The sequence below is a fragment of the Phascolarctos cinereus genome, unplaced genomic scaffold, assembly GCF_003287225.1.
Source record: "Phascolarctos cinereus isolate Bilbo 61053 unplaced genomic scaffold, phaCin_HiC Scaffold_3;HRSCAF=262, whole genome shotgun sequence".
Taxonomy (NCBI): Eukaryota; Metazoa; Chordata; class Mammalia; order Diprotodontia; family Phascolarctidae; genus Phascolarctos; species Phascolarctos cinereus.
The window spans coordinates 181,921,243-182,200,167 of NW_027555736.1; the positions used below are offsets into that span (position 1 = coordinate 181,921,243).

At 38.3% G+C, this 278,925-nt stretch overlaps 1 protein-coding gene, 1 long non-coding RNA gene and 2 pseudogenes across 2 annotated transcripts in view; 3 read left to right on the top strand and 1 right to left on the bottom strand.

The window, feature by feature from the left end:
* Nucleotides 1–10,618: 10,618 nt before the first annotated feature.
* On the bottom strand, nucleotides 10,619–11,150 carry LOC110209512 (NADPH-dependent 3-demethoxyubiquinone 3-hydroxylase, mitochondrial pseudogene; annotated as a pseudogene).
* A 93,436-nt stretch (nucleotides 11,151–104,586) lies between these two features.
* Nucleotides 104,587–242,460, top strand: SPRED1 (sprouty related EVH1 domain containing 1). Its single transcript, XM_020990953.2, has 7 exons — nucleotides 104,587–104,782; nucleotides 163,280–163,457; nucleotides 209,130–209,298; nucleotides 210,496–210,545; nucleotides 230,705–230,863; nucleotides 235,281–235,388; nucleotides 237,177–242,460. Exons 1-7 carry the CDS (start codon nucleotides 104,751–104,753, stop codon nucleotides 237,825–237,827), a joined length of 1,347 nt encoding a protein of 448 aa, XP_020846612.1. The 5' UTR covers nucleotides 104,587–104,750; the 3' UTR covers nucleotides 237,828–242,460.
* On the top strand, nucleotides 193,510–194,874 carry LOC110211606 (histone-binding protein RBBP4 pseudogene; annotated as a pseudogene).
* A 24,765-nt stretch (nucleotides 242,461–267,225) lies between the features above and the next one.
* The window catches only part of LOC144456329 (uncharacterized), a 37,257-nt gene continuing 25,557 nt past the window's right edge, over nucleotides 267,226–278,925 (top strand). Inside the window, exons 1-2 of the long non-coding RNA XR_013485402.1 lie at nucleotides 267,226–267,383; nucleotides 268,072–268,139. This is a non-coding gene — a long non-coding RNA (uncharacterized LOC144456329). The remainder of the gene's footprint in view (nucleotides 267,384–268,071; nucleotides 268,140–278,925) is intronic.

Sequence of the window (278,925 nt, forward strand, 5' to 3'; positions counted from 1 at the left end):
AAAGCATTTATCACGTTAATAGCATGTATTATAGTTACCCATTTGTATTTTATCCTCCTACTGGATTATAAGCTCCATAGTGGCAGAGATGGTGGGTTATACAGAATATGCTTCACTGCTATGAATGCAATACATCATACTGAACTTTGAAGAGCCAGTCTCCTACCAGGAGTGATTAAGTGGCCATCATGTGATAATGAAATGTCTTCTGGTTGTCTGAGAAGGCAGAAATATTAGAGCTGGAACTGAGTGCACAGATGATGCCTCCCTTTTTTCCCTGGTAGCTTTTGAATAAGGAGAATTGGTGAGAACCACCAGGTAATAGAGGGGCAGCGAGCCACATCTCCCAACTGGGGGCCACATAACCATAAACACTTGCCTCTGTTTATTTTGTCTCTTTGTGTTTTTTTTCTTCCCTGATCTTAGGTAAATTTGCTTCCTGAGATGGGAACACTCAGGTAACAGGGAGAGACCAGGAGATCCAATCCATCTGAAGTTCTATTTACAACCAGTCCCAGAGGAAGAGGCAGCAGTAACCATGTCTTTTTATTTTATTTTATGTTTAATTTATGGAGTGAAACAAACATTTCTATAACATGGTATAATAAAAAAGACAATTGCACATGAAATTGTAAATCTGCTATGTACAACTTACTATTCCTTTTAAATATATGGTAAAGTTACCAGAGTCCTAAAGGAAGTGGCAGCAGTAGCTATATCTTCTGAGGAGTCAGCATAGCTGCTGGATGACCTGTTTGGCCCAGCTTGGACAGGAGATTGACCTAATATCTGAGGCACCAAATCCTCCAGGAAGCTAGCCCAGATGAGCAAGGAAATGACTCTAGTGAGAGCTATGCCTCTGCAAAAAAAAAAAATATTCTCATAGTCTTGAAAGAGAACTTGTATCTCTAACCTTCTGATTTTAGACATGAAGAAACCAAGGCCTAAGGAAATTGGGGGATTTGTTCAATGTCACAAAAGTAGGTGTGTATGTGACTGATGGCTTCAAGTCTGAGGGTTCAGATAAACAATTTCTTTAACAAAAATATCCAACCACCCCCAGGTAAAAGGTAATCCACAAAGCGGTAAAAAAGAAAAAAAAAGAGGAGGAGGAGAAGGAGGAAGAGGAGGAGAAGGAGGAGGAGGAGAAGGAGAAGGAGAAGAAGGAGGAGGAGGAAGAGGAGAAGAAGAAGAGGAAGGAGAAGAAGGAGGAGGAGGAGGAGAAGGAGAGGAAGGAGAAGAAGGAGAAGGAGAAGAAGGAGGAGGAGAAGAAGGAGGAAGAGGAGAAGAAGAAGAAGAAGAAGAAGAAGAAGAAGAAGAAGAAGAAGAAGAAGAAGAAGAAAAAGAAGAAGGAGAAGAAGACAAAAAACAAGTAAAAACTTCAGCAAGGAAATTAAAACTAGTAGGCAAGGAAGTGTCTCAGGAGATCCCTGCCAAAATTCTAAAATTGTTTTCATATTCTCTTCCCACCCACTCCCTCTCCTCAAGGGCCCACAACTAAATCTTACATCAATCCACTTGGGTGCTAAGTTAACTCAGATTGTCTCAGCTCTGCTGCACAACAGCAATTGTTATTGTGGGAATATGAGAATTAAGCCTCCCCAGTTCCACTAGTGTCCTAGCTCATGTTAATGATTATGCAAATAACATACATGCTTCCAAAATCATGGAATGAGCGCTGACCTTGGAATAAGACAATCAGATTATTTTCCTGCTCTGCCACTTACTCTCTGTGTGGCTTTGGGGAAATCACTTAACCTCTCTATGGTTCTGTGTCCTCATCTGTAAAATGAAAGAGACTGGATGAGATGACTTTTAAGGTTTCTTACCACAGATCCTTTGATCTAGACCAGTAGCTAATATGGCTACTGAAAAGAAGAAACCACCATTTGACATAATAACAAAAGAAAATGCTCACAAGATAAATATTTGGTCCAATTATCTCCCTCTGGCATAGCAGGCAATAATAATGTCTCCTCCAATGGTGTAGAGAAGGGACAACTTTTCCTACTGTTTCTGAGGAAGGAGAAGGCCAATTCTCCACACCCAGGCATAAAAACTCTGTAGGGTTTCCCTTCCTCTCTCTTTGCCTTTACAAAAATACAACAATTGATCCCAGGATTTGAAAATTGAGCTGATAAAATGCTAGGTGAGTACTTAAGAATTTAAAAGATGCATAAATTATGTAATCTATTGTAATAGCACCATATTATTAAAAACTGTGAAATAGAAGAACTCCAGCACATGAAAGAACCCAGAGCATTTTTAGTGGAAGAGAGATTTTAGTATTAGTGTTTTGGCCCAGATCCAGTTTGGGTAATTACCATCTGTCTGCAAAAAAAATCCCTTTCTCATTTTAGTTGGCAAGGGTAGTCTCCTTTACTTCCTCTCCTGGGCCATTGTGTATCACAGTAAATATGGTTTTCAGAACCATCTAAATAATAAATAGCAGACCTCGCAGCATTGCACTCAAGAAATGGCTATGATTCAAGGTCATCAAAATAAGATTTATAAATATACAAGCAATAGTGCTTCATTTACCTGCCACCATCAGATAATAAAATATTTTCCATAGGTGAATTTTCCAGATAATTGAAGCAAGGCCCTTTAACTGCCCTTTACAGTTTTTAAAACACCTTTTGATGGAAATCTTTCCAAAATGTATTGTGTATTTCCCAGTACATCAAGACTATGCTAACCTTTTCTTGATAACTCTGGGCTACTCAGGTATATCAATGATAGGAAATAATCAAATCTGTGTACAAGAAAGATAACTCTGGCAGTGTGGCATATCTGGTATGAATACTGTGGGGTAATATGATATGCTTTCAGGAAGTACTGTACTATATGAGGCCATTTGTCCCTACACTAAATGGCCCCATTTACTGTGAGTTTTTGTTTTGTTTTGTTTGCATTTTTTATATAGTTTCTACCACCTTGGTAAACACAGTTACTTAAGATCCAGGGGAAAAAAAATACTTGCCACCGAAGTCTTTGGCACTATAAGATGGTTCAACATTAGAAATGCATATGGATTTGTCAATGGAAATTATATTGAAGAAGTTACATTACCATCTGCCTTGCTGCTGGATCACTGGACCTTTCCTTATGACTTGTTGCTGAAGCCTCTTATATGTGGCATATCCGCTATTAGAATACAAATTCCTTAAATTTACATACATATTTGTGTGTATGTGTATATATATTATATATATATATATAAAATACATGTATGTATGTATGTTTATATATATATATATATATATATATATATATATATATATATATATATATATATACATAAGTACCTATTTGTGTCTAATAGTCGCCATATCTTGGGAGGAGGAGGGAAGAAAAAAAAAATTTACATGATAATTTTGTTGTATATTTGAAAGGAATAGCAAATTGTGTATAATATGTTTGCAGTTTCATATACAGCCATCTTTTTTATTGTACTGTGGTATGGAAATACTTGTTTTATTCCTTAAATTAAAAATAAATTTTTTTTAAAAAGAGCACAAATTCCTGGAGAATAAGAGATTTCTTGTATTTTTATTTACATCATCAGCACTTAGCACTGTGCTTTGAATGGAATAACTGCTTAATAAATGTTTTTTCATTAATTCACCTTGTATATAGTTTTCAAACATTTTCTGCATATTCCCTCACTGTCTTTCCTTCATTTATTACACACCTTACGGGCACAGGGCATTGTGTTAGGTACTGGGGAAGGAAAATTTCAGATGAGTCATGATCCTTGCCCTTTTGGCCTAGTAGGGAATAAGAAGTAACCACAGACAACTAAAATGCACATTACTACACATATAACAAAAATCATGTGACAAAGACTGAGTGATCTGCATGTAACAGGGATCTATACATAGATCTAGAGATGCCCCATCTCATGTATCTGAAGAGACTGGAGTTCCTCCTTGTAGGGAGTAGAAGGACGGTCCTGGATGGGCAATCACTCTCTTGCTTGCCTATCGGCAGGGAGAGTCTTAAGCTAGAATTGTATCTACCTACTATACATCAAAGGTCAGCTAGGTGGCTCAGTGGTTGAGCACTGGGCCTGGAACCAGAAAGACTCATCTTCCTGAGCTTGAGCTCAGATCTGCCCTCAGACGCTTATTAGCTGGGGGACCCTGGGCAAATCATTTAACCCTGTTTGCCTCAGTTTCCTCATCTGTAAAATGAGCTGCTGAAGGAAATGGCAAACCACTCTAGTATCTCTGCCAAGAAAACCCCAAATGGGGTCAGAAAGAGTCTGAAATGACACAACAACAACGTTACATATCACATATTTGAAGTCTAGAGGTATGATTCTTTGGGAGTTCAGGATAAAATCCTCTTTTCCTGCTTTCTACTTTTATATAAAATAATTATTATTTTCTCCTTTACTACATCCTATGCTTCTTGAAAGCAGGGACCATGTGTTAGTTGTCCTTGTATCTGCCTCAGTGCCCATATGGCACTTTGCACATAGTATCCAGGGGTGGGGAACCTGAGGCCTCAAGACCACAAGTGGCCCCCTAGGTCCTCAAGTGCGGCCCTTTGACTAAATCCAAACTTCATAGAACAAATCCCCTTAATAAATAAAAGGATTTGTTCTGTAAAACTTAGACTCAGTCAAAAGGCCACACCCAAGGACCTAGATGGCCATATGTGGCCTAGAGGCCTCTGGTTCCCCACCCCTGGAGAGGCTCTTAAATGAATCATCAATTTGACTAGCATTTATTAAGCATAGGGACAGTATTGCATAGTGGAAAAAAATCTGGCCTCCGAGCCCAAATGACATGGGTTCAAGTCCTGCCTCTGACATATACTGCTTGTGTGACCTTGGGCAAGTCACTTCTAAAAACAATTTCCTAGGCTCTAGGCAACTCTAACTCTATAAGGTGCAGAGAAAGTGCCAATCCATATGGGTGATAGAGGAAGTTTTCATACCTGGGAGATCCCTACCTCCATTAAATCAAGGACATAGTCACTATTCCTATGTGCAAGGCATTGTTTGTTGAATTTCATTGAAAACGAATTAGCAGGGGCAGCTAGGTGGCACAGTGGATAGAGCACTGGCACTGCAGTCAGGAGGTCCTGAGTTCAAATCCAGCCTCAGACACATAGCACTCACTAACTGTGTGACCCTGGGCAAGTCACTTAACCCCAATTGCCTCACCAAAAAAAAAAAAAAAGCATGGTGAAAATGAGTTGGCTTGCCTTAATAGCTCTCATTTCTTCCTAAGGTTGAACAAAGAGAAATTTTGGCCTTATGGTTGCAAGCTCCAAACTTGCAGCATATTCTTTAAATGTAAAAGTAGAATTGGGCTTGTATCTTAGGTACCAGGATTCATAGGAAGGGGTCCAAGAGGTCATCTAGTCCTCATCTGTAGAAACTGAGGTCCAGAGAAGTTAAATGATTTTCTCAAAGGCACACAGGTAAGTAGGTAGCAGAGTCTGGATTGGAACCCAAGACCTCTGATTCCAAATCCACACTTTTTCTGTTGCACTGCTAGTGCTTGAGGACGTATGGAGCTTTTGAGAGCCTTTTGAAAGAATGTAGCGACTCTCTAGAAAGACACTCCACTGCCAGGACTATTTTTGCTTAAGAGAGGAAAGAAACAAACATTTATGAAGCCTGTAAAATGTGCCAGGCAGTGCCATTATTTAATAATAATAGCTGACACTTATATGGTGCTTATTTTGTTGCTTTTTTTATTTTGTTTTTAATTTATGGGATAAAACAAGTATTTCCATAGCATAGTATAAAAAAATGATTGCACAAGAAACTGCAAATCTATTATGTACAACTCACTAGTACCTTTCAATACATAATAAAGTCAGCACGTAAATTTATTTTTTTTCTTCCATCCTCCCAACCCTAGAGATGGCTACCATGAGACACAAATATATATATATTTATATGTAAAATCATTCGACACATATTTCTATTTATCACTACTTTCTCTGGGTGCAGGAAAAATTTAGGGAAAAAAAATAAAAGCAATCCAGGAAAATTAGCACTTACTTTATGCCAAATGCTTGATAATAATTATCTCATTGGATCTTCATAACAACCCTGTTATTATTATCCCCATTTTACACTGAGGTTAATAGAGGCTAAAGGACTTGTCCAGGATCACACAGGTAGTAAGCGTCTAAGGCTGGATTTGAAGTCAGGTCTTCCTAACTCCAGGCCAAGCGCTCGATCTGTTGTGCCACCCAGCTGCCTTGGGCTTCAAGCTATGGGATGTAGCCATAAACCCAACAGCTGTGAATCGTTCACAGGAACAATAAGAGAAGGTTGGGATGTTGAAGATAAACTGTAGCTGTTAATATAAACATGTGAGAGAATAATAAGAATGAAGCAAAGTAGTGCCCCTGATTCATTTACATTGTCCAGAATGAACTTAAGGTTCCATAAACCCAGTTTGTAATAGTTTTCAACCTCAGTAGAGAAAAAGAAGTTTACACTTGAATTTACCTTTGAGGAAAATTAGTAGAACACCAATACTTACTGTTGATTTTGTTGAAACATTGGGAAACATTTTACTTCAAACAGCCATAGTTAGGTAATCAGTTAAGTCTAGAAGGACTGTATATCATTTGATTAAGTAACATGGAGTTGAACTCAGGAATATACTGGTAAAATGTTTAACAACCAGCTCTGTGGGAGAAAAAAATCACCCATAACACACTTCTAAGTTAAATCTGCATTATTAACATTTCCTGCATCATTTTCTTAAATCTAGACAATCAAAAAAACAATAAATCACGCCCTGACTTATAGCATTTGCCAATTTTCTAAGGTATAAATGCTTCACAGTCAGCTCTTGTGAGCTCCATCACACTCCTGGTCAACGTAGAGCATCTCTAAGATAACGTTCGCTCCGGTGTTCCCTGACTATAACTAACTCTTTGAAGGAAATTCTTCTCTGCAGTTAATTAAGCAACCAACATTTATTGGCGACCTGCACGGCAACATTTTAAGGAATATCACTTCAAGACCACAGGGAGCCAGGGAAGATGTCCCAGTGGAAGGTAGGCAATTATAACAAAATAAGTCCTTGAGAGGAAGGACGGTTCTTTGTTTGTCTTTGTACCCCATGTGCCTCGCCTGGTGCATCAGACAGTTAGCACTCAATAAATGTTGGCAGAACTGCATTGAAGTGAATCCAATTCATAGCTAGGTAAAGGGAGGGGGAATCATCCTGGGAAGATGGCAGAGTAGGTCGGAAGTTTCCAGGCTCTCCAGATTTCCTCCACAAACAGACAGAAAATTGCCAGGAAATTAATGTAGAGCAGCAAAAATAAATGGGTTGTGTTCCTAAGACAACTCGAGAGGACCTCAGAAAAGACAGGACTTCCAGTGGCTGAGGTTTGGTCTGAATAAAGTGTAGACACCTCCAGGAAGGTAGCACTGAACCAACAAACAGAAAGCCCCAGAGAAGCCCCAGGGGTCAGACTAGGCCTCAAGAAATGTCACCTCAACTTCCACCTCACTCATGGCCCAGATTAACTATACAGTACATATGAAGAAAGATGCTATTTTAATCCATAAAAAGAACTGATAAATATGTGTAAGATGTATACATATAAGTATGTATAGAATAATTTTACATATAAATACCTATTTGCATCTAATGGTAGCCATGGAGGGGGTTGGGAGGAGGGAAGGAAAACAAAGAAATTTACATAACTTTATTATATATTTAAAAGGAATAGCAATCATAATAGATTTGCAGTTTCAAGTGCAATTATCTTTTTTATTATACTATGTTATGGAAATTCTTGTTTTATTCTATAAATTAAAAACAAAAGAAATGAAGGGAAAAGAAAAAGAAATTGAAATTCTCTGACCTTACGTAGTTCATGAACTATTATTTGGAAAGACAAAACTAACAGACATTCCATTCAACAAACATTTACTAAACCTCTTCTAAGTACAAGGCACTGTGTTTGACTTAGGCGTACAAAGATGAAAAACAACATAGCCTGGCCCTTAAGGGGCTTCTATTCTAATGGGAGGAAATGGCATCAATATATAAGACTAATGAAGCGTTTGGGCTCTAAAATATGCTCTCATCTTGAATCCTTTTTTTGTTTTTAATTTATTTATTTATTTTTAGTTTTCACTTCCATAAGCTTTTGAGTTTTAAATTTTTCTCCTCTTCCCTCTCCGCCTCCCTCCCCAAGATGGCACGCAATCTGATATAGGCTCTACATACACATTCCTATTGAACATATTTTGACATTAGTCATGTTGTAAAGAAGAATTAGAGCCAATAGGAGGAACCACAAGAAGAAATAAAACAAAACAAGAAAAAAAAAGAGCAAATTGTATGCTTCCATCTGCATTCAAGCTCCATAGCTCTTTCTGATGGCGTTTTCCATCATGAGAGTATTGGAGCTGTCTTAGAGCCTTGCATTGCTGAGAAGAGCTAAGTCTATCAACGTCAGTCATCACACAACGTGGCTGTTACTGGGTGCAGTGTTCTCCTGGTTCTGCTCACTTCACTCAGCACCAGTCCATAACGTCTTTCCAGGTTTTTCTGAAGTCAGCCTGCTCATCATTTCTTATAGCACAATAGTTTACATCCATTACATTCATAGACCACAGCTTGTTCAGCCATTCCCCAACTGATAAGCATCTTCTCAATTTCCAATTCTTTGCCACCACAGAAAGAACTGCTATACATATTTTTGTACATGTGGTTCTTTTTCCCATTTGTATGATCTCTTTGGGATATAGCCTTAGAAATGTTATTGCTGGGTCAAAGGGTATGCGCATTTTTATAGCCCTTCGGGCATAGTTCCAAATGGCTCTCCAAAATGGTTAGATCATTTCACAACTCCACCAACAATGCATGAGTGTTCCGATTTTCCCACATCTTCTCCAACATTTATCATTTTCCTGTTTCGCCATGTTAGCCAGTCTGATAGGTGTGATGTGGTACTTCAGAGTTATTTTGATTTACATTTCTCTAATCAATAGTTAATCTTGAATCCTTTGTTCCCTTGTCCTATCACAGATCATGCTTTACCAAAACATAGTCCTGATTTACTCTGAACATCCACCTCCTTCACACCTGCTCAGAGCCTGCTGAATGGAGCTAGAAAAAGTCATGAAGTCTTTCTGAATGGGTTCACTAAAAATGTATGCTGTCTAATCTCAACTGAGCCCTCAGTGCAGCAAGGCAATCCTACAACTCCCTATAAATTTTCTATTCGACTATACACAATGGTTGTTAGAAACTTTCTCTCCTCAAGCTTCCCACAGCAACCCCTCCCCTCACTCTCTCAGCTGAGGACCTCACCTCATACTTCATTGGAAAATTGAGGTCGGGGCAGCTAGATAGCTCAGTGGATAGAGCACCGGCCCTGGATTCAGGAGGACCTGAGTTCAAATCCAACCTCAGACACATAACGCATACTAGCTGTGTGACCTTGGGCAAGTCACTTAACCCCATTGCCTAGCCAAAAATAAAGAAAAAAGAAAAAAAAAAAATTGAGGTCATCACAAGATCCCTCTTTTCCCCTTCTGTTCTCCCAATCCCCCTGAAATCATCCCCTACTCTCTCCTTCACTCCAGTCTTTGATGAAGAGGTAGCCACTCTTGCCATTGCCAATCTCTCTTCATCCCCTTGATCCCATCTCCTCCATTTTCTCCAGCAGATTCTCTCCACCATGATTCTCCCCCAATCTTCCATCTCTATCTACTGGTTTCTTATCCTTAAGAAACTCACTAGATTTTGCCATACTCTTTAGCTATCATGTTATATCTCTCCACTCATTCTCAGCTAACACACCTTGAAATGCAATCTATAATCAGGGCCTTCTCTTCTTCTCCCCCTACTCGCTTCTAAAGCCTCTGCAATCTGACTTTCAACCTCAATATTAAACCGAAATTATACTTTATAAGGGCAGCTAAGTGGCACAATGGATAAAGCACTAGGCTTGGAATCAAGAAGACTCATCTTCATGAGTTCAAATCTGATCTCAGATACTTACTTGTTGTATGACCCTGGGCAAGTCACTTAACCGTGGTTTATCTCAGTTCCTCAACTGTAAACATGAGCTAGAGAAGCAAACAGCCAGCCATTCTAGTATCTTTAGCAAGCAAATCCCAAATGGGGTCAGGAAGAGTCTGAAACAACTGAATGACTTCTCCAGATCACATAGCTAGTATGTGTCTGAGGCCAGATTTAAACCCATGAAGATGAGTCTTCTCAATTCCAAGCTCAGTGCTCTAGCTACTGTACCACCCAACTGCCCCTCTATAAAGTTACCCTGTCTTGATCTTCATTCTTCTTGACCTCCTTGCAGCATTTAATAATGTAGACACCTTCTCTTCCTATCTTGGTTCTCCTACCTGACCACTCTTCCTCAGTCTCATTAGCCAGATATCCATCCATATCATATCCACTAAATGTACCCTAAGTCTCTGACCTGGGTCCTCTTTTCCCTCTTTACTCTCTCACTTGGTGATCTTTTTTTTTTCAGAGTAGAATTAGTCAATTTATTAACAAAATTCACAATAATTATAAAGTTCACATGTGCAAATTAAACTCCTTCAGTTACTATCATCTTTTACATAATATCACAAAGAATTATTTTAAATTCATTCTGATAAACATATTGCAGCTCTGCATCCAACCTGAATAACACCTTTCAAGGTGGCATACACTGGTGCCAGTTCTGCATGATGGTCAAGCCCTGTGTCATGGTGTTCTAGCTCCTCATCCCAAAATTTTTTAATTATCTGAAGGAGTTCTTCATTCTTTTCTGGATTCTCTTCCATTAATGTCCTAACCTGGTTGTTATAATGGTGTGCTATTGACTCTTCTATAGCCACAGTGCTAGCCATTGCCCCTTCCTTCCCAAGTAAGGCTGTTCCAGCACCTGAATAACTGGTCCGACATTTGTTCTGCCTAGTATAGCCATTTGTCCAGCATATATGCAGTTTGCTCCATATTCCCCTGCACGATCCACCCGGATGATATGACCTACAGTAGCATGGTTGATCTATTCATAGGTCTTTCCTGTACTGCAAAATCTGATACTGGCACTTCTTGCATAACCTGCTGGGAAGCTCTGGGCTCTCGAGCACTGCAGAGCAGAGAAGTCGCAGCCGCCCCTGAGCAGCCCACCATTGTCCCAACCCCAGCCAACTCTCCACAGAGAAACAGCTCACTTGGTGATCTTATCAGCTTTCATGGGACCAATTGTCATCTCTGTGCAGACCATTCTCAGATCTATGTATCCAGCCCTGGTCTCTCTCCCGAGCTCCAGTCCTACATCAACAATGACCTATTTGGACATTTCAAATTGAATGTCCCATAGATATCTCAAACTCACCAAGTCCAAGCATAACTCATTATTTCTCCTCGAAAATCCACTCTTATTGAGAACGTCCCTATTACTATCAAGGATGCCGTTATCCTTCCAATCACCCAGGTTTGCAACCTCCGCGTCACCCTCAACTCCTCACTCTCATTCACTACGTAGATTCATTCAATGGCCACTGCTCCTTTCTATCTCCATGATGTCTCTTGTACACACCCCTTTCTCTCCGCTCATATAACATACCATCCTAGTCAGGCCCTCATCATCCCTTTCTTATACCACTTCAATAGCATCCAGATTTGTCTCCCTACCTCATCTCTCTCTTCTACAATCCATTTTCCACAGAACTGCCAAAATTATTTTTTTTAAAAATATCATTCTCCCCTCTCCAATTCAATAAACTGCAGTGGGTCCCTATTATCTCTAAGATCAAATACCTCTTCTGTTCGACATTTAACTTTTTTTGGGGGGGTGACAATAACCTGACCCCTCCCAATATTCCCAATCTTCTTATACATTACTCTGTTCCATATACCTTCTAATCCAGCCATACTGGCTTACTTTCCTATTTCTCACACACAACCCTCCATTTCCTTTCTCTGTACCTTTGTATTAGCTGTCCCCTTCACCTAGAATGCTCTCCCTCATCATCTCTACCTCTCAAAATCCTTGACTTTTCTCTTCTTCTTTTTTGGCTAGGCAATTGGGGTTAAGTGACTTACCCAAGGTCACACAGCTAGTAAGTGTCAAGTGTCTGGTCTGAGACTGAATTTGAACTCAGGTCCTCCTGACTCCAGGGCTGGTGCTCCATCCACTGCGCCACCTAGCTGCCTCCTTATGCTTGACTTTTCTCAAGACAGCTCAAATGTGACTTTCTGTAGGAGATTCTCCCAGATGCTAGTTCCTTCCCCTCCAGTGTTACATGGTATCTGCTCTGTTTATATCTGTTGTATACTTATTTACATATATGTCATCTTCCCCATTAGAATGTAAGCTTCTTGAGGGCACAGACTGTGTTTCCTTTTCCTAGCATACCTGACATTTAGCACAGTGCCTAGCACATATTACAAGCTTAATAAACATTTGTTGATTTGTTGGTTGAATATCATAGAAGCAAAGGAGAGATTCAAAGCATGTCAGGAACATTTGAAGAGGGAGTGATTGCTTTCAGCTGGAAAATTAAGGGAAGTGTCATGATAAAAGGTAGTGCCTGAGATGAGGATTTCAACAGATAAAGATGAAGAGGGAATATGTTCCAAGCATGGAAAATAACCAGTATGAATGCAGCTATCATAGATTTAGAAGACATAGAAGCCAATGTAAAGTCATCTCACTCAACCTCTTGATCTCAATGGACGAAACTGAAGCCAGGAGAATCTAAGTAGTTTGCATGGGAAACAAGTAATGGAGCAGAAATTTGAATTCAGCTTCTCCACCTCCAAGTCCAAAACTCTTTCAACTACTCTACACTTGACAGAAGAGTGTAGGACAGGATTGGGGAATACAGTGTGACTAGATTTCAGGCTGTAGAAAAGGGAGTAATGTAAAATAAAGCTAAAAAGATAGGTTGGAGCCAGATTGTAGAAAGGCCTTAAAAGCTGGGCTAAGGAGTTGATATTTTATCTTATAAGCAATAGAGAGTCACAGAAAATTTAAGAGCAAAGAAGGATATGGTTATGCCTATGCATTGTGAAGATTATTTTAGATGCTTTGTGAAAAACAGGAACTGAGAGAGTGGAGTCAAGGAAGCTGAAGAAGGGGCAATTATAATAGTCTAGGCAAGAAATGAGAAAGGGGGCACCGGCCCTGGATTCAGTAGAACCTGAGTTCAAATGCAGCCTTAGACAAATAACGCTCACTAACTGTGTGACCCTGGGCAAGTCACTTTACCCCCATTGCCTACCAAAACAAAGAAAAAAAAACCAAAGAAATGAGAAAGGTCTGAAATAGGATGGTGGTGGTGTTAGTGGAGAAGAAAGTATAGGTCAAACAAAAAAGCTGTCATAAAAACTGAATCGGCAAGACTTAGCAAACAAATAGAAGAAGCAGGAGGAGGAGGAGGAGGAGGAGGAGGAGGAGGAGGAGGAGGAGGAGAATATCAGAAAAAAGCAATAGTCAAAGATGAATCTGAAGTTTTGAACTAGGGTGACTGGAAGGATGGTAATTCCATTAAAAGAAATTGCAAAGATGGGAGGAGGAGTGGTTTTTGTAGTGGGAAGGGAAATGAATTCAGTTTTAGATATTTTGAGTTTGAGGTGCCAGTGAGACATCCAGATATCTCTAGGAGAAAGATGGCAATGCAGGAGCTGAGGTCAAGGAAGAAATATATGTGTGTAAGCATATATGTATATATTTGTATATACATACATACATGTGTATAATTCAACATGTGTATGCACATATATACATATGAATTTCTATGATATGCATAGAGATGATAATTGAGCCTATTGGAGTGGACGCAATTGCCGAGAATGAAGGGTGAAATGGGAAGGGGAACATAGTCTCAGAGGATACCAGCACATGAGAGGAGGCCAATGAACAACCAAAGAAGATCTGGAGGGGCAGTGAGACAGTCATGAGGAGGAAGGAGAAACAAGTGTCTTAGAAGTCAAAGAAGAGAGTAGCCAGAAAGAAAGGGTGGTCCTCAGTGGCAAAGGTTATGGAAAAGTACAAGACACTGAGGGCTAAGCAAACAGCACTGAATTTTTTGCAGTTGAAAGTTGTATACTTATTATGGCCAAACTTGGTCTTATAGAAGAAATAAGAAAATACATCTCTTTCCCTTCTTTGCAAAGAAGGGGAATATCACATAGATTCAGTTGATGTGTTGATTTTACTGAACTACTTTTTTTCCTCTTCTTCTTTAAAAATCTTTGTTATAAGGGATGGCTTTCTGAGTGGGAAAGAGAGGAGAGATAATTATAGAACTTAAGGGGATATGAAAAGATATCAATAAGTCATTGTTGATTTTGAAATGTGATGTCAGCAAACTACTGGAGTCTAAAGCCAAATCTCATGGGACTGAGGAAGAAGGGGCTAGTGAAGAAGTAGTGGAAATGACAAATGTAGACATTTTCTTTTTGTTAAGTTATTTTATTTTTAATTTATGGACTAAAACAAGCATTTCTGTAACAGCATAATAAAAAAGATTATTGCACATGAAATTGCAAATCTATTTTGTACAGCTTGCTATTACTTATAAATATATAAGAAAGTTATCATTTAAATTTCTTCTTTTTTTCCCCTTTTTTCTGCCCTCCTCCATCTACCCTAAAGATGGCTACCATTAGATACAAACAGGTATGTGTATGTGTGTGTTGGGGGTATTTATTTACTAAATAAATTACTAAATATTTATTTACTAAAAGATTCTTAAAACAATATTGCTGTTATATTGTATACAATGTTCTCTTGGTTCTGCTCATTTTGCTCTTCATTATTTCATGCAAGTCATTCCACATTTTTCTAAGATCATTGAACTCATTGTTTCTTATAGCATAGTAGTTTTCTATCACAATCATATACCACAACTTGTTCAGCCATTCTCCAATCAATGGGCATTCCTGCAGTTTCCAGTTCTTTGCCACCACAAAGAGAACTGCTATAAACATTTTAGAACACAGAGCTTCTTTTCTTTTTTCCCTAATCATCTTTGGAAACAAACCTAGTAATGGTATTGCTGGGTCAAAGCAATAAGTCTTTGGGCATAATTCCACACTGATCTCCAAAATAGTTGGGTCAGTTCACAATTCCACCAGCAATGAAAATGCAGACATTTTCTTCAAGTTTATCAGTTAAGGGAAGGCGAGAAAGCTTTAGGGGTTAAGGGAAGACTTTGTTACATTAAGGATAAGGAAAGCCTGAGCATGTTTGTAGGCAGATGGGAAGGAGACAATATCAGTGGAGAGATTGAACATGAGGGACTAAGGGAGAATGATGAACAAAACAAGGCCCCAAAGGAGAAAATGTACAAGTACAGAAGTTTGCCTTGGCAAGGAGGAGGACCACCTCATCTTCTAATACTGTAAAGGAGGAGAAAATAGGTGAGGCCATTGAGAGGTTGTGAGATATGGAGGAGGGAAGATGAGGGAGCTCATGACACATAAAGCAATTAGAGAGAAATTAGGTGCTGAACTGTATGATATGACTATAAATGAGTATTTTAAAAGTTCATAGAAGGAAAAGATGACTTCAGGCAAAAAAGATCATTGTGGGAAGTCTTTATGGGGGACAAGAAACTTAAGCTGGGATTTGGAAGATGCGTGGGCGAGCAAAGCCAGAGAAGCCAAAGCAAGCACATTGTGTGAGAATAAAGTGAATAAAGCCAATTCACTGAAACAGAGACTTAATATTAAGGAAAAGTGACAAACTATGTAGATAAGGTTAGACCAGCACTCTATTTACTTAAAGTTGATTATCAACTGGTATTTGTAAAAATAGTTTATATTAACTACTCAGAGCATCAGTTTCCTCAGCTGTAAAATTGGGGTTAAAATAACATCTACTGTGCAGGGCTGTAATGAGGACAAATATATATGTATCTTATTTATGTGTCTATATTTAAGGTTTGCTAAGATATTTATATACAGCATCTCATTTGATCCTTGCAATAAGGATATGAAGAAGATATAATCATTATCCCCATTCTACAGATGAAGAAACCTAGACTTAGAGTAGTTTAATGATTTGCCCAGGGTCAAATAACTCGTTAACTGTCTAAGGTGGGATTTTGAACACAAGGCTTCTTACTGTCAAGTTCAGCACTCTACCCAGGACAGGGCATTAACTCTATATATTCTGCCTTGGCTTTCAAAGAACTATAGAATTGGGGTCAGCTAGGTGGCACAGTGGATAGAGCACCAGCCCTGAAGTCAGGAAGACCTGAGTTTAAATCTGGCCTCAGACCAACCACTTGACACTTACTAGCTGTGTGACCCTGGGCAAGTCACTTAACCCCAATGGCCTAAAAAAAAAACACTATAGAATTGCTTTTATCATGACAATTTACAGAAGATGTGCTTAGCATCCATTTCATTTGCTGAAAGAGTAATTTGTTCAGGATTTTGGGAGGACTAGGAGGTCAATAGCCAGAATTGTAATTTATAAACCCTCAGTTTCCAAACTGTTTTTAAGTCACCAAATCACTCTGCCCTCACTTCATGAAGTGACAAATCCTCAAATGACTTTGTCTATTTTGGGCAATGGATTTTTATCATGAGTCTGAGGGCTATCTGTACTTTAATTTGTTTCATGACTTGCATGTTCCACTGATATGCCTGAAATACAAAGAGAACCAGAGAAACGACCCCAGCAAATTGGCAAGCTTGTAGGAAGATCAGAACATCCTAGATGTATAGCTGGAAAGGACCTTAGAAAGTGGCTCATTCAACCATTCCATTTTATAGATGACAAAAGTGAAGCCTAGAGAGGTTAAGTCATTTGCTCAGAGTCACATAGGTGCTAAATAGATAAGCTGGTCTTTGAATTCAGATTCAGTGTCTCCAAATTTAGCACACTAATTTCATCATGCTTTTCATTGCACCCCTATGACTGACTCCTGCAAAAATGAGAGTTGTGCAGGATGGGCAGACATTGATGAGTTGTGAGCTGAAGGAAATATCTTCACCAGTGAGCACACAGATCTTTTAGAGTAGGGGAGAATTTTAATCTCTCAAGATTCAACAATTCAAACTTATGAATAGTTACATGACCAGCAAACAGCAAAATAAGAATTTACACAAGGGAAATAATTAAGATGAGAGGCTAGGTGCTATAGTGGATATTAAGTCAGCCTCAAAGCCAAAAGGACATTGTAATAGATAAAGAAATAGCTTCAAAGCCAGGAAGACCTGAGTTCAAAATCTCTGACACATATTGTATATGAGACCCCAGGCAAATCACTTAATCTCTCAATACTCTAGTCAATAAAACTGTAAGTTGCAAAGAAATTGCCAAACTGAATTGGTAGAGGAAGTTTTTTCACCAATGATTTCTCTATGCCAGTGGTTCCCATCTAGTGGTTTACAAACTTGGGTTCATGCTAAAATTCTTTAATGGTGCCCTGTACAATTGCAGAGTATTATTAAATTACCTCAGGGGTTCACAACACATTTTTGTTGTTGTTGAAAGGGATTCATGAACAAAAGAGTTGGGAACCACTGCCTTACACCAATGAAGACTAGATCATGGGTCTGGTCCATATCCCTTGAGAAATTAAAACATATTGACTACCTTTTATGACCAGAAGCCGTGACTGGTAAAACATTTGTGTGACTAGGTGTTTATGTGTGTAACTAAGACTCTGAATCCAGCATTAATTTGCACTTGAGCATGTGGAATTAAACATGGGGATGGTGGTAACGAATACGACCTTGATCAATACAGTACCTGTTCTCTGAAGACCTCAGTAAATTCCAAATTCAAAGAAGTTGTGAAAGGTCACCATTTCTGATCAGTAATGGGCTCTGGTATATGCAGACTCCTTGAATTTGTTGCCAACATGGAAGTTTAAGAAAATATTATCACACTTTCCTTCTTATTCATGTTAGACAAATATGCTGCTATAAGAGGCTTTCTGTTTAAAATTAACCTAGGTACCAGCTCCAGGCATTTGGGCATAAATTTACTATGCCTTAAAAATAGAGTTCATAATATAAATACTAGTAGAAGCCAGAAGCAATTCACCAGGCCAGCAAACAGGCTTTGGGCCAATTTGGGAATATCAATAATATTGTTATCAATATTAGTAATGGCAATAGGTAGCAGTTTATAGATGTCTAAGACTGCCCCTTTTCAAAGCACATGATGAATAAATACAATAACATCTTATAGCCACACTTCAAGAAGTCAGGGACGAAAAAGACCTTTGGAACTCAAGTTGATAATGATAACTTGTTAAATGATTGATTGATAATTCCCATTTAGATGGTACTTCGTTTGCAAAGTGCTTTCCATTAATTATCTTAGTTGAACCTGTAAATGATCCTGTGAGGTAGACACTACCGACATTATTATATCCATTGTATAGAAGAGGAAACTGAGGCTCAGAGAAGTTAATTGATTTGCCCACGGTCAAAAAGCTAGTTAAGAGTCAGAGGTCAGGGGCAGCTCAGTGGTACAGTGGGTTCAGCACAAGCCCTGGAGTCAGGAGTACCTGAGTTCAAACGCGACCTCAGACACATAACACTCACTAGCTGTGTGACTCTGGGTGAGTCATTTAACCCCAATTGCTTCAAAAAAAAAAAGAGTCAGAGGTGAGATTTTAATCCCATAGATCCTTTGCTCCAGGTCCAGAATTCTATCCACTCTGCAACACGGCTTCTCAGTAAGAACAAGTGAGACACAGGCTTGATTCCCAGGTCCTATACTTCCATACTTACTAACTGTGTGTCCTAAGGCAAATTGTTTAACTTCTCAATTTCTTCTTCTGTGTAATAGTACGTGCAATAAATATCTATATCACAAGATTGTTGTGAAGGAGGCATCTTATAAGCCTCACAGAGCTACAAAAATGTCAGTTATAGTTTATGATGATTATTTCCTTCACTATCTAGCACCGTTCTCTGTAAATGTTGAGTGAATTAGCAAAGGGACTGTTCATTGAAGTTTATATGTAGGAAATTCAAAGTAGTTCAAGGAGACTCACTCAGCACTCTGCTTTGATTTGGGGACTGAAACTATAAATAAGAAAACAACAGTGCTGTTAGGGTCACAGCTGAAAGAAACACATGCAGAGGAACCATTCTTTAACAAGCCTATGGCTGATATGAAACGTGAGGTCAGCCTCTTCATTCTTCAAAGATTTATGAAGTCATTTTCTGGTCACCTATTTTTCATCCTCTCTCAAACCCTGTCAATCAGTTGTAACATCTTATCTCTCCAAAATCTCTCCTACCTGTCTCCTTCTCTCTATTCACACTGCTACCATCTTGGTTCAGACCTTCAGCAAGTCTCACCTGAAGTCTTATATTAGCTGCCTAATTGTTCTCCTTGCCTCTAGACCAGGGGCCTTTTGTGTGTGTGTGGCCCTTTGACTGAATCCAAACTTCACAGAATAAATTCCCTTAATGAAAGGATTTGTTCTGTAAAACTTAGACTCAGTCAAAAGGCCGCACCCGAGGACCTAGAAGGCCACATGTGGCCTTGAGACTACAAGTTCCCCAACCCTGTGTCTAGTCTCTCCCCTCTCCAACTCATCCTCAACGCAACTAAGTTTCCCAGTTTTGACCACATTACTCCCCTGCTCAAGAAGCTTCAATGTTTTCCTGTTGTCTCTAAAATAAAATGTAAACATCTCTAGCATTTTTAAGCCCTTCACTTCACAATTTGGCTTCAACCTAGCTTTATTTTTTAATTAACTAACTGATTAAAATAATATTTTATTTTTCCCCAGTTCCTTGTAAAGACAATTTTCAACATTTAATTTTTTTAGATTTTGAGTTTCAAATTTTCTCTCTCTCTCCTTCACTTTCCCGCCTCCCTGAGATGGTAAGCAATTTGGTTATATATGTCCAATTAAACAAAACATATTAGTCATGTCGTGAAAGAAGATACAGACCCAAAGGGGAAAAAAACGCAAAAAAAATACAAAAAGTGAAAAATAGTTTGCTTCAATTTGCATACAGAATTCATCAATACTTTCTCTGGCAGTGGATAGCGTTTGTTTGGGTTTTTTTATCATGAGTCCCTTGGAATAGTCTTGGATCATTGTATTGCTGAGAATAGCCAAGTCATTCACAGTTGATCATCATAGCAAATGCAAGTAAATATAAACAGTAAAAGGTCATTCTATGGTGATGAAAGCATTTATTCAAATTATTGAGGAACTAGTGTGAGGGGAAATCTGTAACTCTAGGATTACTGCAGTTGGCAAGGACTGCCACTGCACAGCAAGAGAAAAGCTAAAAGGGGGCAGTTAGGGGGTGCAGTGTGGATAGAGCACTAGCCCTAGAATCAGGATGATCTGAGTGCAAATCCAGCCTCAGACACTTGACATTTACTAGCTGTGTGACCCTGGGCAAGTCACTTAACCCTGATTGCCTCACCAAAAAAAAAAAAAAACTAAAGAAAGCAACCTCAATTCAAGCAATAAGATGAAGGTAATAAATGTATTTACCTACTAGTTCCAACACATTCCTGTAGGATTAGAAAATGTCTCAGGATGGAACCAGAAGGCAATCACTCCTAACATCAGTGTTAGTGACAAAATATCATTTAAACTAAACAATAATGTTGTTCAGTTCAAAGATAATTACCTCTGGAATTAAATGGCCTGGGTTCAAATCCTATTTCTTGATGCTCACTGTGTGGCCTTGGGCAAGTCACTTAATCTCCTTCTGCCTCAGTTTTCTAATCTATAAAATATGGAGGTTGACCTACACAACCTCTGAGGTCCCTTCCAGCTCTAGAACTATGGGGTATCTTCATAATCACTGCTATACAAAGAAGGTAAAAGTATATTAATATGATGTGTACTTTTATAATAATGTTGATTTCTCCTATTTTACAAAGCCAAGGAACATAAAGGATCATAGATTTGCAACTGGAAGGGACCGTGGACTCTATCTAATTTTACAAATAAGGAAACTTAGGATCCCCAAAAAGGTGAAGTGACTTACCCAGTGAATATATAGTTATAAGAGTAACATAGGTAAAAAAAAAATGGCAGTTAAGAGCCTAGAAGTACTTTCTCTGAGTTAAAGCACTTTCTAGTAAATCTAAGAGAAATTTCGATGTTCAGAGTATAAATATTCTTTATTAAGAGAGAAAAACAAAGACACAGAGAGACATAAAGGGAAGGAAAGAGAGATAGGGAGAGAGAGAGACAGAGAGAGATGGAGGGAGAAAGAAATGGAGAGAGAGAGAGAGAAATGGAAAAAAGAAAGAAAAATGAAGTGGGGGAGAGAGAGTACTCATGACTACAATTTCGGCAGAATTTCTACTGAACTACACTGCATCCCAGTTATAATGCATCTTCTGTTAAAGCTTCTATTAACTTTTGGTAATTCAGCCTAAGGCTACATCAATGTTTTCTTGTAGCACTGTTGACACATACTAAGCTTGTAGTTAATTTAAACCATTAAATCTGTATCACACAATTGCTATTAAGTCAGGATTCCCTGGATCTTGCACTTTGAAGAGGAAGGTTAGAATTGCGTTCACGATAATAATCACGCCTTCAGTGCTCAGCTGTAGCACACACTGCTTACTACACAGTGTTAGCACAAGTTTACTTGGGGTATACGAGTTACTTCATTGATTCAGAGTCTTATTGTTTTCGTTCAATCACGTTCAACTCTTTGTAACACTATTTGGGGTTTTCTGGAGTGGTCTGTCATTTCCTTTTCCAGCTCATTGCACAGATGAGAAAACCGAGGTAGACAGGGTTATATGACTTGCCCAGGGTCACACAGCTACTAAGTATTTGAGGCAGCTTTGAACATGAGTTTTCCTGATTACAGGCCCAAGCTCTGTCCACTGTGCCAACTAGTTACTCTCAGAGTCCTGTAGACAGCCTTTATTAGAAAGAGGCAATTGTGATTATTACAAAGACAGAAAAGACCAATTGTTTCAACATGCAGTTTGTGAGACAATCCAGAGAGTTGGAGCATTTTAGAACTACAAGGGACCTGGCCCAACCCTCCATTTTTCACACGAGAAAACAGAGATTCAACAAGGTCTATTGAATTGGATATTTAAGGGACCTGAACGCACGTCTCCTGACATCCAGGCTAATGTCTCCCCAGTCTAAAGCAAACCTAACTACACTGATCGATCACCTAATTCATTGTGAATACATAATACCTCAATGGGGTAGAGATGAGGGACAGTGGGGAATTTCAGGGTTAATTGGTTTGTGAAAATAAAGACAGATCAACCACTTTACGTTGCAACTGAATTATTCATTTAAAAAGTAAATGTGGTGACCAGCAATATGAGAAGTGGGGATGTGTGTGTTATTTTCCATATAATTCCCTAACTTAAAAATCAATAAATGAAAGTGTGAAAAAGCATTTATTAAGCACTATGTCAGAAGAACTATGCCATATGCTAGAGATACAAAACAACTAGACAGGCCGTGTTCTCAAGAAGCTCATGCTGTAACTGGGGAAGCCGACACATGAAAGAAGTTCAACTTCAGGGAACATGGAAAGGGCCTGGAGTCTTGAGGGTGTAGGGTGTGGTGGATGACAAAGCCCAGAAGTGCTAAGGTTATTTAAGTAGTTCAAATGACAGTACTGGGCTGCTGAGGGACTTAAGGCCATAGAGAGAGGGCAGATTGTAAGGTCTGGTGGTTGTCTATCTCCTCTGAAGGAACGGAGTCGTTGATTTCCATCTCATTCAAAACCTGTAAGCAGTCAAGCACCCGAGGCAAAGGACAAAGGGAATAATGTGTCCCTGATGGTGGCAGATCGTCCCCCAGCCCAGATGCTTCTAATGGGTTCTGGGATGTCCAGGGCCAGGGGAAGAGACAAGATGGGGAAGAACAAGGCAGGGAAAGGGCTCAATGATGGCAGCACTTCCTGCTGCTCAGCTGTCAGAAAGAAATATGCATCAAATCTGTAGTAATTAAGTTTGAAGCCATAAGATAGGAAGCTAGAAATATTCCTAGCACAAGCAACCTTATAGGCAGTGGTGTGCTGGTAAAGGTTAAACAACCAGTTTAGGGCATTGGGGCAAGAGAGAAAAAGAGAGAGACAGAGAGAGAGAGGAGAGAGAATGCATACACACAATCAGTTCTGCTAGCTGGCTCCAGTTGACTTCAGAACATCCCTGCTTATAGGCCTGTGTTTCAGGGTCTAACTGTGGGGGCACCTTCTAGATTTCTCCAAGGCAGTGACGTCATTAGAAAATAATATTAAAATAATATTAATTAATAATATTAAAATTGTATTAATATTAAAATAATATTAAAAACTACTCAGAACTTTTGAATATAGGTGAAAAAAAGTACTGATTAGATAACTCCACAGATTACCACCAGAAGAAAAACTCCACCCCAAACTCCAAATCATGTAGAAATCAAATTTCAGAATTTCAATGCCAAACAAATTTTACAAGCAGCTACTAGAAATGAAGGAACATTAATTAAAAAAAAAACAGGATTGATTCATAACCAACAGAAGAAATTCACAGGAATGGGTGAAAGATGCAAAAAGGTAGATTTAAGCTTCACATTAAGGAAAGACTTCTTAACAGTTTTTACTGTCCAAGAGTTGAATGGGGTGCTTTGGGAGGTCATGGACTCCCCCTCTCCACAGGTCTTCAAGCAAACCACTTGCCTGCTATGTTATAGTGGGTATTGTTTGGTAGTGTGAGTTGTTCTAGATGGCGCCTGAGGTTCTTTCCAACTCTGAAATTGTGTAATTCTGTGAATTTTCATTTCAAGCCTGAACAAATCCTTTAAGATCAGATATTTCTTTTCTGCCCTTCCATCTAAAACAAAAAGAAAAAAAATTGTTTTCAATCCAAATGAGACCATTTGTCCTAAATTTACCATCCTCTTGGAAATAATTCAATTCCACAAATATTTATATCATGTTTATTATATTCAGGGCTAAGGATTCCGTGAGTCCAAGTTGAAGAGGGATTCCTTATGAATGGGAGGTCTTTCAGGTGCCACTTTCTGCAGATGGCTCTTCTACATATGGCATTAAGGCCCAACATTGCAGAGTCTCCTGGGTGAGATCCATAATCATTCAATAGAGTTTGGTTTAACAATCTACACAGAAAAAATCAAGCACTTGTGTTAAAGACTGTTCACTCCCTCATTCATCTCTAGAATAGGAAAGACCTATTCTGTAACTTTCTGGCATAAAATTATTGATTTGAGGGGTTCGGTACAATAGTGTTTTTGACAGACTTGATTCATGAAATGATTTGTGCAATGTTCCTTCTAGTTATAACTTTTGTGTCTTTTTTTTGTAGACTACAAGCTACTTGAAGGCAGGAACTATTCTTTTTTTGTCATTGTATCCCCAATACCTGGCACAGTGCTTTGCTCATGTGTGTCTAGTGCGCATTCATTGGAATACACACACACACACACACACACATATACAGTTATTTCTTCCACATTTTGACTTTTCCCGTTGTAGTTTTGGTTTTGATATGTCATAGGTATTATATGGGAATTTGGGGGGGAGTTTCATAGAAGCTATGGATGACATGCAAAGGCCAGCAGATGACACAGAAAAAGTTTAGAAAGTAAGAAATGCATAAAATATATGTATGATGTTATGTAATATCAACCCAAATTTTACAATAAGATACTGTAAACATCCCATAAAAGAAAAAGAAAAATTCAGACTTCTCTGGTATGAAGAGAGGGCCAAAAAATTTTACACAAATTTTCCAGATCAAGAGGCGAGGGGGGTGGGGGTGGCATCATGCCCATAACCCCTGCAAAGTGGAAGAGATAACTGTGTGTGTAAATGTGTGAGTATCCATATATAGTATGCATGCATACACACATGTATTTTTAAAAATTTTACAAATGAGGTGGGCACTGAAATTGAAGAGAAGAATAGGTTGGATTACCTCTGGAAAACTTCAAAGTTCATTCAATGACTCTAAGCTTCTGCTGATATAAAGACACCCCCCCCCGGGAAAAAAATTTAATAGCTGTTTTGTCATATGGTTACAATTTATAGGACTCTGCAGTCTCCAAAAATTGGAATTAAAAATCAGTCAAAGAGCAATGGACAGACAAATGATGGGTGTGAACAGGTGTAACACATTATAAAGGGATTTATGAAGAAGTGGAGTAAAGGATGTCATCAAAGAAACACATGAGAGAAAAAGAAGATGACCTGGTCACATGGTCAGGGGGAGAGATGACAGATAGACTATCTGTACATTTCATTGGTTTCCTCCTAATGTCAAGACAAAGCAAGGAGGGTTTCTGGAGCATCATCTGGACCTCTGTGGTAAACAAGGGAGGATCAGAAGCAGTCTTACAAAATGAGACAGGCATGTATAGGTTCCATTTTTCATTGTGGAAAGTAAATACGTTGATGAGATCACAGATCCATTTCAATATTTGACTATGTGTCAAGTAAGTGGCATCTCTCCCCTGCCCCACCCCCATGTAGGACATGGGGCACAAAAATAACTGATGTGTTGGATAAAATACTGGACTTGTGGTCAGGAAGACCTGAATTCTAATCTTACCTCTGACATTTGCTAACTGTGTGATCCTGGCCAAGTCCCTTAACCTCTTGCATTCCCAGAGCTTACATTCTCTGCCCCCCCCCAAAAAAAAAGAAGAAAAAAGGAAATTCAGAAGCTATAACTGGAAGGGATATTACCTAAATCATTCTTTGGATAAGTTCTCTCAAAAATGCACTGAACCCCCCAAATCAGTAATTCTATGTCAGAAAGTCATACGTCAAAAAGGAACAGGTCCCTCCTATTCTAGAGGTTTTCCTATTCTCCCATCAGTTTCCTTCAATTCAGTTCAATGATATTTATTAAGCTCCTACTATATGCAAGGCACTCTGCTGGACACTGGGCACACCAGAACAAAAACAACAGGCCGCTCAAGAAATAGACGTTGTTCCACTGGGGGATGTGACACACACACAAGTCAGTACATAAATATAAAGGGCATTTATTTACAAAGTAATTTCAGTAAGGAAAGAACTCAAATAATGGAGGTGGGGGGAGCCAGAAAGTGTTCTTGAAGGAGGCAGCATCAGAGAGGTGCTTCAAAAGCAGCCAAGTATTCCACCAGGCAGATGTGAGAAAGAAGTTCATTCCAGACATGGGGGATGACTGGTATGAAGGCACACCTGAAGTCAGTTCACATTGGCTCATGAGAATCCATCTACATGTTGAGTGTGAGCATTCAGAGCTTGCCACGTTGTTTTGTAGCTTGTCGAGACTTCAGAAAGTAATGGAGAAAATGTTAATGACACAAATTAAATTTTCTAAGTGTTGTCATGTATACTGGAGGGACAGTTGTCAAATCATTCACTGGCACATCTCTTGAGGTGGCATGTTGTGTACGAGGAGCAGCTGGCAGGCCAGTTTGACTGAAACAGAGTGCAGAAAAAAGAGTAGTAAGAAATAAGATTGTAAAGGTAGGGAGGAATTTGATTGTGTATACCAAGCTGAGGCTTTTGTATTTTATCCAAGTGTAACAGGGGAGGGAGGGGAGAAAGGGTAACATGGTTAGTTCTATATTTAACTACCATCTCTTTGGTAAGTAAGGAAATAAGCAGTATCTAGTACCTATTACGTGCCAGGTACTATGCTAAACATTTTTGTTTTTATTTTCAAAATATTATCTCATTTGATTCTCAAAATGATCCTGAGAGCTCAGTGTTACTCTTATCCCAATTTTATAGTTGGGGAAACTGAGGCGAACAAAAATTAAGTTTCTCTTTTTCCATAACATAGTATAATTAAGGAAAAAAAAGATAATTACACATGAAACTGCAGATCTATTGTTTACAACTTGCTATTCCTTTTAAACACATAATAAAGTTATCATGTAAGATTCCTGTCCACCTGGAGAATGGCTGAACAAGTTGCGGCATATAATTGTGAGGTTAAGTTTCTTACCCAGAATGTCACAGCGAGTAAATATCTGAATCCGGATTTGAACTGAGGTCTTCCTGACTCCAGGCTCAGCACTTGGAGATGCCAGATAAGCCTAAGACCTCTAGAGATCTGCAGCAGCATCAAGCAGGTGGTAATTTGAAACTAGAGTTCAGGAGAGAGATTAGGGTTGGATATATAGATTTGGGCATGATCTGCATACAGCTGATAATATCATTATATATACGTGTGTGTGTGTGTGTGTGTTGTGTGTGTGTGTGTGTGTGTGTGTGTGTAATATAAATGATAATCTCCAAGGGAGAGAGAAACCCTGGACAGAGCTTTTAGGTAATATGATGGCTATTCTTTGTAGTTATAAGGATGATGATTCAGCAAAGACACTGAGAAGGGATGGTCGGCTAATCACAAGGAGAACTTGGAGAATAACGTCTCAGAAGCCACGAAGAGACAGACAGTAACTCAAGGTGGAGCAGGTGGGCAACAGTGCCAAAAGCTGCAGAGATTTCAAGTCAAGTAAGGACTGATAAAAGGCCATGAAATGAAGCTCCCTCTCATCTGACACTGCAAACATGGCACTAAGCTAAAATGGGAGAGCCAAAAGCCAGAAGTGGTTAGACTAGAACAGCCCAGGGAAAGGGTTCTGTGGATGACACAATCAGGTAAAAGTTCAATACCCATGCTTCCTCCATTAGAACCTTGGGGCCCTGCCATGGCAGCTTTGGAAGTGCTGGCCAGTAGCACCCAGGGGAAAAACAACAACCAGGAAGTAGAGAAATTGTTACTCCAATCGGGAAGTGGATATAGGGACTGCCAGTTTATTTACTCTGGGGGTGGAGGCTTGCTCCTGGCCCATATGACAGAATAAAGATGGCCTTTTCTTTGCCAACTTTATCTTGTTTGCCAGCCTCTTCTGGCATTAGAAATCCTCCAGAGAGAATAACAATGAGCTCGGACACCCAATCATATCCCTCTTCAGTCTTTATCACAGACATGTGTGATTCCTCTACTTAGAGGACCTTTTGCACACAGAGTGTCCTGTACATACTTGCAATACCAGCCCCCAAATTCACAACCTGCCCACCTCTGCTAGAATCACCCTGGCTTATCCCTTGTCCCTCAACACTCCATCCTCACTGTTTGCTTGCCCAATCCTAGTTTTTATACTGTTCTCTTCAGTCTGAATTCTACAACAACTTCAAAGGCTAGGCTTAAGTCTTTCTTCCTTATAAAAAACTTGTCCTGTGTCATCCCTTGACTCAGAATTCCTTTATTCATTTGACATTTGCAATGATTTCTTCCACATTGGGGGAGAGGGAGAGGGTGTGTTATAGGAGTGGCGCCCCGTCATCTAGAAAATCTGTGTAAAATTTTGGCCCTTTCTTTGTAGTAGAGAAGTCTTCTGGCTTCACAGACTTCCCTCTCTTTTTTCTTGATATTATACAATGCTATACATATATTTTATACATTTTTGAGTTTCTAAGCTTTTTCTGTATCATCTTGATGAGGTAATCAGGGCTCCTGCAGGAAAGGAAATACAGACTGACCAGTGACTACACTGCCCTAAGAAGATGTTGGCCATAAAACCGCAGAACAGACTTTCCCCAAAATGGCACCTGTATCGTAGCAAACCCTCACTCACCTTTTAGTGACCCTAGGGTCATTAACATATAATTAGCATTGTGGTTCCCCCCCTCCCTTAGAAGGGGACCGTGATGCCCACTGGGACATCACATGCTCACTTTTTGGTTTGCTGCCTTTTGCCTTTCTCATCAGCAAAACCTAGGCACTCTTTCTCTATAAAGGAACCACTTTTGCCTTGGCTAGTCTGCTGTCTCCCTTAAGGAGCGGAGCCTACTGGGTACATTACCCCAAAGAAATATCTTTGCTCGGTTTGGAGACAGTCTGAGTCTGAATTCTTTCCAGACGATACCACAACACATGCCTATTACCTCAACTGGTTCCACACCTGGCACTAGCCAGAACCTTGGTTGCTACTGTTTTCTAAAGCTGTCTCATCTTTGCCTCACCAAACAGAACTGGCTTCCTAGTTGAATCTCAGACTGCATTGGCCCCTTTCTAAATTCCTAGCACAATTGATTCAGGATGCTGTCATGTTTAATAACCCAGGTAACCCAAAAGCTTCCTGTTGACTCCATAGCCTAAGGGAGGACATGGGATGCTGTTGGGTCTTTCAGATTGGATTCCCATTATCCTCCACCCTGAAAAAAGGAAGGGAACTAGAAAGAAGTTTACAAAGCCTGAGGGTGTAAACAAGGAAAGTGCAGAATTTGAATTCCTTTTTTAAAAAATCATTAATAGGGGCAGCTAAGTTGGGCAGTGGTTAAAGCACCAACCCTGAAGTCAGGAGGACCTGAGTTCAAATCTGGCCTCAGACACTTGACACTTACTAGCTGTGTGACCCTGGGCAAGTCACTTAACCCCAACTGCTTAAAAAAAATAAAAATAAATTTTAAAAATCATTATTATCTTGTTTTTATGCCACCTTTATTTCCCAGATGTAGTTCTTAGCCCTTCCCCCAGAAAGCTATTCCTTATACAAAGCATAAAAGAGTTAGTAGGATGACCTCCCCCCCATTTGTAGGTCACCCTCAGTGTGCCTCATTTCTTAGTTAATGTTGTCATCCTGAACTCTAAGGTAATCCAGGGATACTTTGCATATTTTTTTCATAAATTAAGAAAATTTCAACATATCTAAATCAACTAGATTTGGAGTCCTCATCAATTCCTAAAATATTATTTAATAAACTGGAGAAAACTTTCCCAATAGTAGTGACTTAAATCTCTATAGTAAATCCTTTCAAAACTTGGCATTACAGAATACATAGTTTATTAACAATGAAATAAATAATAAAAGCACAGGTAATTATATGCTACATTTCATGTCTAAGAATGGCAGCTTGGTGGCCCAGCAGAGAGAGTGCAGGCTCAGAGTCAGGAAGACCTGAGTTGAAATGTGATCTCAGACCCTTACCAGCTGTGTGACCTTGGGCAAGTGATTTCATCCTGTTTGCCTCAGTTTCCTCATCTGTAAAATGAGCTGGAGAAGGAAATGGCAAACCGTTCCAGTATCTTTGCCAAGAAAACACCAAAATGGGGTCACAAAGAGTCAGACGTGTGAAATGACTGAACAACAACACATTTCTAAAAATAATAACAACCAGCAACAATTTTTACAGCCTCTTCAAGAGAAGTTTTTGAGGGGCAGCTAGGTGGCATAGTGGCTAGGGCACCAGCCCTGGATTCAAGAGGACCTGAGTTCAAATCTAGTCTCAGACACTTGACACTTACTAGCTGTGTGATTCTGGGCAAGTCACTCAACCCCAATTGCCTCGCCAAAAAAAAAAAAGAGAGAGAGAAGCTTTTGAAAGAGGGCATTCAAAAGAATGAGAGACAGACAGAGACAGAGAGAGACAATAACAGAGACAGAGAGACAGACACAGAGGCAGAAGCAGAAACAGAGGAAGAGCATTTTAGCAAAGCGAACACTAGCTGAGTCTAACAATATAAATAGACTTCCACCCCGGAGCCCTCCAGTTCTGCAGAGAAGGTAAGGATATTTCTTTTCTCTTCTCTTCTCTGGGACCACGCTTGATCACTATAATTACACAACATTCAGTTTCAATTTGATGATGTTGCCGTTGTTCAGTTTACTTTATTGTAAGACTTTAAATTGCACCAAGACTTTTGGGACACCCTACGTATTGTTTTCCTCATTCAGATTACTTCACTTTGCTTTAGTTTTTATACATCTTGTCCTGCTTCACAGGAGTCTTTTCTTAAGGGTCAATAATATTCCATTACATTTATGAACCACAATTCATTTAACCAGTCCCCCAACAGTCTACTTTGCTTCCACCTCTTTGCTACCATAAAAAATGCTGCTATAAATATTTAGATGCTTTTCTTCACCTATTGTTGCTGTAGCAGTGAGATCTTTGAGTTAGAAGATATATACATTTTAATCACTTTGTTAGCATAAACACAAATTGAAAAGCTATCATTCCAACAGTGAACAGGCTTTCTCATGGAAAAAGTCAGTGGAAGCTGCAGGAAATCAGTTTGAGTAAAGCCTGAATCACACCTTGGGCAGAAAGACAAGAAGGGACTAGGAAAACTGGGAAGTAGATTTGTCTCGTGGTCATGGCCCCAGGTTCCCAAGCATTCTCCAGTTTACTCCCTCAAACACATCTATTACTCATGTTGTTCAATCGTGTTTGACTCTTCATGACCCCATGGACCATCGCGTCCATGGGGGTTTCCTTGGCAAAGATATTACAGTGGCTAGCTTTTTCTTTCTCCAGCAGATTAAGGCAAATAGAAGTTAAGTGACTTGCCCACAGTCACATAACTAGTCAGTGTCTGAGGCTGGATTTAATCTCAGGTCTTCCTGACCCCAGACTCCGCCCTTTATTCACTGTACCACCTTGCTGCCTCCTACGTACCCCTCTATGTACTTTCATTAGGAAGCATAGTGGTACAAAGGAAAGAATGTTATATTTTGAGTCAGAGGACTTAGATTCAATACCTACCTATGTCACTTATTAACCAGGCCTCAGTTTCCTCATCAATACAGTGATTTTAATTGGATAGATTTAGAATGGGTGTATTAGATGGCCTCTTAAAGTTTCCTTCTACCTCTAAATCTATGTTAATCCTAAGAATTAATCAGGGTTAGGACATCCAGCTATAGAATAGACCCCTTCTCCTTTCTCTAGACATTTCCCAATCCCTACTCAGAACCAAATAATAATTGAAATCTATAAAGCACCAGAAAGTTTGACAAGCACTTTATATATCATGTCATTTGAGCCATATAACAACTCAGCGCGGTAGGTAATACAGATAATTATCCCCATTATAAAGATGGGTAAACTGACACCACTTAGTTAAGCGACTTGTACATGGTCATATCATTAGTTACAAGCAGAATTCAAACCCAGATCCTCCTGACTAAAAGTCTAGCACTCTGTCCCTGATACCTGGCTGCCCCTTATAAACTTATATGATTATGCCTGTCGTCTTTTCCAGTCACTGGAGCTAATCTGATCATCTAACCTTTGTTGAAGGGCAGCTAGGTGGCAGTAGATAGAGCACTGGGCCTGAAGTCAGGAAGATTCTTCTTCCTAAGTTCAAATCTGGCCTCAGACACTTACTAGCAGTATGACCCTGGGCACGTCACTTAACCCTGTTTGCCTCAGTTTCTTCATCTGTAAAATGAGCTGGAGAAGAAAATGGCAAACCACTCCAGTATCTTTGCCAAGAAAACCCCAAATAAGGTCAGGAAGAATTGGAAATGATTGAGCAAGAATCCTTGTTGATGGTTATGAGTTGATGAGACCACTAGGTGGTGCAATGAATAGATTACTAGGCCTAGAGTCAGGAAGATGAGTTCAAATCCGACTTCAGATATTTGCTGGCTATATGACCCTAGGCAAGTCATTTAACCTGTTAGCCTTAGTTTCCTACTTGTAAAATGGGGATAATAATAGCACCTAACTCCTAAGGTTGTTGTAAGGATAAAATGAGATCATATTTGTAAAGTGCTTAGCACAGTGCCTGGCATATAACAGGCACTATATAAAAGATATTATTAAAAAATAATAATAATAATGAATACATTGTCACTTTCAAATGAGATATTTAAATTTTAACAGTGGTTTAATGGCAACCCAAAAAGAGTTCCTGTAGTGGTATAAATTGTAGCCACTAGGTCAAGTAAATGGAGAAAATTTTCAACCAGGTGCCATTCCCACTTTCCAAATCACAGCTTCTAGGCCCTTCCCATGAGGAAGGCCAGTTTTGAAAGACAGCAAGATTACTGTTAAAAAGTGAAATCGAAGGTAGACATTTTTGCAGAGAGAAACAGGATTTTAAGAAGACTAGGAATCTGGAGATCTAGTGTCACTTAATCAGGAAAAAACAAAACAAAACAAACTCAGAACTAGCTACCACATTTAAATAAGCAGAAATTGGGGGAGAATTAGGATGAGCCAGGGTTGCAGATGGGGTGGGGTGGAGGAACCTTAGAGAGTACCCTTATTTTCAGATATTCACTACACAGAGAAATCTCTCTCCACCAAAGAGTAGTCTTATGCAAATGTTTGGGACCTCTCCCTTCTTACATAGATAAGGAAACTTGGGCCCAGGGGCAGAAAGTGTTGCAAGTGGGCATTTTCTTTGTAAGGATGAAACGTTCTCAGGGCCTGTTTTGGCACTCATGTTACTCCAATCTGGAAAGTCCTCACTCTGCACTGCCATACCCTGGACTCTGGACTTACCCTCTCCAGAAATTCTTCATGCTGCAAATTTTTCCCGACTTTCTCCTTCCCATTAAAATTGTTCCATGTGGCTCAAGTCCTTTAAAATCTTACTATTTCTAAGGCAGGAATTCGCAGCCTGGAGTTCATGGCCAACATGGACGGGGGGAAAATGGCACCTTTATTTTCACTAACCTGTAATTGAAATTGAGCATTCCCTTGTGTTTCGAATGTAGGCGACAAAATACGAGTTTATATCAATACAGGAGATATAGTTCTATTAATTCAAAGGATGTAATCATTTCATTCTCTAATGTTAGTATAAGTTGATGAGGCCTTCAGAAACAGGCCTACTGGGTTAGGATTTTACTATAAGTGTTAAGGTTCAGAGAATATCATTTTAATTCTATTATAGCTTAAAATATACAGTAATAATCTTTTATAATGGGTTCTACTGTGCTTTTCAACATTAGTGAGCTACTTGTTTAACTTCATTGTTAACAAAGCTTTTCTTTTCCTAAAAATCTAAAATAAAAAAAATAAAATAAAATCCTACTTTCTGCTAAGTGATAGATTGCCAATTCTTTGAGGACATGGACTGTCTTTTGCCTTTCTTTGTAGCCCCAGTGTTTATTAGCACAGTACCTGGCACATAGTAAGCACTTAATAAATGTTTATTGCTGATTGACCAAAAAGTGAATCTCCCCTTGTGTTAATGGTTACAATTGCTGGGTAATATATACGCACTTTAATTAGACCCCCAGACTATGCCTTTACCCAGAAGAGTGGCTCTGTGTGGATATTGTCATTAATAGATCTTATGCTCAGATCTGGCCATGTCACTCCTCTGCCTAAAAATCTGTGGAAAGGAAACTTTAAACTATTTTTCCTGACAATCAAGGCCTTCAGCAATCTGAGGCTACCTACCTTTCTAGTCTTATCTCACTTTATTCCCTTCTCTGTAGGTTGTGTTCTAGTCTAGTAGAACTTGACTACTCCTATCTACTGGTGCAGCTAGGCCTCAGACACTTAACTAGCTATGTGATCCTGGGCAAGTATTTTAACCCCATTTGCCTCAGTTTCCTCACCTGTAAAATGAACTGGAGAAGGAAATGGCAAACCACTGCAGTATCTTTGTCAAGAAAACCCCAGATGGGGTCATGAAGAGTTGGTCATGACTGAATAACACTCCCATCCACAATACATACCCTACCACTGGTGACTTGGCTTACAAGACAGGAATGCCTTCTTCCTCCTCCCACCTTCCCCTACTCAGTTTATGCTGCTGAAATTCTTCTACCCATCCTTTAAGGTTCAGTTCAAAGGTTATCTCCTTTATGAAGATTTCTCTGGTGCTTCAGTAAGGACTCTATTGAGACATATAGAGGCCTTGGTTTACATCTCTCACTCAATCTGTCTCTCTCTCAATCTGTCTTGCCCGTGTGCATTTGTGGGTGCAATTATCCTATAGCATTTTCATCTACTTATTTGTACATTTGCTTTATTTAATAGTAGACTATAAGCTCTCTGAGAGGGAGGACTGTGTCATTTAGCTCAAAGTACAGTAGTCTATACATAGTAGTCACTTAATAATAGGTGCTTTTTGAAGTTGATAATATGGATTTCAGAAATGATGGTAGGTATAAGGTGGATTTTAGTGTGTATAAGCAGGATTTTGTTATCCTTTTTTAGATTATAGATCCCAAGATCCATGGCCAAAATAGATAATATTTCCCACGAATTATGGTTAAAAACAACTTCTACTGCACAGTTGCAGTAGAGATATAGAGGTGATATAATACATGTCTGTGCTATGCTAGGTCAAAACGATATTGCTAAAGTTAACATGTGAGCTTAACGTTGGAAAGATGCCTTTTTTGTCTGTTGCCCTATAAAACAAGTGGGCACTGATCAGTAAGTGGAGAACCCATTTTGGAATTTGGGTAATGCATAGGGAAAGGCATTGGGGCCTTGATCGGCCCCCATCAAGGATGGGGGGAATGTGTTTGCCTCAACTAACCCCCACTGAGGTTTAGGGGATGAGTAAGGAATTGTAGCTCCTACCGTTCTTGCCAGCTCCTGCGAGAAGTATGATTACAGAATGCCATGGGGCAGCTAGGTGGCGCAGTGGATAGAGCACCAGCCCTGAAGTCAGGAGGACCTGAGTTCATATATGGCCTCAGACCAAACACTTGACATTTATTAGCTGTGTGACCCTGGGCAAGTCACTTCACCCCAATTGCCTAAAAATTAAAAAAAAAAAAAGAATGCTATAGGAGTTGGCACTGCCATTATCAGCAACCCTTTTGAGAAGACTAGACTAGAATACAGTAAGTTTATTTAACCCCTCCGAAGTTGCCTTCCTATCTTTCTGGATCAAGACTGGATCAAGAGGGAACCTGTGCTAGAACATCTGTTAGAGGCTGGAGCCCAAAGACTCCAGTGCCTCCTGTGTTGCTACCGGTCCTTACAGCAGGCCTGTAGAAAAGATAATTTGTCTAAAGTGGACAATCAAATTATGCTGAATGGGCAGTTTGTGTCTCTTTTACCTTCTTTATCTGTCCTAATATGAACAGTTAAGTCTTCTATAATTACGTCTTTAATAATTTTATAAGTTACATGATAATTTTGTTGCATATTTGAAAGGAATAGAAAGCTGCGCATAGTAGGTTTGCAGTTTGGTGTGCGCTCATCTTTTTTATTGTATTGTGTTATGTAAATGCTTGTTTTATTCCATAAATTAAAAATAAAATACATTTTAAAAAACAATTGTCTTATTAACAAATGAAATTGGGGCAGCTAGGTGGCATGGTTGGGGGAACCGTGTGGCCTCGAGTCAGGAAGACCCATCTTCCTGAGTTCAAATCTGGCCGTTTACAATTTATGAGCTGTGTAAGCCAGAACAAGTCACTAAAGCCTATTTGCCTCAGTTTCTTCATCTGTAAAATGAGTCAGAGAAGGAAATGGCAAACCACTCCAGTATCTTTGCCAAGAAAACCCCAAATGGGGTCACAAGGAGTCAGACATGACTGAAAAATGACTGACCAAAAAAAATAAATAAATAAATAAAACAAATTAAATAAAAGGGCTCAAACTGGGAATGGAAACTTACTGGATGTCACATATTACAATTTTCATTGGCTACTGACTGCTAGGGCAGACTGACATTCAAAGCCCTTCACAGTATGTTTTGTCCATCAGACATTTCATATCCATCTGTCACCACCCTTTCATACTCTCTGACCTACTTGCTATTTTCCCATTCCTCTCAGCCCCCAACTCAACATTCTGTCTCCCATCTCTGCCTTTCCAAGAGCTGTGTCCCACACCTAGAAAGACCTTCGCCCTCACCTCCACCTCTTAGAATCGTTACCTTCCTTCAAAGTTCAACTATGGTGCCACAGAACAAGGAAGCCCTACCTTATCTTTCAGGTTGTTAGTGTTCTTTTACTCCTTTGTTTGTCTTGTATTTACCTATTTCTGGAGAAGGAAATGGCAAATTACTCCAGTATCTTTGCAAAGAACAAAAATAACAACAACAAGCCACCCAAATAGGTTTACTAAAACTAGTAAGCAACAAAAAATGTACTCATCTCTGTATATGGGGTATGCCACTCCACCCCACCACTCCTGGCTCCGGAACTCCTTAAAAGCAAGGAGAATTTTGTTTTTGTGTTTTCACCCCCTAGAGCTATCCCAACCCCTTGCTAATGAATGTTTGTTTAACTGATTAAATTTTATCATAAAACAGATTTTTAATACCAAAAACCCTCTTTGTTCTTTTTGTCCTTTGTCAAGGTAAAAAAAAATCATTAGAACGTGAGCTCCAGGAGAGTAGAGACACTGCTTTTGACTTCCTTTGTATCTGCAGCATTAAACACAAGGCCTGGAACATTGTAAGCTCTTAATAAATAGTTGTTGACTAAGTGATTAACAGAGAATGGGAAGTAGAAGGAATAAAGCTTAAATGTAACAGAGTTAGAGATTCCTGCCTTCCTTTCCCTCCTCTCAGCTACTGCTGAGAACTGAAAACATTTTTAAAATTACTGACAACAAATATTTACAATCCTTCCACAGAGACTCTCCCACAATTCTTCTATCACTAGAGAGGACTTTGAACTCCTACGCCCTTTTAAAAGATGCCATAGTCTAGTTCTAGAAATATTAGGCCACAGACAGTAGGGCTGCACTTTACTCTCCTGCTTAAACCACAGACAGCTTTTAAGAATCAATCTGTGGTTCCAAAGAGATGTCCTAGCATGGAACAGGAAATCAGAACAAGGAACAGAGACCTAGCCTCACATGCAGGTAGTACACAGTGCCTGTGTATTCGTCTTAGAAAGTCAAATAAAATATTCCTTAGCATTTGTGTTCATCTGAGGTATTTAGAACACTTTGTGCAATTAATGTATCGCCTTAATCCAGATTTTCAAATAACCACTCACTCACTGAAGGGAACTAAAGATTTGTGCTGAGGAAACAATATAGAATACCTGCTCAAGTTACTCACTTTACTCTCCCCTGCCACCCTCTCTGCCTATGGATAGATATAGATGTATGTGTAGATATAAACAAATATGTATGTATAATATATGTATAGAGAAAGAAAGAAGAAAAAAGAAAGAAGAAAGAAAAGCTGTCTGAAAAGTAGGCTAGTAAAATCTTCCACTTAATTTGCAAGACTACATTAATTCTTGCAGAGATTTGAAAGCATGGAAGTTGAGTCCTTACAACTCTTAGCAAGCAAATTCAGTTCCATTCAAAGCAATGAATGCTTCTGGAATTGAATCGAACTTAAGCCAAGGACGAGAACAGAAATAGACCGGAGCACTTCCTTCATTCTGCTGCATTGCTTATTTGCTTAAAAGACAGGATAAGTCAATTCATAAAACTGATACATTTTGCTTTCATATTGCCTCGTTTGCTTTGTATTCTTTCCTAATGAAATCATCATTAGTCTCATAAAGAAAAGTAAGTTTATTTTTAGTTTGCTTATTGACACTTTCAATATTATAGATATTCAAATACACAAAGAGTCTGTGATTTTGTCAGCATGGAGAACTCTGTCCATCAGTCTACAGCTTAGCAGATAAGTTATAAGAAATTGCCTTGGACATGTAGAAGTTAAGAGACTTGACCCAAAGTCGAATAGAGTCAGGTCTCCCTGACTCCAAGTCTAGAACTCTATTCACTATAGACTACTGCTTTTATTTATAATGAACTGGAAAGCTGAGACCCTTAATGCTGAATGAATGAATGAATTAGATAGATAGATAGATAGATAGATAGATAGATAGATAGATAGATAGATAGATAAGCAAATAAATGAATAAATAAGCAAATAAATAAATAAATAAATAAATAAATGAGTAAATAAATAGATGAATGAATGAATAAATAAATAAACAAATAAACAAATTAAATAAATAAATGGATGAATAAATAAATAGATGAATGAATGAATAAATAAAAGAGCCACATTGAATTTGAAAACAAGAGACTGGTGCATCTCTCCCTCTTTTACCATATGCCCTTAGATAAGTTATGTAATCTTTGTATAGCTTAACTTCAGTCATCTGTAAAACAAGGACCTACTTATTGTCTTTAGGACAATGTCTCCTTCTAGCCCTATGTGAGCTTCTAACTTTATGGAATTCCTTCTATGATTCTGTGAAATATTTATTATAACAGCATGTCCCAAAAATCACTTTTAAGCTATGAGAGCTGTTTGAAGCTTACAGCTATTAGAGTTTAGAACTGCACTAAGACTTTTGGGACACCCTGTGTAACTATGTTCCACACCCTTTTGCTTTGAAGTGTAACTGTAGCATATTGCAGTATAGTGGATCGAGTACTGGATTCAAATTCTACCTCAGACATTTACTAGTTTTCTGACTATGGGCAAGCTACTTAACCTCTCCCTAGGACTCAGTTTCCACATCTGTAAAGTGATAGAGTGGGACTCAGTGACTTCTTCCTAGGAGCTTAGCATAGGATCAGGGTTCCTGTCACAGGGATTAGTTTTCCCTTAAAGGCAACAAGCTGTCCGGGAAATCTGATTGGCCTCTGGCTCCCTGATATCTCCCTGTTCATCTAAAGTCTTACAGAGCCCCACTCTCTGAGACTACCCTCAATTTATTTCGTACATATTTTGTTTGCATATAGTTGTTTGCCCCATTAGACTAGGGTTTTTGTTTGGATTTTTTTTTTGGCCTTTCTTTATATCTCCAGTTATTAGCACAGTGCCTGGCACATGGTAGGTGCTTAATAAATGCTGGTTGATTCACTAACCGACTCACATGGATTCAGGGCCCCTCTAACTTGGCAGATGTCTAAAGACCATGAGAGGGGGCAGCTAGGTGGTCTAGTAGATAGAGCACCAGCCCTGGATTCAGAAGGACCTGAGTTCAAATCCAGCCTCAGACATATAACACTTACTAGATGTGTGAACGTAGGTAAGTCCCTTAACTCCATTGCCTAGACAAAAAAAAAAATAAAAGACCATAAGAGTCACAGTGCCCTGCTGACCGGATGTGTTTCCTTAGAAAGAGACAAAAGATGGGCTACATCTAGAGAAGCTAAGAACCATTATATCCTTGATCTGTTACAGCAAAGTAAACCTCATTTTGTTAACTGTTCAATTACTTGTGAGCACCTCATTGCATCCCAACATGAAGCCTGAGCTAACAGAGTCCAGCTATAGGGACCCTCTAACATGCCACTTCCAGTTCTAGATCTAAGACCCTACACTAAAGGGGCACACATCCAAAGCAGAATGTAAAGGTACAATAAGAAATGTACAAAGAAATCACTGTGAAAGGACTAATCCCCAAAGGGGAAACTCAAGTAAAACTTCATGGAAGGGGTGGCATTTGAATCCAACTTTACCTGGAGTTACACACCCAGTAAGGGGCAGTCTAATACCTAGATCTGAACTATCCCATATCGGTGCAATGAAGTATTTACTGAGCGCCTCTTATGTGCCTGGTACTATGTTAAGTGTTGACGTTACTTGTTCAGTGGTTTTTTTAGTCCTATCTAACACTTCATGACCCCTTTCGAGCTTTTCTTTGCAAAGATACTAAAGTGTTTTGCCATTTCCTTCTTTGGCCCATTTTGCAGATGAGGAAACTGAAGCAAACATGATTAAGTGACTTGCACACACAGCTAGTAAATAGCTGAGGTTGGATTTGAACTCACAAAGATGAGTCTTCCTGACTCCAATCCTGACACTTTATTCCCTGCATCACCTAGCTGCCCTAAGTGTTGATGTTATAGGATCTAAATCCCTTGTCATTGAACAATATTCATCTGTCAATGCAAAGATGGAATAGGGAGAAGGACAGGACCTAAGATTTCATTGGTTAAGGGAATTCCTTCTACCAAAGCAGGTAAGCACTCTCTGAAATTTATAGTCTTAGAGAATTTCCTGGTGCACTGTGAAGTTACCTGCCTTGCCCAGGCTTACAGAGCCAATACATGTCAGAAGCAGGACTTGAACCCAGGTATTCTTTGAGGCCAGCTCTCTATCCACTACCCAGTACTTCTTTCCGCCATTAGCTTACCATACAGAATTTAATCAACTGTGTCAGAAAAAAGGAAATTGGACCATTCTTCCTAAAAGAATAGAAGGTCTTTGGGTAAACTTTAGCAATGAGTTCCCCTAATAACAACCAACTATTTCAATTACTCTACCTTAACATAAGCTTTAAAAAAAAAAAAGTCTTAACTTGCTTTTTTTTTTTAGAGGCAGTTGGGATTAAGTGACTTACCCAGGGTCACATAGCTAGTGTCTGAGGCTAGATTTGAACTCTGGTCCCCCTGACACAACGGCTGGTGCTCTTTCCAATGTGCCATCTAGCTGCCTCAACATGCTGTTCTTTTTTTAGCCCCTCCTCCTCCTATTTCTGTAGCACAGAAGCAAAAATCTTCCATCATTTTCTCCCCCTAAGCATTCTTAACGTGTTGGGACTTAGTTCACCTCTTTTCAAGAGCAGCATAATTTGTGGGAATGCGATCAAGGGCCCTATTCACTGAGCACATGCACACTCCTTAATGGGGCCAGGTTGTGCTGGTTCCGATGGTAGATTCCCATCTCAAGTCACGCAGAAGCAACTCAAAGATTAATGCACAAAAAAAATTTTTAAAAAAGATGTATTCATTTCTCAAATAGATTGTTTCAGCAATATAGTGAGGCCATTCACTCCTCATAGCTTGTGTCAGCACTTCCATTCTAACCCTGTTTTTTCAAGCCTTTCAAACTTGGCTGTGAAACTGCCCTGTAGGCTTGAAACTACTGAGGTGGTGCCCCTGCCAACCCCCTCCCTGGGCCATTCTGATCAGCCTTTTGCTCAGTTACCCGTTGAATAAAAGGGTCTGCTCAGGACAACGTGCCCGTTGAAGTTTTTGCAGACCTTAAGCAAACTGTGTTTATAAAATGAAATTACATGATCTGCCTTTCAAGCTGGTGTGGGGATTGCTCTTCTGCAAATCAAATAAAGATGGTTGATTTAAAAACTGCCAGCTGGAGCTTAATTTTTTTTTTCAGAAGAAACACAGTTTTGGCAAATCATTTAGAAACCTTGATGGAACCCAAAGTAGTTTTAAAGTTAGCTATGGATACATTAAGAGACAAGTCCTGTGTCTCGTACGTGCTGGTGGTGGGACCATTGACAAGTCAATTAAGTTTCCTGAGCCTCAGTTTCTTCATCTGCAAAATGAAGGTGTTAATGATCTCTAAGATCCCTTCAAGTTCTAAAGTTGTGATTGTATGAAACTCACATTCATGTAGAGCTGTAACAGTGACCAGAAGCACAGGAGGGAGGATAGCAAACCTACTCTCAGTCAGAAAGACCTGGGTTCAAGACCACCTCTGACACACACTGGCTATGTGATATTTTTTTTTTAGTCGTTTTGTGCAGAGAGGAGAGTATGGATTTTTTTTTCTTTTTGGTGAGGCAATTGAGATTGAGGTTAAGTGACTTGCCCAGGGTTACACAGCTAGTAAGTATCAAGTGTCACATTTGAACTCAGGTCCTGCTGACTCCAAAGCTAGAGCTCTATCCACTGTCCCAGGCTATGTGATTTTTGACAAGTCACCTAACTTCTTAGTGTCCCAGGCAGCTCTCTAAAATTATAAGTAATGGAGCAGATGCCAGTATGTATTTATAGAAAGGATCTCATCCCAGGGAATTTCCTATACCAATTAAAGCATGGCTCTAATTCATTCCTCATTTCCCACTCTGCCCACCTAGGCCACCAATAAGTGAATGAATGAATGAATGAATAAAAAGAAAGGAAAGAGGGGAGGGAGCCTCCAAAGCATTTTTGTCCTAACAATCCTATGAAGTAGGTAGTTCTGGAATTATTTTGGGGGTTTTACAAATGAGGAAACTGAGACTCAGGTTAAGTGACTTGCCATCATCACCTAAGTTGTAATTGCAAGACCATGGAAAAAGTGCTGGGTTCTTAAAACAAGAAAATGGGTTTGAATATAAGCTCTGCAATTTACACCGTGTGACCTTGGGCAAGTCACTTACCCTTCAGGTGTCCCAGGCTCCTAATCTGTAAAATGGGGGGGGGGACCAGAGGGGGAGGTTGGTTTCTGAGGTCCCTTCCAGCTCTCGATCTCAGAGCCTAAATCTCAGAGTTTTGATCTGAACCCAGATTTCTCCGTGTCCAGTGTGTTTGAAACCCTACAATGCTGTATGTCAAGATGGTGGCAGGCTCAGTTCCTCGCACATAGTAGGAAGTTAATACATCTTGGTCAAATAATAACAATAATTGACACTTGTGTGGTGTTTTAAAGTCTGTAAAGTGCTTTACATACTTACCTAGCTCAATTCTAACAACCCAGAGGAAAGTGGTACGGAACTCCTGAGTCCACTATCCCCCTGAGGAAACTGAGGCTAGGAGGAATTAAAGGAATTGCCCAGGGCCACACAATACAATAAATCTCCAAGGCAGGATTAGAACCCAGGTTTTAGGGACTGCAAGCACTGGATAGAGATCCATTAAGTAAGTAATCTTCATTATCATGAATATGAATGAATTTTACATTTTAATGGATTATCTCCTCTGCCCTGGGGATACATTGGGGATGGGTCTAACCCATCCACCAAAACCTTGGTAAGAAAGAAAATTCCCATACCATTCACAGACCTTTCTCTCAAATTATAAGAGCTTTTTTTTTTTTGATGTGCATAACACCTTGATGTCACAGTTGTTGGAGAACAAACCTAGATTCCCATATTGTTATTCCAAGACTGGTTTAAGCCCAGGGTTCAGAGAGTTTTTCTTTTTTCTTCAATAGTCTTCGACTATTTGTATCCTCACTGCTTAGCACAGTGCTGGGCATATAGTTAGTGCTTAATAAATGCTTTTTCTCTCATTCATTCATTTTATAATTTAAATTTTCTTTTTTTGTTATGAATCTAACATGAACATTTCAGACAAAGAAGAACAAAAAAAAAAAGATGATGGTATCTGAAACCACTAGCTTCTTTTACATATAGTTTGCTTCTTTTTTTATTAAACAATGTATTTATTAATTTTTAGTTTTCAACATTCACTTCCAAAAGATTTTGAGTTTCAGATTTTCTCCCCCTCCGTCTCCTCTCCCCCCCAATCTGATATAGGCTCTACTTATACATTCATATTAAGCATATTTTCACAATAGTCATGATATAAAGAAGAATTAGAACCAATGGGAGGAATCACGAGAAAGAAGAATCAAAACAAAACAACAAAAGAAAAGGAGAGCAAATAGTATGCTTCCATCTGCATTCAGACTCCATAGTTCTCCCTCTGGATATGGATAGCTTTTTCCACTGTGGGTCTTTTGAAGTTGTCTTAGATCTTTGCATTGCTGAGAAGAGTCAAGTCTATCAAAGTCAGTCATCGCATGTGTCTATTACTGTGCACGATGTTCTCCTGGTTCTTCTCAATCCACTCAGCATCAATTCATATAAGCCTTTCCAGGATTTTCTGAAGTCTGCCTGCTCATCATTTCTTATAGCACAATAGCATTCCACTACATTTATATGCCACAGTTTGTTCAACCATTCCCCAATTGATGGGCATCCCCTCAATTTCCAAGTTTTTGTTTGCTTCTTTAAAGTGTAGATTAATTTTTTTTCCTAGGCAATCAGGGTTAAGTGACTTACTCAAGATCATACAGCCACTAAGTATCTAAATCCAGATTTAAACTGAGATCCTCCTAACTGCAGGGACAGTGCTCTATCTACTGCACCACCTAGCTGCCCCATATAGATTAAATTTAACACACTGGTAACAAAATTGTCTTGTGTCCCCTTCTGAAATTATTTCTTAAATTTCTTTCTGTGTACTTTAAAAGTACTTTATTGATCTTTCTTCCTTTCTTTTTCTTTCTTTCTTTCCTTCTTTCTTTCTTTCTTTCTTTCTTCTTTCTTTTTCTTTCTTTCTTTCTTTCTTTCTTTCTTTCTTTCTTTCTTTCTTTCTTTCTTTCTTTCTTTCTTTCTTAGTAGGGTAGAATCTCTATTACTACCCTCTAACTCACTCCTGCACCCTCCACTACCCTTGTAGCAAATAAGGGAAACAATTCCACACATTGGCCATGACTGAAAATGTGTGTCTTATGATGCATAGTAAGTGCTTCATAACTCTTATTGATTGTACCTCCAGTCTATCACATCTCTTTTAGGAGACAGGAAAAGTGTTTCATAGTCAGTGTTCTAAAGTCATGATTTGCTGTTGCATGGATCAGAATATTGTGGCCTTTAGATAGACAGGAAATACATTGATTAAACACTAACTATGCACTGTGGTTAGCATTCAGAATATAAACACAAGCAAAAAGAAAGTCAGCTCCTGCTCTCAAGGAGCTTATATTCTAACGAGAGAGAGGGAGAGGGACCAAACACATAAAATGGTGCTAAAAAGGTTAGTGTTTGGGATGGAGGGGAGGATGGTACCACAGGTTGTCCTAGGCTGAGCCAAGCCACAAGTGAGGATGGCTGACATGGTACTTCCTTAAATGGAGATTCCTGGGATAGACTCACCAATCAGCAGAGAAGACTTGTCACCTCTTACAGGGCAATATTCTCTAACACACTAATAACAGAATTTGTAGTTAATGGGTACATGTTGTTTCTAATTCTGTGCTATAACAAAAAGTAATGCTATAAATATTTTGATACATTATGGTTGCTTTCTCTTTTTTTACTTCTTTGAAGCATGTGTGTGTATGTGTGCGTGTGTATACATACATATATATACATACTATTTATATAAATGATATTTTGCTGGATCAAAGAGAATGCACACCTCATTGACTATGGAGTTATAGTTGTATAGCTTAGGTTCTAAACTCATTCTCCCAGCCCATAACTAGACTAGCAGGCCAGACTCCCAGAGCATGACTATGTCTCCCCTCATTTCCAGTGGTAACTATGAGGGGCTAGAGGTGAGGTTCCTAGTTCTATCACTAAAAAGCCCCAATATGATATGTTGCCCCCAATATCATCACCAATTAATATCTTCTCAATACCATTGAACATTAATTAGCTTTTACAATGGGATATCTATTGATAAGGTATAGTGAGGATGAAGTAGCAATACACTGCAAACAGGAAGCATACTTTTTCCTCTGTGCATCTTCCTCCACGCATTCGGAAAAGGGGCCCAAAGAGGTTGCTACAACACACTCCCCCCAAACAAGTTCATTTCTGGGTGTGATATAGCCAATGGACAAGTCACTCCCTAGCTTATAGGGAAGAAGGAAACAAGCATTTATTGAGTGCCTACTATGTACCAGGTGTTTTACAAATATTACCTCATTTGATCCTCACAGCTGGGAGGGGGTGGGTTAGGTGGTATTATTATCTCCATTTTGCAGTTGAGGAAATTGAAGTAAACATATGTTAAGTGACTTGCCCAAGGTCAAGCAGCTAGTATTTGAAGTAGGATTTGAACTTGTCTCCTTGACTCCAGGCCCAATGTTCTGAAATCTACTGCACTCCCTAGCTGCCTCTGTCTAGGCTGCTAGGTCAATACACTGCTAGGCTGGGCAAAGCAGGTCACTATTTGGGGCTGGCTCCTTACCAGATTCAGCTACTACGGCTGCTACTGACTCTGGTTGCTGAGGGGACATTGGATGCTCTTCCAACCCTTGTAGGGTTAAATTCTGGTCTGTTCTTTCTCTGATACTCATTCACTTAAGATCAGGAAAGAGAGAAGAAACAGAGGTGCCATGTGTCCATGGATATATGGAAACCAGGTAGCTGGCAGCAGACGGCAGACTATTGCAAATACAATTGCTACCTCTCCCACAATATGGAGGTCTAGAACATTTCTTCCCTTTCACTCTAAAGCTGCTAAGGAAGGGAAGAAAATTTTGTCCATTTGAGCCTTTTATATATACATTTGGTCCTGGTTCAATAGTCAAATAAAAGTCTTTTCATCACCATGCAGTAAATCAATTTTTTTTCCCAAGAAATACATTTACCAACACATTTACCATTTACCAACACACTCCTGCTTATATGCTACATTAGATGATAGGGTGTAAAAACGGGTATTCTTTAACAGGAAAGCCAAATGAAACCTGGCCTGCTCTGAAGAGGGGAGGGAAAAGACCCCTTGATCAGGCATTTCTACAAGCCTCCACGTGAGTTGGTACCAGGCAGAGCAGATGAGGCATGCTCTAAAGCAGATGTTATTAAATCTTTCTTATATCACATGTACAGTCTTTGGCAGTCTCATGAAGCCCATGGACCTTCTTCTGAGAATAATATACATACACTTTAAAACTCATAATTGAAGGAAATGCTAAATTTCAGTTAGAGGTGATTAAAAATTAAGATACAATTTTTAACTCTTCAGGATCACAGAACCCCTCAATTCTATCCACAGACCCCCTTAGGGGCTTGTGTTCCCCAGGTGAAGAACCCCTGTTTTAAAGGATTGGGACCTCATCTGCTACCCCTCATATACATATATATGTGTTTATACCATACACGCATACATGTGTGTGTATATATATATGTGTGTGTGTGTGTGTGTGTGTGTGTGTGTGTGTGTATAGATATATACACAAGCAATTATATGTGTGAGAGACAGAGAGACAGATTACAGGTTTCCATTTTCTATAATTCCAAGTCACTTTAGAAGCAGGTTAAGAATGTTTTAGCTGAAGTTTAGGGGCTGCTGAATGATTCTCAGCCCAAACCAGTAACGTACCAGTAGCACACCTGGACCAAATAGAAAAATTTAGCTTGTAAAGATTTTCTCAATTTATAAAGGGCATATTGCTGCATCCTCTCAGTGACAGAGGAATGGAATGAGACAAAGCACATCTCACATAATCACGAATCTAGAGTGGAAAGGGGCCTTAGAGAGTACCTTGTTCAACCATCTCATTTGATAGATAAGGAAACTGAGACCTACAGAGGTCAGGTGACCTGCCCCAAAATTTATAAATTCCTATTTTACAGCAAAGAAGATTAGCTTCTCTTTTTGGCAAACTTTATTTAAAGTGCTATATAAACATGAACTAATATTAGTTGTTCATCTCAATATTTTTCTATGACTGTTATTAATTATTTCATTCTTCTCTTTTTGTTTGATGGAGCTCAGTAATGGTCCTGGGATAAGTCATGAACCTGCTGTTATTTCTCTGTGGACTAATGCACAGGTGGAGAAAATGACTGCTTTTTTTTTTAGCTGAATAAAAGTATTAGGATGCAAGGTCATCTTCTATAGACTCACTGAAAGCATCTTTTGTACAATTCCAGTAGCAATAAGGTTGGAGAGGATGTTATATACCACATCCCGTTCCCACATGATTTTGATTATTTCTTCTAGGTCATTCTACTTTGAAAGATGATGGATGACAATGAGGAGGAGGAAAAGGAGGGCTTTATGACCAACTTTATGAAGTCTTTGTGCTAATATCTGTGCTTTGACTGGTTCCTATCCTTTGCAAATCAAGGCTTTAAAAGAAACACATGGAAGTTTTGTCTTTCCAAGCCCAGGATTCCCACCTGTCATATCTCCTATAAGTTACAGCATTTCAGAGAAGAATGGGAAGACATACATACCAGGCACTCCCAGGCAGAGGTTCGGGTGAGACCTTTCCCCTTGAATCTTTCTTCGCTTATAAGATGAAGGAAAGAACTGTTTGATTTCAAGGAAATTCCCTGGGGGAAAATTCCACTTCAATTAAAGTCACACTAGAGGTAAGGAAATTGCAAAGCTGCCATAGCTAAGAAGCACATCCATTTCCACCCTACCCTTCTATCCCTACACAGGGTCATTCATATGGAGAAAGAGTAAGAGAGAGAGAGAAAGAGAGAGAGAGAGAGAGAGAGAGAGAGAGAGAGAGAGAGAGAGAGAGAGAGAGAGAGAGAGAGAGAGAGAGAGAGCACGGTTTCCATTTGCTATTTTTTGTGAACAAAAAAGTACTGTACATCACTAATTAGACCATATGGGCTGAATTTCTCATACCAAGTCATACTTTTCCCTGTGGCATCATGTGGCTTTAGCATTTGATCTGTCTTCCAGCCCCCCACTCCAACCCATTTCCTTTGTGTTTGAGATAATAAAGTACACATGTTATGCTTGTGGGTAGATCTATGTTCTTGCTCAAGATAGTAGGTGGGAAGGGATGTATTCAGAATCACAAAACATAGAATCCTAGGCCTGGAAGAAACCCAAAGAGATCATCCTTTAAATCCATCCTAGAAAGATATTTTCATTCATTTACTGAAAGATGGTAGGACCTATGCAGGAAGGTAGAAATGGCTGGAATTCCTGAGTCAATAGGAGTGAAGACCAAGAGATGTAACGTCTTCAAGATCTGAATCATTATCTAGAGGAAGAACAGCTCTTTCAGTCTTAGATGAGACTAAAACAAGGTATAGTAATGTTAAAATGTAATATGAGGAATTGTAGTTGATTTTAAATAACTACCTGATGTGGGGTGTTAAGACAATGGAGTGGGTAGTTGAGGGAAGATGTGGAATTTCATTTCTGAAAGGGTATAATTTAATTAAAAAAAATTACATAGTCAAGTATTTCTCAGAAAATAATGTCAAGACAGCTATTTCCAGATGTGGGCCCATACTCTCCCACCTCCATACGTTTTCCCAGGCCATCACCAGTGCCTGGAAAGCACTCTCTCTTCAGCATCTATAGTCCCCATGATCTACCCAATTACGAGCTCTTCCTTCTCAAATATTCTTATAGCATGTGGATCTCTCCTTAGCCATTGTGCTTACATAAAAGCTTTGCTAAAACCAGCAATTGTTAAATTTTCAGCATGAGGATTTATACCTTGGAAGTTGGCAAATGCTACAAATCAGGGCTTGATTAATTGTTGTATTGATTGCCTAGACTTAAAATGATGGAGAAAATGTTAATAATGAAGACAAAAATTAAAATTAAGTTGTGCATACATTTTGGAGAGCCAGTTGTTAAACACCTACCAGCACACCCCTGCATACATGGTATATTAGATTATGGATCCATAAATGGGCATTCTTCAATCCTTTCAGTTTTTCCTGCATGGATAGTTGGGTTTAATTCTTCTGAAGTGGGGGAGAAGAAGAGGATCATAGGATCATAAATCTAGAGCTGAAAGGGGCCTCAAAGGCCATTTAGTCCCACCCTCACATTTTACAAATAAGGAAATGGAGGCCTAGAGAGGTTAAGTGACTTGCCCAAGATCACCCTGATAGTAACAGAGGTGGGGTCTGAAACCAGGTCCCCTGACTCTAGAATCCATGCTTTTCCTACTGTGCTATGCTACATCCCATTATGTAAAATTCATTTAGGAGCTGGTAAGATCAGCACAAAAGCAAGTGAAAACAGGAGCATCTGGAAGACCTCACCATCTATAGGAAATCCATCTTTCATTTGAACTATGAACTGGACATCTTGTGTCCGACACCCTTAATGGGAATGTGCTCTCTTCATCACCATACTCAAATTCATACTTACACATAAAAAATGTATGCATTTCCCACCACCACCACCGCTATTATTCCCTACCTCTTTTCATCTTTCTTTCTTTCTTTCTCTTTCTTTCTTTCTCTTTCCTTCCTTCTTTCTTTCTTTCTTTTTCTCTTTCTTTCTTTCTTTTTCGCTTTCTTCCTTCCTTCCTTTCTTTCTTTCTTTCTTTCTTTCTTTCTTTCTTTCTTTCTTTCTTTCTTTCTTTCTTTCTTTCTTTCTTTCTTTCTTTCTTTCTAACACCACCTCAACTCATTTTAAGTTAAGTGTAGACTCTTGCTAACAATATGTTCCATCCGGCTGGTATCCCAATGACTGTGAGCCATGGAATGAAAAAAGCATGAAAGTTTAGAATCCCATCTATCTTGGATGGCCCCTCCTGCATGTGGGGTGATTAAGTAGATGACCTTTTAAGACTCTTTCCAGGATTAAGACTTGGAAAAAGTCCTGTTACTAGACTGTTTAAGTGAAGTTTAAAGCCAAAGAATCATACAACTTGTGGATTTAACTTGATTGGGATTTTCTACCTACTCAGATATAGTACCTTTAGTTGTGGGGGTGGTTCTAATACCTTGTTTGAGTGTACTTATGGAGAGTTATGATTCCATCGTTCGGAGGGATGGAAATACTGAGAGATATTTAAAGAGAATCTTAGTTGTTATAGAAAGAAATTTCTTTCCATCCTATACTGGAAATCCTGATTTTAAGCGAAATATTTGGTATAACATGAATCATTTTATCAAGATACAGATATAGACACAGGACAGAGACCAGGATTGTCTAGGATCATGAGTTAGGCCAGGACAGCACTTGATCCACATGTGATTTAGAGTTGTACACAATTTAGAAATCACAATTGGGAAGCCAGTTTGTACAGAAAGGGGTCATATTACTGGGAATCCTCAGGGAAAAGAAATCAAATTAGAGAACATGGACAAAGCTTAGAGTCCAAGTAGCTTGCCCAAGGTAGCCATTTGAGAGATCCAAGTTGAGCAGGAAAGCATGAGTAGAAGTAGAGTCTTTGTGACCGAGAAATGTCTGGGAAATATAAGGAAATCGGTAGAGAACAATGTGTTGACTGAGTGCAGTAACTAAGAATCCAAGAGTCAGGAGGGTGGATCCAGCAACACCCTAAGCAATGTATATGTGATTCTTAATCCCAGAGTTTTCAGTCCTCTGTCCCAGCTTTAACCAACCTTTCTGGCATAGGTTGATAATAACTAATAGGTCCCTGTGATTTTCAGAGAAAAGCAAGATTCTACAGGTGCTAGTCATTGCAGTAGAAGACAAGGCCCCCGCAGGAATCCTTCTTAGTTCTAATAGTGGGATAAAGGGCAGGAATTCCTCAAAAAGCCAAGTCATTTTTTCAGTAAAGATTGTCCATCTTAAATTCCCTTGAAAGGTTCCATGCCTCAGGCAAATGAGGTTTGACTACCACGACCTCTGTGTTCCCTTCCAGCTCTAAAGTTATAATCTATGATTTTCTAGCACTCTTACAAAGCGGGGCTTATGGGGTCAAATATCACTTAGACCCATTGTGGTAGAATTTTAGGGAAGTAGCATGATATATATATATATATATATTTTTTAATTTAGAGGCTGTGGACCTGAGCTATGAGCCTGGAACCTTGGATAAGTCACTAGTTCTCTGAGACTCAGTTTCCTCCTCCATAAAGGGAGTTAGACTACATCAGGGATGGGGAACCTGCAGCCTCAAGGTCACATGAGGAAGGGTGGCACTTGAGGACCTAGAGGGCCCTAGAGGGAGACCTGTGGCCTCCAGGCTGCAGATTCACCACCCCTGGACCAGAAGATCTCTAAAATGCCTTCAAGCTCTAAGTCTCTCCTAGCTCTTTGAATTATTTCTTCTCCATTTCATTTCAGAGCCTTCAGCACTTGCTCTTGCCTATGTTACCATTCTTACTTTCTTCCATTCCCTAATATGGGTCAGACAGGATGAACTGCCCATTTTTCAACACATTGAACCGCCCTTAAGAGAGATACTATATTTATAAGTGATCTCAGATTTGTACAGCCTTCCTGGAGTTAACCGTGACTGGAGTTATGGTGCAGTTATGAGTAAATGGGGGGAAAAGGGGAGGATCCTAATTTTATTTTTTCTTTGTTCTGCTAAGTCATTACCCTGTCTCTTGAATACCTCACTTAAGCTTCTGTTCGAGTGGCTGAAGGGTAATGGGGCTTTGATCATTTTCTTCTTGGAATGGATTGCAAAGATGTTGACTTTGAGATTTGGCCCCCTTGCCTACACCCCACCAGACAGAAACTCAAAAGTCTTGTTGACATTAAGAAATAATTGTGTGTTCACACTGAGAAGACAAGGGAGATAACTGAGGGGCACAGCAGCAATCTTGCAAGAATCAAGAGCAATGAACTTTGACTGGGCAGAGGATCAGTGGAGTTTCAACCTAGACAACCTCTATTTTCACCTTTATTCTATAAGGGAATATTACAAAGGTCTCCTAATTAATAAACCCTTTGGTGCATCAGATCTAGAATGGCCTTTTCTCTCCAGAAGAAACCTCACAGCCCAGAAAACATATGTATTCCTGGCAGCTTTTCAAGTCATGTTTATTACCAAGTACTAGGGCGGAGGGGGGATTTTCTTGCCAACAGCATTCACAGGACACAACACTTGAAAGCACATCAAGGAAGCAACCATTTCCATGCCACATGCACAGTCACTAACTGTAACTTCAACTTAGCTGATGTTGTCAGCACTGACCTCATCAGCCACAAGACTAACCAAATAAAGTTGCGTACCTAGGAATTGACACCATTTCCCAGTATTACAAGATGCCAGGCTGAAGCCAATCTCCACTGCCACTCTCAGGCCTAGAGAAACCGTCTGCTGGCCATTGGAAGGAAGACATCATCTCCAACTTCTTCCTGCTGTTTTGATCTTACTAATCCTCTGAGTGTGGACTACTTCAGGTCTTATTTCTGGGAAACCAGGACATCAAGGAAACTCTTTTATTCAGTTAAACCCCATACAGCATAATGTTTCTGGAAGAAATCCAGTGGCATTAAAAAAATGGGGGTATAAAAGCAAATCCGTTACATAAGGAAGATGCATGCAAGTTTCCCCCTTTCTCCTACTCACATTCTTTTCTTTCCCTCCTCTCTCTGTTTCCAAAGCTAGAAATTCTAACCTGGAGCCAGTTATTTCCACCTCTTAGCCTCAGTTTTCCCATCTGTAAAGTGAGAGAAATGATCTAGGTGCTCTTTAGGGTTCTTTCCAGCTCTAAATCCTATGAATCCTCTCTCCCTAATGCTAGTGTCCTGTTCTTGTGGACGGTAAAGACAAGACCGGAATAGGAGGGAGTGTCCCAGGTTCACGGAAGGTGACAAAGCTGGCTCAGACTAAGCACTTAGCATTATACATCCACCCCTTAAGAGTGCTCCAAATCCATCAGTCATCATGGAAAAATCAGAGGCTTTGCTGGATTCTGGCCTCTCCAAACAGATCGTCTGCACTCCTTCATGGACTCCACAATTCAGCATTTGGGCGAGGAGAGCTTCAAACCGGCAAACCTGTCTCTACAACAGATTGTTGGATAACTTGGAATAAGCTGAGAGGAACAAGTCAAAACAATAAGTTGTTTCATGAAGGGGATAAGATTAATCTTGAACGATGCCCAAGTGTGACTCACCCTGTCAAACATTATATATATGATCTCCTTAAGCATGAAGCCCCAATCCACTGAAACTCAGCTTTTCAGTGGGCTTTGCTGTTACATCTTATCCCTCGCTCCTGGCTGGTTTTTGCTGTTGTTGTTGTTATTGTTGTTGTCATAGGTTATATAACTTGCTGAATGATGCAGTTTGACCAAGAATGCTCTCTACCTGTGCTTTGTGTGCAGTGCTGTTAGTACAACCAGAGGGATGGCGGTCCTCTCATTGGCTATGTGACCTCATGCCAGTCAGTCACTTCATAGGATCATAGATTTAAAGCTGGAAGGGACCTTTGAGTCCATCAAATCCAACCCTCATATTTTACATATGAAAAAAAAAATAAGCCCTGAGGAGATTTACTGAGGGGTGGGAACAATCATTTATTAAGTACCTACTATGTGAAGGGCACTAGGCTAAGTGCTTTACAAATATTGTCTCCTTTGATGCTAGGATCACATAGCTATTAAGTGTCTGAGTCAACATTCAAACTTGGTCCAGCCAGTTGATAAGCATATTAAGTACCTACTATGTCCCAAGAAGTGTGCTGAGCACTAGAGCTACCAAAAAAGCAAAAGACAGTCAGCCTTTGTTCTCAAGGAGTTCACAGTCTAATGGGGGAGGCAACTTGAAAACAACTATGTACAAACAAGCTACATAAAAGATAAATGGGAATCAATAAAAGGAAGGATAGAATTAAGAGAATTGGGAAAGGCTTCCTGTTGGAGGTGGGATTTTGGCTGGGACTCTAAGCAAGCCAGGAAAACTGAGGAGGCAGAGCATTTAAGGCATGGGGGACAACCATTGAAAATGCCTAGAGTCCAGAGATGGAGATTTTTTGGTAGAAGAAGAGCAAAGAGGTCGATGTCAGTGGATCATAAAATACATGGGGAATGTAAGATGTAAGAAGAATGGAATGGGGTGAGGATATTGTGAAGGGCTGTGAACCCAAAATAGAGGAGTTTTCATTTGATCCTAAAGTTGATAGGGAGCTACTGGAGGAGTTTATTAAGTAGGGGGAGTGACACGGTCAGACCTATACTTTAGGAAAACCACTTTGACAGCTGAATGGAGGATGGAATAGAGCAGGGAGAGACTTGTGTCCAGGATGTTAATCAGAAATTGTGAGGTGGTGAGGGCCCGTAAGAGGATGGTGGCTCTGTTAAGGAAAGAAAGGGACATTTGCAAGAAATGTTATGAAGATTAAATCGTCAGGCATTGCTAGCAGATTAATTATGGGAGGGTGAGGGATGAGAGAAAGTGAGTCTGGGATGGAACCTGGGTTAAGAGCCTAAGTGACTGACTGGCCAACTACTATACCTCCTAGAGAAGAACTGAGAGGTCAAAGGATTGGAGATTATAGTGTGGATGAAGACCAGGGTTTTGCAGAGGAAGGCAGAGGGAGAGGTGAAAAGCCAATAGATTGTTATCAGATAAAGGGATTTCAGAATTCTTGAATGTAGGGGCTATATATTTGTAGGTGATAGCAAGATCAAGGGTATGACTATCTCTGTGTGTAGCTGAAGTAGGGTGGAGGAGTAGCTTATGGGTGGTAAAGGAGGTTAAGGTATTGAATTTTAGTGTTTTTGAAGGAGAATCAATATGTATGCTGAAGCTTCTAATATGAGGACAAGAGTTGTAAAGAAGAGAAAAATTGTGAGCCAAGGTGTCAAACTCACTGAGGATAGAAGAGAAGTAACATGGAGGTCTACAGATAACAGCTACCAGGATTTTGATTGGATGGTAGATATGAATAGCTTGAACCTCACAGGAAGAGAGGTTTCTGCATAAATGCAGGAAACCCAAGGTGACTTGGAAGTGACAATGAGGAGCAAGGAATATTCCAACTTCCCTACTTCAACCAGTGAGCTGAGGAGAATAGGTAAAGGGGCAGCCAATACTGAAAACCATGGCCAGGGAGGCTGTGTCATCGGGGGGAAGCAGGTTTTAGTAAGAGCTAGGAGTGGGAGAGGAAAAGATTTAAAATGAAGGGAAATTTGTTGCCAATGGAACAGGCCGAATTCATTCCAGAGGGCATAGTAGATGCCCTGGGTGGAGTTGGGTTGAAATATTGGGGTCAGAGAATTGACAAGGATGGAATGAGGAATCAGGTGGTAGAAGGTGTGGGATGGGGTTTCAGTGATGATCTATAGGATTTCAGAATCACTGGGATGTGAAGGGTATTACCGGATATGAGAATGTTCATCACTGAGTGGAAGTCACACTCCCTTACCCTCAAAGGACAGACACAGCAGAGATATGCAAGCTGAAGTCAAAGAGAGGATTTCTTTTCTTTGCATGGAGGTTCACCATCCATTTGGAAGATTAGGTTGGCAGCAGGAGGTAGAAGTTACTTTATGCTGACACAGATGGAAGTGGTTGCTTTGGGGGCAGGTGGAAGATGCTCAGCCCAGACCCTAGTAGCCTTTCCTCAGGGGACCCACCATGCCCAGCAGGAGATGGAAGGCTCAAAGCACTAGAACATGCATTCTTAGGTCTTTTCACCTGAGGAGGATGTCTATAAGGGGACAGTAAGAAGTGGGCAGAATTTCTTGTCTAACAATCTTTCCTTACCAAGGGCCAAATAAGAATGTGATTCACAATTCCCTTCTCATCCCCCATTCTACATCTCCAATCCTAAACTTCATTTGTGGCGCTGCGGTCTTAAGGAATAGTAAGTCCCTTATTCCCCTCCTTCCTTACAGTACTTTTTTTTTTAACACTAGCACCTAAAGCTAAGGCAGCTAGGTAGCATAGTGGATAGAGCACCAGGTCTGGAGTTAGAAAGACCTGAGTTCAAATTTGACCTTAGACACTTACTAGCTATATGACCCTGGGCAAGTCACTTAACCTTGTTTGCCTCAGTTTCTACATCTAGAAAAGGAAATGGCAAACTACTCCAATATCTTTGCTAAGAAAACCCCAAATGGGCTCACAAAGAGTCAGACTAAAACAACTGAACAACAAAAAAGCTAGCCCAGAGTGCAAGTATTCTTTGAAAGATAACAAGGACTCCTTTTTTTTTTTAACCCCCCACCTAGGCATGTATTCATCACATAACTGGTGGTTAGCATTTCAAGAGACTTCTGGGGAGAAAGAAGGCAGCCATGAGGCAAGAGCAATGAAGGTGTTTAGGAGCGCAGGAGTCTGTAGCTGCCCATAGAGCAAGGAAAATAGGCATCTTAAAATTTAGAAAGGTTCTGAGATCATCTGAGATCTGAATACATATGCAGGGACTCCCTTCCTGAAGTTTTCCAACTGTCTTCTCTGACTAAAGGGAGACTTTGTCCAAGTCTTCTTCATAGGAATGTCCAATGAAAAAAATGAATACTAACAATGTAATCTGTGATTTTGACTGGTCTACCAGAAATAATGTTATTTAATATCACATTAATTTATATTCAACTCATGTCTAGCTTGGAGAAAGAAATATCCAAACTGTCATAATCTCACCCCACCACCCCACCACCCTCCTTGGGACATGGCTTTCTTCCCCAAGACAATTTGAAGTAACATTTATATGAATCTTGAACAAGGAAAAGATCATGATAAGTTTAAAAAAAGTTTTGAATGAACATTCCAGAACTACTCTGTTCCTTTCTGGACAGATCACCTTAAAGATTGAAAAGACTTACTTCCTGTGATCGGTATCTTAACCTTGAATTTTAGAAGAGGATAATGTCCTTGGGGAATGAGTAAAGGCCCCAGTCCATTCCTGGTGGGTGGAAAGACAATGATTCCATTTTGACCAGTAGTATCAAACTCCACATATTGACTTAGAAAATCACAAATTAACATTATCTATTTTGTGTTATATATTTTTTTAAAGATTTCCCAATTCATTTTAATCTGTTTCTGTCTACACTCTGAAATTTTGCTGGCTGTTGAGGCCTGGGTGGAGAGTTTGACATCTGATCTAGACGAGTTAAGTTTGCTTATCACTCATTCCATTTCAAAGGTAGGCCTCAGTCTTTGTTCTTCCCATTTTCCTAAAGGCAAAAAAAGCCTGGAAAGAGTATTAGACTGAAGAAATAGTATTTCAAGAGAAGGGGGGAGCAGAGAGATTTTAAAAATATGTTTCCAAAGGATTCATACGATTTGAGAGATTTGAAACATAAACTACTCTAGGGAGGAGAATAAAACATCAGGAATATATGCCATGATTGCTTTCTGTCCCTTTACTATGCATTTCTATCCTGAAAAAATGTTACCTTATTTCAATGCTGTTTCCAGGCTGGGTCAAATGGAATGGTGAGCAAGTGAATATCTGGACCTCAGTTACATTTAGAAATTCCAAAAATTACCTGGATAGACTAGCCACTTACCCTCTGAATGCCCCTAAGCAACTCTCTAAAACTATAAAATTACAAAGATGTCAATTTCTACTGGTAAAAGAAGCATTTCCTGAAAAAGGAATCACAGATCTTTCCACAAGACCCACACCCCCATGCCAAAAAAAGTTTACAAAACAAGTTAATGATAAAATCAGGAAAACAAATTCCCCCATGGGACTTGTTCCTTAAGAATTCCTTTGCCTCCACTATCCTCTTAACCAAAGTCAACCTAAAGGATTTAGAAGCATTGAGAAAAGAGGTAGTTGAGATTGTAAGCTACCCAAAACTGCTCATCAGCAGTGTGAGAGGTCTCTGTCTCCCCACAGACCAGATGAGGGCTCAAAGAGACTATCATGTAGATCTCCTCTAGCTCTGATATTCTAGGCTTCTTTAACATTTAGATACAAGTAAGCAATGATTACAAAACCTTCAGTTGTCCCCAAAGAGGAAAAGTCTTTCACTGCATGTGCATCTTGGGTCATAGGATTACATGATTTCAAGTTGGAAGGGACCTTAGAGATCTTGCAATCCAAATGTATGACATCTGCACATTGAGCCTCTTCTTGCCTTTGGGGAAGCTATGGCAAATGACTAGTTAATTTTACATATCGTAATAATTAAATCTGTGTATTAAAGGAAGAGAGAAGTGCATTAAGTAAAGGGATCAGTAGGAGCTGGGATAGCCCCTCTATTGAAAGAATATTTGATCCGGGCCAAGTATATAGCTTGATTGAGAGGGGTGAGGTCACACCAGGAAGAAGAACCAGGAGACTAGATAAAAACAACTGTTTCTCCAATGACCACAGGAGCTCAAAGAAAGCTTAGATTGTACCAAAGATAGGAATAGAGGGCAATTAAAGAGAATAGACTTCCCAAGGAGCCAGGGAAAGGATTAAACTGGAAAAAGACTAGCTGTGAGTTGTAATTGTATAGAGATATCGACAGAATCACAGAATATCAGAATTGGAAGAGACTTCATCTAGTCCATCTAATTCTGGAATAATACCCAACTGGTAATATGATCTTTGGTTGCATATTTCTATCAGTCAATTAGTAAACATTTGTTGTTGTGTGGTTTTCAGTCATGTCCAATTCTTTGTGACCCTTTTTGGGGTTTTCTTAGCAAGGATACTGGAGTGGCTTGCCATTTCCTTCTCCAACTTATTTTACAGATGAGGAAACTGAGGCAAACAGGGTTAATGATTTTCCCAGGGTCACACAGCTAGTAAGCGTCTGAGGCCAGATCTGAATGCAGATGGGGTACTCTATCCATTGTGCCACCTAGCTGGGCCAATAAACATTTACTGAATGCTTATTTTGTCCCAGACCATATATTAGGCACTAGGGATACCAAAAAATTAAAAATGAAACAATTGCTAGTCATAAGGAGATTATGTTCTAACAAAGGAGAAATTGAGTGCATTAATCAATATATGTAAAATGCTTTTGAAAACAATTATTCCAAATCAATAAAATGTAGTTGGATATAAACTGGTTTGGGAAGGAGGGCATCAATAGGTGCGGGGATCCGGAAAGGCTTCATTTAGAAAGTGATGCTTAAGTGGCATCTTGAAGGAAGAGAAGGATTCTTTGAAGCAGAGGGGAGGGAGGAGTGCAAAGGCACAGAGAAGAGGGACAGAGTGTGGTGTGTAAGGAATAGAGAGAAAGTTGGTTTCATTGAACTGGAAAATGCAGGAGAGTGAGTCATGCACAATGAGTCTGAACCACAAGCTTTCTGAATTTTGGAAAGCGCTTTGTTTTGTACCTTCCTAGTGTATTTATCATGAAACACAAGTTATCCCACTATAGTTATCTGTATTGGTATCTTACCCATCTACTAGACTGTAAGATACCAATATAGATAACTAACAGGGAACATGTCTTATTCGAATTTTTTATCTAGCACAGTTCTCCAGAGGGTGCCTAATAAATATTTGTTAATTGCTTGATTAAAAGCTACCTTGACAATTTCTCTCTTAGGCTGGGAAGTGAGCACCAACTATTCTCTATGCCTATTATTGCTCCCTTTTAGGTATTTCATACTCTCATTTTTCAGCTCCCATTTAGTGAAGAAGACAATTTTTGTCTGTTATTGTCATTTTTCAAGTCAACAACTGGCTTTAGAATACTGCTATTAGTGACTTAATATGAGGAGATAAGGTAAAGTCCATGTTTTGGAAGCCATTGCTACATGTAGGAACCTCAAGCCCTTGGATGGTGGTAACAAAAACAGATAGAGCTATAGCCTCATTTTAGTTTGGGAATCTTTATCTTCTCTTTCTAAGGAGGGCTTAATATACATATTTGGTAGATAAAACTCACAGATCCTGAGATTTTTGTTACTTGATTAGTCAGGCTCAGGGATATATTTCAGATACAGAAAGAAACAGCAAAGGATAACTCTTCCATCATATCTCCTTGGCTAACAGGAGGAAAATAGACATGGTGGGGAATGTCCAAGTCATCTTCCAATGACTAGGAGGACTAGAAGGAAAACACAGAAACACAGTCTAGCCTTACCCCTAGTTCAGCCCCACATCTGCCCTCAGACCTCCTTAACAGCTGCTTGGGCCTCTTGAGACACAGAATTCAGAGGCAGTTCTATTTGGTCTATTTCTCATCAGAATTTGTCACGTCAGGAGTATTGAGAGGAGAACAGGGTGAAAAGCTTTGAGAACCAAGATGAATCTGAAAAGGAAAAGAGGAGGCCAGGCACTGTAGCATGTTAGAGTAAACTGGGCTATGAAAGTAGCCAGCAAGATGGAGCCGGGTGTCAAAGGGACCAGAGAAGATGCAGAAATTGAAGATCTAGACCATGCAGTGGAACAGAAACTGAGCAGAGAATTCAGAACCAGGAAATCAGGGGTCAAAGGTTAATCATGAAGCTATCAAAGGTTAAAATAAATAGGACATTAGGGAATGGTACAGGAGAGAGGTAATGAAAGTGAGAGAAGAGAATCAAGAACCAAAGATGACTCTTTGTTGGAAAAGAAATACTGAAATGGAGGTAGCTGTTACCTCAGTCAGGAAGCCTTGTACACTTTCTACAAAGGCTGGAGCCAATTCCAGGATATAGGCTGCTCAAGGCCTGCAGTTAGGAGCACATGAACTGACCTTAAGGAGAAGATAAACAGGCTAACCTGGCAGGCTGATGGATTTCTGGGAGAGACATAAAGGTAGCTCATAAGAGCGGCTCTGCTTAGATAGGTAAGAATCACCACAAATCCCCTGGAAATGAAAAGGCTCACAGGATTGGTGTGTACTAATTGTTTAACAGGGCAAAGGAACATGCTTTGATAGGTCAAGATGGGAAGTGCTCCAGAATCCTATAAATTATTCCTGATTATTGAGTGCTGAATGCACAAGTTCCAGACATATATAAATAATGTATTTGTATAAATAATTAAAAGCACAAGGAAAATTACCTAAGCAGGAAGCCGTTTTAAATTTAGCAGGGGTATTAGTATGAAGAATCTGGATCTCACCATTCTTCTCACCTAGTCCCACCCCCTTCTTTGTATTGTCAGAACTGAAGATGAGAGAAGGTTAATATTCAGCAGAAAATTATAATTAGCATATTTGTAAATTAGCATCCTGTTTATGATCAAAGTAATTGTGTATTTGCTTTAAATAAAAGGTTCTGCTTTCCTGGAAGCTACTAGCCTATCCTTGTCAAAAAAAAAAAGTATTTTAATATTCCTTCAACAAAAAAATATTAAAAGCCCACATGGGCAGCACTGTGATGGATCCAAAGATAAGACAAGGTCCTTACCCTCAAGAAGTCTAAAATCTTGTAAAGGAGAAAAGAAATGGATAAGAGTACATGTAGCTGAAATGCATGTCATACTTCATGATTACAAAGTACTTTCCCATATGTTATCTCATTTGATCAACACCAGGGAGTAGATAGCACAAATATTGTCATCCCCATATTACAGACCAGGAAATTAAGGCTTAGGGTGGTTGTGACCTGACCTAGATCATGTAGGCTGTAAGCAGTAAAGCTAATACTCGAATCATGGTCTTTCTGTCTCCAACTCTATTGTTGTTTCCACTGCTTTCCCCTGCCTTCCAATAACAATACAAAGTAGAATGTATCATGTCCTAAGAGAGGTATGCAGAAAGCAGAGTGTAATTCCCCTTGGGGTGATCATTTCTTTTATCATTATTATTATTATTATTATTATTATTATTATTATTATTATTATATTTTAATTTATGGAATAAAACAAGCATTTTCATAACATAGTATAATTTTAAAAAGATGATTACACATCAAACTACAAGCCTATTATGTATAACTTGCTATTCCTTTTAAATATATAATAAAGTTATTGTGTAAATTTCTTCTTTTCCTTTTTTTTTTTTAATCCAGGAGCAAGAGGAGAGGGTAGCATGTGTACTAGACAGAAGCACGGATAGGATTTTGACAAACAAAACTACATTGGTCAGGCAGGACATTACAGATAAAAGGGGACGATATGGGCAAGGAAATTAATCATGAACTGTGTTCAGGAAGTTAGAGAATAATCTAGTTTGGCTAAAGTATAGAGCACGCAAAGGGAAGTAGTGAGAAATAAGGCTGAAAAGAAGCTGGAGCCAAATCCTGGAGAGCCTTGAATGTCATACTTAGTAGGCAACAAGATACTACTAAGTTGTTTTTCTTTTTCTTTTTGTTTTCTGTTTTTATTTTAGCAGAAGGGCAACATGATCAGAACTGTGCTTTAGTAAAATTAATGTTATGGTTTTGAATAGATTGTATTATTATGAGACAGGGCAGGAGAGCTTACAAGCAAGAAATTCAGTTAAGAAATTATTGCAAAGTCCAGGTGGAAGATAATGAGAGCTTAAGCTTGGGTAGGAACAGAAGGAATAGCAAGGAGAAAAATTCAACAAATATTATGGAGGTAGAATAGAGAAAACTTGGCTACTGATAAGATGGGGTTCAAGGGGAGACAGAGAATAGTCATCATTCTTTCATTCATTCAACAAACATTTATTAAATATATATTGTATATCATAATTCACTGTCCCAGATGCCTGAGGAGATAAAACATTTATATGACGTGGTTTCTACTAGCATCATGGAATTTATAGCCTAGTAGACTATAACGTATTTGGGGTCAAAGACAGCTCTTGGGTTTCAGACCTGAATGACTGGGAGGATATTTGTGCCATTAACAGAAAAAGGAGAAGTCAATAAATTCAATATGTTCTAAGCTAAACTCATCATCTTCTCCTCAATGCCCTGACCCACCTCTCCCCACTTGGCAATCATCCTCTGACTTCCAGGAGGAAATAGATGTCCAGTAAACAGTTGAAAACATTCATCTGATCAGGTCATCCCCTTGCCTGGGAAGTTCCAGTGCTCTGTCTTGCTCCCAGAATAAAATGCAAAATCCTATTCAGCTCTTAAAGTCCCTCATTATCCCTTTCCAGGATGTCCTCTCATGTGTCACACTAGGCTCCGATAAGTGAGCTTTTGTCTCATCTTGCTTGAAACCTGGCCTCTATACCACTTCCCACTTCCATGTCATCCTGCTTAAACTGCAGACATCATTCTCCTCTCCTTCCAACCAGAACTTCATACTTTACCCCAGGGGCTTCAAGCTCTGAGAAATGAGCTTTCACAGTCTTGTCCAGATCCAGGCCTCTACACCATTTCCTGGCCATAGCCTCACTATGATGTTGCAACTCCTCAGCAAGTCCCTTTTATGTGTTATCTTTCCTGCATTTGAATATAATTCCTTGTGACCCTGGGCAAGTCATTTAACTCTGTTTGCCTCAGTTTTTTTTTTAAATCTGTAAAATGAACTAGAAAAGGAAATGGCAAACCACTGAAGTATCTTTGCCAAAAAAAACCAACAACAGCAAAAAACCCCAAAAAACCCAAAAGGGGATTTTCCTTGTGAATAGAGATGGTCTTGCCTGCTTGTATTAGCTAGCTCTTAGCTCAGTGCCTGGTGTGTAGTAAATGCTTAATTATCATCTATGTCTATCTATCCATCACTATGTATCTATCATCTATGGCTATCTTTTCTGTCTGTCTAGCTATCATCTATGTCCATCTCTGTTTGTCTGTTTATCTGTCTTCTATGTCTGTCTGTCTGTCTGTCTATCTATATATCCTTTGTCTGTCTGTCTGTCTATCTATCTATCTAATGTCTCTCTACTCATTGCTTCAGCCAAACTGGCCTACCTGTTCTTCCTTGTAGACAACAATGCATTTCTTGTCTTTCCGCCACTGTACAAAGCTATCTCCCAGGTCTAGAATGGTCTCTTTTCTCCCCTCTCCCTCAGAGAATCATGAATTTCATTCAAAGCTCAGTTGCAGTGCAACCTTCTGCAAGAAGCCTGTCCTGATGTCCCTCCTTTCCAGTGTCCTCCCTATCCTACTTCCCTGGAAATTTTTTTAATGTTTTTTTCAGATAGATAGATAGATGGATGGATAGAGATCTCTATATAAATTTATCTCCTTGTATTTATGTTATTTTCCGACAAAGAATTTAATCTCCTTGACAATAGTGATTAATTCATTATTATCTTTGTATCTGTAGTACCTAGCATATTACTGTTATTTGGTCATTGAGTTGGGTCCGATTCCTCATGACCCCATGAGCCATAGTGCACCAATACTGTCCATGGGGTTTTCTTGGCAAAGACACTGGAGTGGTTTGCTATTTTCTTCTCCAGTGGATTAAGGCAAACAGAAGTTGTGACTTGCCCAGAGTCACACAACTAGTAAGTGTCTAAGGCTGGATTTAATCTCAGGTCTTCCTGACTTCAGACCGAGAGCTCTATCCACTGAGCCATCCAGCTGCCTCCACCTAGCCCATAGTAAGCATTTTATAAGTGTTTGCTGGTTCTAGAATTTGACAGAGAATAAATGGTTCTAGATTTTGACAGAGAAATTAGGGTTGGAGACGTAGATTTGGGGAATTATTTACATATGAGTGATAATTGAATTTATGGGAGTAGAAAAGCTTGCCAAGAGAGAGTAAAGAAGCAAGATAACGATAGAATCTTGGGTATGTTTTCATTTAGCAGGCAGGAGTACTACCGCTCAGTGTAACATAGCATCATTAACAACATTGACTTTCTAGCACAGTACTTGATTTTCACTAGATTGTCAGCTCAGTGAGGGCAGGGCCTGGCTTTTGCCTTCTTTGTTTGTTTGTTCTTGTTTTGTTTTATTTACCAGCACTCAGCACACTGCCTGGCACATCTGTTGTTGTTCAATCCTTCAGTCATGTTCGACTCCTCATGACTCCTTTTGGGGGTTTTCTTGGCAAAGACACTGGAGTGGTTTGTTTTGTTGTTACCCTCTCCTCCATACAAATACGTGCATCTTTAATTAACTTTTCACTTAAAATGAATAGACATTTTGCAATTGTACTAGATGCTTGATTTCCGGGATTATTGATTATATTGCACTAAGGGAAATGCTCTCAACAGCATTTTCCAAACTAAAAAAAAAAGAGGCAAAGTGAAATGACTTGCCCAGAGTCACAGCTAGTAAAGTGTCTGAGGTCAGATTTGAACTTAGGTCCTCTTAACTCCAAGCCTAATGTTCTACCCACTGAACCGTCTAGCTGCCTCCTCCTGGCACGTAGTGGGTGCTTAATAAATAATTCATTGGTAACAAATGAACCACAACTTCCTTTATTGTCTTTACTACCCCAATATCTCATTTTTCAAACCTACCTCTCTGCTTAAACATAGTCAATCAGCTAAAAATGAGTACCAATTTTGCTTTGCCAATGATTTGCTTTACCATTTGATTAAGTTTCCATGTTTTGTAGTTATTTTTTAACCTTTAGTCCAACAAAGGCCTGGGTAAGCATTTCCATAACGTAGTATAATAAAACACTGTGTAAGGGAGTGTTCCTTTTTTTTTTTTAAACAGAAAACAAAATGTCTTTAAGAAATTTGCAGGGGCAGCTAGGTGGTGCAGTGGATAGAGCACCGGCCCTGAAGTCAGGAGGACCTGAGTTCCAGCCTCAGACCAAACATTAACACTTACTAGCTGTGTGACCCTGGGCAAGTCACTTAACCCCAATTGCCTAAAACCAAAACCAAACAACAACAAAAAAAATTTTGCAAGCCCTTGCCTTAGATAACCCTCTTGCAAATCAGAAAACTGGTCCTAAACTAAAGTGGATATTAACAGCACAAGGGTCACACAAGTGGTTGCAAGAAGATAGGGAGGCAATATGGTACAATGGAAACATTGCTAACTCTGGAATCACAAGAGTCGAGTTCAAAGTATGTCAAGTACTTAATACTTGTCTGACTTTGGACAAGTCATTTAACCTCTCTGAGATTCAGTTTCATCATTATAAAAGAGGGGGCTGGATTAGATGGTCTCTGAGAGGTCCTTGGCTAATTAGATGAAATATGCACTAAATCTGGCAAGGCTAGATCTGAAGCCAGAGATGATGGAGAGTAATGCTGTTGAGAGCATTTCCCTTAGTGCAATATAATCAATAATCCTGGAAATCAAGCATCTAGCACAATTGCAAAATATCTATTCATTTTAAGTGAAAAGTTAATTAAGGATGCACATATGTGTATGGAGAAGAGTGTAATATTTAAAGAAGAAATTCTGTTTTAAGATCAACTAATCCAAAGCCATTGAATAACCATATATGCCCTGGTCTCTGTAACTTCCCAATGTATCAGTCCTTTGTCTCCTGCTTGGTCCCCTGATGGCAACTGTCACTGAGTCACACAGCTCGCTGCAGGCTCTGGGCCAATTTGATTACAACAACTGCCTGTGTAATACAGAAAGGTGGTTTTCAGAGCCCTTGCAAATGGCTTACCCGAGATCCTGACTCTAGGACAGAAATCCTGACATTCATTCACAAGATGGAAACAAATTATTCCATCTCAAAAAGCAAACCCACATTGTGCAATTCAAAAACAAAACAAAACAAAAAAGCAAAAAGAACAACCACAAAAACCTATAAGACTAGATTTGGTGACTGGTCCTATCACTTCCTGACAAATGAAGGAGAAGAAATGAAAGCAGGGTCAGATTTTATATTGTTGGGCTCAAAGATCACAGCAGACGGTAACTTCAGCCATCAAATGAGAAGATTCATGCTCCTTCGAAGGAAAGCTATGGCAAATTTGGACAACATACTAAAAAGCAGAGATATCACTTTGCCAACAAAGGTCCATACAGATAAAGCTATGATTTTTCCAGTAGCAATGTATGGCTGTGAGAGTTGACTATAAGGAAAACTGAGCACTGCAGAATAAATATTTTCAAATCGTGGTGCTGGAGAAGGCTTTTGAGAGTCCCTTGGACAACAAGGAAGCCAAACCAGTGAGGATTTAATTCACTGGAAGGCCAAATACCCAAGCTGAAAGCTTAAATACTTTGGCCACACAATGAGGAGACAGGACTCATAGGAAAAGACCCTGATGATGGGAAAGATTGAAGGCAAAAGGAGAAGGGGACGGTAAAGGATGAGATGGATTGATAGTGTCATGGAAGCAATGAACGTGAACTTGGACAGTCTTTGAGAGATAGTGGAGGATAGAAGGGCCTGATGTGCTATCTATGGTCCATAGGGTCATGAAGAGCCAGGCACAACTGAACAAGAAGAATCTGTAGAACCAGATTCATGGAACTGGAGGGAGCCTTAAAGAGCAGAAAGTCCTATCCCAGAGCTCTGGCCTTGGAGTCAGGAGGACCTGAGTTCAAATCCAACCTCAGACACTTGACACTTACTAGTTGTGTGACCCTGGGCAAGTCACTTAACCCCGATTGCCTCACCAAAAAAAAAAAAGTCCTATCCCTTCACATTTTATAGATGAAGAAACAGGCTCAGAACGGAGAGGCTAGAGTTTGTACAGGCAGTTAAGTGGCAAAGCCAGGCCTAGAATATAGGTTTCCTGATTCCTAATCTCAGTGTCCTTTCTATGTCATCATCTTAGCAGAGCCAGAACTAGAAAATTTCCCTCTAGGGCAAATGGTAAAATCTGAGATAAGCAACATGAAAGGCACTCTCAAATAAACTTTTTAACACAAATTTAGGCAAGAAGACTTCAGGATACGCTGAGGCAACTGCTGGGGAAGCCTCCAGGTTAGGGGTTGGAGAACTAGAAAACAGAAAAATTGAGCATATTTGGGCAAGCTTGTTTGTGGTAAAGAGAGAAAATGAGTCATCTGGTAACTGTTTGGACTCATTATTCTTGCTAACTAGATAGTAAGTTCAGCACTGCTGAAAAGCTGTAGGTGCTATCAGTACCCCCCTTGCATTTTGACATCCTGGACAAAACCCTAGTTACCCCACCATAGTTATAGTTCTGTACACTTGTAGCTATCAGATCATAAGTTGAAAGCAGTTTAGAGATTATCTGGTCTCACCCCTCATTTTACAGATGAGGAAACCAAAGGCCAGAGAGGGAAAGTAACTTTTCCAAGTGGCTGAAGTAGGATTTGAACCCAGGTCCTCTGACTCCAAATCCATTGAGTTTTCTGCTCTACCAGTCAGTCAATAAACTAAGTCACATAGATTAAACACTTACTATGTGCCAGTCACTCTACTAGGTGCTAATCTCTACAATACAAGTGGTTTCTCCACAGGAAACACAAAATGTTTTGAATGAACCAAAATTCCTAATGCATCCCTATAGCAAATAGTCATGAACACACACCAGAAGCATCACATTCAATTGCTGAATGATCTGTTGACAGTAATCTTTGCTGACTACCATCTTATCTTATTAGGTAGAGTACTGCCATATAGGAGAAAAACGCTGGACTTGGATTCTAGGAGATCTAGGTTCAAATCCTTCTCTGGTACTTACCAATTGTGTGACCATGGACAAGTTACTTAATACCTTTGAACTTTAGTTTCCCCATTTGTAAAATGTAAATAATCATCGCTATAGTACCTGCCACATAGGACTTTTGGGAGCCTCAAAAAAGACAATGTATTTAAAATCCTTTGCAAACCTCAAGTATCAGCTATTATTTTTTTTCTCTTTGATTCAACAAGAATTTATTAACAAAGTTAGAGCTTTAACTAGAGCAAGGAGTGGGTGCCAAAATTTAGAGGGTGCTGACACTACTTTTATACTACTTCAACAATTGGAAAACAACTGAACTTTGGCACTTAGGAAGCAAGAAGAATTAGTTAAAATAGGAATTTATCAGATTAGTAGTTTCTCAATCCTTAGTCACACCTCAGGTGAACTCCTTCCCAGCCTGCTTCTTCCCCTACCAGTGACAACCTTCACAGTAGCAGCCTTTCAGTATCCCAGGTTCTCCCTTTCCCCCATCGGGGAAATGGAGTGAATCTAAGTCTCACAACTGGTCTTTGAGTCCTAAAGATGGGGAAGAAAGGGAGAGAGAAGTAGAAAGGAGTGTGTGTGTGTGTGTGTGTGTGTGTGTGTGTGTAAAAGAAGTAGATGATAAAGTTGTTACCATAAAATAAGTTACAGTCTAATTAGGAAAATAAATTATATGTGCATGACAACTTGTGAACCATTCTAAGGCAATCCTAACAGTTAAATAAATTTAAATTAAAGTGTTAGAAATGATATACCTAAGTGACGAAGGATTTTAGAACAAGAGAAATACTGTTGATTGTCAGTGTGCTGTTGATTCTGAAGAAGGCATTTCCTTTAAGGGACTTGTGATCATCCAGAAAGGGACAATATTCTCCAAAGGTGGCTACTTTTTGAGTGCATCTTTTCTTTGTCCCAAACGTGAAATGTAGACAGATCGATACAGACCATGTGGCTAGGATACTATTCAGTTCAGAGGCTTCTGCCAGCATTCTTAATGACTGCCTGCCTTGTAGGAATCACTGATGTCCATGCTGTATAAGACAGATTGAAGGATCCCTAAAATGTGAAGTGTTTTTACAAATTGGCTCCGGTAAGATACCTCTTCCAGAAAAATATTATTCATTACCAAAGTGATACTTGCAGCAGATGGTGTGATTTGGAGAAGGAAAGAGCACATTTTTTAGGGAGTCCTGATTAAACTAAACTCCATTGAATGAGATACATCTTTAAATAGGTTCTATTTACACTGGTCCAGGTAGATTAACAAAATATCTTATGGAACAGATTGAATATTGGTGAGATTTCGATGATGGCTACTACATCTGAAAGTGATCTTGTAATCCAGAGTTTCCCCCGTAACAAGTATTGGTTAAATACAGTTATCCCTTCCACATTGAGACTTTCCCCATCATTGGTGTGGATATATCACAGGTTGGCATAAGAAATTAAATGGGAATTTGGGGTGAGTTTTGAGGAAGCCACAGATGATAGGTGAAGGCCAGCAGACATCACAGAAAAAGTTTAGAAACTCAGAAATATATAAAATATATGTATAGTATTGTATAATAGCAACATATTTTATCTTTTAATACCATAATAATTCAGATTTCTTCTCTGGTACAAAGGAAGGACCAAAAATATCATGTGGATTTTCCAGATTGTAGGGATTCCATGCCCCTAACCCCCGCAATGTGGAAGGGATAATTGTACCTACTCAGGAACCATGCTAGGTACTTGAAGATACATGGACAAAAATTAAATAGTCCCCGCCCTCAAGGATCCTACATTCTACTGGACAGAAACAACATGCAAACCAGTAAAGTAAATAAAATATATACAAAGTAAATACAATGTAACTGGGGCAGGAGGTATGTAAACATGTAGAGAGATCAGAAATAACCTCATATAGGAAGGGAAACTTGAGGAGAATTTTTGAAGGGAGCTAGTAATTCCAAGAGAAAAAGTTAAAGAGAGAGAGTGTCAAAATTTGTCCAAAGGCAAAGAGGTGGGACACCTCCATTCCCTCAGACACCGCTCCCCTCTGATTTGAGGGCTAAAAGGAGGATGCACTAAACTCCTCTCAAAGCCTTCCCTTACACAGGGCTGGTATCTGAAATTTCTAGGTAACTCTCCATTTTCCATCAGCATGTTTGCTTGGTTTCCACTCTACGTCATACTCCCTGCCCCACCCCACTCCCTTTTTCAGCTTCCTTTTGTGTGATATCTTGTCTCATTATATTGTATCCTTTTTAAGGGTAAGGATTGTTTTTCTTTTTTCTTACTTATATCTCCAGCACTTAGTAAATAATAAAGTTTCCCAAGCCCAGTTTGGCTGGAATGTGAGGGGGACTAATATGAAATCAGTCCAAATAGGTTGGAGCCAAATTGTGAAGGTCTCAAATGCCAAAATGTGATGGGGTTGGGATCTGGACCCCAGGTCTAGGTCCCTGGCATTCTGTTACCTCACAGTCCCGTCAGACTACTAGGCCACTCCTAGATCCCTCCCATAGTCTTTCTGTATATAAAGTCCATCTTGTCTCCATCACGGGGCTCAGATTCTTACAATCTAGCCAATAGCACACTAATGTTCAGACTGTTAAATAGTCTGGCCAATATGATGAATGTTCTAATAAATCTTATCTTTGGCTAAAACAAGGCTTGGGGTTGAATTCTTTTAGACAGGACCCATGTGTTGTGATTTTGGGGTCCCAGCACCCCAAAGCCCCTAAACTTCAACAAATGGGGGAGTTTGGAGTTTTATCCTAGAGACAATAAGAGGACATACAATCAGAATGGGCTTTCAAAAGAGTATGGGAACTCCAGTCAGTGGACTCATAAGGGGCAAGGGAACCAATCTGCTATCTTTTAACACATTTCTTGAAATGTTTGTTATAATGTTACATAGACTTGGTTCTTACTCTCAGGGGGCTTATTATCTAGTTGGAAAGATAGAGAAATAGTGCATATTAGGCAGTATGTGAATATGTTAAGTGCCAAGGGAGTGGTATATTCTGAGAAGTTTTGGGAAGAAATCACTCTAGGTGGGCCCCCCCTCCTCCCCCCACAGGAAATAAGCTAATAGGGCTTGGGCTGGTCCTTGAAAGATATGAAGGATTTAGATAAGTATATTAGAAAAGGAAGGGCCTTTCTAGGTAAGAGGAATAATCTGGCCTACTGCTAGGATCAGCCCTCACCTCTATGTCTCCTCCTAGGCACTAATGCTATAGTCTTTATAACTCTGGTTTCCCAAATTTAGGACCACTGTCACCATCTAAGTGTTGAGCTGCATATTTAACATTTTTATTCTCTTATGAGAGGGAATGTAGTGTGATGATGATTATAATGATGATGATAATGATGATAATGGTGGTGGTGGTGATGATGATGTTAATCATAGGAAGCATTTATATAGAACTTTAAGGTTTACAAAGTGATTTACAAATATTATCTCATTTGATCCTTACAACAACCCTGTTGGGTAGGTGCTGTTATCATCCCCATTTTCATAAATGAGGAAACTGAAACAGATAGAGATTAGGTGACTTGCCCAAGGTCTCACACTTAGTAAGTATTGGAGGCAATATCTGAACACAGTGATGAGGATGAGATCTTGACCCCAAAAAGGAAAAACCCTGGACTTTCCTACATGGCCAGATCTCTGGCATTGGCCTGAGGCTATAATCCTATCAACTGGCCTTTCATTGTGGCTATGCCCAATCTCCCAATTAGGTTACCTTTAATCTAGCCTAGCTCTCCATTGTTTTACCTCCCTATGGCCCCTGGCCATTTCCCACCCTTATCCTAGCTAGCCTCCATTCTCCCTTGGCCACATGGTTCATGTCCCAGGAGTTCTATTCACCCCAGTTTACTAGCCACTCCCAACCAGATCTTCCTTAGACCCCTCCTCCAGTCACCCCAAACTACTTGGCCACTCCTATATCTCTCCCACAGTCTTTCTTTGTATAAGGTCCATCTTGTCCCTATTAAAGTGCTCAGATTCTTATAGTCTAGCCAATAGCTCACAGGTGCTCAGATTCCTTAAGAGTCTGGCTAATATGGTGGATATTTAATAAACCTTGCCTTTGTCTGAAAGAAGGCTTGGGTTGAATTCTTTCAGGCAGTGCCTCTAAACCTCTAGACTTCATCACCAGGTCTTCCTGACTCCAGGCCCAGCACTCTATCCACTGTGCCACCTAAATCATGATAGACTTGGAGTCAGGGAACCTAGGTTCAAATCCCAACTCATCTCTTTACTACCTTATTACATGTGTATGATAGAGTATAAGTTCCTTGAGAGCAGGGATTATGTCATTTGTGTCATTTTTGTGTTTGTAACCTCAGCACTCATCATAGTTCCTAGCACACAGTGTTTAATAAATGCTCGTTGATTGTTTGATTGATTGACCTTGGTCAAGTGACTTAACCTTTCTGGACCTCAGCTTCTTTATTTGTAAAATAAGGGAACTGAATTGGATCAACTCCTAAGATCTCTTCTGGCTCTAAATCTATGGCTCTGGGATCTCTTCTAGGAATAAGAACAGGAACTTCTCTTGGAAAAATATTATTACTTGTTCTTTGGCGCTGAGGGTTCTAGAGCAGATGGATCCCAAATACTTTTTTCCCCTTATATCCTATTATTTTTCCAATGGAGAATCACTTTTAATTTTTAATACACAAAGAAGCCCATGTGCTGGATCACATGGTTACCTTCCAACATTGAATAAATGCTATGTTCAGAAGGCCAACATTTAATTTTACTTGCTGACAAATTATAGCTCTAGCAGGTAGCAAGGTTCTGGTGCATGGAATTTTAGTAAATGAAGGCATATGTCTTTCATCCCTCCTTCCCTTCCCTTCCTTTCCCTTCTCTTCCCTTCCCTTCATCTCTTCCTTCCTTCTTCCTTGTTTCTCCTCACCTCTGCTCTCCTTTCCTTTCTTCTCCTCTCCCTTCCTTTCTGTAAAATAACAAATTTGTATTACACTTTACTCAGATCATCATCAAGAAAAAGTCTATAAAACAAAAATACCAGCACTATTATAATGCAGAATGATGGCAAAGCCATAACCTCTCTGAGCACTTGTGCAGCCTCACCATTATCTGAGAGCTAGACACCATTAGCCAGAGGGGAAATAGGTATAGACAAACAATTTGACTATTTATTTGGCTATTGTTAGCAGTGAAAAAATAATTATTCTATCAGCATAATTTCCCAGGATTTGAGTTCTAAGAAATCATCTACCAGGTCACCTAGATTCTCTCCCAGGACTTCCTTTATTTATTTCAACCATTCATTCATTCATATATACACATATACATGCATGCATGCATACATACATACATACATACATACATACATACATACATACATACAGCAAACATTTGTTAAGTGCCTCCTGAATGCAGAACATTGCACTAGATGTTGAACAAAGTACAAATTTTAGGGAAGAACTGGATACTGCCTTCATATAGCTTAGAGTCAAGTAGAGGAGATCAGACAAAAACACAGATAAGTATACTATCCAATATTACATGATATACTTAGAGAACCACAAAACAAAGTGTTCTGGGAGGTCTGAGGAGGAAGGGCACTACTAACCAGGCTACCTGGCTATCTCAACCTACTAACTTCTTGTCTAGCAGCCATGCATTCTTCCAGCAAGAGCTTTTCTCTTAATTACATCCTCACTTAGGAATCAGAAAACAGCTTTGTGTTCCCTTCCATGAGTTTTTTTGGGTCCTAAGCATTCGGTTTCTTTAGCATCTCACCCCTCCCCTCACCCCACAGCAATTATAGCTAGCCAAAGAAGCAAGTGAACAACCAGCAAGAACCTAAAAGGAGAAAACACAGAAATGCCAAGCTTTCCAAATATCACAAAAAGGATTTGACTAACTTTACTGTTACAAAATTCAAATTCAATTTCAGCTTTTTTTCTACCCCTATCTACCTTCTCTTCTATCAGTGAAGGCATTCTTCTAACATCCTTGAAGCTCTTCATTTGGACTCCAGTTTTAAATTTACTTCTTTGAGTTTTTAGCAGGATATTGAGCTGGAACCATCAACAACAAGCATTTAAAAAAATTCACAAGCATGTATTAAGCAAGCTACTGGTGGTTCAAATGAAAACCAGTACCTGCCCTCCAGGAGACTGCATTCTACTATAGAAGTTTTGTTTGTTTGTTTTGCTTAGGCAATTGGGGTTAAGTGACTTGCCCAGGGTCACACAGCTATTAAGTGTCAAGTGTTTGAGGCCATATTTGATCTAAGGTCCTCCTGACTCCAAGGCTGGAGCTCTATCCACTGGGCCACCTAGCTGTCCCTATAGAAGTTCTGACACGTGGTTTTTTCCCCCCTAAATATTCTTTGAATTCTTGACTCAAAATAAATTTCAATGAATTCTGCCAAGATTCTTTCTTTGACCATGCCAGTATCCTCCTAGGCACTGAGGTTGAAATGTTAGTTATCTTTGACTCTTCATGGTATATTTACAGAAAGTATCAGAGCCAGGTTTTAAACCCAGGCCTTCTCATTGCAAATCCTTTTTTTTTTTCACTATCAGGCACTGAATCTTCCTGCTTAGCTTCAAAGACTATGTTTTCATTTGTGTGTCTTCTAGCACAACGTGTGCACTTCAAAAATATTTGTAAACTGGATTGAATCAAATGCCTCTGGGGAACCTGCAGCCTCCAGGCCACATGTGGTCCTCTAGGTCCTCAAGTGCAGCCCTTTGACTGAATCTAAACCATTTGTTCCGTGAGGTTTAGATCCAGTCAAAGGGCTGCACTTGAGGACATAGAGGGCCACAAGTGGCCTCGAGGCTGCAGGTTCCCCAGCCCTGGCCTCGCCCAACATCATCCTGCGCACTTGATTTCTCCCTGGCTCCAAGCTGTGGTATTTTTGCTCTGCGTTCCACTACTGTCTACCTGATTTTCTAGGCCTATGAGAAAAGAAAACAATCTTTGCTGTCCAGGCAAGGTTCCTTTTCTTTGGTTCAGGTTGCCCTACGCAGACTTGATGAATCATTATGTTGTTCTTTCTCGGAAAGTTTTAATGGAATCCAGCCTTAGGAAATCCTTTCTCCCCATTCTTTGGATTCCTTTTGGATATATTCTAGACTCTCTCCCTTAACCTAGTTAGTGAATATAGATTTTTCTGTCCTAATTAGTCTAATGTAACATCTCCACTAGACAGTAGCTAGTTAAGGCTAGAGCTACTCTTAGTTCTTGGTTAGAAGACATTTTGCTTACCTATTTTTCTCTCTGGCTTTCAAGCTCTGACTGCTTGGTAGATCAGGATGGTTGGTACCATCACAATTGGTTTCTCCTGTCATGTTGTCTACATGTGGTTTCCCTAGCTGTTCAATGCTTTGTTCTGTCAGATACTGAGTCCCTCATTTTCTAAATCTAAAGTCACCAATTCACTATTTCTCTCTCCTCATTTTCTTCTTTAATCCCACTAACTCTTGTTAGAAGAAACTCTCTAACACCTAACTCATTTGTAGAACAGACCCCATTGAAATACTTGAAGAGTAAGACAGTGATTAATAAATACCTCTTTCCTATCCATGCCCACTGGTTCACATTATCAACTCCCTCAACTCTTTTTAGGTACTTCCCCATGACACACATAGCTGATTGCAAGGAAAGAGAACTTGCCCTGTCTAAGTCACCTTATTAAGTATTTACAATGCAAAAGTTTTAAGCTACAGAGAGACTTACCTACAACTAATATTCACATCAGGCTAAAGAGTCTGAGCATGGCAATGGAAAGTCAATCAATCAACAAATAATAATTAAATGTCTTTTATGTGCCCCAAACTGTACCATGCACAGGTTATTAAAGAAAATTGTCAATGGCTTCATAAGATGACATACATATATGAATATATGTAGTGCATATATAAAATGAATATAAGCATTCTGGGGATAGAGGGCACTAGAAACCACAGAGATCAGGAAACTTTGGTATGACTCTGTCCTTGTACAAATCAACTGGGACAAAGTAAATGAACTAGATCCATTGACATAAAATATACTCTAAAATTTCTCATACCTAAAAAAACCCCTTTTAATATGAAGTATATCCTTTTGCTAAAGTGACATTTTACATATGTTTTGGCATAGAGTTCTCAAGAGTTTGACATATATTTTTAAATTCTTCATCATGAAATCACACTTTTATCACACTGGATAATAAGCATATGTTTAACAAAAAGTCTATTTTTTCAAGTTTAACCTTAGTTCTAGCTCATACGTTTTCACTGGAATTTAAATCAAGTGAATTTCTCAGGCTATTGAGGTATGTTTATCTCCATCTCCTGTATACATTTCTAAACTTTTCACGATTGGTGGCACAACATAATGGCATATTGCATTATTCCATCTCCATTTAGGAATTTCTGGAATAATTCTGTTTCTTAGCATATTAGTATGTTTATCAGTTTTGTCATTTTTTCAATGGGTATAAGACTTCTAGGCCTACCAGAAGTAAAGAAATCTCTAAAACATATTTTTGGGTGGATATTTTACAGATGAAGGAATATTACCAAATCTTAGAAGCTCTCTTGGATTAATTCCAATACAGGTTTTGGTAAAGCCTTCAATGAAAAAGTGATCTTCATCAGTAAAAATTACCTTTTTTCCAATCTTCAGTACTTCAGTCTTTGTATCATCTCACCCATGACAAAGATTTTTTTTCTTCATGACAACGATAGCAGTCAGCTTTATTTCCCCTGTTCTTCTCACTGTTCTTCCAACTTCAAGAAACCAGTACTGTACAGTAGGAAGATCACTAACAACCTGTCCAGCTGCCAGGCCCTTCTGAAGGTCTTAGCTTGATTTTCTGATGATTAGTTGGACTGTTTTGCCACAGTGGCTTTTCAGTTATGGGCAGAGGTATACTGGTAAATGTTTAACAACCAATCAAAAATGTATGATACACTTTTATGTTTAATCTGCACTATTAACATTTTCTCCATCATTTTCTGAAGTCTAATTACATAACAAAAAATAAATGAAGCCCTAATTTGAAGCATTTGCCAATTTCTGAGGCATAAATGCTCACACTGAAAATTTAACAATCAGCTGTCATGATATCCCTAGTGAGGTCCTGCACACTCCTGGTTCTGGGCCTAGGTTTTCATTTTTGACTTTCCTTTGTTCTTTGTTGCAACTGACTCTGTTTCATTGTGAGTTTGGACATTCCTTGAAATGCTTGAGGCACTACACCAATAGCCTCTGTAATATCTATAACAGTTATTGAAGGGTACTTTATAAGAGCTAAAACTTTTGTACATTTCCTTGGCATAATATCCGTTCTTAAAAACCACAGAATTAAAAACACCCCAGTGGAGAATAATGAAACACTTGTGTTTGATTTGATAAATCTAACACTCAATTGACAGAAAACTTATTAAAGGTGTGGAAACCAGCTCAATTCAATTTCATGTGGTCAAGGTGAGATGTTCTCAGCCTAATATCAGTAGAAGCATATACATGTGACCATTGCTGTCACAAAATGAAATCCAATCAAAATTATTATTTGTCCTAAGTAATTTGCACACCACTTTAATACAGAACAGAAACCACAAAGAGACTGGCTAAAGTTTTTGTGATTCCCTGACCCAAATACCTCTATGAACTATAAACATTATTTTAATGGTTAGACTTGAAGTGAGACTCACTAGCAAAGTCTCCCTTTTTAACTGTCATCCTGAGGTAGCTATGTGATTAGTGTGCTGGACCTGGAGTCAGAAAGACTTGAGTTCAAATTTGACCTCAGACACTTACTAGTGGGGCAAATCTGTATTTGCCCAGTATTTGCCTCCATTTCCTTAACTGTAAAATAAGGATAATAATAGCACCTACCTTAAAGGATTGTTGTAAGGACCAGATGAGATAATATTTGTAAAGTGCTTAGCACGGTGCCTAACACATAGTACACGCTATATAAACGCTTCCCCTTTCCTTCCCCCTCCTTGACTTCCAAGGACTAGGCTGACTTTTCCCTTCCCCAAGACTATACTTATCCAGAGGTATCTCAGTAGTTAAATCAGACCAATTCTGAGAGCAGGAAAGAAAAAAAAAGATACCCAAGGTGGGTTTTGTACCAAAATGGGGTAGGCTTCTTGCCTATTAATGCTCAGGTAATGAAACCCTACCGTAGCGGTAAGACAAAAGTCATTGTAAATGTATATGGAGACCTCACTACTATACCTAGATTGGGGATTCAAGTTAAAAAAATGTTTTTTAAAACTTTGTTCAGGTCTGAAGCCAAAAATTACTTCAGCCCTTAGGCCTAATTGGTGTTCACTACTGAGGCCCCTGGATCTTGGTGTCAGTAAATGCTATTTTTCCTGAAGACTTACATCAATATAGGAACTCATTAAATACCTCCAAATAGTGGCATGTCAAAGAGCATTTGAAAATGTATGCTACTACTTCCTGATTCTTCTGCAGTATATCTTAGCTGCTACTACTGCTAAAAATAGCACTCCTGAGTGGTTGCTTCCAGGAATGTCAATCTGGTGTCAAACAATGATGACTACATCCTGTAGGAGTAAAACCATTTCTGGGAACTGTCATGTTTTAAAGGCTGTCCTTATAAGGGGCCCATCACAATATGACCATCCTTCTAGTCCTGAAAATACCCGAAGATAATAACATCAAAGTTCCTGTAGAATTCAAAATGAAAATTAATCGTTCAATCATGAAAATAAACGTTGGCCTACAGTCTTCAGCCTTGAAGTTGAGGCAGACCTAAAGATTAATCAGGCAAAATTCTTAATGAAAGTTACCCAGTGAGATTAAAGGAAAGAAAATAACTTTGGCTTCTCTATTTCTCTATGTATTGGATTTTCATGGAACTGTTTTCAGGAAAACCTGGGTACCTACCACAGACAAACATATATAATACATTTTCTCAAAATAATAACATGTAGATCAGCAGATGAGGAAAATGTTACAAAGAATGGAGGTGACATCGATCCACATGAATTAGGCTAATATAAATGTTGAGGGATGGAATTTTGACTTTATGAATGATTGTTTTGTTTTGCAAACAGGGAAGCAGGGGAATAACTCTATAGAAGAAATTACACTGTATAGAAAGAGATTTGGTCTATTTCACTTTGTATTGAAAGACCAAAGAATCCTAGAAGTTAACTTAAGGACATTTTAATTCACATAATAAGTGATTCTATGCTATAACAAACTCTAGTATTTCATAAAGGACCTCTTTTTTTTTTTTTGTCCAGACTTGTTATCTAATTAATCAGAGGAAATCGCTCTACAGATAAAGTTCATCAACTAGTCTTTAGACTCTTAGAGAGTTTTCTAAGGCTCTGAGAGATGGTAGCTTAACAGTTGTCACATAGTAACTATGTGTCAGAGTCAGGACTTGAACGTACTTCTTGACTCTAAGGCTAGACTACTATTTACTACAGCAGTGGGACATAATAATGGAATAAATAGGTGTTGCTGTATTTTCAAGACAACTCACATGAACTCCCCATAAAACTTGGTCAGTTAAATTGGATTGTTATTAAAGCCTTCTAAGATGATTCTATAACACCTCTTCGGAGCACCTAAGATTTATATGAATCAGCACAAAATTATCAAAACTTGGTTTTCGGCTAACAAAAAATAAATAAAATAAAATTTTCAGCTACAGTATCAGAGAATTTTGGAGAAATAAAGTATCTTACAGGTGATTATCTAGCTCTTAATTTTGTATGTGTCTATCAGACTACCCCTTGGATAGTCTGGTGAAACCTACGAAGCCCTTCTCAGAATGTTTTTAAATGCATAAAATAAAATGCATAAGAACTATATTATACAGCACTGGGACCAAGTTATAGAGAAGGAGATTTTGGTTTCATTTAAGCAAGAATCTCCCAGTTGGAGAGATACTGTGTCGTAGAGAGAGACCTTCTGACTTGAAGTCAGAAAACCTGGATCTGAGGCCTGACTTCACCACTTACTAGATGCATGACCTTGGGCAAGTGATTATCCAAGTCTCAATTACCTTCTCTGTAAAAGAGGGAACATAATTTTTCTTATTTCCTTATGGGGTTATTCCTAAGAAAGTGCTTAGGAAACTTTAAAAGTGTTGTATAAATGTAAGGTATCAAGATTAGTGATTGTTATATTAAATGGATTGATCCTTGATACATTGAATTGATATGAATTGAATTGATATGATTGAAGATGTTCAAAAAGAGGCTACTTTTCAACTGTCCAGAATAGAGTTTGGGAACCTGCGGCCTCGAGGCTGCACGTGGCCTTCTAAGTCCTCAAGTGTGGCCCTTTGACTGAATCCAAACTTCACAGAACATATCCCCTTAATAAAAAGATTTGTTCGGTAAAACTTGGACTTAGTCAAAAGGCTGCATCCAAGGACCTAGAAGGCCACATGTGGCCTCGAGGCCACAGGTTCCCCACCCCGGTCTAGGATATTGTAGAGGGGATTTGTGCAGAGGTAGGGGTTAGACTAGATGATCCTTAAGATCTCACTATGGTTCTATGCTTTCCTCACATTGTCCTAAAGTTGACTGGTACTTTGGTGCTATTATACAGGAAGGCAGGAAGGAAGGAAGGAAGGAAGGAAGGAAGGAAGGAAGGAAGGAAGGAAGGAAGGAAGGAAGGAAGGAAGGAAGAAAGGAAGGAAGGAAGGAAGGAAGGAAGGAAGGAAGGAAGAAAGGAAGGAAGGAAGGAAGGAAGGAAGGAAGGAAGGAAGGAAGGAAGGAAGGAAGGAAGGAAGGAAGGCAGAAAGGAAGGAAGGAAGGCAAGAAGGAAGGAAGGAAGGAAGGAAGGAAGGAAGGAAGGAAGGAAGGAAGGAAGGAAGGAAGGAATTAGGAAGGATGAACCCTTGTGTCACATAAAATTGTCAAGCAAAACGGATTCCCACATTGATCACATCAAAAAATGTATTTCTTATTTTGTCACATACTTGAAATTTTTTAGATATGATTTGTGGCCCATGCTTCCAGTGTTATTACTGTTTCATCTAATCATGTTAAGTGTAGTCATGTGAAATGTGTGCCTAATCTTTATCTGACAAGAAGTAACCATTACGCCAACTCTAGTTTCCAGATGAGAAAACTGAGGCTCAGATAAACCAAATGACTTACCCAGGGTCACACAGCAAGTGAGACAGAATTAATATTCCACCATCCCTAGTGCCATTCCTATACTTAGTTGACTGAGTGACCATGGGCATAATAAATGATGAAACAATGCTCGGTGAGTGCTTTGATCTCCCACTTACCTGTCTACTCTCGTTTCATATTACTGTCCTTCACATGCTTTCTATTCCAATCAAACTGTCCTTCGGTTTCCTATATACAGGATTCCATCACTCATTCTTGTGCCTTTTCACATGCAGTCCCCACCTCTGGAATGCCCTTCTTCTTGACAGAATCACCATCTTCGTTCAAGGCATAACTCAGACCCTATTTCCTCCATGATGCCTTTTCTAATTCTTCCCCGTGATTAGCACTCTTTCTCTCTTCAAATTATTTTGCGTGGGTACTTTTATCTTTGTACCCTTAGTGTCCAACACATGGTAGACAATTAATAAGTGTTCATTGAATAGAGTGGAATTAAGGACCCTATTAAAAATTATAAGTATTATTGGGCTGGTGGAAAAAGGTCCTTGAGTTGTTCAAGTTCCTTTCATTCATTTTCTCAGAATAAGTAGTATTAGCTCATTTATCCTGGTCAAATCCCAGTTTGAGTAATAATAGTATTTAAAAATTCCCCGGGTATTTTCAGATGAATAAGAGTAGCTTCCTTTCTTTTCCTCTATTAACACGTCAGCAGCAGCAGCTGGCTAATTTTTACTTTCCACCATTTGAAAATGGGATATTTGTATAATAGATTCCATTTGTAAATTCTTTGTGTAAAGCATTCCATGGCTGAAGGTGCCTGCCTTGGTGAAAAGGCCTTAAACAGAGAGAGCTGCTTCCTTGGTCAAATGACAGAAAGTTGCTTCCAGATTTTTTGGGTTGGGGTTTTCACACACTTTGTGTTTGGCATTATATTTCTATGAATGGTCTGGACTCTGGCCAAACAGGGAGGAGCTGGAAAAGACCAAGAGCAGCACTGGGCTGGAAAGAACAAGTTCCACCAGTTTTCTCTGTGTGAGGAAGCAAAGGGAGCAAATGGCCAGGCCACTTGAGAAGGAGCTTTAAGTTCTGCCTGGATAGTTCTGATTGATGTCATGTCCCGCCTGTCCCTCCGCAGGTTCTCAGAATGGGTAGCTAGTGTGAACTTGAAATGTCTCATTTTTACTTTCACACAAGGGCTTTGACCATCAGGAACATGAATCAAAGTCAACCCTGAAACCCAAGCCAGAATGAGCTTAGGACCTACATTCATGGACCTACAGACCAAACTCAAACACTGTTTTACTGAACTGAAGTTGTTAAACATGATTAGACAAATTTTAAAACACTTTAAAGTCTTATAAGCAATTGAGGTATTCTCTGGCATAGTTGTGTATACTTATGTAACTTCTGGCCAATGGCTGCCCTCCTGCCTCCCACTCCAAGCTTTTGGATTCACACAAATTGGGTTCAATCCTGGGGTGGGGAGGTGGGCAGGTCTGAACTTCAGAAGGGACAGCTGCTTTCTTTGGCTCATCCCTACCTCTGTTCAACTTGCTAAAATAAAGCTTAGGCATGGATCATGTCTTTGTTTTCCTAAAGGTAGATAACAGGGTCTCCATTCCTACATGGTTACTCAATGTACAATGAATATCATCTAGGGGGGCGGACTTTATTTCCTCCATATCACACTTACACACACACACACACACACACACACACACACATACACACACACACACACAGACAAATGCACAAATGCAAAATGCACAAAAAAGACTAAGAGTAAACTATGGACAAATCAGATACCCCAAAACACATTAGATTTATTAGACTTCCCATAGAAGATAAATATATTGGTGGGAGTGGGGACAGGGCTGCTTAACAAATAATTTCCCTTTACAGTACACCACTAAGAAACTCATAGTAATAGAGGGATTGGCAAGCTGTATAGCTCTTTCCTCCCTTCCTTTACCCTCCCCCAAACCCACACTATGGCATGACCAGTACTTGAGCTGAAGGGAGATCCTTTATTGGTGGATCTTTCAAGAACGCTGTTGAAGGACCCTTTTCCCTCTAAGAGGCTAGTGCCTGACTCCTGACCTCAAGAACTCTTCATCTCTTGAGAACTCTAGGACTTGCTTGTCCATTCTCAGGAACTCCAGTGTCTGATCTGTGCTCAGGAAAGGAAAAAGAAAGACAGAAAGCATCCATGAACTCACCTGTCAGGCCCCCTGAGCAAGTAAAGACATCTTACCATGTACTTTTCCTACCCATTGTCATTTTCTGTGCCTTGTAGGGAGGGGGAAAGAGAAATTCCACCTCACCCCCTATTTGTCTGAACTTGCTGAACTTCAGCCCAAAAGTCCAAGAGGGAGAAAGTTCATGAAAAGGAAAGGGGGATAAACTGTTTCATATCTCACTTTGATATGACAAAAGAAAACAGTGGCTCTTCCAACAAGAGCCTATCCTCTGATTTTCAATCAAGTCATCTTGGATGCAGTCAGCCATTGAAAACTAATTAGGGTAGTCCTCTGTGTTCTCTCAAAAAGTTCCCACTTTCATAGGAGGGAAAATCCTGACAAAGACCCACATGTTGTAATATCACCAATTTGACTGAGTGACTCAAAAAATTGATCATTCGAAAGAAGCAATCTGGGCAATGAGTATGATGTTGGTCCCAACATACCACAAAGGACCATCTCTACTCTCTCAGGTTCAATATGTGACAGATGAATTGGGCAAGGAAAGATACCTGAGGTAAGCTCCCAGGTAGGCTGAATAGGTAAGGAGTTTTACATATACATATATACACACACACACATATATATATATATATATATATACACACACACATATATATATATACATGTCTTTATATATATATATATGTATACACACACACACACACACACACACACACACACACATATGGTTAGGGGTGGGAGGGAAAGGAGAAATGGCAAAAAATCAGGGTTAAGTTTCAATTCATTAAGCCTAGGCTTAGGATGACTAGGAGCCTAATAGATATTACTAGTCTAAAAAGATGAAAGTAGAAGGGACTCTTAAACTTTTTGTATGTCATGGACTTCTTTGGGAATTTGGTGAAGCCTATGGACTCCTTCTCATGATAATGTAATTAAATGGATGAAATACATAAGATTACAAGGGAAATCAATTATTGAATTGAAATATAGTTACTAAAATATTAAAATAAGAAATTCATGGACTCTTTGAAATCTATCTACATATGCCCAAGGAGTCCATAGATCCCAGGTTAAGAAACCCTGGTTTAAAGGCTCATTTTTCCCTCTCACATCTCTTTCTTGCCTACTTTCCTTTTTCTTCTCCTTAATAAGACTATAATCATCATCATCATCATCATAGCAGTTCATATTTATAAAGTACTTCCTGGCTTTCATATCTGTTTTCTCACAAGAAACTGTGAGGTAAGTGTTATAAGCATTATTATCTGTATTTTGCAGATAAGGAAACTGAAGTTCAAAGCAGTCAAGTGATTCAGCCAAGACCACACCACCATACTAATAAATAGAATACAAAAGAATTGTACCTGTCTTCTGGATACAAGCCCAATGCATTGTCTATTGTTCTTTTTATTTCAAAATTTGCCTTTTAAATCTTATGTGAACTGGAAAAAGTTCTGACACTAAATTTCTCCATCTCAGGATAACAATAACGATCCCTACCAATTTCTTGTAGATTCTGTGATAAATACTACCTACGAAGAAAGTTATGACCATGTTTTTCCTTGTCAGTAACATCAGAATAGTTATTTTTAGTACTGTGTAAGGGTTATATAGCTCTGATTTGCCTTCACAAAGTTTTCCTTTGATGCCTATATCTAAGGTTTTATAGAAGGTCATGCTAGTGGAGCCCAAGTTTTGGCAAGTTCTACAACATTGGAAAGGCTCTGAGTATGGGTCCCAACCTTCAATTTGGTCTGCTCTTTGAGGACTAGACTACTTTAGAACAGAGAGATTTCTCACCAGCAGGTCAGCTAATGTGATAAATTCTTTGACCATGGCAACTCATGAAACAAAGAAGAATGAAATGTAGCTCTCAGTCCCCCTTCTGCTTCTGTGGTGATGGTACCAAAATACAGGAAAATAAGAAGGTTCTAAGAATAAGTTTTAGACCACTATTCTCAAAGGCATGAAATTAAGTATTAGCATGCTAAAAGTGAGATCCTTGTCCAATGACCAATGAGTTGATATTCTACTGGAACTTAATCAGACCAATATAGAAATTATTTCTATAAATCAGATCAATATAGATATTATTGCTATAAGTAGAGCCAGAAGACAAAAGGAAGTGGCTGCTAAATAGAAGGATGATGCAACAGTCCTCCCCAGAGAGACAAATATTGGAGTTGGCAGAATTGGTTTTATTACACTTCCAAAGGCAACAAGAAACATTATTTCATGAGATGTTTGGTCATCCTGTATTGTGGTGTTCATAATAATCAGTCAGTCAGACAATAAGCATTTATTAAGTGTTCACACATGGGCAAGGCACTGTGCTAAGCACTGGAGATACAAAGAAAAACAAAAACATAATGATCATAGAGAGCATTAAGAGCATAAAAATCACAGAGCATTATGAACACAACTGCAGCTTGTATGCCAAAATTTCTTGCAATAGATAAGGAGAAATGATATGAGTTTTCCAAAATGCCCCAAATTAAGTCAAGTATTAAGTGCTTTAATATTAGTGATTTTAATGAAAAGTAAGCATAGGGAAAAGACAAAGTATATTGGAAGATAAGGCTCAGGATTAAGGAAACAGGGAGAACAAAGGTTTAAATACCACACAGAAACCTCACCTATATATTATACACATTTTCTTCAATAAGAAAGTTCAGAAAGGATGAACATGATGAACACTACATAACATCATCAGTATGAAATCAACTATATCTTATCAGACAGGAAATTATTGGTTACAGACAGAATTATTTCTGAATCAGCTGATCTTATAATCAGATTGTCAACTTGTTAGAGAAGAGATTGAAATAACTTATAAGAAGATATGTTGGTGAACTAAAATAGCTCCAACCTAAAGATCTAGGGGGGCAGGCTTTATTTCCTCCATATCACACTTACACACACACACACACATATACACACATACACATACACACACACACACAGACAAATGCACAAAAGACTAAGAGTAAACTATGGACAAATCAGACACCCCAAAACACAGCAGATTTATTAGACTTCCCATAGAAGATAAATATATTGGTGGGAGTGGGGACAGGTTGCTCAACAAATAATTTTCCTTTCACAGTACACCACTAAGAAACTCATAGTAATAGAGGGATTGGCAAGCTGTATAGCTCTTTCCTCCCTTCCTTTACCCTTCCCCAAACCCACACTATGGCATGACCAGTACTTGAGCTTTAAACAAATCTAAAACCAAGAAACGGATAAAAGAACAGACATTGATGTGGAATATCACTATTTCTTAGAGTGGCTGCCTCAATCACCCACTCCATCTGGGCCCAGACTCTTACTGTACTTTGCTTTACTCCCAAGACCTCCCCACACTGCCCCTGTCATTCTTCCCCACTTTTTCAGTCTCAAACCATAATCAAATCAATTCTGCTACAAAGAAGAGACCTCGGTCTATGCTCCAAAGGTCGCACCCATGATCCCTATAACTTTCCATGCTAATATAAACTTTCCTGGCTCCCATTCTTCTATGTATGTTGTCTTCTCCTATGGAAATGAATAACAGGGGACTAGCCAATGACAGCCGAATCCTGGTAGTGAAAACAATAGGTTCTGCTTACTGCAACCCATGTGGAATGCTTGGTAAGCTTGCTTTTGGAAGTAGCTGATGACATGGAATGAAGAGGTCCTACCTTCCGCTTTAGAGCATGAGTAAGTATTCTGTCACTATTTCCTATCCACTTCCTGTGTAGTGAAGAAAGATGTTTTGGTTGGCTGATGAACCTGAACTTAGAGTATGTAAAAAGTTACCAACATCTATGCCCCAATTGATAAAGGGTCAAAGGATATGATAGTCAGTTTTTAGAGGAAGAAATCCAAGCTATCCATGGCTGTATGGTACAATGAATACAGCCTGGGCCTGGAGTCAGGAAGATCTGAGTTCAAATCTGGTCTCTGTGACCCTAGGCAAGCCACTTTACAGCTGGTAACCAGTCTCTTCAACTGTAAAATGGTGATAATAATAGTACCCACCTCGCAGGGTTGTTATGAGGATCAAATGAGATAATTTTTTAAAGTACTTAACACAGTGCCTGGCACATAATAGGCACTATATAAATGTTTATTCCCTTTCCTTCCCCCTAAAGAGATGCAAATTACAACAGTTCTCACATCCTCATATTGGCAAATTTGACCAAAAAATTGAAAATGACAAATACTGGAGGGCCTGTGAGACACATTAGTGTACAGCTGGTGGAGTTGTGAACTGGTCTAGCTATTCTGAAAAGCAATTTGGAATTATGCTCAAAGAGCTATTAAACTGTGTATCCTTTAATCCAGTGATACTGCTACCAGCTCTATACTCTATAGAGACTGAAGAATAGGAAAAGGGCCATAGTACAGATATTGTGGTGGCAAAAAATTGGAAAATGAGATAGTACCCAGCAACTGGAAAATGGCTGAATAAATTATGGTATATAAATGTGAATACTATTGTAGTATATGATACATGAATATGGATATTATTATACTGTAAAAAGTGATGAAGGAAATAGTTTCAGAGAAATTTGGCAAGACTTGTAGGAACTGATACAAAAAGAAGTGAGCAGAACTGGAAGAACAATGACAGCAATATTGTAAAAACAAACAGCTTTGACTTAGGAACTCTGATCAACAAAATGACCATACAGTTTATGGAGGACTACAAATAAGAAAAACATAAAAGATTTGCAGAACCATTTCAATAAACTTTTTTTTTCCATCAAGGACAATGGAACCATAACACTTGGAACCTAATATCATAATCCCTAAAGGGCTTACAGAAGAGGTAGAAATGTTACTAAAGAGAACAAAGACAGAAAAAGCAGCTAGATTGGATCAACTATCTATAGAAGAGCTCCATGCTGGAGGTAATACCATTGGGAGGACACAATTTATACAGTTACATACACACACATACTGTATATATGTATGTATATATATATATATATATATATATATATAAAAATGTGTGTATATACATGTATGTATAATATATGTCTATATATATACACCGACATATACACATGTATCTATATAAAGTATGTATTCTGTGTGTATATACATATGTATATGTATATACTATACATATATACATATCTCCATATCTCCATATATATGCATGCACACACACACACACACACACACGCCAGAGAATACAAATGGACAATGAGCTAGGCCTGAGTTGAAAAGAAGGAAAAGTGGCCAGACTGTTTTGGGGGAAATTGCAAAGTACTTTTCTTCACCCTCAAGCTTCTTGTAACAGCAAAGGGCACTCTTTTCCAACAAAACCATTTTACTAGTATTGCTGTAAGGAAAAGGGACCTAGAATGCCCCTGCCTCTAAAGAACACTAAAGATCAGCGTCACGTAGAAGACAAGGAAAGGCACATTTATGGTGAGTGTGAACAGGCTACTACATATAAACCAACAAGGAACTTTGAATCACAAAAGTAAAAGATGGTACCAAAGAATTCCATGAAAGAAAGAGATGGGCTGGTAAGGTAATATTACAGGACTAAGGGACAAAAAGTGGATGGCCAGAATGCTCCACTGGTACCCACATGGTATCAGGAGAAAGAGAGGAATACCTTCAGCATTCTGAGTTAACCCCACTGTGGTGAATTTTTGGGAAGACATAGATGAGAGCTGCACAGGATGGACAGGCATAGATGGTTTGTAACCTGCAATGTGGTAGCTAACTCTCAAATTGATGGGTGCATAAGTCCATTGGAGTATTTGACTTATACAAACCTGTGCCATTCAACATTTTATCAGTGATGTGGTATACTTGTCAAATTTGCAAATGACAGGAAACTAGGAGGGATAGATAATAGGGGACAAAGAGGAATAAGCCTTTATATAGTGTCTACCATGTGCCGAGCACTGTAGTAAGTGCTTTTTACAAATATTTCATTTGATCCTCAAAACGACAGTGGGAGGTAAATGCTAATTTTTATTCCAATTTTACAGTTGAGGAAACTGATGAAACTCAAGAGACTTGCCTAGGGTCACATAGTTAGTAAGTATCTGAGGCCAGATTTGAAATCAAGTATTCCTGATTCTAAGGCCACCTACTGAGCTACCAACTGCCTTTTTAACTTAAAAAATGTGGCAGATCCCCACGTGATAGTTTTTTTTAAATTCATGATACATTTTTGTTAGTACTATGTAACAGAGTAAAATGACAATACAGAATCAACAAAGCCTTGCAAATTCCATGGCCCTCATGGTTCTGTGGTCTACAGATTGGAAGCTATTGGACTACAGGATGGAATTTAAAGTCTTTAACCTAGCATTCAAAACTTTCCATAGTCTGAAGTCAAATTGCTTTGCTAGCCCCATTTTTCACTACACTCTTATGAGTCTTTTTCTACATCCAGAGACATTGAATCTCAGAGTGAGAAGGTACCTCAGAGGGTAATGAGTCCAAACCACCCCTGAACAAACACGCCTGTTTATTTCTACAACCTACTCTTGTTATTGTGGTTAAGTTGTTTCAGTCATGTCTGACTTTTTGTGACCTCATTTGGAGTTTTTTTGGCAAAGACACTGTAGTGGCTTGCCATTTTCTTTCTCCAGCTCATTTCACAGATGAGAAAACTGAGGCAAAGGGGGGGGTGTAAGTGATGTGCTAGGGTCACACAGCAAGTAAATATCCAAGGTCAGATTTGACCTGAGGAAGATGAGTCTTTCTGATTCTAGGTCACTGCACCACGTGTTAATTAAGCTTTTACCTGAAGATTTCCGGCAAGGGAGAACTCTCTGCCTCCTGAAGCAACTCATTTCACTACTGATTAACTTCAATTATTTGGGAAGTTTTTCCTTACATCAAACCCCAAATTGCATCTTTGAAATTTCTATCCATTGCTCCTAGATTTGCCATTTGTGGCTAAGCAGAGTGAGTCCACCCCCTCTTCCATGTGAAAGCTCTTCAAATACTTGAAGAGAGCCACTGCATTATGTTGTTTAACCCCTGAATCTTTCCATCTCTTGGCTAAACATCCCTAGTTCTTTCAATTCATCACCAAATGGCATGAACTTGAGGCCCTTCATTACCCTGGTCTCTTTCTTCTAGATGCCCTTGAGTTTATCAAGCTCCTTCCTAAAATGTAGCACCCAGAACTGAACACTATACTCCACATGTTGTCTTACTAGGGCAAAGTGTAGCTAGACTATCCCCACCCTAGCCCTGGATACCATGTTGTTGTTGTTCTTTCAACAATATTTGATTAGCTTTCTTGGCAGTCATATCACAGTGCTAATGTTGCTTATCCTTTATTCTTGAAGAGGACCAATGACATCATGGGGTGATGTCTTAACTTGTGTGTGAAATGGATTTAAGTGAGGCAGAGTTGTATATTGCGCTTAAAATCCACACGAAAGTCCAAGTTGTTGTTTGCTTTTTTTTCTGCTCAGATAAAAACAGCTGTCTAGCCATGCTTCCCCTTTTTCGTACTTGTGAAACTAATTTTTGGATTCTAAGGGAAAGATTTAAACTTATCCTTGTTATTATTATTAAATTCCGTCTTATTCTATTTGGTCCTGTGTTCTAGACTGTCAAGATCTTTCTGAATCCTGATTCAATCATCCATCATGTTAACTAACACTCCAGCTTTGTTTTCTTATTTTTTTGTTTGTCTTTTGTTTTTGTTTTAGGCAACAGGGCCAACCTCATATCCCTGGGGTATACCATTGGAGACCAACTTCCAAACCAACACAGAATTATTAATGACTATTTTGGGTCAAGCCACTCAAGCCAATTCCCGATCATCTAACTGTATTATCACCCAGTCCACATCTTTTCATCTTTTCCATAAGAATAAAATGAGACTTTGTCGAATGCTTGCCTGAAAGCTAGATAAACATCTACAGCATTCCCTTGATCTAACAATCTAGTAATTCTCTCAAAAAAAAAAAGAAAAGAAGAAAGAAAAGAAGAATAGGCTGAAGTTCTACCTGTTCTTGAAAAAGTCACACTGGCTATGTATGATCACCATCTTCTTTTAGTAGATGTTCATTAGTTATCACTTTAATAATAGGGATAGAGAGGAACTAGACCTCTGATTTTGTTGGTACAGGGAACTACTAGGTACATTGCCAATACGATCCTAAGTACATTCTCAGAAATCATCTTCATAACTTGCTATTCACTTCCCAAATCTATCTTTTTTTCCCCTTTCCCTGAATCCTTTGCCTCTGGTGAGCAAGCATGATGAAGATACTACTTCCTAACATCTACAATTTCTTTCCTATGACTTCATAATCTTTACCAATGATTTTTAAGTCCCTCTGGAAGTATCATGTATGCTCACGTAAATTGCTAAGAACCAAATTGATCTATTCCTCATGTTATATTGAGACACATGAAGCAATGAAATTGTCAGTGACAAACACGACTTTATTTAAAGAGAAGTTTGGCAACTGCCACAGGCCTAAGCAGATTAGACAATTAAAGTCTTTAAGACTAAATAAATCCATTAAAATTAGGAGAAGCAAGTGAGGATTGTAGATCTAGACGTGAAAGCCAAGTTTTGGCATCCCCAAAGTCTTTAAAGATAGGGTAGAGCAGGCAGGTCAACCAGTCAGGAACCTGAATCTAGATAAGCAAGCAAACACCAAGGTTCGGGAAGTCAGCAAAGATAGGGAGAGAAAAAAAATGTCAGTCAGAACAACAATCAAATCTGTGGAACTCACTTGCAATCTCTGAACCAAAAGCAGAGGTTCTTTGTTTCCTTGCTTGATTTTGTACTCAGTGCTCTGTGAGTAGGCAAAGGCTGGCAAGTGTGTGCTTGCTGGTAGGGAGATGGAGAGACCCTCAGGTGCTGGTAGATGCCGATTATGACAGGAACCGAGAGCTAAGCCTTCTGGGGTATTCTTATGCATCAGTCCCTAGACATACTAGTGCTTCCCTACCTCTCTGCCTGACACTCTTCACCCACCTGGAAAGTTCTACCCCTTTCTTGGTTGTATGAACCTTCTCTCTCCTTCAAGGACCTCAGCTCCCTCTTCTAGAACACTCCAACCTGCAGCTATTTCTCTCTCTACTTTGAACTCCTAATACTCATTGTTTATCAATTTTCATCTTATGTGCATTTTATCTTCTTATTTCTCTCATTTTAGCATGTATAAAAGCCTGCTCTTGTGACATTTCCTGCATTCTTATATTTCTTATTTAGCTCTTACAATTTAATTTAACTTTCCACATGTTTATGATTTATCTTCCCAACTAGACTATAAGCTTCTTGAAATCAAGGGTTGTGTGTTTATATATGTGTGTATATGTGTATATAGGTATATGTGTGTATACGTGTGTGTGTGTGTATGTGTGTGAGTGTGTGTGTGTGTCTTTGTTTTCCCCACAGGGCCTAGCCAGCACACAGGAGGCACTCAATAAATACTTATTGATTTGAGAAGCAGACAGGACATTCTAGCACTTGAGATTCTAACTATATGTGCTACTTACTACCTCCAAAACTATTTTTAGCCTTTCTTTTTTACTAGACATTATTAAAAATCTTGCATTTAAAAACTGTAGTTAATATGTACCTCGATCAAAGGGAACTCTTTTATTTTCATGCTGTACTTTGTTTAATGAATAATAATTTTTTTTTTTTAGTGTAACCAGTCTCTTGGCTAATGAGTTCTGCCTCTCAGTGGAATTACTAAATGGTAACCATGTTTCTAAATAGTTTCCTTGCCTCTGGCATAAGTCTATTTCTCCATCGTTAGTGTTTCCCATGATCTCCCAAACCAATACAGAATATGAGGGGCATGTATGCTATTTTTTTCCTCCCAAAGGACTGCAATTGTTGCTCTGGCAGTTTCCGGTGAGTGTGAAATCAGTTTACTTTTAATGGTATAACTGCCTTTTACAGGAAGTCTCAACAAGATTACAAGGAGTACAAGGGAAATAAGCAGTCTGAGATTTCCTTTATTTTCAGTATAATCTTAGCAGGGAGGATGCTTATTCCAGCAGCTTCATGTTGCTAAATAAAGATGTCTTTTCCCTCCTTCTTTCTCACTCTTCTCGGCCAGACTTTGGTATTTGGTACAAAGGTTAAAGCTCATTTTGAGTTACCACGACATGGACATATCCATATTACAATAAGATTTCTAAGCCCACTTAAATATATGTAATACAACAAAAATTTCAGTTTAACCAAAGAATTTGTGCAGTTCTTTTTATTTATTGTATTTGACTTCTTTTAAGATAAAATTCAAAGTCAAACAATCACAAATTTAGGATGCCACATACTTTATGTGTGTGTGTATACGCATACACATATACATACACATACATGTACACATGTATACATACATAGCATGCACACATATATATTAGTATATTTAATTGAAACATACATACACATATGTAGGTATATATGTATGAGGTAACTATATGTAGGTATATGTATATGCATACACACACACATATATATATATGTGTGTATGTTTGCATATTACAATTCAATTCACCAAGCATTTATTAAGGATCTGCTTTGTGCCAGGCATTATGTTAGGTTCTAGGAATGTAAAAACAAAAATTAAAAAGCCTCTGACTTCAAAGAGCTTATATTCCACTAAGAAAAAAATGTACACAAATAAGTTAATACAAAATATATCCATTGAAGGGGGAGGGAGTTGGGAGGAAGAAGAGATAGTCACAGGATTGCAAGAAGGGGAGAAAAATCATTGGAATAAATAATTAAGTGCACAGAAGAGAACAGAAAGAAGTACAGAGGGAAACAAGACAGTTTTTAAAGATACATGTTGAATTTACTATATACTTAAAGAGAAAATCAAGCTCTGTATAATAGATATGGAGTTTTATGTACAATCCTACTTTTCTGTTCTATTTTGAATATAGAAATGCTCATTTTATGTATTTGTTAACTTCAGAGTAAAAGTAACAAAAACTGAAAAGTATATACAAAATAATTTCAGTGGGAGATGAAGGGGAACCACTAAGAACTGGGATTTCAGGAAAGTCATTGTGTAGGAATTGACCCTAGAGCTAAGCCTAAGATTCCTCAAATATGGTGCCTTCTAATGTTTTATTCCACTAGTGATGGATATTTTATGTAACACCAGTAGTGTGCTATCACTTACACTACCTAATACAGGTGTGGTGTGTCTGGAGTGTTCCCTTTAGACCAGTGGTGTTAAATTCAAATACAAAGAGACCACCAATGATACATAAGAATCCCTGTGTGCCACACATAGACTTAGTTTTAAGATGTAATTTTATCTATGTTTTATTATAGACTTAGTTTTAAGATGTAATTTTATCTATGTTTTATTGCATTTTTATTTATTTTCTTAAATATTTTCAAATTACATTTTAATCTGTTTTAGAGTGTTGCAGGTTGCAGAGTGTTTAACACTTCTGATGTTAGACTCTCACACTGTTACTTCCTCCACAGTGTGTGTCAACACCTTCTTACTCTCTGGGTTGGATTGATCACTCTAATCTGTTAGCACACTGCACAGTCCAGGTTCCCAAAGAAGGACCACCACTATACCCACTATATGGTTGCAATAATTTCTCTCTGGATCCTAGGGGCAATCTTATTAAGGTAATCTTATTTCTCCTACCCCAGCTCTTGAGCTCCCATTGATGTGTATCTATTTACATAAGCCAGCCATTCACAATAATGACACTTCTAGATCTTAAAGGTAACCATTTCCTTAGCAATAAAACAAAAAGAATAATAACATATTTTAAAGTAAATGCATAAATAATATAATACAATACAAACAAACCTAAGTCACACTCACTCACTAATGCATTCAGTGTGTGTAGGGGAGAATGGACACACATTCACAGGAACCTGGCAGGAGACTACCTGAAGGAGGAAAACCCATGCCAGGGATAACTCATAAATCTGGACTGAGATGTTGATGTAAGTGGTCTATTCAGGAATGTCTGTCCCACACAAAACAACTTTTCTGCTAACTGTGTCTCCATTGGTCCTCACCGCTTTCTAGCTGGACAAATCCTCTTCTCTTCTCTATACATTAACCAGCTTTTTCAAATTAAAATCATCCTTAAAGGGACATTTAGAGTTACTTCTTCAATTAAATAGCGGTTACCTTTAAACCAGAGAACTGCAAAGCCCATCCGGCTGGCTATCTCTGGGCTATGGAGACTAACCTAGTTAATTATTCACTCATTCAGATGCCGCATTGTTCAATCAGAAAAGAGTTTACCAAAAACAACTCAGACTGACTCTCTAGGCAAGGCCAAACAGCCTAGCCAGCTCTTCCTAGATTTGCTTTTGACCTCTTGCTATTTCTTCAACTTCACATGCCTTGACTTTATATTTCCCATGTCCTTTGTCTCCTATACCTTTCGGTAGCTTAAATCAGAACTTTTTGGCACTCAGTGACTCACTTTTCACTTAAAAGCTAACAACTTTCCAAATTTCCCTCATGAAATTGACAGTACAGTTATCCTTCCACAGCAAGACTTTCCCCATAGCAGTTTCAATATATCTCAGGTCAGTATAAGAAATTAAATGGGAATTTTCTGGGAGTTTTGCAGAAGTCACAGATGACACTCCAAGGCCAGCAAATGACACAGAGCTACGACCAAAAACTTAACCCAAATTTTACAGTAAAGTACTGCAAACACCCCATAAAAGGAAAAGGAAGAAATTGGACTTCTCTGGTATAAAAGGAGGGCCAAAAAATTTTATTTTTCAGATCATGGGGATACCAGGCCCCTAATCCCCATGATATGGAAGGGATAACTGTATTTTTAAAATCATACCCCAGTCTCCAAATACTTATGATTTCTTTTTTCAGTTTTACTCTCTTTAGATAGAAAAGTTATATCAAAATGAGTTGAGGGACTGTAATGCTTTGTACTCTATGCCTCCAACATGGCCCCCGTGTTGTTTTGTGTATTTGAAATGTTGTATTCATATTCTTATTTTTTTAAATCAGTTTTTAATAAAAACTTCTCTGCTCCCACGTAATCCATGAAACTATTTATATACAAAGATTATTCAACATCTTTCACAAAGTGATTATAATCTTCATATTTGCAGCATAGTTCATTTTCTGCCCCAAGCTGATTAAATCCCATCCAAAAGTTGTTTCTTCATACACATATTTTAGCAGTCTTAATTAAACCAAAGATCTTTTTCTATTCTTTGCAGGCATCAAAACATTCAACTATAACAACGGTAATATCTTACATCTCTTAACAATTTATTTAAATATTGTTCTTTGAACAAAAGATCTTTTTCTGCCCTTTTCTTAACTAAATTGCTCTGTATGAAAAGGGGCCTTGAAGGAACACTATATAACATCTATATAATCATAACTATAATTACTGTGGATGACAAGTTAGCTAGGAGGCCATTTAAATAAGCTGAAAAGTATTAAACTTTAGCAAGTATCCGAAAAGTCTATTCTATGGTAATCAGTTATACAAGTACTTCTATCCATATAAAAGCTGTACTCCTTTTCTTAAGGAAGCAAGGTTTCCCAAAATCAGCACAGAATGCTGAAGTCCTCATTGTAGCTGCTTTAATCCCACAGGACTGAGTACTATACTTATAAGTTTCAACTCATGGACCAACTTTCCAATTCAAACTACCCCCTCTATTTCTCCCTTTGTATCATGGCCACCATTTTCAGTCCAACATAACACAGGCACAAATGCTTTTATAGTTTTAAACTTAATCCCTTTTTTCAGAGCATCATAGAATATTATTTGGGGAAAGTAAAAACTTGGGCAACATCTTTGCTATATAGCAAAAGATTTTGCACATTCTTGTATGAAGTGAGGCTTGTCTCCAAGAGTCTATGAACTTTTAAAAATGTCTGTATAACTTTGTCTTGGCTAGGCCATTGATCAGAAAAGTAGGTTGTGGTGGGGAGAAATGCAGTTGAAAGAACATGAGAAAGGAGAGGGCATGGGGAGGAAATCTATCAAACTTAATATTTAAATTGAATTTTTATACATTTGTGACTTTCCCACAGGAACATAGATTTAGGACTAGAAGTAATTTTCAGAGGCCATCTGTCCAACCACCTCATTTCACAGATAAGGCTATTGAGGCTGATATTAAGTGACTTGCCCAAGGTCATACAGGTAGTGAGTGGCAGAGTAGAATTTGAACACAAAACTGGACTTTCTAAACCTTTCTCTTCTGATAGAAAAATCAGGTTTAACCTGAAGGTTTTTTCTTCTTTTCTGAAAATAACCCGTGCCATTTGTGTTCACTACTACTCATCTGAATTTGACTTATTTTTAACTTTCCCCTAAGGAGTCTGTACAGGGTACAAAGAATGCTGGACTTGGGGTCAGAAGACCTGGTCTCAGGTCCTACTTCTGTCACTTACTAGCCATGTGGCGTGGGCAAATTCTTTAACTTCTCTGGGCCTCCTCTTAGGTAAATGAGGTGGATGCACAAAGTGGCCTCGTGGGTCCCTTTCAGCTCTAAAATCTATGATCCCTTGCTACTAAATAAAGACCACCGAGACAAGACAAAGAACAAATGTAAAACATGACAAGGAATAGTGAAAAGACTCATTTCTGGCCCAACAGAAAATTGAGAATACTTTCTCATCTGGAGGGTTCCACCTTCCCCAGGAACCTGTATATCACTTTAGACTATGAGTACCACTCCACCTCTGAGGCTTCCCAAACCAGTTGGTCAGTCAACAAACATTTATTAAGTGCTTTCTAAGTAAGTGCCAGGCACTGTGCCAAGATCTGGTAACACAAATAAAAAAAGACAGTTCCTGCCCTCAAGGAGCTTACTAACTAAAGGGGAAGACAAAAGAAAGCTGAAAATGGGGTTGGGAGGACCGTGAGGGAAAGTATTTGGCCCTGGGGCATGATGGAGTCAGGAGGAGTGAAGCAGGTAAAAAATGATGGTTGGCCTGGGCCCTATTCTTACATGGAGGCTATAGGAGTTTTCCACCCTCCAATAAAAGGGAGGAGGACCAAGGGGCAGAGGGTACTAAGTTGCAGGGCTGAAGTGATCTTTCAGGACCACCCTCCTCTATATGACTCATGAGGTAGGGTGTGTGTGTGTGTGTGTGTGTGTGTGTGTGTGTGTGTGTGTGTGTGTAGGGGAAGAGTGGTCAGAACACTGGGCCTGGAGTCAGAAGATCTAAGTTTAAATACAACCTCAGACACTACTAGTTGTGTGACCCTGGGCAAGTCATTTAACCTCTATCTATAGTAACAGACAAAATTTACAGAATGCTGTAAGGTTTACAAAGTACTTTCAAAACATTATCCCAGAAAATACTCCCAAAAACATTGTGAGGTAAATGATGTAAGCATTATTATCCCCATTTTACAGATGAAGAAGTTGTGAATTGGCCAGGGTTATTTAGATAGTAAGTGGATTCAGTTCTAGGTAATCTCACTCCAAATATAGTGTTCTTTTCACTCCACCATATTGCCTTTCTGTGTGTGTCAGACCCTGCTTGAGGGAAGGTGGTAGAGGGTTTGTATGCAAAGCACGGAGGATTGGGGAGGAGTGACAGGTCAGAAAAGGAATGAAAGGGGGGATTTGATGGGTGTAAGTAAAAATCATATTGGGTGGTAGAAGGGGAAAAAAAGTGGGATATGAGTTTTGGGGATAACTGGAGAAAGGAGATGGGGGAATTGTGAAGAGATCACATGGGTTGATAGGAATAGGGTGTGAAGGAAGATGGTGGTGAATATGTGTGAAAGGGAAAGCGCCTAGGACTGGAGATGGGGGAAGGGAGAAGGGACTGAAGGGTTGTTGAAGCAGGTCTAGGTCAGGGTTAGGATAAGCGAGAGAGAAGATTAAGAAAAGCCCAATTTCCTTTGTTTTCCCACCTATCTCACTTCTCCCCTAATACCTTCATAGGGGCAATCTCATAGTTAATACGAACTTATTTTGAATTCTAAGTGGGACCTTCCCGTCTCCCATCTTTAGAGTCTCTATTTAGATTGTTTGGAACATCAGGATTTTTCAGGGAAAAAATGGGAAACGATTTAGTAATTTAACGTAGGATAAATTTTGGGAGTTCATCCCTGGCGTGAGATGTGCATGAATCCCAAATAGCATTATGGAGGTAGAAAGAAATTGAAAAGATTGTCTAACTCCAAGTGAGATAGTAGACTAGGCTAATGGAACAGCAAGCAAGACAGAAACAGAGAGAATTCAAAAGTCAGCTTTAAAATATTTAAGAGATTTTCCAGGTAACAGATTTAGGCTGGGCGTTACCAAAAGGTGCCTGCCATTAGGCTATGAGCTAAAACAGCTAACAGGCTCTTCCAACGATCAGTAGAAGACAGCAATTTAACAAAGACCTAACCAGCAATTGGTAGTAAAAGGGAAAACTAGGAGGTACAACAGCTACGGTGCCAGGCCTGGAGTCAGAAAGACTCCTCTTCCTGAGTTCAAATCTAGCCTCAGACACTTATAGCTGTGTGACTCTGGGCAAGTCACTCAATCCTTAGTTCCTCATCTGTAAAATGAGCTGGAGAAGGAAACGGCAAACCACTCCAGTATGTTTGCCAACAAACCCTAAATGGGGTCACAACTGAAGAACGCCCCAGTAGTGGGCAGCAGAGAGCAGTTCAACAGAGATAAGCAGAGGACTTTAGATCAGCAGAGAGAATGGAGCTTGCCTGGTGATATCACAAGAGGACACTGGAAGTTCTGAAGGGGAACAGTCATGTTGGTTGCCCCAATTTTTTCCATTTCTTATACAAGAGGGGAGGGGAACCAGCATTTAGTAAGCACCTACTACATGCTAGAAATAGTTCTAAGGGCTTTACAAATAATATCTTATTTGATGCTCACAGCAACCCTGAGGTAAGTGCTGTTATGATCTACTTTCCCTCAGTGGAAATCAAGGGAGAGCACAGGTTGGTGGAATATTTTTCATAATCTATTTTATGCTGTTGTTTGCTTTGAACTAATATCTTCCAGTCGGTCAGCAAAAGAAGCACATTTGTGGGAATTTGTGAGCTATGGTTCTAAACCCACAATATTCATTGGACTTAAAGTAACTCTCAGGGAACTATGCAAGAGGGTGCCTATCAATCAACAAACATTTATTAAGCACCTACTATATGCCATGCACTGTACTAAGCCCTGGGGATACAAAAGACAGTTCCTGCCCTCAAGGAGCTCACAATCCACTTAAGGTGCTGAACTATAAAGAGTCAAGAATTGACCCCAAACATCATGTAAATGTTAATGAGGAACAGATGAAAAGCAGCAAATTGCTTGGTGACTACGTCTCCTTGGAAGGGAGTAAAGGAACAAATGGAACTCTTGATCAAATTCTACACCCTTTTCACAGCCTCTCTCTTATATTTACTGTAGGAAATCTTTAAAAAAAAAGATTTCTTTTTCTTGTGCTTCATAGAGAACTGTAATGGGTGGAAGCCTAACTTTTGCCCTAATTGAGTACAAGTATCTACCTGCTGCCAGAGGACTTTGTGTACTAGTCTACTTTAAGAGAGGAGTGTCTTTTGAAGGCCACCATGATTCCCTAGGGGTCCTTCCTACCTGTAAAAGGGTTTATACCTTGGGCAAGGGCCAGCTAGTGAATATTAGTAGTGGATTTAGCCTGGAGGTGAGAACCAGGTGCAATGTTCACAGCTGGAGGTTTTCCAGGGCAACACTTTAGAAGGACAACAGCATGATTATAAGCCAATTCCTCCCTCTGCTAATTAAATCTTGTCTGCTGCTTACCCCTAGAATCCCCTCTGCAGGACTGAACAAAGACAGCCCTGCAGAAATGAACAGTAACATTCTCTTCTGAGCAAGGATTTTACTTGATGCTGTGGCAAAAAGTTACAGGGTTTTGGTTTCAAACCCCAGCTCTATCACTGTGACACTGGGCAAGTCATGGCCTTTATGGGTATCACTTTCCTCATCTGTTAATTGAGGGTATTGGCCTAGAGGACCCTTACACACACTTCCAGGTCTAAATGTAAATTATATAAATTACATGCAGAAAAATATCGAGAATGCTCTCATATACAACAGTCGGGATCAGAGAAGGAAAGGAAATAAAACTTACTAGCTTTGGGATTGTAGCAGCCTTTCGTCCCTTTCACTCTTTCATTTACATATTGAACCTTCCTAGCTAATAGGAGCAGCAACCACCTGACTTGCACAACCTCAGGCACATTTAGAAAGCACTACCCATACTCGGAGACCACGATCTCCAGGAAGCTAGTCAGAAAGTTATAAACTGTGGAGATTAATTTCCCAAGTCTAGATAATGTATAAATTTCCTAGGTACTGAAGGTGATAATGGAATTAATGGAGTGAAGAGCAGGATGGAGGGCCTTTAGCACGACATCAGGTTCTCTGCATAAACTTTTTGGGATGAATGCAAGCATTGTGCTGTAACAATATCAACTCCACGTCTCCCTATCCAGTAATCAGTCTTCCAACATTTGAATCCGTTTATGCGATAGGGGTATCTCCTGTATTGCAGTTATGCAACCTCATTCTTGCAGCGCCAGTTACTTCCTGTACTTCTAACTGTGCCAGATTCATGCAACCCGCCCACTGTAGGCTTCAATGAACTGCCTTCCCAGTTTTCCATTAAGAACCACTTTAACCTTCTGGGATGAATGCTCGGTACCGATATTCCTTGCGTTGCAACAACCACCAGAGTTCCTATGTCCTGGGGGATTGAAACACGAAGGGGGGTGCTTACAAGCAATGCTACCCCAACAACAGTAGGCGGTGCTGTTTGCATGGTCCCTCCCTCTCGCCCCCACCAATTGAAGATAAACTCAAGCCAGTTCCGTTCCTAGCGCCAGAAGAAAAAGCGGGGGGGGGGTGTTAATCTACTGAATAGTTTAGCTCTCCCCTTTATGCCGCAAGACAACGTATGTTTTGCTCCTCAAACAGCCTGCAACTTCCACATGGAGTAGCAACGTGCTGCAACAATGCACACCCTCCAGCAGCTCCCAGTGCATGGACCTACCCCCCCTTCCCTCCCTCCCTCCTCCAAGTGCCAAGAGTTTGGAGCGCGCGCATGCACGCGCACACACTTGCACACATACACATACACAGACACACACACACAGACACACACACGAGGAGTGGGCTATCCAATATATCCCTCCGCCCCCATTTCCCCAACCCAAGTGACTTGACAACGATTTGAGAAATGAAGGGAGGAGGGAACTACTTTGCTGAAACTTGCTCGGCAGCGCACGGCTGCGGGCTGCAGTGATTCTCCCGGAGGCTCAGGTTCTCCGTTCTCCTTTCTCCTCCCCACCCTCCCCCGTACCCCCTTTCTCTCTTTTCTCGCCCGCCCTACACCACTTCGGGGCTCCAGCCCTTCGCTTGCCTCCCCCCCCCCAAACTCCTCTCTCCCGGGACGAGCACGCAGCCACGAGAGAAGTCGCGAGGGACTACTTCTTGTCCGTCGTCCCCCGGCGGGGGGCCTTTGGGAGTCAATCCTCGGCGGCCGCGGCCGCAGCTGCGGAAGGAGCGGGCGGCGTGCGTGCTTCCGCCGCCTCCCCTCCCCTCCCCTCCGGTGATTCCCCCTTGCCCTCCCACCGCTCCCCCCCCCTGCTAGCCTCTCGTCCCCGCCCCCCTTTCCCGAGTGAGAGAGAGGGAGCTAGTCCATGGAACCTCTGCTGAGCACTGGCTCGGACCGCCCCCGATTCCCATTCCTCTCAGACTCCTAACTCGGACCGGGTGCCCTGTTGGGGGGGCCCTCGTCGGCGCCTCCCTCCTTTCGCCCCTCGCTCTTCCCCCGCCCCGCGCTGGGTGGGGGCGCTTCGCCCTCGTTCCCTCCCTCCCCCCACTCTCTCTCACACTCCCGGACGCACTCACCTCCCCCCCTGCTCCCGCCCACCCCCCCGGCACTGGAGGAGTCCCCGCCGCTGGATCGTGTCTAGAGGAATCCGCCGCGACCGCGGGGACCCCAGCTCGCTCTACCCTGCCCTGCCCAGCAGCCCCCGGAGGAGCGAAGCCGCCGCCCGGAGAGGCGGGTGATGGTGGGGTGGGCTCGCCGCCGCCGCGCGGAGCCCGAGCTCGGCAGCCCGCGTGCCTGAGCTAGACTCGCGCCGCGGAACCGCCGCCACTTGTGACCCCCGGAACGAGTGGCGGGCAGCGGGCAGCGAGGTCGGCAGCCGACACCGACTCCGCCACCGCCACCGCCGAGATTGTGGCCGCGGCCGCCGCCCCCCCGCGGGGCGGCCGGGGTTCCCGGGAGGGGAGGAGGGGGGGGCCGCTCCGGGGGAGGTGTCCACCATGGTGAGGTCCCTGACCCGCTCCTCCCGTGCCCCCCCGGCCGCTGCCTCCGGCCCCTCGGTGCTGCCGCCGCCGCTATTGCCGCTCCTGCTCCGCCTCCTGCCGCCGCCGCCGCCGCTGCTGCTGCTGCTCCTCCATCTCCAGATCGGATCACGGTGAGGGAAAAATGAGCGAGGAGACGGCGACTTCTGACCAAGAGTAAGCGAGCCCCTTATGTCCCCGGCCCCTGGCGCCCGAATGAAGGCTGCCTGCCCACCTGCACCCCACGAGAGTTTGGGGCTGGGGGGGGAGCGTGGGGAGATTGGATGGGGATTGGGGGGAGGGGGAGAGGACATTCCCCCCAACCCTCCCATCCCTTCTCTTTAAACTGGTTTCCTTTTGGGGGACGGGGGAGGTTGTCTTGACTTTTGAGGTAAGGGTCCCCCCCAACCCCACCACGAGAATGCATGAGTTGGGATGCTTTGAGAGGTGAGGTTGAAGTGCATGGAAGAACTGGTCTGTTTGTTTCCTCACTCCCCCCTCCAAGCACACCGACACGCACACATCTAGAACATTCATCCTTTTCCCTTTATAGCTATTTCACATGGAAACTCATGTGTGGGAGCACCATCCTGCAGCAAACTGCTCCTGAATCTTAATTGGATGAGTCAGTGACTAAATAGAGATTAAGTCGTCCCCCCCCTTTTTTCTTTCTTAAGATCTACCTATAAGGTACTTTTAAAAAAGTGGGGGTGGGGAGAGATGCTGAACAATTTTAGGATGAAGTAAGAGAAAACAGGAAGGGCTCTATTAGGGCTGTTTCGTCTGTCTTTTAGACTTAGATTTTATAACTCTATCAATGAGATAGACTCCAGGATTCTTTTTCTTTGAATGGTATCCCTTTAGGACATTCTTGTCAGCAGACCTAAAAGGAAGCACGAATGGTTTAACAATATTTACACTGCTGAACATGTCGATGATCTCATTCATTAACTTTTCTTTACAAGCTGTCGTGGGTTAAGGCTGTACTTATTTGGTCACTTCTTCTGTTTGCCAAAGTAGTATTTTTGACATTTAAATCTTTCAACAACTGATGCATGGCGATTTGGTGATGAAGTGAAGAGATAGATTTTCTTTGTTAGAGACTGAAAATTCTCTGCTAAATTTTATCATCTTGTCATTAATTTTAGAAGTTCACTTTTTGCCTATTTTTTTAGTTCAATTTTTGTTTTGTTTTCAGGCAGAAGTAGTAATAGGGTGGGAGAATTGTCATTAAGACAGATTCCTTTAAATAAAAAATGCATTCCTCAGCACAAACCTCTTGGAGAGAGGATTTTCAAGCTCTTAAAAACCTTGAGGCCTGTAAAGCACGAAATAGCTTGAGAAATAGCAAGCAGCAGTCTAGAGGGAAAAAAAAGCTCCCGCTTCTGCTTAGCGGGTGTAGAAGGTGGACTGCTGCAGTGTCAGTGCAGCCAAGAAGCAGAAGTCGCCGCCATGTTCTCTTCGTCTCTTTTTGTGAATCGCTGTTATTTGCATAGCACAATCTTCATTCATAAAAAGTAATTAAACCACCACCACCTTGGACATTCTGAAAGCATTTGTCAAGGAAATAAGTACGAGTCTCTGGGTGTGTGTCTCCCAAGAAAATATCTGAATTGAAGAAGTAAAGAGAATTTGAAATTTTAGGTGAAATAAAAAAAAACCAAAACCCACACACAGACACACACACAAAACAACCACCCCTGTTCACTGCATGTTGACACAGTTATGTGGGAAATATCAGTTCGGGGAGGTGCTGGCATCACGTGATCTACTCCATTCATAAAATACCTGGCTGTCCATTCACAGTGCAGTGCACTGTCTCTCAGCCTTTAGTAGATTAGACCTGTTTTGTGAGAGACTCAAAAAATCTTTTTCAGGGAATGCTTCTGGAGGAAAACCATCGAGCTACCCAAAGAGGGTTTTTTTTTTTATGTTGGAGGGTCTCCGCACAAGCAATTTAAACTAAAACATCGAATTGAATTTTAGGAAAGGGGAAAGACTTTTTGCTTAACCAAGGCCATGTTTTTAGATGTAAAAATAGTTTCCTTTTTGGCAATAACTAATAGAAAAGCAAGTCATAGAATTGGATTGACATAAATGTATCTTTAGTAATGAAAATAGGAATTCTTTTTTGGTGTCCTGAGGACAAGTGGAAAGCATAAATACAGTATTAATCGGGTTAGTCATATTAATACTGACAGTTTACATAAGCTAAAGAATATTCTCAATTGTTTAATCTTATTTCAGTATTTGAAGTATTTTGAATTAAAAATAATTTGACCCTTAAACTTGAAATATTTAGGTACTAAGTATTTAACATTAAATATTTAAAAATATTTAAGCCATGTAATAGAAGAATATTTAGAAGTTACATCATCTATATTAAGTCTTGTTAGAATAATGCTTTTGCAAACTTGTCTAGATCTATAACTATTCTTTAGTCCATTTTATAATACTGATGTTAATAGGACAAATGACACTGTATCCTTTCATATTAAAATGAGAAAGATGTGCTATATTTTGATAATAAACCTGGAGGTTTTGTATTCTGTTTTAGAAAAGGATGTATGCTTCAAGTAAATATTTTTCTCCTGGACAGTAACATTGACTGGGAATGAATAATGTTAACTGTGATATTCAGTTTTTCTAGAATGTATTTTATATTTATACTCAAGTAAGCTAATTGAAAAGTTGTAGGTTATCTTTAACTTAAAAGAGCATATTTAAATGACTGAATGATACAGTATTGTGCTCTACTTGTAAATAAGGAAAAAAAACGATTAGGTAGAAGGCAAAAGGAAAAAGCCTTGGTGTTTTGTTGTTGTTTCCAAAACACTGCTTTGAAACATAGATTTCATTATTTGTGGGAACTTAAATAGGTGTTAAGCCAACAAGGCCAAGGATTTAATTATAATAGGAAACCATGCACTTAGAGTTTTTTCCTTTTTGCCTAGATCTCAGCTTAACAAGGTGAGGATAAACCCCCTATCACTGGTAAACCATTAAGCTTCTCTAGTAAGAATAGTGCTAGGTTGTAGTTGAAGCCTCTAAAGGCCTCATTCTGCAATTTTTTCATCAGATATACCACGCTTCTTCAATTTGGAGTTGTATCTCTAGGAATGGATTGGTTATTTTAAAAATGATTAATTATTGAGTATGTACTGTATACATAAAGCATTGTGTTAATAGCAAACCAGATTTAAAAGAAAAAGATTACATTGAGGAAATAAGAATGAAAACTACATTTGTTATCTTAGATTATGCATTTTTATTATAATCACACCTAAAATTTAGCTTTCTAATTTTTCTTAATGAATGATAACTGCAAGCCTATAATGGTGTGTGTAAATGAATGCTATGGAATAAAACACGGCAGTTTTTCTCAAAAGGTTGAGGTACTTGAAGCACTAGAAAAATCTACCCACATATAAAATTACAAGTTGATAAACATTAATTTTAAAGAAATTATTTCAAGTAACAATATTCAGAAGTAAAATGTTTTGCTAATTAACTTAGTAAATTCTATTTTGATTTCCTGCTTAAAGTATGTTAGGTAATATTTAAGCTTTGCCACTGGATAGGATACATTTACCCTGTTTTTGTCATTTTAGTGTTCATAGGATAGATTTTTTTCAAAAGTTAGCTGGAATGTTAAGCATTAGATTATCTGATATATTATAGCCAAGAGCGATGTAGTCTTGCTAGTCCTGCATTTTCTTTGATAAAATCTATGGAAGTTTTGTAATATGAGCATTATTTGCAATTGATTAGAATTAAGTTTCTCAATATAATGTACTTGATAGTATAATCTAAGTAGCTTGAACCATGTTTTCTAAAGCAAACATTTTACTTGAGGCATTATTGTGCTTTGGAAGGAAAATGCTGGATTTGGATTCAGGATACCTTAGCTCTGTAACTGTGTGACCTTAGGGAAGTCCTGTGACTTCTCCGAGTCTCAGTTTCCTCATCTCTTTGATGAGGGGGTTGGCCTTAATGACCTCTAAACTTCCTACCGACTCTAGATATATACTCCTATGTTCTTTTAATGATTGTGCATTTTATGGCAGAAAAAAATGCTTTCCCTTTAGAGGGTGTGAAGAGTAACTGAAATCTCTGGGAAATATTTAGTGATAAATTGTCGTTAAATTTTTGCCAATTTCAATTCATATTTTTCTGGTTTATTATGAGGTATATTTTAAAACTTGCTACAATTCACTTTTCTGTGTGTTCAGATCAGTTTGCATTTTCACATGCATAAAATGGTCACTTTCAAGCTTTCAGACTTAGTTGATTGATCCTGTTGTTACATTAGGTAGCCCTGTGCCCAGTTCTGGGAACAAATGCTTGATCCCCAACACTTGAATAGGGATATAGGATCTTAAAAAAGCTTTTACTTAATTTAAACATAATTTTTTAAAAAAGATCACCTTGGATTTAGACCCAAAATGGTTTTTGTTTTGGGTTTTTTTTTTTTATATTTTGCCTGTGTAGACCTGCCTTTTATCAATAACAGAGAGCCTGTGTAATGGTCTGCCCATTCTCTGATAAAAAATAACTTGCCCCCCACCCAAAAAAGTCCAACAAAACCATTTGTCAGGTAAAATTGTAATAATTAGGCATGTACTTGATATCCTTGGACTAGGACAAAAAATGATAAACTTCCTACAAAGAGCAAAAGATAGAGCTGTCTTCCTACTCCTCTCTTGTATGTCAAACTTTATATAATGAATTGACAACTATGTCTAAAAATTGAGTGTATCACTTTCAAGACTTTTTTTTTTAGAGCCGCCAAATTACAGGAGATTGCCGGTGGTTAGGAAAATTAGAATTGCTTAATTCTTTGGACTACTCAGAGAAGAAGGAGAGGTTAGTAGGTTTGACAATTTAAAGGCTACCAATTGTTAGTAACAAAAAAATCAAAGCCAGAGAAAAAGGACTAATATCTTAATTCCAATCATCTATAGCCTCGGTAGACTTGAAATCTGTTAATCATTTTCCAGTTTGGGATCATGTAGGGGAATTCTTCTCTAGTTCCTATAATAAAAAAATGTTATATATGAAAAGTAAGTGGTATTGTATTGCTCACCAAGCCCAACCCTTTGAGCTCACAGCTGACTATTGGCATAAAATGTACCCATTTGTCCCTTGATACTTTAGCCATTTGATAGGTAGTTTGGAAAGGTCAGTGCACTTAACATTCAAGAGATATGGGTTCACATCCTGGCCCTGGTGCTTCTTAATTCTATTACTGTGGATGGGCAAGTCGTTTTTCCTCTCTAAGCCTCAGTTTCCTCATCTGTAAATTGAGGTTAATAGTACTCACTCTACATACTTCAGAAAAGCTGTTTTAAAGAAAGCACTTGGTAAACCTTAAAATACTAGGTTGCCTTCAAACACCAGATATGGTATGATTAGCTTTTTGAGAAAACTGTTGATATGTTTTGTGTAACAAGTTAGTACCTAATTTAGTGCGGGGCACTAATAATTAATTTTGTTTTTTTGGCTAGGCAATGGGATGAAATGACTTGCCTGGGGTCACACAGCTAGTAAATGTCAAGTGTCTGAGGCCACATTTGAACTCAGGTCCACCTGACTCCAGGGCTGGTGCTCTATCCACTGTGTCACCTACCTGCCCCTTATTAATAAATTTTTATTTGCAATAGATTTTGATTGGTCTCCCTCTGCGTCCTATCTCCCTTCTTCAATCCATCGTCTGTACTTGCCCAAAGCATTAGGTCTGATAGAGTCCTCAAGAGACATCAGCTAGGTGAGGCAATGGATAGAGCTCAGATCTGAATTCAAGTGCAGCTTCTGATACTTAGTAGTGTGTGACCCTGGGCAAATCACTTAACCTGTTTGACTCCATTTCTTCAGCTGTAAAATGGGGATAATAATAACACCTACCTTGCTGGGCTGTTGGGAGAAGCAAATGAAATAATATGTGTAAAATTGCTTAGCACAGTGCCTGGTACATAGTGGGTTCTATATAAATATTTATTCCCTCACCCTTCAGCTTCTCCCAAATGTGTCTGGGCAAGAGTTCTTAACTTGAAGTCTGTGGAACCCCAAGGGGCGGGGCCATTTCAGGGGCCCATGAACTTGGGTAGGAAAACAGTGACATCTTAATTTTTACTCCCTCTGACTGAAATTTAGCTTTCCCTTTACTTAAAACATTATTCTGAGGAATCCATAGGTTTCACCAGATTGCCAGAGGGATTCACGACACAAAAAAGGTGAAGAACCCTTGCTCTATGGATAAACTAATTATCTTTAAACAATCTTTGGTTGTTTAAAGTAGAGACTGGCTCTACTCTGCCTTTCCAAGCTTATTTCCCATCACTCTCTCATATACCAAACAAAACGGCCTGTTTGCTAATTTTAGTGCACAATGTTCTACTCTCTGCTTCCTCTTCTCCTAGCCCTTTACCTTTTGTTTTCCTTATACGTGTGTTCCTTACGGATAGGGACTTTCACTTTTCTTTGTATCCCCAGCATCCCCTCAGACACAGAGCTGGTTCTAATGAATGTCTGATTGATGGATGTGTTTGCTCCTTTAATTGTTTAGGAATTTAGGCAAATTGAAGACAAGCAGAAATGTAGTAATTTGATTGAATAACTAATTTGAAGTTAAGACTGAGCTAAAGATGGGGAAAATTAAGGTTTATAATTAGAATTTGGGGCTTTGAGACCTGTTTTTTGGACTTAGCAGCATATGAATATATATTGCATTGGTTATATGTTACAAATGGAGAGCTATCCAGCATCATGAATGTAGGTACTGGCTTGAAAGAAGATGAGTAAGAGTTGAATAAGTGCGCAGGAGGAGCTGTTAGTTGTAAATACCAACTTGAGCAGTTCTGAGAAGAATATGTTAACATTAAACCAGTTCCCATACTTCACTTATTGTCACCAAGTAAAACAATCAGAAAAAATGTTTTTACTTTTTCTGCAGTTCACTTTTTCTGAATTGCTTAGTTTATCTGTGCAATTCATAATAATTGATCCAGTAAGAGTTGTGCATTTAATTCTTAAAAAATCAAGCATGATAGCTAGAGACATGAACTTTTTCTACTGTATTTCACTTTAGTACTACATTGAAAAATATTTTACTTTTACGTGTATGTCATTTAAGATATTAGAATTTTAAAAAACAATAATTTATGTTAATATAGGGCCTTAAAATTTTATGAAATGTTTTCCACAACAATCCTGTAAAGTTTGGTAGTGCAAGCATTAACCTTATTTTAAAGATGAGGAAACTGAAGCTCAGAATGAATGCTCCTTCTATGGAGACATCAAAGAAGCGTTAGAAATAAGATTTTAATCCAAGCCCCCTAAATTGGTATTCTTTCCCCTATCATGCCTTCAATTAAAGGTTAACAAGATCCTTTTTTGGGTACCCCTCTAACTGTTTTACTCACCCTCAAATTATGGGAGCACAAACTATTCATTTCAACAAATATTCGTTAAGTAAGCATATACAATGTAGAAGGTAACTTATTGGGTGCTAGAAATCCAAATAGAGATATAACAAAGCCTGTGATCCAAAGATCATGGACTAATGAAGGACCTACAGTCTGACTAGAGTTATGTTTATTTTTAATATTTTTTCTTACATTTTGAGTTCAGTTTTCCTCCTTCCAGTCTCCCTCCTACTCATTGAAAAGGCACTTGCCTTTAATAAATATAATAAATATGCTGTCAATTATACATGTGAAGTCATGTAAAACAGTTATATTTTTTAAAAAAAGAATTAATGTAATTTAACATTGAATCATTGACCTGGGAACTAAATTGAAATAAATTGAATCTAAAAGAAAAGTGATTTTTCTGTATTCCTATCTTATGGGCCATATTTTTCTTTGGGTTTCTGAAACTTATGTTCCATAGATCATCTCTGTTCTTGATTTAGTAGGAATAACTGATGAAAATTTTCTTATGAAGATTTTTTTTAAACATCCTGCAAGGCTTTCTGCATTAAAATATTAAAAGTCCTTCCTTCCCCAATTCTTTTCATAAAACTTAGAGCAGGGCATCCAGTTCAATGCATGCTTGGACAAGAATCCATCCCATCTGCAATATACCTTACAAATGGTTATCGGGTCTTTTTTTAAAGACCTCAATTGAGGGGAAACACTCACTCATGGTCCTTGATTTGAGTAACCCAGTATCTCCAGAAGCAGTGTGTTATATTTTTTGGACACTTGTAATTTTTAAGTTTTTCCTCAAATTAAACTTAAATTTGCTTCTTTGCAACTTACATCCATTGTTCTTACTTCTGCTGAGCAGAGTAAGTCTGATCCCTGTTGCATATGACAGCCCTTTAAATGCTTGAAGACAGCTATCATTTCTCCCCCCAAAAGTTTAATTAATCTACTCTAGGCTAAATATCCCCAGTTCATTCTCCCAAATCTCACGTGGGTATGATCTTGTGACCTTTCACTGTTTGGCCCTTCACCTTAGCATAAGTCTTCCTAAATGTGCCCAGAACTGAACAGAACATTCCAAATGTGGTCTAATGAGAACAGTACAATAGAACTATCTCTGTCCTCCTGGACACTATGCTTCTTTTAATGCAACTTATAAATTCCATGAGCTTTTTTGTCTACATTATCACTCAGTTGACTTTTATTGAGCTTGCAGAGTACTAAAACTTGTTATTTTTTGCACAAACTGCTATCTAGCGCCATCCCTTCCCAAATTTCTTCTTGTGAGACCGATATTTTTAACCCCAAGTGTAATACTTCACCCAGAAGAAAATTTCAGAGAGCAAGCCTGGAAAGACTTGTATGAACTGAAACAATGAAGTGAGAAGAATCAGAATAATTTTTACAGTAGCTACAACTATAAAGACGAATAACTTCAGAAGACTTAACTCTTTAGCAACACAGGGACTGACAGTGATCCCAGAAGAGCCATTTTGAAATATGTTGCCTACCTGCTGACAAGTGATGGACTCAGGATGCAGATAGAGATGTGTGTTTTGGATATGGCCAATTTGAGACATTCCTAGTTTAGGGAATTGTTTTGTTTGACTGTGCATACTTATTACAAGGATATTTTCTTTTTTCAATAGGGGGCTAAGTGGGAGGGAGAAATTTTTTTTATTAATTTTCTTAAAAATTAAATAAAATTTTTAAAAAATTGTCCAGAGGACACAATTAGGAGCAATAAGTGGAAGTTGTCAACAAGCAGTTACAGGTTTGATTTAAGGAAAAGCTAGATTATGGAGAAAGCAAGGAAGTTCCAGAAAAATATCAACTTTTACTTTATTGACTATGGTAAAGCCTTTGAGTGTGTGGATCGCAACAAATTGTAGCAAAGTCCTCAAAAAGATGGGAGTACCAGATCATCTTACTTGTTTCCTGAGGAACTTTGTATGTGGGCCAAGAAGCAACACTTAGACGCAAACATGGAACAACTGATCCTTTTAAGATTGAAAAAGGAGAGTGACAGGGCTGTATATTGTCACCTTATTTATTTAACTCGTATGCAGAGTACATCACGGAAAATGCCAAGCTGGATGAATCCAAAGCTGGAATCAGGGTTGCCAGGAGAAATATCAACAATCTCAGATAAGCAGTTGATGCCTGTGAGAGTTGGACGGTAAGGAAGGCTGAGCCCTACAGAATCAACACTTCCAGATTATGGTGCTGGAGAAGACTTTTGAGAGTCCCTTGGACGGTGAGGAGATCAACTCAGTGAATACTTAAAGAAATTAATTCAGGCTATTCACTGAAAGGTCAAATACTGAAGCTGAAGCATAAATACTTTGGCTACATAATGAGAAGACAAAACTCATTGGAAAAGACCCTGGTGTTGGTAAAGATTGAAGGCAGAAGGAGAAGGGGATGGCAGAGGGTATGGTGGATAGATAGTGTCATAGACACAACAAACAAGAACTTGGACAGTCTGTGAGAGATAGTGGGGGATAGAAGGGCCTGGCATGCTGTGGTCCAGGGAATCATGCAGAGTCAGACACGATTGAACAAGAAGAACAAGGAAAAGCTTACTTTTCTAACAGATACCAAAAGTGGAATGGACTGCCTTGAGAAATGGGTTTCCCTAATACTAGTCCTTAAGGAAAGACTGGATGATCACTTGTCTGGCATGATATAGGAAGATATTCCTCTACAGGTATGGGTTGAACTAGATTAGCCTTTTAGGTCCCTTCCAACTATGAAATACTGCAGTTCTGTGATTTATACCTATATACCTATTCAATTTCAACTTATTTGACTTAGCCTAATGTTCTGCAACATAATTATCTCTTTGGATCCTGCCTTTTTGATCTAGTTTGTTAGCTGTCTATCTAGTTTGTCTTACAAATTTGAAAAACACTTTTTTTCTGTCCCTTTTTCTGTGTGATTGATAGAAACATTAAATAGTAGTACCAGGACCAAGTGCAGGACTCTCCACTAGAGCCTGCCTTCAAAGGTTGATTCATTTCTACATGTATTAAGTGCCTATTGTGTACTAACCTGGAATAACAAAGACAAAAATAAGTCTGCTTCCTAGTTTGGAAAAGTGGGTAGTTTCAGATCTCATTTACAGAAAGAGATGAGTCTGTTTTCATGGGAGTAACACTACCAATTAAAATTGCTTTGAGTATAGTCACTAAAGACTTGTCAGGATTATAGCATTTTTGCAAATGTAGGTGTAAATGAGATCACTTCTTTGTTCTTTCCCAGTAGGCTAGATGAAATTAGGCTGTAGATAAGATTTAGCTCATAGGCTTGAGGTACCCCATCCTAAATTTAGGCTGAACTCATTGAATGGTAGTTAAGAACCTTATAATACTGTTAATTTTTAGAGAACTGCTTTAATAAAATTTATGACTTCTTCACTATAGATGATACATTAGTAATTGTAGTGATTGATAACATAGTCCTTTCATTCAGAAACTATATATTTTGATGAATAAGAATTATCTGTAAGAAAATTCTGAGAGTGATATTTAATTGTTAAACCTATTATGAAGTGCCCTTAAAGTTCTTTATAAATCAAAGGCCTCTTTAGGGTAGATTTTTTAAAATTGTGTTTTATATGTGAATGTATAGTATATGAAACTATTATTCTCTAGTTTAAATATTAAACTTGAATGTTTTCCTATTTGAAGAATTAGATACATTCAAAAATATCATGGCATCTTGAGCTAGAGATTATTACTTAAGTGCAAATTGTGCTGGATTTCTGGTTTGTCATTTATTTGGTCTGTGACTAAGATAAGGTATCAAACTGATCATTAGACACGGACCCAATTCCTCTAACTATTGCTAGCTGAGTGATTGGTTTGGGGTATTAGATTAGGTGAGGGATTGGAAATCAGTTTGACTTGACAGTTCTTTCATAATACTAGTTTCTTCCTGTTAGTACATATTGATATAGAACACACATAAAAGGAACCCCTAGCCTTGGAGGGAAATGCATTTTAGGCTTAGAAACCATTTCTTTCTGTACTCATTCCCTGCTGCCCAAAGCACTGAGCCGCCATTAGGTTGTCCCACTTGGGCTACATAACCTTAGTCATTGACCTGATTCCTTGCTGCTGGCATACTTCCTGTCTGCCTTATCTCCTCAAGGCTGGACTCCTTCCTTCCTGTGCTTTCTTTTCCTTATGACTTGCCAACCCCCACCCCCATTCAGCTTCTGCTTAAGTGCTGTTGAAAGATATAATAGTACTGTCTGAGTCCCCTATACATTTGTATCTAATCTTAACTGGGTTCTCACTACTTTTTAGTAATCTTTTTTCTCTTCTCTGATTGACTTTTTTTTTCTCTGATTGACTTTTTACCATGCTTGCCACAGTGGATATTTCAGATGCTGTTTCAAGCTCCCTTTCAACTACCATCTCTCCGTTTTCTTTCCTCAAAGACCCTCTGTTCGTTTTAAAGTGGCCTCTCTTGCCACTACCAATCTCTTTATTTGTGGTCTTGATTTAATTCCCTCTGGGAGCTTGCCCCTTCAATTATCAAACTAGCTCTAATCTTTAGTCCCTCTTTAACCCCTGACTCTTTCCTGACGCCTAAAAATATCTTCAGATCTATCCCATCTGTGAGATTACCTTCATTTGCCTCTATCTCCTCAAGCTCTCATCCAATACTTCCTTTTCCCTTTCACGGCCAAACTCCTAGAAAAATCTCACTTTTTGACCCCTTGAAATCTTGCTTCAGTTTCTGCTTCTTGACAGAAACTGCTCTTAGTAACAGCTCCCTTTTAATCGTTAAATTCAGGGGCCTATGCTTAGTCATCTTTTTTGTCTTTGCAGCTTTTGACACTGTTGATTGTTTTTTTCCTCCTGGACATTTTTCCCAGGGTCTTATGTTACTGGCCTTTCTGGTTCTACTTCTGTTTGACCACTCCTCAGTGCCCTTTGCTGGATCACCATCCATGTGCCGCAGTTCGGATATATTCTAAGGCTGTGTCTTATGCCATTTTTCCCCCTCCCTCTTATTTCTTTTCATGGTGATCTGATTAGCTCCCATGGGTTCAATTCTATGTATATATCTCCGAGTCTTACCTAAGCCTTCTCTCTCTCCTGAACTCCAGCCTTACATTACCTTGATCATCTCCACCTGGATATCCCACAGGCATCTCAAGCTCAACATGTTCAAAACTGTAAGTTACCTTTTCCTCTTAAGCCTATCCCACCATATTTCCCTATTTCTGTGGAGGATATCAGTCCAGTTAGCCAGGTTTGCAACCTCAGAGTTTCTTTCATTCTCCATATCTAGTCAGTTGGCATGTCTTGTCTTTTTCTACCTCCACCACACCTCACATCTATCCCATTTTCTCTGTTCACTTAGCTATCACCCTAGTTGAGGCCCTCATCATGTCTTCTTACAGAAGCTTTCTAATAGGTTTTCTTGCTTTCAGACTCTTCCCCTCTTCATCCCCTCTTTCAAATAGCTGCCAGGTAGATACTGCCAAAGAATAGATCTGATCATCACTTCATTGGGCACACCATTGCCTCTTGGGTAAAATATAATTACTCTTTGAGATCTAAAATTCTCTGTAATCTGGTCCCAGCCATTTTTTTTCATATTTCTTTTCACATTCCTCTCCTTCCACATTCAGTCATGCCCAACATAGGGCTACTAGGTGGTGCAGCTGATAGTGCCGGGCCTGGAGTCAGAAAGACTTATTTTCCTGAGTTCAAATCTGGCCTCAGACACTTACTATTTCAGTCACATGTGTGACCCTGATCAAGTCACTTGACCCTGTTTGCCTCAGTTTCCTCAGCTGTGAAGTGAGCTGGAGAAGGAAATGGCAAACCACTCAGGTATCTATACCAAGACAGCCCCAAAGAAGCATATGAAGAAGTCAAACATGACTGAAACAACTGAACAACATGCCTGGCATTCGTCTTCCTCAGAGTCTGAAATGTTCTCCTTTCTCACTTCTACCTAGTTCCTTTCACAATTCAACTCATGAATTGTGAAATATTTAGAATGTTAAATTTTTAGTTATGTTGATTAGTTTTGCTGGATTCCTCCCCCCTCTTTATTATTCTTTATTATGAGGGATGCCTTGGTGGGAGTGAGGCAAGAGGAACATTGGGGGATTTTAAAAACAAAAAGTCATCAAAATCCACTAAACAAAAGCTCAGCTCAAGTGCTCACTCCTATATTGTCTTTTCCTGAGCTTCTCCCACCCCACTCCAAGTTGTTAGTGCCATTACTTTATTTACTTGGTATACTTTATATTTTCTTAGCTGTGTATATGTGGCATGCACCCAATAGAATGTACTTTGCTCCTTTTTTTTTAGTCTTTGTAATAGGCACTTAATAAATAGTTGTTGTTACCTTTCCAAGGTAACAATTAACTTATCTTATAAACTGGTAATAATGTGCTAATGAGGGAAGGCTATAAGCTTATCAGGCTTTTGCCTTCTGTTCCTAGGGCACCTGTGCATTTTAACAAGTGCCTTTTTGGAAATAATAATTAGTATTTGGTCATTTCATTGTATTAACTTGAGTAAATAAAGTAATAAAATTGTGCCTTCAATTAAATAGGAGCTTAATAAATATAAGTTGAATTAAAACATAATACTTGCGGGGTTATTAAAATCTTTTCAAACAAAAGTTGAAAAAGTGATTATTGACACATTGTGATTTGTGTGACTGCCTTCTCCACTGATACAGATTATTATACTATGCTTTTATGGGCAATTCTTTCTGAGTTGCTATAAGCAAAAAAAAAAAAAGTCTTTTTGTGGCCAGTCTTCTGATAGTGAGCCTCTGAATTTGGTTCAAGTCAACAAGGATTTATTAGTAAGAACTTACAGTGTGTTAACTATGTTGCTAAGTTCTAGGAATACAAAGAAAGGCAGAAGCCTAGTCCCCAGTGTCAAGAAGTTTACATTCTAATTGAGGAGGTAACAGGTAAATAAACCAGCTACAATAAGATACGCACACTGTACATGGAAGGCAGTCTCAGAGGAGGAAGCATTAGCAGCTGGAAAGATTTCCTAGAGTGGGTGGGATTTGAGGAGAGCATTAAAGGAAGTCAGGAAACAAAGAGTGTGGGCTGATAGGCAATGCCAGCTCAATACAAAAGTGCAGAGGTAGGAGAAGTTTCGTGTTTGAGGAATAGCAAATAGGCCAGGGTTGTTGGAACATAAAGTGGGTAGAGGGGCGTAAAGTTTGAGAATACTGGAAAGGTAGGAAGAGGCCTAAAGAGCTTTTAATGCTAAACAAAGAATTTATCGTTTCCTTCTGGTAGTAGGGTGCCAAAGGAATTCCTTGAGAGGGTTGGGAGCTAGGGGAGGGGTTGATATATCCAGAAATAAACTTCAGTAAAATTATATTGGTGGTGGATTGGAGTAGGGAAAGACTTGAGGTAGGGAGACCAGTTAGGCTATTTCAGAAGTCCATGAGAGGAGAACAGCCGCGAAATAGGGTGGTAGTTAAGTGGAGAAAGGAGAATGAACTTGTTAAGGTAGAATCAACAGGATTTGACTACAGGTGACTGGGAGGAGGGTGGTACGGTTGTTATGGAAATTTTGAAGAGGGGAGTTTGAGAGTAATTAGATGTCTGTGGGACATAACATTTGAGGTGTTTAAAAAGCATTTAGTGATGTGAAGAGAAACTAGATTTAGAAATACAGATCTAGGAATCGTCTTCATAGAGATGATAATTGAACTCATGGATGTTAATGAGATTACCAAGAGAGATTCCTATAGAGTGATGAGAGTAGTAGTTCCAGGACTGTCTTAGGTAACACCTACAGTTAAGCTTGTCCTGAAGTCAGACATCTTCTGTTCCAAGAATAACATTCAAAGTTTTTCCAGTTTAATAGCACCTAGAAAAGATTGTACTCTCCTTGTCAGATTTTAGTGTAGGAATGAGTACATGGTACATAAATCTCCTCAAAAACTATTTTTATAATATTACCAAATAATATTTATCCCTTAAAAGTTTGACAGTCAAAAAAAATTTTAAAAAATAAAAGATTGACAGTCCCTGAATTTAGATGATCACCAAGATCTCTTCCAGTTTTGACATTTGTAATTTAATTTTTAAAGAAAATTTTTATAAATTGATTATCACAGCCCATGATCTGTGACAGGGGTCTCATCTGAATGAGGTATTTTATAGGCTAATTTTAATAAGGGTTAAGGAGAATCATCTTATTTCAGGACTGGGTTTTGGAACCTTTAAAAAAAGAGTAAAGACACTTTTAAATTTAAGAACAAAGAAGAGAGTAAATATAAAAAATAAAACAATGTAATTCTTTATTGTGACAAGTTGAAAGTGTGAGAGGAAAAAAAAGGACATAGAGGGAAGAGTTAGTAGAAGATGCTTTCCCTCTAACTACTAATTAGTACCACCTACAGCAGATTTCTTTAGGCCCGATAGTGTTCCTAGATTACCATTCCAAAACAACCCTATCCCCAGACAAGGCAATAACCCTTTCCCTGGGGGTAGCTTCCCATTGCCATGGCCCCTTCCACCTTCACCATTGCCTGTATTATGCCTAGCTCCATCATCTAGCCCAGGTGTCTCCTTGAATCTTTTCCAGGAATAGTCAGGACCACGTTGTTGCTGTTGCCAGATCCTTCCCTTAAACTTGTCAAAAACTTTTTTTCCCCCTGCTATTTAAGGCCTGCTTTTTGACTTCTGGGGGTATACTTGTAGTAAAGCAGAGTCATTTTTGGGATAGGAATTGGGAGTAAGAAGGAACTTTGTTTCTTGGATGGGAATAACTGTTTTTGGTTACCTTAATGTGGAAGGGCTGGGTTAGAAGGTAAGGGTGAGACTTTGGTAGAAACATGCCACCATTTGAATGAAATTAAGCTAAGTGCTACATAATCTCAATCCAAATGAATTTTATGGATAGCTAAAATATATAAATACTTTGCCACAGGCTTTTTTGCTGATGGTTAGCTGGTAGAGAGGAAAACATAGAGGAATGCAGTAAACTGAGGAGAAAGGAAACAGAGGCTAGAGATTATAGGAGTAAGATATATAGAAAAGGAGTCAGGACTTTTAAGTTTAGGTTTTAAGGATTAAAATTTGCCATCTGTTGATAGTGGTCTGCCTAGCAATTGGCAGATACTAGTCTAGAAGAGGTAGAAAAGATAGTAAGAGTTTTAAAAGTAGGAAGGAACTAGAGACCGTCTTTTTGAAGATGCCATTAAACACCAGATAGTTCATTTTAGTTCTCATTTGTATTTTCACATTTTAAAAAAAAAATTGTTTAAGCATAATGGCTTAGTTAAAGCACAAGACTTGTAACCTGGAAGACAAGTTTGAATTCTAGCTCTACCACTTAATGGCTGTGTGACTGTAGGCAAGTCACCTAACCTATAAATAGGAATGATCAGCATCTGCCCTACCTACCAGACTGTGTGAAGATCAAATGAAATTTGAGAAATTGCAGTTTTCATTAACTGAAGCATTATACAAGGGAAGGGGTAATATTGTTGCCCAAAGCTGCCAAAGCTAGTCCACAAGTTTGTGAAGTGGCATATCAATTTCATTCAAGTAAATAGATGAACACTCTTGGGGGTTCTACCAGAAAGAAAGGGTCGTAATGACTGTAAGGTAGGACAGACCAAAAGAGGTCTCAGAATATTCTAGAAACTTTAGAGGATTTATTTCTTAATGTGAATTTCATTGACTTGTGATATTGTGAGAAAATAATTTAATAAAAGGGAAAATCTTATGTGGGAACAATTCTAAGAGAAGCTGTTAGGGAATATTGTAATGAAATTCTTCTTCCTATGTAGTAAGTATATAAAATGCGCACATACGTGTAACAAAGAAATGGCCTGATTGACCAAGTGAAACATTGTCAGGGTTTTTAAGATACTGTTTTCTAGTGGAAGCGGATTTGAAAATAATGAAATGGGCATGTTTAAATGTACAAAAATATTTGTTTTTCATTATTCAGTTTTCTGATATACAGTATTTGTAAAACCAGGGATGGAGGGGAGAAGGGAATCAATAAATCAGTGGTTTAAAACTTCTAGGGGGAAATTCATTTTCATCTTATTTGTGAAAAAATATGTAGGATTGTAAAATTGTACCCACATATATTACATGTTTGATGAATTACATAGTAGTTTGTGTTTGATTTAAATCATATTTGCCCTTATTTGCATAACTTTGAAGTAAGAAATTCAAAGATGTGTGTGTATGGAAGAATTGGGGCAGTTAGGTGGCACAGTGAATAGAGTGCTGGGCCCAGAGTCAGGAAGACTCATTTTCCTGCAGTTCAAATCTGACCTCAGACACTTGCTAGTTGTGTGACCCTGGGCAAGTCACTTCACCCTGTTTGCCTCAGTTTCTTCATCTGTAAAATGAGCTGGAGAAGGAAATGGCAAACCACTCAACTATCTTTGTCAAGAAAACCCCTGATTGGATCACGGAGAGTTGGACATGACTGAATGAAAAAATGGAAAAATTGCCTAGGAAAAAGGGATTGAGGGAAGTATGAATGTGAAAAATTCAAATAATTAAATCTTGGTGACACATCAAAAGCAAACATTTGGGCCTTTAGATCAAGTGTGAAGTTGAAGTCATAAGCTTTTATCTTATGATTATAAGATTTGACATGGAGGGGGCGATATGGGAGAGACTATAGTCTAACTCTGAATTCCATAGTTAGGGAAAGTGAAGCCAGAGTGGTTAGTTATGCCACACATATAGCAACAGCTGAGATTTGAGTTCAGGTTCTCTTGACTACAGAGTCAGTGATCTCTCACACTGTAACCTACAGCCTGTCTCAAGTCAGCCCTTTTTAAGGGTATATTGATTCTTTCGTAAGCTGATATCAATCTAAAATAAAATAAAGCCTAAGAAATTCTGATGATTTACTTCTACAGGGCAAAGCAAGGGAGGAACTTATGTGCCTTATAGCTGCATATCTAGAATTTGGTGCAGCTTCAGGTTATCTCTGCAGTTTAAGAGATTGGGTAAATAATAGTAGAGGGAGAAGAGGCAATTTGGTGTGTGAAAAGAGTCCTGTCAGTAAGGGTCTTTGATTTTGTCCTGGCTTATCTTTTTATTAACTCTATAAGCCGAACAAGTGACTTAATAATACTTATTAAATATAAAATGCATCATTTTCTTCATCTATAAAAATCATGGTGTTAAATTAACTCAGTTGTACCTTCCAGTTTTAATGTTTTGTGATTATTTTGTGAGGGATAATGGAAAACACGTACTAGTTGGAGTTTGAAGAACCCTGGGTTTGAATGCTGCCCCTACTGCTTAGTAGCTGTGTGACCGTAGATGACTAGCTCACTTAAATTCTCTGACCTCTAGTTTACTTATCTGAAATAATTATACCTGTGGTACTTTGCCTGTCTCACAAGATTGAGGATCATAAGTAATATAATATACATACAGTCCTTGTAACAAAAAACCCTACAAATATGAACCAGTCATCGTTGTGATCATCTGTGATTTCATCCATGTGAGCACTTGCTCCAAATAAGAAACTTTTCCACGCCCTTTTATCCTGGAGAGTTCTTGTCTGTTTACCTAATGCGCTGAAGTCTTTATTCTTTTAATATTTTCATATGTGGCATATAAAAAAAAAGTGATCATCCTGGACCTATAAGGACTCAGTTCCTCCTTTACCTACCAGAGGAGTGAAAAAGGAATAGCTAACTGGAAATCTATTTTTGTTGTTCAATTTATATAACCAGCCTAGACTTGGATAGATGATAAATCAAACACTTCAACTCAAGTTTAAGATATTGCCAATTATTTTTGCTAGTAGAAAAGTACTATAGCAGAGATAGTTTGTCATTTACTTTTGGATATGAGGTGCTATGAATTTTGTAGCAGATTTATTTTTTAAATTATATTTTATGTAGACTAATTAAAATCCATTTCCTGAGCATATAGTGACTGTCTGATAGGAAGCAGCAGTTTGGGGAGCATAATGGATGATAATAGCAAAGCTCACTTGCAATTTAAAACGTGTAATGGATAATTTGTGCAGATAATCAAGTTTAACTTTTAAGTGTAGGATGGAATTTTTTTGATAGGTTGTATATTTAGTTTTTAGTTTTAAAAAAATTCATTTAAAATTGGGTTTGGTACTTTTTTTTTTTACTAGATTTCTGATTAATATAGAGTTTAGCCTGTATTAACGCTTTTCTCCAACAAACCAGATTAAATTTGACTTTCATCACCTGTTGATGTACTTAGTTTTCAAGAAAACTCCATGAGGGAAATTCAAATAGGTTATCTTCTCACTCTTTGCTTTTCACTTACATCTTTCCTTCTCCTTTACTTCTCTCCACCCAAAACACTTCTTGTTGTGTGGTAAACTTGAACAAACTTGTGGGTGATGGCTTTCTATTGGTAAATTTCACTTAAAACAACATCTTTATAGTGCTTATATTGGTCGATCATAAATCTGTAGAAGCTATTTCTGCCAAGACCAGTTGGTGTAGATTAGACTGAATATATGATTGGTTGGTTGGTTGTTGTCCAAAATGATATCACTATTTTGGAGTTAAGATACAGTGTGTCTGACTGTGGCTGATCAGACCAACAGGAGCTAGGAATGCTCTACTACAGGTAGGGCACAAATAGTCCTTATGAACATTTGGAGGGGAGATGTTTCTAAATTTGCACATCTTATGTCTCTTTTCAACTACAGCAGTCTGCTTTGCCCTTAGAGCACAGCATACTGGGAGGTCCTTTGCCAGTGTCTCCCCTGTCATGCAGTTGATTCCAGAGTTCTTCAGAAAGACCTTGAGATTGTCCTTGTATTGCTGCTTCTGATCACCATTTGAGTGCCTACTTTGCAAGAGCCTTCTCTGTGAAATAGTTTTTTAGGTGAATGTATGTTTGGCATTCAATGTAGCTAGCTCTCTGCAGAAATTTTTAGGTATTGTGGATAAGTTCACTTACCATGGTTGTATATTTTCCAGGGATGTACTCACAGATGATGAGGTTAACACATGTTGCGAGAGCCAGCTCAGTAGGCTCCAAAGGAAAGCGTGGGAGAGAAGAGGTATTAGGCTTCTTTAAAGCTGTTGTGTGGACCTCATTGTTTGTGTGAAAGCTGGACGGTATACCAGCATCATGCCAGGAAACTTAATTGCTTCCATTTGAATTGTCTTAGGAAGATTCAGAAAATTACCTGGTAAGATGAGATAGCGGACACTGAAGTCCTTTCTCGAGCTGAACTGCCAAGCATTCAAACTCTATTGCAGACTGAATATGTAGTGACCCTCGGACCAGGGAAAATCTTATACATATGTAAGTGGAGTGTTATTTTGATTTGAAGGAGACTAGGAGGGGAGCATACCTAAATATATTTTCCTCACCTGTATTAGAAGTTGATTCTTTTGCAACCTGACTCCTTTTTAGTATGAAACTCTTTGTATGTGGTTGGGTAACACTTTGAGGGTGAATTAATTTGCTGAATATGTTTTTGTTAGAAGAGATCATAAGGTGGAGGGAGAGCTCAAAAATAGGGGAAGGGAGAATGAAGACAGTAAGAAGGGGAGGTTGGTTCTCTGAAAATTAAGTTCAGTTCTTTGAGCACTGCCTTCGATTCAGTTTTACAAAGTAAAATGAAAACAGTCCCTGCCCTCAAGGATGTTGCATTCTATTGGAGGAGGACAACGTGTAGTTAGAAAATCAAATATAAAGTATGTACAAAATGATTTACAGTGCCAAGGACGCTACACCCAACCACGTGGTGGAAGACACAGCAGGCTCCATGTTAGACAAACCGGGCATGTTGAAAAGCTAGGTTATACATATAACTTGTTTTTCTTATGAAATTGTAATGTTTGGCATTTTCTGCCCTCTTGCCTGCTATTGCTCTACCGTCCCTGCTCTAGAACTCCAGAGACCGTGCCCGGGAGAGCGAAGTCACTTGCTTCGACATTCCTTGTAATCAGATAACCTCCTCTTCATCCTGGCTGTTTTCCTCCCTGTTGCTGCTTCTGTAAGCCTGACTCCCCACCTCCCCAAAACCTCTGGCTCTGAGAATTATAATCATATCAATGTTACCGTTTCCTCTGGAAAGGGTGTGTCACCTGAGCTTCCTGTTTGTGATTTCTCAGGTCATAACTTATTTCCTTGGCCATCACTCCCCTATGTATGTTATCTTTTGTTAGACTATAAGCTCCTTGAGGGCTGGTACTGTCTCCCATAGTTCCATCACTTAGTACAATGCTTGGCATATAGTAAGAACTTAATAATTGCTTTTCATTCATCCATTCAGATTTTAAAATGTTTTAAATTTCTGTTACAAATGGAAAAATAAGCTACCAGTGTTTAGAATTTTAAGTCTTAGTTTTTGCTAGTTTGAAGAGGTAGCCAAAACATTTTAATAAAATAAAAACATTATGTTTGGCTCAGCTCTGTTTAGTACCATCCATAGTGTCAAGTGGATACTTATTTTCAGTAAAGGAACAGAGGGGGGAAAATTACCTAAATACATGTGGTACAATTTTTGCCACATAGAATTTTGTCTAATCAGTCTCTCTTCAGGTATGATTGCTATCAGGAGTTTTTGTTTCTATCAGGAGAAAATACTCCATTTTTTTTCCATCTTTATTAACTTCTGCAAACAAATCTTGTGTAGATTAAGATAAGCTTCTCATAGCATATAAAACATAGTAGTTTATTCTTCATTTAGTATACTTCTAAATACATTAAATTTATAAATTTATTTTGTATGCTGCAGAATTTGAAGCAGGAAAAAACCAAGATGTCAGGCCATGTCATGTTATGCTGCAAGGGGAATAGATATGCTTAGAAAAGCCTAGACTCAATTCCTTGATTAAACACCTAAATAGCTCAGAACCTATATTTCAAAGTACCTTTGCATATTAAGTTCCTAAGTTTTCTATTTTGAAATGCATTAGCATCATAATTTAGAATTTTGATTTCTGTCTTATGTCTGAAAGGACTATTATAGCATAAGTCATCCAAAATTATAATTCTTCTAATCTTAGTAAATTTTTTTGCTTTTTAAAAATTATTTTTGTTGTTAATTGTGATGATGGTCGTGGTGGTGGTCCTCTTTTAGATACATGTGAAATAATAACATTTTAACCTTAAATCAAATTTAAAAAGTTGGTTTTTATCTTGAGCATTTGGTGATTTCATACAAAAAAGGTGAAAGTTAGTTTAGATGCACTGAGAGCTGAAAAAATTGATTTCAAAATGTCAGAATTTTGTATTTGAACATAGGCATGCTCATGAATAGTCTGTGTACTTGAGGATCTTCAACTATTAATGTTTTTCTGAAGAGCTTTGGGGTTTGTTTATTGCTCTGTGCCATTTAATTTTGCTTTAGAGTTTGTTACTTTTATAATTTGCATTCTTTAACTTTTGAAGACAATAGATAAAAATCTTTTAGAACTTTTTTTCACGTTTTCTATGACTCTGTTGCAAAATATTCGGATTGATGTGTGATTAAGGAAACTAGACAGTAGAATATGCATCAAATTATAGTAATATATATCCATTATGATTTCCCCTGAAGTGCTTTAGATTGAAAATAGCACACTTGGCCAACGAGATGTCCTAAGGTCTGTTGTTGTTTTTCCTTCATTCTTGAAGAGGACATTGACAGCACGGAGGTGATGCCATGACATGCAAGTGAATTGGATTTAAGTGAGGGAGGGTTGTGCAAAGTCACCAGCCTCACTTTCTCCTCCGGAGCCATCTGGTTCCAGTTGCAAGATATAGATCAGGACAGCTGGAGATGGCCCTCCCTAAGATTTATATATATTTCCATGTATATCTGTTCATCTGACTAAAAGTAGTGTTGGACATAGGTTGTCAACGATTATGAAAATAGAATATAAAAGTATGCTCTTACTAAAATTTACAACTGTTTTGGTAGTGAATGAAAATGAAAATTGAATGAATGAAGGACTGAATGAAATGAATGATTCAAGGAAAAATTGAAAAGAGGGCTTTGGGCTGATTTCCAAATGATTTAATCTCTATGGACTTCATTTTCTTCATCTATAAAACTGAAAAGACTAGGCTAGATTTTTAGAGCTTTTTCCAGTTCTTACCAGTCTATGATTCTGTAATTAAATTGTGAAAATTCATTTTTGGTAGTAATAGTTGTAATAGTTTTAATTACAAGTTTTTTATAATAGCAAGGTTTTTTTCAAATTAATTAATTAATATTTAGTTTTCAACAATTCACTTTCATAAGCTTTTGAGTTTTAAATTTTCTCCCCCTTCCCTCCTTCCTGCCTCCCTCCCGTTTGATATAGACTCTACATATACATTCCTATTAAACATATTTTCACATTAGTCATGTTGTAAAGAATTAGAACCAATAAGAAGAACCACAAGAAAGAGGAAACAGCAGAAGAAACAAAAAACAAAAGAGCAAATAGTATGCTTCAATCTGCATTCAGACTCCATAGTTCTTTCTGTGGATGTGGATAGCATTTTCCATCATGAGACTTTTGGAGATGTTGCTGAGAAGAGTTAAGTCTATCAAAGTTAGTCATCACACAATGTGGCTGTTACTGTGTACAACATTCTCCTGGTTCTGCTTCTTTCCCTCAGTGTCAGTCCATACAAGTCTTTCCAGGTTTTTCTGATGTCTGCTTGCTCATCATTTCTTATAGCATAATAGTATTCTGTTACATTCATATTCCACAACTTGTTCAGCCATTCCCCAATTGGTGGGCATCTTCTCAATTTCCAATTCTTTGCCACCACAGAAAGAGCTGCTATAAATATTTTTGTACATCTGGGTCCATTTCCCATTTTTATTGATCTCTTTGGGATACAGTTGTAGAAGGAGTAAGTGATTTCTTGTGCACTAGTGATTCTCCAACTTTTTGGTCTGAGAACCCCTTTATACTCTTAAAAATTATTGAGGACCCCCAAAGAGCTTTGGTTTATGTGGATTGTATCTATCCATATTTACCATAATAGAAATTAAAACTAGTAAACTTGCAAATATTTATTAATTCATTAAAAATAATAAACCTACTATGTGATACTAAATAATATCTTTATGAAAAATAACTACATTTAAAAAAATTTTGTGAGAAGAGTGGCATTGTTTTACGTAATTTTACAAATCTCTTTCTTGTCTGGCTTTATAGAAGACAAACTAAATTTATTCATCTAGTCTGTTATGATGTGTTGTTTTGGTTTAAGTATATAAAGACAATCTATGTCATGCAGATATGTAGTTGGAAAGGAGAGTATTTTAATTAATGAAAATAATGTCTTAGTTTTATTATGAATGTGGTTTTGACCTTGTGGACATACTGAAAGGGTCTTAATGACAGTGACCCTACCCTGTGCCCCCAATTTGTGGACCACACATGGAGAAATATTGGTATCATGAATTCCCAGATGGGAATACTTTCTCTGTCAATAAAAGTCAGCATCTTCTCTGCAACATGGTCAAGAAAATTGCCTGAAGTAGTGAGAGGTTAAGTTACTTGCCCAAGGTTGCACTGTCATTATAGGTCAGAGGGAAGACTTGAACCAGCAGTGAGGAACCTGCAGCCTCAAGGAAGCGTGGGGCCCTCTAAGTCCTCAAGTGCAGCCCTTTGACTGAATTCAAACTTCGCAGAACAAATCTCCTTAATAAAAGGATTTGATCTGTAAAGCTTGGAGTCAGTCAGAAGGCCATACCCAAGGACCTAGAAGGCCTCGAGGCTGTAGGTTCCCCATCCTTGCTTAAACCCAAGTCTTCCTGGGCTAGTTCTATGGCACTATTTCTTCTTCATCAGCATCTGTTAATAGGTAACATTTATATAATGCTGTAAGGTTTGCAGTGCTTTACATAAATTCTCATTTGATCCTCATAGCAACCTGTGAAGCAGGTGCTATTATTATCCCATTTTACATTTGGGAAAACTAAGGCTAGGGTGACTTTCCCAGGGTCATATAGCTAATAAGTATCTGAAGTAAAATTCAAGTTCAGGTCTTCCTGCCTCCAAGTACAGGGCTCTATTCTGTTGTGCCACCTAGCTGCCCTCCTATAGCAGACCTTTGAAAATATCAAATTTACACTTAGGGAAATAATTTCTAAAGAGACATGATTAACATACCATGTTTAGGGGATTTGGGTTCAAGTTCAGGTTATAAAAAGGACTAAATGACCTGAGATTCTGTGAATCCTTGTATGCATTTTATTAATATTTCATACTCAGACTTTAGAAGAGACTTGTTCAGTAACTGCTAGGCAAATACTATGTAGTAATTTAAGAATTTTCTGGTAGTATGTATTTTCAGTTATTGACAGTAGTGTGCCTAAAGAATATATAATTAATTGTTTTTGGAAAAGTGGTAATTTTTTTTTTAATGCTTACCTCGCAGGACTGTTTTAAGAGATAACATGTGAAAAGTAGAGTACTCTAGACACAAAAAGGGTAAATCATTGTAGTGTATTTAGAGATGTTATAAGAAGTACTCTAATTAAAACATCATAATCATTTCTGTAGAGAGAGATCAGACAGCCAACTTGGAAAGGAATGAAAGCAACAAGCATTTATTAAGTGCCTACTATGTATATCAGTCACTGTGCTTAGCATTTTGCAAATATTAATGTGGTCCTTACAACAATCTTCACGGGTGCTATGATTATTCGTATTTTACAGGTGAGGAAACTGGGGCAGAGAGGTTAACTGACTTGCCCACTATCACTTAGCTAATAAATGTCTGAGGCTGATTTTGGACTCAGGTCATTCTGACTTCCAGGCCCAGCTCTTTATCTAAACACTGGGCCACCTTGCTGCAGGAAAGAAAATGAAAGAAACAATTTGAGGAGGTGGGGCATAATGAATAGCAATATTATTATTTTGTCTTTAACATTTTACATTATGAAAATCATAATCCAAGATTGCTGATTTCCCAAATCAGTTTTCCTATAAGAAGTGAGTCCTTCATGTTTCTAATCCCTTTTGGACTTTATACATTTTGTACTTTGTACTTTTTTTGTATTATAGTTATTTGACACCTAAAATTTCTTTAGGTATTAATGGAAATGCTTTTCTTCCCAATGTTTCTCTGAATTCATATTCCTTATTTCTTGTGGTAGTGTAATAATCTCTTACATTAATGTACCATAGTTTGTATAGCTATTCTGTGATTTATGGGCCTTTTTTTGTGGTAGCCAAGTCAACAAGGATTTATTAAGTGCTTATCTTAATACAGTCTTTCCAGTATTGACCCCTTCCATCTCTTGTCAAATTCCCTAAAGGCTGAGTTTGAGGTGAGGCCTCAGAATTATTTTGATTGGATTAATCTTTCACCTAGTTGCTAATAGTTTACACTTCTTCTTTTGATAACTTTGTCCATAGCTTTTGGCCATTAACCTGTTGGACCTTGGACATGTCACTTAACCTCTCTTTCCATTTCTTATTTGTAAAATGAGGATAATAGCACCTTTAGAGGCTTGTTGTAAGGATCAAATGAGGTAATGTATGTGTACAGTGCTTTGCAAGCCTTAAAGCACTAGGTAGATGTGAGCTATTACTACTAGGATGAATGGACAGTCTGTTTCAACAACCACTTATTGAGTGGCTAATCTGCGCAAGGTGTTGTACTGGCTGTACAAAGATGATACAAACCCTTCACTTTAGGAGGTTAAGCCCTGGTAGGAGAGATAAGCTGTGTACCTAAACATTTGTAATATAAGTGAGAAAATTATTAAATGCAGAAGTCATACAGAGACTTGAGCAGTTCAAGGAGAATTAACTATTGTTGAATATACATTTGAAGAATATCTTTCCCTTCCTCATCCCCAATGGACATTACAGGGTTTTTGTCACCATTCCTCTAGAAGAATTGGATTTCACTGAATAAAATATGCATAATTTATTTGTTTGCTCCTTTTTTGTTAGTTTCTTTATGCATAAGATGGAATTTTCACTATCCAAATATGCAAGGAAGAACAGTTAGAAAATTAATGAAATTCAGTAGATATCTGTTTAGATAAATAATCATTTTAAATTAAGACTTATTTATACTTAATTATACCTTGTTATATAGGTAAGCAAAGAAAATGTACTCAAATTGTTAAATTGCCCTTCTGTTTAAGAGCAAGGACACAAATTTTGTGAAACTTCTCATATGTTAACTCTTGTAAAAAGTCAGTAAGACTTTCAAGTAACCATATTTTACAATACTATTGTAAAGAGTAGTACGGTCTACAAATTTGCTCTTTCTTTCTGTTTATATACTTTAGATATTTTTAATATCAAAACACTGCAGTGCAATACAAGAAAAACCTCACCATACTAGAAGCATAGCTTAATTGGTAAAAGTGCTGAACTTTGTTTTAGGCATTCCCTTTACCGTTTTTATCAAAACAAAAAAGATATTTATATTTATTAAATGTGGAGGAATTGTAGTCAGATTACTTCAGCTTTTGCACTTTGAGCCTTTTATCTCTTAATTGTGGTAGGAGAGATACTACTCTATTAAGGTAATTTCTGGCATTTGGAGCAAGCTGGAAAAAAAGAAGGCTAGCCTTGAAGGTAAATCTGATTACTCCTTTTTGGATGAATGGGGGGTGGGAAGGAGCTCCAGTGTCATTCCAAACAGTCTTCTTACCTGCTGTCCTGTGTAGAGGTCTTGTGTGTTCAGGCTTAGTTTAGGATTTAAAGCATACCTTATTCTTGTCTATCAGGTCTGCCTTCTTATGTGCAAATTCCTATTCTTTCTCTTCTTTCTTTGCCCTGAACCAGACTTAAACCTTCTACCATGGGCTCCACATTTTGGGATTTATCATTCGTATCTTACAAAATTTTAGTTAGTATTTAGCAATGCTGTTAGGCCATAATTATCTGAGACCTTGAGACCTTGTAACCTTATTGATTATTATTACATTTGATACAGACTTTCTGACAGAATATGTCATTGTAGTGTACATTTACTAGAAATATTATAGTGCAGTACTGATTTATAGTTTAAAAATTCATTAAGAGGTCTGCAAATTAAATCCAAATCCAGTAGAATCTTGTTTCAGCCATTGCCATTGTAACATCCAGTTAATGTTAGTTACATACCCACATGCATTTCAGTCATCGAGTGAATTAATATAAACGGTAGGCTTGGGAAAGGTTCAAGTTTAGAAAGTCTTTGGTTGGAGGTGGGGGGAATAGGGAGGTTTACAGTGTTGCATATCTTATTTGAAAAGTATGCACATTTTAAATGTTAGTTTTAAAGTTGAAAAGAAACACACTGCTTTTGTTGTGTGTTTTTATTAAAGATCTATCAAGTCTAGGTTTAGGTTAGTTCATCTAGAGTCTTTCATTCCTTAAAATTTATAAATATTACCAGTTGTACTCATTAAGCGTGCACTAGTTGGGTACAGCATACCGGATAGTTTTATATTAACGGCTAACTTCTTTGATTCTAAAACTAAAGAAAGGTATTTGTTTAGAAGTAGAAAATGTGGACTAATTTTATTACAACATTCTTCTATAGTTACGTTTAGAAAGAATTAGCCTCTGTTCTGAGGAAACTTAATCTTTTTCTGGGTTGGAGGGTAGATGGGTGAGTGGGAGCATAGGTTTGTTGGTTCATAACAATAGACAAGGAGAGGAGATGTATAGACTTGTTCCTAAACAAGTTTAGGGGGTTGTAATAATGTTTAATATTTTTAAAAAATATTTTTAGAAGTTTTTAATAACATTTTAATTAATTTTTCAAAAAAGAAACTGTTTTTCTGCCTTTAATTATAATGTAATAGTTTAACCTTTAATAATAAAGTGGAACTTTGCAGAATAAGAATTAATGGCTTGTAGTATGTTCAGTCATTAAAAGATTGAATTAAGAGTTTTACTTAATAAGTAATAAAAAATATTAAATATACATATTTTTAAAAAGTTAAAGTAATTAAGAAAAATTCAGATTAAGATGCATTTGATGTTTAAGGGTTACAAACAGGGACGAATCCTTTTGGATTACTTTTGGATGTTAATTTTATAGAACTACAAAGGGGGTTCATTTAGTGAGTAAGCATTTATTAAGGGTCTGCTATGTGCTCACAAACTGTGCTAAGCCCTGGGGATACAAAAATAGGCAAAGGACAAACCGTTTCTGCCCTAGAGGAGCTCAAAGTCTAATAAGGAGACTACATGCAAATAGCTTATGTGCAAACAAGATATTATACAGGATAAGAAAGAAATAATCAGTGGAGGGAAGGCACCAGAATTTAAATGGATTAGGAAAGGCTTCCTATAGAAGATGGAATTTTAGCAGAGACAGAGGAAGCCAGGAGGCATTCCAGGTGTGGGAGACAGCCAGAGAAAATGCCCAGAGACCAGAGATGAAAAGTCTTGTTCAGAGAACATCCAAGAGCTCAGTATCACTGAATCAAAGAATGTGTGATGGGGTGTGTAAGGTGTAAGAAGACTGGAAAGGGGATGGGATTACACAGGACCTTGAATGCCAAACTGAATAGTCCATATTTGATTCTGCAGGTGGTAGGAAGTCATTGGAGTTTGTTGAGTAAGGTTGAGGGAGATGACATAATCAGACCTACTCTTTAGGAAAATCACTTTGGTAGCTGTTTGTAAGATGAACTTGAGTGGGAAAAGATTTGTGACAAACAGAGCCATCAGGAGACCTATGGTAATAGTTCAAGTGTGAGGAGAGGAAGGCCTCCATCAGGGCAGTGGCAGTGTCAAAAGAGAAAAAGGGGGCAAAGGTAGGATGAGAGATAGTGAGGAGTCTGGGATGGCACCTAGGCTGGTAGTCTGAGAGAAATGATTATTAAGTAACTAATTGTTAATATGGGGGAGATGCAGGATTTATCCTCTTCTGAAACCTTATTAGCTCAAGCCTGCACTTGAAGGATGTTGCTCCTCAATCTTGTTCAGACCTTACCCAACTGGGAAAGCTCACTGTGCTCTACTCAGGTTTGGGTGGTGATAAATTCTTTGGTTAGATTGCCAAAGTTGGGGTGATTTGGAATTAAATGGTATTATCAAAGTCATGTCCTGTTCCTGCATCACCCCTTGTTAGAGTAGGCCCACCCCTCATTAGAATATTCATTCTCTCTTTAATTGTTAACCAGTCAGTTGATTTTAATCCTTAGGAACACCTACTGTTCCAAGGGCATATAAGCATTGAGTGGGTTCCATGATTTGTCTTTTGGTTTAAGAGAGACAGTCAAATGACCATCCTTTTGTTAATAATATGCTAACATTATTAATAAAATGATTAATTGCCCAAAAACTATGTCTCTTGAACTTTTTTACTTTATACTTGACAATAATAAGGAAGTTTAGAAGTGGGGAGGTTTTGAGTGGAAAGATAAATGAGTATGGTTTTGGACATGTTGAGCTTAAAATTTCTTTCAGGCGTTCAGTTCAAGATGTCTCATAGGTAGTTTGGGATGGAAGATTAGAAATCAGCAGAGAGGTTAGGGATGGATAAGTAGATCTGAGAATCATCATTCCAGAGGTGATAATTGAATCTATGAGAGCAGATGAGATCACCAAATGAAGTAGGTTATATGAAGAGAGAATAGAAGGAGGCTCAGGATAGAGCCCTGAGCAAGGAAAACATACTAGCAGAGAGACCATTGGTCCATTTTGATATATAATCTATTTGGAAATAAACTTTCTTACTCTCTGGTTCCTTTTTCTTCTTCTTTTAAAGCAATTGGGGTTTAGTGAGTTACCCAGGGTCACACAGGTAGTAAGTGTCAAGTGTCTGGTTTGAGGTCAAATTTGAACTCAAGTCCTCCTGACTTTTCAGGGCTGGTGCTCTATCCACGGCACAATCTGACTGCCTCTTTGGTTTCTTTTTCAAAATAACTTAATTTCAGAACCAGAAGGGACCTTTGCAATAATTTAGTCTTATAACATCATTTTATAGATAGAGTTGGTGTTTTGTAAATATCGACACCCCCCCCATCACATATTTTGAGAGTGACCACAGTTACTTTGGGAAGTAAATAAGGCTAACATAAATGCAAATATAGATATAACATTTTACTTTGTCTTCCTTTGAAATATTTTTAACCTAAAATTTTAAAAAACTAACAGGAATTGACTTTTTCTTTGTCTTACCCAAATTGAGGAAGAAAAGAAAAACAGAACCCTTGTAACATACATAGTCAAGCTAACCAAATTCCCACATTGACAACATCCAAAAATGTGTGTCTCATTCTGCATCTTGTGTCCATCAACTTTCTATCAGGAGGTGGGTAGCATGTAGGTAGCATGCTTCAACTTTGGTCCTCTGGAATTGTGTTTTGTCACTGTATTGATTAGAGTCCTTTGGTTCTGCACGCCTAACTCTATCAGTTCAAACAAGTCTTTGCAAATTTTCTCTTTTATTATAATTTTTTTTTAATTTTTGTAAGGGAATTGGGGTTAAGTGACTTGCCCAGAGTCACACTCCTAGTGAGTGTTATGTGTCTGGGGCTGAATATGAACTCAGGTCCTCCTAACTCCAGGGCTGGTTCTCTATCTACTGTGCCACCTAACTGCCCCGTCTTTGCATTTATCTACCGTAATTTGTTTAACCATTCTCCAGTAGAACTAGAGATGAAATAGTTTCCAGGTTTTTGCTACTATAAAACAAGCTGGCATGTATGTGTAAGTCCTTTTCTTCTTTCTTTGATTTCTTTGGGGTATGAGCCTGGGTCAAAGAGTATGCATAGTTTAATAACTTTGGTAGTATAGTACCAACTTGTGTTCTGGAATGGCTGGACCACTTCAAAACTCCACCAACAGTACGTAGGTATGCTTCTTTTCTCCCTGAAGTGCTTCCAATAATTATAATTTGTTTTGGCTTGGTTGTTTGTTGTTGTTTGTTTGGTTTTTTTTTGTCTTTCTCAGTCTGATTGTTCAGTCTGATCGTTATGAGGTAGAACTTAGTTGTTTTGATTTGGTGTTTTTCTAATTATTAGTGATTTAGTACATTTCTTCTTGTCATCGTTGATAGCTTAGATTTTTTTTTAAACTTCTAATTCATTTCCTTTGATTATTTATTGGGAATTGATTCTTGTTTTTATAAATTTGAATCAGGATATTATGTCATGGATATGAAACTTTAGTAAGAGACATTTGCTACAACAATTCCTCCCTCCCTCCCCCATATGTTTACCGTCTAATTTTAAGTGCTTTGGGATTTGTGTCTATATGCAAATACTCTTAATTTTACATGTCAAGATTATCCATTTTATCTTTTGTGATCCTGTTTATCCGTTTTTTTGGTTATAAATTCTTCTGTTCATTGATCTGAAAGGTAATTTCTTTCTTACCTCTAATTTGTTTATGTCTAAGTCCTATGTTAATTTGGAGCTTATCTTAGTGTGAGGTATTTGTTCATTTCTAATATCTGCCAGATTACTTTCCAGTTTTACTGGCAGTTTTTATTGAATAGGAAACAGTAGCAGGAGTCTTTAGGTTTATAAGACACTAAGTAACCAATCTATTTTTCAACAAATATCAATTCTTTGTGGTGTATTTTGTAATTTTTGGCAATTTTCCCCACTCTCCTCTCTCCCCCATTATTTCCTTTGTTCCTCCAGATAAATTCCACTTTTTCTATCTGAAATAATCTTTAGGGAGAATGGGTATGGTATTGAATAAGTAAGTTAATTTAGGCAGTATTGTAATTTTTATTATTGACATGACCTAACCATGAGCAATTCATGTTTCTCCAATTATTTAAGTCTGTCCATTTCTAAAGAGTGTTTTGTAGATGTATTCATGTATGTCTTGGTGAGGTAGGTGCACAGATACTTTATACATTGTTTGAGTTTCACTTTCTGTCTTTTCCTGTTGAATTTTTTTTAGTAATATAGAGGAATGCTGATGATCTATATGAATATTTTATGTTGTGCAACTTTGCTGAGTTTATTAATTGTTTCAATTACTTTTTAACTTGACTCTTTAAGGATCCTGTAGCTAGATCATCATGTCATCTGCAAAAAGTGATAGTTTTGTTTCTTTGTCTATATGTACTCTTAGTTTATTTTCACCTTGCTATAGCTAGCATTTTGAGCATTATGTTAAATAATAATGATAACAGACAATTGTTTTACCCTTGATCTTTCTTACTGGAAAGGCCTTTTAACTTTTTTTCAATATGTAATGTTTGCTGCTACTTGCCACCTAGCATATATTATAGAAAAATCACTTATTCCTATGCTTTGAATGTTTCTATGTGTTTTGTTGTTGCTGCTGTTGTTTTAGCAGAAATAGGTGTTGAATTTTGTTAAAAGCATTTTCTGTTATTGATAAAATTCTTTACTAATATTTTATTATTTTGTTACTAGTTTGGTATGTTATATTTATAGTTTTCTTTTTATTGAACCAGCCCTGAATTCCTGGTTTAAATTCCAATTGGTCACAGTGTATCATCTTTTAAATATGTTATGGTAGCCCATTTACTTACATTTTAGTTAAAATTTTTACATCTGTCTTCAATAAGGACATTGTTCTGTATATTCTTTTTGTGCCTTGTCCATCAGGTTTTGGCATAAAAATCATATTTGTACCTCATAGTTTGGAAGGGTTTCTTTTCCTGTTTTTTTTTTTTAAAGTTTATGTAAAATTGTATTTGATTAGAATTTTGAAATCATTAACTTGTAAATCCATCTGGTGCTATAGGACTTTCTCTTTGAGGGTAAATTTATGTTTGGGTTATCTCTTGTTGTTATACAAATAACCTATTTCTTCTCTTAATCTGTATTTCATACTTTTGTAAGTATTCATCCATTACATCTAAGTTATCTGGTTGGTCAAAATAATTTTTTAGAGTTTCCTTTAATCAGTTGTTGTGAATTCTTCTAAATTTTTGGCCTTAATATTTTTGTTTCCCTCTCTCTTTTACAAATTAGATTACCCTACCCCCACAAAACAGCTCTTGGTTTTATTTATCAATTCAGTGGTTCTTTTTGTTTGTTTTCCATTTTGTTAACCTCTTTGTTGAATTTCAGGGTTCATACATTGTTATTTAATTGGAAGGAGGATATGTGTTATTTTTCTAGGTTTTTTCATTGCACACTCGTTTGTTGATTTGCTCTCTCTTTTTGATGAAAGTGTTTAGAGATAGTATATTTCCTCCTAAGAACTGGCATCTCATTAGTTTTGGTTTGTTATCTTGTCATTTTCTTTGAAATTTTCTTGTTTCCATTATTTGCTCTTTGATCCACCAATTCTTCAAAATTGAAGTATGTTAGACTTTTTATTTTTAATTCTTTATTCAACAGCCCTCTATTATATATTATTTTATTGCATTATGGTAAGTTAAGGATATGTTTAGTATTTCAGTTGTTTTGACTTTTTTGGGGGGGACGGGTAAGGTTTTTATACCCAGTACCTGTTAAGTTTTTGTAAAGGTTCCATGTGTGACTGGAAGTATACAAACTCCTTTTTGTTCCTTTTCACTGATTGAAAGAAACTAGTAGCTGGGATAGAGTTGACCTCTCCTTTCTGGAATTTGTGATAGTGAAGAATAGAAAATCTGAGTATGTTCTGACATGCACCCTAGATTTGGTGAAAGCTTATTCCAGAGTGTTCAGAAGGAGTATAGGTAGTATCTCATGTAATAAAATCCTGTGGAGGAAGTTTAGCCCAAGAGCAATTGGAAACACTCAACAATGAAATTCTGAATACACAAAGGCAAATTTCTGATGAGGAGGAAAAATATGACTTAAATGAAGAAACCCAAGTGAATGCACAGGGAACTGAAATGAATCAATTTCAAATTTTAAAAAGATGTGTATAGAAGATGGAAGGAAGGTAAGAAAAGATGAATATAAAAGTATTGCAGGACCTTGTAGTGTTAGGACTGCTAGCACTCAGAATGAACTGAGCCAGGTCAAGGAAACTAAGGAAAACAAAAAGGAGTTAAGTATTTGGTTTTGTTATTTTTAGCTAAAGTGTGAAAAATGAGAATCAAATAAGAAATCAGATTCTTTCTTGGATTGGATGAGACAATAACTGAAAGCAGAGGGAAAAGCAAGCTATATAACTCTTGTTTTGGTTGTTTACTAAGGAGAGTAATAACCTTTGCCATGGAAATGACAGAACAAAAATGACTAATGGAAAGTTGATGCCTAAGATAAGTTAGGAAGGTAGCAAGAATATGAAGGTGCCATTAATGAATTCAAGTCACCTGGTCCAGAGGAACTACATCTTCAGGTACCTAAATAATTGCAACGTGTTATTCCTGGCCATTGTCAGTGATATTTGAAAGTTCACAGAAAGAGGAAGAGATACCACAACACTGAAGGATAAATGTCTTGATTGTAAAAGAAAAGGGGTGGGGGTGGGGGAGGAGGGTGGAGAGAATCTTCGAACTGTATCCAGTGAATTTGACTTGGAGTTTTGCAAAAATTCTGTAATGGATCATTAAGAAGATGGTTGATGAAAATCTAAAAAGGAAGGTGATTATGAAAAGGCAGCAGGACTTCATTAAGAACAGAATTTCCCTGATGAATCCCTTTTTCTTTTGTGATAGGATTATTCAACTAGTAAGTGAGGGGAATGCTGCGGCTATGGTTTACCTAGATTTTTAACAAAGCTTTTGATAAAGTACCTCATACTTTTCTTGTGTAGAAGATATAGACTCCATAATACTCTTAGAGATGGACTGATAACTGATTGAATACCTACATTTATAGTACTTAATGGTTAAATATCATTGTGTCAGGAGATCTTCAGTGTTTATCTCATATCTCATGGTTCTAAGACCTGTGCTTTTGTTGTTACTTTATATTTATAGCCATTATTTCACTCTTAACTCTCTCACTGCTCCTCTTTCCCTCTACTGCAACCTTTCTTATAACAAAGAAACTATTTTAAGCAAAGTCATGGATGTGATGTCTGTACAGCAGATGCCATATCTTACTTTTGTAGTTGCTAACCTCAATACTGAATGAAATGTGTTGCATCAGTTTCCTAGGACTGAGATTCATTATTGCATTTAATCATAGTTTATCTGCCTTTAATGTTTTTATTTGTGACATAATTGTTACATATATAAAATGGGATTATATAAGCCTTGCCAGCCTTAAAACTGCATAAATTTTAGTTATGTTGTTCTCCTTATTTTCCTCCAAATCAGTTAATACAAGTCTTCCTATGCTTCTCTGGATTTCTCTCACTTACTGTTTCTTATGACACAGTGATATTTCATTGTATTTATGTGGTGTACAGTAGTTGCAGCCCCCACATTTTGGTATATTGTCTCATTGTTATCATTCTCTTTATGTGATGATTTGTTCTTTGAATCATTCATTGTCCATTTAAATCTGTATCTTTTGCTTGTTTCCAGTATTAATACCTATTTTTATTATATCATGGTCAGTAAAGAATGTATTTGCTATTTCTTCTTTTTTATATTTGCTTATGACATTTTGAGCCCTAGCACCTCACCTCCAGTGTGATAGTGAGGAAACAATATGTTTTTGTATTCCTATTCATAAAATGTTGTCTTTTCAATTTGTCTTTTGATTAAGTTGTCTAGCTCTGAAAGAGGTACATTGAAGTGCCTACAAATACCTAGGCTGTTGTTTATGAATTTAGATGTTATACCATTCAGCTCTGAGCTATTTAAGAATGATATGATTTACATTATCTTGTGTCTTTAAGCATAATGTAGTTCCTCTAATTTATTCCTTGCACCATTGTGAATTTTCATTATTGCTTTTTACTATTTTCATAGTAAATTTTGTTTAGCGTTCTCATTTTCATTCAGTATATGTTTTTATTTTTAAGTATTTTTATTATCAGTAACAAATTGTTGGGTTTTTCTTTCATTTTATGGGGAAGTTAATCAATTCAGATTTGAGTATGGAATTACAGGTTTCTGTTTTCCTGTATTTTGTATTTTTTCCTTTTTCCTCTTTTAAATCAGCCTTTGATTCCTTTGATTAGCTTTTCCTAACTTGATCCTAGTGTTTTCCCAAGTCAGCAAGCATTTAGCTATGTATAGGTGCCATACTAAATGCAAGAAAGTCCCTGCCCTCAACAATCTAATAGAAGTGAAAATGTGCAAACACTTATGTACGAGAAAGATTTGTACAGGATATGTGGGAAATATAATCTCAGGGGGAAGGCACTAAGACTGAGGACTGGGAAGAGCTTCTTAGAGAAGATAAGAAACTAATGTCTTGTGTTATTTATTGTTCTCTCTTCCTTTTAAATTTATTCTGTTTTTATTCCCTTTTGTCTCTCAATACAGTTAGGTGTAATATCAGTCTCTTTCACCTCTCCTTACCCTTATTTTCTCCCTCCATCTTCTTCAACAACATTCAGGTTAAGTCACCATTTTCTAAGAAATGTTAATATATCTCTTCTTACTACTTATATCTTTCTCCTTTTAGTTTTTTCTAAAGTCTAGTTTCCTGCTAATGGGCTTTATGCTTACTTATTCTTTGATTCACTTTGTGTAACTCTTATACAATAGGGCCTTCAGGGAGAAAAAGCCCTGTTTTGTCCTATTGATCTGTTTAGTGATATCAGGAATCTTACCCATTGCTTCATTTCCCATCTTTGTTTATGGAGATTGTTTTGTTTTTTGAGGTACCTTTGTTAGATGAATCTCTTTACTTTAGATTTTAATTTGTGGAGGGGTGGTATGAGTTACTCTGATTCCCAGGCATGGAGCCCAGTATTATTTCATGCCCTTAAATTCACCAGTTGCCTGCTTTAAGGCTAGATTGTATCCTACCTCTGGACTTACAACACCTTGCCCTCTATGGGCATTCCACCTCTAGGGTTCTTTATAGTCCCCTTTCCTAGGGATATATTTCTGGGCAAAATGACTGTTACTCAAAAAATGGATCTCCCAAGGCTTCCATTTCCCCCAAACATAACCTGTTGTGAGGTCTTTCTTGTTGTATTTACTCTTAGACTTATGGCCATCTCCTCTCTTACCCCAGTTGTCTCCAATGCACTCACCTCACTCTTCAATTCCCAATTCAGACCTCTTCCTACTCCTGCTCCCTAGCAGATAGAAGAATTTATCTAGCAGGTGGGAAGAGAAACTACATCAAAGCCACATCAAAAACCCAGAGTGGGAAGGTTATCCAAAAGAGGGGGGTCAGATCCTGAGATAGATCAAAATGGTTGAAGTCTTAGTAAATACCTCTAGAATTAGCAGTTTAGAGATTGCTGGTGACATTTGAGAGGGTAGTTCAGGTTTATCGGTAGGGGCAGAAGCCATAGTGCAAGGATTTTAAATGAGTGGAAGATGAAAAAATGAGAGTGTAGCCAGATTTTTCTAGGAGTTTGTGAAAGAGAAGAAAAATACAGGATGGTTTTAAGAGGATGGTAGTGTGAACTAAAAGGCAGGGACATCTGGATATGTTTGAAGGCATCAGCTAGTGGATAAAACGTTGATTGAAAATCAGTGAGAGAGGGGATGATTGAAAGGGCAGGCTCCTAGAGGGAATGAGATAATGGGCACAAGTATAAGGATTTTTGTTGGCAAGGAGATGAGCAGCTACTGGTTCCTCTGAGACTCTAGCAGAGGAGAGGAAGGACGATGATACTCAACTTTTTTGAATTACAGAATTGGAGAAGATACATAACTCCCAACAGCTGACCTTAGGGGTTTTGTTTGTTTCCAGTGAATTATGAGACAAGGTCTTTCGCTGAGTGGAAGGCAGAAGTTGATGGTATAGTGGCTTGAGAACAGATTTGGAACAGAGAAATTCATTAATTGTATAATGTAAATTTGTAGTAGATCCTTTCAGATAGATTATGTGATTTTTCCAACTGCATTCCTTCTGCCAGCAGGAATAAAGAAGGTGGATGGTGAGCGTAATCCAGATTTGGAGTTTGGAAAGGGATTTAGCAAGGAACAGATAAGAGTCAACAGATAGTGTAATGTTGAAGAGGGTAGTAATATAGACTACCATAGCCAGAGCCCAGAAGAGAGGCCAGTGTCATTAGGCTATGAGTTGATTTAGGGAAGAGAAGGCAAAGTGAATTCTTCCCCTCCTAACTAACCCATCTGACTAGACTATTCTTTCTCAGTCTTTCTTTGATGGATCTCCACCCCTACTAACCATAGGCGTTCCCCAAAGCCCTGTCCGGGGTCCTCTTCTCTCCTCCTTCTATATGACTTCATTCTGTTGTGAGAGATGATCTCTCAGAAGTGAAGCCTCTTCAAAGGGTCATTAGTTCTTGTTAATGGTTCTTGTAATGTTGTTTGCAAAACCCTCCCCTGCTCAGACCCTGTTTTTAAGTACTTAGCAGAAAGAATAGCCCTACCCCCAACTTGAACTGCTTACCTTTGCAAAACTTCCTGCCTTTTCTTGTCTCTGGGCAAACTTGTGTCTCCGTGAATAGATTGTGCCCCCTGAAAGCCCAGCCAGTGGGATAAGGGGAAGGGGATTAGGGTATAAATAAGTCTTGATTTCTGTAACAACTCGAACTCTCCTGGTCGGCAATAGCGACTATGAGGGAACGGTACCCTTTCTCGTAAGAAGGAATAGTCAGATAGCCTAGGAGGGGAACCAGGATAGAGTAGTATCGCAAAAACCTAAGGAGAAGAGGGTGATCAACATTGTCTGCAAAGAGGTCAAAAGGGAAGAGGATTGAGAAAAGGCCACTGGATTTGGCAGTTAAGAGATCACTGGTAACTTTGGAGAGAGTAGTGTTGGTTGAGTGATAAGAATTGAAGCCAGATTGTAGTGAGTTAAGAAAAGAAAGGAAAAAAGTGAAAACACCCTTGTAGAGGGTGTTCTCAAGAAGTTTACCCATAAAAGGGAAGAGAAATAGGGGATCATAGCTAGTGGACATGGATGGATTTTTGAGAATGAGGGAGACATGGGTGTGTTTGTGGGCAATAGGGAAGGAGCCAATAGAGGGGGAGAGATTGAAGATAAGTGAGGGAATGAGTATGATAGATGGGCATTTGGCTGAATAAGACAGGATGAAATGGCATCACCCATGTATGTAGAGGAGTTAGCCTTCGTAAAGAGAAGGGACTGTTTTTCATGAGAAATGGGGGCAAAGAAAGAGACAGTGGCAGAAGGAAGGCATCTGAATCATTTAAGATAAGGAGGAGAAAAGAAGGAATTCTCGGAGAATAGCTTTAATTTTTTTTTTCCAGTGAAATATGAATCAGAGTTCTCAGCTGACAGGGTGTGGGAGGAGGGGTAGCCATGGGAGATTTGAGAAAGAATGAAAAGGTTTGGAAGAGCTACTGTGGTGAATGGAATAGGGAGTTAATTAGGGAGGTATGAAAAGATCACCTTGCAGCACTGAGGGCCCAGTTGAGATTATGTAACATCAGTTTGTAATGGTTTCATGATTTTCTCCAGCTTTCTTTAGCTGCAGATGTTTTGGAGCAAAGGCTCCAATAGTGGGAGTGATCAAAGGCTGAGGCTTTGCAGGGCAAGATAAGCAATAAGATAAGAGAGCCAGAGACTCACAGAGGATAGTGCATGCACAGTATTATGACGCACAGTATTATGAGAACTGTAACAGGCACTCTTGTGAGCTCGTTGAGAAGCATACCCTTTTCAGCCTAAAGTTGCCTTTCTAATTTTAGACTATTAACTACTGATACAGGCAAATATACAGAGAGATGAGTTTCTTTTTAGGGTTCTGTGCCCTGTTGGTGGTTAAGGTTTGTAATTTTTCCATAGGAACAATATTCAGAAACAATGAGCTAGTATTCATCTAGGATCTCAAGTGGATAATTAACAAAATTCATTTAGAATTCTGATATTGGAAGTAAGCAGTTTAAAAAAGCAAGGTACATCCTGTACTGTTTTTTGATTAAATTCAGATACATGATAACCTTGGATCTGTCATTTGTGTGGGAGGAACAGGAGAGTTTTCCTTTACTTGGGAGGAGTGTATTTCTGATGCTATAATAAAGCAAAGTAATTTCATTTACCCTGCCCAACCAATATGGACTGCTAGTTAAAGAATCCCTGCAATGTAGTCCAAACATAGAATGTTACAATCAAGTCAAATAGCATGCGTGACCAAGGCTAGTTTTATATTTGGTATTTCCTATGTCCTTTAACCTACCAAAGGGAAAGTTCAACCATATACTAAATAGAAAACTTAATATATAATTGCTGTTTTAATTTTTATCATAATTTTGTCAACAAGAACATTTTTGTATAGAGAGAGCAGAAAGAAAATTGTATCTGAAAGATTGAGTTTGTATTTTTTAAAATATGTTAAATTTAAAATAAAACGAGTATATCCTTCTGAACTTTCTTGTGCTGTATGTATTTTTAAAATGTTTCATTGTAAGATGCTTTCTCTCTCTTTTTTTAAACATCTCCATCACTACCCATTAATCCCTCCCTCCCAACACACACACACACACACACACACACACACACACACACACACACACAGAAACTCTCCCTTATATCAAATAAGCAAAACATGTTCATACACTGATCATGTCTAAAAATATATATCTCGTTTTCTACCTCTAGGCCATCACCCTTCTGTCAAGAAATGGCAAGCATGCATCATTGTGAATCTTTAAATTGTGACCAGTCCTGCATTTGTTACAGTTCTTAACAGTTTCAAAATTGTTTTCCATTACATTATTGTAATATTCCATTGCATAAACTCTTCTCCTGGATCACTTCACTCTGCATTATTTCATTTAATTTTTCCCACCTTTCTTGGAAACTTTCATTTTTATCATTTTATGGTACAATAATAATCCATTGTAGTCATACTGTAATTTATACTATTCAGTGACTTTGGGGGTATAGTTCCAGATGCTTTCCAGAATGATTAGGCCAAGTTAGGGCTCCATTATCAGTCTGTCCTCTCATAGTACCTCCAGCAATTGTAATTTTCCTTTTATGTCAACTTTGCCAATCTGATGGATATGAGGTAGAATCTTAAAGTTATTATGATCTGCATTTTTCTTATTAGTGATTTGAAATTACTTTTCATGTGGTTGATACCTTGATTTTCTTGCTTTGTAATCTCTCTTAAAAGATGGCCAGAACGAAACACAAACAAGCACAACAGCTTTGAATAATAGCTAATAAAAATAACTAGCATTTCTGTCTCCATTCCCTCTTCCCTTCATCCCCTTCTGTTCTTTACCATGTCAAATATTGAGATTTCAGTTTCTCCCCTTCATCCTCCCTCTGTTTTCTTTCCTCTCCTTTTTTCTCCCCATCCTTCCTCTTCTTCCCTTACTAATATTTTGCATAAATTGTGGCCCCAAATAGTTCCTTTTCTCTCTGCAGAAAAAACCTAAAATTGATCCCCTTATCCTTCGCGTCCATTTAAAACCAAATAGATTCTGGAAGTAAATAGCCCAGCTGGCAAAAGGAGGATCAGAAATTTGTCACTTTTCTCTCAAACTTCCTTCAGCCTTCCCTTTTCTGCCAGTTAGTTCTCACATTCTTCTTCCACTTACAGAAATTAAAATGAGATAAGTAAGATGGCAAAACGAAACATACGTTCTTGAAAAAGATTTGGGAAAATGCCTGTTACAAGTGTGTTTCTAAGCTTACACAGTCATGAGTGTGTCTAATTGTCAAGTCATAATTTTTTTGCCAAAGGCTTTTATAAAACATACAGAATAAAAATAAAATTATATAATTCAGAGTTATAAAAAGTAGAAGTTCAGTTTGTAGGGAAAATGTGCTAACATTCTGAAGCAGACATTATATATAAGATTATCAACTAAAGCGGTACAGTGACATTGCTTTATCTAAACTAATCTCCACTCAGGTAGAATCCAGTGCAAGAATAGACTTGACTTGTGGTTAAAGCTTCATTTTATTCAAACCTACCTCATGACCTCATGTGGTTGGTTCAATATTCCCAACACTTGACTCTCCAAACACAGAAGTATATCCTAAGTATATCCTGCTTTCATTGAGGCTAGAAATTAGGTGCAGGTGATGACCCAAAGACAATACCAGAGAAGCCTAGTACTTGTTGATTTTTGGAATGAGAAAAAGTCATTCTATTCCTTAAAATTTAGGGAATATTTACTTAAACTATGAGGTGAGATAACTCTTTTTTGTGTTTATCCTTTTAAAAATTATTTAGTGTTTTACTTTTCCCTAATTACATGTAAAAATAATTTTTTAACATTTGTTTTTAAAACTTTGAGTTCCAAGTTCTCTGCCTTCCTCCCTGCCTCCCTTGTTGAGAAGGCAAGCAGTTCGATATATATTTTACATGTGTAATCATGCAAAACATTTCCATAGTCATGTTGTAAAAGAAAACATAGACCAAAAAAAAAAACAAAAAACCAACCCTAGATCCCTAAAGAGAGTTAAAAAAAAAAAAAAGGTATGCTTAAATCTGTATTCAGATACCATCAATTCTTTCTCTGGGGATGGATAGCCTTTTGCATCTTAAGTCCTTCAGAGTTATCTTGGATCATTGTATTGCTGAGAATAGCTAAGTCACTTACAGCTGATCATATTACAATAATCCTGTTACTTTCTACCCAATACATTTCACTTTGCATTAGCTCCCCTAAGTCTTTACAGGTTTTTCTGCGAGCATCCTGCTCATCATTTTTTACAGCACAATGGCATTCCGTCACAATCACATTTGTTCAGCCATTCCCCAATTTATAGGCATACCCTCAGTGTCAGAAAAGAGCTTCTAAAAATATTTTTGTATGTATAGGTCCCTTTCTTTTTGCTTTTTATCTCTTTTGGGATACAGATGTGTGGTATTGCTAGGTCAAAATGTGTATGCATGATTTTATAGCCCTTTGACCATAGTTTCAAATTGCTATAAAGAATGGTTGAATCAGTTCACAACTCCACCAACAGTGCATTAATGTCTCATTTTGCCCACATTCACTCCAGCGTTTGTCATTTTCCTTTTCTGTCCTATTAGCCAATCTAATAAGTATGAGGTAGTACCTCAGAATTGTTTTAATTTGCATTTCTCCAATCAATAGTGCATTTTTTCATATGGCTTTAGATAGCTTTGATTACTTCATCTGAAAACTGTTTATATCTTTTGATCATTTGTCAATTGGTGAATGGTTCTTATTTTTATAAATATGATTCAATTTTCATTTAAGAAATGAGGTCTTTATCGGAGAAATTTGCTTCAAAATTTTTTTTCACAGTTACTATTGCTAAATGAAATTCCCTCCATCCTACCTCTTCCCTTCCAACCCCCACTTACTCTATTATCTCCTTTCATCCTGTCCCTCCTCAAAGGGGTTTTGCTTCTGACTACTGCCTCCCCCAATCTGCCCTCACTTCTTTAAGCCACCTCCTCCCTTCTCTTATCTCCCTCCCCTCCTACTTTCCTGTTGGGTAAGAGAGATTTCTATACCCAATTGCATGTGTATGTTATTCCCTTTCCCTCTTTGAGCCAATTCTGATGAGAGTAAGGTTCAATCACCCACCTCTCCCATCTTCCCCTCCACTGTAAAAGCTTTTTCTTGCCTTTTTTATGTGAAATAATTTACTCCATTCTACCTGTCCCTTTCCCTTTCTCCAAGTGCATTGTTCTCTCACCCTTTAATTTTATTTTTTAGTTATCATTCCTTCATATTCAACTCACAACTGTACTATCTGTCTATATATACTCTAATTGCCCTAATAATGAGAAAGTTCTTGTGAGTTACATCATCTTCCCAGGTAGGAATGCAAACAGCTTAACCAGTCCCAACAGCTTAACCTTATTAAGTCCCCTATGATTTCCATTTCCTGTTTACTTTTTTATACTTCTCTTGAGTCTTTTAATAAGTCAGATTTTCTATTCAGCTCTTGTCTTTTCATCAAGAATGCTTGAAAGTCCTCTGTGTCATTGAATGTCCATTTTTCTGATGAAGGATTATATTCAGTTTTGCTGGGTAAATATTTCTTGGTTGTAATCCTAGCTCCTTTGCCCTCTGGAATATCATATTCCAAGCCCTCTTATCCTTTAATGTAGAAGCTGCTAAATCTTGTGTTATCCTGACTGTGGCTCTACAGTACTTGAACCTGACTGCTTACAATATTTTCTCCTTGACCTAGAAGTTACAGTATTTGGTTATAATATTCCTGGGAATCTTCATTTCATGAGGTGATCAGTGGATCCTTTCAATTTCTATTTCACCCTCTGGTGCTAGAATATCAGGGCAGTTTTCCTTGATAATTTCTTGAAAGATGATGCCTAGGCTCTTTTTTGAACATGGCTTTCAGGTAATCCAATAGTTTTTAAATTAACTCTCCTGGATCTGTTTTCCAGGTCAGTCATTTTTCCAGAGAGATATTTTACATTATCTTCTATTTTTTTCATTCTTTCTATTTTGTTTTATTTCTTGATTTCTCATAAAGTCATTAGCTTCCATTTGCTCTATTCTAATTTTTAAGGAATTATTTTCCTCAGTGAGCTTTTGTACATCTTTTTCCATTTGGCCAATTCTACTTGTTAGTGAGTTTTTTTCTTCAGTGTATTTTTCTTCATCTTTTTCCATTTAGCCAATTCTGCTTTTCAGGGCATTCTGTTCCTCGTTGGCTTTTTGGACTGCTTTTACCATTTGGCGTATTCTGTTTTTTAAGGTATTATTTTCTTGTGTGTGTGTGTGTGTGTGTGTGTGTGTGTCTCCGTCTCTTTTACCAAGCTGTTGACTCTTTTTTCATGATTTCTTACATCACTCTCATTTCTCTTCCCAATTTTTCTTCTACCTCTAACTTGATTTTCAAAATTCTTTTTGAGCTCTTCCATGGCTTGAGACCAATTCATATTTTTCTTGGAGGCTTTGGAAGTAGGAGCTTGACTTTGTTATCTTCTTATTGTGTGTTTTGATCTTCTTTGTCACCATAGTAGCTTTCTGTGGTCAGAATTTTTTCTGTTTGTTCATTTTCCCAGTCCGTTTCTTGACTTTTAATTCTTTGTTAAAGTGGACCTGTGCTTCCGGGGAGGAGGGTGCACTCTCCCAGGTTTCAGGGGTTTTGTGCAGCTGTTTTCGGATGTAATTCTAGGAACCTGTAAGTTTTCAGTTCTTCCAAGATGATATGATCTAAGGAGGGATGCTTTTGCTATTCTTCTGGCCTATACTGTGGTCTGTGAGTGACCGTAAGTGCTCTTTTCTGCCCTGGAATTGTGACTAGGGTCTCTGCTCCAACGCAGCTGGCAGCTGTGGTGTGCTAGTGCTCCTCCTTGGCCTGGGACTGCCACCCAGATCTGCCACTTAGATCTGAGTATGGGCAAAGCAACAGAGTCCTGGCCTCAGTGCTATCAAAGAGACCCCATAATCTCCTTCTAATTAGTTGCTTAACCTCCTTAACATCTGTGGTCTGAGAGCTCTGGAAGCAGCTGCTGCTGCTGCTTATTCAATGATCAATGGCTCCTAAGGATCACTCCTAGTTTCCTGGGGCGCAGTCTGCCCAGTCTGCCCTGGCAGCCTATACTGAACTGTGTTCCTCCCTTACCCTGAGAGACAGACCTTTCCTGTTGACCTAAATTGTCTTTAGCTGGACAGTTATTTTGCTCCATCCTTTTGTGGGTTCTGCCGCTCCAGAAATTATATTTAATGGCATTATTTAAAGGTGTTCAGAGGGGTTTTGAGGAGAGCTTACGCAAGTCACTGCCTTTTCTCCACCATCTTGGCTCTTACTTGAAATAATTGACCGTAATCTATAGCTTTTTAAAAGCTACCCCTCTTTTCCTTTCCCACTGCTCTGTTAATAACAATTTTTGATAATTGTTATTCATTAAAAGAGACATTGTTCAATAGGAAAAATTTGATTTAATGACTTGAACTTTTCAGAGAAAATTTAAAATATTTCCAAGGGAAAAAAAATTAACATTTGGGAGCTGCATTCCATTTTCATAAATCTTAGAAACAAAGTCTTTCCTGGTGACATCTGCCCTTGTCTTGTCCTCTTTGAAAATAGAGCGGTTATTTATCCTTGTACCCTCCTTCACAGTATATTTTTTAATTTATCATATTTGAACCAACATAACTTTTGCCTTATCCTTCTTAAGTGTTAAATACAGCCATTTTAATTTTTTGAGTTTTTTCCCCCTTGGGCTTATATTTCTTGTCTTTTAATAATTTTACTACATTTCTCTGGGTCCTATCCAAGTACTTTATAATTCCCTCACATTGTACTACTCAAGTAGGACCTAGTCCTTTAATAAGAACTTGTCTAATGCTGAGTATAATAGGGGGATTACCTTGTAGTTTTAATATGGATATCAAGATGAAATCTTAATAGTGTAAAAACACTAGACATTTGACTCTTGAGCCCCCAAGAGACCAAATGGATACTAATTGTCATTGCCGAAAACCAGAATAATTGAGAGATTAGTGTGAATCTTTGTCTCATCTATTGCCACCCTAACAGAAATGCCCTTACTCTTAGAGTATGATGGGAGGCTAAATGGACATTTCTATATACGACTTCCATCTTTGTTCTGCTGACATTCATATATACATGTGCATATGAATGTTATGAGATTTACCTAATCACAAAAATCCTTTCTTAAGACCATGTAGTGCTTTTACACTGGACCTTTGAATTCTAGGTACTCTTCTACTTCTTTTCTAACTACTCTACTCAGTAAATCCATGGGTCAATTAAAATCATTCTGAGGTAGGAAAATGTCTACTTCTCATAGTCTTCTAAAATTTTAATTTTGTTTCTCACATACAAACTTTCATTTCCTGATGTTGGCCCTTTTCACTCACTGTCCGAAGTGCCTGAAGTATTTCTACTTCTTGTCTGTGCGCTGTGCTTCTCTGGCTTCTTTCCAAAAGTCAGCCTGAATTTTACCCTCTACAGGTAGCTTTTCGAAGTCCCTTCCACTTCTAGTGCATTCTCTTTTAGATTAATTTACATTTGCACTGCATACATCATGTATATACTTAGTTACTTTTATGTTGTCTCAACTAATAGAATGGTAGTCTTCTGAAGACAAGGGTTGTATGTTTGCCTTTTTTGTATGCCCAGTGCTTAGCACAAATGTGTGACACATAATAAGCACTTAGTATTTACCAACCACCAGTGAGACAGCGTGGTTCAGTGGAAAGAGCACTGTGGAGTTAGAGGGCCTGAGCTCAGAATCTTGCTTTTGAATTTTAGCACCCATGTGATATTGAGTAAAGTCCTTTTCCTTCCTGTTTCTCAGTGTTCTCAGTTTCCTCATCTCCGAAATCATGGTATTGAACAAGATGGCTTCTAAGGTTCCTTCCAACTCTAGAATATGATCCTACTGTGTAATCTGTAGTGATTATGTCTGAATTTGAGAAATCCTTAGGACAGCCACATGATGTCCAGTAGATAGTAGGTTATGGGGGGACTGGAGTTGGGTAGAGAAATGAGGACGGGATTTATATTGTTACTACTCTAATGTGTAAAAAGATCTGACAACACATAATGGCTGGAATCTGATGCCTCTATACCTCTTACTCCCACCTTCTTTAGCTTCTTTCAAGATTCAACTAAAATCCTGCCACAGGAAAGCCTTTCCTGGACCCAGTCCTTTCCCACTGAATTTGTTCTCTTTGATTTGCTTTACAGTGGTATATGTCTTGTGGGTACATAGCTATTTTTGTCTTGCTCATCTACAATATGACCTACTTCAGAGAAAGGGCTTTTTTCAACCCCCTTTATTTGTATTCTGCCTAGAGGCAGTTAGGTAGCACAGTGGATAGAACACTGGGCTTGGAGTCAAGAAGACCCGAGTTAAAATTCCTCCTCATATTTTTTTTGCTGTGTGACCCTGGACAAGCCATTTAACAAACTCTGCTTCAGTTTCCTCTGTAAAATAAGGATAGTTATAGAATATACCTTCTAGGGTTTCTGTAAGGATCAAATGAGATAATATTTGTAAAGTTCTTAGAACGGTTCCTGGCACATAGGGTAATTAATAAATGCTCATTTTCTTCCTTCCTAACCTTAATAGTTAGCACAGTGCTTGGCACATACAGGAAATATTTAATAAATACTTGTTGACTGTCTGGATTCAGAGTTTGCTGCTTGGTTTCAAAATCTGATTAACATTTACTATTGGAATTGCTATGGTCCTCATCACTTAACACATCTCAGCCTAAGTTCTCTCATTTGTAAAATAAGGGGCGTTAGATTATTTCTGGAATTCTTAACTAGGGGTTTGTAAGCTTAAAAATAGATATTTTTATAACTTAAAAGATAATTGATAATTGATTTACTTTGTAATCCTATGTGTTTTAAGAATTTAAAAACATTTATTCTGAAAAGAGTTCATAGGCTTCATCAAACTACCAAAAAGTCCCTGCCCACCAAAAGTTAAGAAACCCTAGACTAGATGATCTTTAAAGTTACTTCAAACTCTAAATATATTTTAGTAACCTCTTAACCCTGCCTTCCTACCTCTAACCTACCCCCTCATGCAGATTACTTCTAGATTCTAAAACAAAGCTTTCATTATATTATATCCTCATTCAAAATCATAAACTCTTCATTATTATGATTTAAGAATTAATGGAGACTAAGTGTTAAAAGTCACATAGTTATTTAGGAACTTCATAAAGAGAATAATGAATAAGTATGCATTCTGTGATTCAGATAATGGGTATTTACCTTATTTACACACTGTGGTCAGCTTTGCCAGAAAACATAATTGAATACTTTATCAAAGTTTTCATCAATGTGGATGCTTGCTTTCTGGTACAGATTATAACATCTCTACTGTTCTCCTCTTCCCCCTTACTAAATAGTCTTGAGAGTTGTCCTGCCTGGAAAAATTATCACACTATGGCCATATTTATCTAATCTAGTGTTCCTCAGATCATAAGTAGACAAATAATTTGTCCCTGAGCCTGTACTTGAACCCTTTTCAGCTTTGTTGGGACCTTCCAGAGCTTGCACTCCACTTATATAACCTTTGAGGTCCTGGGATCATCTTCCTGCTACCATAAAAGCATTGTAATGGGATGTCAGTAAGACTTGTTTCCCCTTTAAATCTGAACCTGTAATTGCACTTAAATAGGGATATCCTAGTAGTTAAGAACCTCTGGTGTAGAGGGAAAAGAGGGTCTAGGACAGAACTTTGGGAAACACCTCTGATTGGGAACACTATATGGATGATAAGCCAGCCAAGGAGACTGAGAAGGACTGGTCATAAAGGCAGGAGACAGACCGGGAGATTAGTGTTGCAGAAACTCTAGGAAGGAAAGAGTGGTTAACAGTGTCAAGACTGAGAAAAGACCATTGTATTTAGCCATTAACACAGTGGCCTCAATTTTCTTAGTAAAGTAAAAAGTATTTGTGGGGATAAGGAGAAGAGGAGGTAGGTGTGGGAGACTTGAGAGAAGAGAAGGTTTGGAATAGCTTTTACGGAGAGTGAGATGAGGAATTAATTGGGAAGGAATAAAAAGACTGCCTTGATAGAGTAAGGGCCCAGTTGAAGTTGGATAACATGAATTTGTACTGTATCTAGTAGACTACATCATGAGACATCTTCCAGCTAAGTTCAGCAGCTGGTAAGTAGGAGTGGAGGATGCAGACAGTGGAAATAATCCAGGGCTGAGGTTTTGCAACAAAAAATATTAACATTTTCAAAAGTGGGTTAAAGATAAATATCGAGACTGTATTTCAATATAATTGATTTCCTTTGTAATCTTATTAGGGATTTTAAATATTCTATGCATTTTAAAACATTCTGAGAAAGAGTTCTTAGTTTTTATCAGACTGCCAGTTGGATCCATGCCACAAAAAAGGTCAAGTTTAATGGGTAGAACTTTTAGTCAGAATGGCAAACTTAATGTTAGAATTGGCTACTGTTTTAGAGGATTCCTGTATTGCCAATATAACTCTTATTTAAAAGAAGGAATCCAGGCATGACCCTAGGATCTTTGAGTGGTCTAGTCCTCCCTGATAGGCATCTGATGCAATCTAGAATAAAGATTAGAATCAATGAATACTTAAATCAACATAATCTTGGGAGAATAGATAATATAGTTTCTCTAAAAAGAAATCATGTCTGAATAATATACAAGATTTCTTTAAGTTCATAGATAAAAGTATACAATAGAGAACTGGTAATTTATTTAGACTCTCAAAGTCATTAACAAGGCAGCTTGCCTGTACAGTGAAATTTTTTCTAATTAAGTTGCCATGAGATTTAGAATATTTTATCATGGGCAATGGGACTTTTTTAAAAAATTTTTTTTTAATTTTTATTTTTTTAATATAAATTTATTTATCTTTAGTTTTCAACATTTACTTCCACAAGTTTTTGAGTTCCAAATTTTCAGCCCATCTCCCCCTCCCCCCACCCCAAGATGACATGCATTCTGAATATCCCTTCCCCTAGTCTGTCCTTTCTTCTATCTCTCTCCCCTTCTCTTATCCCCTTCCCCTTCTGTTTTCCTGTAGGGCAAGACAGACTTCTGTACCCCATTTCCTATATTTCTTATTTCCCAGTAGCATGTGAAAACATTTTTTTTAAACATATGTTTTAAAACTTTAGGTTCAAATTTTCTCCTCCCACCTACCCTCATTGAAAAGGCAAGCAACTCAATATAGGTTGTACATGCAGTTATGCAAAACATTCCATAGTAGACATGTTGTGAAAAACTAATTCTATTTCCCTTAATCCTATCCTGCCCTCCTATTTATTCTATTCTTTCTTTTGACCCTGTCCTTCCTCAGAAGTATTTGCTTCTGATTACCCCCTTTCCCAATCTGCCCTCCTCTCTATCATCCCCCTGCTTCTTGTCCCCTTCTCCCCCTATTTTCCTGTAGGGTAAGACAGATTTCCATACCCAATTGAATGTGTATGTTATTCCCTCCTTAAGCCAAATCCTATGAGAATAAGATTCACTCATTCCCCTCACCTTCCCCTGTTTCCCCTCCACTGTAAGAGACTTTTCTGTTTTTTTTTTGTGAGATAATTTACCCCATTCTACCTCCCCCTTTCTTCTTCTCTGAGTATAATCCTCTCTCATCCCTTAATTTTATTCTCCAGATATGACCCCTTAATCTTCAACTCACCCTGTGCCCTATCTATCTATCTATCTATCTATCTATCTATCTATCTATCTATCTATCTATCATACATACATATAATTTTTTTCCTCCAACTACCCTAATACTGACAAAGGTCTCATGAGTTATAAATATCATCTTTCCATGCAGGAATGTAAACAGTTCAATCTTAATAAGTCTCTTATGATTTCTCTTTCCTGTTTACCTCTTCATGTTCCACTTGAGTCCTGTATTTGAAAGTCAAATTTTCTATTCAGCTCTGGTCTTTTCATCAAGAATGCTTGAAAGTCCTCTATTTCACTGAATGACCATTTTTTCCCGAAGGATTATACTCAGTTTTGCTGGGTAGGTGATTCTTGGTTGTAATCCTATCTCCTTTGCCCTCGGAATATTATATTCCATGCCCTGCGGTCCTTTAATGTAGAAGCTGCTAAATCTTGTGTTATCCTGATTGTGTTTCCACAGTACTTGAATTGTTTCCTTCTGGCAGCTTGTAATATTTTCTCCTTGACCTGGGAACTCTGGAATTTGGCTATAATATTCCTAGGAGTTTTCCTTTGGGGATCTCTTTCAGGAGGAGATCTGTGGATTCTTTCAATTTCTATTTTGCCCACTGGTTCTACTATATAAGGGCAGTTTTCCTTGATAATTTCTTGAAAGATGATGTCTAGCCTCTTTTTTTGATCATGGCTTTCAGATAGTCCAATAATTTTTAAATTCTCTCTCCTGGATCTATTTTCCAGGTCATTTGTTTTTCCAGTGAGATATTTCACATTGTTTTCTAATTTTTCATTCTTTTGAATTTGTTCTACTGTGTCGTGATTTCTCAGAAAGTCACTATCTTCCAATTGCTCTATTCTAATTTTTAAGGAAGTATTTTCTTTAGTAATCTTTTGGACTTCCTTTTCCATTTGGCCAATTTTTCTTTTCAGGGCATTTTTCTCCTCATTGGCTTTTTGGACCTCTTTTGCCATTTGGGTTAGGCTATTTTTTAAGGTGTTATTTTTTGGGGTCTCCTTTAGCAAGCTGTTGACTTGTTTTTCATGCTTTTCTTGCATCACTCTCATTTCTCTTCCCAGTTTTTCCTCTACTTCCCTTACTTGCTTCTCAAAATCCCTTTTGAGCTCTTCCAAGGCCTGGGACTGATTCATATTTTTTTTGGAGGCTTTGGATGTAGGAGCTTTGACTTTGTTGTCTTCTGGTTGTATATTTTGATCTTCTTTTTCACCAAAGTAAGATAATATAGTCTGACTCTTTTTGCGCTGCTTGCTCATGATCCCGGCTAATTACTTGAGTTTTAAACTCTTTGTTAGGGTATGAATCTGCTTCCAATGTGGAGAATGTACTGTCCCAAGCTTTGGGGGGTTTGTACAGCTGTTTTCAGAGATACTTGTAGGTACCTGTAAATTTTCAGTTCTTCCAAGGTGGTATGATAAGGGGTGAGGTGTTTACTCCTTTCCTGGCCTGCGACTACCAGTACTCCTTTCTGTCCTGTAACTGTGAGGAGGGGCTTCTCTCCACAATCACTACAAGCTCCACCAAGCCAACGTTCCTCCTCACCCCAGCACCGCTGCCCAGAACTGTGGCCCAGATCCAAACACGGGCAAAGCAAGAGATTCCTGCCTCAGCACTGGCAAAGAATTCCTGCAATCCGTCTCTGATCAGCCACTGGCAGTCTGTGGGCCTGAAGCTCGGGAAGCAGCTGCCCCCCCAGCACCACGCTCTTGGGGAATGGATCTGAAACCCCCGCCTTCCTTTCTCAGCACTGACAGAAACAGACTTTTCCCACTGACCTTCTAAGTTGTCTTTGGCATTGGTGGATTGAGGAGTCTGGAAACCTCCACAGCTGCCCGCGATTCAGTCCTCTGAGGCCTGTTCCAGGTTTGCTGTGGCCTGTGTGCCCACGCCACACTGCTCTGCGCTCCCAGCCCAGCACGATACACCTTTCTGATCAATCATCCAGGTTGTCTTGGGCTGGAAATTTGTTTCAATGTGTCTTTTTGTGGGTTCTGCTGTTTCAGAATTTGTTTAGAGCCATTTTTTATGAGTATTTACAGGGATTTGGAGGAGAGCTCAAGCAAGTCACTGCTTTCACTCTGCCATCTTGGCTCCGCCCCCGCAATGGGACTTTCTTTAGGACAGGAAACCATTTGCAGGTATAAAAAATTTTCTAAAGGAAAAAGGGAAAATAATAAGCATCTCACACTTAAAACAGCTGAATTCCTTAAGAACAAGTGCTAAGAAGAAACTATTTTAGTTAACATTTTATAAATAATTTTGAAGATGCTGTACGTAATATCTCCAAGTTTGAAGATGACACTAAACTCCTCTGCCCCAAAAAGGCAAACTAATTGGATGAATTCCTAGAATATTTTATGAGATGGTGAGTGGACAGAAAAATCATAAGTTACATGTATTAAAGTAACGCACTTAGAGATAAGCTCATTGTCAGTTGTTTCTTGGGTATATCTAATGCTGCTATATAGGCACAGGTCAAACAAATGTTGAACTTCAAATATCAAAAGTGGAAAAAAAGGCACACTCTTTTACAAAACCATGGTGAGCATGGATCAATATACAGAAAAGGATAACTAAATTAATAGTGAGGGTTTTGACCTAAAGTTATTTTTCTAAAGTCTTTTAAAGTTCAGGACTTGGGAAATTAACAAATGTTTATTAAGCTCCTACTTTGTGTCAGGTACCACACGAGGCAGGCACTGAAGATATAGACAAAAAAAGAAATAGTTCCTATTTTAAAAGAACTCACATTCTAACAGGAGAGACAGCTGGTACATAAGTGTATGAAAGTATACATGTCAAGCAGGCAGAAAGCTGTGTTGGATGAGAAGGTGGTACTACCAGGAAAAAGCCTTTTACGGAAGGTGTATTTAAGCTGCATTTTAAAGGAAACTATGGGATACTTAAGTGGCTGAGATGTGGAGAGAGGGAATTCCAGACATGGGAGACAGCCAGTGAAAAAGGGGCAGAGGTAGCAGATGGGAAATATCAAATAGGCTACTCTGACTGGACCATCAAATGTGTGGAGGGCATTAATGTGTAACTGGACTAGAAAAGTAGGAAACAGACTGTGTGAAGGCATGAGCTGAGATGCCATGTGATAGATAAAGTTCCCTGACACTGAGATTATCTACTAGTCCATAGGTTCCCAAAGTGGGCGATACTGCCCCCCTGGAGGGCACTGGAACAATGGAGAGAGGGATGGTAGTATCCTGTGGTGCAATGGGGGGGTCTTGAATAAAAATAAGAGTTAACTTAATCTGAGGAGGCGGGGGAGCTGAGTAATTTTTTTTTGAAGGGGGTAGTAGGCCAAATAAGTTTGGGAACCTCTGATAGTTCAACCTGGTCCTTTCATGAATGAGAAAACTCAGGCATTTTTAAATTTTCATTTGTTTTGTGTAATGGATATGTGTTAAGAAATTAATAGATTGGTCCAGTATTGACTTTTCCCTCAATATTATGATTTATTTATAAAGAGCATAGTATAATTCTTAAACTTAGCATAGTGCCTGGCACATATTAGTCACTTAATAAATGTTTGCTGACTAAGCTCCCTCCCATCTTTCCAATTCTGCACCTTACCCAAACCATATACTCTTCTATCCAGTGACACTGGCCTCATGGCTATTCCAGGAGCAAGACTCCATCTCTTGGCTCCAGGCATTTTCTGCTGGCTCTCCCTCGGGCTTGGAGTGCTCTCTCTTCCTCAGCTCTACCTTCTTACTTGCTTGGTTTCCTTTAAGTCCCAACTTAAATCCCATCCTATACTGGAATCTTTTCCCAGCCTCTTTTAATTCTGGTGCCTTCCTTCTTTTGTTTACTCTTTGTCCTGTATATAGCTTGCTTTGTATGTATTTGTTTGCATGTTGTCTCTCTCATCCTACTATAAGCTTCTTGAGAGCAGGGACTGTCTTTGACCTCTTTTTGTATCCCCACAGTGTGGGACCAGTAGTATAAATTTGACAAATATTGATTGATTGACTGAAAACTCAACTGTGTGACCCTGGGCAAATTACTTAAACTCCCCATGCCTTAGGCTGTAACCTGGGATTTATCTACTGAATTCAAAATCTTGCATTCATCTTTAGCTTTTCCTTCTCCCAGTTCCCCAGAATCACATCAGTTACCCAGTTCACAACATCTCTTTTATACATCCCCTTCTTCTCATGCATACAATCTCTCTCATTGTTCATACCTTCATCACCTCTGCCTACAGAATTACAGTAGCCTACTAATTGGTGTCCCTTCTCCAGTCTATCCTCCACCTTACTGCCAAGCTGATATTTCTGAAACATCTGACACTTCTTCCCTCCACCCCACCCCCCATTATCTTAAGTGGTTACCAGTTGTCTCTAGAGTAAGACACAAAATCCTCAACCTGACATTTAAAGCCTTCCATAATCTGGTTCCAACTTATCTTTCCAACTTTATTTCATATTATTTCCTCTTACACATTCTTTGTTGTAGTCAAACTGGCCTACTAACTAGCTCTTTGTATTTGAGATTCCATTTCCCACCTCTCCACTGCTACATAAGTGGTCTCTTTTGTCTGAAATGCATTCTCTAAATTACCTCCACTATATAAAATCTCTGGTTTCCTTCGGAACACTGCTAAGGTTTCACTTTTTTTGGAATTCTTGCAGTAATACCTCTAGTACAGAGGTGGGGAACCTGCAGCCTTGGGGCCACATGTGGCCTCCTAGGTCCTTGGGTGTGGCCTTTTGACTGAGTTTTATAGAGCAAATCCTTTTATTTAGGGGATTTGTTCTGTGAAATTCAGATTCAGTCAAAGGGCCGCACTTGAGGACCTAGAGGGCCACAATGTGGCCTTGAGGCCCCAGGTTCCCCACCCCTGTCCTGGTACCTGCCTCACATGGTTATTGTGAATATCAAATGAGTTAATATGGATTAACCACACAGAATGACATCTAAATGCCATTTATTTGTTTATTTATTATGATTAGCTGAAAGACAGTTGTAGGTACTGATCTGTCATCCATATTTTCTCATGTTTACATTGCTTCTGCTTCTAAACAGTTCAAAAGATGAAATAACTGTTAGGGTTTTGTTTTTAAAGAGTATATTTCATAGAAAAAACCTGGGGGGGTGGAAGTAGTGTGGTCTTATTTTTAGTTGTTTAATTTTTCCAATTTTCACACTTAAGAGCAAGATTTAGAAAATGATCAAGTCATATCACACTAAACTGAATGTTAGCGTTCTAGCAATTTCAAGCTTTTGAGCCTGGAAATAAGATGTCTCAGAAACCTCTACATATTCAAAGTTATGTTTCTGAGGCTTCCCTTAGTGCATATTGATTCATTTCATGTCATTCTTAACACACTTTGTTTTCCCATCTATAATGGATTATGATATTGGACCAGTTGGTTTCCAAAATCCCTTCAAGCTCAAACCTGTGATGCAGTCTATTGATTATATTTTATAGAATTAAAGGGAATTAGAAGTAGGCATAATGACAAAATGACAAATTAGCTGATAGTCTGATATGGAGAGGATAGCTGCATAACAGCAACATGCAGTAATGTTATTAATAATGAAGACCCTGAGTCGTGAATATAAAACTCATTTATATGGTATAGCACTGTATGATTACAAAGAATTTTGCATACGTTTTTATTTAATCCATACAACTTTCCTTCAGGTATATAGTGCAAGTTATTACCCCATTTTTACAGTTTAGGAATATGAATTAGGTTACAGTAACTGGTCCAAGATTACAAAATTAACAAGAACTCAGACTTCTGATGGTTGTGCAGTGACCTTGCTACTTCAGCATGAATTGTGACTTATTCTAGGGTTTCATTTACACTTTAATTATGAACTTATAGAAGCTAACATGTTGTGATTAAGAACATTAAAGAAATGGCAAATTAATTTGTCTTAGAGTCATGAAGAGACATTATTGACAAGTCTGGTTGTATAGGTTAATGATTTCTTGGTTCTGGAGTCCTTCATAAATTTTCCATGGCAACGAAATATTCTTTAACCATTCAAGAAGGATGAATCAAAAAAAAAAAAAAGAAAAGAAAAGGGGAAGGAGGAGAAAGATCTTTTAGTATGAAGTTAGTCTTTTAAAGTGTTAACAGTTTAATATTGGCCAATCTTTCCAGACTGTGGCTCCTGGCCTCTTTCAAATAGGTTACTTTTCTTTGGCTGTCAGGAAAACAGAAAACGCCTAACAACTACTATGTTAACTAATGTGGTCTTGGATTTTTTAAACAAGACTGAATGCTTGGTTATTTTTTGTTTATGTAAAAGCTAATTCTTACTCTTTGCATCTATTTTAGTAATAGTTATGCACGAGTGCGAGCTGTGGTGATGACCCGGGATGACTCTAGTGGTGGATGGTTACCACTTGGAGGAGGTGGACTGAGCTCTGTCACTGTCTTTAAAGCCCTTCATCAGGAAGAGAATGGCAGCTATGCTGACTTTATTATTCATGGAGAGCGACTCAGGGACAAAACGGTAATAAATGTATATCCTTAAAATGTGTAATAATTTCTTATGCTATATGTCATCTTAAAGGACTTCTGAAGTACAATGAATTTATTGCTAGTAATGGGATGAAACTCCTCTTTCCCACTATACTAACCCTGTTTCTCCCCTTCTTCTTTTTTATTTTATTCTTTGTAGCTCAATTAATTGTGCCTTGAGCAGTCTAATACCTGTAAGGCTCACTTACACATCTTCTTTAATCCCATTCCTCCCCTACATTTTCAGTTCTTACCTATTTACCTTGGGAAAAAGTTTTCCTTCTCTTCATTCTGTTCATGAGCTTAAAAAGTTATCCTAATCATAACTAAACAAATTGTCATAGAAATTTAACTTGCATCAAGCAGAGGAAAATTTACACATTTTATGCCGAAATTAAATATAACAAAAGAACAAGCACCAAACTTGTGTAAAACCCTTGAAATTGGGGGAAAAAACATTGAGAATATGTCGCTGTCTCTCTAAAATCTTATCTTCCTGTAATTAAATCTCCTTGTGTTAATCATTCAAATTACTTAATAGAGTTTATGGTTTTGTTGTTTTATTCCGATAGTGTCATTTTCCACCCTGTTTCCTTGCAGATGTGCAGTACTTTAGCACATTGATTAAATGGTCTTTTGTGGACTGACCTGAGAACATAATTATTTATAATTTTTCTACAGGAAAATGTCTTTTGAATTCCAGACAACTTATAAATGAACCTATTTTCAAACTCTTTCATTATCCAACTAACTGGAACTTTTGAATTTTTAACACACTTGGTGCTATTAAGCTGTAACCACGGTATTATAAAACTTCAGGCTCCTGGAATAGGGTATTGATTGTTGCAAAAAGCATTCCTGTTTGAAAAGTGATTCTTAATTGAATTATATGTAACTTCTGATGAGGATAGAAGTTGATATGATTAAAAGTCAGTTCACTTATAAGAGTTGCCTGGGACTCAGTCACAAAACTGTCAGAGATAGGATTCTAACTTGGGTCTTCCTGAGTCTGCTCTCACAGAACTTTGCTTCTATTATGCTTCTCTGTATCAGACTTTACACATAGTAACTGCTTAATTGAGGTTTGTTGAAGTGAAGCAGATTGGCCTGTCAGTAAAATATCTAGGTGAATAAGAATGATGTGATGATTTTGAAAGACTCTAAAAACAAAGTTGAGGCCCTCAGATCCCAGAATGGATAGAGGGCATAACCATAACCATAACCATAACCATGAGAAAAGCTCTTTATGATGTTGTCTACACATACTGGCAAGGGAGCATCAGTTAAGTTAGTAGTTAGGTACTTGCCTAGGCCAGGGGTGGGGAACCTGCAGCCTCAAGGCCACCTGTGACCCTTTGACTAAATCCATACTTCACAGAACAAATCTCCTTAAAAGGACTTGTGTAAAATTTGGACTCAGTTGAAAGGCCTTACCAAAGGATTTAGAAGGCCACATGTGGCCCTGAAGCCCCAGGTTCTCCACCCTTAGCCTAGACCCTTTTTTTTTTTTTGAACCATAACCCAGAGAGGATGGGACCTGGGGCTCTAACCCCAGGGAAAAGAACCCATTTCTTCATAGACTGAGCAAACTAAATGATAAAGTTCTGCCTAAATCTAATGGAAGATGAAGTGGGATGGAGTAACAGGACCAGGATGGAAAGAGAGAAAAGGAAAGCCCTAAAAAGACATTCTTTAATACCCTAAGCCTATGTTAAGATTGAATAATAGAAAGCTGTAATGTGTAAATTGTGTGTAGTTTTTACCATTTTGTCATTGTTGTTAAGTCATCTTTCAAGTCCCGTCTCTTTGTGTCCCTATTTTTGGGGTTTTCTTGCCAAACAAACTGAAATGATTTCTGATTTCCTTCTCCAATGCATTTTACAGGTGAGGAAACTGAGGTTAGCTGGGTTAGGTAACTTGCCCAGGGACACACAGCTAGTAAGTGTCTGAGGTCAGATTTGACCTCAGGAAGATGAGTCTTTCTAACTCCATGCCCTGGACTTTGAGAGGAAAAAAGGATTTAACAGCAGGAAGAAATATAGAAGGGAATACATTCCAGGGATAGTTGACTAAGATGCGCAGACACATGGCAAGATAATATGGGGAACAGTCAGTTGTTGAGTATAGCCACATCATAGAGTATGTGAAGAGAAGTAACAGGAACACAGGAATGGTGACATTGGTGAGTGCGGGCGGGATTTGAGGTTTGTTACCAACTAATTGTATCGGGTGGGGTGGTGATGTGAAGGCAGGAGAAAAGGCAAAGATAATTTAATTTTGAGCCTGGGTGACTGGAGTAATGGTGAGGCCTTCCACAGAAATAAGAAATGGAGAAGGAGAGAGATGGGTAGATCTTTGTCAGGTTTAGGAAGAAAGAAACGGAGTTCTATTGTGAACATTTTTAGTTTGTTGTGGGAAGGGGAAGTGAATAAGCATTTATGTTAACACCTAATATGTGCTAGGCAGTGTGCTAAGTGGTTTTACAAATAGTGATCTCATTTGATTCTCACAACAACCCTGTGAGGTAGGTATTATTGTCCTCATTTTATAGTTGAGGAAATTGAGACAAAACCTCTAAAGAGATACATATAAAATAGAGGTTAAGTGACTTGCTTAGGGTCACACAGCTAGTAAATGTCTGAGGTGGAACTTGAACTCAGGTCTTCTTAACTCCAGACCTAGCACTTTGTACTTTGCACCACCTTTGATGCTTAGCTGTTGTGGTATCAGAAGGAGATTCAGCTATGGCTAGCAGAAATCTAGGGATATAAGAATTGTACTCAGGAGAGATAGACTTTGGGGAAGCAGGACGATATAGTAGAAAGAACATTGGACTTAGAGTTGTCAAGCCCAGATTCCAGTCCTGCCTCTAACACTTAGTACTTATGTGACTCCCACAGAATCACAAATGTTCTTAGTTTCAGTTTTCTCATTTGTAAAATGGGGATAGAAACTTGCTTTGCAAACCATAAAACAATATATAAATGTGAGTTATTCTTATTTTATACATATCTGTAGCTTATATGATTATTCTTCAGTTTAGAATTTCAGTATTTATTAAGCACTTAGCTTTTTTTCTAGTCTCATGCTAGGTATTAATATAAGTGATCCATGAAACACAAAGTCATAATCCATTTCCACAAGGAGATAATTTTGGTTTCCTGTTGTGGGAGATATTTTTGTAGTTAGCTTCCTTTGCTTTTAAAATTATGAAGAGATTCTAGATATATGTGGTGTCTGAATTTTTTATTTCTAATCTTATTCTGTTGTCATTTTTACATTGCACTTCTCACATAGATGTATGAGCATAGCAGAATATCCTTGTGCTGCCTCATTTGACTCTGCTAATTCTGAGTAAAAATTATTTAACACTCAATATATCTTTGGTTTTTGACATCCTAATAGGCCCAGTTTAGTAAATATCGTGATTGAACTAGATGTTCTGCTATCTGTAGTTCATTCTATCCTGTTGGTGAAAAGGAGATTAAACTTCATAAAATCATAAACTTTATGAAGCTAAAAGAGTTCTTAGAGATCATCTATTCCAGGGGTGGGGAAACCTGTGGCCATATGTGGCCTTCTAGGTCCTCGGGTATGACCTTTTGACTGAGTCCAAGTCTTACAGAACAAATCCTTTTATTGAGGGGATTTGTTCTGTGAAGTTTGGTTTCAGTCAAAGGTCTGCACTTGAGGACCTAAAGGGCCACATGTGGCCTCGAAGCCGCAGGTTCCTCAGTCTTCATCTAATTCAATTCCATTCATTTTGTAGATGAGAAAACTCAGATTCAGATAAGTTAGGTGAGATGAGTGTGGCTCAGTGGAGGCACGTTTCTTTTCAGGTGTTCTCTCTCTCTGGGCTGGGTTGGCTCGCTTCCTCACTACTCACCTGCACCTGGTTTAGTTAGTCAAGAGGGTGGCTCTGGAGTGTGATGGAATGATAAAAAGATTATGATTTGGTCATGGAATTTTGGAGTTTTGAATATGACAGTTAAGTACCTGTGAGTGATGGAAAGATTAAGGCCATGACTATCGCTGTGTGTAGCTGAAGTAGAATGGAGGAGTAGGAGTTGAGCAGCTGGAAAGTTAAGGTGTTGAAAGTAACATCATCGAAATCTATGCTGAAGTCCCTTAGTATGAGTACAAGAATTAAGGTAGAGAAGGAGACTGTGAGTCAGTACTGGATTCAGTGAGAAGGAAGAGAAGATATTTTGGGGGGGCCGATAGGTAACAGCTCCCAGGATTGAGTGATAAATCTGGACATACTGACCCTCAAAGGGCAGGAGTTTGCTGAATGGTGGGCATAGGGGTAGGGGAGGTGTGGTGGAGGTTTGTGAAATTCAGTAAAAACCTATTAATACGTCAAAAGTTCTGACATAATGCAGTTTTTTATACTTATGGACTCTTACTTGTGTAAAGGAGCCAAGGGAGAAGGGAATACTTTTCTTCCCATAGTCTCCTTTTGGGACAAGTTTGAGTATTATAATTTTGTAACATTTAATTTTGGTGGGAGCAGCTGGATGGCACAGTGGATAGAGTGCTGGGCCTGGAGTCAGGAAGATTAATCTTCCTGAGTTCAAATTTGGTTTCAGAGTTACTAGGTATTTGACCCTGGGCAAGTCACTTAACCCTGTCTGCCTCAGTTTCCTCATCTACAAAATGAGCTGGAGAAGGAAGTAACAAATCACTCCAATATCTTTGCTAAGAAAATTCCATATGGGGTCACAAAGAGTTGGATACAACTGAAAATGACTGAACAACAACCTTTAATTTCAGTTGTTTTGTTCCTATCTTTACATTGTTGCAATTGTTGTAGTTGTCCTGGTTCTGCTTACTTCACTTTTCGTCAGTTAATATAATAAATCTATGCTTCTTTATGTTCGTGTTCAACTTTTCTCACAGCACAGTAATGATTTGTTAATTCCTGTGTCATAGTTTGTTTATCCGTTTTCCAATTTTGGTTTCAGTTCTTTGACACCTTGAGCAGTGCTGCTATTAAAACAAGTTCTCCCAAGCTGCATGTCCCACAAGTCTTGGTATAGGACGTGGTGCCTCTCTTCTTTGTCACTGATAGCCATATCCCTGGCAGTGGGTTCTCTGAATCAAAGGACGGGGATACTTCTCTTAATTATGTAATTCCCAATTACTTTATGGAATGTTTGTATTTTTAGCCCCACAAAAGGTGGATTAGGAAGCTTATCTTTCTACAACCCTTTCCAGTGTTGACTATGATCATCTATTGTCATAGCTGCTGATTTGTTGATTATGAGATAAAACATAGAGCTATTTTGATTTATATTTCTTTTATTGATATTTTAAGAGATTCTTACATATAGTTAATAATTTACTGTTTTGGAGAACTATTTGTAAATATCCTTTAACAACTTTGGGAGTGATTTTTAGTCTTATATGAAGTCTTAGTGTAATTTTGTCCTAATGTCTTCAAAGTCCACTAAGACTTTTGGGACATAATGTATTTATTAGTTGTGTGTATATATATGTACACCTTTGAACATCAGCAATATTCATTTTTTTTCCCATTTGATGCATCAGTATTATTCATGGAAAAGCTTTTTAATTTCATGTAATCAAAATTATTTTTATCTTTTGTTATTTTCTCTATCCCTTGATTGGTTAATAAACTCCCTACTTTAGCTGAGAAAGTTGTATGATCTACTTCTAAGATTTTTTAATTATTACAAATGTTCAGATCAAGTATCTATTTTGAATTTATTATAAAATTCAGGATAAGATGTTGGTCTAAGCCTAATTTTTTCTAAATTGCTTTCAAGTTGCCTCAGAAGTTCTTATCAAACAGGTAGTTCTTACGCAATTTAGGCCTTCAGGTTTTATAAACCTTGGCTTTATTGAATTTATTTCTGACCATTCTTTGAATAGTCTATTCCATTGATCTTCTTTTCCTGTTTTTTAGACGATACTAAATGGTTTTGTTGGTTGTTGCATTCTACTACAGTTTAAGGTATGGAAGTATTAGTCCCCCTTCCTCACTACCTTTTAAAAAATATTTACCTTGACATTCTTCTAGAAGTTTCAATCTTTTAAGTGAACTTTGTTGTTTTTTCTTTTGCAAGTTTTCTTTTTTATAGTTTCTTTTAAAAATTTCAAAATAGTGTTTTATTTTTTCAAATCACATGTAAAGACAATTTTTAACCTTCATTTTTTATAAAATCTTGAGTTCCAGATTTTCTCCCTCTTTTCCTCGTCTGCCATCCTCCCTAAGGCTGTAATTGTTTTTCCCTGTCTCTGTGAAATAGCCCTTTGTTAGTTTGATTAGTAGAGCACTAAATTCTTAAATATATTTTGTTTGTATTGTAATTTTTATTATACTGGCATGGCCCAGTCATGATGAGCACTGAATATTTCTCCAGCTATTTAGGTTGTCCTTTAAATCTTTAAGGAGTATTTTGTAATGAACTCTGTACAGAGATTTAGTTTGCTTTGGTAGATTGACTGTTAAATATTTTATGCGTTCTGTAGTTATTTTGGATGGAATTTCCCTCTCTATTGCCTCTTCTATTTTGTTACTACTATATAGAAATTTTATTGGGTTTTGCAGTTTTATTTTGTAGCCTACAACGTTGCTCAATCTTTAATTATCTCGTTTAGTTTCTTTAGTGATTCCCTAGACTTTTCTAAGTGAAATCATGAGGTCATCAGCAAATAGGCATAGTTTATTCTTCACTTTTCTTATCTCTATGTCTTTAATTTCTTTATTTTTTTTTTAAAGATCCTCCTCTGCTTTACTTTACAGGATTTGTGGCATAAATGGATGTTGTACTTTGTCAAAGACTGCATCTATTGAGATAGACTTGTAGTTTTTGGATGTTTTTGTTTTTAATGAGATAATGTTAATTGCATTCTTAATGTTGAAACATACTTAAGTGATTTATATAAATCTAACTTGACCGTAATGTTTTGTTTTGTTTTTTAATAATTGCTGTCTTTTTGCTGGGGGATTTTATTTAAACATTTTGAATTGCTATTCATTTTTTCGGGGGAAGGAATCCTTCCTTGTTTTAAGTATAAGGCCTTTATGTCTCATAAACAGAGTGTGATACAGTGATTTTGTTTTTCTTCAGTTAAAAAAAATTGTTCAGTGTAGATATTGTTTCTTAAAAGTTTCATTTAAGGGGCAGTTAGGTGGCACAGTGGATAAAGCACCACACCTGAAGTCAGGAGGACCTGAGTTCAAATGTGGCCTCAGACCAAAACACTTGACCCTTACTAGCTGTGTGACCCTGGGCAAGTCACTTAACCCCAATTGCCTTTAAAAAACAAGTTTCATTTAATTCACCTACCACATGGACTAAGAGTTTCTTCCTTTGGTTATTCTTTACCTCTAGTTCTATTTTATTTTCTGAGATTGAACCATTTAAGATTTTGATTTGGTGTTTTCTTAGTTTGGGCATTTTATTTCATCTAAGGTAATCTGCTATATTTTTCATATGTTCTAAGTTTTGCTGGCATATAACTGTAATAATCTAGTAATTTTATTTTTTTTAAATTTGTTCTGAGGTTTATCTTATTTTTAAAAATTTTATTGATTTAATTTTTCACCTTTTAAAATTACACTGGCTAAATTTACCAATTTTTAAAACCTTTTGAAAGAAATAGCGTTTACCTTTATTAGTCCTGTTGCCTATATTAATTTCCAATGTATTTATCTAATTTCCAAGATTTCCTCTTTTTGTGTTGATTTTTATTTTGTTTCATGGTTGGATTTCTAATTTTAAATGTATATTCAGTCCATTAATCTTATTTTTCTACTTTGTTAGTATATATGTTTAGGTATATAATTTTTCCTCTGAGGATTGCTTTAACTGCATCCCAGAAATTTTGGTATGTTGAGTCATCGTAATTATTTTTGACCTACTTGTTTTTTGGGATTTCATGATTTAGGCTCCAGTTAAGTTTTTGTCTTTTTGTGTGTATGTGATTCCTAAATTGATTACTGTTTTTATATTATAATCATCTATAAGGATGTGTTTGGTATTTCTGCTTTTTATATTTATTTGCAATTTCTTTATGCCCCAAAACATGGTCACTTTTTATTTTAAAAAAAAAAAAGAAAGAAAGAAAGCTTTGTGGTACTGAGAAATAGGTATAGTTATTTGTGGTCCCATTCAAAAGGTGCTACAAGTCTTTTCCCTCTAAATATATTCAGTAGTTCAGTTCTGTATTTCCTTTTTCTTTTTTTTTTAATCTTTGTTAGATTTGTCCTAGTCAGAGAGGAACATTATGTTTCCTACTGTTCTATTCATAAATTTTTGCAATTTAGTAAAATTTTCATTTGTCAATTTAGGTGCTATGCCATTTGAAGAATATAACTTTAATATTAATGTTGGTTTGTAGTCTATGCTTATTTTAAGCATAATGTAATTTCCTTGTCTATCCTTATTTTTGCTTTGTCTGATAAGATGATTTGTAATTTCTGCTTTTTTAGGATTTGCCTGAGCCCTAGTTAAATTCCCCCCCCATCAACTAAATTCCATGTATGTCTTTGCTTTTGCTTTTTTTGTAAGCAAAAGATTGTAGAGTGTTTTTTTAATCTATTCTGCCACTCTTTAAAAATTTTATTGTATTAATATATTCACATTTAAAGTATCAGAATTAGGTTTATGTTTTTCTTTTACTTGTTTCTCTAGTGTTGCCTTTATTTATTTTTGTTCTCCTTCCTCTTTTAAGTCAATACTTTGTCTCCTGTAATTAGTTTTTTCTTAAACTACTTTGATGTAATCGTATTTCCACAGACTCTTTCCCACCTTACTCCACTCCTTTCTTGTTTGTTACCCCTTTCCCCTCAAATTGGGATTTCTCTTAAATCATTGATTTGTTATCAGTCTTCCATCATATTCTCCTTTTTTTCCCCTTCTTTATCCTCTCTCACTTAACTGGTTAATTTAAGACTACCTCCCTCCTTTCTTTCCCAACTTCTTGAGCATGGTTTTTTATTTCTAAGAAAGATTTTATTCAGTTCCTCTCTTCATTAATTTTCTTCCCATTCTGTTTATTCTGAACTGTTTTTTTTTTCATTAATGGCTCTATGCTTATTTCTTTTTTAAAAAAAATACCTTTCTCTTCCTAGTAGAATTAAAACTTCTAAGTTTGAGCTCCCCTTCTAACAAATTTGCTATCACTTTTGTAGTTCTTGCCCCACCACACCTTTTTTCTGTTGTGTCTCATTTTTAGTAGTATCAATTTCTGCTGAGGGAATTGAGGATTAAATTGCCTGATGGTGGAAGTTGCTCTGTATCCTCAATCTTTCCATACAGTTTTACCCTCTCCTTTCCCCCAAGCCTCTCATCATCATTCTCCTTCCCATTTACCAAATTCAGTCTCATCTCTGGGTCCATGTTACCGTGTGCTGTCCATTTTACATTTATAATATTTCATGTCACTTCTATTCCTATACCAATTGCCACCTAAAGTTCTTCTTAATCTAATCCATGCTAAACACTGCTGCCAGATTAATTTTCCTCAGTCATTATTTCAATTTTGTCATTCTTCCGTTTAAACTCTCAGTGACTCCTGAATATCTATAAGAAAAAGTTCAAAAAAAAGAAAAAGAAAAAGTTCAAATTCTTCCTTTTTTTTTTTTTAGAGATTTCTATTTTTGGCTAGGCAGTTGGGGTTAAGTGACTTGCCCAGGATCACACAGCTAGTGTGAAGTGTGTAGTCTGAGACTGGATTTGAACTCAGGTCCTCCTGACTCCAGGGTTGGTGCTCTATCCAGTGTGCCATCTAGGTGCCCCTAAAAGTTCAAATTCTTTAAACTTGTATTCAAGACTCTTCCCTATTCTGGCCCCAATCCACCTTTCCAACCTTAGTATTACAGATCTGGAAAGCACTCTCAGAAACTATCTATCCCATCTGATTTCCTCATTTTACAGATAAAGAAACAAGCCCAGGGAGGTTATTACTTGTCCAGGGTCACACTTGTAGTGTCTACTGATTCCCTGTTCCCTTTAAAGAGAGATCCCTTTCTCCAGTACACTGGTCTTATTTTGTTAACATGTTCTCCTTATTTCTGTCTCAAAACCTGTCTTCATATCTTTCCTCAAATTTGGTATTCCCTCGAACCAAGCACATCTGTTTGATATCCACCTTTTCCATGAAGGCTCCCTTGACCATTCCAGTTACGATGATTTTCTCTCCTAGAAACTAATAACACTCATTGTTGGGGTCACTGTTTGGCACTTAATCATGTAGTGCTTTGTGAAGCCTCTTATATTTGGAACCTTGACTGCTATAGTCTCTAATCTCTTTCTTTTAGTCTCCAAGGAAGAAAGGGGCTTTCTCCTTGTTGAGACAGACTCCACTGTTTGGGTCTTTCATCCAGTCTCTTTTCTTCTTCACAGCTTGCCCTCCCCCCCCTTGAGTTTTCAATCTATCTTTATTCATTGGCTCCTTTCATCTGTCTACAGACCTGTCCAGATTTATCCTATCTTTAAAAAAAAACCTTTCATTTGACCCTTCCATCCCCTCAAGTTATTGTCCTACGATGCTGTTCCTTTTAGTCATAGTTGTAGAAAAACCATTTCATTCTATATTGATTTCTTCCGCTGCCTCACTTCCTCCTCACTTCTCAGCCTCTTTTTGTTAGGTTTCAGACTCCATCCTCAACTGAATATTCCCTGTCGGTAGTTTTACTTAATTACTAATTCCAGTGGCCTTTTCTCACTTATCCTTTGGCTTTTCTGTAGTATAGTCATAGATAATAATTCCTTCCTAGGTTTTTATGCCACTACTTTCTTATTGTTCCTGAGTCCTTCTCTCTCTCTCTTTTTTAATGCTCTCTTCTTTGGTGATGTCATCAGTTCCCATCTGTTCACTTGTCATATCTGCAGATGACTCCAAAAACTCTCTATCCAGTTCCCTTTCTTCTGCTGAACTGTACAGTCCTGTATCACCAACTGTCTGTTAAATATATCCGCCTGGAAGTCTCCTATGCATCCCCAACTCGGCACTCTAAAATGGAACTCAAATTTCCTCATAAACCTTCTTCCTTAACTTCCATCTTTCTTTTGGGGTGTGAGAATCCTTCCACTCTAGGTTTACAGCTGCAGGCAGCCATGGTCAGTTCTTATTGCCATCTTCCTACATATCCGTCCTTTTTCAGTTCTCCCAACACATCTCTCTCATCTGTCACACCACAGTCACTCTACTCCAGGCTCTCATCGCCTTTTGCCTGGACTACTAAGTAACCTCTTAATTGGTCTCCTTGCCAGCAGCCTTTTCCTTCTCCATTCCGTTCTTCACATGGCACCTACTGAATTGATATTCCTGAAACACGGGTTTGAGGGTGTCTCTGGTGTCTGTGCCCTGCCCAAGAAGCTCTAGGGTAATATGCAAACTCCTCTCTTTTGCATTTAAATTCCTTTACTATCCTGATTTAACTTATCTTTTAGAACTGATTTCATATTATTTAGACTTTCTTGCTCAACTAGCCTGTTTGCCATATTCTTTATTTGTGCCTTTGCAAAGTCTGTCCTCCATTCTTAGGATTCTCTGCCTCTAGGAATCCTTAGCTCTCTCTTTTTTTTTGGCTAGGCAATGGTGACTTGCCCAGGGTCACACAGCTAGTAAGTATTATGTGTCTGAGGAAGAATTTGAACTCAGATCCTCCTGAATCTAGGGCCGGTCTCTGTCCACTGCGCCACCTAAGCTGCCCTAATCCTTAGCTCTCTTTAAGGCTTAGTGCAAATGCCACCTTCTAAAGGAGGTCTTTTCTGATTCCTCAGTTGTTCCCCTTCCCAATTACTTTGTGATTATTTTGGATATTTTGTGTTTGCTTACTACATTGTATCCCTTCCCTTTCTCCCAGTAGGATATAAAATCTCTGAGGACAAGGACTTTTATTTGGGAAGGAAGGGAAGAACTGGTTTTTGTGCAATGAACTTAATGCCTGTTTAATTAGGTTGCACAGAAATGTTTTTATTTATCTTTTACTCTCTATCACACTCTGAATAGTAACTGTTCTAAACTTGTCTTTAAACCTCTAACTTCACCTCCCATCCCCTCTCAGCACTGGACCTTGCCTCCTATTTGATAGACAGATAAATGGGTAATTTATTAAGCATTTACTATGTGTCAGGTACTTTGCCAAGTCATGGTAAGTAATGCAGTAAAAGCAAGACAGTTCCTGTCCTCCAGGGGCTGGTCTCCCTGCTTTAGATCTCCCTACTCTAATTCATCCTCCACACAGTTGTCAATATAGATCTGACCATATCACCTCCCCTATTCAGTAAACTCCAGTGACTCCCTGTTACTCCCAGGATTCATTTGGCTTTTAAAGCACTTCACAGCTTGACCCCTTTCCAGGCTTCTTTTGCCTTACTTCCCTCCCCATTTCACATTGGCTTCCTTGTTGTTCTTCTCCCTCACATACCATTTTCTTACTCCAGACATTTTCAGTATCTTCCCTCGTTGGAACTCTCTCCCTCCTTATCTCTACCTCTTAGCTTCCGTCGTTTTCAACTGAAGTCTCACCTTCAAGAAGCTTTTGCCAGTCTTTTCCCACAATCTTAGTGCTTCCCTTCTGAGACTACCCCTAATTTCTTTTACACACACACACACACACACACACACACACACACACACACACACACACACACCCGTATGTAGTTGTTCACATATTGTCTCCCCTATTAGACTATGAGCTCCTTGAGAGCAGGGACTGCTTTTTGCCTTTTCTTTGAATCCCCGGCCCTTAACATAAAAGCATAGCACGTAGTGGATACTTAATAAATCCTACCCGACTTACTAATAGTCTAATGGCGGAAGACAGACTTTGGAACTGAGCTAGATGAGACCAGAGTTTTCCTTTCAAAACCCAGGACAGTTCCAGAGTAGAGTTTAATTTTGAATGGGGAGGGAGTGGAGGGGATGGCCTAATAGAGAAAGCATAGTTGAAGATATCTACAGAAGTGAGAAGATTTGAGGCCATCTGCTCTGTAAGTTATTCTTCTTCACACCATAAAAAATCAGCCTTCCCTTATCATCATTTATTTTTCTCCGAACTCATCAGATGAGTTGATCTACTTCTTTGCACAGGTAATGCCCATGTGCTCTTGATGTCCTATCCCTTCCTGTCTCCTCTGGGATCTTGCTACATAGATAATAATCCCTTCTCATTTTCAGTCTCTTCCTCTCTACTACTTCCTTCCTCTTTGCCTGCAAACAGGCTCGGGTCTCCTATATTCTTTAAAAATAAAAAAGATCACATGGGTACCACTTAAAACTACCTTTTTTCTTTCTTTTCCTTAATTGCTTAGCTTTCAGAAAAGGTAGTCTGCACACATTGCCTTAGCTTCCTCAGCACCTAGCCCATCCTTTGACTTCTCTACTGAAACTTGTCTCTCCAAGGTCCTCAATGATTTTCTGATTGTCAGATCCAATGGATTCTTCTCGTAGAGTCAGACTCCAAAAAGTTGCAAGGGATCTGAGATATTTAATCCAACCTGTAAAAAAACAAAAATCTTTTCAGCTGCCCACAGAAGTGATTATACAGCCTTCCCTTGAAGAAGGGAAAGGAGGATGGACCCACCCCACCACCTCATGAGTCAACCCATTCCATTTAAGAATAGGTATGTTTCTTGGGAGCTTTTTCTTTGCACCAAGGTAAATCTACCTTTATTCATAAAACTTCTACCCATTGCTTCTAGTTCTACCCTCTAGCTCTTGAAGACAGCTATGTCCTGAGTAAAGTCTTGTCCTCTTTGAGCTAAACATCCTTCTGCTTATCAATGACCTTCGTAAACTATGGTGACCCAGACTGAACACAACACTGAAGATATAGTCTGACCAAGGCAGAATATAGCAGGGATTTATTGACTCTTGTGGTTTGGACACTCTTTTTGAACTGAACCTATAATTTCATTGGTGTGGGGAACTGCTGGTTAACTCCTCTACCAGTGCAAAACAGCACTTTCTCTGAAATTTAGTGAAGCTCAGTATATGTCAGAGACTGACTGGAACTCAGGCTTTCCTGACTCAGGGGCCAGCTTCCTTTCTGCAACTCCAGGCTGCTTTTCTGTTTTTGAATAAATGCCTCTCAATACATCATAAAATCATATTAATTTTTTTGGCTACTGTGTTTCACTGGTGACTCACTGAGTTTGAAAACCATTAAAAGACACAGATCTTTTTCACACAACTTTCTTCTAACCTCACTTTCCCAGTCTTATACTTAGGAAATGATTTTTTTTTACCCAAATGTATGACGTTACATTTATCTTTATTAAATTTCATTTGAAATACAGCATGTAGTTGGAAAGACCTGGTTTCTAGTTTTGCCTTTGACACATTCTAGCTGTATTACAGGGAGCAAGTCACTTAATCTTAATGCCCCAGGCAACTCTCTGAGACTGTAAATTACAAGTGATTTTTTTCTGATTTTTCTTTTAGCCTTATTTTCTTAATATTCCTCTTCATGTATATTGCACTCCATCCAACCTACGTTTTGTCCTTGTTTTCCTGCCCTCTCCTGCCTCTGTGTCTCCATCCCCCATACTGGGAAGATCTTCCCTTTCTCACTCTACCTGTTGACCTCCTTGCCTGTTAAGATCTGACTTAGGTTCCATATATCACAGGAAGTCTTTCTTGTTCTTCCCATTCAGTAAATGTCTACTCCCTCCTTAACTTTGCTGTGTTTAACTTCTCTACATTTAATAGTTTTCTGAGTTTTGTTATAATTAATGTGTATATATCTCATTTCCTCTACTAGATTATAAACTCTTTGAAGATAAGGGCTGTGTTGTTTTTCAATTTTGTAGCGTAGGACTTAATTCAGTTTTGTACATGGGTGCTTAATAACTGTTTACTGAAACGAAATGTTACTCAACTTTACATGTGTATGTTACCTAGTCTCTGTAACTGGAATACAGTACCTTGAAAGCAACGATCCTGTGTTCTTTGTAATCTCCCTACAGGTTAGGACAGTGTCATGCTCGAAGAATTGATACTTGACATGTTTCCTGAAAAGAACAGAACTGAATAGCACTTCTCTTTTATCTGTGTATAAGTTGCACATCAATTGTTTTTAATTCCTTCATCCAGATTTGCATCCCAAGGTTCCAGTGGGCAAAGTAGTCAATATAAATTAATGGTCGGCAGGAGGAATATGGTCCTTTGCTGCCGTGTAACACCTGAAATCTGTTCTCATCCACCCTAAATTGCTTTACATTTTAACTCCTTCCAACTTCAACCTAATTTCTTTAATCTTAAGAACTTCTGAGAACTTTAATTTTATCTGTATATTTAATTCTCCACCAATACAGATCACAACACCGTGCCCTTCCCCTTTACCTTCTCTTAACTTAACGTTTCATGAACAAAAGGGTTTTCCCTCTCTGATCTTAAACTACACCAAAGCATTTGTCACATGACAAATGGCTGTGAAAACGCATTTTCAATTTACCTACTTTGATTTAAATTGGGGATCTTTTTCTCACAGGGGCACTTGAAAATGATCTTTAAAATGAAAGGGGGTTGGTTTGGAATTCATTGAGTATCTGGTTTCATAGCAACTCAGTGACTCTTGTATCCTTTTAGGTAGCCATTATCATAAAGCTGGGGGATAGTATGGGGAAGGGGAAGGAGTTTGAAGGGATGGACCTATGATTTCATCAATGTTGGGAACTCACAGTGAGATGTACAGATTGACAGTTCTTTTATAATTTATAGCCCTAGAGATTTACTTGGGTACACTAAAAAGCTATGACTTATCACATGCTCATGGTCATGTATCTAAATATGTATCAGAGGTAGGACCTGAACCCAGTTCTTACTGACCCTCCACCAGTAGCATCCAATAGAAATGTGACCTACTAAAAGAAGACTACCTATCAACATTGTCTTATGTTCTATTGTTTTTTTATTTATTTTGTTAAGTATTTCCCAGTTATGTTTTAATTTGGTTTGGCTTCAGTGCCCTGCCTCTCCAATACACCTCTTTACTACACCTTGTTGCCTCTGTCTCCATAGTATTAAATGGAAATAATAAACCAGTTAACACTTTTTTCTGTTTGTTTTATCCTACTGCTATTCCTGCTAAAATTTACTGAAAGACTTTTTGGAACATCTGAAACTAGGACATTTTAAGCATTAATTAATCAATATAGTAGCTCTCAGAGTTACACAGCAATAGCAAATTACCTGGTAATAGAATCACTTAGAACCAACGCTTGCTTCCCCATTGAGCCGCTCTTTGCTTCTCTTTTTTGCCTTTGACACCAGGGCTACATTATGACAAATGGTCTGTCCTATGAGTACATGGAGTTTTGCATAAACTCCTACTCACCTGTCAAACTTGATACATTGCATCTAATGGATGTCAAGTCATTTTCTCTCCTTTCCTCAAGCTTGAACACCCACTTTCCTCCTCTTCAACCAACTTTTTCTTCTGAGACTTACTGATGTTTCTTTTCTCTTCATAACAGTGAAAGAAAGTAAAATGCAGTGGAAAGAAGCACTATGTAATGTTTGGTGTCTGCCACAGCACTTGTAAGATAAGCTTAACACAATGTATTTTATTCTTTAAAATCAATGCTTGGTGATCCATAAATAGTATAATAATCCCTTATATGTATAAAGTGTCTTTACGTGAATAGTTTTATTTGATACACAGATTTTCTTGGAACGGTGGCTGAAATGATCCTTTGTCCTTATTGTCTTATACTTTGTATCATGCTTTTTTTGTAAAAAAAATCTCCCTATCTTGATTCTCCCCTCATATAGATAGTAAACTCTCACTGGAAGGAACTTTGTTGTTGTTTATCTTTGAATTCCTGGCACCTTTCATAGTTAGGACCTTGTCCTCTCCCACTTTTTTTTTTAACCTAGACTTGGGATTTCTTTAGTGTAGAGAATATTTAGGGGCAGCTAGGTGGTGCAGAGGATAGAGCACCAGCCCTGAAGTCAGGAGGACCTGAGTTCAAATGTGCCCTCCGACCAAACACTTGACACGTACTAGCTGTGTGACCTTGGGCAAGTCACTTAACCCCAATTGCCTAAAAAAGGGGAAAAAAAGAAAGAGAATATTCAATGAGAAATTCCCTCTACCAGTGCAGATCAGTGCCTGTTTTCAAATTTGTAGTCTTAAATCTAAGGCACTTAGAGGTTAAGTGACCATGCCAGGTTCACACAATCTTGTGCACAATAGACACTTAATATTTTTTTGGCTAGGAAGGGTAAATATTCTTATTTTAGAAGGGAACAGACTGAAAGGTTGTCACTTGCTCGAGGTTATGTAGTTAGTAACTAGCAGGAAGGGAATTCAAGGGAATTTAAATTATTTTTAATTTTCAGTTGACGTTGACTTCAGGATACCTGACTTCTAGCCTAGTGATACTAGTAACCACTAGATAATGTCTCAAATTTCTTAACCACAAAAATGGGGATAACACCTGTCCTATCTATCTTAGAGGAATCATAAAAGGATAAAATAAGATACGTTAGAAATTGAGAGAATACTGTGAGGTGAAGCATAAGATGATATTATTTGCAGATGAATGTGTGAGAAGAGCTTGTCAATTGAATCAGAAAAATTAAGTGCCTACTGTGTGCAGCATGCTGGCCAGCTACAATATAGCAATATTTGTTGAGATAGAATTCTCCAGTGAGGTTTCAGGTATCTTGAAGGTAATACTCTCTGCATTGTTGGCAAAACTTTAGAGATTTCTGCCTTTTCTGTAAAATGCTCAGCTGCTGTACTCAAAACCATTTTATTGGTTATAGTTGGCTTTACTTTGAATTTCTTAAATATTTACAATTGCTTTAGCTCCTTTTTCAGAATTCTCTGTATTTGTATGTATGTGATCTGTGTTTTCCTTGTATAGGATTTTGTGACATTTCTTCCAGGCAATACTACTTTATTCATTATTTAATTTATTCCACAAGTATTTCTTGAAGATTATTTTGTAGGGCCTTGTGCTAAGGGCAGTAGATCGGTAGTGTCAAAGTAAAATAGGGGGGAAGGGGCAGAACTAAATAGTACGTGAGGAGGGCTGCTTAGTGACTCAGAAAACCGCATATTAACACTGTCTGTATTCTGTTGTATTTCTGTTTATTTTGTTAACTATTTCTCAATTAGATTTTAATCTCATTCAAGGGAACATGTTTAACACCTGCACTAGACAATCCTAAGATGATAGTCCCTACCTTTATTGATTTTACATGATATATGGCAGATTGAACATGTACACAAATACCTTAAAACAGGGGTGGGTAATTTGGCCTTGAGGCCATATGTGGCGCTCTAGGGCAAGTGAGGCCCTTTGACTGAATCCAAGCTTCACAGAACAAAAACTCTACTTGGTTACCGTCTGTGGTCCAAATTGGAGAGGGAATATAATGGAGGCAGAGTCCCAGTAAGATTTTGGGATAGTTGAGGCTGACATAGACAGTGGCAATAAAAGGAAATTAATCTGTATCAGAACATAGAATGTAGAATGGTGTGTTAATAAATAGTTATTTAGATTGGTTGTTATGACACTAATGCGTTTTTATCTTTGTAATTATTATTTTTTTGTATTTATTTTTAAAACATTCTTAGAATGCTGTTTTTTAAAATAACTTATTTAGATTATCTAGAAAAGAGAGAAGCTTTCTAGCTTGAGTTGTCATAATTATTATTTTTACATATCACTTTAGATCCAGGTATGTTTAAGGTAGAGATAAATGGAGAGAGAAAGAAGAGGTAAATGGTAGGGATAATTTGGTGCTTTGCTCAGATTTCCCTGTGATGACTCCACCATTCTGAGGCTACTGCAAACAACTAAAGCAAATGATAGTTGATTGCACTGATGCTTTGAACCGAGGGTGTTTGAGAGAGTCAAGTAATGGAAATGGGTCTAGTATATCTTGGCTAAAAGAAGCCGGATTGTATCGAGGAATAAAGCTTATATAACAGCAAGTGGAGCAAGGACAAAAGCAGTACCTCTAGGTTGGGGCCTGGGTATTCTTTTTGTCATCTTTGTAGTAGGTTGTTGAAAAGGTCTTTTTTTGTCAGTTAAGGGTCTTCATTCTTGCTATTCCAAAACCCACCAGTCATGCAAGGAAATTAAAGGAGTAAACAGGAACGAAATCTGTTGAAATCTACAGTAGTCACCTATTTGACATAGACCAGCTGATATTGCTCCCAATTTACCGTGCTCTTTGGGAAAGGTACCTATTGACAGGTATCAGGCAAAAGAAATGTGTATATATACGTACATGTCATACTAATACACTGTAATTGTAGGAAGATTGTTTCTGAGATCCTGCACTAGTGATTTATCTATCACGCCAGAGTATGAGCAGCAGCAGGATAATCCTAGGAGAAACAAATGAAGGGGTCAGACTTGCTTTAAGAAGACCCTTTCCAACTCTAAATCTGTGAATTAAGAGTTTGCCTAAGCAGGAAGGATCTAGAAGACACCAAGGTCAGCGAGAAAGCAAAAATAGTACTAGTGAGCAGAAAACATCAAAAACATTCTGATCCCAGCACAAGTATGTTGCTTTCTGCCTTCTTTTGTGTTCCTCAGTGGATCCACTGGTGTATGGAGTCACAAAAGATTCTGTGGGTACAATTTACACCGATAAGTTGGGATGGGGAGCTTTTTGTGAAACTGTATCAAAAAAGATGATGTCTTTCACTTTTTACAAAAGAGATTTATTTGATACAGGTTCTCTACACATAATACAAGTTGGTACCTTTTTGTTTTCACATTTCGTGTGTGTGTGTGTGTGTGCGCGCGTGTGTGCATGTGTGCATCATACCTCTGCTCCCTCAAAAGACTTCCCTTGTAACAAAGAGTAAAAAAGAAGCAGCTCAACAAAACTAACCAACGCTTCAGGCCCGTCTGCGATGTTTCTTACCCACTTCTGCAGGGAAGCAAGAGAGAGGTACGTTTTCTGCTTTCTCCTGTGTAAACCAAGCATAATTGTTGGAGCTACACAGACACAGACTCAGAATTTCAAATTTGGGAAGGGTCCTTAGTGGCCTAGACAGGAAAAGAATCCTCGCTCTAACATACCTGAGAAGTGGTTATCCAGCCTCTGCTTGAAGACCGTGAGGGGTGGAGAACAACCCCTTCTCAGGGCGACTCATTGTACTTTGGGGGAGCTTTAACAGTTAGAAGGGTATTCCTGAAATCAAGCCCCAGGCTTCCTAACTCGCCATCTGGGTCAGCCAGAAGTCTTAATTCTTCCTCCAAAGGATCCTCCTTCCAATACCTGAAACTATCTGTCAGGTTCCCTGCTGAGTCTTCTCTTCACTTCTCCAGGCTCAACATGTCTAGTTCCTTCAGCTAGCCCTTCTGTGACATCAGGGCCCTTCAGCATCCTTGTTTCCCTCCTCTGGACACTCTCCAGATGAGTTCTGATGAGACTGTAGTGATACCATCACCTCCTTATTCCTGGAAGCTGTGCCTTTCTTAATGCAGCCCAAGATTGCTAATCTCTGTTGATTCACATTGAGAACATCACTAAGAACTTCTAAAATCTTTCTCGGAAAAACTATCTAAGCTGCTTCTCTCATCTTGTACTTGTAAAGATGATTATTTTTGTTCCTTAATGTAAGGATTTATATTTATTCTTATAGAAATTCATTTAGTAAGTACTCTATAGCTTACCAAGATCTTTTTTGGATGTGAATCTATCATCCAGTATGTTAGCTATACCACCCAGCTTTTTGTCACCTTCTCACATGGGGATAAAGGAAGAGATAGTGGCAGAAGGTGACTGGGGGATATGAGATGAGGAGGAGGGGGAGAAGAGGCAGCTCTTGGCTAATAGGGGAGAGGAATCATGGGAGGCTTGAGGAGGGATGAATAGGTTTGGAAAAGTGGTTATGGTGAAATACTGAGTTAATTACGAAGATGTAAAAGAATTGCCTTGATGCAATGAATGCCCAGTTGAAGTTACGTAACATAAATTTTATGTGAACTTAAATAAAATTAGTGAACCCAGTCAGCATGGTTTGGAGATTTTTTTCCAGGTTTGTTAAGAAGCACATAAAGAGTGAAAGCAATGGATGGTGGAAGTAATCCCACCTGAGGCTTGTCAGAGCATGGTTGGTGATAAAACCGGAGGGCTTATGACACAAATGGACTCGAGAAAAGACGACACTATAGAGTTGAGCTTGTTTACCAAGGGGTCAAAGTAGGGAAGAGAGGAGAGAGTAGCTACTGCTAGGGTGATGGCCTAGGAAAGAACTGAGAGGTTGAGGGATTGGAGATCATGGTGAAAATGAAGTATAGGACTCAGGATTGCAAGGCAGAGAAAGAGCAATGGAATAACACAGATTGTGGTCGGAGAAGGAAATTTCAGGGTTCATTAATATCGAAATTGTGCATCTGTGCTTGTGATGGCAAGATCAAGTGTGTGACCATTTTTGTGTATAGCTGAGGTGTGGTGGACTAGGTCATATGAAATGAGCAAATTGAGGGACTATGAGGATTAAAGTATCTGCAGGAGTATCAATATGTACATTAAAGGCCCCTAATACGGGGGCAAGAGTTGGAGAGGAGAGAAAGAATGTGAGCCAGGCACCAAACTCGCTAAAGAAAGAAGTAGGAGTGTCCTGGAGGTCTGTAGGCAACAGCTACCAGAATTACAAGGATTAAGTGAAACTCAAAGAAGGAGAGGTTATTGAGTGATGGGGTGGTAGTAATGAGAACTTGGTTGGAAGTGACAGTGGGGATCAGGGAGTATGCCAACTCCCCTATCTCTACCATTGAGTTGGGGACAAGGAGTGAAAGTGCAGCCAGTGCTACGAAAGTGACCAAAGAGGCCATGCATCAGAGGGGAGCCAAAAGATGGAAGTCATGGGAAAGGAAGAGATGTAACAGGAAAGCACTTTTTTAAACCTATAGAGATGCAATCCAGAGAGCACAGTGAGGATTGGGCTTTAGAATGGATTATTGGTTATGAGGTGTGGGAGTGGGGAAGGGGTTTGGGCGCAGGGATTGTCTTATTTTTTGTCTCTTTATCTCCAGTGCCTAGTATAATACCTGACAGCTAGAGGTTCAGAAACACTGGGGTGATTTTTGAAAATCAGGACTTTTGCCTTGCAATCCTTTTATACCACTCCTCTTTTCCACAGTTTTTCAGATGTTCTGACAGTGGCTTAAGTAATCACACCTTCACTTCTTTGAGTACTGCAGGATATAGTTCATCTAGGCCAGGCAGCTTAAATTCATTAAGGGCAACCTCTTACATGTTTTCACTATCCCTTTATCTGTTGTTGATATTGACTGCTTATTAACCATTTTTATTTTGTAGTTTCCAATACTAAGCTCATTGTTCTTTGCAGAGAAAACGGAAGCAAAATAATTGAGCAGCTCTGCCTTGCCTAAATTGTATTCTGGATCAGATTTTCACTAAAGGGGAGGAACTGATAGGGTTGGAGGAGGGAGAAATCTGTGTACGATGGGAAATAATTTTAATGAGTAAGAAAAATGGAATTTGTTTGGCTAAAGAAAATAAAGTAGATAAACAGAAAGCTCACTAACAAACTTTAAATTTAAAATAGAAAATTTCCAGAAGAACTTTTTTTTTCTAATTGGGACAGCAAGAATCAAAAAGGGATAGAATGACAATAGGAAGATGACAACAAAGGAATGTATTCTGAGAAGCCTGGGAAGACAATGTGAAGTGAAAATGAAGTGAGCATTACCAAATAAACAACTCAATACAATGACAACATCATTGTAAAGGAAGACAACTTTGAAAAACTTAAGACCACTGACCAATCAGGACTTCAGAGGAACTGGTAATGAAATGCACATTTTCAGACATGATCAATGTGTGGATTTGTTTTGCTTGATGGCTTTTTTATTCAAATTGAGGGTTTTGTTTTTGAGGAAAAGAAATTTGATGTCAGGGAGTAGGGATGGAGACTATTGATGCCCTCCCGAAAGAAAGTGATTGGGGTATTTTTAAAAAGCACAGACAACCGAAAGTTGTTTAAAAGAAGATACAGGCAAGCAAGGCAGATTTCAAACAGATTTCATGTTATGTCCTTTTGGAAAAAGCCATACCCAACAGAGATTTGAGCCTTTTCTATTGTTCTGTGTAGTTGAACACATTCATGTTTGTTGATGTTAAATTAAAAGTAACAAAAGTCAAAGCTGACTATGAGGAAACAGTCCTCAGGTGAGGTAAAAGGATAGAGCGTTCCAGGCATGGGGGCCAGCATATTCAAGGGGAGTGGGAATAAGCATTTATTGAGACTTATTATATGGCAGCCACTGTGCTAAGTGCTTTTACAAATCTCACCTGATTCTCACAACAACCCTGTGTGGTAGTTGCCATTATCTCCATTTCACAGATGAGAAAACTGAGGCAAACAGAGGTTAAGTCACTTGCCCAGAATTACACACCTAGTAACCTAGGAAGTGTCTGAGGCTGAATTTGAACTCAAGTCTCTCAGTGGTATGTCATGTGTGAGGAATAGCAAAAAGGCCAGTACAGCTCAGCCATAGAGTGTGGGAAAATGAGTAATAATACAAACTGGTAATTTTGGGAGGAAGTGTGTGTCTAGTGGGAAAAATATATTAATCTTGAGATGCTGGTGGAAATTTCAGGTAGTGTTCAGAAGAGAAATTAGCAATGAGTATATAGATAATTGTATGACTAAACTCTTGAGAGCAGATGAAGTCCATTAAGGGAGAGGACAGGAAAGGGTAGAACCTTGGAAGACATACATTTTTAGTGGGAGAGGGATAACAATCCGGCACTGAAGACTGAAGAATGGTCAGGTAAATGGGAGAACCTTAAGAGAGCAATGTCATAGAAGTCCAGAGAAGAGATTATACAGAAGAAGTGGGGTGATGAACAGTGTAAAAAGCAAAGAAGACGAAAAGGTTAATACTGATAAAAAGTCATCAGATTTAGCATTTAGAAGATTATTAGTGTCCTCTTTGAGAGAAAAGTTTCACAGGAGTCTTGGGGTCAGAAGCCGCATTGCTTAGGGTTTGACAGATGAGTCAAGATATAAGATAGAGTCATTTAATGTACATGACATTATCTGGTTGCTTGGCTGTGAAATGGAAAATTGATAGAGGATGGTGCTTGAAAGAATGACAGGTTCCAGTGAGAATTTTTTTAAGGGTGGAGTAGACTTGTAAGATAAATGTCTGAGGGAAAAACCAGTAGATGAGAGGTGAAATATCAGGTGGGTGGGATGAGGTTAGGATGGGAATGATAGAGGAGTCAAATTCCCTAAGGAAATTATAAGGAATAGAACGATAATCTTTACCCTAAAGGAACCATCTAATGGGAGGGGGGTGTAAAATATATGCAGAAATAATAGAAATGCAAGTTGAAATGTGGTAAGTGCAGAGGAGATATCATTCATTCAACAAGTATAACAAGGCCGGGTAGTATACTAGGCATTGGGGATGTAGAAACAAAAATGTGACAATCTTTGCTCTCAAGGATCTTAAATTATTTCAAAAGAGATGATATGTATAATTCTGTGAAGATTGTATACAAAGTAAACAGTAGAATTTTGGTGAGGAATTGGAGTGGGATCTGGGAAACCTCATGTATGAGATGCAATATGAGCTGAGCTCTGATGGGCACTTGGTATTCTAAGAGGTGGCGGTAGCGGGAGCGGGGGGGGGGGGGAGAGGAACAGCACGTGGAAAGGCATGATGATAATCCAGATAATGGTGGTTATGTCATGGGGAGGCCGAAAGATCAGTGTGGCTGAACTGTAAATTGTAGGAAAACTAGTAATAATAGAATAATACTGGAAAGATAAATATTTGATCCTAGTGGTAAAAGGACCCACTGGAATTTACTGAGCAGGAGAGTGTCATGGTCAGACTTTTGCTATAGGAAGATTCCTTTGGCAGCTATAGGGAAGAAGATTGGAGAGGAGAGACTTGAGGCAGGGAGAGCAGTTCAGGGAGAGCAGTTCGTAGTCTAACTCAGTCCAGCTGAATGGCAGTGAGATCTTCAACTCGGATAGTGGCTGTGTCAGTGGAGAGAAATGATCATATAGGAGAGATGCAAGACCATATAGAGCCAGAGTCAAGACTTTGCAATTGATTGTTTATATGAGGTGAAGGGTTGAGGATGATTGAGGTTTTGAAGATGGTGGTGACTTCATCCTTTTGAAAGATTCAGAGTTCTGTGAGAAATTTCAAGGAATTGAACAAAGGAAAGTGAAAAAAAGGAAAGATCACTTCAGCTGAGGCATTGAGGGAAGATTTTATGAAGGAGATGATTTAAAAAAACAGTCACTGAATGTACCATACCTATTATGTATGTATGAAGTATAATCAGTTGATTGGTTTATATTCTTATTTTTAAAAAATTATAAATATGTGTGTGTGTATTAGCACTCATTGCAGACCATAAGGTAAGATCATGAAACATAAAAGGAAGAGAAAGCAAATTTGTTAATTACTGTGACTGACAATGAAATAAAAGTATCCAATCTTGTTTTGGTTACCAAACCCTAAATATAGAAGTAATGCAAATGTGATAATAGCTGTCTCCAATTTGGTGTTTACTTCTAATTGTCATGATGTGCCATACCATGTGTGTTATACTATTTTAAAAACATAGTACATTGGCTTTGTTAAATTACAAAGGCTAAAAACTACAAGCAAGAAGAACAAATTCTAAAATAAAATTCAGCGTTTTAAGGGGAAATGTCTCATATAAACCAAGAGGAAAGTAGAAATTGTTGGAAATTTTATCTTACATGACGAGCTGTTATATCCAGTATTCTCAGTTACAAAATATTTAGTAATAGCATAATGTAACACCTTATTAAATAAGTTGTAATAGTAGAATAAAATTAACCTAAATTTTTACCTATGACAAAACTGTTGTAGAATTTTTTAAAGCATTTCAAAATGTTTTGTGGCAGTGGGGTCCACTGTGGTTTTGTTTAAAGAGAAAGGGCCCCACCACAGCAAAAAGTTTTGAGAATGACTCAAAACTGGACTACATGCCAAATCCAAGCTACAGTACTTTATTTTCTTTTTTTGTTTGTTTGGTTTTTTTTGGCTAGGCAGTGGGGTTGAGTGACTTGCCCAAGGTCACACAGCTAGTAAGTGTTATGTGTCTAAGGTTGGATTTGAACTCAGGTCTTCCTGAATCCAGGGCCGGTGTTCTGTCCACTGTGCCACCTAGCTGCCCCTACAGTACTTTATTTTCAAAGTTTATATATGTAATTCTTGTCTTCCCAATTAGAATGCCAGATCCTTGGAATTAGAGATTGTTTAATTCATTTTATTTGGACACCCAGTGCCTGGCACAGTGCCTAAAACACAGTAGGCACCTAGTAAATGGTTCTTTGAGTGAAAGCTCTTCCTAATCTTACTCACCTTATACTCATTTTAGACCAATCACCTAACTCTCCTCTGCTTGGACCAATGCTTATTGCATAATTTGGGCCTATTGCCAGATTGTTTGAGCACCATCTTAGCTAAGTTCAGAAAGGTACATCCCAGAGGATTGGACACCAGCTGATAGAATAACTTGTGAATGAGTTTTGTTCTGTGTTCATGGATACACTGTATCTTCACTTATAACATTGAAATCTATTGAAATAATAAAAATGACATTAATATACAGCAAATATTGGAGAATAGAAACATTTTGAGTGCTGTTTGAAAGTGAAGTTTTTCATTAAAAGAAGCAATGATTTGCTAACAAGTAAATATTTTATAGCAAATGTCTATGGCAAACTTCACTGTTTCTTAGCTGGTGCCACTTGTTGTAACTATATGTAATTATATTCTCTCTAAGCTGGTGGCTAGAATAAAGTACATAGTAGTTTTAAAAATATCTATATTGTATATATTTATCCTAAAACAACTGGTTGGTTTGTTTTGAATAAGACAAAAATGTACTCATTTTTAGTTTAGTCTGTTTTAAAATATTTCTGGTAAACAATATAACAGTTTGGTGATGGGAGTTTTGCTCTATTGCTCCCAAAATATCTTGGGAGGTTTGAACTATTAAGTGACCACAGCTTTCCCCCCTCTCCTTTTCTTTTGGTCCTATAAAATTTTCATCTGTGGAGTGAGCAATTTCTAAAAATGTATATTTTTCAGAAGAACAAAAGTTATATTTAAAGGATTAAGCTTAACTTTTGTTTTTAACTACCAGTAGCTTTCACATGTAAAAGAGAATAAGAATCTGATGTTTGCTTGCTACGTGTTATACCAAAAAGATTACTGGAAATTCTACTGTTATGTGTATATCCCAGAAATGTCAAAGACTAGACCCTATATATGCCAAAATGTTTCTAGCATCGCTTTTTCTAGCAAGAGGGGTGGGGAGAAGAGTGAGCACTCATGGGGAATGACTAAACAAACATTGCTTATGTTAATGAAACTATATTATCATACCACAAAAATTATTAATAAGTTCATAGAAACATGGGAAGAGTTGAATGAAGTAATGTAAAGTGAAGAAAGCAGTACCAGGAGATTGATTTCATGATGATTACATTAACAGCAACAAAAAATAACACCAAAAGAAAACTGAACTCAGATTAATCATAATGACCAATCTTGGCTTTTAATCTGTTCACCAGACACTGCTCTGTCTTTCTCTAACCCAGAGAACAGATAATGAGTAATTTCCCCCTTTCAATGGAGAGTTCAGTGGGGATGTTGGGATGCTAACAGAGGTACGGGCAGTTCTGCTTTCCTGTCGTCCAATGTTGATAAAAGTGGGAGGTCCACAAGTGTTGTATATTGCACATATTTGCAGACTTTTTCAAGGTATTGGTCACTTATGGTGATTTCTCCTCCTGCTTTTTTTGGTTTTGTTTTTGTTTTGTCTTGTAGCAATACTGTTTGTTATATGGGATGGTTCTCCATGGATGTTGGGGAGTACCATAGTTTGGTGATTGTTTAAAAAAAAAGATAAAAACAAGCATATCATCAAATGTAAACTCCCTGCACATAAGCACATAGTCTGTATCACATTGTTTCTCTTACTTATCCTGGAAGTGCTAAAAATCAAATAAAAAATCATTTTTAAGCATTTATATGTGCCATATACTGTTACATACTGGGATAGAAAGAAAGGAAAAAACCAGTCCATTCAAGGAATTCCCATTATAAAAGGAGAGACAGCATGTAAATAATTAAGTAATATAAGATACAGAGAGAGTAGATGGGAGGTAATCTCAGAAGGGAAGGCAGTAGCAGGTGGGGTGGGGTATGGGGGACCAGGAAAGGTCTCCTGCAGATGATGGGACTTGAGCAAATAGCTCCATGTGTCTGTAGAATACATGGAGGAGAGTGGGAGTAAAGTGAAGCAAGACGGGAAAGAGTAGGGAAGGGCTAGTCTAAAATCGTTAAATGCCAAAGAGAGAATTTTATATTTGATTCCAGAGGTAATAGGGAGCGGTGATGTGATCAGACTTCCACTTTAGAAAATTTATTTTGGAAGCTGAGTGGAGAATGGATTGGAGTGGGATAAGACTTGAGGCGGAGACACCTATTAAGAAAGCCATTTCAGTAGCCTGGGGAAGAAGTGCTGGGGGCTTGAATGAGGATGATAGTTGTCTGAGTGGAGAGAAGGGAGGGTATGTGAAAAAGATCTTATGAATGTGGAAATGACAATATTTGACAGCAGATTGAATATGTGGAATGAGTCCAGAGTCAAGGGTAATATCAAGGTTGTACTCCTTGGTGACTTACAGAGTGGTCGTGCCCTCAGTATTAAGAGAGAGGAATTTGGAGGACAAAGATAATGAGTTCTGTTTTGGAGCTGTTGGGTTCAAGATGGCCAAGACATTGAGGTACAAAATGCAGTTGTTGTTTAGGAAAAAAGGCTAGGGTAAGATACATAAAGCTGGGAATTAATCTACTTAGAGGTTCTATGAGAGCTGATGAAATTACCAAATGAGATAATAGAGAGCAAAAAGAGAAGAGGTCCCAGGACAGAGCCTGAGGGACATGGACAGTTAGTGAATAAGGAAAAGATAAGAGGAGAACCAGGAGAAATTGATGTCATGAAAACATAGAAGAGAGTGTACTGGATGAGAGAACAAGTGTCATGAATAAGAATTGAGAAAAGGCTCTTAAATTATTTTAAGAGATCATTGATAACCTTGGAGAAAGCAGTTCAGTTGAGTGATGGTGAAAGCTTCATTGGCATCACCTGGTGGCTAATGCTGAGCGTTCTGTAGTTTATCAGGATCATGGATTTACAACTGAAAGGAAACAGTAGAGATCATCTAATTCACACCCCTCATTTTAACAGAAAAGGAGGCTGAGACCTATAAGCTTCCTCAAGGTCATGTAATAGTAGCTAACAGTTTGTATAGATTTTTGAGATTGCATAGTGCCTTACTAGGTAAAGTATGAGTCTTAAGGTCCTAACTCACATCCCTGGCATCCAATCTAGCACTCGTTCCACTGTACTTGATCTTGGATACTTTCAGCCAAATCTTTTATTCTTCCCCTTAGGAATTCCTATGCTTTATATCTCTTCTACTCTCTGCAGCTCAGCTGTCTCAAGGAACTTCTTTGACACAAGCATACACCTTTAACTTGCATTTCTTTCCTTCTCTTCCACCTCTTAGCCAAGTTTCCTGAAGAAGATGTTTTCATGTATTCATGCATTTTTCTGGCCCTAGCGCAGTTCCATTTGAGACTTTAAAACAGACCGCCAAAAAATGTAGAGGAAAACATCCTCTACATTTGTCACGGGCTGCCCGAAATCCTTTGGCGTGCCCATGTGCCCCAGGTTGTACAGTTCTGCTCTAAGATGATCATAGTCATCATTAAATATTAGTTTCAGCTGAATACTATTAGTGATATCCATATGAAAGAAAAAGAAAGTAACAAGTTTAGAAAATAAATTAGACTGTTCTGATTGGCAACTGTTGGCGGGAAGGTGCGCGACTCGGGCCACACGCAGGGGTGGCAGGAAACAATAGAGGCCGTGCCTGCTGAGCTAGCGCCCTCGGGCCCTCCCCATCCCCCAACCCTTCACCCTTACCCACCCCCTCGCGGTGCCCCAGGAGTCCTTGGCCCCTCCACTTGTCGTTCCGTCCGTCACCTTCGCCGCCCGCCATGGCTGACAAGGAAGCAGCCTTTGATGATGCTGTAGAAGAATGAGTGATCAACGAAGAGTATAAAATATGGGGAAAAAAATACTCCTTTTCTCTATGACTTAGTGATGATCCATGCCCTAGAGTGGCCCAGCCTGACTGCACAGTGGCTTCCAGATGTAACCAGACCTGAAGGGAAAGATTTCAGCATTCATTGACTTGTCCTGGGCACACACACATCAGATGAACAAAACCATCTTGTGATAGCCAGTGTGCAGCTCCCCAATGATGATGCTCAGTTTGATGACAGTGAGAAAGGAGAATTTGGAGGCTTTGGTGCTCAGTTAGTGGGAAAATTGAAGTTGAAATCAAGATTAACCATGAAGGCGAAGTGAACAGGGACCATTATATGCCCCCAAATCCTTGCATTATCGCAACAAAGACTCCATCCAGTGATGTCCTTGTTTTTGACTACACCAAGCACCCTTCAAAACCAGACCCTTCTGAAGAGTGTAACCCAGACTTGTGTCTCCGTGGACGTCAAAAGGAGGGCTATGGCCTGTCTTGGAACCCAAATCTCAGTGGACACTTGCTTAGTGCATCAGATGGTCATACCATCTGCTTGTGGGACATCAGTGCAGTTCCAAAGGAAGGTAAAGTCGTGGATGCAAAGACCATATTCACCAGACACACAGCAGTAGTTGAAGATATTTCTTGGCACCTGCTCCATGAATCTCTTTTTGGATCGGTTGCTGATGATCAGAAGCTTATGATCTGGGACACACAATCAAACAATACTTCTAAACCAAGCCACCCAGTGGATGCTCACACTGCCGAAGTAAATTGTCTGTCTTTCAATCCTTATAGTGAGTTCATTCTTGCCACAGGATCAGCTGATAAGACAGTTGCATTGTGGGTCTTAGAAATCTGAAACTGAAGTTGCATTCCTTTGAGTCACATAAGGATGAAATATTCCAGGTTCAGTGGTCTCCCCACAATGAAACTACCTTGGCTTCCAGTGGCACTGACCACAGGCTAAATGTCTGGGACTTGAGTAAAATTGGAGAAGAGCAGTCCCCTGAAGATGCAGAAGATGGGCCACCAGAATTATTGTTTATTCATGGTGCCAAGATATCAGATTTCTCCTGGAACCCCAATGAACCTTGGGTTCTTTTTTCTGTATCAGAAGACAATATCATGCAAGTCTGGCTGATGGCTGAGAACATATACAATGATGAAGACTCTGAAGGAAGAGTGGATCCAGAGGGACAGGGGTCCTAGACATGTCTGCACTGGTGCTGATTTTTAGACTCCCCTTTCTTCCCAACCTGAGATTGATAACACTGGTTTTGAGACAGACTTTTTTTGTGCAGATATTCGTGTGTAGGTACCTGTTAACCCAGAGAGTGAATGATATTCTGAACTATTTCTGACTATTCTAACTATGGCGGGGCTTGACTCAGCAGAGCCACAGGACCCATATTTAATTTTTTTTCCAAGAACTTTTTGTGAGCAAATCCAGCTCTACAATCTGATTTAGCCACAAGAAATGGACCATGAGTGTTTTATTTTTCTTTCTATGCTATGACTGCAAGTTTTTCAGGCTAATTTAAGTAAAATTAGAATGGGGTAGGATTTATATCCAAGTGAGGAGTCTGAGCCGCTGAGGTGTTAGCATTGTAAGATGTCTGAACTGTTTTCCCTTGTTTATAGAGATTTGAAGACTAAAATTGGCATGGCTAACCTTCTAGCGTACAGATCATCCCTGTTGTAGACTGGCCTACCCCTGCAGGTTTCCTCTGTAACCAGTCAGAATTTCTTATTGAAATTTTTTTTGTTTCATTTAATAGTTTGGGTTTTTTTTTTTCTTCCCTAGTGACTGTTTACTCCCTCCTTCCACTTCTTATCTGATATGGGACAAATAGCCATGTGAAATGTTGTAGCTATACCTGCAAAATATCTTTGTTCACCTCATATAGTTTTGCTCTCTAGTATATTTCTAGAGCTATGTTTTAGTATTATTTCTTACTTTCTGTGAATTTTTTTTAACTTGGGACCACCAGGTTATAAAGAAGCTGTGTTTTTACCTGACAGATATGCTACTGGTAGACTATCTGAAAACAGAACAATTTGGTAGCTGACATGTGCTTTAAAATTCTGGATGGCTTTTCTTCCTTTTTCCTTTCTTTTTTTTTTTCCAACAAACCCCACACCAACTGAATTAGTCCTTGACCACTCATTTTATACGATGGCCTTTGGGGTAACTTGTCCAACCAGCAGCCTGTTACTGTCCATGACTAACTGTAAGTGCTTATGATGGAATGAATTGTTTTTCTACATAAAAAAAAAGAAAATAAATTAGATATAACAAAGAATTAATGTTATCAACTTCTCTAGAACTCCACTTCAAAATTTCCCCCAGCCTTTACCTCTTCACTCTGCTTTTACTTAAATACTAACAATCAAATTGGGGGGTAGGGAAGAGGGAAGGAAGAAAATAGCTATTATTCAATTTTATGGTTTTTTTTAAAAATTCAAGTTAGTACCATTGCAATTGTATTACATGCATGTATATATATACATACATACATACATACATACATACATATATATATAATATATATATATATATTTTTTAAACAGCAAGTACACAGTATTGTAGGTGCCAAGCTGACCACCTTTTCTGTAGTAGCTTCTATGAGGAAAATTGGAATATAGCCTGTTTAGAACTTAAGTTTAGGGACTTAATTTATGTTGAATTCCATCTTTTCAGAAACAGAGTGCATCTTAATCACTAATGGTTTATATCAATTTTGCCCACAGAAATGCATCATGACATTTTACTATGTATAGGAAAAGAAATCCCCATTGCAGTTTGTTGGCTATAGGTTGGGGGGGGAAGGGGAGGTTGTAAGCCGGAAGTGAAAAGTGGTAAAGAATATCATTAAAAAAATTTATTTAGAAGTTCTCAATAGGAAAACTGGTTTGTGTTTATGTGCATATGTAGTTGGTGTTGGAAAATACGAATGGGCAGGCATGTAGAGATAAAAGAAGAGAGGGGAAAGCATTTATTAAATGCCTGCTAGGTGCCAGGAACTGTGCCAAGAACTCTATAGATATCATCTCATTTGCTCTTCGTAACAACCTTGATACTATTATGTTCCCTATTTGAGGTTGACAAGTTAAATGACTTGCTCAGGGTCACAAAGCTAGTAAGTATCTGAAGCTGAATTTAGTCTAAGGTCTTCCTAACTTCAGATCCAACACTGTCCACTCCACCACCTGTCTACCTCTAGGGGTAAGGTCACTCCTGATATTGTCCAATAAGAACATAGTTGTGTCATAAACTTAAAGTCTGTGCCGTGCTCCTATGTGGGCTACCCCTGAATTTATATCCCTTTTGCTTAAGAATATAAAACAATGTGTTACTGTACAATTCTCAAACTTGTTGTATCCAAAATAGAACTCATTATCTTTCCCCCGAAAGGGATTCACTAGGATTTGGTGAACAGGACCTAGCACTTTTCTTCACAACCCTGGAGAGTTAGAATGGTACCAGATCATAAAAGGTCTTGATTCCTAGAAAAAGAAGTTTGAGTTTTATTCCATGGGCAAAAGGAAATCACTGAAATGTTGGTTTTTTTTTTAATTGGTATCTTTTGCTTTTTTACAGCACTAGAATTTCTCCCACTATCTTTCCCCCAACCCCTCAGCCATATCATATTACAAATATTTTTTTAAATGAACAAAAAAACCCAGCAATCAATTAATCTGATTAGTTAATCAAATTGATGCATAAAAGCCAGAAAATAAATGTGGTGTACCACCCTGGTGGACCTCCCACCTCTGTAAAGAAGTGGACTGGGATGTTTCTTCAGTTCTCTTCTTGGAGACCATGCTTTTTCTTTGTAATTTTGCAACATTTGCCTCTTATTTTCTTTCCATTTTCAGTATTGTAAATAGTGATATATATTGTTTTCTTGACTCTGTTGATTTCATTTTATATAAGTTCATATAGATTTTTCTGTATTCCTTCTATCCTTCACGTTTTACAACATGGTTATAACCATTGCATTCGTGTAACCCAATTTGTTTAGCCATTCCCTAGTCAGTGGGCATTTACTTTGTTCCTAATTCTTTGTGATCACAAAAGGCACTACTTTAAACATTTTGGTCTGTACAAAGACTTTTTTTTTTTATGAGTGACCTCCTTAAGGCATATACATGGTAATGGAATGTCCTGGTCAGAGGATGTGGACATTTTCATCACTTTATTTGCATAATTCAAAACTACTTTTCAGAATTGTTGTACAAATTTGCAGCTTTGCCAGCAATGGGCTAGTAGTGCCAATCTAATTACAGTCCTTCCAACAATGATTTTTCCTTTTTTTCTTTTTTTGTCATCTTTGCTAGTTTATTGGGTCTTGGGTGTTTTGACTGAATTTCACTTATTATTGACTTGGAGCATTTCTTAAAGCTGGGGAAAGAGAAGATATTCTAGGAGAAAACAAACAAAGAAGATAAGGACTAAAAAAAGACCACAGAATTTGACATTTTAGGAGGTCATGGTTTGTTGTTATCCATCGAAATCAAAGAGAACTGAAATGACATCACAATATCAGGGTCAGTGTACAGTATGTCCAATTATGGCTGATCAAAACAATATAAGTTCAGAAAGCTCTGCCACAGGTCAGGCACGAATAGTCCGTATGAACGTTTGGGATGGAGATGTCTCTAAATTGTGCATCTCACATATCTTTTGAGCTATTGCAATTCTGCTTTGCTCATAGAGCACAATGTCTTCTTTGATAGGAGCATGCCATGCTGGGCGGCCCTGTGCCAGTGTCCATGTCTCATAATCAATGCCAAAGTTCTTCAGAGAGACCTTAAGAGTGTCCTTGTATCACTTCTTCTGACCTCTGTGTGTGAATGCTCAGTAAAATAGTCTTTTGGGCACACGTATGTTCGTTCAATATTTGAGCAACATTGCCAGCCAATCAGAGTTGGACTCTCTGAAGTAGAGTTTGCGTGCTTGGTGGTTCAGCTTGAAAAAGGACCTCAGTGTCCAGTGCCCTGTCTTGCCAGGTGATCTTCAGACTCTTCCTAAGACAATTCAAATGGAAGCTATTCAGTTTTCTGGCATGGCACTGGTAGGCCGTGCAGGTTTCACAGATATGCAACAGTGAGATCAACAGAACAGCTTTAGAGACCTTCAGATTGGTATTAATTGTCGTGCCAAATTTAGCACAAGCAGCAGAGAATTGATCCTTATTCTTTTGCATCTCAGCTTCAGAGGCTGCATTGAGTGCACATTCTTCTTTGGAGGCAATCCAATCCAATCCATTCTGTCCTACACAGGTTCCTGTGTGTAACATACCTGATAAGCAATCATCAATCCTGTGTTTGAAGATTTCTACTGAAGGGAATTTCAGTGATAGATTATTGGGCTAATCTTAGGATATAGTCTTCTCTCAAATTATATGACCCTAACTGCATATATTATTGGTGATTTTAGAGGAGGTTCAATTGACTGTTGAGGGACCCAAGCCAGAGTTCAGTAATATAGGTCAGGAGAAAGAGAGGATGATAATAGATAGATGAGATATGATAGAAGAGTCAAGGATTACAAAGCTCTGAGCATATATGAAGGCATATGAGAAGGAGTCAATAACAGGAGAAAAAACTGAAAACACATAAGAGAAGATATTGCAATTAGGTCCTAGAAGGGAGTAGGATCAGGGGTTTGGGTAAAAGGATTCTGGGGGGGGAAGGGGTGGGGCAGGGGCAGCCACAGCCAGGAAGGTGTGATGAGGATTAGAGGTTGGAGAAGCAGTGCTTGGGGAGCTGAGGAAGTACAAATTAGATGATCTCAAATCTTTTTTTTTTAATGTTTTTTCTTTTTCTCCCCCTCCCTCCCCAAGATAGCACGCGATCTGACATAGGTTATACATGTACATTCCTATTAAACATGTTTTCACATTAATCATGTTGTAAAGAAGAATTAGAACCAATAGGAGGAACCACAGGAAAGAAGAAATAAAACAAAACAGAAGGAAAAAAACAGCAAATAGTATGCTTCCATCTGCATTCAAACTCCATAGTTCTTTCTTTGGATGTGGATAGCATTTTCCATCATGAGACCTTTGGAGATTTCTTAGAACTTTGCATTGCTGAGAAGGGCTAAGTCTATCAATATTAGTCATCCCACAACGTGGCTGTTGCTGTATACAATATTCTCCTGGTTCTGCTCACTTCACTTAGCATTGGAGGGATGGTCTCAGTCTTAATGGAATTAGAAGCTTTTGTCTTCTGCTATAAATGTGGATTGTACACTGTTTAAGTGTAAGAAAAGAAAAGCTTTGGAAGTCGTTGGGGAATGAGATAATAATGGCTAATAGTAGTTAGCACTTCTATAGCATTTGCTATGTGCCAGGTACTGTGCTAAGCACTTTACAATTATCTCATTAGATCCTCACGACAACCCTGGGAGGTAGGTGCTATTATTATAATCTCAATTTTACTGATGAGGAAACTAAGGCAAACAGAGGTTAAGTGACTTGCCTAGGCCACACAGCTAAGTAACTGTTTGAGGTTAGATTCGAACTCAGGTCTTCTGATAAATAACTGAGGCTACATTCAAACTCAGGTCTTCTGACTCCAGGCCCAGCTCTCTATCCACTGTACCACCTAGATGATGATAATACAGAATTGTTGAGCAAACAGCAAGGGTCTGGCTCAGATAGTAATGTACTACGAATTATAGTAAATCCTAGCTTGTGGTTGGGACCCAGGGTGAGCTGTAGCTGCACAGGCAACGCGATACTGATTAAAACCCTTCCCATATTAGCATGACCAGGGGCAAAATTTTAGCCACATTTTTCAAGTGCAAACTATGGGCTGAAGGTGGTAGCAGAACTGTGTATGATTAGCAGAATGTGTTGGTTGAAGTTACAGGCCTTGGAACATCTGCGACCAAAGCCTCTAGATGCCATCTCCTTCCGTTAGAGAGCTCCTGTTGCCACCATTGACTTCAGCAATTCTTCAGTAGTATGTAACTGTCTTAGTATGTGTCTCCTTGTGTAATTTGCCATCCCTTCTACCCACAACAAATATAATTATCCCCCTGCCTGAAAGATCACTCTTTCACATGGAAGCTTCTCTAGCGTAGCACTTGGCAGGGTCTGTAAGTCACGTTGGAAAAGGGGTCCAGCCTGAGCTGTAGCTATACAGGTCGCTGCGGTACTGTCTGACTAACGTCAGTGAGACTGGAAGAGAGGATTTAGGTGAGCATAAAAAAGGTCATTGCTTGCCAGTGACTAGAGGTGAAGTGGAGCACTAACCCCTTTTCTTCCTATGTATTTAAAATCTTTGGATATTAAAAAGGAGAAAGCTTTAGAACACTTAGAAGTGAAAATAATAAGAATTCTTAACACATAATGAAGTATTATAGAAAGAAAAAGGCCAGGAAAACTGCCAAAAACAATAGTTTACAGTAAAAGTATTTATTACAGTTGAATTTTCTGTGTTGTCATGTGTAATGAATGACAGTGCAACTATGAAATCTGAAGCTCTTCTCTGATTTCACTCAAGAGGGTATCAGCAAGAGATCTATTCCCATACTCTTTCAGTCCTCCATCTGTTTAATTAAGAGACTTCACAGATTGGTTATCATTTTCTATCAACTATTTGAGCTTTCATATTGATTAAGATGGTTAATACAGCATTTGGCTTAACTATGAGGTTTGTCCCTTTAAGCACCAAAACTTGTTTGGGAAAGTCATCTGTCTAAAATATGCTTTATAGTTCTCAAACTTTAAACTTGATAACTCATTTATATTACTGTAAATACAGTGATGCCCTTAGCTCTTGTTGAGATCAGTAGGGCTTTGTCCTTACTCTTAGTAATCTTGGGTTTCTGGGCTTTGAGTTCTTATATTATTACAATTTTTCCCTCTGCCCACTGCTATTGGTATTTTCCACTTAGAGGAGCTCTCTCTCTCTTTCTAATTTGCTATTTTATCTGCTGTGAACAGAGAGAAACATAGCTAAGCTTATTTTTTAAAATATGTGAAAAGGGAAGAATAGGCTTTAAATTAGAAGTTCATCCCTGTGGCTCAGTAAAGTGAGTGAGCTTTGAAGTATCACATATGTTGGATTAAGCACTGGAGTTTGGAGGCAGGAAAGGCAGGAAAACTGGATTTCATTCCTGGTTACTGCTTACTACTAGTTGTCTAACCATGGGCAGATCATTTATTCTCTGTGAGCTTCAGTTTTGACATCTATAAAATGAAGATGATAATGCAGAGGAGGGAGAGCATTCCAGGTGTGGGAATAGCCAGAGAAAATGCCCAGAACCGAGAAATGGAGAATCTTGTTTGTGGAAAAATTAGGAGGCCAGTGTCACTAGGTTGAAGAGTACATGTTGGGGAGTAAGGTGTAAGAAGATTGGAAAGGCAGGAGGGGACGAAGTGATGAAAAGCTCTGACTGCCGGACAGAGCATTTTGTTGGCTCCTGGAGGCAACAGAAGCCGCTGGAGTCTGTTGATCCAAAAATGTCCAAAAATGAATTTATTATTCTGCACCTTAAGTCTGTCATCCCTCTGGTCACAGATGAAAAACATGCTTTATCATCAGTCCTCTGAAAAATTTGTTATTTGCATTGATCAGATTCTTAAACCTTTCACAGTTAATTTGTTCTTGCATTGTATTTTGTTCTTGTTTACATTGCTCTGCTTCTGCTAACTTCATTCTTCCCCGTTTTGCACAAGTTTTCCTAAGTTTCCCTGAAACTTCCAAACCCCTATTACAGGTAGGTACAAACTCTTCTGAAGCACTCCTTGAACACTACCCCTTTCCCATTATTCCATTTCCTTTCCCTTCCATTAGTCCTGTAATTCTTTTCTCCCTTTCTTCAGTTTTCTCTCCTTGAATCCTTCCTTCCTTTCCTCCTTTCCCTCTTCTGTCCTCACCTCTACCACCAACACCAGCATAGCAGGGTTTGGGAGGAGGGAAAAGCAGAGACAATTCTATAGATTTTCAGAGTTGGAAGAAATGCTAAAGAACATCAAGACAGAAACTTAGATGGATCTAGGATCTTATTGATATGGACACAAATTACAATTTATTCATGCTTTCTCCTGTGCCACTTTTGTTCACTTCCTCCTATGAATCCTGCGTAAGAGGTCTACCCAGTATACTGGGGGCCTTTCTCTAATTCCTCTGGCATTGTGTATTTTGTTCTTCAATTAACAAAAATCTATTTTCTCTTTATTTCACCATCCTACCCCAGGCCCATAAAGGTGTTGATTTCAGCTAGGAAAGAGTTGATATTTATTGTCTTCTGGGTTTTCTTACCCAGTTTGTTAAGATCTGTTGGAATGCAAAGCCGTTTATACCAAATACTCTTGACATAATTATACACTTCCGCCTCTCGTCTTATAGTCACCTTCCTAGAGCTGGCTCCAGCAAGTCTACATACAACTATTACATTCAACTCTAACTTGGTCAGGTTTGCTGGTCTTTGTAAACAGATGGAAATAAAATGTCTTCACTGCTACTGACTCCATAAACAATTTATAAGTTCTTTTGAATGAGGAGGTGGTGTTTAGTTACTTTGTATAATTAGCATGCTTTTAATTATAAGACTTATACACCTTAATTTTAAGTTAATGTCCAAAAATATTAGTCAAGTAGTTCCACCCTATATATTAGTCTTTAAAAGGGCCAGTTGTTATTATTTATACTCTCTGATTAGAGCTTGATGGCTGAATTAAGGTTTGATGATAGATGTGTGATGTTTTGTTATTACTATTATTAATATCAGTATTTATTAAAGATTTTCTTCCTTGAACTAGGAGGACTATATTCATACTGACTGCAGTGATGTATTTTATTCTGTTTGGTTAGTTAGTTATTTTGTGAGGCAGTTGGGGTTAAGTAACTTGCCTAGGGTCACACAACTAGTAAGCCTCAAGTGTCTGGTCTGAGACCAGATATGAACTCAGGTCCTCCTGAATCCAGGACTGGTGCTTTATCCACTGCACCACCCAGCTGTCCCTGCAATTATGTATTTTAAAATGGTACTTAAAAGCAGCTATCTCAGATTGCATACTGTGACCAGTTTTGATCCCAGAAAGCAGATGATGGAACTCACTTTCATCTTGAAACAGGTTGATGGGAAGCGGAAGATGTATAGGTGGCAAATGATATTGCGTATGCCACTAGATAAGTTTGTATATTTAAAAAAAGCATAATAAAAACAAAGTTTATGTAATTGTTTCTCTCTTGGATTGATCTTTTTCAATATGGTGTAATAGATTAGAAAGTTAAAGTACAGATTTCTCTTTAACTTAAAAATTTTTCACGTCTATAATTTGTTTTGGCATTAGATGGATTTTATATGTGGAAGTTTTATATATTTTAAGAAATAATATGAAACAGGTTTATTGTTTCATATACAGTCCTCTTTGTCTTCTGCTGTGTATGTGGAAATTCTTGCTCTCTCTGTTGAAAAATTTAAAAGCATAGACATCTTTCAAAAAATTAATAACTATGTAATGATTACATTGTGAACTATCAAAGTTAACCATCTTCTAAAGTCATGGTAATGTGTGAACACCTATCTATGAAATGGACAGGAGAGTGAAGCCGTCAAGACTATTTTTACTTTTATTTACCCTCTCTCTGGCCATTAAGTATCACAGAACCCTAAATAATATATACCACAGTGACTTTATCATCTTCACACACTTTGACAAATTCCCAGCTCAGGAAGAAGTTTACTTAACTCTTAGTGTTTCTCACTAATAAGCTTGGCCTGAATTTCAACTATAACAGTCATAAATTGAACAACTTAAAAACTATGTTTTTGTCTCTGGCAACTGGCAAAGAGTAAACAGTTTTAGAAAGACTCAAAATTGTCTTGGATCAGATATTTCCTGGTAAGTGAATCTATTAAGAACTATTAAGGAGGGTCAGGTAAACTAACTCCTTTTACTAGATCAATAATTAGTAAATGAAGGGGCAGCTAGGTGGTGCAGTGTATAGAGCACCGGCCCTGAAGTCACGAGGACCTAAGTTCAAATCTGGCCTCAGACCAAACACTTGACACTTATTGCTGTGTGACCCTGGGCAAGTCACTTAACCCCAATTGCCTAAAAACAAACAAATACTTAGTAAATGACACCAGCATCCCTAATTTCTTAATGCCCTTCTGCAGTTGGTTAAATATGTCAGCCATCCATTTTATGATATCAGACTCATCTGTGTGGAAATTAGGGACTGCTACTGTTGCTAGAAGAATCAGCATACTGCAATGGAAAATGTGGGTTTTATTCCTAGATCTGCCTGTATTATGTCGATGTGGTATGTAAATGTGTTGTATGGACTCATGCACTTGCTCCATCTATAAAATGACACAACTGGAAGCATGGTCTCTAAAAGTCCCTTTCATCTCTAAAATTATTTTATTCTACACATTAATAAAGTATGACTGCTTATGCTTTGATTCACACTTTACTCATTGTATGCACTCTCCGCCTAGGTGCATTTACAACTCATCTATCCATGCATTTTCATTCTGTGTAATTCTTGTCCACATCTGTCTAAATCTTCAATAGATGATCTGCAGAAGAGATCTGGAGTGCTTCATCTAAGACTTACAGTTTGTGGATATTGTGGATTCTTAGGCTACATGTCTGTTGTGCCATTCTCTTGCTATATTATCCATAAATTGTTGTGGATCTCACATGGCTAGAATAAGCCATTTGAAGAATTGCTTTGTATACCGTGTGATTGATACACACAAATACTTGGCAGTCCAGTCAAGGTGAATATGTGGGTGGGGGGGGTGGTATGGATGTGTTTGACGTTTGGTGGTGTGGATGTGTGGTTGCTTGCCCCATCCTGATACTGAATTGAGACTAAATTCAGTCCTGGAGATTTCATGTTACATATTATAAGCAACAAGTAGATTAGACTGGAAGCTTTTATGAGTGTTTGATCTTAGCAGGCTCTTTGGATGTAGTCAAATATGTGAACATCTTTTGTCAAATAGAAAATTTCAGACCCTAATCTGACAGTGGTACCTGAAAATGAGAAAGGAATTTGAGGAGTCACTTTTTAATGCATTGAAACAAAACAAGAACCAAAGTCTTTAAATGTTTTGTGCCTCAGATGAATTTTTATTCATTCATCAGATATTTATCAGTTGCCTAAGTAATTTGCATGTTGTATGGTTAAATGAAACTACAGCTGAAGAAAAATTAAAAACAATATTAAAGTTCCAAAAAAATTCCCAATATATAATGTAACCTTGGTTCAAATACCGTTCTACTTTTCATGCTATCAGAAACACAGAGGCTGTAAGAATCACTTTGATGCTCAGTGATACAGACAGACAAATCTTAAGAAATAGTTTGTTTTTCTACCTCCTTATGAATTTAGAAATGACATACTTTTTCTAATAATTAGTTTTATCCTTCATGAATTCTGGATGTTAAAAAGTAAATTTGTTTTATTTCTTAAATCTGAACAGAATAAAAGGTTATTTTCTGTTCTGTAGATAAAAGGCATACTCAAAAATCTGTGTCTCTACTTTTTAAAATTAGTTGGACACTTTTCACATCAAATAGCATAGCTTGTTAATACATGTTTTTTTAGATGGAACTCTGAATTATTGGGTTTAAAAAATAATAAAATAGCACATATTTTGTCAGAAAAGGGTCTCAAAATTATATGTTATTTGGAAATTATGGATTTCTGGAAATTACTATAACTAAATTGCTTAGGAAGATTTAAACTGATATGTTGTGGTAAGTTGATATCTGGTAATAAAATATTTGAAAAACTTATCTTTAGAAACTTGTTTGCTAGAATGGAGAGGCAGTTTATAGAAGGAATCTGAACCACTTCCCAATTTAATAATGTTTCAGATATCCCAAAAAATTTTAAAACCAGATGACTTTTCATAGTTTACACTAATTTATCAATTTTTCCTCAGATATAAATTACTTCCCCTTTTCTGTGCTCTACCATCCTGACTCCCTATATTTATCATTACAGTGATAGTGATTGGAAAAATCCAAATAAAACCAATTTCCTGTGGTTCATACCTCTGGGGACACAACCTAAACCCACAGACACCATTTTAATATGGTTGAGTGGCACTATATAAGAGTCCAGAAATGTTAGTCTCATTTTTAGCAAAGCAGTAATGCTACTGAAAGAGGGATTGTGGTTTCCAGTTGTAATAAGCAATTTTCTATACATGTTTTCTCATCTCACTCTTCACAAGAGTAGTTGGATACATCTTCTTGTCATATTATATTACATATGTTATTATATTCTTATTATTAGTTGCCTTTTGTCAGGATTAAATTAGAATAAATTCATTAACAATAGCAAAATCCTATTACTTGAATCTTATTATCATCACATAGGATACATATTATAAGATATTTAGAAATTATAATTGTAATTATCCGTTTATTTAATTAACCTTATTTGTTTAGAATTCTTTGTAAAGATACTTATTTGTATTAAGCATGCTTTTAATAAATATTAACTACAGTGGAAATACCAAGCTAGTTTATTATATAATGATAATAAAAGATAATCCAGGTCTCCTGATTATCAGGTGTCATCTCTCTATTCCCCATATCATCTTGCCCCTCCCACCTTTGACAACTGACTTCTGACATATATACCATGTGACCAGAGGCAATCTTTTAAATTACAGAACAGGTGCCTTTTGCTAGTGATAGAGGGAGTTCCTCACCACATACTCCCTACACTGAAGAAATCACAAGTCCAGTCCAAAAAATGAAGCCACATCCTTTATTCCATTCCCCCTAGGCAGAGCCTTACCTCAGATATTTGATATCTCTACAGTCATCCTTCACTAAGCAATTCATTTTCTAACAACTGTTAGTATGTGGAAGTTCTTCCTTAAATCTCTTATTTAAGCTCACTTCTTTGGTGAAAATGTGAATATCTGGTGACCATCCTTCTAATATAAAAGCTCTTCTTACACTTGAAGATAAATTTTCAGTCTAGGAATTCACATTTTTAATTTAGGAGAAAACATCTTAGTTTAGCATGCACACAGAGGAAAAACCTGAGGTTTAAAAAACTGTTCTAACATCTTCCTTCTTCCTGTGCTTTAGGTACAAACATCTAATTTATAACAAATTAGATCAAAGGAAGTTAATGCATGCAAGTGTAGTACTTCTTCTCTGAGGCTCCCTGCGAACTTGACTTCTCAGTTACTGTTGGATTCCCCAGGAGAGTGAATATTCCTAGTTCGTAGGATAATCTGTAGATCCACATTCCTAAAATTATATCTCAAGCATCCCCACCTAAAGCACACATGATGAGTTCAAAGGAAGGATATTTACTGAGATGATGAGAGCTGTAGTTACAAAATATCCTTCCACACAGACTTGGGGCACACTCCCCCATAAATACACACCGTGTCAATGAGAAAAGTGGGCACATGCAGGAAGGAAGGAATAGGCACTAATGCTAAGGAATATATACTGGTAGTGCAACACACACGTAGGTAATATACAGCCAAGAAAGCTCATGGTGTGATACTGCAGAGTCCCAGTGGCCTTTGTCTTATAGTGTCCTTATATTGCTCTGACATAGGCAAAGAGTCTGCTGGACAAATCGCTGGGCAAGTAAAGATCCCTGGGCCTGCTCCTTGTATACAGCTACACTCATGACTGCCAGGGCTTATTATTCTATCTTGAGTTCATCCTAATTCTCTTCTCTGCTGCCAGAGGTCACTCTACTCTAAGTGTTGGCAAGGATCTTTTTTGTTAAAGACCACCCTCAGAGACATGGCTGGTGTTTGGTCAGCCAGTTGCCCTCTAATTCCATCAAGTGGATCTTCACACCTCATGAAGAAATAACAAAGAAGAACCCTTCCTTGCACTTCAACACCTTATTTCTGTTACCTATTCCTCTATTCCTGTGATGAAATCTTTTGGGCTGAGGAAAATAAATGAATCCAGAATGATCTGATTAACTCTTCTCCCTTCACTCCAGTTTCCCACCCACCCACACGAGGATTAATTCATTGAATCCCAAAGTAAAAATAAATATATTGAACAGTTATGTATCTCTTTAGGAAGATAACTCAATTTATATGTTAAAATCTTTCATTCTTCTTTTCTTGGCATTGATTCTTTTGAATCCTAGCTATAAACATATTTTTTAGAGTAAGTCATAGTTCTTGAAAGGAGGACATTAAAAAGTATCAGTTATTTACAAATAAAGATGCTATAAAACATTCTTTAGCATTTTCTTAGTGCCTCTAATCCAAGGTGCTTTTTTTCCCCATATACATGACTTTTTAAAGAAAATGTTTTAACCTATGTATCACTGTACTCTTAAAATAATATTTTAAACAAAAATGATTTATCCCCAAGGCATATTCTGAACCTTACTTCATTTCTGGATTTATTTGATAGAGTATGTGAATATTAAGTAGCTTTGAATTTTTTTTTAATAAGGTATTTGACAATGTGGTTAGCTGCACCACCCACACACCCCAGTTTGAACTCAGTCTACTAGATACCTTCAGTATGAGTGCAATAACTTAGGGTTTTTTATTCCTGGTAGGTGGTTTTAGAATGTATGCTAAAGAAGGACCTCATTTACAACAAGGTCACCCCAACCTTTCATCACTGGAAGATTGATGACAAAAAGTTTGGCCTAACTTTTCAAAGTCCTGCTGATGCAAGAGCTTTTGACAGAGGCATTCGAAGAGCTATAGAAGATATTTCTCAAGGTAGGTTTCATGTCTGCCTTCTCACTAAATTTATCCATTATCTCCAGTGGACCTTCAAAAGTTGACCCAGGGTTCATATTTTAAAATAAGTAAACTTGCAATTGAATGAAGCCACTTTTCAGTGTTGTCTGTCGATTTAGAATTACTGTAGTCCTTTAAAGCTCAAGTTTTGCTTTAACATTTCTTGTGACTACAAACATTCATGAAAATGGCAGGTAACATTTTCTTTTTGTAATGGGTGACTTTAACACTGGTGACATAAGAACTTGAAAGAAAGATAAAGAATTCTGGCATATACAACATTTGCTTTTTAAACAGATTATAAGTGAAAACTTTCATGTAAATATGGTTTATATATATATATATTTTTAAGACAAAAATGAGGCCCATTAAAAACCAATTTCTTTCAAAAAGAGGGAAAAGTCACCATAAGATGCTATTTAATTCTTAAATATATCTAATTGGTAAAAAGAAGTTTGACCAGTAGGCTGTGACAGGCTGCATTCCAGTTCATTGTACATTTCAAAAAAGAGCACATATGTTAACTGAAAAATAGTATATTCAGTCATAGAAATACAGATTTAAAAAGAACAGTTTTTTGGGACAGAAAATGAGTTAATCACATTAATATCATTTCGGCCATACCTTATTATCCCCATCATCTTCTCACAACAATGTCCTTAATAAAATAACACCTAATGCCTCTTGTGTTTACACTGTTACATTGTTGCTGTTGTACTAATGCTCTATTTAACAAGGAAGGTGCTATTTATATATGTGAAACTCAGGTTATAGTGATGCATTTAGGTAGATTTTACATGTGGACCTGACTTTTGAATCAGAAGAACGCTCTATGGCATGAATTTTTTTTTTTTTGTATTTGAGCCCTATCCTCTCAGTAGTCTGAAGACCTTACGTTCACCCAATTTGGACCCAGCTAGTTAGCTATATTTTGGAGGGGTTAAATTATAGTAAGGTAGTCAACACCTGTTCCTTTTCAACAGAAAAAAAATTACTGATTGCTTCCCACTGTTTTTTGTCTGAAGTTAAGCTCATGTGAATGGTGCTTACCTGATTGTCAGGTGGGCCACATAATTATCTATAATTTCCAGCAGTATTGGGATGACAGAAATCAATTGCATCGCGTGTGCGTACGCTTTCAGATTTCCCTAATTGCTCGTTACTTTTGTTCCTTAGACTGTCTGACATCACAGGGTGAAGCTGAAGTAGCTGAAGATAGCTTTCCAGTAAGTATTCAAGCTTTATGTCATACTTTTCATGTTTTGGTGGTTTGTTGTGGTTGTTTTTGGTTTGTTTGGGGTTTTTTTTTTTTTAGTAATTTCCACCTAGGTTTAACTACCCCATAGCCTCCAGCAGATATTGAGACTGAAAATGAAGGAGACGTTCTCTGCCTTCTTTGTAGCTGTGCAGGCCAGCAGAGATACAGATAAATTTCTTTTCAAATATCATTTTCACGTGGTTCATACACTTTAGCTATATTTATGGCCCACAAAATGGCCCATATTAACACTATTTTGCCAGTTTTAGGTAATTATGTGAAACCAAAAAATTATTACAGAAGCATTCATAAGTTTCTGTAGTAATGAGTTGAAAGAGAATACTCTTTTTGGTTTATAATCATGCTTTCTGCTGGAACTGTATTTATAAGTTAGAGATGAACTAGGAAAGAAAGTGGACATGAAAGAGTCAGGGAAGCAAAATAGAGGCGTGCATAACTAACATTTGTTCAGTCACTTCACCAAACACAAAGTGCTTTCCTCACAACTCCTTTTTTCCAAATGAGGAAATTAAAGCTCAGACAGCTGAATGACTTGCTCAGGGCACGTACTGAGGAAGTGTGAGAGTCAGGTCTTCAACCCAGGGCTCTCCACTTCCAAGTCCAACAATGTTCTAGTACCCCTTGCTGCTTCCAAGAACAACGAAAAGACTAGACTTCAGAGACTTAAAACAGAAGGCCTAAGTAGAGGAACAACATTTCACCTCCTGGGCACTGTCTGGCTTTTCCTCATTCTTCATTCCCAAGGGACCCTGCCTAGAAGAATTTAAAAAACCCTCATTCACAGGAGAAAACACTTAAGAATCTTTTTCAAATTGAACCAGTTACTATCTTTTTATTTTAAAAAATAAAGTAAGCTTTTTTCTATTCATCTGTTTCTGACTTCTGTCATAGAAGTTTGCTGCTAGCTTTGTATGTTTCTTTATTTGGTTTTGTTGATCATAATATAAAACAAGTTTGTTGTTTTATACACACAAATGAGAAACTTTTACACTATCAGGTTACTCAACATGAGTGAACTAGTGTCCCTTCACTTCCTAATACTTTATAGAAGCTTGCATTATATCTAGTAGATGATATAATAAAACTTCCTTATTCCTTTATTCCAAAGGGATGGGAAAATAGTAAAGCTTCCTCCTCACATGATTATTCAAAGCTAGATTATTTAGAAAATTAAACATGATAGTAGGAAATAAAATCTTTTCTTTTTAAGTTGAGGAGGGGTTATATAAGAGTAAATAATCTTTTTTGCACCTGATGTTAATTTATTTCTTCTTAACCTCTGCAAAACTGATTATCTAAACTTCAAACAATAGGCCTTTTATTATTTCATCCATACTAGCCCAAGACTCAGTTTGTCCATCTCTTTATACGCTTGCTCTGGCATGCTTATATATGACCAGCACAACTTCTTTTGTGATTATATGTGACCTGAATTATTTTATGCCATTTCTTGTGTATAGATCATCCCTGGCAAAGTACTGTTCCCTATGCCATGCATCTCTCTCCATTGCCCTTTAGGTCACATACCATTTTGATTGTTTGGAGATTCTGGTGTTCTATAAAGATTTTTGGGATAAATACCAAAAAGGGGATTTAATGCTTTTTGAAAAATAGGTTTTTGTTTCAGAGAGGATCTTGGGGTCATTGGAAGTGCTTCACAGTGTCCCCTTACTACAGTCAAGCCCACTTTACCTCCTTTTAAATTTTGGGCCCAGCTAATTGTCTTTCAGGAGTACCTGACCAAGGTAGAGGTACTGATGGACAAATTCAGTAGATTGTCCATACTTTCTCTGGCTTCCATTTGCAAAAGCTTATCTTTAATTTTCAACTAAAATGAGAAATAGTGTGAGGTGTTAAATCTATTACCTGGATAATTTTAAAAAAATTGATGTATTCATTTCTAATGTGGATAAATTATAAAATTTCTAAGAAAATTTTAATTTTATAACCAAAAGTTTTTATGATGAAAGTGATGATTTTATTGGAAGTTTAGATCATAAACTCCTTCAGGGCAAATATAACATTTTCACTATTTCTTAAGATCCATTTTACAGTTACTTAAACTAAAACCTTAAAGTTGTGGTATTTGATTCTTTGAAAGATTATCCAGGAATGAAGCTTGAATGCACTTTATTCTTTCTTTAGCTTTTTTAATGAGCTAATTAGTGTCTGTATATTTAAAAAAAAAAAGATTGGCCTATGCTTGTTTTAAGGTAAATTTTACCATTTTACCTGCCAAGTTGCAAGTTCTAACACTGGAAGCTTATTATTTAGGTGTATTGGAATGATCAAGAATCCACAAAGTTCATCTCACAATAGATTTGAATTTATAAAAGTAGAAAATCTCAAATTTCATGCTCCAGGCAAATGAAAGATGAGACTTAATTGGTCTTAAACAAAAAATTGACATCTTTTCTCCTTTGACCCTAAGAAGTGCTTAACTGACTTGTTCTTTGTCAGGATTAGGTATTATAATTTTTGTGCCAAAGTGGTAAAAAAGGCTGTGACTTACCTTTCTTGTCTTAAGTGGTTTTGCTTCAGTCAGGCAGGATGTGAATTTTTCATGTACTGATTTACAGAGGTAACATTTAATGAGGGTTTTCTGTCTGAAGACAAAGTTGAAAGACTGAAGCTTTCTCAAAAATGAGTTTTATGGCACTCCTGGTAATAAGTATAATCCTACAGTAATTCACAAAAAAACTCTGCAAGCTTTAAGTTGATTTTTGTCTGCATATTATGTGACCAGATAGTTTCTGTACAATCTGTTTTGATGGTATCGGATCCGTCAAATATGATACAGATGTAACTACATTTTTAATTGTATAACCATATTCCAGACAATAAAAGGTGATTACTGACTTTGTTTTTTTCTATTTACGCAAAATTAATTTTTTCATTTAAAATTTTACCTAGATTTATTTAGAATATTAGAATGCAAAGAGTTAAAGGTGTGTTTTCCCTGTCCATTTTTATGGTTTATAGTTAAGTCTTTGTTTTCTAATATACTGAACCACCTTTTCCTGCATCGCACCATCATCAATTGTGTCATTCATAATGCCCAAATAAAAAGTTACTGTGCTGTAATTTTGAAATAAAGCTCATTTAAGGGACAGAAAATATATCAGTTAACTGTTATATTTCAATGAGTATATTATGATCTAGGTAGAAGTACCGCATAACTTAACTTGAATATTATATTGCAAGTTTGTGGTCAAACCTAAAAGAAAAGAAAGATCATTTTAAACATCAGAAACTTAATAAAGTTTTTGTCTCTACTTAAAAGAAACAATAATTGCCTAAACCTTTCATTGCCGCTTATAACTAAGCAGAAGAAAACTATAGCCTCATGGAATACAACCTTAAGAAGAGTTCTTAAGAGTAATGTGGTCTCTGTTCTCTTCTTCACAATCATTTATTTATTTGGAACAGAACATTGTTAAAGTGCTTTCAAAATTAGGAGAGGGGGAAAGTGAAGAGAAAATCTTTGAAGAAGAGAGCAGCTCAGTCTGGTTTTCGTTTTCTCTACAGCTGTCATCTGGCTTTGAGTTCTGTTGGACATCTACAGCTGGAGTCATTTTATTCCTTTCCCCAGCCTCCTTTTTGCCTTTGCACACAGAAATGTCTTAGTAGTCTTAAGGAAAAAAAAAAAGTCAAAGAATCTCTTAGCAACCATAGGACAATAATTATTATACCAGCAGCTGGGAGCAAACCAGATTTCCGTTGTGCATTAAAAACTGGCATGTATTACTTTATAGATCATGCAGATTCTAATCCATGCCAGCACTTTGCTTTGTTGGCTATGGGGGTTGAAAGAATTGAACATAGGAGGTGTGTAATTGTTTTGGACATTTGAAGACAAGGCAAATGCACGTCTGTGTGTGCAGTTTTGGTTTGTTTTGTTTGTTTGGTGTTTTTGCATATTATGCACTTTTCTTCACAGAGAATTGTTTTGTTTTAATTTAAACTCATGTTCTCCAGCTAGTATAATACATAATGCTAGGATAGATCGTGTCATTATTTCCATTAAGTGCTACTTTTCAGGTGCTTATAACCCTGTAATAAAAAAAAAAGACTCATTGGGTTACACATGTAAATACCTACATTCGTGTTGTTTGTGTGTGTGTGTGTGTGTGTGTGTGTGTGATCTAAAACCAAAATCATTAGAAACAGTTTAGCCTATTTTTTAAATTAAGGATTTGCAAAATAACTGAACTGTTTTTCATATGCATGATCTTTTAGCATAACTCCAAACCTATACCTCTGTAATGAAATGAGTTAGGTTGTGAGGTAATATGAATTCATGTGGATGTTCTCTAAAGGGGGAAGGGAAAGGAAACTTCGTTAGATACTGTCCAGATTTTCAAACTTAACATTTAATCCTCTAGAACACATATCATAATCCTGTTTCTTAAATCTAGTGTTGTTAGGAATGGGGAGAGGGAGAATCATAGCCCTCCAATTACTATTTTAGTTTAAAGAAAAGCAAAAGTGTAATATACAAGTTCAACCAAGAACTGACTCAATGGTATTAAGAGGCTCTTCTCTTTGCATGTTGAATGGCAAGGAAACATACCTACAGTTAAGATACACTGTGCCTCGAATCCTTTACCTTTATAAAACTGTTCTCTTCAGGGAGTTGGGAAGTTATTGCTAATATTTTTTTCCACTCATAAATCATTAAAAATATGATTATTACTCACAGCTTAACTATAGATTAAACTTTCGGCAGTTACACACTGCTTTTCTAACAGTAATTTATTTGGGTAGTATTTTTTAAAAATGATATACCTGGATTAAATAACAATCATAATTTTGGCTACATTCTCCTAATCAGCACATTTGTAATTTGTAACACTGGGATCTGAGTTTTTTCCAATTTGACAGGTTAGTTGTGGAGTATTTTGTAGTACTACATACGGATAACAAAAAAGTAAAAGAACATAGTTATCTGGGATATCTTCGTTTTCTCCAACAAAATAATGTAATTATTTGAACTTCACATTTGCAGCTAAACAATTTACTTGTTAGAAGCATTCCTCTCTTGTTCCGTTAGTATCTCAACAGTACCGATATCCCTCTCAAGCTGCCCATTTTCTATTATGTGACAGCCTCACCTTTTTTGATTATACATGTATAACATGCTGTGTAAGTGGTTTTTGGTAATGTGCTGTAGCCTCCTTATGGTGCTCATGTGCCTTCCATTGCACTTTTGCAAATTTAATGCCAGAATTATGGTGCTCAAGACTCATAGCCTTGTGACATCACCAGAAGAATGTCGCTGTTTTTCCTGTCTTTTAGTGAGTAGCTTGGAATCAGGGAGAGCACCACAAATTCCCCAGATGCCTCTGCCTTCTCAGTTCTTATGTCAAGTCCTATCCATCTGCAGTAACTCTGTGATGTATATTTGATGAATTAGTTTAAAAGTTCCCTTCTTTTTTTTTTTAAGGCAGGTGGGGTTAAGTGACTTGCCCAGGGTCACACAGCTAGTAAGTGTCAAGTGTTTGGTCTTGAACGCAGTCCTCCTGACTTCAGGGCCGGTGCTCTATCCACTGCGCCACCTAGCTGCCCGGAAAAGTTACCTTTCTAACTTATATGTCATAATCTGGGCAATAGGTTTTTCATCTACTTACGGTTTTTTTAGTCTAGCTAATTAAACTACTAATACTTCTTGCATTGGTGTGGATTTCGGTGAGACTTTGTATTATTACAGGGTTCATTGAAATTTGTGCAGTGTTATCTGCAAACAGAAAGCTAGTAGTTCTTTATGAATTCAGTTTGCATAAGGAAGGAAATTCCTTATTTGAAAACAAGGCTAATTTTTGTTCTCCTGAGTCATATCCCTCTTTAAAATCAGTAAATAAAAAACAAAAATCTCTAAATAGCATAGTGGAATTTCCATGCACCTTTTAGTTGTGTCACAATAAAGATAAAATAATCTATCATAGAAAATTGTTTGCAGAAATCTGCTTTCTCATGTTTTCATCAAGAATATCCTCGTGTTTATATTCTCATGAAGATTTTTTTTTAGAGATAACAAAATGATATAAGATAGTAGTTGTTTGCTTTTTCTTGGTCATCGTTTTTGGTAAAAACTATTTGGTCTTTTCCATTTGGGAGTTAGAGAATGGTCTTTGAAATGTCTTGAGAACTAATCCCTGAGTCCCTTTGAAATCGTGTTGCCTTTAGTCAGGGGTGTGCTGGTAAATAATTAATAGGATGATTGAAAAGTATGCATGAAATATGCATTTCTAGTTAATCTCTATTACTATTTTCTCCAGATTTTTAAAGCCTAGAAAATCTGAGGCATTTATGCTTATTCTGAAATTTAAATGCTCATTTTGAAAGTTTAGCAGTCAGCCCTGAGCCAGTACAAGCTGACTGCAGCCCGTCTCTGCCTGTGTAGTACAGATTTCTTTAACCCAGGTTTATTCAGCTCCAGCTACCCAGCCCAACGTTATCTTTTTCTAATACTGTAATTACCACTTTCTCACATTGTACATTGAATTACATAGATGGTGTAATCTAAATGTATCTATCCCATTGTAATTAAGCATTGGAATGGGTACCTGTAAAAATGCCTTGAGATTGATTTGATATCCGTTTGTTGTTTTCTGTATTTACAGAAGCTCCCATAACCTAATCGAATCTCTGACCAGTCTTTAGCCATTGGGAGAAACAGTATTTCTTTCTTCCTGTGACTGTTTTATCATTTAACTTGTGGTCTCAACTGGTATTGTCCTTGATATCATATTGCCAGTATGGCAAGATTGTACGTTTGTTGGGCTGTAGTTGTTTTCTGGGTTCTTTTCAAGCAAAGCGCAGTGTAGTAGAAAGAGATGGTTTTGGGGTCTGGAGATTCTTACTTGTCCACTTATTAACTGTGACTTCAGGCAAGTTACTTAGATTTTGGAAAATGGTGACAAAAATCAATATAGTTACTTTGTCCAATTTATGAAAGAAAATACTTATGATTTACAAGCATGAAATTCTTGAGTAGTCTATAAACATTTGGCCTCTTTCGTTTCTGGATCCATGGTCATATTTTCCAATGAAGTTTTCATCTAGCTTTGTGTCTTTCTGTATTGAAGTCTTTGAGTATCAAAGTTGTAGGTTGATTTGTCTTTAAGGACAGAGGTTTCTGTCAAATTCTTCATCTAATTTCTCAGTTTCCTTCTTCTGGAAGTACTTTTTCCCTCTTAACTACATATATTTTCCCAATACTCATTGATTCACAGTAATTAACATGAGAAAGTGTAATACAGGTATATCTCTTGTATTACATACAGTTTAAACTATTATGGCTTAAAACTGCAGTAAAACTTTTGAGATACCTTGTATTTCAGTAGTACTCACAGTGTGTTCCTTATCTTACTTTGTATGCTTTCAACTTTTGTAGTTATAACTTGTAAATCACTGTAAAATTTAAGTGAAAATTAGTCTCACATTATCAAGTACTTTATCAACAGGAGATTATTGTAATCCATTACACAGTTGGTATTTGTATATATAGACAAGACCAACAATTTATTGTTATATACTGTACTCCAAATTAAAAAAATAAAATATTTCTACAGAATAGTTATAGTACCTAAATTCCCTCCCCCACCCCACCCACCTGGCCTTTTTTTTTTTTTTAAAGATCACTTGAATCTAGGGAAATGTTTTGAAATCCTTGATGTTCAATTCTGACCCTCTAGGTCAGGGACAATCTTCTTTTTATTGCTGCATGGCACCTCACAGAACCCTTCACATATTGTGAGTGCTTATTAAATACTTGAAAGGGATTTCACTGGTCATCTGGGCCAGCCTGTACTTGAACAGGAAACCTCTGTACAACATCCCCAACAGATTTGATGTGAAGAAAACCTTCCTAATAATTGGTGCTATCCAAAAAACAGAATAGACTGCGAAATAGGATAACAAGTTACCTTTCACTGGAAGTAAAGCTACATGGCTTCTGCTTAAATGCCTCTGACGAATGGGAACGTTACCATCCTATCAACCAGCCTTCTTGTTATTTGAAATATTTCTGATTATCAGGAAATTTTCCTCATGTCAAACCTAAGTCTCTCTCTTTCTTCAGCACCCCCTGTGGAGTTTTAAAGAAACTCAAAATCAGACTTGTGGCATGAGGAAATTATTGTTTACCTACGTAATTAAAGCATCATAGAGAATGATTGGTATTAAGAAGCTCTGACTGCCCCTCTCCCTATCCTGGGTGACTTGTAGTTATATCAGGTAAAACAAGTCCAGTTTTTCTTCCTCATAACCATGCCTCAAATTCTTGAAGATGACAGTCACATTTTCACTATTGCCCAAGTTAAACATCCTCAACTTCTTTAAATCAATTCTCATTTGGGCGTTGTTTCCATTCCCTTCTCCATCTTTTTTTTTTTTAAGCTTTTTGGTAAGGCAGTCAGGGTTTAGTGACTTGTCCGGGGTCATGCAGCTAGTAAGTGTCAAGTGTCTGAGGCCACATTTGAACTCAGGTCTTCCTGACTCCAATGCCAGAGCTCTATCCACTGTGCTACCTAGCTGCCCCATACCATCCTCTTCATGGTCTTGTAGGCAGCTAGGTGGTGTAGTGGATAGAATGCTGGGCCCGGAGTCAGGAGGACCTGAGTTCAAAATCAGGCTTCAGACACTTATTAGCTGTGTGACCCTGGGTAGGTCACTTAACTTGTCTTCATCTCATTTTCCTCAACTGTAAAATGGGGATAATAATAAATCCCAGGATTGTTGTGAGGATAAAATAATATTTGTAAAAAATCACATAGTAAGCACTACATAAAGACTAGCTGCTATTATTATTCTGGGCATGTTCAATATCCTTTCTAAAATATGGTACCAGAAACTAAGCAGTTTCCTAAGTTTGTTGTAATCACATCAGAGTTCATCAGGGTCATTAGTCAATCAGTAAACTTGATCATCTCCCTTATTTTTGACATTGTGCCTCTCAATGTCATGTAAGAGCCTTGTTAGCCCTTTTTGATTATCATGTCTTAGTGTCGATTCATATTGATTTACTGAGATTTTTCGGGGGAGTTGTTGCTTAGCTATGCCTCCCTGATCTTATATTTGCGCAGCTCGTGTTTTTAGCCCAACCTAATACAAGTACTTGACATTTATACTCAATTATTTTCATGTATCTGTGATCTCACCAATGTGGATACTCTTAGCAGCAGCACCTACTGTCACGCAGTCTGTACAGACCTTTTCAGTAAGTGCAGTCTGTCTTCCCATAAATCTGTCCATGGAGGTCCACTCAAGGTGCCAGGGCCCTTATTCTAGATCTTTCGATATTATATGGATGCCATTTATTTTCACAGGATTGTAAATTTAGAGCTGGAAAGAACCCCAATCTATCCAGTCCTGTGCCAGTTACAAATGAGGAAACTGAGGTCCAGGAAGGTGTTGACTTGCTCGAGGTCTTATAGGTTGAATAAAACTGTGAGAAGCAGAATTCAAATCCAGGTCCTCTGATTCAACAGTCATTGCCCTTTCTGTTACACCATAGTGTCTCCCTAAATCGTGTGTAGACTTTCTGTTTAGAATAGCCAAATGGCAGACCTTCCTTTTGAGATTCATAAGTTTTTTGGTGTTCTGATTTACTCTACTTCTTGACCAGGATTCCTCATTGGTAATCTAGTGTAGCCTATTCATGCCCTTTCCCCTCTGAATGACTCATAATTTTGTGGTATTCTGTGATTAATAGCTGTATAGCATCGCCAGAAGAATATTTATGTTAATTGTGTGGGGGTTTGTATCCATGTCATCAAAAGCAGTCGTCTGTTTCCCAACTGTAATCCAGTTTCTTCTCATCCCCCAATTCAGGACTTCGTTCGCTATTTGTAAAGTGTATCTAAGATATATGTACTGAAGGACTAAATTTATAGATTATTTGTACAGCTGCATTTTATAGTCTTGACAATAAGGGTTTCTCATCTACTTTGTGGAAAGTCATTTCAGATCCTCGAATGATTAATTATAGATATAATTTAGATTTGAAATGTTTTTAGGCCTGATTTATTTCACTTCACTTCAGCAGGTACCAGCACAATGTCATCCACAGATGAACATCTGGAATCTGTGCTATCTGTCCTCTATGACAGTGAGAGATGCCTTTGGCAAGCATACATCTTGCGTTATTTCTGATTTGATATCGATAATTATAGTTATCGAACAAAGTTGTTACATTTACATGGAGTCTTTTATGATCTAAACATACATCGGTGACATCTTGTTGGAATAGCCTTTAAGGTTGTATTTTGCTCTATCAAATAAAATACTTTTAAAAATAGTCATCCAACACACAGTGGGTTCTTGTATTCTCTAAATTTTGCAGTTAATTGTGTGAATATATAGATGTGCTCTGCTATAGAATAATGTTTACAAAAGATGAGAAAGGTTTGTAATCACATTTTTCGTTGTGATTTTTTTTTCTAATCATTTTGTATCTTCATTTCTTATAGATATCTTTAAAACCAATCCCTCAGTGCCCTGGCTATTTATACTTTATCTGGACCAGATACTTTTCTGGTCTTTTTTTTTTTTCTTTACTGCCATTCTTACTTACTTTTTGGAGGGCAGTTGAGACTGTGACATTAAAATCCAAATGTGGTAGGTTCAGTCTCATTGATGGGGGGAAACCCTATATTATAGACACTTTGACAGAGCATTTTTTTCTGTTATTTCTCTCAATTTTATCCTCAAAATCTCTCGAAATGATTTGGCCAAATTGGGTCTCATATCATCCTTTATCTCTGTGTTTTTTTCCTGCCACCACTATTTTATGAGGTGATAGTGCTTATATTTTTTACTTACCTACTCTGAGATGTTGCAGAAGAGCTTATATTCTAAACCAGTGCTGCCACTGGCTACCATACCTCCCTGCTTGGCAAGATGATCAGGCATTTGCTCACCCAGGTAGATTCCATGCTCTCTTGGCTTTCCTCCCTGAAGCCTTTCACAGGATCAGAGGACCATAGACCGAAGCTGGATGGGACCTTAGAGCCCTTCCAGTCCAGGCCCCTCATTTTTACAGATTGGAGATACTTGAGGCCTTGCCCACAGAGGTCAAACGACCATGGTAGTAAGACATCAATATTCATGCTCAAATGGATCTGTGGGCCCATTTTATCAGTTTTTGATTAATGTGAGGATTCCATCAAGTGGTACACATTGTTACCTGTCCTTGCCCATTCATCCTGTATGAGGCTTGTTTAGGTCCTTCAGCAAGCTTGCCGAGGAGGTCCACCCAAAATACCAGGGGCCTCTCTTCTCATTGTCTTATACGTGTGTGGATAGTATCCTTGGTGAAAACATGAGAAGAGAACAGGCAGGCTTCTGCAAATAGTATTCTATAGCCGACCACATCATTATATTCTCACAATTAATTATAAAGTTTAGAGAATACAACAACCCATTATGTGTTTGATGAATATTTTAAAAAGTGTTTTATTTAGTAGAGCAAAAGGCAACCTTAAAGGCTATTCCAATAAGATCTCACCCATGTGTGTGTTCAAATCTTAAAATATTCCATGTAAATTCAACATATATCAAGAGAAGAGTATCACTTGAATGAATGAACAAAAAAGTTTATTATGTGCAGGGTACTCTGCACATAATAAACTTTTTTGTTCATTATAAAGAAGAGTCACTGCTTTCAAGGGGCTCACACTCTAATGAGGGAAACAACTTTTAATAGGGTTTAATTGAAGTGTGAATGACAAGACTCAGGGGTCTTTAAGATAGGATAGCAGTGCCTGTGAGTATCTAGAGGGTACAGAGAGAGAACAAATGAAAAAGCCTAGGGAGACTCTACTTGTCTTACCAAGATTCTTACTGATGACTCCCTGTTCATCCAAATGGTATGAGCAATCATGGCCCCTCTGCAGGAAGGAGGAATAGAAGACCCTATATACCACCATTGAGAAAGGGGAGTAGGCCTACAGGTCTGAGTGGTATGGGATTCTGGGTTTCCTTCAGCATGGGTTGGGGTGGAGAAGGAGAAAGAGTCATTGATAAGGTTGAGGGAAAAAGGTTTCCTGTCATACTTGCTTTGCGAGGATTTCTGGCATCCAGATGGGTTATAAATGGCCTAGGGAGGGAGAGGAGGAAGAGGGCTACCTTGCCGGTCATTCAGTGCCCATGGGGTTTTGGTGAACCTAGGGGAGAGGAGAGTTGGAAGACACAATGGAAAACAAAGGCTTTCCCGGTAGTTATTCCTTTTTCCCACCTGGTGACCAGCCCAACTTGTTTTTTACTTAACCATTTCTTTGATGACATTCTTTCCTTTCTTATTCTATTTAACTCTTGTAATTCCTTCTTTATAATGCTTTGCAGTTTGCTGCTTTCCCTAGTCACCTCTCTGTTGTCCAATTCAACTTCAGTTCTTTGGAGGCAATAAAAATAATGTTTTCTGGCATTTTATTTACATCAGTTAAACTTATGCATTGAATTATTATGCTTAATGTTGATGGCCTTTCTTTCATCTGTTTCCTAATTTTTGCTATCAATAGTTCATTTAAATGGCTTAATTTGGATTAATTGTTTGCCATCTGTTTTCATTTGTATTCTTCTAAATCGATGTTGGTTTTAGCTTTACTGGTAAAGTCAGTGGGCTTAAATTGGTGCTTGCTATGTCTACTGCCTCCCAGTTCTCTCCTTCAAAAATATTCATGATATGTATTTGACTTCTGTGTTGCTTAAAAATCTCTGGTTTCTTTGCATTGCTTAATCTTTTAATCATATTTACCACCATTTTTTGCTGTCCTCCCCTGTGTCCAATTTTGCATTTGTGTCATTTAAGTATTAAAGTATATGTTAATGGAATTGGAAACATTTTCGAGTTCTTTATTCTAATTTTCTACCTACATCCTCTACAATAGATGTTTACTCTTCATTGGTAATTATTTTCACAGTATCTTTTTGCTTATAATCCTCACCACTGCCTTGGGAGACAACCTGATGTCCAATGAAATAATGTTCCTTCTTATGTTAGGAAGTATGGGCCGTCATTTGGCTACTACTCCCTTATATTCTTCTGGTTTTGTTTATAGAGAGAATGTTGATATTAATAGGACTTCTGAGGTCACACTGAGTTCTTAATCTATGATCTATGAGGTGATTCATTTCCTCCAATAATATATCAATTTATCGTGAGACAAGGATCTCACACTTAAAATATGACTAAGTTCATTTTTATAGACTAAGAACTGTGGCATTCTTAGCACTATCTGACCCCACTAATCTGTCACCATCTCCAAAGAGGTAGAAAGGGCTACCTAAGACTGAAGGATATTTTGTATTTTTCTTTTTTAATATTTTATATTATATAATTACCTAGTTGCAAGCCTACTACTGGTGATAAGCCTCTGCATACTTAGCTAAGCTTGTCCTCAGAAAGCAAAAATGTTATAGCCCAAGCATTTCTTGTACATAAGCTTATAGAGCTTATGCTTTACTGGTCAAGCCTTCAAGAATCCAGGGTCAATTATTTGCCAGAAATAACCATAGGAATAGGAATTGTTGTTTAAAGCTTGACTGTGTTATAAATTCTATCTTTTTGAATCAGTTCATCACCCAACCATTCCCACCCCATTGCCCTCAGGAATATTTACTCCATAATTAACCTACTTCCTTTCATCTTAAGCCTCTTCCTTTTTCCTTCCACCTTCTGTTACTCACTGAGACTCCACTCTTTCCTGATGAGATTGCATCTCTGGCCACTCTTTTCAATGCTGGCTGTACTTTCATTCATACTCCCAATTCACTGTCATAGAGTGGGAATGAGAATACTCCTTGTTCCCCATTTCCACTTCAGACTTTCACTCTATCAAATCACTCAGCAACCTCTCCTACTTGGAGGTTCACACTGTTCAGATTTATCAACATCCTGGTGGCCATTGTCCTGGCTATTATCCATTGACCCCCAAGAAATTCCCTCTTTAGTCCAGCAAGTTCAGTGCCTAGCCGACAGTGTTTTTCTCCACCCTTATTCCTGCCCTCATAATAAGGGACTTTATCATATGTATTGATACTTTTTCAGATGCCCTAATTTCCCAGTTCCTCAGGCTACTCTGTTCCCATGACCACTCCACCTCAACTTGTACATACAGATATTCATACCCTTGATTGTGTTCATCACACACAATGTGTTGTGTTTCCATGGCCATGAAATCTAAAATTCCTTTATCTGATTATAATGTCGAATGATTCTGTTTTTCCCTATACCTTACAATTCCTGACCCTTTTCTTTGTCTTCACCATGACCTCTCTTCCCCACACCAACTCAGTTTTTTCTCAGAATATCCCTCCTGCACTGACTCTTCTCCTTTCCACTCCTCTACTCTCAAATTCTTTGCCCCCTTGTCCTTTTGTTGATCACACTTTGTTAAACTCCCAGCCCTGATTACTCCTACAAACTCTACCTCCTTCATTCCTATTCACATGTTACTCAGTGACATTAGAGGGAATCACAAAACTCTGCTTACTGCATCCTTTCCAAATTCATGTTAGCTGATCTCAACTGGGCCCTCATTGAAGCAAGGCAGTCCTTCTGCTACTGCCTAATTGATATACTAACTCATATTCCACACTAGTTGTTTCAAACTTGATTGTTCTGCCTCATTCCTCCCATGACACTTTCTTGCACTATTCTTGTCTGCTAAACACTTCACCCAAAAAAATTGATTCCATTTGCTTAGGTCTCCTTCTCTCCTCCTAATCTCACGTCAGTCAAGCATCTTCCCCCCCCCCACTATCTTCTTCATTCCTTTCTCAAGTGAAAAGATGTCATTCTCTTGCCAAGACTGACCCCTTTGTATTCCTTGATCTCATTTCCCTGCCATCCCCATTCTTGCTTATTCTCAATCTTCTTACCTCTTGTCACCTTCCTCAATCCAATGGCCCTCCCACCCTTTTCCCACTAGCTCTTCCTTGTCTCATTCCTGCTCGTCTTAGAACACTCCGACAAAGCCCTGCCATATACACTCGGAGACTTCCCTTCCTCTCCTCTCTCTCTTACAAACCCTCTACAATCTGGCTTCCAGACTCATCATTCAACTGAAATTGCCCTCTCCAAAGTTACCGCTGATTTCTGAATTGCCAGGTCTAATAACCTTTTCTTTTTTTTTTCTTTTAATACTTTACTTTTCCCAAATTACATGTAAAAATAACTTAAAATTTTTGAATTCAGATCCCTCCTTTGTTCCCCTCCCCCCTTCCTTGAGACAGTAAGCAAATCTGATGTAGTGTTATACAGCTGTCCCTTCCATATCTTTGTTTTGATATATCCCAGGTCAGCATAAGAAATTAAATGGGCATTTGGGGGGAGTTCTGTGGAAGCCGCAGATAACATAGAAAAAGTTTAGAAATGCACAGAATATGTATAGTATTGTATAATCTCAACATATTTTGCTATTTAATACCGTTGTAATTCAGACTTCTTTGGTATGAGGAGAGGGCCAAAAAAATTTTAATGTGGATTTTCCATATCCCAGGGGGACCACGGCCCTAACCCCAGCAAAGTGGAAGGCATAACTCTAGGTGTGCAGTCATGTAAAACATGTTTTCATATTAGTCATTTTTATGGTAGAAAACTCAAACCAATAAAGGAAGAAAGGAAAGCGAAAAATAGTATGCTGTGCTCCGTAATCGGTTGTCATCCATTCTTTCTATGGAAGCAGAAGGCATTTTTCATCATGAGTCCTTTGGAATTGTCTTGGATCATCATATTGCTGAGAAGAGAGCTCAGTGTCATTCACAATTGTTCCGCGTATAACATTGCTGTTACTGTGTAGTGTTCTCCTGGTTCTGCTCATTTCACTCTGCGTCAGTTCAGGTGTTGCCAGGTTTTTCTGATGTCGTTCTACTCATTTCTCATAGCATAATAATATTCCATTACAATCATATACCACAACTTGTTTAGCAGATTGATGGCGTGTCCCCTCATTGTCCAATTCTTGGCCATCACTAAAAAAGCTGCTATACATGTTTTTGTACAAATAGGTCCTTTCCCCCCTTTTTCTAATCTCTGGGATACAGACCTAATAGTAGTATTGCTGCATCATAGCATATGCATATTTTTATAGCCTTTGGGCATAGTTCCACATTTTCTCTCCAGAATGGTTGGATCAGTTCACAACTCCACCACCAGTGTATTAGTGTCCCAGTTTTCCCACATCCCCTCCGACGTATATCATTTTCTTTAATGACCTTCTTTTCAGTTCTTATCCTTCTTGATCTTTGACCTCTCTGCAAACTTTAGTGTTGGAGGTGGAATGGATAGAGCGCTGGTCCTGGAGTCGGGAAGAACTGAGTTCAGATGTAGCCTCAGATCTTACTAGCTGTGTGACTTTGGTCAAGTCACAACCTCTGCCTGTTTTAGTTCCCTAAACTATAAAAAATGAGGATGATAATGGCAACCTACCTCCTGTAGTTTTTGTGAGCATCAAATGAGATGACAGTAATGAAGTGTCTAGTACAGTGCCTGGCACCTAATAGACTCTACACAGATGATGATGATGATGATGATGTGCTTAGCACAATGCTTGGCCCAGAGTAGGCACTTCATAAACTCTTGCTCCTTTCCTTTCCTCCCTTGATTCCTTCTCCTCCTAGACACTCTGTCTTCTCTGGGTTTTCATGATGCTGCTCTTTCCTGGCTCTCCTGTCTCCCTTTGCTGATTCTTTTGCTGCTGATCTCTCTCACTTTAGTAATCTGATCAATTCCCACATTTATTTATCATCTCCCTGCAGGTGATTTCCATATCTATATGTCTAGGTCTAGTCTCTGTCCTTCGCTTACAGTCCCAGGTCACCAGTTGCCTTTCGGATGTCATGATCTGAATGTTCCATGGGCATCTCAGATTCAGCCTAATACAAGAGCTCGTTATTCTCCTCAGCCCTACCTTCTTCCAGACTTACCTGTTACTCTTAAGGGTTACCCTACCAGTCACCCAAGCTTGCAGCCATAGTGTCATCCTCAGCTCTTAACTCACTCTCATATATCCAATCTTTTGACAAATCTTGTAGTTTTTAACTTTACTATATCCCTTGTATCCTTCTCTCTACTAATTGTAGCCACCATCCTAAATCAGTCTCTCATTACCTTTTTTTTTTTTGTGAGGGGTGAGGCAATCAGGATTAAGTGACTTGCCTAGGGTCACAAAGCTAGTAAGTGTCAAGTGTCTGAGGCTGGATTTGAACTCAGGTCTTCCTGACTTCGGGGCCAGTGTTCTGTTCACTGCATCTAGGTGCCTCCCATCCCCCCTTACCTGCACTACTGCTATAGCCTTCTTGTTGGTCTCGCTGCCCCACATCTCTCTCCACAGAGCTGCCATAGCAATTTTTCTAAAGTATAAGTCTTAACTATGTCACTCGTCCTACTCATTCAGCTCCAGTGGCTCTCATTTGCCTCCAGGATCAAATATGAAGTCCTTTGACATTTGGAGCTGTTTTGTAACAGGGCCATTTTGTTTTTGTTTTTCATTTTTCAGTCTTCATAACAGTTTAGTACACTTCATACATACATACTTTCTCTCTCTCTCTCTCTCTCTCTCTCTCTCTTTCTCTCTCTTTCTCTCTCTTTCTCTCTCTTTCTCTCTCTTTCTCTCTTTCTCTTTCTCTGCTGCTATACTGTCCTCCTTTACTATTCCTTACACATGATGTTCCATCTCCTGTCTATGACTTTCATAGGCTGTCACCATTCCAGGAATAATAGCCTTCCTTCTCACCTTTGCCTCTTAGTTTTTCTGGCTACATTAAGTCTCAGCTCAGATCATGTCTTCCGTTAAGCTATTAATAGTTCCCTTTCCAATTCTTTCTATCATAGCTAACATTTTCCCCAGAATTTTTTCCTCCAGCACTCTCATTCCATTTAAAAAAAAAATTAATCTCTTGTTTCATCTCTCCCAGGAATTCTAGTTGAGTTTGTGCCCAAACTGTTTTTTCTCTGAGGTATTGCTTGTAGATGTTTTGGAGTCATAATCTTTTTCTGCATTTGTATCTTGAGTGTCTCTGCCACTCAGTATAATAATAACTCATTAGAGTGTGGTTCTTTTTTTGTTAGCTCATTCTTCCAGCCTACTTCCTGACTTTGGACTTGACATTAAAGCTGGGTTCTGTGATACTTTTGGAGGGAAGGTCTGGGTTAGCCCTGTGACTGCCTTTTGGTGGTATTTGAGTGTTCCAGGATCTCAGGGACAAGCTGAGGGCCTGGCAGACTTTCAGTGTTCTCAGAGGAGTCTGATCCAAGGCAAAGTCTCATTGCTGTCCCCTTAGTCTGAGCCGTGCAAGTTCCTGACCTGGATTTGAGTCTGTGCAAGCATAGCCTGGTGCTGTTGGTTCAAAGTGGGAAAATTGTAGACTCTCCTTTGATCTGGGCTTCTTGCCTTGGTTATTTCTTTGCAGTCTGGAATAATTGTGAGAAGTTAAACCCTGTTTTGTGCCTGACATCTTAGCCATAGTCCTGCTGGCTTCTGAACTTCCTCCTTTCTTTGTACACTGCCCAGGCCCAGGGGCCTGCTTCGTGGGGAAGGCCACTGTCGAGCACAATTCCCCTTCTCATTCTGTCCTGGATCTTTGACCTGAGACTGGGTGGTGAGTGACAGATCTGCCAGTTGGCACCTGTTCGCCTTGAAGTGCTGTGATATGTGTCTGGGGTTGCCCTCATATGAGTCTGGGACCTCTTTTTATGCTGATGTGCAACATCTCACAGGGTACTGAAGTGCTTCACCCTAGGTTCCTACCCCAACCCTGTCCACAGTGTCTGCAGACTTCTTTGTCTCTCGATGCAGACTTGGCCCAAACAAAGGGGTCAGTGGGTCAGTGTGGCTTTTAATGGATTTCTCCATCAGTATTTGGTCTGGTCTTGGGGGTGTGTGTGTGTGTGTGTGTGTGTGTGTGTTTGAGGCAATGTGCCCAGGGTCACACAGCTAGTGAGTGTTACATGTCTGAGGCTGCATTTGAACTCGGGTCTTCCTGACTCCAGGGGCGGTACTCTATCCACTGCACCACCCTAGCTGCCCCCTGGTCTGGTATATTTTATACCTCTCTTTGGAGGAGTTGTGGGGGGAATCCCAGTTGCATTTACCTTCTACTCTACTATCTTTGCTCTCCTCCCACCCTCCCCACCCCCCACCCTCAACCACATCATAGTTATTGGCATTTTTCCTCTGCAGTTAATGTGATCTCGAGAGAAGAAAGTATTTTTACCTTCATGTCCCCAACATTTAACAGGGTGCCTGGCTCATAATAAATGCCTAATAAATGCTTTTTGATTGATGGAGAATTTTTTATGTCTTGCCTTTGTCATCCACCATGGTAAATAGCCCTCCCAACTTTGTGTTATCTAGCGAATATGATAAGCATGCCTCCTCATTTCTCTCGTGGTTATGCTACCTTAGGACTTTTCTACTATGCCCCAGTATCTGGTACCTTCCTTCCTCTCCTCCTGCTTCTCAGCTCCTTTTGTTTGTTGTCTTCCCCCATTTAGATTGTAAGCCCCTGGAGGGTAGGTGTTTTTGTTTGTCTGTTTTGGTATCCCCAGTGCTTAACATGGTGCCCGGCATATAATAAGGTGCTTAATAAATGTTTATTTGACTATCTTTGTCTTTATCCATGTAATTAGCAAACAAGTTTTTACAGTGTAGGACCAAGGACAGATCCCTGGAATGCCACATTAGAAAACTCTTGCCAACTTGAGAGATAGATATATAGATATAAATATAGATATAATGTAGATATAGATATATCGTGAGATATATATATATATATATATATATATATATACACACACATATATATTTATATAGTGAATATGCCTTGGATCCATTTATTTAACGAATTCTAAACCTATGTAACTATACTGTCATCATAGGCAGAGTCTCTCTATTTCTTCCACAAGGAAAGCGCAAGAGTTTTTTATCAAATATTTTTCCAAAATCCACATATACTACGTCTATAGCATTCCGCTAATTTTTACCTAATGAGCTTGTCAGTGGAACTTCTTGTCTTGAACAAACATAAACTTTTTTCCTGTATTTTTAGAACTTGTTAATAATCATTCCAGTGAATATAACAGAGTTTTGTTTTCTCTCATAGGTAACAGAAGATGATACTTCCAGTTCTCTTGCAAAAGATCACTTTTTCCAGCCAGAAACTGTTGTTACCAATGAGCCCTATAGAAGTTCAAACATAAGGCCTTCACCCTTTGAAGATTTGAATTCCAGAAGAGTGTTCTTGCAGAGCCAAGCTAATCAAGTAGGAAGATAATACGCCTTTATCATTTGTTAAATTATTAAGAGGATAAATATGTAATAGTATATACTTTTGTCTTATTCTGTTACACACACACACACACACACACACACACACATCCTAAGAGATCATAGTCTATTCTTCTGTCTTATCTAAAGCAGTAGCAAAAATTCACTCTGATATTTAGACAACTAATTTAATGAGTTTCTTAGGATCTAGTCATTTTTATTTACATAGATCCTTTGCTGTTCAGGTTTTTTTTCACTGACTGAAATGAAGACATAGATGGCATGCATTCTTGTCATAATTGAAAGTAACACAAATCTAGGAGGAATAAATAGCTAACACATTGAATGACATATAGGATTTTAAAAGATCTCAACAGTTTAAAACAGTGGATCCAGTTTAATAACAATAATAACAAGTTAATTTAAAAGGAATAAATGTAAAATCTTAAACTCAGATTTTAAAAAATTAGTTGTATAAGTCAAGACAGAACAGGCATGGCTATGTGGCCGTTTGTGTGAAAAAAGATATGTGGATTATAGTAGACTGCAAGACCTTGTGTGACATGGCAGCCAGAAAGAGGTGATGCTACCCATGACTGCATTTAGAGAACCATTGTGTCCACTAGGAGAAGGGACAGTGTTAGTGAGCCTGGGCCCTGGAGGATGCACCTGGAGTATCATGGACAGTTCTGAGAGCCACATTTTGGGAAGGACATTAACAAGCTGTGGCATATGCTGATGAGCATGACCAGAGTGGTGAGGTGACTGGTTACACAGGTCACATTATCACCATTTTCAAGTATTTGGAAAAAAGTATATAGAAAATGAATTAAAATTTCTCCACTTGACTCAGAAGGCAGAAACTAGGACTGATGAGCAGAAGTTGTAGAGTAGCAGGTTTTAGCTCAATTTCAGGAAAAAAACTTGATAAAGGTTAGGGCTGTCCATACATGAAATAGGTTGCTTTCAGCAACTCTTTGCCTATTTGGGTTTCCTTGGACATGCCCTTTAATTTGGATTATAGTTCCATTATTGAAGGATTTGATTAGGAAGACAGCACCAGACTGTGGATAGAGTACTCAGATGAGTTAATGGATGCAAAGCAATTTGAAAATTTTAAAATATTATATAAATGTCAGTTACTGTTTATCTACTATATCGGAACCTTGATCTAAAGTTTTCATTGGTGTCCATACAACTAAACCATGTTAAAATGGAGCATTTAAAGTATAGTGAGAAAAGCTTCAAATTTGGAATCAGGTTTAAATCCTAATTTGAGTGGCCAAATTTTGAGCCGCTTAACAACTGTGTGATCTTAGGTAAATCATTTCATCCATGCATGTCAGTTTCCTCCTATTAAAAATAAGGGAGTTGGACTATATTCTATATACCTTCCAGCTCTGACATTCTGTGAATTATGTGAAAATTGCATAATGAAATATCTCCAGGTTATTTTTTTTTAAGGCAGTTGGGGTTAAATGACTTTCCCAGGGTCACACAGCTAGTAAAGTGTCAAATGTTTGGTCTGAGGCCAGATTTGAACTCAGGCTCCTGACTCCAGGGCCAGTGCTCTATCCACTGCACCACCACCACCTAGCTGCCCCTCAAGGTTCTTCTTCAGGTATTTTTATTGCCTTCTTTCTACGTAACATGAATATGTTGCTGAAAAGTACTGAAGACAATATGTCCTAAACCCTTTTCTGTTTCTGATTACTGAGACTTGTTATGCTTTTATAATTTTGGTGGTTCTTTAAAACACTCGTTTTCAGTTTAGTAAGTGAAGTTGTACTCAGGGCTACACTTAATGTTTTCTTCAACCTCTCTTCATTTTTGGGAAAGATTCTGTATTCTTTTTACCTCTTTAAGTTTCAACAGAATCATTTTGAGAGTAGTTAGGTTCAAGTATTTTTATTTAAAGATTACAAACATTGGTCATACTAGTTTTTACATTTTGCCTTAGATGATGCACTTCTTTACAATTGTATATAGTTTCACGTTGTTAATACCTTTCAAGCACATTTAAAGAGATTCTAAAATAGAAGTACAGTAATGATATTTAGATATTGGAGAATTGCGTATGACTTTTGCATAGTTTTGTTTTTGCTTAAACATGTAAAAGAATCTCATTAAACTGTAGAAGATGGAAGAAAAACCATATTGTGATGGTTTGGCGTAAAACAAAAAAGCAAAAGGAGTTACCAGTCAACTCTGTTTTTCCACATAATCATTTGAACAGAGGTAGTTTTTTTGTATCTGTTTGTCTTGAAATTATACAGTTGCTGCAATTAAAACTGCTAGAATCACAGAATATTAGCACTAAAACAGACATTGAAAATGAAATTGCCAAATTGGAGTGCATTTCAGACAGTTCTTTGAACCACGGTGAAATAATGGCTTTGTTTAAAAAAGTACGTCAGTGAAGGCAAATTTTGCTAATATTCCTAACACTGGTTTGTTACTGCAAAATGTCTATGAATCCATATTCTCATCAAGCGTTGGCAATTACTGTTTTTCAGGTGTATGTATGTCTATATGTATACTGTTGTGATTAATAAAGTACAAATTAATTTAATATTGTTACAGCATGCATAGGAGCTTTATGTTGTTATGTATTTTCTAAATTATCATATACTAATAGTAGTACAACTACTTTCACAATCAGTATCTGAGAAGAGCCTCAAACACAAAAAGGTTGGATTCATTGACCTGGGATAATTGAATAATTAATTATACACCAACTATGTCTGCTAAGTCTCAGGGATATTAAAAACTCCCAACAAAATGAAAACAATTTAGTAATTCATATGCAAAAATATTATAGATTGATTCTCCATTTGATTCATCTTTGTTAGGTAGGAATTAGTTAGTGGAAGGAGTAAATAAATGAACATTGATCTCCCTGATAACTAGCCTCACTCACCTATCCCCTGGCCCTGAAAATTACTTTATATATTTTATATTTATGTGTTTGTGTTCAAGTTGTTCCTTCCAGTATAATGTGAGCTTCCTGAGGGTAGGAACTTCTTCATTTCTCTCTTTGTATCTGTAGTGCCCAATATAGAGACTCAGTAAATGTGAAAGAATGAAGAATGAACGGATTTCTGAAGGCAGATTTCTCTTTTGATTTTTGTTACATATTAGAGGCATGTTATTTTTTGTGGGAATGAAGTTAGGAAAAGTCTGGCAGTACCCCCATGAAAGCATAGAGGGGGTATTGGAGCTTTGACTCTGATAACCAAGACCTGGGTTCAGATCTCTCCTCTGGTGTTTAAACACTGTGTGACCTAAGGCAAGTCATTAGCTAGTCTAGGCCTCATTTTCCTCATGTAAGAAGAGGGAATTGGACTAGATGGCTTCTGAGTTCCATTCTAGCTCTAAATCTTTGATCCTATGAATTAATTGGTCAATCTGTAATAATATGTGCTTCAAATATGCACTTTTTCCTTGCTTTCCTGAAAATTTGTTGTGTTTTAGGCTATATTGTGAGGAGAAAAGTTAGTAAAGGGGAAAATTGTAGTGGGGCTTCTTTTGAAAGTGCTACTTACTGGGAACAAAGCATTGTGCTAGGAACTAGGTAAATAAAAAGATTAGATTAGGTACAGCTTCCAGTAAGGGGGTGAGATATAAACAGAGATAATTATAATACGCAATAATGTATTAAAAGTTACAAAGCAAGGTAGTGTGTGAGGTTCCAGGAGGGAAGGTTATTCTTGACCAGGGGGTGCACAGAAAAATCTGAATTGTGCTTTAAAGGGTAGAGTACAAGGTTCTTGCAGGCAGAAATTATTCCTTTTACTTCATGGCATTCCCCAAAGTACACAGCTGTAGTTTATTGAACACACTACACATATCCATTAAATATTTGTTAGATAATGGAACTAAAGAAGATATCTTCTTTCTAAACTGAACAAATGAGCCATATGATTTTTAAAGTTCCTTCCAACTCTAAAACTTAATGATTCAAAAAATGAAAAGGAAATACAGACTATTCTCAAGTTTTATGTTAATTTATCAGTAAAAGTCCTTTCTTTAGCCATTAGTTTTAAGCAACTCAGAATTTCAGTGGACTTTACAATCAGAATTAAAAATGGATCGTTTAATTCTTTTCCCCCTATTGCTTGGTGTCATGCGAATGAGACTGAAATTAGCCAAGAAATAGAGGAGATGATTGGGACAACTAACTGTATACTCAATAATTAACTCTATTCTCAGCCTAAGAATAGCAGTATAAAAGGAAAAACAGTAAATAAAATAAACCTTTTAATTAGAAGCAAATTTGTCAAATCTGCTAGAAATTATTTGTGTAGTATTAAAAATCTAAACAGTAATGAAAAACACGTTAATTTTGATGTTTTAGTAGAAAACAGGATTCCATTTTCTTGTCACTCAATTCAAAATGTTTAATATTATAGGTAGCATTCAACCAGCCAGACTTGGATACTTCCCTTCAGGCCAGATCTGGGGCCTATGTGCATCGGCCAGTTTCAAAGGAGTGTGGAAATCTGAAATCCCAAAATCGGGTAAATTACCTGTTTACCATGAACTGTTTCGTAATATGACTCTTTTACATTGAAATATACAAGTAAAAATTGCAGGAGGTGATATTTTATCACGCAATTCAGTCGCTTTAAGAAATATGTTTGAAAGGCTTTCATCAAGCCAGTTTAGTTTCCTGCTATAATTGATTATTTCCCTGAGTCTCTGAGGTCTCAAGTAACAGATTTTAGAGTTAGCTTTACATTTGAGTTTTCTAGTGACAGACTTTATATAAGGTAAAGCCTATTAGGATTTATTTGAAGCTATTGTTCTTGTGTATCCCTCTAAGTTTAGTGTCAAGAATAGATACATCTCCAGAATTTCTAAAAATCCAAAGTAATATTTTTAAAGGAATGAAATTTTATCATAGTATCTTAAGCCCTAAAATGTACTTGAAATACTTGAGAAAAAGAGAAGAGTAACACTACACTGCTAAAAACCTTATCATAAGTTCAAAACTAAAACTGGGAGAGAGCCAGTGCTGCTTCCATTACTGGGCAGGCACGGTGGGAATTGAGCACCACATAGCAACGTTCAAATTACTACAGATTCCAGTGTTTACCAGCTCCCCCCTTTCCTTCTGACCCCAGATCACGGAAGTGAGTTATATGCTTCATTTTAGCATATGAAGTATGCATGTGTATATTTCTCTGTGTTTATCAGCTAAAGACTTAAAGCCAGATTATGCTCACAACAGAGAGGAACAATTAATTGACAAATTCGTTGGTGCTTCTGGGTTAGCTTAAAGCCTACTCTGGACTTTGTAGATTTCAGGAAGTGGTGACTGAGCTGTATCTGCTGCTCTTCTCTTTTGAGGCAGTCACAGACCATAAATTGACAGCTTATTAATTTATTTCTTTATAGAGTCAAGGATTTTTTTCCCTTAACTTTGTGGACCCTGTTTATATATAGTCATCAGATTAAATATATTATTTTTAGTTGACAAATTGAGTACTGGACAGTGCCCCTAATAAATGTGTTCACTTTTGTTCTAAATTAAGAAGATTGTAATATCTATCAGCCAGTGACAATTTTCATGCCAAATCTACCTAATCATCCCCAAAGTTATAGCATAGCTGTTGAAAAATTGTGTCTGGGGGCAGCTAGGTGGCACAGTGGATAGAGCTCTAGCCTTGGAGTCAGGAGGACCTGAGTTCAAATATGACCTCAGAGCTGTGTGACCTTGGGCAAGTCACTCAACCCCAGTTGCCTCACCAAAAAGCAAAAGAAAAAAGAAAAATTGTGTCTTTACTCTAACAGAACAATCTTATTCTTTAAGTCTTGGAACACATAATATTCCGATAGGACTTGAGTTTTGTTTTATTTTTTAATGAATTCCTTTAAATAGAAACCTTATTAAAAATGTGATGTTGTTTTATTTAAAAATTGAGATTTTGTTGAAAATTTGATGATTTTAATCATCTTTTGGTTGGTGGTGTTAAAAGTTTTGCTGGAGCCAGATTGCCATTAGGTAATGGTGATGTGAATCCCTTTCTTTCCCCCAAGTCTCCCTTGTCATAGCTGGCTGTAAACTCCTGTCCATAAAGTGAGATAATAAGAAAACTGACATTAACAAAAAAAATCCACCATAGTAACAAACCAAAAATACCTTCTTTAAGAAGTTTTTTATACTGTTTCACAATGTAAGATGTTGAGTTGAGAAGGGTAGAGGGTTCCTTTTTCTGAAGTTTGATCTCTTGTTAGAGAGTATTTTTTTCAAATCAAAATTTCTGAGTTCTTTTGACTTTTGTAATTTTTATGTTTCCTTTTAGGCACCTTTGAAAGCAATCAGACATGTCAGTTTTCAAGATGAAGATGAAATTGTCAGAATAAATCCTCGTGATATTTTAATACGTCGTTATGCAGACTACAGGCATCCTGACATGTGGAAAAATGACTTGGAGAGAGATGACACTGACTCTAATGTTGAGTTTTCAAAATCAGATAGTAAAAAACCTGATTCTCTGTACTTTTGTGAGGATGGGACTAAGTTAAATGCGCTGAAAGACTCTGTGGTATTTAAGACACAGCCTTCCTCATTAAAATTTAAGAAGTCAAAAAGAAGAAAAGAGGATGGTGAGCGTTCTCGCTGCATATACTGCCAGGAGAGGTTTAACCATGAAGAAAATGGCAGGGGCCAGTGTCAGGATGCTCCAGACCCTATTAAGAGGTGCATATACCAAGTTAGCTGCATGCTCTGCGCGGAGAGCATGTTGTATCATTGTATGTCAGACTCAGAGGGAGACTTTTCTGACCCCTGTTCATGTGACACCAGCGATGACAAATTTTGCTTGCGATGGTTGGCTCTGGTGGCGCTGTCTTTCATTGCGCCATGCATGTGCTGCTATGTTCCCTTGCGGTTGTGCCATCGCTGTGGCGAGGCATGTGGGTGCTGCGGAGGAAAACACAAAGCTGCCGGATGAAACCGGCTGGTGCCAAAATGAGTCTGAAGTCTTTGTTTCCAGGAATTAGCTAACTTGGATTTGTGGAGGCTTTTGGCAAGCGACGTGGCATCTGGCCTGGCATCATGGGGGGCCAACCATGGAAGAAGCCGCAGAACTCGTCAGTTCTTGCCATTTCACAGATGCTAGCAGCCATGCTGGACTGTTTCCTTCGAGTGCATGGCACATTTTGTTGAAAGTTGTAAAGGATTATTTGAGAAAGGAAGCCATTTCTGGTTATTGGCTATATTATAAGGGTGCAAACTCTGATCCAACTAAAAAGGAATTAATTTGGCATTTTGTACATTTATGGCTTAGGTGACGGGGAAGGGATCTTCAAAAAGAACTGAATGCATTTGACACATAATGAAACAAAAAATGCACTAGTTACGGTTGATTTCAAACTAAGAAAAGTTAACACTTGGCAGATATCAGAAATGAAACTGAAGTGCAACTAAATCATTTATTAGTTGTTTTTTGGAATCAATTTTATGTATAAATAACAAATGTTTATATTTAACTAAGTATAAGGTACGAATTATTACATAATAAACTTTTCTTCCCATTTCTATAGTAGATACATTTATATCTACTGTCACATTCCATATTTTGAATATTTAACTCGTATAGTTAGTTGCATTTTTATTCCACTTGAATGAATTGATATTTTCATCTTCATTTCCCTCCAACTGCAGTTTGTATTGAGTTATATCTGTACATTCTGGTAATCTGAAACCTTTAAGATATTCTAATAGTCTTGAGTGACCAATTTTTTTAAGCACAGATGTAATTGTCTGATGTTCTGATGGGAACATAACACTTATTTCATATATATATATATATATATATATATATATATATATATATATATATATACTGATTAAACATTATCAGAAAAAAAAGTGGGGTTTTGTGTTGTTCAACCAGCAAGTTGTTTTCTTTTGGGGTTTCCTCCTCTAAAATACTTTAATTGCATTTACAAATGTTTAGCAAGTTAAAGGATATAACCAAATAATTATAATAGGATGTTCATTTTAGGTCTCCATCTATCATTCTGCAAAACTAGGATCATGTTCAGCTGTTTTATTAATCTTTGGGCTTAATCCTAGTACTTGTTATTTTACCCCACCCACCCTCACTCTACCCCCATCCACCATCCCCCTTGGTAACCATTCTATTGCAGAATTTTATTTTTATTTGAACTGGCAAAAGCATAACTATTACATTAAAATGTGGTGTGGTTGAAAAAAGGGGGGGGGGACTTAATCCAGTATATGAATGAAACGTTTTATAAGTTTTTTTTTTAAATCTGCTGTGTATTACTTACTGGATAATAACAATTGGATAATGTTCTAACAGATTGTGTAATACTCCAGAGATCATTTTTTAGTATGTTAGTAATTCATTTAGTAATCAATTTTTAGTCATTTTAGTAATTTTTTAATGTTACATGAAAACTCTAACCAAGTTGAGGAGTGCTTTGTGAAAGATTCTCTTGGGGGATAGGAGGAAGGGAGAGGGACTGAAGTTGAGAAAAGGATACCCTTTTTTAGGGCCTAAAGAGTTATTTGTAGGCAATGAAAGTAAAAAAAATCACACTACCTTTGGAAGCTCCTTTTCTATGCAGGTTCTTAATGTCATGTTATTTCTTTTTACTTATCATATTAAAGCCTTTTACCTTCCTTTTCTTGCCCTAAGATCAAACTGAACAATGTATATAACACTATCTGTCTGTAAGATACTTTTTTTTTTAAAGAAAGCGTTTATATTTATATGACAGCTTGAACTGACAACATTGTGTACATAGATCATCTTGAAGTATTATTTCACATTGAAAAGAAGACAAATATATTGATAACTATAGAAGTTATGAAAAAGAGCTTCTTTCTAGTTTTGTACTAAAAATCATTCAGATGAGCTAAGTCCAAGAACATCAACACTGTAGCAGCAGTCTTAAGTCTCATTTTTACAGTTTATATATTTGAAAGCTGCTACCGTGGATAATTTTCACCCGTCACATTTTCAGCTACACTTGATTTCCCAGAATAGACTGTTAACTTTCAAAACTACTTCATTGGTAACATGAGAGTGATTGGGTTTTTTTCCCTTGTGAATGAAATTTGATATTTGTAAGTGCTTAGTTTACAATTCAGGTTGGAGCAAGGGGTGAACAACTAAAGAGAAGAACTTGCTGGCTGTATAGGAAAACGCTGTGGAATTGTACTGTGTATATACTTTTGGAAAGAAACAGACCGAACAGTTTCCTCTGTTGAGCACTAATCATCATAGTGCAACTCCTGTTCCTGTACTGTATTTTATATGCAACAGATACGCTTTAATATTTTTAATGAATTTGTGCATTAATATTTCCAATTTGTTTAACCACTTTGCTGCTACGATTTTGCCACCCCCTCCCCTTTCTTTCCTTTATAATCTAAAACAATTTGCTTCATTAAAAATTATGAATATGGATGTTACAGGTTGTTATTTCATCCTGGGTCTTTATAAGTTAATAAACCCAGTTTCTATGCCAATAACATGATAAACCTAGGAAAATCAATCTATGCCATAAACTAATGACATAATTTATCTGGATCCTTGTGGAAGGACAGATTATGTTAAATTAGCTAGAATGGTGATGTGGAAACAGATACCTTTATCAGTCCGTATGTGGGGAAACCAAAGTATAAGTAAATTATAAAAGTGTAAGTAAATGAAGAAAGATTTATTTATACTTCCCCTTCATGCTTTTTATAATTGAACTTTCCTCTGAAAAGTTCCTTAGGCTTTTTGTTTGTGATGTAGAAAGTAGTAAGTACAACCAGCCAGATAACATGGAAAGAAACAATCCTATGAGGCCTGCCTGTTACCATTATTGAGTGATGTTTCCCTTGGCCTAGCCTTTGAAGGGTAGAAGCGTTTGATCTCTGAAGACAGCTCAGCTGTAGCACTTCAGCGCCACCTGCTGGAATAACACCCATCCAGAAAAACCCTTGAGATATAAGGGATGTGATAACACACCCTAGTACTAGCAGGTCAGGGACTATTAAGGAAAGGCACTTTGACCTCAGGACACCAGGAGTAAGAAATATTTAGAAAAACCTGTAGTCGTTTTCCCCCATAGTATATTATCGAAGCCTCGTTTCCCTTTTTTTTGTCATCTATGGGGTATATAAACCATAAAGATTTCATTTAAAAACTAATGGATTACTTAAAACCGGCAACTATAGTAAGCATTGAATTCATATATGGACAGACATTAAACTAGTTCTGCTCTGATAATTTATTTCTTGGTGAAAATCTTAAACACAAAGAATTTGTGTGTTAAAAGAAGAATTTTTGAGAACTTTGCCAGGGATTATATTGTAGCAAATTCTTTAGAGAGATTGTGTGTGTGTGTGTGTGTGTGTGTGTGTGTGTGAAAGGAAAGTGATGGTTCCAGTTTAGTATTTAAATGACAAAAGATTAAAATTACCTAGTTTCCATTGGTTATGCAAACAGCTATTTCCATAACTAGCTCTTGGAGTAACACTAAAACAAGATGCACTTTCTGATCATGCTTAAAATATCTGTCATTACTAGGGGCTTTTTTGTGTAATTGAACAGCGCAATAAGTTTTTTATAAATCCGGGTTAAGATCCAGAATATAAGAAAGGGAGGATTAAAGCATAGTATCACACATGTCCTGTTAATATTTGTTGAAATTTTATGACTGCATCCTGTACTTTACTAGATATAGTATTGTTTAAAATCCTAGCAAGTGGTCCATTAAGCAAGCCTATCATTTTTTCCTGCATTAAAATATATATATATTTAAACATTGGTCCCTTGAATTATCTGAAGACACTAGTGCCCCTTGCTTTTTTGACTTGAACTTCAATCACGTTTTCAAGAAAGCCCTGAAAACTCTAGCACAAACATGCCATTTTTTTTGTCCCACCCTGCCCTGTGATCCCCATCTGTCTTTGAAATTGAACCTTACATTTTAAAATGATGCCATTATGATGTGCTTTTCAAGCAATTTCATACATGAAATAAAAATAGACCACAGTGATCGATAGAAAACAAAGATGTTAATAGGCCTTAAGCTACTGTTTGCCTAGCAGCCACGTGGTTATAAACTTCGGTATGCTTTGGTTCACTTAAAGTTAGCCTTTGTTCCTAAAAGCTTAAACTAAAAACTTTGTGATTAATTTTGAAAAAATTCTAAAGCATTGTCTAGTGTAAAACCCTTTGTGTTTGAAGCTGCACTATAAATGGTACATAGATTTTGTGAACACACTGCCTCTCCTTTTTGCAAATAGTGCCATTTGCTTTCTACCCTGACCTCAAAAAGTGCCTCATTTGTATATTATTCCCATTACCTTCAACTGCTTTCTTTATAATGAGCAATGTATGATTTAGTTTAACTCATCATAGATGTATTTCCTTTTATGTATACGAATATATAGCTTGGTACTTTTCAGTATATAATGTAAATATGCATATGTAAGTTTGTAACTTTTGTTACACCATATTTGTGTAATTGGACATATCAGATAATATCATAAAACAGTTTGTTTTTAATGGTTCTTACCCTGTAATTACCCGATTAAACCTATCCTGAAATTAAAAAGGGTTTTTTCTTAATGTCCTGGGCCTGTTTACACTGACACGTGAGGTGTTAGCTAAAAGCGAAGAGTAACAGAAATTAGAGGTTTTAGTCATATTTTGTAAAAGTTAAAATGTTATTTGAGGGTCATTTGTTTTTAAAACCCAAAGTTCATTTAAACGTCACCTCAAATAACTAGTTCCTTCTTATATTATGATGTTTTAAAGCCATAATGAATGCTGCATTTCCATTCACTGACATAGGAACAAATTACTGTTAATTCTATAAGAGTGGTTTGGGAGCTTTTGTAGCAAACTTTAAATCCCAAGTTGGCACCTTGTTCCTTACACTGTGCTTCTCAACCAGTTCTTTCCATTGTCAGTTGGCATTTATTCAAGAAATACAACCTAGTTTTATTACTTGCTTAAATGAAGTGTTATGGGGAAGAATTTTTTGTTGTTCTAAATCTGTGCTTTCATCAGTAAGGAAACTCCAACTTTGGGTCATAAAGAAGCTGCCTGGGATATTGAAAGGTTAAGTAACTTTAATCTTCCCGAATTCAGGGCTAGCCCTCTCTCCATGCTACTTCTTAATTAGGAAAGTAAATCTACAATAAAATTCATGTAATACTTTCCAAGGATAAACTTTTGGTTTATGCATGCCACTGCTGTCATGCATTGACTTCTTAGGCTTGCCTTGTATTATTGAATCTTGTAATAAAGCAATTTTTTTTTCTTTTTTTAGTCCTAAATTTTCATAAACATAAGACTCCTTTATCTAAAGAAAGTTTAATGTTCACCAAAGAGGTTGAAAATAGGTCTGCTACAATTTGACAATTAAATGTGTTAGAAATAAAGATAATGCTTAAAAGTAGTTCTTGTAAAACTTTTGCAACTGGCCTACCGATCAGTTTTTTGAAACTTCCTTTAGATTCTCTCTTAGGAAATTCCAGGCCTGATCAAAGCTTCCAAAAGTCAGACAATTTGACCCTGAAACTATATTAAGAAGGCCAACAGTAAACTTGCATGTTAAGCTTTATAGTAGAGGAAAAGCCATATTTAAGTGAATTTGATAAAACGTGCTTTGTTGTAATAAAATACTGTTAAAAATCGACTGCTGAAAAATACATAATTCTTGCTATAATGAGTCAGCAGGTGAAAAGAGTGTAGTAAGCAAATATAAATAGTATTGTGTGCACATTACCTTCATCCCTTCTGTCTTCTAAGGTGGTTGTGATATTTGTCATGGAGTGTCACCTATGAATTTTAGATTTTCATGCAGAGATGGTTGAAGTTAAAAGTTCACAGATAATTGCTACTTGATCAAAGATTGTGTGATTTAGCATTAGCAGGGATCTTTAGAGACTGGTCATCTAGTCTTGCTCTCATTTTACAAATAAGGAGACTGAGGTCCAGGGAGGTGAAATAGTTACTGGCTCATCCAAGATTAGACAGAGACAAAGGTAAACCAAGACCAGGACCTTGCCATGCCAAGTCTAAAGCTTTCTGTTTTACACAATTGATGGCAAAATAAAAGGAGTAGAAATTCCTAAAGTGTTACACATTGTACATGTTTTTGAACTCTCAATGTATCAGTTGTGCTGATTTTTCTTCTAAAAAATACTATTTGTCATATTGGATGGCTCTCTGGAAGGGGAAGGTAGAGGGATACTTTGGATAACTATGATGGTGTAATACAAATAAAATATCAATACAATTTATTAAATAATGTTACATTTTTAAAATTTTAAAGAAAATATCAATAAAAACATGTCTTCAAAGTAGAAAGCCCAGCTTGATGCTCCTCTCTGTTTCCATCTGTAAACTTACAGATGTAAACGAGATGACCAAATTGGTTTCCTTCTAAGTGAGACTCAAAACAGAATGTAGGTTAAACAGGGCCATTTAGTGTGAATTTGTTTTGAAACCCAGGGTCATCATGGGATGATTTGGAATCTGAATACTTAGGTCAAATCTTAGCTCTGATTGCTTACCACTTGTGTGAACTTAGGTAAGTAAGTTAGACCCTTTTAGACTCTCAGTTTCCTCTTCTGTGAATTGATGGGGGTGGACTGGATGATTGCTTAAATAGTCCCTGTCCTGTTTTAAATCTATGACACTATTTCACCTTTGTTTACATTGGACTTCTTTTTGTAACTGCATTTGTTATAATGGGAAGAAATTTAAAATCCCTTCATGGTCTATATTTGCTTCATTCTCCTTGATGTGCTTTATAATTGGTACTCCACATTTTGCTCTTATGTGACATATATTCCATCATACAAGCTGCCTCTAACTTAGGAGTGCTTAATCTGGGGTCCACGAACATTAAAAAAAATTCATAACTATTTCAACATAATTGGTTTCCTTTGTGCCCCATTTATTTGATGTATCTAATAACGTTCTGAGAAGGGGCCCGTAAGTTTCCCAGACTACCAAAAAAAAAAAAAGAATTAGGAATCCCTGCCTTAAGGTTATGTTTCTCCATGTTGTCTTGGAAGTGGGCTGATTGAAGGGGCTTCTTATTCCTTGGGATTGATTAGAATCTCTTCAGGATTTTTATGTCATCAGCAAAAACTCCTCCCACTCCGTTTGTAGAATTCTGTTTGAGGGAGGGTGAGAAACCGTGCATAGGAGTTCATGTGATAGACTTTGTTATATTGCTATCGATTTCATCTTCTTCATGGGACTGAGCTGTATAATCAGCTAATCAAACTAGTTTCAGCTACCGACCTACCAAAATGAGACTCCTTGCCATCTAGGTCTTAAAATTTTGTTTCCTGGGCTTGAAGAATGTCAATCTGAGAAGTGTGTTTTCTTCCCCACTCCCACTGTCCTTCGTCTCTCTTTCAAAGTACCTATGGAGTCCAATTTGGGAAAACGCTTGGAAGTTTTTAAGGGTTCAGGTTATAAACTCATAGTAATACTTTGGAGATGTCTTCCACACATCGTCTGTGGACAACTCCAGCTGGAAGAACCAAATATAATCCAGTATGTGACAAAATCCATCGGGCTCAACTGTTCTTGGTAATCTCCTAAGGATGCTGTGGAACAAATTAGAGTCCAAGAGTCTTGCTGTTAATGGGTTGTTTTCTTTTGCCAAGACTAGAAATATTCTGCCTAAGGCAGTATTGAACAGCACTCCCAGATGAGTCATCTGGTGTGTACAATGTGCTCTTTTCCATAATGACGAGCCAGCCATGGGCTGTCAGTTATTCCAAAAAGCCTGCTCTTGGACCAGCATTCCAGCTAGTTTAAGGACCACTTCTCCCAAATGTTATAAAAGGGTGGGATTAGTATTCCCTCCCTCAAGCGTTCGACCAGAGATCCAGCTGTACTGGAAATGATGCAGGGAAATCAAGAGGCTTATATTTTCAGAACAGTACTATTATAGTTTGAAAGCAATTTCCCCATCGTTAACTTGGGCTAGAATATTCTAACCTCTCCCGTACCCAATAGAACACAGGGAGCCTTGTTCTGCCTTAGCCTTCCTAAGTATTAACATTCCAGGTTGAAAATCAAAGTCCATATAACCATTTAGTCTTATTAAATACATCATGAAACAAAAACACCCTAATGTTCTAATCCAGAAAGAAAATAAATCTGCCCCAAGCCCTTATAGTATCTTATAGTATCTTCCCTGCCTCCCCAAATCCATAAAAGAAAGATAGCTGTGACTGGACAGTATATGTTTTAAAAATTCACATTTAAGCCTTTTTTTTGGCATTTAAAAGAAAAATTCAAGACAGTGCCTTATAATAGGATGTCAGCCAATTAGTGGTCCTTTCTAGACTAGCAAAAGAGAATGCTGCTGGTAAAAAAAAAAAAAAACAAAACAACCCACAACCGGAATGCCAAGGAAACAATGTTATTGAGAAAACCTTGAATGAAAAGGATTGGTTATTTAGAATTTAAGCTTGCCATACAGAAACATCTGACTCAAGGAAAACCCTCTAAATTCATCAAATATTAGAACTAAAAGTAACCTTTGAGATTATCTTATCCACCTCCCCACAAAAGAATTTTTTGGTGGGTTGGATTTTTTTGGATTAATCATGTCTATGACTTTTGACTGCATTTGGAGGTTTTTTTTCAAAGATACTAGAGAAGTTTGCCATTTCCTTCTCCAGCTCATTTTACAAGTGAGGAAACTGAGGCAAACAGGATTAAGTAACTTGCTCAGAGTCACATAGCTAAGAAGTATCTGAGGCTGAATTTGAACACAGGTCCTCCTGACTCCAGGGCCAGCCCTTTAGCTACCTAGCTGCCTACCCAAAGGGGTTATCCAATATCAGATAGTTTATGTCTGGATCACTTCGACCAACTTCCAGGTCGGAGGCTCAGCAGAAGTTTAGTGTGAGATTGGATAATTTTTTGAAAATGGCAAATCTGTCTAGCTATTATGCTGATGAGGAAACTTAGGAACTGATAAGGTAGATACTATCTTATAGAAGACCTCTCCTTAAGCTTGGGCTTCCATTAAATAAAATGGAATGTTTGCGAAGTGGCTACGTGTGTGTGTGTAAATATGTATATGTATGTGTATCTGTATGTGTGTGTGTGTGTGTGTGTAATCTCACTTGATCCCCACAACAACCTGGGAGGTTTGTGCTATTATCTCTTATTTTACGAATGAGGAAACAGGCTGAAAGAGATTGAGGGAGAGTAGGAAGGTATGTTGTGAGCCCACCATGTAGTAAGTGTATGTGGAAAGGAAGGATACTTTGGACTGTTATCTGCCTGGAGTTATATGTGCTCCTAAATTGTCATGGAATAGATGATATTGGGAAAATGACCCTGCTGCCTATGTCTGCAAGTTAACACAATAGACATTAAGCACCTAGTATGTGCAAGGCTCTAAGGATACAAGGCAAAAACTATAATCTGTACCCTCAAGGTGAATATTAGATTACAGTCATTTGAGAACAGGCATGTCATCTAGTACCAGCAGGAGGTTTTAAGTAGGAAAGCAGGAAATTTTAAGACAAAGACTCAAATTTCCTCACCTATAAAAATGAGAATATTGAACTAAATGATTTCTAAGGTTTCTGTCCATATTACTAGCTAGCATTTTACATAGCACATTAAGATTTTCAAAGTGCTTATATACATGTTATCTCTTTTGATCCTCACAACACCCTGAGAGGTCAATGCTAAGATTTCCCCTTTTTACAGATGAGGAAACAGGCTGAAAGAGATCAAATGACTGTCAGCCCTAGATCCTTTGAAGGAAGGAAAAGGAATAAGCATTTATTAAGTGCTTACTATGTGCCAGGCACTGTATTAAGCACTTTTCAAATATTTTCATTTGATTCTTACAACTGGGAGGTAGGCGGTATATTCCCATTTCACAGATGGGGAAACTAGCAACCAAAGATTAAGGAGTTACTCAGGATCACACAGCCAGTAAAGTGTTTGAGGATTTGAACTCCTGTCTTCTAGACTCAGAAATGTATTTTCAATGATCTCAAATGACTTGCTGCAGCAAAAGTTCATCTCATTAACACCACTATGTTCTCAGTGATGCTAGTTCCCTGAAAAATTCGAACTATAAATCATCCAAAAGGCAATAGAAAGATTCATGGTGACATTTAAATACACAAATGGACCTGTAATCTTATCAATCGATATAAGTACCTCCAACAGGACAAGTCACAACCCATAGATGTCTGCCTCTCCCAGGTAAGTATTGTCCATACTCTCCCGTAGTTTTGCCACAAGGGGTCCATCTAATATTCTGATAACCTTCCTCAATTTTTCTGGTGTAAGGCTGGTAAGGAAACCAAAGCACAACAAGGAGCATTGATTTTTGTTAATGATTGATTTTTTTAAATTTGGGTTTTGGGAGATTTGGTTGCATTTTTTCCTCCTACGTTACAGAAAAGAGAACCATTAAAGAACAGATATTGTTGAATGGGACAATGATAACTACTGAGAGAAAGTGGAGCTACTCAACTCTTACTTTCTTCTCTGTTAAGGGCGATGGTCCTTTGACTGGAAAGGACACAATAAAAGTGCCTAATAGATAAGTAAAGAGATAGTAATTGAATACCTAGTTACTTTTTTTTTTTTGGTGAGGCAATTGGGATTAAGTGATTTGCCCAGGGTCACATAGCTAGGAAGGGTCAAGTGTCTGATCTGAAGCCACATTTGAATTCAGGTCCTCCTGACTCTAGTACTCTATCCACTGCCCCACGGAGTTAGTCTTAATAAGTTGCTCTTAATAAGTTCAGTTTATAAGCCCCAGGTGAAATACATCCAAGACTACTGAAAGATTTGGTAAGTGTAAATTCTCAGCCCCTATGAGTGACTTTTGTAAGACTGTAGAGAAAATTAGAAATACTGAAGGATTAGAGAAAGGCAAATTTTTTTTTCCAAGAAAGAGATGAAGTCTGTAGACCACAGTGTAGTGAACTTGACTCCTATTCTTGGCAAAATTCTAAAAAAAAAAATTTTTAAAGGGGTAGTTAAGGAATATTTAGATGAAGTAGTAATCACAAAGATTCCCTCATGGCTTCATGAAGAAATTTCATGGCAAACAAACTTCATTTCCTTTTTTGATATTACTACTGGATGTAGGTCAGGAGCACAATATAGATAGAGATTTTAGCAAGGCATTCGATAAAGTCTTTCATGCTCTTTTTTTGTTGAAAAGATGATATGTGGCCTAGATGGTAACACAAATAGATGGATTCAGAATTGATAGAATAGCTGGAAATGAAGAGTCATTTAACATCAATTTGGTGGAAGATCTACAATGTAGTACCCTATGGATCAGAGTTGTTTTAACATTTTTATTTGGTCTGTTAAAAATTTTTATCAATGATGACAATAAAGATATACAATACTTATCACATTTCTGGGTGATAAAGCCACTTAGTAGGACATCTAACATACTGTGTGATGCTAGTCCAGCTCCATTTTACAAATTAGGAAACTGAAGCCCCAAGCTGATGAAATTATTTGCCCTAAGTCATATATACAGAGATACCTTTCAGTGCCACATAACTAAATTTAAGAATCACACAGTCAAAAGCAGTAGATGCGATGTGATGTTGATTTTTGGCATTTAAAAAATTCTGTTAGTCCTGAATTAATCCAATGGATGAGACAGTGGGAGTCAGTTCGATCTGGCTAGGTCAAAATCAAAAAGTCTTGACCTGCAGTTCCCTTGCCTTTAGTTATCTTACAGGTCTCAATATATTGTTCCCTAGCACACTTTGACCAAAGACACTGGTACTCATGCTACTTTGCCCCGAGGATACTCCAGTATCTTTATACAGCCAGTGTCTGGCACACAGTAGGTGTTTAATAAATGTTCATTGAATTGAATCAAAGGGAGGACTCAGAAAATAGGTCATTAGTAAAGGACAGTAGAAGGGCAGCAACATTAAATATTTAATTTAGGATGAAAAATGATGTAATCACAATTAAGCCTCCAACCATGACTTGCAAATGGAAAAGTGAGCAGTGGAAATAAAGGAATAAAACCATTCTCAACAACTACCTTATCATTTCTGCATTCAGACTCCAAAGTTCTTTCTCTGGATGTGGATAGCATTTTACATCATGAATTGTTTGGAGTTGTCTAAGCTCCTGGCATTGCTGAGAAGAGTTAAGTCTATCAAAGAGTGTCATCGCACAATGTAGTGGTTACTGTATACAATGTTCTCCTGGTTCTGCTCATTTCACTCAGCATCAGTTCTTACACGTCTTTCCAGGAAAGGATACTTGGTTTTCAGACAAGCCTGGCCATTTAAAGGAAATGAGTGTTTTCTGGGAGTCCCAGCAAAGAAGCAAACTGGTGGTAGTAGTTGCTTGGGGAAAAAGAAGAAAGAAAAAAAAAATCTGCTTTGGAACTTTTTGCCTTTGAGAACATTCATTCCAAAATGAGTGCTGTTGTCTGAGTTAATTCTAAACCATCCTTTGGTGACTGCCCCATGCCCTGCTGATGGTCCTGGTCCCCATTCCAGCAAGTGGCTTATGCATTGCTCACCATCAAATACTGTTTCTTCAGTTGAGTGCTAGGGGAACAAGACAGGCTCGAAGTAAATCTTTTCTGGTTGATTGATTAGATAGAAACGGTCTTGCTGAGATTTTTCCTCCCTCGTGGTCCTTCTGTTTCTGTCCTCCAATAGCCTCCCTAGAAAATAGCCTCATTGAATCACATATCAATCTATGCCTTAATTCTAAATCACTAGAAAAGAGTGTAAATACTATTCAGATTGTTTTGGTTACTTTATCTTCAAATTTTCCTGTGGCGATTTCTTCAGCATTTTGCACTTGACTAAGTAAAACAGTCGTGGCTCTGAGAAATGTTTGAAAGGCCTCTCCTCAGGGTGGCTAAAATCCTAAGACAAAATGCTATTTCATGCTATTATTACCTTAAACTAATTTTGTTGCTGTTTAGTCGTTTTTCAGTCATGTCCAACTCTTCATGACCCCTTTTGGGGTTTTCTTGGCAGAGATACTGGAGTGGTTTGTCATTTCCTTCTCCAGCTCATTTTACAGATGAGGAAACTGAGGCAAACAGGGTTAAGTGACTTGGCCAGGGTCATATAGCTAGTAAGTGTCTGAAGCTGGATTTGAACTCAGGTTTCTCTGACTCCAGGCCCAGTGCTCTATCCACTGCTCCACTAATGACAGGAGTATAGACTTCTGCAAGAGGCCTTTTTGCTCAATCTGGGTTCCTTCCTGATGCTTCTCTAATTATACCCTGGAGATGGTTGACCAAGTAAGGTGTCTACAATATGGCTATAGTGTCATGACCCTGTTTTCGCTAGGGTAGTCTGTCCATAGTGAGTGATAGATTGCTTCACGAGCAAAGACTAGCTGGTTTCATTATCTCCTCACAATTCCAAAGAGAATCCTAGGAGCCGAAGAATTGCCACAGCAGTGACCCCTTCATAGCAATTTTTGCAACAAGAAAGGATAAGGTAGTTGTTGAGAATGGTTTTATTCCTTTATTTCCACTGCTCACTTTTCCATTTGCAAGTCATGGTTGGAGGCTTAATTGTGATTACATCATTTTTCATCCTAAATTAAATATTTAATGTTGCTGCCCTTCTACTGTCCTTTACTAATGACCTATTTTCTGAGTCCTCCCTTTGATTCAATTCAATGAACATTTATTAAACACCTACTGTACTGTAGGTGTACAAAGATTTTTTTTTAATGACTCAGTCCTTGACTTCAAGGAGCTCACAGTATAATTTAATATACAACATGATAGAATGTGGTACATGCAAAGGAGGGGTGCAGACTAAGAGTTATAAGGAATACAAGGCTGTTTAAAAACCTGGAAAGACGTGTAAGAACTGATGCTGAGTGAAATGAGCAGAACCAGGAGAACATTGTATACAGTAACCACTACATTGTGCGATGACTCTCTTTGATAGACTTAACTCTTCTCAGCAATGCCAGGAGCTTAGACAACTCCAAAAGACTCATGATGTAAAATGCTATCCACATCCAGAGAAAGAACTTTGGACTCTGAATGCAGATGGAAGCATACTATTTGCTCTCCTTTTCTTTTGTTGTTTTGTTTTATTTCTTCTTTCTCATGGTTCCTCTCATTAGTTTTAATTCTTCTTTACATCAGGAGTAATGTGAAAATATGTTTAATATGAATGTATAAGCAGAGCCTATATCAGATTGCACGGTGTCTTGGGGAGGATGGAGGAAAGAGGAGCAAATTTAAAACTCAAAATCTATGGAAGTGAATGTTTGAAACTAAAAATAAATTAATTTATTACTTAAAAAAGAAAGAAAAGAAATACTAGGAGGGAGAGATCATTGAACAGCCAGGATAAGAGGAGAGAGCGTAGTCCTGGGACTCTCCACCTTTATTTGTTTTCCTTTGGTCTCCTATGGTTTTTTTTTTTCTCCCTTAAGGTACTTGCCTTTGTCTTTTTAAAATTATTATTAACTTGTGTTTTCCACTGATGTGTTATTACTCTAACTGACTCTCAACTAATCCTAAATTTTCAAAGGATAGCCTATGGGATTAGCTGCATGGCTCCCATTAGTATCAAAGAGAATTAATGTGGCTAAGTCCTGTTCTCTGTGCTTTGAATGATTAAGGTGAAAATGACTAATGGAAAGGTCAGCCTTTTCACCATCCTGGGCCTCTAAGTAGGAAGTTCCTGAATGCTTTACATTATAACAAAGAAACCTTTATTTGCTTCCTGGTAATGGGAAGGCATTAAGTGGCAGCTTTCAGCCATCCACAACTTCCTGCCTTTTGATTTACTGTCGATTTAAGTCATCTCTACTTCCCATGGACATAATGGATATAAGTTTAGCTTGTGTTTTGCTTAGTATATGGTATCACTTCTTGAGATACTACAGGTGTTTTTTTTCAGCTCTTTCTACTTGAAGAATATTTTTCTCAGACTCCTCTTAGCCAACTGCCCATCCTGTTTCCTACTGTCTGTGAACAATATATGACTCCAACTGAATATAGCAGATTTTTGTTTCCATATTTATTTAGCCCCACCTAAAATTTTTAGTGCCTCACTTTTGTCTCATTTTGAGTTTTTCCCACATTCAACATTCTGAGAAGCCTTATTAGTTGGGCTTTTGTGAATGGTTTCCTCTAGGAGTCGCTTATCTATTTGTAAAATCTCTTGTGTACTGAGTAATTAGTTGCCTTCATTCCTGGTGTTGAAATGAATCAGAGCCTGTATCAGTGACTTGCAGGGTTTTATAATTCTGCAACACCCAACAAAGATTGGGAAGCAAATTATTGATGGAGCAGTCTCTCTTCCTTATCTACCACCCAGTCCTGTAATTATAACACTTTCCCCATTGCTCAGTCAATAATCATTTATTAAGTGCCTTAATGCACACCAGGCAAATGGGGTACAAAAGCAAAAATACAACAGTCATGACCTCTAGGAGCTTAAAAGTCTATGGAAAGAACCAAGATGTGTGTACAGTAAATCATGAGCATGACCATAGCTAGATCATACAGGCACTGTTATTGATTATGCATTATTCTTGAGTTGTTTATGAGAACCATTTCATCCTAGATCTCCCCATGGTCAGCAGGCACTGAGCTCTGAGATAACTGAAAGACCAGACACAAGTATAGAAAAGATCATCTAAGTCTAGTCAAGTCCACAAGCAGTTACTAAGGGTCTGCTACAGGCAGGCACTGTGCTAAGCACAGAGGATACAAAGAAAGGCAAAAAACAGTCCCCACTCTCAACGCAGCTACAGAATAATGGGGGAAACAACAGGGAAAGATACATAAAAATAAAATATATGCAAGACAAATTTGAATTAATTACTAGAGGGAAGTCACTAGTATTAAAGGGGATTGAGATGTGCTTTGGCAATTAGTACTCAGAAAAGACTGTACATGAGCTCAATGCATGCACCTGACCCATTAGCACTCCTAAAGACACTGGTCCTGGCTTAGGACGATAAGGACCTGATAATTGTCATGGGACTCCCAGTAGGTCTTTCCCATAAAGTCTGGGGATATTAAAGATGAGGTCATTGGTTTAATATCCATGGAGATTAGTTAGCTCTTTTCTGCTCAACAACCATGGATTCTAACCATAAATCTAGGAAGCCCTGCAAGAACATTTAGATGATTCTGTAAAAATCTGTGATTAGCATTGATGGGGGGAAGGGAAGGGGAAAGCTCATGACAGTCTGACGATGAAAGAGCGTCAACCTCATACGTGAAAAATAGCACTTCAAAAAAAGAGGAAAAAAGAAAAATAGCACTTCGTTGATTAAACACCATATGCTAGCCACAGGGCTTTAAAAAGAAAACAAATAATGAGGAATAATAAAGACTCTGATGGCCAAGGTGCCATCGCTTGGTTCTGATGGACACTCAGATGCATGAATTCTCTATGTGCTTTTTCAGCCTCCAGTGGTGGGTAGAATGAAGGTACAGTTGCTAGATCATTTGTTTCCCTTTCCCCTCCGGTGATCAGAAGCATTTAACCTGTTTTGTGTTTTTCTTTTAGTTAGAATACACATAGATGTTCCTAAATCTACTGACCAGTATCCACCCTGTCTCAGGAGGTTAGTAAGATGATCACCTTTCTCAGCCATTCCAAATCTGATCAGATATGGCTTGGCTGAGTTCTTCCCTTCTCCCTGTAGACACTGCACACTGATTGGAGGTTTGCCTAACTTCTAGCTTTGGAAAGATTGGGAAAGGGAGAGCTGGAAGCCCTCAGGGCCCCTGCCTTGGACCAAAGGAGCAGCAACCATGAAATAAGTCAGTTTCTACTACTGCTAATCAATAAATCAATCACCAAGCATTTATTAATCCTCTACTAAATGCCAGGCACTGTACTATGTGTTGGGAATGCAAAAACAAAACCAAAAAAGCAGTCTCTGCCCTCAAGGATCATCCAATCTACCAGGGAAATGTATAAAAATAAGTCTATGCAAGATATATTCAGGATAAATCCAAGCTAATGAGGAAGAGAAAAGATTCTAGCAGCTGGGGCATCAGGCTAAGCCGCCTATGTAAGAGATGTTGCTTAGGCTGAGCTTTGAAGAAGTCTAGAGATTCTAAAAGGCAGAGGCGAAAAGGAAATGCATCCCATGCGTGGGGTATAGTAAGTTCAAAGGCATGAAGATGGAAGACGGAATGTCATACATGAAGAGCATACAGAAGGTCCATAATGGATCTTAGAATACCACAATCTTTCTCTCTAAGACAGGCCAAAAACTAAGAGCACGACAGTTGATGCTGTCCCAAACCTCACATCTTACCAGATATTCAGGCAGACGTTTTAAATTCCAAAGGGCCCAGATAGCTAAAGCCATTGCTCACTCTACTTCAAGGGTCCTTAACCTGAAGGGATTTTAGGAGATCAAGGAAATTGAATGGGGAAAAAAATGTATCTTCATTTTTGCTTACTTCTAGCTGTAAGACAGCATTTCCTTTAGTTGCAAATGCAGGCAATAAACTATGATCAGATTATCAGGACCTTGACTTTGTTATCAATAAAAATCAGAAATAATTTCATATCACATGACAATTGTTGTAGATATCACCAAATATCATTTACACTCATGAGGACTACAAAATTACTGTAGTTTTTAGACCTGAAACTAGGTCACATTTTTCCTATCTACAGACTATGTTTCAACACACTTAGTTTCTTTTGTAATCCTATGTATTTTATTTTATGCATTTGAAAACACTAGACTGAAAAGAGGCCTGTAGGCTTCCACCAACTGCCAAAGGGGTTCATGATACACACAAAATGCTTAAGAAGATGCTTCACCAATGATGAGCACTTGTCCAGTCAGGCTATGTTGAGGCTGACTATACAAATACCTCTGATACTGCTGCAACACACTAAACTGTGTCTGAAAGGGTTAATACACCTTCTAGTTAATACTGGAGTGTACCTTGGGCCCTAGGAGAACCTGAATCAACAGATAATTTTAAGATGAGACAGAATCAGAAGAGTATCATTATTGTCAACTCCATGCTAGGTCCTCACAGAAATGAAGAGAGGCAATGATAGGGTTTGCTTTGTGTGGGAGTCAGAAACCTGGCACCTTTTTGTACTGAAGAGATCATTACAAACACAGAGCAAAATAGCTCCACTTTGTAGGGTACTAACTCTGAGTTTAAGTAATGTTCTTATACAGAGTCATTTCTCAATGATATGTATTGATGGAGGGTATGCTATGCTGTAGATAATCCAAAATTGCATTTCTCTTTGATTTTGGAATGTAACTTCAATCTTGCATCCTCACTTTCTTATCTAAGCTTTGATCAAATTGATATTTAAAGTCTTTTTCCATTCTCTAAGCACATATCAACTGACTGATGTGCATAAAGGGGGCTGAGCAAAGCAATAGTCCACAAGCAATCTAAGCAGCCAGAGCAAAAAAGCAACCAATCAATCACATCAATAAGAATTTATTAAGCATTTACTATGTGCTAGACACTGTACTAAATGCTGGGGATACAAAGAAAAGGCAAAAAAAATGGCCCCTGCCCTCATGGAGGTCACATTCTAATAGGGGAGGAGATAGGTACACATATGGGTGTAGATGACATACATACAATATAGATATAAGATAACTTTATAAGGGAAGACCCTAGAAGCTGGCTAGACAGGAAGGTTTTATGCAGAAGATGGCGTTTGAGGTAAGGCTTAAAGAAAGCCAGGAATTTCAAAAGATGTGAGGGAGGAGGAAGAGCATTCCCTGCATGGGGGACAGCCAGTCTGAGACTGAAAATTTGCTATAGATGATCCACCAAGACAATCCACACATAAATAACTAGCTGTGGACTGTTCACAGTATATATTTCCTTTAGCTTAGAGGGAGAAATATAGTGGAATTCTGGAATCACCAGAAGAGGGATCACCAGAAATCCGTGTCTCTGCTCCCTAGGTCAGACTGCATCTAGATCCCAAACCACTTCCAGGTACGTGGAGGCCTATCTTCTCCTTTTCACGCACTAGGAAAAGACATTCCACACCCTCATTTAGTCACAAATCCTATGCAAACACAACTGAAACCCTGGTGACTTGCCTTAGGATCGTAGACTTAAAATTGGAGGGGACCTCAGAGGCCTCATAGTCCAAGCCTCCCATTTTACAGATGTGGAAACTGAAGCCTAGAAGGTTTAAATGACTCATCCAAGATTACTCAAGAAATGTCAGAAGTAGAAATTGAACGCAGGTCCTCTGATTCTAGAGCCAATATTCTTTTTCCCTGTACCACATTACCTTCCTTTTGTTCTGCCATAAGAAAAGCTAGACAATGTCTGGTCCCTATCCTTTGTGACAGTTTTTTAAAGGCTGATGTTAAATCCCATTCTTCTTTCCTTTGGTTTTCTCTTTTTAAAGATAGATAATGCTAATTCTTTTTACCTTTCCTACAGAGCCCGTTTGTCAACCTTGTAGTCAGTTTCATTGTTTTCTTCCAAACTGCATCCAGTTTCACTATATCCAAGATGGCACCAGAGGTACCATGTTGTAGCAAAGCTAGAGGACTGGGCTTATGTTCAAGAAGACTTGGGTTAAGGTCCTGCTTCTAACACAAACCATATTTATTATGCGACCGTGACCGAGTTTCTTAACCTCCCAATCCCCTGGGGAACTCTCTCGGGACTATAATTCATATACAAGTTTAGGACAGTGTTTTTGCCCTGACAAAATTATTGCCAAGCGCTGTCTAGGGTGTCCCAGATGCCAGAGAGTCCCATTTAGATTATGCTGCCTCTTTGGATATCAAAACTGTGTCATTGCCTTTCATCAGTGAGTCAAATCCCCTGGATTCATGCCTTAATTTTCCATTTTGATTGACCTTAGATACCTGGCAATGGAAACATTTCTTTTGATCACAAGGGAGGGAGAACCATTTCCACCCCACCCCCCCAAAAAAAATCACAGGTCCAGACCAAAACCAAGTGATGGCATGCAGGCTGATCTCAGGTAGCACATGGGTCAATTTCTGCCATCATGTCCAGTCCTCACAACTTTTTTTTTTCCAATTTTAGGCTCCCATTGCACACTGCTGATAGCCATAGCCACACAGTTCCTCTTCCTCCACCATATGCATATATAAGCACACACTCTTAAGAGGCAGGGTATTTTCAGTCTGTCTACCCTGTGAGATTCAGCGTATTCACACCCTACTTCTTAATAATAGAAGAACAAAGGGAAAAACTAGGGTAGTGTTTGATCACCTTAGCCATTTTACCTTGGAAACTGGGTGCAGGTAAGTATTGGTCCTATCTATACCAATCTGTTCTTTGTATTTGGATGACTAAATTAGGTATTGTACTAACAATGTACTGAATTGTACAGAGATTGATGGAGGGGTGTTGAATGCAGTGATATGCTTACTGATGTAATAGCAGTGATGTAGCTTTCTTTAAAAAAAAAAGTGTTGCAACCTTTATTTCCAATCTGGTTACCTTACTCCTTGGCACACCTCAGCTTTGAGAAGCTTGTTGTAAAACATCTAGCGCTGAAAAGCAGCTTCCTTCATGCATGCATAGACATATGCATTTGGAGCAGATTTCTCAATCACAGCATTGTGACTTCCAGCAGAATGGGAACATTTCTATTGGAACTGGCAAAGGTCATATACCAAGTTGTGGCCTGATTCATTCCCTTTGCCATTTACTTCAAGAAGGCTTTTTACTAAATTCAGCTCCCTGACAGATCGCGCTATGAATCACCAGGGCCCCAAAGATGAAGAGAGAATTGAGGTGATTATCCAAGTAATCTAGGCCTGCCTAGGAGCTACCAGAGACCATTCTAAACAGCGCAGAGGGGTCAACATAGGGCATGGCAGACACTGTTCTTCCAATCTCCCCTTGTGCTTCACGATTTTTCTTTGGGTGGGGGCAGGGGTGGGATTTTAGAGAATACTCAGGAAGGTCAGAATGAGGCACTCTTTCAGAGGGTTCAATCTGAAATCATCAATCATAGCATTTAGAGCTTCTCACCTAACTCCTTCCTTTTGCAGAAGAGGAAACTTAAGGAATTCCTTAAGTCCAGAGAGAGAAAGCTATTTTCTCAAGGCTACATAGCTAGCAAGTATCGAAGTTGGAATTTAAACCTGGGTCCTCTAATTCCGATAGCAGCCCTCTCTCGAGCTCATCAAACTGCCTGGGCCAGAGTTTGAATCCTCAGTGACAACAGTTCAATTCAATAAGAGTTTAGATGTCTAGATTTGCCAGACACTGAGCTGAGTTGGAACTGGGAAGACAAAGATGAAAATGGAAATCTGTTCCCTCAAAGAGCTTCTATTTCTGCCTGCATGACCTTCAAAAGTCATCCAACCTCTCTAGGTTTCAGTTTCCTCATCTATAAAATGAGGAATTTGGACCTGTGTAGTCCCTTCCAATTCTCAATCTGTGATCCCTTGACAATTTGGGGGGGGGTGTCAGGGTAGTATTTAGGTCTCAGATCATTACTCTGCCAAGCATCCTCTGGGGTTCCCCAGATGCCAGGAAACCCACTCAGATTACACTATTTCTTTGAGTATGGAAAACGTGCTGTGTCCTTTTGTCACTGTGTTAAACTCCCTGGATTAGTGCCTCAGTTTTCCACTTTGATTTGCCTAGGAATGCTTGGCCAACAGAGACATTTACTTGGGTCCTATGGTATTTGGACTGTCACAGTGGCTTTCCACACTTGCTTTGTCCCATTGAAAGCCACACTGTGACCCTCTGCTACTTTGGTTTTGCCTGCCTGTTACCTCTGGCCCCATTCACAGACTTTACTGTGCTCATTGCTAATTACCTCACTCATGAAATAAGGAATACTGCCTTTTCTATGCAAAGATTTCCCTGCCAAGAGAACTGTCATTTCTCTAAACATTGAATAAAAACGGCATTCATTATTAAAAATATTTACTCGGCATTAGCGTTCTTACTTCCAAGAAGTTCTGCATTCATTTTAAGGACTAAGGAAGTGAAGCAAATAGAAAGTAATTATGAGCAAGCAAGTCTCCTCTCTTTTTACAAAATGTCAATTTCATGCCTCGTCTGGAATAACTCATTTTCCAGTTCTGTTGGAAATGTGTCAATCAGTCAGTCAACAAGCATTTATTAAGTGCTTATTATGTGTGTCTCTGTGCTGAACACTGGGAATCCAAAGAAAGATGAAAAACTGGGCCTCTGGCCTCAAGGAGTTCACGGGGAAAGACAACACACAATTGGCTGTGTACGTGCAAGACGCGTATATGATATAGATGGAAGTAAATCTCAGGCAAACAGAAGACTGGATTGGAAAACACCTCCTGAGACAGGTGGAATTTGAGGGAAGGCTGGAAGGAAGCCAGGCGAGCCGAGAGACAGAGGTGAGGAAGGAGAGGCTTTCAGGGGAAGGGGATGGCTGGTATCGGGCTTGAGGAGTGGCAAGTAAGCCACTGTAACGTTGTAAAAATATTCGTAGCTTCGCACGCTAATTCACAGGGCTAACTCAGCTGGTCTTAGCTTCCATTTGGCAAGTTAGAAATACTTGCTGTTGCTGTAGCTTGCCTCAAACGTGCAACAGTAGCCATCGTCTTTAAATGACTTTGGGGCGCTTTCTTTTTGTCTTGTTTTGGTCTCATGTTGTGACTTAATCATTGTGGTGAACTTCTAGTATGGAAGTGCTCTCCACTTACGTCACTTGCCCACAGTGGCATAGCGTACATGAACTTGAATCTGACTGTAAGGCTGGTTCTCTATCCATTATTACCCCATGCTTCCTCACAAATGATTTAGGGTGATTTAATTTTTTAATTGATTTAATAATTAGTGATACTAATAAGTAACATCATTCATGTTTTCTGCTGAGAGGCTAGAAGAATGATGACGCCCACTAAGTACCCAGAGACTGGAGAATTAAGTGCTGTAGATTAAGCGTGAGAAGGGGTGGAATTGAGGACATGCATATTCCTATCGCCATTGTGTCATTGCGGGCTCTGAATTCCCTCAAATAGTTAGGTGCCCAAATTTTACGTGGAGTAGAGCTGTGATGGCTGCCAAGTGATTTTCTGGGGCTCAGATTATGTAGTGAAGAAAAGGAAGGATCAATTCTTCCCATTCATCCATAACTTGGAAAGCCACACTACTCTCCAGAGTTAAAGGGGCAAGAGTTGACCCTAATATACTGATGGTTAGTATTTTGTGCATGTAGCAGCCCTTAGCTACTACCAATTTCAATGTAGCTGTTTTGGGGTAATTTTGTGCAACTTGTAGCCCAAGCTCCCAACCAATTCACCTTTGCATTCACGGGTGCCACACGTTCTTTCCTTCTGGAACACACTCCACCAGCTAGAACCTTTCCCTGGTGACACCACCATGCTATGGGCTCACTCTGGGACTTCTGGAGAATGTAGTCCAAACAATTTATACCAATGAGCAAGGTGCTCTTGGTCCCAAGGACTGTCATGAGTCTTCTGTGCCACTGGTATCAGACTTAAAACCCTGCAAGTGTCATGTTGACTTAGAAAGCCACCAATTAACATTGTCTATGTATGTTTTATTGTATTTTCATTTATTTTGTTAAACATTACCCAGTTAACATTTTAATCTGGTTCAGGCTGCACCTGGAGGTTTGCTTGACATGTCTGTTCTATACCTATACCCTGTGTCTGAACAAATACTAGTGAGCCTACCTGAGACTTTCTGAAGGAATCTAAAGAAACCAATAAGTCGTAGAACTCTGCTGCCACTCTGCTCTGTAGAGAGTTCTAAGAGGCTCTGGCTCTGAATTGACATCATAGTTAACTGTGCCAGTTCTCTGGCCTTCAGCCAATTGTTGTTCAGTGATTTCAGTCATGTCCCACTCTCTGTGACCCCATTTGGGGTTTTCTTGGCAAAATATTAGAGTGCCATTTCCTTCTCCTTAGGCCGATAATATGTGCATATATTCTTTTGTTGTTGTTGTTGTTCTTTATTAGAACCATTACTCATTACCCAAAATTCCTCATTAGCAAAGCATAATTTGGTTCAAGATATTCCATCTTAGACCATATCAAGGGAGGGGTTTGATATAGAAATATAACAAATCAAATCAAAATACCTCCTCATTATGAATCAGTCATCTAAAATGCAGCTTCATCACCTGCTTCCCCAAAACATTGTGATATTGAAACTCCACTATACTTATTTTTCAACTTTGCCATCCTCTTAAAAGTATTAGAAAGCCCTTAAAGTCAGGGCCCAGTCTCCACATTCTCTAATTTTTCTTACAGGGCCCAGGACGGTACCATCCCTACAACATAAATATATCTCTAAATACAACTAGGTAATCATTATGACTCAGCTCTTTAGTAATATAAGGATCATTGAGAAGAATGAGAATGACTATAAAATCCCTCACCATCCGCAACATCTCTGTGAGGCAAGTAATAAAGAGACATCACAATCTCCACCTGCCTGGAAATTGGTGAGTCAAGGCAACAGATCTCTAAAGTGATTTGGCTGAGGCGGTGGTACAGGGTGGAGGGTTGGTCCGTGACACGATTGGGATCGGGCCTCGTGAGTGAAGCCAGCTTCAGAGTTAATTCAACCCTGGTCTCTGCCACCTCTGAAACATACTGACTCATCGTCTAATAATAGCGTCCTGAGGTACAGTTACATTTGGAGAACTTGAGGCGGAAAATGTGCGTACCTTCTTCGGAGCAATCCCACTTCTTGCCGTTGTCATGACCAGAGGAGAAAAACGAAATCAGAAAGATCGTGAATGATGTGGATGGGCTGGGGGTGGGGAGGAGAGGGACCATTCCCAAATACTTCTTTGAAAGATAAAAACAGCAATCTTTCTCACCCTCTTTCCCTCTCTGAAACACCCCCTCACACCCACCAGCAAAGCTTCCCTTGTGCCTTAAGGGCATCTGCTTCCCTTAGTGCTTTCTATCCCAATAAACTCCACCTTATCTGCACATAAATTATCCATGCTGTAGGAAATGTGTGGTCCCCCTCAGGCTGACCCCCCCCACACACACTTCTGGTCCTTGATAAGGCCTGACATAGTCAACAGGGATACAAAACCAGGTCCAAGATGATTTCAGCTTGGAGATCATTTAGTCTTTTGTTGTTGTTGCTCAATTATCTATACTAATTATTCCCTCCATTAATAAAAGTAGTTAAGAATGACTCCATTTATAACAGTAGCTATCTATCATTCATTAATCCCAGTTTTCTTTACCTTCCCCTCCCCCCCTCCAAAAACCTCTCAACCTAGCCCTCCATGTCCCTATATGGCCTGGCGCTTGGCTTCGTAGGGTTAGAGGTAAGGGGATAACTGCTAGAGCTCCTGTTGCCCAGTGACCCTGACTTAGAGCCCAAGTCTTAGAGCTGGCCAAGGGGGCCCCTGTTTCCCAAATCAGACTTAGACTCACAACTTGTGGGCATGGTGCTACCACCAGTATTTGCTGGGCAGCCAAGAACCCATTCACCTCCTACCTTTGGCCCTGGTCAGAGTTCTCAGCTTGGCCCCACTCCCGGCACTGGAACTGTTTTTGCTCAACAATTTTTTTTTTCCCAGCCAGCCAGCCTACCTCCCACACACCTCTCTGTCTAGCTCAGACCTGGAACTTCCGCCCTAGTTCTGCTGCCACTGCTGCCTCTCAGCAGTCAGCTCACTGGTCATAAGAACAGCCGGCATTTGGATAGCTTTAAAGTTTGCAAAGTACTTTACATCCCTTTATATCATTTTTCTCAGAACAACTTTTTGAGGTCATTGTTACTATATTCCCTAGTTTGCACACTAAGTCTCATAGAGGTTAGATGATTTGCCTGTGGTCACATAGCTAGTTAGTATGAGGCAGGATCTGAACTCAGATTTTCCTGGCTCTAAGTCCAACACTCTAGCCCAGATGTGGGGAACCTTCGACCTCAAGGCCACATGTGGCCCTCTATGTCCTCAAGTGCAACCCTTTTGACTGCATCCAAACTTCACAGAACAAATCCCTTAATAAAAAGATTTGTTCAGTAAAACTTGGACTCAGTCAAAAGGCCTCACTTGAGGACCTAGAAGGCCACATGTGGCCTCCAGGGTGCAGGTTCCCTACCTCTGCTCTAGCCATTGCTTGTTATTGCCTGCCTACTAAAAGCAAGAGGTTCCTTTCTTCAACTCCACAATCAGTCCAGGCTTTAACATCATCATCATCATCATCATCTTCTTCTTCTTCTTCTCTTCTTCTTCTTCTTCTTCTTCTTCTTCTTCTTCTTCTTTTCTTCTTCTTCTTCTTCTTTCTTCTTCTTCTTCTTTCTTCTTCTTCTTCTTCTTCTTCTTCTTCTTCTTCTTCTTCTTCTTCTTCTTCTTCTTCTTCTTCTCTTCTTCTTCTTCTTCTTCTTCATCATCCCCAGCACTTAGCATAGTGCCTAACACAAAGAAAGTGCTTAATAAATGTTTATTGAATTGAAAGTTCAATCCACACTGACTTGCCTGTTCCCCCATAAGGTGAACAATGGTGTGGAGTCACTAAATAGTTAGTTAGGGCTGGAGTACAGTCTATAGTAAAGGAACAGAATGAAATGAACTGATTCATATTCGTAGTAAACCCATGAACTTGGCCTTATTGAGACAGCAGGCCTGATGTAACTGCACTCTAGATGATGTAGCCAGAATTCACAGACTTGGAAGGGAAAGGGAAGAGGCCATAAAATCATGTACGGAGAGCTGGAAGAGATCTCAGAAGCCATCCAGTGTTCTTTCCAGGGTGTCACACTTGATCTCATCTCTAGAGTCCTATCTGATGTATATGCATGACATCCCTTATACTTCCACTGATGGGGGCTTATTACCTAACAAGCCAATCCATTCCATCTTTTAAACATTATTTTCATTTTTTATTTTACCAGCTTGAATCAGTAGAAGCTCTGCTTTATAGAGGACTGAAATCTGTTTCCCTGTAACTTCTCCTTTTTGATCCTAGGCAGAGACAAAACTAGGGCAAGTTGACCAGGCTTTTTTTCCCAGGACGCCAGAAGAGGAGGGCACAACAACACTGGGAGTCCACCACATAAAAACAATAGAACTTGCTACCTAGTTAGCAAGAATAAATCATTACAATAGGAAGCTTCCAGTATTCAAGGAGAACTCCTACCTGACTCTACCTTATGTTCTTCTGCCCAGGCTTCTCCCTCTCAGTTTGCTCTGAGAATAGTGGTGATGCTTCTCTCAGTTGTAAAAATTCTTAGGCACAAGGGGCAGCTAGGTGGTGCAGTGGATAGAGCTCTGGCCCTGGAGTCAGGAGGACCTGAGTTCAAATCCAGCCTCAGACACTTGACACTTACTAGCTGTGTGACCATGGGTAGGTCACTTAACCCCCATTAACTCATTAAAGGGGTGTGTGTGTGTGTGTGTGTGTGTGTGATATAAATGAAACAGGAGTCTAAGTAATTGGCTATAAATATTTAGAGTATGGGGGCATAGTTGAGAGGAGAGAGACAGACAGAGAGATACAGAGAGAGAGAGACAGAGAGAGAGACAGAGAGACAGAGAGAGAGAGAGAGAGAGAGAGAGAGAGAGAGAGAGAGAGAGAGACCCTTGGAATGGCCATTTGTAGAGAATGAGTACAGGATTGTTGAGCAGCAGGAAAGGCTCAGACAAGTTTGTTCACTATAATTTTTTAGTAGGAAAGAGAGCTATGAGACTTCAAGGTCCTTTCTAGCCTCTTGGCTTCTCTAATTCTCATTGGCCTTTGGTGGCATTACACTAGCAAGAAACAAAGACCTTCTGTTGAAGCCTAGCCACTGATTGTATTGAACTTTATTGTCATAGGAAGAGTGTTGAGTTGAGTTCAAGAGAAGCTTATCACCAGAAAGTTGTATAAGTAAGGACTTTTTTTTTTTTTAGCCATACCAACTTGCAAAAACCACTTCTGAAGGCCTAAAGTAGTTGTGGTCTACATGGTGGTGGAGGCACCTATATTGATGAATCATAGATCTTGATGTCTGAGAATATAATTTTTTTTTGCTTTTTGGTGAGGCAATCAAGGTTAAGTGACCCACCCAGGGTCACACAGCTAGTTAAGTGTCAAGTGTCTGAGGCCAGATTTGAACTCAGGTCCTCCTGACTCTAAGGTTGGAGCTCTGTCCACTGCAACACCTAGCTGCCCCCCAAGAACATCATCGATCAAGGATTCCATCACTGCAATGAATCTGTGATCTCATCTATGTGGGTACTTCAAGGTTGCGGACGATGCTGGATATCCTGGACAACTGCCTCTCATTTGAAATTCTTGATCTCATGAGGATGATGATGAAGAATGTAGGGAATCCATCAGTTATTTTTTAATCCTTGCTCTGTGACTATTCCTTGGAAAGACCTTAAAATGTGGCCCTTGGATAAGATGATCTCTAATATATCTTCTAGGTCTAAATCCTGAGGGTTCCTATCCTCATCTGGCAGCCATAACAATAGTTCAAGTATGTTCAGTTCAAGTGTATTCCTTAAGCCTAATCTAACAGTATATGCACAATTGCTAAATAGATTCATGTTGGATGAATAAAGTCTTCCTGAAGACAAAGGGAGTAGACTCAATCAATCAAAAAGCATTTTAAAATTTTTATTTACTTGATGTTTAATTTATAGAGTAAAACAAGCATTTCCAGAACATAGTGTAATTTAAAAATTAAAAAAAAAAGATGATTGCACACAAAACTGCAATTAAGCACCTACCCTGTGCCAGGCACTGTGGCTTTTTGAGGTCCCTTCCAGACTTGTATCTTTTTTTTTAAGTGCTAAGAAGACCAGGGTTGGGGGTGTGTTGGGGGTAGGGGTTGCAATTGGAGATTTAAAAAAAAATTAAAAACTTAAATCATTAGAGAATAATGGTTGGTTTAGGTGTGGCCTTATGGACAGAAATGTGCACAAAACCCAGAAAACATAAACAAGGGAAGCACTGGGAGGTCCCATTGAAAGGAGCTGAGAGCAGGAGGAGGGGAGACGATCTCACAGTCTAGTCCTAGAATGGAGCTAAATATTTTTCCTGATGTCTTTCAAAAAAAAAGTTTTAGCCATCTTTTAGAGACAGAGATGATTGTTGCTATTTATGAGCACCAGGTTGCTAGGTGACATCATGGAACGTGCACTGTTAAACTGCTACCCACTGATCTTCTAGGACTAGCAATGAAGGGTATACATGGGGAACCAGATAGAGGGAAGAAAGTCAGGAAAGGGAAGTGCAAGGGGTTGTAGGGAAGAAATGAGGCAGGGGGTCCTCTTTTTTGCTTGCCCTTCATTTTGGTAAAATGAATCCCTCTTCAGAAACCCCAGACCCCTCCTCCTCCTCCTCCTCCACACACACACACACACACACAATTTCCCCTGCTCTTCCGCTTTGGGTCCCCTTGTTACTGGCAGCCTCATTCGCTGTTATGACATTTGGCCTCCTCGGGGAGAATGATGGAACAGCTTCTTGCAGAAACATGACCAATGAATCACCCTGGGGAGGAAGCCGAGGAGTCGGCCCCCCACGCACAGAGCCAAGGTGAGTCATTTTTTGCTCTCCCTCTGCGTATGTGTGTGCAAGCACACACATGCACCTTCAATGTGGATGTGGGTCCATGTCAGACTGTTTATGCCTCAGTGGACAGGAGAGACTATGGGTGTTGTGTTTTTACTCAGCAAAACTCCCAAAACAGATTCCCTCCCAACATATTTAAGAGATTATCGCTGCTTCTCACATTGAAGTGCTATACCAGTCTCTTGCCAGACTAATCATCCTTCTGCACAGATCTGCTTATAGGAAAAGGATAATAGAGAGTCCAGCCCCCTCATTCTACAAATGAGGAAACTAAGGTCTCAAGAGCTTGCCCAAAGGAATATAGATAGAATGCAAAACAAAAACAAAAACGAAAAAACCCTTAAAAACTAAAAACAAATAAAAAACTAAACTAAAAACAAAAACCAAGATTCATATCATTGATCTACTCAAAAATCTTCAGAGGTTCTCTATTGTCTGTAGGATAATGATGAAACAATTTTGCCTGTCATTCAAGCCCTCCACTTGATATCTCTACATTCCAGCCTTCTCCCATGTTACTTTTCTAGCCCCTCTCACTATCTCTGTGTTTTCCATGGTCATCTGTAAAATAAGGAAAATAATAATTGTATTAGGTATCTTAGAGACTTCATGAGATCATAGAGATTGATGAGTTGACCCCTCCATTTTACAGTTAAAGGAACTAAGGCTTAAAGTTAAGGAACAGGAGATTAAGTGCCTTGCCCAAGGGACATGTTGCTGGTAAGTTTTTTTTTCAATTAAATTTATTTCAACATTTATTAAATACCTACTGTGTTCTTTTTTCACTTTTTTAATTTGTGGAATAAAACAAGCATTTCTGTAACAGAGTATAATAAAAAAGATGATTGCACATGAAACTGCAACTCTATTATGTCCAACTTGCTATTTTTAAAATATATAATAAAGTTATCATGTAAATTTTTTCTTCCTTCCTCTTTCAACCTAGAGATGTCTACCATTACACACAAATAGGTATGTGTTTGTAAAATTATTCTATAAATACTTCTGTTCATCAGTTCTTTCTCTGGATGCAGATAGCATCTTTCTTCACATGTCCTTTATAGTTAATTTTGGTACTTACGATAGTCAAAATGACTCATTCTCTGAAAGTCATTCTTAAAACAATATTGCTATTACTGTATACAATGTTCTTTTGGTTCTGCTCATTGTTGTTGAGAACGAAGTATGCCATAAACCCATGATGTGCTATAGGATTGTGTGATTTTATTATTTTTAAAAAATCAGACTAGTTACACTGATAGCATATGTGCCCAATGTTCTTGGCAACCCTTTAAAGCTGTAAGTTACAGATAGTTTCCTGTATCATCTCTATGGGTGGTGAGAGTTTCCTACAAGAGTTCTCTATGTTGATAAAATTACAAGTTCCAACCAAACAATAACAACAACAAAAACTCTACAAATGACCTCAGGAAAAGAGTAAATAGAAGCACATGTTGTTATTTCATGTAATATTTGTTCATGGAAAAGAAAGAACAGAGAATCAGGAGATAAGCTCTACCACCTGCTAGCAGTGTGACCTTGGGTAAGACCCTCTCTGGTCCTCAGTCTTCTTATCTGTAAAATGTGGGGGTTAAATTTCCATTTTTAAAATGTTGCAAGTCTTTAAATTTATGGATAGGTAGATTCCAGCAGAGATAAGGAAGATAATATTCCAGTAATGAGGAATGATGTGAGCAAAGACATAGTGGCTGGAAAATACAGTGTGTCCTGATAAATAGTTCCATTCAGGTGAGGAGGAATGGTGCAAAATAATATACTTGAGCATATTTATTAATAGCACAGCTAAGTGACAGTGGATACAGTTCTGTGCCTGAAATCAGGAAGATTCATCTTCTCTCAAGTTCAAATCTGGCTTCAGACACTTTTATTATGTGTGACCCTGGATAAGTCACTTCACCCTGCTTGCCTCAGTTTCTTTATCTGTAAAATGAGCTAGAGAAGGAATTAACAAACCACTCCAAAATTTTTGCCAAGAAAGCCCCAAGTGGGTCACAACTGAAACAACTCAACAACAAATTGATTAATATCACTTTAATTTTTTCAAGCACCTGTGACTTTTGTTGGTATATTCCCTGCTCATCAACACATGCAAGTTGCAGCACTTCTGTAGCTTAATAGACAGTCTCCAAGAGTTGTGGCTGAATACCCTGCAGGATCTTGGTGATTAGCTTCTCTGAAAAGGAAAGGAAGAAAAGGGAATATGCATTTATTAAGTGCCTAGGGTAACTCAATTACCTCTTATGTTCTAGGCACTGCGCTAAGCATTATGAAACTAACTAGCCTGGTCCTTGGAAGACAGCACATTCAATAGGAACATATCTAATGCCTTTTCAGCTTGGTAGTGTTCCACTCTCATAGGTTCTGAGAAGCCACGTCTGTCCCCTCTATGCCATGCCAAAGCACTTGAGAAGGATCTTAATGATAGTTCTCTTTTCCTCTGCAGCCACCTGAAATCTTCCTTTCCCCATCATGCTCACAAGAATCTATGCCTAGTTGAATGGAAGCAAGTTGATATGGTTTGAAACAGAGCCATAAGTAGAAATCTTTGCCCCCTAGACAAATCGTACACATTTCACCTTGTCCGAGTGGCCCTAACTCACTCTCAAATCACCGTTGAAAAATAAATTCGTTGAGCATTGGCATGGTGGGGAAGGGAGAGGGCAAATCTCAGATTTTTGAATGCAAATCCTCGAGAAGGGAGCAAGGGACCCTAGAACACTGTTTTGTGTGGGGAAGGCAGGCACCCAAGTGCATCAGTCCCCGTGAATGGAGATCCAGATACCTCATGAATTCATTGAGAGGGGAAAGAATGTGGCCAGGAGTCAGGATGAAAAGTATCTCCCCTTATCTGAAGCTTCTGGAAGATGGAAACATGTCAACTGGTAACTGTCTATTTCAACTAACACTTCTTTCTAACCAGGTGTTGATCCCAGTTGTTTCTACCAGCTGAACGAATACAAGTAGTCAACACCCTTTAAATTTTAGTGCCCTGGGACAAAGACAGGTTGCCCCACCATCATTATGACTGGTTTGGAGGTTAACCACTAGTCAGTGCATCTTTCTTCTCCTTCCATCTGGGAGGGCAGGAGAGTGGGAAATAAAACATGGGAATATTAATCCCAGCTCCTTTGCCAAAACTGCTCATTCCCAACCTGAATAAACCTTTTAGCCACCTCTGCTTCCCCATTTGTGACTGGACTTAAAAGGTCAAACACCTTAGAGACATTACTAAAATCTTTGGGATTCTCAGATGGAAGGCTTGGAAGGAGTACTTCAGTCACAACATCATCATTGGAGTTCATTTTTCTCCTGCCTCCCTGCAGTTCTCAATAATCTTTGTTTTTCACCAGGGGCAGTGTGTATTCAGCATGATTAAGTGTTTTTATTGCCCTCGATTTTTTTTCAACCAACAAAATATTGCACTTAAAAGCAGCTGGGTCAGTTCTCTGCTGAAAGGGATAGCCAGTGGGAAGCTGCAGATTCTATTTAAAATGACTCTCTCTCCTCCAATCTCTTGTTTTCTAAGTAGTAACCCTGTCTGTCCTGAAGGCAGGGGCCATCTTAAGCACTGCTTTTTTTTGTTCATCAGGCATAATCAGAAACATCAGAATTCTTCTAAAGCTTTTGAAAAAAAAAACAGAGTTAAAAGCAGCCATGCCCAAGGGATGAGTTGTGTGTTAGTCTCAGCCTGAAAATATTTTTCCAAAAAATCTTTCCCCCATTAAACTTGATTCAAGGGTCAGAAGTCACACTTGTGATGTAACATTTTGACCAGTGGCCTTTTCTAAACAGCTATAGAAAATCTTCATGATTAGTGTTGCCCCCTAGATTGAGAGTTAGGGGATCTGGGTTAAAATCCTGATTCTACCCCCCTACTAGCTTTGTGACCCTGGGCAATTAATTCACTTGGCTTCTGTGAGACTTGAATTCTTCTTCTGGAAAAATTAGAGGATTGGACTATATGGTCTTGTAAGAACGATTTTGGCTCTAACATTCTATGAGTTTATAAGACAAAGTGAAATGAACTTTTAGTAGCTGTACCATGCAGCTAATTTGATCAATGGAAGCTGTCCAGATGGGAAATTCAGATTCCCCTGGAGGCACTATTTGATACAAATAATGCCAGCATCCCCATGGCTATGGAAAATCCCTCCAACTCTAAGTCTATGATCTCTGTTCAAGTCACAGCCTACCTACTTATCACCTCTATGTTCTTGGGCTAGTCACTCAAACTGTGTGCCTCAGTTGACACATTAGTAAAATTAAGGATTGGACTAAATGCTTTATAGGGTCCCTTCCAGTTCTTACATCTATGAGTTTATAGGACAAACTGAAATAGATGTTTAACAACTGTGTGTTTCACTTGATCAATAGAGACCTTCCAACTAGGAAATTCAGAGCTTCCAGAGGGACAGTTTTAGATGGATGCCAGGATACCTTCTGGTACCTCTCCCAGGCACAGTTACTCCCCAGGCTCAAATTTTTAAACATTTTTAAAAATTATTTTTGGATATATCCAGATCATAACATTGTGTAATTGCTTCACCTTATATGAATTTATTAGCAGTAGATGAATTCTCAGTTTTGAAATACCACCAGAAAAAGAAAGAAAGGAAGGAGGGAAGAAAGGAAGGAAGGAAGGAAGAAAGGAAAAAAGAAAAAAAGGAAGGAAGAAAGAAAGAAAGGAAGAAAGAAAAAAGAAAAGAAGGAAGGAAGGAAAGAAGGAAGAGAAGAAGAGAAGGGAAAGTAAGAGAAGAGAAGGGAAGAGAAGAGAAGAGAAGAGAAGAGAGTATAATGCATTAGGGTGCCTGGAACTTCGGCAAAACTGACGTCAGCAAGACTTGAGTTCAATGTGGCCTGCTCCTTTTGCTCTCCCTTTCAGTAGTTTTTCTTCTTGTCATTCTTTCTTGCCCTGCCCCACTCCCTGCCTTGTACATGTAGCTTGTGAAGCATTGACTGTATGCCAGACACTGACTCTATGCCAAACAACTTTAAAGGGAGAAAAAGATCTGATGAACATGATCACACACTAAGATTTGTTTTTGACCCCGGCTTGTGATTTCATCAGTGTAAGGAACTCCTGATGTGGAAACTTCCTCCTTTCAGGCAGGGCAGCAACCTGTTTACATGTAAACATCTTGAGGTTACTTGGAGACCAGAGAGGTTTGGAGATTTGTCCATGGTTGTTTAGGTCATATGTGTCTGAAGCAAGAACTGAACATGGGTCTTCCTCACATCGAGGCTAGAAGTTCTCTATTCTCGATGCTCAGTGCCTCTTCACATATTGAGCATCAGAGGTGTTCTGGGTTGGCCTACCTTCAGCCCATCCAGTGGTTCCAGCTCAGGATTGGAATGCAAGGAAACACTTATGGATCATATGAACTTCAAATAAAAATAAATTTACTTAATGATAGGATAGGTATGAGACTGAATACCAGTCTAGCATGCCATCTTTTGTACCATCTTACTGCTTTATATACACAAGAGAATATGCTATATTTCTTCCTCCTCTGGGGGAGTCTGTTGGCATTAGGTTAAAATCCTTGGTTGATTGGTTTGTCTTGTCCCTAAAAATTATTATGACAGACAAACACAGAGACTCTTTCTTTATCCTTCTTGATCTCACTTCAATATTTGACACCACTGACCACTCTCTGCTCTTGTACACTCTCCCCTCTCTGAGTTTTGGTGGCATTGCTCTTATTGGTTCTCCTCCTACATGATAGACTGCTCCTTCTAAGTCTCCTTTGCTAGCAAATCACCTATGTCCCATCTCCTCACTGTGTTCGCGTCCCACATCTCTTCCCTGGACCCTTTTCTCTCTATACCTTTTTGGTAAGTGACCTCATCAGCTCACATAGATTTGATTATCATCTCTATGTGATGATTTTTAAATCTAAACATCCAGCTCTAGTCTCCTGAACTCCCATGACAGAATTCTCCTCCATCCTTTACAATATTGCTTTTCAATTTATTTTGCATATATTATGGACTTAACTTATTATGTACTTATGACTCCCACTCTTCCCTCCACCTAGTACAATGCAAACTCCATGAGGGTGGAGATTATTTCATTTACATCTTCATATTTCCAGTACCTAGTACTATGCCTGGCACATAGTTGGTGCTTAATAAATGCTTGTTGAAAAGAATTTAAAAGAATTCTGTTCCCCGGTATATTACTTGTGTTTCTTTTTGCTGCTCACGGGATCTTTTCCTTGCCATTATAGAGTCAAATTTTAATTATAATGTGTAAGAGAATTGATGCTTAGGTATTTCTTTTTCATGGTTCTCAAAGTCTATCACTTGATTCTACATGTTTTTTCCAATTTTTTTGGGTAATTCAATGACTTCCTGAGTTTGTTTTTCCAACTGGTCCATGTGGTCGGCAATTCTGCTTTCCATCATAAGAAGTTTATTGTTGGTAACTTCTATTGGTTTTTTGTTTTTCTTATTGGTTATAAAACTTATTTTCTCCTGAATTTTAAGATAATTTTTTTATTCTAGCTTTTATTTGCTCTGGTGATTTTCTTCTTCCATCCTTCAATGGATTTGTGAACTCACCAGTATCCACACATCTTCCAATGATACCAATTGTAACCCATCTAAACAAAATCTAAGATAGCATGTTCATGTCCTCTCAAAATTTCCATCATTTTTATTTCTGTAACCAGTTCCTCCTTATTGGTTGGTATGACAGTCAGAGTATTAGTTCTCCTTGTCAATTTCTCCATCTTTAAAGTGTAGAGGGACTGAGGACTTTTGCTGGCCAAAATACAACACCAAAGCACTCAGGCTTTGCTACTGACAGATGCATAATAAAAATAGAAATTCAGGCTAGGTGGGTGGAAAACACTGACTTTGACTCTTTAGCTCTATTTACCTTTTATTCTGGCTCTAATTTAGTTTAGCTAAACCAGAAGGGCTCTTGGGAATGGCAGATGGTATGAACAATAAACTAGATAGTTATCTATGACAGAAGGCTTTGCTCTCCTGCCCCACCAAAGGGATTGAAAAGAAAACCTAATTTTAGTTTGGGGCACTCTGCCTGGCTTTTGTTAGCTGGGTGTGGTAGCTCTGAAAAGATTTGTCAACCTGACCTTATCGAGGAGAGATTTTATTCACTATACCCTATCAGACAAAAGTTAAACTGGCTGAGCTGGTCCTAAAGAGATGAACATGCCAGCAAAGCCTATAAGCCTAGCAGAGGAATGTACCTAGAAAGGGGCAAATCCATCAAGGCCAGTAAACAATGCACCCAGAATAGAATGGACCTAGTAGAAAGATACAATGATATTACTGGAAGACTTCAAGATTCTTGTAGTGTAAGAGGCGTGAGTTGCATCATCCCATGTATTCCTTATGTGTGGCCTCCATATACATAACCCACTGATATTTTATGTATTTATGGGAGTTGGTGCCCTACCTTAAGGATATCACAAATATCTTGCTATTGCAAATCTTTCTACTATGATATTTCACTAAATGTCTTTGCATTGAAATAATTATGTCTTCTGGCTGAAGAGTCAAAAAGAAACCACCCCAATGGGGGCTCTAGGCAATCATATTGAGTGCATATGGATGCACAGAGTATCCTAAACCAAGGATATCTAGCTATTCTGGAGATCTCATGGGTGAGAGAGAGCTGCCACTGGCACGATAGAAAAATGAAATGATCATTAAGGCAAGTCAAGAAATTGCTTTGTTTTCAATACAACAGGTCATGGTACCAGATCTCTGATCTACTTCCTGAATTTACCATTCAATCTTTCCATCTGGTCAAGTGGTCAAGTAGGATGCTCTCATCCCAATATTATTTCTGCCTCTTTCTGGAGATGCTCCTCTTTCTTCAATCAAAGGCTTCCCATCAAACTTTTCTCCTTTCATTTTGATCAAATAAGTCTATCTTCTTAGTGTATAAAGCCATTTGATCTGTTCCTTTTGAGTAAGATGAAATATGCCCCTCAAACACCATATTCCATCCACATATCACATTCCAGCAAATCCCACTAATGCTTTTGAGGTAAAATGTTTCCCTTTGCATTAAGACCTTTAGTTCACCTTGTTTATTATTAAAAATTTGTATGTGTATCTATAAAACACCGCATGTCATTATTATTATTTTTTATTCAGGGGTAGTTAGGTGGCTCAACACACAGAGTTCCAGGCTTTGAATCAGGAAGACCTAAACTAAAATCTGGCCTCACATACTCACTAACTGTATGACTCTGGGCAAATCACTTTAACCTCTGCTTGCCTCAGTTTCCTCAACTATGAAATGGGAATAATAATAATACCTACCTTCCAGGGTTATTTTGAGGATCAAATGAGATATATTTGCAAAACACTTAGTACAATGTCTGGAAATAGTAGGAACATAACAATACTTGCCTCCTTTCTTCTTTATAACTGCTCTTCTTCCCAGAGACTGAATTAACAGTAAGATTCACTGATAATTCTCCTTACATTCTATCTACTACTTTCCACAGAATCTGGCACATTAGAAATATGTGGATTCTAAAAGAAACCTTTGGGTTTCTTTAGTGTGGGGAGGACACACAATTCCCCATGAGAGTGGAAAGCAGCTGTTGTGTGAATTCAGTCAAAAGATCTGAGCTTGAATTGAGGTTCTTCCAGTTGTGTGACATTGGGCAAATTGTTAAACCTCAGTTTCTTCACTTGTAAAATGTGGGTAATGATAGTAATAGTAATAATAATAATAACTCCTCATATTTCTATGGAGCTTTAAAAGCTACTAAATACTTTCTTCCCAATTACCCTGCAAAGTAAGTGAAAATAATAATAATAATAACTATTTACCTCATAGAGGTAAGAGAATAATGTAAGGAAAGCTCTCCCCTTGCTTGTGTCTCTGGAGGCATCAATTTTGAACTCTCTGGCTCCAGAGGCTTTTGCACAATGCTACCTTGGATTGGTATGTAATCCTTGAGTCCTACTACATTTGACCTCTGCTCAGTTCACTTGCAGCCTGTTCTATTGGGTTCCACTCTCCTTTTGATTGCTAAGGGGAGATTAAAAGCTTACCTATGTACTTCTAGAAGATGGGCTCCCTGTGTATTTCTTAGAGGCACTTGGGTAAGCAATATATCCAGCAGCCCTTGAGAGAGTGGCTGACCTAGAATTCAAGGGCTGAGCACCAAGAGGGACTCTTAACTTAAGCTCATATTATTGTCTGTTTTCTGCTACGATTGCTTGAGTCTAGGGGCAGGTAAAAGAAGCAGGAAATCTCCTTTTCTCAGCATGATAGGTAAGAATCAAAAGCTCTAAGACTTTGCAGATGCACATGACGCTTGCACTTATTCCAGAAAGATGGAAGACTCCTTGAGGAAAGGAATTGTTTTCATCTTTGTATTCCCAGCACTTACCACAGTGTCTGGTACATTAAAAAAAATTTTTTTAAAAAATCTGTACCTGGGGGGTGGAGTCAAGATGGTGGAGTAAAAGCAGTGACTTGCTTGAGCTATCACCCAAACCCCTCCAAATACCTGTATAAAATGGCTCTAAACAGATTCTAAAGCAGCAGAATCCACAAAAAGACAGAGTGAAGCAAATTTACAGCCCAAGACAGCCTGGATGGTTGATTGGAAAGGTCTATTGTGCCAGGTTGGGAGAGGATCGCAGTTCCACGTGGGTGAGCAGGCAAAACAGGCCTCAGCGAACCTGGAGCAGGACTGAGTCTCTGGCAGCTGTGGTGGTTTCTAGACTTCTCAACGCACAAACACCAAAGACAGCTTAGAAGGTCAGTGGGAAAAGTCTGTGACTGAGGTGAGAGACGCAGGGTCCCAGCCCTAGTCCCTGAGCTCAGCCCCAGGGTGGCAGCTGCTTTCAGAGCTTCTGGCCCACAGACTGAGGGGGAATCCAGTGGCTGATCAGAGGGGGATTGCAGGGATCTCTATGCTGGTGCAGGATTCTCTTGCTTTGCCGGTGCTGGGATCTGGGTCACAGTACTGGATAGAGGTGAGGACGAGTACTGGCATGGTAGAGCTTGTAGTGGTGATAAAGAGGAAATCCTCCTCACAGTTCCAGGCAGAAAAGAGTGCTTATGGTCATTATCATACCAGAGCACAGGCCAGGAAAGGAGTAAACACCTCACCCCTTAACATACCATCTTGGAAGAACTGAAAATTTACAGGTCCTAGAAGTATCTCTGAAAACAGCTGCACAAAACCTCCGAAGCTTGGGAGAGTACATTCTCCACACTGGAAGCAAACCCCTACTTTAACAAAGAGTTTGAAACTCAAGTAATTGGCTGGGATCATGAACAAAGGTCCCAAAAAAGTCAGACCATAGAATCTTACCTTGGTAACAAAGAAGATCAAAACACAACCAGAAGAAGACAACAAAGTCAAATCTCCTACATCCAAAGCCTCCAAGAAAAATATGAACCAGTCCCAGGCCTTGGAAGAGCTCAAAAAGGAGTTTTAGAAACAGGTAAGAGAAGTAGAGGAAAAGCTGGGAAGAGAAATGAGTGATGCAAGAAAATCATGAAAAACAAGTCAACAGCTTGCTAAAAGAAACTAAAAAAAAATAGCCTAACTTGGGGGCAGCTAGGTGGTACAGTGGATAGAGCACTGGCCCTAGATTCAGGAGGACTTGAGTTCAAATCCAGCCTCAGACACATAACACTTACTAGCTGTGTGACCCTGGACAAGTCACTTAACCCCATTGCCTAGCCCCCCCCCAAAAATAGCCTAACCCAGATGGCAAAAGAGGTCCAAAAAGCCAATGAGGAGAAGAATGCCCTAAAAAGCAAAACTGACCAAATGGAAAAGGAAGTCCAAAAACTTACTGAAGAAAATACTTCCTTAAAAATTAGAATGGAGCAATTGGAAGCTAGCGACTTTATGAGAAATCAAGACACTGTAAAACAAATCCAAAAGAATGAAAAATTAGAAAACAATGTGAAATATCTCGTTGGAAAAACAACTGACCTGGAAAATTCATCCAGGAGAGATAATTTAAAAATTATTGGACTATCTGAAAGCCATGATCAAAAAAAGAGCCTAGACATCATCTTTCAAGAAATTACCAAGGAAAACTGCCCTGATATTTTAGAACCAGAGGGCAAAATAGAAACGGAAAGAATCTATCGATCACCTCCTAAAAGAGATCCTCAAAGGAAAACTCCTAGGAATATTGTAGCCAAATCCCAGAGTTCCCAGGTCAAGGAGAAAATATTGCAAGCAGCCAGAAAGAAACAATTCAAACATGGTGGAAACACTATCATGATAACACAAGATTTAGCAGCTTCTACATTAAGGGACCGGAGGCGCATGGAATATCATATTCTGGAGATCAAAGGAGATAGGACTACAACCAAGAATCATCCACCCAGCAAAACTGAGTATAATCCTTCAGGGGAAAAAATGGACATTCAGTGAAATAGAGGACTTTCAAGCATTCTTGAAAAGACCAGAGCTGAATAGAAAATTTGACTCACGTGAAACATGAAGAGGTAAACAGG

Bases quoted from the DNA above. Each gene is read 5' to 3' on its own strand.
- SPRED1 (XM_020990953.2), top strand. From the start codon at position 104,751: ATGAGCGAGGAGACGGCGACTTCTGACCAAGA. The intron at 163,458-209,129 runs GTAATAAATGTA...TATTCCTGGTAG, and splicing joins AGCGACTCAGGGACAAAACG to GTGGTTTTAGAATGTATGCT. The intron at 235,389-237,176 runs GTAAATTACCTG...GTTTCCTTTTAG, and splicing joins ATCTGAAATCCCAAAATCGG to GCACCTTTGAAAGCAATCAG.